Genomic DNA, 243793 nt, shown 5'->3' with positions numbered 1-243793 from the left:
CAATCACCACTTAACCTGACATGCACGTTTTTAGGTTGGTGGGAATTTAATACAGAACACTAAATCGTTTTGTTAAATAGATAATTTACCAAGTAGAATGTTTTGGCCTCATTTGAGTTCACTACATCTACTTAGAACTTCAGGTGGACACATTTATGTTCTCAAAAGAAAAGTATAAGTGAAGACACGGTGAGACAACAAGCTGTGGTGTCTTTTCTGAGTGTGGCTGACGGATGTAATCATGTCTATATGTGACAGAACTGAATATCAAAGTCTTGCTCACTGCAAAGAACAACTTACTTGATTTTAAGTTGGGGGGTTTTCTCCCAGGTTTCTGCAAAAGAGGGTGCATATATTTATTAGACATGTTCAATTTACAAATTGTTAGCTATGTCAACATGGAGCTCAATTTAAGAACAATCCCATTTCATGGTGATTTGAAATCACAGTTGCTCTCTCTGGTAGCCTGAGCTTGAACCATTGCCTTGTAGTTTAATCAGATACTGACATCTTCTGGCGGCTGAATTGACTGCAGCCCTGTCTGTGATGAGCAATGACACGACAGCTAAAGTTGATTACTTGATTGCTTTAAGGGACATATTTCCTAATCAGTTTGCATCAGAATACAACCAGAATCAATAAGCAAAAAAAAAAGACCAAACACAGAGTTAGGGACCATTTAATGATCTTCAGAAGTAAGTTAAACAACCATTTATGTTACAGTTTAAAATGTCCTCATGGAGGAACAGCAAAATACACTCAAAATGAAGATTGATCAAAAGACATTTTTCATATTAATCACTGTTTAAAGATTGGTTGTTTTTTTCTGTCATTTGTTTATCAAAAATTATAAGTGCCTTCAACATAACCAGCTTGCAGTCATGGAAATATTTACACCACAAAACTGACGAGCACGGTTTTACTTTCAGCATCGGTTTCATACACCTCATCTCCTGTCTCTTTTCAGACTGCTTTGTTTTGTTGCACAAAACAAAAATGAAGACCCTGAAGAAAGACAAATGTAATGGGGGAAATACACAAGAGCACAGATTAAGGACATCAGTATTTACAGCTTGGCTCAAGCAGACAGTTGAGAGGAGGGAGGGACACAGATGATAGACACATCCATTAGCGGCATGATGTCAAGTATAAGTCACATTCTTTGCCTTTATGATCCCATCTTACCCTTTAAGATCTGAAAATAAAGCATGCCATGGCACACCTGACACAAAGTAGTGGCATAAATGACTTCAGTATGCAATTCTTAATACACGAGGAGAACGGCTTTCAGACAGCAGGGGGCAGTACAGGACCACATGGGGGAATGAAAACGGAAACACTGACAGAAATGCAACCCCTTCAGTACAAAAGAAAATCCTTCAAATGAAGATAAGTTTTCATCATGTAAAAAGCACTGTAGTAACAGCATTATGTTGATGAACAATACCAAAAACAAAGAAATGAAATAAAACTAAAATTGAACGTGCCCTCTGAATGGCAAAATACAAAGTCACATATGAAAATAGATTCTGATCAAATGTAGTTTTACATACATACGTGTGTTGAGCATTTGCAGGAGATATTTTGGCACAAAATCAATTTGTGTTTCTTTTTTTTTTTTTTGTTTTTGCAAATGTCCTTCAAAATGTTCCACATTCTTGCCCTGCCCAAAGAAAAATAGTGAAAAAAAAAATAAATACAAATAGAGAAAAAGAAAGAGAAACAGGACAGAAATAAAGAAACAAATATTTCATGATCTGTCTTTTAAAATAATTAACTTGGTCTTACCACGTTGTTTCAGTCTTTAAATATTTATAATATTTACAGTTTCAGCATTGTCCGCATTACCCTTAGGCTTAAAGAAAATGAAGAAAAAAAATGAAATATTCTTAATATAGTCCCCTGTTGAGGCATTGAGTGTAAACTGTACAACTCTTTAACGTCCCATCACGAGTTCCTGGGGTAGGGAACACGATGCGATGGAAAGCAGAGTCCGGAAATGACGTAGAAATTCGCTGATGGTGAAGGAGCAAAAGCAGTATAACTAATGAGGCTAAAATGATTCTCGATCATTTTCCAGGCATTGATTTCTTTACTCTAGCACAAGCATGACTGATCACAAGAATAAATCCATAACATGTATCATTTTATACTCAAATCTGTACATAGTTCAACATAGTGCAATGACTTCTCACATCATGTTTTTTTTTAAAAAACAAACAAACAAAAAAAATCACAATCACTTTTATGAAGGTAAAAAATATCCCATTGGAAGGTCACCATCCACAGCTTTATGAATGTCATGACTACAAAAGGCTGTGTACAACACCTCCAAAAATGGCCAAAAAAAATGAGGAGAAATCCGTAATGATCATCAAAAATCCCCATTCGACCCTTTGTATCCTCTTCAAAAGGGTATAGTTTTTGGAATTCATCATCACTGGGTGACTTAAGGACTTGGTGAAGTGAAGGAGAAAGGATGAGTCCAAGATAAATTAGAATAGTTTTTTTTTTTTTTTGTTTGTTTTTTTTTTAAGTCAAACTCATAAAAATATGAGGCAATTCCAGTTTCCAAACTGTCAAAAAGGGCTGGTGTTGGCTTTGTTCAGGAAAAAATAAATAAAATGGAGGTAATCAAACTGAGGCAATAACAATCATGAGGTGAGGGGAAATGCTGGAGATGCTGTTGAGAAGGTCTGGGGCCAGGTGTGAAAGGTGGCTCTCCGAGAATTCACACGGTGGGAAAATCTGCACCACATAAGCTGGCTGTATATCAAGAGATGAAAAGGGTACGATGAGAGGGGCAACAAAACTTCATGACAGGGCATTTCATTATTACATACAGCTAAACTTGAGGACAGGCAAAACCGTATGTACCTAAATAACTACAAACCTGATTAGAGCCAGGGTTGGGCACGTTAATGATGCCAGCTGCCTGTTTGGCTTGCAGGTAGGTGATGAAGCCACTTTTCAAGGCTTGGGTTTGACCAAGAACGTCGTCTTGATCTCGACCACAGGGTAGGGCCAGAAGCAAACAGTAGTCATTTTCCACCTGCCATAGAAGTTAAATCTATTTAATTCATTTTATTCATTTAAATGTAAAACAATATAATCACATCATATTTCATTACGAATTTAGGTGCAAAAAGTTTTGTTCAAATCAATAACTTTATGTTGAGTCGTACGTTTTAAAATCTGTCTTTTTGGACTTAATAAGAACACTCACAGTCATTCTGCGTGCCACACTTTCCAACTGGGAAGCCTCAAGCCTCATCCTCTGGACAATACGAAGAAGAGAACCTCCCTCTGGAGGCGGCAGGGAGCGCTGGGATAGTATGGTGTTGCCAGACACAAAATGCAACTGGACAGCAGCCTGGTCGTTCTTCAGAGCCAACATGCCTTGCCATACTATAGGATATTTCTGCAGAAGCAAAACAGAAAATGGCATTTAAGGCATTTCACCTTCTTTGGCATCACCTAGAAAATGAATTCCATGTATAATGACACTGCTGGCTCATCAATCTTCTTACCTTCAAAAGCTGGACCATGTCAATGGACCGATGTCCTGAATGCTCCAGCTTGGCATCATGCCGTGGCTGTTGTGAGCTCGATGAGGGCACTGTTGGCGGAGGTGCAAGGAGGAATGCTGGAGGGCCTTTTTGTAGAGATAGGTCTGGCTTGTGTGCAAGACCCATGGGGGACATCAAGGGAGACTGGTATGATGGTGAGACTGTGTCCCCCGATATTCGGGAAATGTGAGAGATGTCTGAAGAGGTAGCATGGCGAAGAAGGGAGCTCTCAGACTTGGAGTCACTACCTCCCCCATGTGACTGAGACATTTTACCTCTGTTACCAAGCTCTGGCTCTGGAGTGACCTGTATAAGAAAATGGACACCACGTTTAACGATAACTAAAACTAGATTTAAAAAAAAAAAAAAGACACAAACATTTGCATAAATGAGCATGTAATAAAGCATATAAAGTTACCTGTGAAGATGTAATGCCTTGGTTACCGAGGTTGTGTCCAGAGTACTGGGTCGGAAAGCCCCTCATGTCTCGATACACAGGAAAGGAGCCTGCCCCTCCAGGATGCATCAGCTGAACCCCATGGGAGTGAGGAGACACCATCACAGGACTAGATGCATGTACTCCTCGAATTCTACTTTCATTGGAGGTCGGATGGATCAGTTTTCCTTCGAGTGGTTTCAGAGATTCTTTTGATGATAGTTCAATGTTCTTTCCCAATATAGGACTTTTTGATGGCCCGGAGATGTTGCCTGAAGATGTTGTTCCAGTCTCTGGGTTACGTGACTGTCTTGCTTCAACAGTGGCCTGCTCTCCCAGTTGCTGGTGCATGAGTATGCGCTGGTGCATGTCTCTATACTGATCCATGCGAATGCTTGGGTGAAGCCCTCTGTGATCACTGTGAACCATCATTACTTCTGACTGGAATTGGGAAACGGAAGGTCTACTAAGAGCTTGGTTGAAGTGTCTGGCCTCTTCTTCATTTACACTGTTGCCACCAATACCAGACACTGATCCTTGGGGATTTGAATGAGATTGCAAAACCATATCTCGAATTACATTAGGCTGCGGTGTTTTTGAGCGCTGTGTAGGCCCTGGGTGTGGAGAAGAGAGGGAATCTCCTCGCCTTCCATAGTTTATCCCAGACATGGGTGGGTTATTCAATCTGGCTTCATGAGCCATTGACTGAGTGACACTGTGAGGCTGAATTATCACAGAGGATTGTTCAGAGTGTGAGTGATGCACACTAGAGTGGTACGTAGACATCGGTGGCATCCCATGACTGAGAACAACAGATGTTCCAATAGGAGAGCTGATTGGTGGACATGCTTTGACAAAAGGTGAAGGGGAGTGACCAGCTGTTCGTGGAGACTGGGGTTCTTGCTTGAGGTGCAGGGCTGAGCGATCATTTGCCATGCCTGGGCTAGGACTCATGCGTGTTCCTGATAATGATGGGTGGTGTGGACTCATAACGGGGCTTAGGTTAGACTGAACAGCTTTGCCTAGGTCCATCTTTTTCGGCACAGGGTCTGTCACAAGTCCTCTCTTACCATGCTGCTGTTGAATAATAGCTTGGTTGTACATCAAGACTTGAGAAGAACTGACTGGTGGTTGGAACATCTTTACCACCCCCTGAGATCCTGTGTGATACGGAGCTTCAGATTTGTCACATCCAAGACTCTCCTGCTTGGTACTGGAAATGACAGGTTGAGAATTATAGGACTGGCCTGTCAAAAGGACTCCTGTGTGCCCATAACTTGCAGGACTTTGGGATACTTTTGGGGTAGTTGACTGGGATGATGTGATAAGTGGGTCTTGCTTTATCTGAGATTTGGACACAGATTGCTGGAACTCGATATCACCAGCGCTAGCTTGAGGAATCTGACTAATTTTGGCTCTCATTCTATGGGGTCCTTCAGTTTTCTGACCAGAATAACTCAGAACAACAACACCCTCTGATGTGTTGACCCTCAGACCAGGACTGGAACCTGTTTGATAGGGAGTTGGCTCAACAACCGAGCGCCCTCTAGTCCCATCCTCAACTAAATCCATGCCAAGGCAGCGACTATTCTCATTGGAGTTTGATCTAAACTTCTGCTTAGGAATGGGCAAGCCAATGGTTCGGTTGCTTAGGGAAATTCGAGGAGTTTCTTCTGTATCATAAGGCATTGGAATTCGACTTATCACTGAGGTAGCAGGAGAAATAACTGTATGCTGAGTCTTCTCTCCACAGTTTTGTTGGGACTCTGTCAGTGGAGATGGTTTATGATGTACGGGCTGGGGGGAGAATGGTGGCCTCTCTTCAAGATGCAACTGTCTTGAGCCCACTGTATCAGTGGCATTTTCACCCTCTGACATTCGGGAAGGACCTGACAGTGCAGCTGTGATTTTAGTCGTAGGTATAGAATTACTGTTTGATGCTGTCACATATTTGGGTTCCATTAGGATTTTTCTTAAAGTACTGGAACTAAGGTCAATATCAGAGGCCTTGGTGTCAGGGGGCATTGGGGGATTTGCTGAAGGGGTTCCAAGTGCAGTCGATGCAGGTACAGAGGGAGTTACCACCGTGACATGACATGAAGGAGCCACATAGATTCTGCTTTCCTCAGATCTCTGAGGCCAGTCAGGTGAAAGGGGCATTTTGGCAGGTCGCAGGAGGGGTACACTGAACTGGGTAACTGGCTGAGAGCGAGCAGGACTGAAAGTAGTAGTACATGGCTCTGGTGCAAGGGGATGCTTTTTACTAGCAGAGATGTTGCGTGTGTCTGAATGAAATGCAGATTCTTTGGGTACGGGCTGTTCAACCTCCGGTTGTTCTGCTTCTTTGGGTGTGTCTACAGTTATAGCACTTGTAACATCACGCCTACAAGTTGCAACAGCAGTGACCACAGAAGCTGCTGCAGTGTCCCCAGCTGTAACAGTAGCTGCTTTTGATTTAAGGGTTTCTGGATCATCTGGGATTGACTCGGGTAACTTGACAGGGGATGGTTCCAACTGAGAAACCTCTTCAGCGGTATCCCCTTTTCTGTTAGCTGCACCTTTACGACTTCTTGACTTCTTTGGGGTTTTGGCTCTAACTTTACCTGTTTTCTTAGGTGTTTCAAGTAGAATAGGTTCATCAGCTGCCTTAGATTCTACCACCGACCCCTTTGGACTTGGTGACTGGGAATCATCATCTAGGTCCCCCGCAAGAATATTATTGATTACCATATGCGTCTCAGGTTCCATAATCTCATTGGAAGATGAGGAAGAGGATATTACAGATTCAGGGGTAGGAATAAGAGTAGAGTAAGTAGGAGGAGCTGTGAACCCATCTGCATCTCCACAGATTTCCTCAGCTGTAATGGAATCAATAGCAGCTGCAAGTTCAGTTTCACTTGCAGGAATGGCTCGCTTCTCCTCCTCAACTTCACCTTCAGGTTCCACTATGACAGGGGTGGACACATTAGGTTGTCCTGTGGGTGGCTCCTTATACTGTCGAGAAGGTTGGTCAGCTGTAAGTTTGGCAATATTTTCTACTGCCTGCTCTAGTTCCATCTGTTGTGCTAACAGAACAGCAGCTGGATCAACAGGAAGTTCAGGTTCTGAAAGTGTGTCCTCTTTTTCCTGTGAAACAAACTCTTCAGACTCTTTTGGAAAGTCTATCATCTGTTCTTCCTCGTTATCTTGTACTACTGGCTTGGTTTTTGTTATAGTAGCAGCTTTAAAAGTCTCAGGTTCAACGTCTTCAGAACGAAGTAAACCTTTAACATCATCAACACTAACACGGATCTCAAGATTTTTTAAACTGTGTGATTTGTCCTCAGTGACCTGCTTTGTATTTCGTTTCAGCCTCTGGTTTTTCATTTTAATAGTCTTTTCAGTCTCTTGTTTTCTCTCAGAGGAGGTGGTGTCTATCTTTTCATTATCAGCATCAGCAGAATTTTTTCCACTGGAATCTTTTAAATCTTTTTCTTTTCTGTGCACGGGGGAGCTTGAATTTTCCTCCTTATCTAACAACTTTCCAAACAGTTCAGAATCGGCTTTAGTGTTTAGCTCTGACTCATCATGACTTGTTGAATTAGCTTGTTCAGCTAACACTGACTTACTTCCAGAGGATTTGTCTATTCTACTTCCTTTCTTGTTGACTGAAGTAGATGGAGTTAGTGGCGTTTGTTGCAGTTTCTGTGTGCGGGGAGAACGCCATCCCTCAGAGGCTTTTGCAACTTCTACGGTACTTGATGTCTCTTTGACCTCTGTATCTAGTTCCAATATTTTCTTTTGATCCACTTTTAGAGGTGATACATCCTCAGCTCGTTTAATGCCTCTCTTAGGAGGGCGTCCTCGTCTGGCATTAGTAGGAACTTGAACATCTTGCTGCACTGGTTCTTTATCAGCACCACGTTTTCGCATGCAGCGTGATGACTCTGCTACATCTTTAGCAGCTTGCTCATCTTCATGTAACGTAGCGTAGACTGACCTTACATTCCTCCGGCGTGTTCTCCCAAGAATCAAACTTGACTCGAGGTTTTGCTCTGAATCGGACGCATGAATTGGTGACTTGGATGTGGTTTTAGATTCAAATGTTATTTTAGGTGCTTCTGCTCGAGGAGATGAAGCCCTTTTGAGTTTTTCCTTGTCAATGCGCTCACTTTTTCGTGTTGCCGGTTTTTCAGTGTTGACATTTTGAGCTGGTTGTGTAGTACGCAGGACAGACAGGGGTTTTGCCCTTTTACCCTTAGGCTGTCTGCGGTTTGGTAATGGCTTTATTTCAGCCTCAAGCTCTGGCATACATGGCTCACTATCTGTCTCATTTTTCTGAGATTCCTCAAAGTGTTTTGTTTCCTCATTTTCAATTTCAGACTCTGTCTTCATCATCTCTAATTTTTCTTCTACTTTTGGGCAATCAGAGTAAGCAAATTCCGCAGGCTGTCTCTCAAAGGCACTTAGGGAACCACCAGGAGTGGGAGGCTTATCTTCCACAACAGGATTATGTTCCACCGCCAAACTGTCACCACATTTTATTTTGGGTTCAATTAACTCGACTTTTGTTTCTGTTTCATCTTCTGGTTCTGAAATTGTAAGTGTAGGTGTAATGTTTAGTTTAGGAGCAGCTGATTTTGAGTCTTCCACAGGAAGAGAATAGGATGGGGACATTTCCAGAACTGGCTCCTCTTTTTCGTCTTTGACAAATGACACAGGTTGATCTAAGGATGGAGTCAAAACTTCCTTCTTTTCGGATGGAGATGCTTCTTTGGGGGAAGAAACAGATGGTGAAACTGGCAAGGTTGATGGGGGGCTGGCCAATTTGTCGTTAGCCTTAAGTGTTGGCTCAGATTCCTTATCCGACATGACATTATCACAATACTGAACTTCATCCTTTTTAATCTCCATCACTACTGAGTCATTCTCAGCATCATGTGAGAGATGCTCCTTGTCTTTTTGTTGCTGAAGCTCCAAAAACCTACTATGGAAAAGCACTATGGGCTCTTGTGGGATGTCAGCTCCTCCAGATTCAGAATGTGGCTCAGAGGCACCAAGCTTGGTAAAAGGCCTGCTACTTCCATTTTCAAAATCATGGTCTTTCCGTTCGAGGCGCTGCAATCGCCGGGAATCCTGTTCAAAAATTGAGCTGTGTAGGAAACGAGAGGCAAATAATTCCTGACGCTCTTGGTCTTGTGGCTTGAGTTCCTCCTTTTTATCATGCGGCTTTTCATCAGAGTCAGTACGGATCTTTTTCTTTTTCATATACCAAGAAGGAATAGGTCGCGGTGCTAGCTCTGCCTTGTCCTTATCCGAACAGCTGTGGGAGACTGGAAAGCGTGAGGGAAGAAAAGACCAATTATCTTCCCTTGAGGAATACAAAGTTTTAGCTCTTTCAAGGAGTGCTTTTGTATCAGGAGTTATTGTTTTATCTAAAGCAAATGAGTAAAACTTATTTTTCTCCAAGGAGCCTAAAAGCTTGATATCGGTGATCCTCTCGTCGCGATCCCTGAGGATGTAAGACAAGGAACTACTTGACTTAGGAGAGATGTGCTTACTTTCTCCATCATCATCAGAATCCGACTGCACTTCTCCAGGTTCCAAATCCTGGCTAATGCGCTTGTGGATGCTTTCTCGTTTAGAAATATCACTTGGGAATGTCATTTCCATTCTCAGAGAATCAGATTTCATCCGTCTTTCCCAATGTTGCATTAATTCATCATCACATCCAAGCAAGGATGTTTTGAGCTTTGAGAGCTCATTGTCAGAAGACTGAAAATGTCTGGCTGTAAGGCCAAAACTGTTCTTCAACGATTCTGTGTGGGAAAATTTATCTGGTGCTGGAGGAGATTTTCTTTCTTTCTTTGTAACTGACAAAGAGATCTGGGCAGTTTCATCCTCCTCATTTTCAGAAAACTGAGCAGCTCCTATAGAAGGTGGTATATTGTATATGTCTTCATTCAACTTCTGAGAACTTGTAAAGTTGCACTCTCGTTTCACTTTGAGTATTTCAAAGTCAAAATTCTCAAATTTCTTTCGTTTACTAGAGGAGAAGTCATCATTGGAAATGTCCTGAATTGATTTCCCAACATCATGCATGATGAAGTCCTTCTCAAAATCAAATGTCTCATTGTTGGGTGACTTTTCAAACTTGGTTAACTTATCAGGATCACCAAGTTTGGATCGCAGCCATTGACTCTGTTCAATTCGTTTTGTGCAAATATTAGTCTGGTCAATGTTCACAAATTGATCATCTCCATCAGAGTCTCTGCACTTTGCTCTCCCTTGTTCATTTTCAGACAAAAGCAGTTTTTGTTCTTTTAATTCATCCAAATCAAGACTGCCGTCATCTGATATCTTTGTGTGAGTGGAACTGTTTTCACTTTTTGAGCCCTCTAAATCCATTTTAAGGTAGGGAGAGCCTATCTGCTCCACAGAGTCATCATGCAGCTCCCTGAGATGAGACTGGCTCTCCAGAGGAAGTCCTACAGGGTTGCTTTCACTGTCCCGTCCATCTTTAGGACTGTTAGCTGAAGCCATCCGGACACATTTATCCTTATAATGCTCCTTTTTATGCATTCCTCGTATCAAAAGGTTCTTCTCCAAGTCAGTCTCTTTTGCATTGTTCCACAGTTTGTAAAGTCCAGGTCGACCAGGGTCCTCTTCACTCGTTCTCTTTTGTCGATCGATTCTCCCAGAGTCTTCAAAACGCCTTTTCCTTGCAGCTAAACGGTCAATATCCACAGAAATAATATTGTCAAATCCAATTTCAGATTTTCCATGTTTTTTGGATTTGATTTTACTGTCCTTGTCAGCAACTTCCACCAGGCTGTGCAGATTTTTGTCTCTGGGCACTTTCCCATGCTTAGAGACATCAACTTTTGATGACTCTGAGCGGAATGAAGGACTCCTCTGGTCAGCTGTAGGTGATGCCAATCTAGGACTGTCACTCCCACCTCTCTGTATTTGTTTTTCCTGTACAGCATGACCAATCAATTTTCCTTCTTTTTCTTTAACACGTGTTAACTGCACCACACATGGGAGAAGGTCTAACCTTCCTTTGCTCGAGCTTTCCTTTAAGATTTTTCCGGTCTTGCTTCGTAGTGCAGACTCAGGGCTCAAATCTCTTTCAAGCTCAGGTTCTGTCTCACATGTCTGGGAAATGGGTGATGTGACCTTGAGCTTCTTAAGCCTCTGTTTTTCACTTTTGTCTTTTTCACCTCGATCTTTTCGCCCAGTTCTCTTTTCCTTTTCAACCAAATTCCCCCTTTCAAGATCAAAAACTCGATCCTTCTCAAGTTTTTCAGTTTTATTATATCTCTCAGATCGAGCCTTCTCCATTTTCTCGAACCTGGGCGGGGATATTGAACTGCAGCTACCACTTCTTTCAGAGGATCGACAACAAATTCGCCGATCTGAATCACTCGGTATCCTCTCAGAGAGTGAAGGAGATGCCGTAGGGCTAGCAGGACGACGAGTGGAAATGTGAGATGGGCTTTGGCTACGCTCAATGGTCCGCCGTCCATGATCACGTCCTCGATCCGTTTCAAAGCGCTCCCTCTCTCTTTCACGTTCCCGTTGCAAATAGCTGTATTTGCGAATGTCCTGCTCATAAGGGTCAGCTCTGTATTCCCGATATTCCCGAGGGTCCTCAAAGTATTGTGGATCATAGTAATCTCCCTGATATGGGTCCCATTCAGCGTAGAACTCTCGACTTCTCGCAGAGTATTTACGCCGTGGATCTTCACCATATGTTCCAGGTGTTCGTACATTCTCATAATATTGCCTCTCTGCTTGAAACTCGTATTGCGTTCGTCGCTCATCCCTGTTATAGAATAAATCGAATTATTTCAGTTTTGGTATCAAACAACACGCAGGCAAAAGCATTCTTCTTTAAGAAAACCACACAAACCTTCTTTCAGAGAGTATGTCATAAAAGTCTCGAATATCCTGCCCAGACGCCTGCATCGAGCGATAGAAAGCCATCTGACTTTCCTGATTCGCAAAGTCCACCTAAATGAGAAACAGAAAATTTAGCTGCAGTCTTACAGCCAATCAAGCACTGAGAGATCAATACGACTTCAAAGGAAAGCTATATTTTACTTGCCTTAATTTTACTGCCTCCTATCTTCCAGCCCTTTGTGTCTTTGACTGCAGCTTGTGCATATTCAATGTTGTTATACAGGATAAGGGCCATTCCTTTCATCCGGTCAAACACAACCTGCAGGCCACAGAAAGTTGAAGGAGACAAAAGCAAACTATTGACCACTATGAGGAGGAAAATACACAAGCTTACCTTGACAACATGTCCATAGCGGCAAAAATGACGTGTGAGGAACTGCTCAGTTGTGTTTGACGCCAATCCATCCAGCCAAACGCATGTTGTAGGCATACTCTTTCCAAAGCCCAGCTGGAAAAGAAAGAATCAATATTAGCAATTATTTTGCATTTTCAACATCTCATACATGTAGTTTTCAGTTTTTATTAACGCTGAGCAGTCAGGAGAGACAGAACTGCATAGTGTTGTTAAGGTAAGAATTAAAATCAGATCTTCGTACAACTCACCTTTAGTCTGTTGTTACCAAGATACTCGCCATCCATCTTCTTAATGGCCTTGCAGACACTGGCAATGTCGCAGTATTGTAGAAAAGCATACTGTGGGGCTCCATTCACCTTTTTAATGTCGATATCCTTTGAAAACAGTGTAAACAAATGTTCTGTCTGTAAGCAAGGTAATCTCTTTGCATACAGCAAGATTCTCAACCACTTAACAGTGTTAACCTACCACTATTTCTCCAAAGCGTTGAAAGACATTAAGCAGGTCATTGTAGGTGGTTGTCTTCTCCAAGTTTCCAATGAATAACGTCCTTGTGGCCTTTGGATGAAACTCATCGATCCTCTCATCCAAGGGCCGAAACTCATTCTCACTTTCTGTCTCTGAAAGGTTACAAAAGGTTAAGAAAAAGGTTAAGAAAATTAGGAGCATGTGGATTTGCCAATATTCATTTGTGGTACAATTAAAGATCAAAACTCACCTGGGCCATTCCAGGCTGTGACATCAATTTGCATGCCAAAAAAAAGCTTTCCCTTTGATGCTCCGAGGGCTTTCTCTTGGTCTTCTTGCTGGCGGAAAAAGACAAGCCCATACCGCTCTTCTGAAGCTCCGTGGATTTGTACAGATGTAACTTTTCCATGTTTTTTGAATTCGTGAAACAAACCATCCTTTAGGCTTGTATCTGTAGAAAATATAACAAATGCAACATTGGCGATGTCACTTTCTCCACATTTTACTTAAAGTGATTTGTTTAAACAAAATATGGGTCTTAAACAAAATCTTGGGTCTTGAGAAATACATTTTTTTTTTTCTTTTTTGGCACCATTAAATTTACCTGTGGAGCGTACAGGAAGATTCTGGACCTTGATACCAAAGCTTTTACGTGGTTCATCCTTGTCAAGAGAGGATAAAGGAAGAGCTGAGGGTGCCGGGACAGCAGCAGACTGCACAGAACGTGCTGGAGAGTCATCACTTGAGCTACTGCTAGAATCACTGGAGCAAAAGAGGAACATGAATTTAAAAATGGAAACGAGCCTCACATTTTACCTCTGAAGATGTATGACAGAAAGTGTTATTGTCTTGTCAATGCCTTCATCTAACACTATAGGATTTTTTTTTTTTTTTACAGAAATTAAGATGATCCTAAACATGTGCTGCAAACTGATTTTAATAAACAAAGATTTTTTTCTTATCGTGCAGTGCTTCATGTTACACCCCTGAGAAAACATTCACAGATTGGCTAATACATACAAAGTTATTCTATGATTACTCAAAAACATATGTGTGAAATGATTGTTATAAACACTGATTCAAAATCAGTGATTGTTCTGTCTAAATCCCAGAGATGAAAGGATAGATTATAAAAGGTTTTGAAAAGGCGACATATTTCAGAATCAAAGCTTATGTAATGTGACGGGAATGGTTCATTCTGTGCCTTTTTTGTTGGCTCTTTCCTCCTCATTTGACACTTATGTGATGCATCTGGTACTCTATATTAGAAAAAAATGTTTACAAAAATAAGGATTTGCATGAATTGCAAATTCATGGCTGCCTCGTGCACCTTCTCTCTCAAACGATTCCCATGTCTGTCTCAGCTTTCTAGGCCCTCTGCTGTTTGTTTCCTTCTCACTTTCTCCTCCTGTGCTCAGACTCTCCCGGAAGTGCCGCTGACAGAGCCTGGCCTGTGGGAGTGGGCAGGCAGCCAGCACTGGCCAGAAATTTCCAGTTCCAACTGGATCTCACGGAGGGGGGGAGCAATTACCCATACACAGAGGTAGGCAGTGAGAAAAATATAGCAGCCGTCTCCTGAAATCCCCCCTATAGCACTTCCTCGTCAAACCACATGTGTCGCTACATGTCGTTCAGAGCTGTGTCCAAAGGTGATGCAGTCGGGGGGAAAAAAATAAACAACTGAATTGGACTTAAGTAAATATATTTAGTGGAAGAATTCTAAATGGACAGAGTTCTCCACCATCATTACTACAAACAGAGCCACACTGCATCAAACTAAAAGGCTGGATTAGCAAGTCAAATACAAAACCAACAGGAGTCAATGGCATTACAAGACCGATGGTCCCTGTTTGTAACACCTTAGATTTGGTTGTAACATCTGAACTCAAAACACAGCCAGGAAAACATCATGATTACACACAGAGTTTGAGATGCTTAATCATTTATGGTGGCAGAAGAGTCACATGACTGATCCACAGCTGTACATAACGTAACCAGAGACACTCAAACACCATCCAAACGCAGTGAATATAAACTAATTAAGCATGGGGAGAGGAGACTTATTCCAAAGTGGACCTTAACCCAATCTTAACACAAAAAGTGTGTCATTAAAGCAGTTACAAAAGTCATTCTTTTTTTACTATGACTCCAACCAGCAACTACTCATCCAACAGCCCTGTGAAAATGGCTGTCATTTGAAAAACTCCCTAATGATTATAACAGAGGGGCAAAGTGACAACACGAAAAAGGGGATGTCATGCATAAAAAGACACCATCTTTAAAATTATTTTTTTCAACAAGCAGGTGCTTGAGGCTGCACCCTATGGGTAATACAAGATACGTATGACAACACTGACAACGTATATCTGGAGTTAAAGAAAACCAAATGTTCCACGTTTGGTCGTGACATTAGATATTTTTTTCTTCTCTTAAGAACTTAAAAACTATGAAAATGAGCTTTAGTTAAATCATCACCAAAATATTAATCTTACTTCAATAAAAACGGACTGACATGATGACTGAGTATTAAGGGATATAAGGTAATATTGAGTCTGATAAGACAAACCGCAGCTTCTCAATTCATGTATGTTGAGCAATGTTTCGTTCTAGATAAGAGTCCACGCTAACCATAGACGGAAATTAAATGTACACATCTTGCACAAGTATCAGCTTGTCAGAAAATGTGATCTCGACTTAAAAACTGTTGCATAACTTCACTGGGCCAGTAGAGCTGATAAAAAAACGATGCTGAAGAAACTACATTGTTATGAAGACAGCATCCACCACAGCTGATGTGAAATCTCAGTTGATTTCAATGCAAACAAGTCAGTTTGGTTCTAAAAGGGCCACAGAATAGGATGCACAAAGGTAAACAACAGCCATGCGCAAGGGAGGAAATGTTGATGGCATGATTCAGCTTCACTCACCTGCCACTCGTGCTGCTGCTGGTGCTGCTGACTGAGTCCGAACTGGAGGAGCGGCTGTGAGAGCCTGACCCACTGTGGGAGCGTGGAGGACGGGTAGCCTGACTCACCAGTCTCTGAGGAGAGGGATTTCGCGAATGTGTTGAGTGTGGAGACCGGCTACGGCTGTGGCGGTACGACCGCTCTCCACGCCGCCCGCGCTCCTCCCGATAAAGGTCCCTGTGAACCACACTGGCCAAAGCAAAAGGTTCTCTGGCACGAGACTCATAGCGAGGCTCTGGTGTCTCAAAGTGACAAGGGCTCCTGCTGTGGGAGCGGTAGAAGCCAACCCCGCTGGATGTAGATCCTCCACTTCCTCCTGTTGAGGCCCCCGCTGATCCACTAGCACCTGTGCTTCCAGCAACCGCGCTTACTATAGTTCCAACTCCTGACGACACGGCTGTACCGCTTCCACTGGAGGTACCAGACCCACTCCCAGCTGTGCTTAGAGTCCTCTCCCTTGCATCACGATAATAGTCTGTTTCATAGTGCCGTTGACGGTCGAAGCTGCTACCAGGACGCTCGTGATGTCCATAGGCACCGTGATCATACGCCCGATCCCGACTTTCAGCAGTCCTAAAGAACATGAAGAGACAGCAAATTACTTTGCTGTTACACTTGAGTCATTTAAGACAGGTGCTGGCATCATACAGTGAACAAAAATTCACCAGGCGTCTGGCGGGTTTGTCATTTTTAGACGCGGGGAAAGAAGGAGCAAAGTGTTTGAGAGTTTTCAGCATCTTAAAAGAGAATTTTTTACTGCCCTACAGACTGAACTACAAGTGGCTTTAAATGATTTACTGGTTCAGATACGTGAGCATCAAGTCTTTAGATTAAACACATCAGTTTTCTCTGTCATCATCAGAGTGACTGATGAGAAATGCTGTGAGCCAACTATCTTTTATGCATTCCTGAAAACGTTGAGATTTTATCACAAGCTTTATGATTACTGTATCCAAACAGATTTCTTTTCTATCTTAAAAATTAGAAGGGTTTCTTTTGACAATTTTTTCCATTTAAACATCTGAGAAATACTTGGATCTCACTGTGGTGGGAAACTATAACTATACTGGAAAAAGAGTCAACATAGCACACAAATAGGACATTTTTAGCATATACACCAGACACCTGGTGAATAAAAGAACAGAAGTGTGCAGCTTCATTAAAAACTTCATTAAGCTTAATTGAAAAACATAGCAGACTTGCTCAAAAGACTAGTTTTAATAAAGGAATGACAGATTGTGTCTTCACAGACTGCCAAGTCATGCTGGTCTTGTAACATCCAGCAATTATAAGAAAGGCCACTTTTTGAAGCTTTTAATTATTAATCTAAGAGCTTCTTTTGAGCTTTTTAAATGGGACTAATAATAAGCCTATTGTTTATAATTTGACATCACTTGTTCCTTCTGACAAACAAAATTCTTCAAAGCATCTTTTGGCAAGATGTACATTAGAAACTGTGCTAATAAGGACATTCTGTTCCGACTTGAACATCCTCTTTCTGAATATGGCAATCAGAATTTAATTTGGCAACACAACTGCTGTGTCATTACAGCAATCTTATTACAAAACTCACCCTAATGAGCGGGACAGGACAGCAATTACTGCTGTTTGAGTTCAGATCAAATTATAATCAGCAAATTAGCCATGGTGTTCTAACACGGGCCACAATATGGTTTAAAGTGACAAAACTTAAAACTGCTCATTAAATTTTTCATCATTTTTCATCCAAGTAAAAAAAAAAAGAGGAACATTTTGGATTTTTGGACTAAACGAAGATCTGCTGTGATATGCCAATGTAAAATGAAGGCATTATTCCGGTTTACTGAAGAAACATTTAGTATATAGGCCAGGTTCCCGTTGGGAGTAACTAGCAAGCATGAATCGCACTAAATAAGTGAACTTTTAAATAATGTACTGCAAATTCTACAAAAATGCTTTTAAACACTTCTTGCTTCTAAAAAAAAATTTTTTAACGCAATATTTTGGAGTGGACACATTGTAAAACTGCAGTTTGTACCCCAAGTCTGATTCTATGAAAGATGTGTAAATCCCACACTCTTGATGCTGCAACTTTTCTAATAACCTGCACTATCCATCCCAAAATCATGAAGAACATATCATTAATTAAGTTTGCTAAAATGTTTCCTTTCAGTAATCACACTGGAATGGTGCAACTATAATAAATTATTTGGCCACACTGGACATGTACCACAGAATGGGTCCAATCTATTTTTGCTCAGGAGGTTCCCAGCCGAATGAAACAGCCTGGAAGTATTCAAGTCGCGGCCGCGATAAGAGCTGTTTGAATTTTCTAAATGCTGAAGGAAAGGAGCTTCAGTGCTTCCTTTATCTGCCTTAACATGGGAAACACTGGACCGTCTGTTATGAAAGAAAGGAGATAATTTCGTCCCACAATTCCCTGCAGCTGCAAAATTCAAAGCAAGGCTTGATTATTTTCATCCTACTAACTAACTGATTTGTGTGGATAAATATGACAGGAGGGTCAGTGTGAGTGGCTTATGCCAACATGTGCCACTTTTGAGCCTATTTTAAAGTTATTTTCTTAATTATGAACCTGTTAATATCAGTTATATCTTATTATACTAATATGATATTTATGTTTGATAAGAATGCATTAGATTAAGTGTCTAAAGCCCTTTTAGTGTAGTTTTAGTGCTGCAGAACCACATCACAGCTTAGTGTAAGTGTGGTCCAATTCTAATTGCCCCGTGGCTGTTTTTTCTGAAGTCTCTAAGAATTTCTCCTACCATCTTAAACCCACAACATTTTCCAATGAGGTCAAGGAAAGGAGCCTAGGATACGACGATAAGGGGTCATTTTTTTGACTCCAACCAATCCTGTATCCTTTTAGCAGCACAGGTACAGAGTACGATTGTGTGCGTCAAAGACGAAGCAAAACCATGTTTTTGTTGCATGATGGATCTTCAGTGTTTGGAGCAGCACAGTGATGTGAATTCACTACATTTTCACAGAATTTGTGCAACACTGATAAGTTACATTCTATGGATTGCAGGAGGCTATGTAAGGGATACAATTACCTGAGCAACCGGCAGCTGGTGCTGGAAAAATAAATATCATGTCTGTATTCTGGTATTTAAAAAAAAAAAAAGACACTCACTCAACTTGTGTCAAAATACAAACAGAGGTCTGACCTATTTTTACATTTGCAGAGCGGGTCTCGGGCTGCTCTCACGCCTGCCGTACACGGCTTTATTGATTACAGTGCAAGTGTAACTGCAGCAGTCGCTCTGCACATGCTATGTGTTCAGTGTAATCACAGCTTAAATTTCAACCGAATTAGATGTTCCACCTCCTTACAGAGTAATGAGCATTATAACATATATGAGAAAAAAGGAATGAAATTCCAGCTTATTCCCTTGGTGGATCCATCAGTCCTCATATCTGCTTTATCCTGTTCAGGGCTGTCGGAGACTGAAGCTTATTCCCTGGAGAGATTTAATACAATTTTCCTACTGAACTACTGAAAGCACCTAAATCGTTTATATCTTTAAATCACTTAGAAATGTATTCTTCTTTAAGAAGCCTATGTTATTAATACCTACTTGCTGCTTAACTGTTTACATGAAGAAGTAAAAGACCAAATACATTTGTAACAGGGGAAACTTCAGACAGTCTGTGGTTAGAATCTTTTTACACTTACATTTCGTATAAATATAAATGTCAGTGAAATGCATTCTATTTTAAATTTCAAATGCAAAAGTTGGTCATTGCTTCCTTGTGAGTTTGTAGCTTTTTTGTGTTGTTACAGCTATAACATATGGCTTTTCTCCTTTAAAATGTTCCGCTAGTTGTTTTGGACGAAGGGTTTTGTCAATCAGTTATATAGAAACCTGGCAAATAAAAATTTTTTAAATGTATAATCAAAATCTATTCAGGGTGATTCAAAGCAAACATCAGCGGATATGTATCGATCCATTTCAATTTCGTTCACTCAAAACTGCACTGAAATGAGCTGCCTGCATCTGACGAAAATGTGTGCTAAAGAGGGCTGCTGCCAGTTCTCTGAAGATATATCACATAATCATCTTCCTCTGCGCCACTGGTTCCCTACGAGGTCCTGAAAAGCGATTTGGTAAATGATGGCTTAGACGACTTTCTTAAAAATCCTCAAATTAGCCTTTACACCTAACACCTACTTTTTACTGCCAAAATTGAGAGGACTTCTCTAGAGGACCCTCTAAGCCTCTGTACTAAAACCAAAACCTTTTTGTAAAAAAACCCTTTGTTCTCTGTGGCTTTTTCCACCAAACGCTCTTGTCATGGGGTATAAAGCCAAAACATTTTTTTGCAGGCTTTACATACTGCCCCGAACGTTGATGCTAAATTGGTTTAGAAGAAAAGCGCCATGTCTTGTCCCTGCACTATACAGAAAGTACAACGGGTTGGGGGCAAAATCTGTTTCAGCTTATTTGATTCAATCCTCTGTGTGCTGGATTCATGAATAACATCTATGGCATAAGGATGTGTGCTGTGAAATTGATGGATTACCTTGACCCCCAGATGCTCTCCAAAAATGCTAATTTGGTGGCGCAGGCTCACTGCTCAACAGATACCCTTCAATTCAACTTTACACACATCGGCTTCTACATTATTCATAGAGCTTAAAAAATAATTCAGTTAGACCTTTTTTTGGCCAAATTTCCATCAGTGTGTGATTATTAGTCAACTCTGGTGCATGCTGAGCACATCAACTGTTTTTGGGATTACGTGAGCAGCATAGTCATGAGGATGCATTCCAGCGGCGTGAAAAAAAGGTGTCCTATATATATACGTAGACTCAGTCGTACGGATACATGCAGATTCATGGCTAAATGCGTTTTCGCTACGTACACAAACTGATTAACTGAGTTGTCCTGACAAGGCTAAAGCACAAACTATGGAACTTGGATTTCCTAATACTATTTTGTGATAATAAAGCAAAGCACTGTCTTCGCAAACCAAACTGAAAGGAAATCTGGAAATAAACCAAATCAAACAAAGTCAGAGTGTTTGGTTTGTGGTAATTGAGTAATTGGATTCCAAATCAATGTAATCCATCAAACTGACAATTTAGTGAGCCCAGTATTGCAAATGGATGAGTCGTGCTTGATGACTTGCAACATTACCTGCTGCCCTATAAGAGAACCTGGAACAAAAGGGATAGCTACCCCTGTGTAAACACTAGGGAACAATAAATCATAAACTAGCCATAAATCTTACAATAAAAACAAACGGAAACAGAGTACGAGTGCAACAAAAATAATTCAAAATGGATGCAATCTTCTCTGCAGTTTGTGGTTTCAGTCTGCAGGGACTGGTTTAACAGTATTTCTATTCAATTTCCTTCCCCTAAAAAGGATAAGAAATCTGCAGTTGCAGTGAAGAAGACACTCAAGATCAAACTGTTAATTCTATATTTATCACAGATCTGAATATTCAGATTTATTTTTAACGAAACAATCACTTTTTCGACATATTTCTTCCACCTCATCTACATCTTAAATCTAGTTTTGTCCGACAAAAAAAAAATCAAAGACATTTTCATGTGAAATGTATTGAGAAAAATTTAATATCCAGCGAAAATCTAAAATTCTGTTAATAAACTAAATAAATGGTTAAGAATAGTGATAGAAATGTTCAAGTTTAACCTTGGTGAAATTCTTATAACTGAGCAATATGAGATATTATTTTCAAAATTTCATTCCACATCATCGTTTTAAAGTAAATAAGGAAAAAAAAAAACTTATTTCATTAATTTATTTTGCATTTAGACTAAAACGTGCCCTTACTTTCAAGTCTGACTCTAATCGTTGAATGCCAGCCCTGAAGCACATCACTGCCATTCATTTTCTCCGCATAAATTACAAATGTGGGAAAGTGAAATCTTTTCATTTTCCTTTAAAAGGCTTTTTAAAAGATCAACTGGCTCAATACTTCTTTTTATTTTTAAATTAAGTCAGTGTTATACATCTAAAAAGGAACGTTTTCATTCGTCTGCAGCTGCATTATGAAACTATTAAACAGAGGAGAGCAGAGGGGCAGGAGCTGAGGGTGGGGTCAGGTGAGAGGAAGAGAAAGGAAAACAATACGAGGTGAGTTACAAACTTCTGAATACAGACATTCAGGTTGTAATAAAAGTTTAGGCGTCAGCTATTTTGGTTAGTGGGGAAAATGGAGAGAGACAGGGGTTCAAACTAGGGGGTTAGAGAGGACAGCTAAAATACACAGGGCAGGACATACCAACCTTTTGAGAGAGTGGTAACTTGACCTATAATTCCAAATACAATTTAGGGAGATAGAACTTTGTGAGCAAAAAATGGGCAAAAACGTTGAGTGGTGGAGGGAAAAAAAAAACCGAAGCACAAATGTTCACGTTTCAAAGCATAATCCTCATCTTCATGGTGGGGAACCTCATGTCAACAGACAAACTGGAGTGTCTCTTTTAGTTAAAATGATGAAAACAAACTTTCACAGATCCAAGTTAGGCTGTTTTGGACGCTGGAAAATGTCAGAGTTCATATATCCATCCAAACTTATGGTGGGAAAAGAAGCGTTGCACTCGGGTCAAAGTGAAATAACAAAAAATCCAGAGGCCCATCTTCGGTAAATTGGTCACCGATTCCTCAACAGCATCAAGAAAAGTGAAAAATAAAGTCTTGCACCTTTTTTTCCCCGAAGTCTCGAACATCCACTTTGGTAACACTGCGCACGGCCAATGAAGGAGTCAAATTCCTTGTATGGGGAGGAAAATCTGACCCAGGCAGGTTAGGAGTGAAGATGTCTTGTAAAGTAATCCAGATTAATGTTCACAGTAGCATTGCATTCATCCAAAGGGTGGAGAAGATAAGAAACAGTTCTGAACCTCATGGATGTCCGTGTCTGTTGTCTGTCCATCATCTCTTTCACAAGCAGAAGAGGTTGTGTGTAGTCCAAACCTGGGCTGAGTCCATGGGAAGTGTGGTTCACAGGTGCAACTTAGTTCTCTGATTCTATGCAATTCAGTAATTGTATCCACAGTTTAGTTATATAGTTCCACGTTTAGAAAGGAGGCAGTAATCCACAAACATGCAGCAGGTTATCTCCATTGGAAAGGTTGCTCATCTCTCCAGTCACATTTCCAGCATGTTTCTTTGATTTGTATGATCCAAACAAAGTCCTTGCTGATCCTCAGCAAATCTCAGTCATTGCAGAGTAAAAAATAATCTCCACAAAAATAAGGCAGGCAAAAAAAAAAAAAGGAAAAAAAGTCTTTTGCTCACTTGTTTTTGTTGTCTCTACTGAGTTGGATTCCCAGTAGAGGTCTCCCAGCACTCAATTTGTAATGCCCTGATTAGATATAATCCCAAATAAAACCATAAACAAAAAAGAAAAAAAAACAGAGAAAGCAACCCATACCTTTAGCATGATAGCTTATTCTTCATGTGTCTGGCCAGTGTTAATCCAACAGTAGGGAATAAATATCCTGTGTAGGTTATCCACATGACTCCAACCCACGAGAGACGTGAGCACCTCGGTGAGGTGAGCACAATAACTGAAAACAAAATCAGACTAATCCAAACAATGGTGTCTTATACCTGTAATGTGTGTTGGTGTCTTGGTTGGTTTGTTACATGAGGCAAAATTGGTGACATTAATCCATCGAACAGGGTACGTAACTCCAGATTAGGGGAATCCCAGGGATGGCCGCTGGACCACTCTCTCTCTTTCTTTCTCTCTCTTTCTCCCTCTCTTTCTCTCTCCAGCAATCTCCAATAATCCTGGGAAATTTTACGATATCCAATCTTTGCCCCGTGTTTGCCGCAACTGATACATCCACCTCAAAGAGATGTTTAAACTCACAAAGATAATCCCCAACAGCCACTTAAACTACATCCTATTCATTTAAGATACACTTGTGTATAAGCACACGCTCTCATTTATGAATACATCAGTGTCTACCTGTAAATATGAATCCAGGAGCTCTGGCCACACTTTGAGGACCTTAGAGGGGATCCCTAAAAGATTTCATTCTTGTGCATGAACTCTTTTCCTCCTCTTTAACCCCCAAACAAGTAAATGAATAGATGGTGGAAAGATGCTTGGAGGCAATGTGTTTACCAGAAACCACGCTTCGCCCTGCCTTCAGAGAAACTTTGTCCACTTACCCGTCTAGTCTGCGTTCATAGCGTCCATCTCTGCTGTGAAGCGACGTGGGGGCCCCATACACAGCCCCCCCTGCCGCCCTTGTGAACCCTGATACATCCCGGCCACGAGAGCCTAAGGACAGACTATCGTCCAGCCCCCTCGCTGCACTAGGAATTGTGCCTGGTTCATTGTAATCAGTGCGCAGGTCTCTGTCCCCCATCTTGTTGATAGCATTGTGAGCCTTTTGAGCACTTTTAATGTCCACAAAATCCACAAAGGCTGCAACTCCACCTTCTGAACCCCGCTTTGGCAGGACCTTGACACTCTCCACTCGTCCATATCTAAGATTTAAGAGGGGTAAAAAAAAACAAAACAAAGGAAAATCATGGTGATCACCAGGTTTGCAAACTCAAATATGCTGCATTGGTGCTTATAGATTCTAACACAAGCTGTTCTGCTTGAATTCTTTCAAAACATCAATTATTTATCAGTCATTTCACAGATGTCACCTTTTGCAAATACCATATTGCAGAAATCCACTGTGTCAATGCGAGAGCGCGCATGTGTGTGTGTGGCTTGCGTGTGTGTGAGCTCCGTGTGGGTGAAGGGGTGGGAGGTAAGGTGGTTTTGTTACTCTAGCTTTCCTCTCTGCTTCAAGGCAACAGTAACCCAGCAACTAGAGTTGAACCTTGGAACATTGCATGTTAATAAATGCATATGATTTCTGACATTAGCGTGTCCTCGGGCTCTCTTAAGACTATAGCCACTGGGAAAGGCACAGAAGCCCAAGCTGTTTATAAAGATGTCTTGATTTTGTGAATTAAAACAGGGCATAACAATGGTGTATTTTTACATTTTGAACATCATTCCTTCTCTACCCCACCCCCCCATTCTTGAAAAATACCCTCTTAAGGTATAATGGAGTTTTTAAACACACACTAATACATATATATATATACACACACACAAGCGTCCAGTAATCAAGCTGTAAATCCCTTAATAAATTATGGTTTATTTAAGAGATAGGAAGGCTGTTACACAAAACGTACAAGTCCAAGTGATTAAAAAACTCACTATCATCTTTCTGCACCGACTCCAGCTCAAAAGAAAAAAGGAGAGAAAGAAATAATTCTCCTGCGGGAGTGTGTTTTTGCTGGTTGACAGAGACAGTAGGGTGCCCATAAATTTATTGGCATGCCAGTTCCCTACATTGAACAGCCCCCGACGCCATTTTAGAAAAGCTGTTCACACTGCTTACTCATTCTGCCGTCCCCCATCTTCAATGACTTCTATCACACATTTGGCTGTCATGCACCTGCATACTCTGACTACCTCTGAGTTAACGCTGGGGATGAGGTAGCATGCTAAAAAAAAAAAAAAAAAAAAAAAGGAGCCGCCAGCACCGTTTCCCCTCTGCTTTTACAATAACAGGCTGCCAGTCACCATCCCCCAAACAAAACGTTACGCACATCATACCAAGGGATTATGTAAATAAAACAGTATATAGGTAGCTCATCATAGCGCGTCCTGGGAGGCTGCTTCAGACTGGCACGAAGCATGTTTGTGGTTCGTTCAGTGCATCAGTCCATCGTGAATAAAAAGAAGCCTGAAAAGCACCACATTAGTATAATCAAATATATTGCATCCGGCCGTATTTTGGGGGTATGTTTTGCGTCTCGTTTATATTTTCTCCTCAATATTAGATAGACTATATTTGGGGCTTTCGTCCGATTTTGCGACGTCAACTAAGTTGGGGTGGGGGGGGGGGGGGGGTGAGGGGGGTGTAATGTATAGGTAGAGAATAGTGTTTTGTGGCAGTCTGGTCTCCAGCACATATGAAGGGAGAGGTGGACAGCTATTTCCTTGACAGCCGAGGAGAAAGGCGAGAGCGCGCAGACAGCCGTGACAGACAGAGACACACACACACACACACACACACACACAAACATATTTACATTTTTTTCGGTCCAGTGAAGACAACAAAGAGCTAAAAAGCCAATAAAGTGTGCATGGGCTTGGTCTGCTCCAGCAGCCAGCCCCCCCACCTCAAAATAAACGAGTGCAGCTTAGTGGGAATATCGCGGGCTAAATTGAAATATGGATGTGCGGAGTGTGCTTCTGCTTGATTCGGATCCCGCTGCAGGCTGTGCAGGTCAGCAGCTGCGGGAAACAGCGCGGCTTCGGTGTGTCAGAGTCGACCATTTTCTGCGCTCATGGACGCACAAAGTAAACACAAGTAGGCTGCTACAGAGGTTCAACGTTGCACGGCAGCCCGTTCAATCACAGCCGGTGTGCAACAATGCTGCAGCAGCGTGGATGGCGGCGTGATGTCGCGTCACCTTTGAGGGTTTTTGTTTGTTTGTTTGTTTATTTGTTATTGTTTTTTCCCCAAAAAATTTGTGTTAATATTTAGGAGGTAAAAATCAGTATTTAAAGTCGGCTACGGTGCATTTAATGGACGAGTGCACAGTATGCCAATTAAACACACTCTGTGCAGAGATCTGATTGGAAGCATTGACCTGACCAACTCGCGGAGTCAAGTGAAACACCAGAACCTCACTCAGACACCAGAAACGCACGGCGACAGGCTTAATGTTGTCTGACAGAGATGCAGGCTGGTAAAGGCATTGCTCGCACAACACCAGCAGCTCTCCAGGTAGGTTGAAGTTTGTTTACACTGATTGTGTGCCTCTAATATCCACGCAAGGGAAACGGTGCTTTCCTCGTGCCGGTCGGGGACCAAAGGTGGACTGGCTGTAAGTCACTACCTGGTAGAAATGTGCAATCACCCGACAAGAAGGCACGCGTTAAGTTATCAGTTGAACAATAAGTTGGTGACCGTGGCAGAATGGCAAAACCATATGTTCGCGAGCTGGCTGGCCGAGGCGTGCAAGCCGTTTTTGTTTTTTCCTCTCCGCTCAAATGCAGCACACACAATGCTGCCCACGGAGAGCTGACAGCACAGTTGCCAAATGGGACTTTGCTACAGGGGAACCTCCTGCTTCATCTCGACTTCACTAAAATGTGACACAACAGAGGCAGGGAGATGCTGGTCGTGCACTCGTCGTTACATTACATAAAAAAAAAAATTTAAAAAAACCCACAACACACACACACATCTCTCCATGGTGCTCCTACTCACCGCTTGAAGTGCTCAATAATTTTCTCCTCTCGTACATTTTCGGGTAAATTTCCCACCCATAAATGTCTGGTTTCCCGGACCATACTGTGTGCTCCTGCTCCCCGATCATACAGATGAGTTTGCTATGTCAGTTTCTCCCCGTGCAAAATACAGAAGATCTGCAGAATAAGCGCTGAACAAGAAAAAAAGATACTTGACGCAAATCATTGACTGGTCGTTGTGACCCAATGTAAACCATTAGGTTGGATCCCCGCACGCTGTTTGATACTCTTCACTGTTAAAAGCGCGATCTTGCACCTCCTCGTGAACGCGCTCCGGTCTGTTCCCGTGACTAGGCGCGTCCCTGACACCATGCGACCTTTGGGTGTCGAAAGAAAGCATGTAGCTTCCTAAAAAGATGCAGCAACTTCGCTTGTAATGAGAGGCACACCGCGCAGGCGTGGCTTTGTGTGAGAACTTCTTTTTTTCTCCCCGATGAGATAGTCCTCCCTCCGTGCGCATGCGTGAGAAAACCCCTGGCTGATTGGAGGTGCTTTGACATCTGAGACGCTTTGACTCGCACAAGGATCCCATCGCTGCCAGATAAGTACAAAAAAGAGAAAGCAGTTTCTGGGCAAAGCAGATGACCCAATGTTAGGAACTTGTTAAATGTTTCATTAATGTATTTGGTCACAATGGTTTTTTTATCAAGCACAGAAAAAACATCACCCCGACATTATCAGCTTAGACTGGCCCACATTTTAAAGTAAAAAAGGGCATTTAGAATTCTCAGCTCTTGTTTTGATAGTTGGCTGACTATCACTTATCATTTAGAGCAAAGACCAGTGTTAACATGGTGTAACTGGGATGATCTCCAATCTGACCAGAATCATAGGTTTGAAAATTGGGTGGATGCACATATTACTAATTCCAATCTAAAACTTAACATTTTACACCAGTAAAATAATTTTGTGTGCAGAAATTCAGTCAGAGTTTGTTAAACTTCCCGCCCGGCCATCTAAACTGAGACTTTTAAGGCTGTGTTGAAGTTTTTGGCTGATAAAGCAGAGACTTGTGTACAGGAAACTGGAAGTGAAAGGACAGCTGTGATTTGCATGAGGGAAGCGTCTGTAAAGCAATGTGCTGGAAAAAAGTGAAATATATCTATACCCCATTAAATATTTGACGCATTAAATACGTGAAGATAACAGAATTCTGTAAATCAGAGGAACACATTGAATCACATTTCAGACTTTGTATCGCTAAACTATAGCTGAGGTAGGGAATAACATTCAGGTATCATTGGGGGGGAAATTCCATGATAGCCTCTCAACATACTGTAATCTGAGATGAAACTAGACATCTGAAGCTCGGTTTGGCTTTGTTTTCAGGCTTTAGAGGACTTTACCCATGACACTGGCCAATGACATAGGGAGGGCATTCCTATTGGCTGTTCTACAAATGCAAGAGCAGGGGTACATTCATTCAGATGGTATAAAAAAATCCTACAGGAAAAAGCTGGTATTCCAGCACTATTAACAAGTGTCATCACTTCAGCCCCAAAACAGGAGGACATAGTTATCCAAAAGAGAGTTTAGTAATTAACATGTCAATAGCCCTTTTCACGCAGATTGTGCTTCTGTTGCTCACATTTACTCATTCACACTGACCAAAAAGAGGTGGTGTAGTACCATGTCGATGTGTGCTTTTATATAATAAGTTGTATGTGGAATCAGAGGAATGGTGTTTCTGTTGCAGTGACTCTCCATCACACATTAGCCATTTTCTCTCATCCTGGATACTATGTCTGTAAGGTATTAAGGGGAATGGGGGCACAAAGTTGAAGCTCCTTTAAACCAGTCTTGAAAGTAATCACAAATCTGAAAATCAACACGTGTAGGGATAAGGGAAGCCAGAAGACCGATGTGTTTTTGCTCCTTTTGATTCCACAATGACAGTGTGCCTTAAAGGCACATAGTTGGGCAGCATTACCCACCCCCCTTGCAGCATTTTACTCCTATCTACGTGTGAAAAGGACCGCAGACATGCAATCGACTATGTGGCTTCCTCAGCTGCTCATTCAGTGGTGCAATAACTTTGCCTCCTGCCCATTCTATCTCCACATTTTACAAACAGTACTGGGTGGGACATTAAAGGTGATACTGTTCCATTTTGAATGGGCTGTGTGAGACTGGCTAAAGTAGCAAAAACATACTCATAAAAATTAAGTTACATCCAGTAAGTACTACATTCTAAGCTTTCCCTGCCTCTGGTCAGTTAGGCTGATGGCTTTATTTTGCTCTAATATCTAAGTGTTGTAAGGGTTGGTTAGGTTGTATAGGTAGCGTTTTATTGAAAGCAGCCAATGAGTGACTATGCTGCATGTAGTTTCCAGTTTAGTGCTTTACTTACCATAGCTGAACGCTCATGGCTGTGGCTAATTAAATTTCATATTTGCGTTTGAAGCAAATGCACATGTCTGTGCAACATCAGGTCACAACAGTTTGAGATAGAGGGTGGCTGCAAGAGAGGGGCTGTGTTTTCAAAGTCTGTCAATGTTTTACCTTTTCCTGATTTATGCCTATCCCAACTTTAAAAATATTTTTTTTTACTTCGTTGATGCCTTTACCCACGCTACCTCTATCCAACTCAACTCATACAGAATAGAAAAGGTGCTGGTGTGTGAGCTGACTTGACATTCAGAAGAGACCCTACTTTACATTTTTAAAAATCACAGTTTTAACAGAACTGAAAAGCAACACAAAAGACAAAAACACTTGTCTTTTATTTTTTCTGATTCTGCTTTACTCATGTATTTTACACGCAATACATGGTATCTTGCAAAACAAATGGAGCTAAGACAGGGCTATTAAGTCAAGAACTTTGACCTTGCCTGAGCCTTCTTTAAGCTAATAAGTAACAAGAAACAATGGCCTATATCCAAAGGTCCAAGAGAAAAGTGATAAGAAGGGATGAGGGATTAATTAAAACTGCAAGTGTTAATTATTTTCTAGACAGTGTCTGTTAAAGTAAAGATGAGTAAAGATTAGTTATTTTAAACAAGAACAATTGTCAACACTTTCTAAATGGTGGCTGAGCCTTTATTTATATATTTATTCACTCCTCGGAACATTCATACCTCAACTATTTATAATGATGTATCTGAGTTATTTCTAGTATAGTAAATTGTTTGTAAAAGCTCTGTATCCATGGCACGGCATCATTCTGCTTTTGTTACTATATTAAGCGTGTACATGGAAGACAGAAGTGCGCCTGCGTTAAGATGCGGTAACAAGGGACAGATAAAACTGCTCTGCGCATGCGTGCCAAGTGCCTATCAGATGAGGACAGAACAATCTGGAAATATTCAGAGGAGGCGTAAAGAAGCGCCCAGTCACTCCAGCACCTTCACCGAAATCTGTTGCTAATGGAGAACGTCCTCCTCATGTCTACTGAATCCGTCCAGATGTGGAACTTTATTACATTAAAAAAAAAAACAATTAAGCCCATGGGAGTACAATTTCCTATTTTGGTGGATCGGCTAGACACCAAAACTAAATTTCATCATCCGTGATTTTCAGACCTGGATTACTATGGAAACTGGACCGTCAGGCTCAATGTGCTCCCCTTGTAATTTTTGTGAAGGAATGACGGGAATGATATATCAAAAAAACCCTTCATGGAATATGTTTGTGTCCTTCCTCTGCTCAAAATAAAGACACCTCTATTGGGCATTACACTGGCGTCGGTTGTGGATTTAATCCGATGCGGGTGTCAAAAAATTGTCACAAGAAGTCATGCTTCAGTGTTGGGTAACGTTATTGAGATAATGTAGCGAAACGATTACGTTTCATAACTACCCGTGGGGTGTTAAATCGAGTATAGTGTCATTAAGTAAGCACTGTATTAATGCTGATTATTGACTTTTGATAAAAGTCTTCGTCGACGAAAAGTCAGCGGAGCTACTTTTAGCGTAGTCTTTTCTTTGTCTAACGCCATTTTGTGAGGCTTTGTAGCAATAACGATGTCGTCAGCCATTTTGCCTTCTCTTTTCAGGGAACCAGTTAGATAACCAACAAAAGAATGTACTTTCCACGTTAAGTGGTGGACGAATAACAGCAATTTAACGGTCACAGCTGCAGTTACTACTTCTTGAGCAGTTTAGTTGGGATTTAGTAGACATTTGCAGGCAGTGTATATTTCGCCTGCTGCATTCAGTATATAATTATTAAACTGTCGAATGAGACTTTTTTTAAAACCTGGTAAGGCAGTTATGTGTACGGGTTTTAAACTATTCATTCACCCCCTTTCATTTTCATTATAGATATAAATACGTCATGTTAGATGCAGCTTCAATGGTACATTTATTGCTGTAAATTGGCTTTTGTTATTTTTAAATGTAAAAAGTCAGCTGTCATACTGGTTAGAAAATAACTAAAATATACTAAACGCGTGTATAGTTGCTAGTTCTTGCTTTTAGTAGAATTATCACATTATGCAAAGATTTGATAGAAACAAACATAGTATTTATAGTTCAATTTAAAATTTACAAACATTTTTTACCTCCATCTATCAATAGGCCACAGAGGGTTAAACTGTATCTGAGCCACAAGGCCCCACAAAGAAATTTTTGCACCATGAATCTTGAAAGTAGTTTGCTATATACTGTATTGCCCAAAATGTAGAGGAGAACTGCAAGCTGTGTTAATAAAATAACAATTGGACCAAAAATCAAAACATTAAAAAGAAAATACGAATGAAGAACCCCAAAGTAAAATAAACCAGTGGGAGAGAGTAAATTGTTGTTATGACTGCAAATCAATTACTATTTACAAAAAAAATGTACTTCAGAATTTTAATGAAAAAATATAACATTGTAGGTACAAATGATGCGTGAGTCTGATGCTTCCTAATTATGACTTCTACTGAGTAGTGCTATGCTATCTCTGATGCGCCTTCTCATCTGGCCGTGGTCTTTGTCGACGCTCTCTCCTTACATAGTTTGCATAATCCTCTTCATCCTGTGTGCACACAAGAGACATGACAGATGAAATCCGAATATTATGAACGATAACAGCTGTGTTACCAAGCTGGTTGCCAGGAAGACTTGCTTAGAGAGAGTATGGCTGAATATGTCACTGCTCCCGTATGGTAAAATACGGGATGATGTTGTACATGTTTGAAAATGTAACTTTGTTCATTTCTTTAGTTTTACATTTCATCCATCTCACTTAAACTGAGATCTATTTAAATTTGATTTTAAAAGTAGATCCAACCCGATTTTTAAACTAAACGTAGGCATAATAACGTCTTTTTCATGCGCTCTGTATTATCTGAATATGCTTCATTTTAAACCCTCACAAGCAGAACAGCTCAGTGAGAAAATAAGTAGGCTTGGTTTTCTGAGTCAGAGGCTGCTTTGGCCTGAATCTGTCTTAGGGGTCCTAAACGTTTCCCACCTGGGATACAAGTTTGAGAAGTTCAGTCTCATTTTGGAACCCAATTTAATGAACACATAGATATTCTGCCCCAGTTTATTGGTCTCCGATGGGTAGAAAGGGCTTTTGGTCCTGTGTACTGCTTCCAGAGAGACTCACTGACCTGTGAGGATGTCGCATCCAGCAAATCCATGGTTGGGATTAAACAGCTGGCCTCACCCAGGAAACACAGCAGGATGTGGAGCACGTCTGCCCATCGTCCCACAGTCAGCATCAGGACCATCAAACCCCCGAGACGCACCACCACTGTATTGAACACAGCCTGGCCGCTGGGCAGACGATGCTGCTCCTCTGCAGGAAACCAGAGACACGTTAGATGGAAATAAACAATGATGGGCAGGTCTGCACAATTGCCAGAACATCATATCACTTATATTAAAAACACTGCACTTTGATTACGAACATAGCCCAGAGAGAAGAAACACTGCTCAATAATTCATGGATGTGTCCACATTATCATACTTTTTAAAGGCAACAGACAGTCTGTGCCGTACAATCAAGCATAATGTTTTTATTCATTCCTCACCCTGCATGTACACCACCAACAGTGTGTAACAGATAGTCAGTGGTGTCCAAAACCTAAGGGCCTCCGTTGCAGATAGGAACTGTTGGTTAATGATTGATACAGCAGCAAGCACAGCCACAAAGAAGGTGATGATCATAGTCCTGCACAGCATGGGCAGCAGATAGCAGCCTGATGTGAGGAGGGTGATGCAAATACCACAGTAGCGCTGTGAGCTGTGGAGTTCATACAGAGCAGTGACATGATGCAGAAGGCCTGTGGTCTGCCTTGCCAGGAACCAGCTGAGTGCTGCTGCCAGGAGCAGGCATAGCCAGCGCTGGGATGCCCCCTCATGGAGAAAGTGCAAACTACAGCTCAGGGCACAGCCCAGAGAGAACTGGCTTTGCACTAACAGCTGCTGGATAAATTTCCTGGATTCCTGGTACGTAAAAAGAAAAAATGATTAATCAAAGCAGACAGTGAGCTGTTGGTTATAAAACATATCATGATTCACAAAGGCATTATAACGTTTAGAAATTAGGACAACAAAATAAACCAGTGTGTGATTCCAAAACTCTCACATGAAGCAAGTCTTTACAACAATGCAACAAGCTTTCTGGGGCTAATGCAATTGAAAGTGTACCGTAGACATCCAAAGTTCTTCCTGGTCTAAATTAAGGTGTATACCCCCTTGTGCTTGGTAGTCAAAGAGGGAGGAAAGTCACAATATACCATGAATGATTGTAAAAAATACGACGTAAAAAATTTTGATTCCTCAAAATTTGGGTAGCTGTGTGAAATATAAACACAAACAGAATGCAATGATTTGCAAACCTCACAATTCAATATTTTATTCAGAATTGAACGTAGAAAATAAATAAAATTTTGAATGAATTTTTACTATTTCAGTAAAAAAAATATTTTCTCATCTTTTATGGCAGCAACATGTCCAAAAAAGTTGGGGAAGGGTAATGTTTACCACTGTGTAGCATCCCCTCCTCTTTTAACAACAGTCTGTAAACATCTGGGAACTGAGGAGAACAGTTTCTGGACCTTTAGGAGAGGATTTAAGCTGCTCCACAGCTGTCTTCTTTGTTGTATTTTGCTTTTCATAATAAATGATAAATGTTTTCAGTTTGGGAAAGATTTCGACTGCAGGTGGGCCAGTCCAGCACCCGGACTCCTCTGCTGCATGCTGTTGTAATAGATACAGTATGTGGTTTAGCATTGTCTTGCAGAAATATGCAAGGTCTTCCCTGAATACAGTAAAACTTGTATAAACCTTTCAGCACTCATGGTGCCTTTCCAGATGTGTATGTTGCCAGTTCCATGGGCTCTTCCAAAATGCCATACCACCAGAGGTGCAGGATTTTGAACTGAGTGCCGATAACAAGCTGGATGGTCCCTCTCCTCTTTAGTCCGGCCAAAGTGGTACCATGATTTCCAAAAAGAATTTCAAATTTCAATATGTCTGACCACAGAGCTGTTTTTCCTGAATCATTTTCACATAAGGCTTCTGCTTTGCCTGATAGAGCTTTAACCTGCATTGTGGATAGCACGGTGTGATGAGTTCACAATGATTTCTGGAAATGTTTCTGAGTCCATCCAGGGATTTCCATGACATAATGAAGCCTGCTTTTTAATCCAGCTCCACCTGAAGCTCCAATTATCACAAACATCCAGTATTGATTTTCATCCATGTACCGAGCACAGAAATGTCTACAGAATCTCTGAATATTTTGATGATAGTATGTACTGTAGATGATGGGACATTCAAAGTCTTTGCAGTTTTACTTTGGAACATTGTTTTGAAATTGCTCCACAATTTGTAGACAGTTTTTTGCAGACTGCTGAACGTCTGCTGTCCATCTTTACTTCTGAGAAACTCTGCCTCTAAGGTGCTCTTTTCCTTCACCTGATCATGTAACTGATTACTAAATAACCTAATTAGTTGCAACATGTTCCTCCAGCTGTTTCTCTTCAGAACCACTTACTCTTAACTCCTAACTTTAGTGACGTGTTGTACCATCAAATTAAAAATAAGCTGTTTTCATGATATAGTAAAATGTCCCACTTTTAACATTTGATATGTTTTCTTTGTTCTATGGTGAATAAAATGTTTGTTTATGAGATTTGCAGATCATTGTATTCTGTTGTTATTTACATTTAATCCTCCATCACAACCTTTTTGGAATCAGGCTTGTGCATCTGTGGCCACAGCATGTTAAAGTTGCAGGAGATAATCATCTTTTTATCCAGTTCATATGAGAAAATAAAGGAGTGTTTTTCCTCTTTGATGGATAAAAACTAATTAGAGTGCTAGTAAAGTGCCAGACTAATTAAGTATTCCACTAAGAGTGGGAGGGTAGTTCTTTTGGCAAAATAAAGCTACTAACAAACCAGGCAAAACTGACATAACCTCTGGTTTAGATGGCATACCAACATTTTTGCAGAAAACTCTGTGATTACCGATAATGTTACAGTATAGACGGATTCTCACATAGTATTTCTATCATATCACTGCTTTCTTACCGGTCCAGCTGTAACCAATCCAGAAATGGCCCGAAGGCAAAATTCTAGTACAACCAGCGACGCCACACGGTACCCCACAACAGCCAATATCCCAGTCACAAAGCAAAACTGGAGCATCCCAGCAAGTCCCGTTCTTGTCCTTATTTCATGACTGGTTGACCTTTTGTTCTCACTTGATGTGACATTTTTTTTATTCCAGCTGTGACTCACAGGAAAGAAAAGAAAATTTTAGGAATTATTAGTAGTACTCTTAAGAGCGCTGAACACACGAGCACATAAACAACAAAAGAATCTTCAGCCACATTACGAATGGAAGGTAACTCTCCTCACCTTTCCTCTAACAATAAGTGAACCCTCAACAGAGAGCACAGCACAGAGATCCCACACGAGCCCACCAGCCCTGCAAGTCACATAACACTGAATATGCATCACAAACAATAACACACTCCTGCCGTTTAAACGGTTCAAAAACAGCACGGATATACTGTTTACTGACATAACAGAAAATGAATGAATGAGGGACTCACCTTGAAGCAAACCATTCAGAGGATTTGTATCCAGAGTTAGCCACCCTGGTAGGAAGTAGGACGTTGGAAGGAGCGACGTGATGAAGGAAAACATAATCCTACGCTTGACCAAGAAAATTCAATGTAAACATAATAGTTTTTACAAAAAAAACGTATGGAGATTAATCTAATTCAAGCCATCCTACACTCCAGACTCGTGTTTTGTGTTTCTAAAATGAGATTTCAATTATGTGAACTCTGTTGCTTCAGCCTCGAGCTTTGCTCATCCAGAAGCATGTTCTGTGTCTCGTACCAAAGGTCATCTGAGTATTGGTGGAACAGTTTGAGTCAGAACAAGATAATGGAGTTTACTGAACCATGGTGGAGACTTTATACTCTCTCTTTATAATACCCCCCTCTGCTCTCCGGGGGTCTGTATGCAACATCTAATTATATCGCCAAGGACAAGGTGGTTTTTGAAAAATCCTATTTTTCACAGTTATATTTTCAATAAAGGTTCAATTGAATTAATTAAAATCTCAAAAGGTTATAATATCTGCATATTGTAAAACACTATCACTTGATTTACACATTTCCAATAAACATACATTAGGTGCTGTGTGGTCAAACACAACTAACAGCAACACCCTCGCTTATAGTCATTGAATCAAACTGTATCAAGTGTAGAGAGAAATGTTTATTAGTATAAAAACTATGAAAATCTAATTTAGGCACCACACTGAAGCAGACATGGAAGGTCTAGTAGCATCGTAAAGTCACTGCCTTTCCTTAAGATGTTGGCAGTCAAGTTAATAATGTGATACTCATCAAGCGCATGCATAAAGTCCAAAGGACAAATACAATAAAAATTCCCTGTGAGGTCCTAATCCATGGAGTTAACTTTAACCCTTTCTATAGAAAGTGATGTAACTTGTCTTCTGACTGTATAAAGTTCATAATTCAGGTAGAGTTATCAAGCAACACACGCCTAATGACTGTTTTCATAAGCTGGGACCTCAAGGAATCAGATGTTTCAGCTGTGTTTATGTATGAAACTAAGTCAACCTGTGGGCCACTTTTATATTTACAGTAGTAAACGTAAGCAGCTGAGACTCTTGATGGCTTTACTTCTATCTGAACAAAGAAGAGGGTGTTGTTACTCATTCAAAACACATTTTTCTCAGTCCACCAAAAGAAACTAATTCATAAAAATCACACCATCTACCTTTGGTATGCAGTCCTCTATCTGCACGTGAAGATATGACAGTGGAGACTTGACGAACTTCGCGGGACTGGACTGGCTTTTATCAGAAAGAAGGAGTCGTATAACGAGGTGAAAAGCAACAACTTGAGGACAAGCAATGGATTTATGACAGGCTCACCTCAGTGAACAGATGAACTATGACCAAGGTTTTTTATACCGAGCGGAGGCTACAACTTTCTGAATCTGAGTCTTGAATCTGACAATGCTGGAGAGCAGAGCTTAAAAAGGTGAGTAGGTATTTTACTTCAACGAGGGGTTGAACTGAATTCTTAATCATTAATTCATTGCCTTTTTAAAACAAATTATTTCAGCCACAATGTCAAATTTTGCTCCAGGACTAACCTGAAGTTGTGTCATAAAACTCACTTGATTCCACTGCAAACACATTACTGGTTGAATATAAGTAGATGATTAAGGCTTCTTTAACAGCAACATGATACCTACAAGATTCAGAGCACTTATTTTGTCTGTTATCAATATGTCTTGTAATCCTTCAGCCACACTTATTTTAGTTATTTGGTTACAGACAGACAACTCTACATCCTCACTGGGTAACAATACAGAGTTTAAGCATCCGGGCTGAACAGAGAAGCAGCAGGTGAGCACGACATCTGAGGAGAGCAGAAAACTTCCCTCATGGAGTCCAACACTGAAGGCAGCGTGCAGTATGATCGCTGGAATGAGGACAACATCAACATGAACGTAGAGGCTACACAGTCTACTGCAAGGAGGTGAGACACCGAGGACATGAAACAATATGTCAAGATGAAAGGATGGGCTTTATGTGTTTGATATTGAGCTTTTATTCAACCCTTTGAGACTTTAGGTTTTGTTTAAAACAGCCTTAAAAAAAAAGGTTTTCTGGAAAATCTGCAACTGTCCACTGAAACTGTTAATTTTTCAGCCTATAAATAAACCAGAAACATGACATAAAAACCATTTGAGAGGTTGAACCCTCTGCTTTTACTGTAAATGACTGAATTTGCCGTCATGGTTATCTGTCTCCATATATATACATTAGTCTGATAACAATGTAGGTTTTAGAATTTCTATTTCTATCAAAATAATACTGTTGTGAAAATGCTTTGGGACACAATAATCATGTAGTGACAATCAGATACTGTAACAGCCTTTCATCAGTCCACCCTGTTTCAGCTTTTACAGATTCCACCACTTATTGAACGTATGACTCTGTCACCAGGGTTTATTGTTTTCATCATGCCATGCACGTTCAGATTCTTTTCCAGCATGACAAAAACACAGGATTCAACACAAAATCTTTTTTTTTTGTTGTGCATTTGCATTTAAACCCATTATATAACTCTAATTCTGCAGCTACTTACTTGACTGATGTGACAGATTTTTCTTTTTTTTAATACATTTTCAGGATCTACAACAGAATGTGTTTCGGCAACATTGGAATTGCAGTGAAAACAGCAGGAGCTCTCGCTGCGCTGGTGTCCATTTACATCATCGGATATGTGACAGGATACTACGTACATAGGTGTTCATAGCAGAGCCCTGTCAAGAAAGGAGAGTTTGGGCATTGTTGATACATTTTTCATAATAAAGCTTTTGACTGGAAATGTTTTGGGGTTTTTTCCGTCACAGAAACATTAATACTGATCACACACACATGCATTTATTGCGCAGGAACAAAGCCTTCTGCAGTTTTGACAAAGCATTCCTGACAGATGCTTCTGTGGACACCATGTGAAATACAACTCTGTCAGTTCAGACACTGTACAATAAACAGTGATACATTTATATTAACAAGACAACATAGCCAGCTTTAGACTAAGGATTCTTACTATAAACATATATACAGCCTAGTTTATACAGCTCTGATGTCACATATTTAAATTTTTAATGCAATAGAGATATAATTACTGTGATTACCATTTTACACCAAAAAAATCTGCTTTCAATACAATAAAATGTGTCAATAAAACAACCATATGCATGCATTTATGTGGAATATGATCAATCAACTCTCTGGACTGGCTTGATGATGGATAACAGATATTTCCCAAATGTCATCACAATGTTTCTGTCCGACTCCTAAAAGCAACTTCAGCAAAATGAATGCGCCTCCAAATGATTCCACACGGAATATTTCAAGCTTCGTGTCCTCGAGTGTTCAACAAGAATTCATCGATCCAGCTCTGACAGGATGTGTTTAACATTCTGCCCATGAGTTGCAGTCATCACAGATTGGCTCGTGCAGCAGCATCTGCTGTTTCTGCAAAGAAAAAAAACCTACGTTTTCTGGGCTCTCTCTTCCACATAGAGCTGCATCTGTTCAAGAAAAACAACCAGATATAACATTAGACATGAGGTGCTTTAACATGACATTAATGAAAGTTCAGCAAACGCAGAAAGTGTCTAAACTACATAAATAAACCTCAACTTCTGTTTTGTAAATGACAATCAAAAATAGGGATCTTTAAGCTCACCTTGACAATGTCAGACGTCATGGACTTGAGTGGAATAAGTCTCGGCTCCTTCATGTGAACTTCCTGTTCATCAGCAACTATCCATGGAAAATCCTGAGGAGGCGAATGCACAAATGCGACAGACACATGCATACAATTATTCTGTGTTTACATTTTCTTGGAGCTGACAGCAAAGTTTGTCAAGCAAAATCATGCAGCTGTCTAAATGCATCAAGTGTTAATCTATAGATTTAAAAACCACACCTTAATGACTTGAACCTTCTCCATATTGCGTGTAGCGGCATCTCTGGTATGGACAAGAACTGTGAAAGAACACCCTGTAACACAGAAACAACACAACGCTTAATTTCCAACTTCACTTCTTTTAAATTTAGTCAAATGTCTTCCACCCACTTTTACTTTCAGCTCAAAGAGATTAAGCTAATTGCTTACTCATTTCTTATTCTTTCAAGTTGTATTTTTAGGACAGCTACTGCTCATGCAAACCTGAGGGAGAGACGCTTTTTTTTTTACCTTCACAGGTTTACCATTGCTCTCAGAATTTGCCAAACCTTGCTTCTCTCATTGAGTTTGTATGACTTTAAAACATCTTTAATAATAGTGTAAAACAGTTAATTTACATGTGAAAATAATACAATATTCTATTATGTTACCTGGTGGGTTATTACTTAAAACCGCATCACACACGCTGATCTTCAGGATGAACGCCCTCAAAAGCTGTTCCACGTGTAACAGCAACGTGTCCGAGCTGTGATGATAAAAGTCACATTTACTGAGCATGATCACCCTCAAAATGGATTTCAGAGTAGGCAAGCTCTTTATAGTCATTTCTGATAATAATGTGGAGGGAAACCTGATGGACAGAAGAGGAGGTTGGGAAATCTCAAACACAAATCGCTCCACCGGGTGATGCTCTTTGTCCATGATGACCACTACCACCTTCTCTGCATCATTCTATGAGGTAAAAGGAAATTGCGCAGGTTTATACAGGCGGATGTGCGGGTGACACTTTTCCAAACATAATACCATAAAAATCTTACCTTCTCAATTAGTGGTTTTACACAATGTAGTGTGTCTTGGATATACCGATTAAGCTCGGGGTGACACGACATCTACAAATAGGCACAATATAAACATAAAATTAGAGTAAGAAATGCTAAAAGTAAGCACCTTGTAAGAGTGCTAAATATTACGTCAGCAAACATTAATCTATACCTGCACAGGTACATTGTATTTCTTTCTCTTCTGAAATATCCCAGAGGGATAAACTTCACGAACGTATAAGATGAGATGAATAGCGACCTCCAGAAACTCGCACAAAATGTCAGCAACAACTGGAAAAGAGGGATAACCTCAGTAAGACCTCTGATGCATTCCTTTCTAATATATTATGACCACCATATACCCCTAAAGCTTGTTATTCACTGTTATTTATTGGAGCCTTGTAACTCGATCAGCCATCAAATGATAAATACACGATGACAGCGAAAAGCGACACGATGAAACATTTGTCAGTCCAATGTGACCAGAATATGCAGATGATTAAGCATCCGGTTAGGCTTAAGATATAAGGTTACAATTACAATTCTGACGAGGAAAGTGACTACAACATACGATAATATGACTCACAATTCATCATTCAAGTTGTCTCACCTTGTCCAAAACTGAGGTCTTGCCTAGTTAGTGTTGTCATGTTTTATAACTCAGCAACTGCAAAAATAAGCAAGATAATTAATTTCCTCCAGCTAGTTGTTCGTGGTGAAGCAGCAGTTTGTCAACGATTACTTATACACAGGGTGTTTTTAACTACTGGAAAACCCTCTTTTATCGCTCCCGTGATACCTCGATAAATCAAGACAAAAAAATATTAGGGGGAAAAAAGACAGAAGCATACATTAAAAAGAGCTGATCATCCACGTAACGACCCGAAAAGCGACTTTTTCCCCCAATGATGTTACCGAAGAAACCCGCTTTCTCGCGCAAAAAAGTGACGTCAGTCATTGTTTTTAAAAGCTGCTTGCTGTGTGCCGTCCACTGGTGATGACGTCGCTTCAAGCGTTGATGATTGTCAAACATGCTTACATAAGGATACTCAAACACGGACATTTTTATTTTATTTTGAAGCATAATTAATGTGCATACTATGGTGTGTGTTGATCTGTGATAGGTGAGATCTACTTGTGATAGACAATAAAGCCAGGAATAAGAAGCTTCTCTGTAGGGACTTCACAATGAAGTACCACAAGATGACGTTTAGTTTGCAAAACCAGAGGTGTGGATTTGCCCACAGTGGGAGCCAGAGATCACTCACGAGCTAATAGTGCTGAACCAATGCAAAGTGTGACTTTGAGCATTATTGTCACGAAAACTTTATACAATGATGTGACGCTTAGAAAAGGTGAGGAGTGAGCAAATCCTTTATGATAACCTGAACGCGTAAGTTACTGGTTTCAGCACTCGGAATGTATGTTTTTGTATTTTTTTTAACGTTTGAACAGCGATGATTTGTGAAATATGCAGTTTGACAGTGAACTACTGAGAAAATTAAATATTTTCGATCATATTATCTTAAATTCTCCATATGATCCTCGGTGAAATTATTAGAATGTTCTCTGTGTGAACTAACCCCTCAGTTGTATTCGAATACAGATGACAATGATTTTTCTTTGATTTTCGAGGTCATGTAGTGACTTTTCACGGCAGCCAGATCTGTTAGTGTGCTTTACAGCAGCTGTAAAGCGCCACATTCATGCATTGTCTCCATAACAGCACAAGAACGCTGATTTTCTCGCAGATTGTGAAACAGTACGAGTCATGCCGTTTCTGGAATTCGTAGCTGGGAGCATTTCAGGTAGAAAGTGCTTGTACAATTAATTTACAACCTAATTGCAGCACTGTATCGTACTGTGAGGAAATAATGTTTACTTGTTGGCTTTAGGTGCAGTGGGGCTTGCAGTTGGACACCCAATAGACACTGTGAAGGTTGCACATCACTCTGAAACCCTTGAATATGACATAATGTGCCCATTTTGCTTATCCTGACACCTGACATGTTTTATTTGTAGGTGCGTCTACAAGCCCAGTCTGTGTATAAAGGAATATTTCACTGTGTTGTGAAAACATACTCTCACGAAGGGGTAGGGGATACATCCACACTATTACTGTTATATCACACAGAGCCTTTACCATAAATGATTTTGCTTTTAATTGTCTTTGTTAAATCAGCTTCAAGGATTCTTCAAAGGCATGGCATTTCCAGTGATGACCACTGGCATAGTCAACTCAATTGTCTTTGGTTCGTACAGTAATGCTTTAGATTACCTCACTCAGTCTCAGCACAGTCACCCCAGTCAATGCAGACCAGCCTCTCCAGCACAGGTCTTCACTGCTGGCTGCTTCTCAGGCCTGGTGCAGGTGAGATCTACTGCGATTCATTGGCTGAAAACAACCTTACAGGACCATGACTGCAGAAATAGTTATTGATCTGCCAGGGCTCCACAGCATCACTATGAAAATAACAATTCAGAGAGAGCAAAAGTCTTGACATTAAATCATAACCGTGGCCACCATTATATAGATTTTCATATTCCTTTTGTTTAAGTGGAAATTAATGCTATTGCCCTTTTAAAGACTTTAAGCAAATCTATCTTGTCATTGACAGAAAATCCAACATTCAGTCTTAAGGTTGTTGCATCTTTTAATATAAGACTAATAGGCCCTACAGCTTAATAGTAATTGGCTGTAATTGGATCATGTGTGCTCAAAAATGAGTTCGTATTCTACCTGTCCAACACATGTCTCCTCTGACTTTCCTGATTTCTTTGTGGCAGTAGTTTCAGTAAAATTGACTATTTTTCAGTCTTTACCAGTACCTGCAAGACCATAAGTCACTCTCATTGAGGAAAAGAAACGGTTCTAAAGCACCTGAATCTGTGGAGAGTAACACCTAATTGCAGTTTCCGCTGTTTAGAGTATACAAAGAAAGTCAACACAGTGACATAGAATCTCTTTGTGCTGACTTTTGTAGGTGTGAGTCACCTACATAGGCCACAGAGGAGGCCTTTAGTTTAGTTAAGCTTGAATATAAATTTTATACGGTAGATTCCTCATCAATAAATTTCACACAGTACTCCACATGACCACTAGGGGGCTGTAAGAGCCTCCTATTTTAGCTGTTGAGAGGAAGAGAAATAGTTTTATATCACCTGAATCTGTAGATATTTTGTTTCAGGAATGACATTTGCTGACTTTGTACACTGTGCTGGGTTGTTTGTGGTCTGCTTTTCATTGGCTAATTCTTCCAAAAACAAAACAAAAAAAAACAATCTGTTCTCAGGTGTTGGTTTGTGCACCAATTGACCTGGTGAAGGTGCGTCTGCAGGGTCAAGCGTCTGCTGACCGTTATCGTGGACCCATACACTGTGTGGCTGTCATACTGAAGGAGGAGGGACCCCGGGGTCTGTTCAGAGGAGGCACAGCTCTCGCCCTGAGGGACGTTCCCTGCTACGGACTCTACTTCCTGCCTTATGAGGTCACTCGTAAGGCTCTAACTGAGACCGGCAAACAACCAGGTCAGCCTCAGATCACACCTTACAACCCAAATTTAGTTTGTCATACTGATAAATATAAGACTGAAGATAACAGCAAGATAAATTATAGAAAATATTTAAAATAAATAAAGTAAAATCATTTATAAAGTTGTCATTTGTACTGCTCACACTGAGTTTGTATTAGTTTTGACTAATTAAAAGGATCAATCCTGGTGAATTAGTATCATTTTGACTTTTGGTGTTCCTGTTGTTTCCTCTTTATTTATTTCTCTAGCGAAAATAGCCCGTCAAACTCTTTTTTTTTTTAACTGTACATTGAAAGATGTTTTTGTTTTTTCAACCTCTATTTGCATCAAAGAATAATTCCAAAACTAAAACTCGGCTGACATCGAGACATCGTTTGGCCAACTGCTGGACACCCATCCTGCATATTATAGCAACACAGATTTACAGTACTGTGCAGTAGTCTTGAGCCACCCATCATTTCTTTATATCTTGCCAGGAGATTGACACATCCATTTATTGAAATACAGACAGAGATAAATGGAAATACAATATATGAGGCAAATTAGTACAATTCTAATGAGGTTTAAAGTGAATATTTGGTATGATCACCTTTACTTTTCAACACAGTCGGTTCTCTGTCAAGATGACTCCACACTGCTTCAATAATGTTGAGGCTCTGGGGAGGATTCATCTCTCCATAAGACCTGCTGCCACTGATTCTCAGTCCACTTCTTGTGTCATTTAGCATACCTAAGCCTTTTCTTCCCGTTTCCCTTCCTTAAGAAGGGCTTCTTGACAGCCACCCTTCCATGGAGACCATTTCAGATAAGGCTTGGGCCAATAGTCGATCTCTTAAGTCCTGCGTCAGGTCTTTGCTGCATTCATTTCAATTTCTTAAGGACATCACTTTCAGATATTGTTCATCTGCTGCAGACAGTTTTAGGTCCATCACTTTTTTTTTCCTCCACTTGTCCAGTTTACTTGAGTTTTTTATATTACATTGCTGTAATTAGGCAAACACTTTGTTTGTGAAAAATGTTGTTAGGATCATTATATCACATGTGATATCAATTGTGTCACCATCTGCCCAACAGCCTCTAACAGCCTCCAAGCATTTTTTGCTTTCTTCTCATGTGGACATGATGTCACGCTTGTTTGAAGGATTTCTTTACCAAGAAGACAACAGCAATGATAACATTTGTGATTTCTCCTGTCTTCAGGTACCTTTGCGATATTGATGGCCGGGGGCGTGGCGGGTGTGGTGACCTGGGCCTTTGCCACACCCATGGACGTGGTGAAGGCTCGGCTCCAGATGTCCGGGGCAGGAGGCCGGCAGTACAGCGGCGTCCTCCACTGCATGAGAGTCAGCGTGAGGGAGGAGGGAGTGAGGGTGTTTTTCAAAGGCCTCCTGCTGAACAGCATGAGGGCCTTCCCTGTCAACGCTATCACCTTCCTCAGCTACGAGACTCTCATGAAGATTTTCTTCCCGCCAGCAAGATGAGGCCACTCCCTTCAGGGAACACTTTGTTCCATAGAATTAAATATTTTCCATTGTTCTTGTGAAGATTTTGATATACTGTACACAGTGTTTTACCTTGTATTTTACCTCATATAAGAGTAAAACTGGTGCTTAGATCTTTTTTTGTCTCATGTACACCAGGTTATGGTTGAAGTTGTCAGAAATCTGAAAATAAGTCCATCTTAGTCTCCTAGGACTCAAAGCACTGATATCAAGATTAAGCTGCTCTGGAAATAAACTCCAACTTATCTGTGCTGGACTGGTCAATGCAAATAAGATGGAACAAGACTGATGTTTTTAATCACAGTGAAGTATTTTACTCCTATGAAAATTACATATTTACTAACAGATACTCTTCATAATATTGCAAATATATTTCCTTTCAAACTGTAGTTGAAGTTCAGGTATAAACACCCTGAGAGGGGCAACACACACTTAGAAAAACAGGTGAATATCAGAAAATAGACATATTAAGCATAGACTGTCTCTGACATATTTAACATTTACATAATGACACTGATGAATCATATTCTTTATTATTTAGCTGTTTTATTCTCTGTCAGACTGATCAGCTGTTCCCATGGTGCTACAACCCCAGCACCAACTGCTGCCTCCTCCATCTCCATCTGTTGTTCCAGACGTTATAGTACGACAGCATCGGATGGAGGAATGACGAACATATTGATTTGAATCACATGCTTTGTCACATTTTTCTTCAACTGATCCACGAAGCAGTGAAAAGCAATGAAGCGCTCCCTTACACACGAGTCACTTTTTATTGTTTGACTGAGTAGACATGGCTGTAGACATCTTCTGTCTCCTGTCCAACAGTTACCAGCACTTACCTTTCATTTCAGCACTACAGACAGTCAGGCTAGTACAGTAGTCTTAGTTGGAGCCCAGCCGTAGTGATGTAGTTAAAGTTGTAACTCTTCAAAGTGGAAATTTAAATTCTTAGTTCTTTATTTTGGTTCTCAATGATCTTGAATCGCAAAATGTATTGATTCAAATTAAAATACATCTTTGTGTTCTGTTCTGGATTTGACATTACAGTTTCAGTCACTATAGATCTTGCATTTAAATGTGAATTGTTTCCTATGAAAAATGTAATTTGTTCTTAAATGTGGGGAAGATATGGTGAAATGTTTAATTATGCAGTTTTGAATTGTATCCATGAGTCTCCTGTTTATTAGTTTGTCCATGTGTGAAATCGATTTTTTTTTTTTTACATATTTGTGAATATTTTTGTTGAATTGGAGCAGCTCGATGAGTCTAAATAGAAAGTTTATTAAATCCTTCTGAATGTCCAAAAAGTCTCCTCTTTTTATTGTTGTCACGTCACAGTAGCAATACTTGATCTGTGTGCATTTCATCTGCAAAATTTAACTGAATATTTTATTGACTCCAGTTGAAAAATAAAACAAACCATTAAAAGTTGGAAGTGTGGCAGTTGTGGTTGACACGTGCATTTAAAGTGAGAAATGACGTTCTGATTTCTGTTATAGGTTTTGTTAAGTTCAGGTTGGTTCCCTGACTTGTCTTCTTTTCTGTATTTTGTTCTGCTTTTGAAGATCTTGCTCTCTGATTTAGTCGATATTGTGTGGAGGAGCCAATGTGAGCTTTTGTTGATTCTAAATTTTTCTTTTTCTTCTCATCAGGTTTTTGACCGGGTTCCTGTACTCTACATGAAACCCTGCTGTTACTTTGATTATTGGTTATTTTTAGTTGAAAGGACATCTGTAACATGTATACAATAAATGGTCACTGGGACCAACTGGATCACATCGTCTGTTAATCTCTCACCGGCACGAGTCAAACCTTACTTTAACACAGCCACCAACTGGAAACAAAGGACTTATTGGAGTTGCTGAAACATTGTGGTTCGACTTCCTTCCCAATTTATTCTGTAGTGCGTGGCCCCTTTGTTCTTATTTTACACCCAGATTTATTTAGCAGATCACCACCACCTGCCATTTGGTAGTCGTTCTCTCCTTCGGTATTTTTACTCCTCATCTTGCTTTGTCCATTGCCAGATCCTTGTCAGTTTTTTCAAACTCCTCCACTTTGACTCGCAGTACCATTTTTCACCTTAAGTTGCTGTGTTTCAGTCCTTGTTCTCTGGTTTTTATTGGACATTTAAACTAATTGATTACACACTGTCTAGTGAAGCAATGAGTAGAAAGTCATCGTGGCCGACCTTAAAGCTTCGAAAAGCTGCTGATAGCTCTGTAATACCACTCTGTATTGTAGTCAGAACTTCTGAGGAAAAATGCATTTATCTGCTGGATTCCACTGGATTATGTTTAAACATCCCAGCAGATCCACATGAGCTGGCAGCTCAAGCCAAAGAAAAGATGATAGGCGGTAGGAAAAATTCAAATGGACTTAGGAAAATACAGCGGCGCTGCAAAGAGACTCCGACCACAGACGCTAAGCTGTGATGTGGGTTTGCGGCACTGAAACTGTTCAATAAGTATTCTACAAAAGGTGCTTTAAATACTTCCTCTGGTTTAATCACACATATTAGAGATAATAAAGAATATTACTTCATTATCAAAGTTTGTAACTGAAAAAGGAAATAAAAAGTTAACTATAGTGTTGTCACAGACTACTCATACTCGCCATCCTGTCCTCATATTTAGTTCTTATGACTGGATGAAAATAAAAGCACAGGATTATCTCCTTTCTCCCATAAAGGATGGTCTGGTGTATCCCACGCTAAAGCAGATAATTAAGGAGGCGTTGGAGCTCCTTTCCTTAACTGTGAGAGGAGTCGAAGAGCTGTTATCTTTGCTGCTATGCAGAAATTTCCAGGTCGTTTCACTCAGGAAGCGATGAAGTTATCCAGCCTTCACATCCTCCATATATACTTCCTGAAAAGAAAACTGTCCATAGAAGACAATGAAGCTTGAAACACAAATTCAGGGATCTAACAACACACAAACAGCTGTACATTCCAAGTCTTTATTGTGCTATCACGGTGCAAACTTCTTCTCCCATCTGTTCAAGCTTAAATTAGACTTACAGACCACTCAAACTGGACAACTTGCTGAAGATTTTTAAGAAGAATTTTTAATTTGCACATGATCAAATATACAGCTCATAATAGTTTCCACGTATAAACATTAAAAATGGATTGGCAAGAGTATGTATGCTTGAACTTGCTTGTTGAAGCAACATGTCCCTTAACATGGTGAAAAATCAGTACAAAAAGACATGTTTGTACGGTGTGAATATCAAATTATAGGCCACATCTGTTTCATGAGCACAACAGGAGGCAATTCCTAAACAATAAAATAAATCATAATCATGAAATTAACATTTTTTAATGCGAATCAAAAATAAATTCAAGTCAGTCAGCTCTTAGGATCAACCTTTGTGGTCGCAACACGTGTGAGAAAAGACGAGGCTGCTTCTTTAGGTGCGAAAACTGCAGCAGAAATGATGCGCCCCTAAAGTGCTTCCACAAGAAAATGCACAAAAACAGACTGATAATGATGACCACCCATCTGGAAGCAGCCCGACTGCAGCAATGTAAGCAGAACCAAGTTCACACGCGTTTTAAATCATGTTGAGTTTACAGATTAAACAAACACCTATGAGCATTCCTAGAATGCAAAATGTGGCTCTCAAATGTTTCACAAATTGGTTCAAATCTGTCAAACAGCCATTCTAAGATTCGTCTGGACAAGCCAAACAAAAATAATCACAGGCAGCAAACCCCTATTCACATCGGATGATACGGACACATCATCACAAAATTTTACATTTTTACAGCGTCGTCGATTTACAGATACCATACATTTAGCAGCTGCTGTACCACAGAGGATCAACCAACGCACAAATGTTAATCACTTCCTTGAAAAAGCAGAAAGTCACCCTGAGCTTCTCTTTTACTGACCAAACTGAGACAACAAGGAGATGCTTACAGAGGCAAACAGGTCAGGGACAAAGAAATACTGTTTGTGAACTTCCACACAACTGCAGATAGCTCTAAGTTAGTAGCTTAGAGATGACAGAGACACTGCATGGAGCCTTTTTTATCTGGAATGTGTCGACATTTCAGGCGTTCTCATTTCGACTGAGAGCCCAGGAAGTCCTGGTCGTGCAGTAGTGGTTTGTGGTTCTGCTCGGCCGCCATAGCCTGCAAGGTCTCCCTCTGGATCTGTCGGGCCTTGTTGTACAAGAAGACCCCGATGAACACGAGGGCGGTGCCGGCAGCGCTGAGCATTGTGATCTGGTTACTGAACACGATGATGCTCAGCCACACCGACATGGCGTGCTTCACAGTACTGGCAACACTGGAGAAGAGTGAGAATGGTCCCTGCTCATTAAAGGCTTTTCATTTTGTTCCTACAACTCAGCACTGCATTCAGAGCATCGAGTGACAACCAAAACCGTGAAATCCATCAGGTTCCTGCATTAAAAGGAGCAATATCAAGCGTGAATGTAATGGCACCTTGGTGCAAAATGTGAGAAACAACTCAGCGGAAATAAAACAAGTCTTCCATTTCTGCTGCGACGTGCCGATTACTCAGATCTGTGACAGTGGTGTAAAGGCACTGAGAGTCACTGCAGATCTCAATCCAACACAACGCAGCACTGATTTAGCCTTAAAACGCTGGCAGACAGCTGGAAGAAAACTAACAAGAATGTCACGACTCCTTCAAAAATTGGACCATTTTGAGGTTTGGTTGATTCTTTTAATGTCTTTGCAACCAATTCCTCTTCCTAGTGTAAAGGGATCCCAGCAGGAAATTAGCATCACAAACAGCATTTCCATGAGCATTCACCACCAGTGTACAAGTGATTGATGACAATAAACTGACAACAATATGTTGGTCGTTTAGATTATTGTCAACCTTTCTTTCTTCTACATTTCCATAGTAGCTTTGGATAATTGGGTTGTTTTTCTAGACATCTGCCTATAACCTTTAGTCTTAACAAAGCCGAATGTTCTATATAAACCACATGCTCTTTTTGTCTATCACAAATATTAAAATTGTTCATTCAAACTATTCAACAGCTTTTAAGTAAATATTTTCTGATAATGACAGCACTAAATCGAAGGGCATTTTTCCTTCTTTTAAACCAGGATAAAAATCAAAGCAGCAGAATCCCAATCATGTATTCCACACATTTTTCCTTCCCGCTACTCTGTCAACCACAACGAGTCAGCTGTTTTATGCTGGCGGTGTCTGATGTGACCACATGCTCCTTTCCTAAATCAGAAACAGAAGAGGCTACTCCACACTGCCACAGTTCTCTCATGAAAAGCTTTAGACTGGATTTTTGACACGTAGCTGCTCTCCCCGACAACTTTAGACCGACATTTGTGTCACTGCAGTTCTCTTTGGAGATAATATGGCCTGAGAAAATGCACCAAGCTGAAAAGTGAACAGATTGAACTTGTTTTTAACTTAGCGTACCATTTCTAGTATTAGACTGCACCAGGACTTTGCTGAGCTGGAGATCAAATGGAGAGTATTCAGTGCAAAGCTAGTTTATCTAATGACACTGGCAACAGGGTGCATAATTCTGTTAAAAAACCCTGCAGCTGGACTACGACTCAGTGTATCTAAACACAAGTGCTTTAGACTCTGTCGTTTGTCCTACCTGAAAGTTACCGGGGAAATCCTTCCCATGAGGGCATAGGCTGTGACGCTCTGCAGGTGGAAGAGACATCCGTCAAAAAGCAGCAACAGCATGATGTCCTGATTGAAAATGAAGCTCTGCCCAGTCTTCCCAATCACTGGAATGTCCTGGAAACGTGGACACAGAGCACAATAACTGTTAACCCCTCAGCTGGTGTAAACACGCTTTTGATTAAGACTGTTTCATACCAATCATTCATTACGGCTTCATTGTTTTTCATGTGGTAAAATACACTCTTTTACAGTCTACACTCCCTCTGTCTTATCAGTTTATGAGACCTCATTGAAGCACTTTGAACTGCACAAACTCGTGTGCGAAAGCTGCTACACAAACAAGGTTTGAATGACTCACTCTATTTAGAAATATTCTACTAGTAACAGACTACGGTTTCATGTATCTTGTCGTTACATTTGCTCAGCTGTACATGGGAATTAAGCATCATGTGTTGACTTACCAGGAGGAACACCCAGGCAGGGATGAGCATGATGATTGCTGCAGCGCTGGTGTAGAACTGCAGCTCCGGAGGGCTGAAATGACACAACTCATGAGAGGTTTTTTGTTTTTTTTCTGACAAAAAGAGAAGAAATGAGAAAAGTCACATCGTCTTACCTGAATCTGTACGTGTCTCCACTTAGCAGTTTCTTAGAGAAAACGTTCTGCAGGCTGAGATGCAGAGAGGCAGAGTTAGTTAAAGCGTCACCCCGAAGGCGACAGATGTGTTGGGTGCTGCTGTACAGACCAGTCCATGATGTTCGTGGAGAGAGCGGCAGAGAAGCCGATCATGTTGAAGCTGATCTCTGTGGCCGTGCAGAGGGCCAGTCCTGCCATGACAGGAAACAGGGACAAGTTCACCCACAGCCCTGCAGGTTGGAACACAAACGAGTAAATGAATCGCTGCTCCCGTCAACACAAAACCTTTCACCTGATTTCCTCTGAGGCTCCTGGGTTTGGAACAATGCTTGATTTCCTAAAAACGAGACAGTGACCAAAGGATGTCTCGGCAAAGAGACGGGTGTCGCTTTTATTCTGTACATTTGGATCGCTGTCACGTGCGTCTTTGTGCGTCCACTATCCTATGCATCAAAGTCTTATGGCCCACTTAATGTTTGAGTAGCAATAAACTAAAATATGTTCTGCTGTCCATCAGAAGTGAAGCACTTCCCTTGAGGCCCTGGTGTTCAGTCATTTTTACACCACAGCCCCTTACACAAACATACAGCATGTTTACCTGTGTACTCCCCGAGGATCAGCCGGGACATGATGACAGTGAAAATAGGAGCTGAGCTCTTAACCGTCTCAGAAAATGAGACAGCAACATTCTTCAGGCTCACCAGGCCCAGAACCACAGTGGTGAACCTAACAGAAGCAGATGTAATAAGTGCTAGTGATTTACTTAAGTGGTTCTGCAACTATCAGTTACTATCTTTGAGCAAGTGAGCATCGGTCAACACCACACAACCATTTCTGTGAGCAACCATGCAGTTGAAAGACAAAAGGCACACACCTCATGAGTCCCACAAACAGCATGATCATGACAAAGTTGGGGGGAAACTCGGCTCTGGACTTGTGCTGGTACAAGCAGCAGGGGACAAACATCTTCAAGCAGCCTATGATGGTGGTGGAGAGCATCTGAACAGCACCTGGGGAGCATGTGGAAGACAACTAAATAAGAAAGAACGATTTATTTCAGTTGATGACAGCGAACAACAACAAATAACCTTCATCAAGTTAAAAATGAAAATCCATTTAATAGGGCCCCTTCAAAATATGGCATCCATGACTAATACTTTGGTGAAGAAGAGCACCTTAATGTATCTTTAAGGTGTTTTATTCTGTTTCTAATTCAAGAGATTATTTATTTGATGTTATTGGCTGACCTTTTATACACACACACACACATACATGTATATATATATATATATATATATATATATATATGTGTGTGTAATGGACTGTGGAAATAGAGCACTTTAATCATTTTACTGTTTTAAATCATTAAATAATTGATTTAGCTTGAACCTTTTTATCATTAGAGGGGATTTTAAACATGTTTTAGTGGATTTTATGTCGCTGTGTCCATGTTACCTGTAACACCTGCAAAACAATTCTACCATCAGGTATAAATAAAGTAACCTGACATGAGCATCTAGAGGAATTGTGTGCGCCTGTTGATTACCTGCCAGGCAGGTCCTGACGTGCACACATTCATCAAAACTGGCTGTGCTCATAACTGCAGGACCAGTTATTCAGTCTATGAAGAAGTGAGCTGTTTTGTTTGTCTGAATGGAAAGTAACGCCCTACAACCTATGAGAAGAAGTACAAGGCGGAAATGAAACATGAAGAACGTTTAAAACGCGAGAAAAGCAACTGAGGTGTTTCATCTCTACTTACCCAGCATGCTGGGCTCCCCCTGCAGCAGAGACAGGATGTACTTGTTGAGGAACAGAGTGCAGAAGCTGAAGAAGAACCAGAGGCCCAGATAGGTAAGGGAGCGCCAGTTCCACACCCCGGACTCCGTTTCGATGACTGTGGTCTCTGTGACTGTGATCTTCAGCACCTGCTCTCCGGGCAGGCTCTCGCTGCGGGCCAGCACCACCCGTTCCTGCCGGGTGCGGAACGGCGACAGGAGGTGCCACAGCGAGTGTTTGGCCGACTGTCTGTTGCCCGTCATCACACCTGCTGCCTGAAGGCCCTCAGGGGCCCCACAGGGGGATGAGGAGCCAATAAGATGCTTTGACGATTAGTCCATCTTCTGATAGCCAAGAAAATGATCAGCCTCTCAGTCTGGCAGTGGATCTTGTTAACGCCCAGTCCTCTGAAAAACACCAAAATAAAATGATGCTGTTAAGAGTAATATGCGGTGGACTGATCTGGTTTATAACTGGATTAAACAAGGTTGTATTCAATTTGAACCCGGCTTGTTTACTCCTGAGCAAACGTTTAGCTGTGAACTGGCGCAAGATAAATAAAACGATTTGAGAAATCAACAAGATAACACTTTATCTATCCGCAGCAGGTGAACTCCCATGTTACAGAAGCAATCAACAGTCAAGAAGAAAAAAAAGCAATGCCGTAATACGACATCAATAGATCAAATATAGATTTAAAAAACACACATGAATGGAGAAATAAGCTGTCTATAATACATTAAAATGCAGTCGAGACAACTATAGTGTACAGTAAGGCTTGTTAAAGAGGAAAAAAGTTGCAAAACAGGACTGTGCACATAAATACAGGACAAGGGTTGTGTTGACATAGGTTCTTAAATGCTGATTTCCAATGTAAACAACTAAGTTTTGTTATACATATTGACAACAAATCAAATCAGTTGTTTTGCATACAATATTTGAATTATTCTAACTACATGTTGCTGCCGGACTTCCACATCAACTTCTCAGAAGAGTGCATAAGCAATAAATGTGAGTACTTCTGCCACTGCTGCAGAGTATACATCTTATTTTTTGTCATGTTACAAAATATACAACAAATTTACGGCGATGAAATGATGCAAACGTGTATTTTTTTTATTTTTAGAAACACTCGCATCGAAAGCATTTAAAGTAGAGCTCTTTGGGTGAAGATAGCAAGTGTATCAAACCTGTCAGGTAAAAATTAAACATGAAAGCTGGATTTAGAAAGAGTGAGCTTTAGATTGTGGATTTCCCTGCCTCGTCAACAACAGACAGCGAAACGTTTCCACTCAGGACAGAGAGCCGTTGGTTTGCTAGCTACTTACTGTGGTGTCGGGCTATCATTGCAGCTCAAAATGTAAGGGAGAAGACGACTTCTTACCGCTCTGTAATTCTGGGCGCTTCAGTTTGCTACAGTAGAGTCAACTGCTCCAGTGGAGTTTTGTTAAAGGAGGAAGCTGCACAGTAACGTTAGCTGGATGCTGTTGATCTTTGCAACACCCGAGGCAAAGGAGTGTGTCCGGGGGAAGCATCCGCCCTGTCAGCCATGCTACACAAGACGAGAGACCGCTTAATAACCCAACACCGAGAAGCAACGAAAACCTACAAGTCTGTGTTGGTAACATGGAGCTGTACACCTTTGGGACGTGGCTAACGAGCAAAGCGAAAAGTCAAGATACTTAGCAACAATCACAGGAAATAGGTATGAAACTTCAAATTAAAACGTCACCTTGTGAAGTCAGCAACGAAACAACGGCCGAGAAGTTTGAGTTTGTTTTAGTTAGTTGTTTTTATTTTAATCATTAATTATTTTTCTTGTGTCGGGGGAATTTTTTTTCTTAACCAACCTTTTTTTATTTTTTTAAGAATAATTGTCAAAAAATCGTGCTTTTAATTTCTTGATAAAGCCTCTTTCTTTTCGGTAAATCTCAACTCGGTTTATCAAAACAAGCTATACCCCGTGATTTGTTAGCGGTATTTTATTTAAAATTGCATTCTGAAAAAAGTGAGTGAATAAAACGCTTTAAATAAAAACGTACAACTAGTCCTTAAAGAAATAACAAAGGAGGCCCAAATGTCGTGGTGTAATTATTGATCAACACCAATAGAAGGCAGTGAAAACGTATATTTCCACTTTCTCTCAGCTCTCTCTGCTTTTTTATGCATGTATACATTAAGCAGCAGTGTTTTACAAGTGTGGGTGGTGTACCCTGTGGATATGAACCAGCAGCTTCAGTTGTTGTTACATCAAAATATCATATTGAAGGTCAGATGATCTATATTAAATTTTCCCGATATTGCTGATCTTCTGGGATTTTAAACACCACACTACCTGCAGATTGTCTCAGCAGTAACGTTTTAAGGTTTCAGGTTGGAGACACAGAAAAATGACTTGCATTTGCAACTGAAGAGAGCAGAAACTGAGGTAATCCCTTGTAAATAAATCATAAATAAATAATCTATGAAGAAGTGTGTGGGGTGATTTTTCCAGGCACACTTTGGGTTGTACCAATAAGTCATGGTTTTTAACCGCAGACATATCTCCATTTGACCACATTTTGCAATCTTCAAATCCAACATCACCTGTAACAGGTTTGACTGGTTTCAGAATCCTTTTAGGTGTGATAAAACAGCTGAGTGGCAGCAGAATTGTGCAAGTCACTGTTTAACTTTTGAGTCTCGAAGTAAAGTTTCTTTCTTGTTCATCCATCATCATTCATTACATAAAGAACTGATCAACTTTGATGAGAAAGAAAAAGAGGGTGTATGGTGTTACTAATAAAGTAGTTACTGAAAGTTGTATCAACAAGTCAACCACAGCACTATGCTGAAGGCAGCATTTACTGCAGGACTATTGTGGCACAATAGATTGGCAATCGTATATATCTATAGATATATCTATATATTTTATCTATATATCTATAGATCTCTCTATATATATAGTATTAGTATGTGTATATTTCTGGCAATGGCAAAGGTTACAAGGTCCAAATCTGGCGCACGCACAACAAGCTGAAGGTAGGATATTTTTCATATTTGTAACAAAGATCCTAATTTCTCTTTATTTTGACATTTCTGTCCTCACCTCTATCATTTCCTTTACCTTACTTCCTTTTTCTTTTCTCCATCTGACCCATTGGCTCTTGTTTTCACCTGCTATCCCTCCCTCATTTACTTGATTGAGTTCACCTGTTCGCTTCTTATTTAAAGACTGCACTCCTCTGCACTTCTCACCTTTGCATGGAGTGACAGTGCTGGTAAGAGTGTCTTTGTTAATTTACGCCTTAGTTTTGTCCATATTTCACATGGAATTTTATTTCTTTACTATTGACATTTAAACCTAATTTAATTTATAATATACAATTCTGAGTTTTAACTTATTTTTGTTTTCTTTCAGATTTGATCACCCATGTGTTTGTATTTGTTCTTCCTTTCTTTAAGTGCTGAATTTATTATTGAAATCCTTATTTGATAAATAAACCCTTATTTAAGCATACAATTATTCGACTCCTGTCTGTGAGCATTCTCACTGATGGTGAATATTTAATTCTGAACCTCCTATTCAACAATATTAATTTTTTCCTCATTTATGCTGTGATTATTTAAAAGGATGGATTTTGTTTTCCATCAAAAGGGTCTTTCATATTGAACTTGTATTAAAACATGCTTATTAGTAAAGCATTTCAAACACAAGTAACATTACAACATGTGTTAAGTAACATTGCCATATTTGACATCCATTGAGATAATACTTGAAAACCTCATTTATTAACTAGCTATGAAGTTATTTATGTTAATCAATCACAAAATTAAAACGGTATTAATATTCTTTAATGTTACACGTAAGAAAAACAAATAATTAGAGCACTTAGCTTGTTGTTCTTCGCTAATGGGCACAAAATGGCAAAGAGAAATGCATTCATGGTAAAGTTAAAGTACAACCTCTTTTAGAACATAATTAAAAAAAAATAATAATTTGGCCCTTATCAGGTCAGAAAATTAAGTAAATGCAACCGCATAGATGAACAACACGTTTGCACATTACACTGTCATTATTTAACCTGCGCTCAGCCAAAATGTCCACTGCGCGATTCAGTATCTTAGCAGCAATAACCTCAAGTAATCGCTTTCTGTATGTTTTCAGACTATCCTATAATTGTTGAGGGATTTTGGTCCACTCTTCCAGCATTGCTTCAGTTAATCTCTTAAGGTCCCACCACAGTATTTCAGTCAGGTTGAGGTCTGGACTTTGACTGGACCATTACAACACATTTTTCCAGCCGTTCTGTTGTAGATTTGTTGCTATGAGATCATTGTCCTGTTGACCCACTTTCAGCCAAGCTTTAGCTGGTTTCCACCAAACGTGCTGCTGTGCATTATGACCAAACATCTCCACTTTGGTCTGGACTGTCCAAAGGACATTGTTCCAGAAGTCTTGTGGTTTGTTCAGACTTTGCAAACCTAAGCTGTGCTGCCATGTTCTTTTTATAGAGAAGAGATTTTTCTCCTGCAACCCTTCCCAACAAGCCACTTGTTCAGTCTTTTTCCTTACCGTGCTGTCATGAACTTTAACATTTCGCATGCTAACTGAGGCCTGTAGAGTTGTAGCTCTTGGGGGTTTTGCAGTTCTGAGCATATTCTCACCTGCCTTGTATGTTTCCCACTTGTGAATGATCATTCTCTCTGTAGAATGATGGACTCCAAATAGTCTGAAAATGACCTTGTAACCCTTCCCAGTAAGGTTATACTTAGTTTTTCCACACACTGCTATTACATTTTAACATAGCCTTGGTTGAATAATGGCACTGTCATGTGTTGTTTATCTGAGGTTGCATTTAGTTTAAGACCTGGTAAGGCCAAGATTAGTTTCGTTATTATTTTTCTGATATGGGTGTGGTGGTTAGCTCTGTCACCTCACAGCAAAAAGGTTCCTAGTTTGAATCTCAGCTGGGCCCTTTCTTTGTGAAGCATGCATGTTGTCCACTGTACATACTCTGTACTCCATCTTACTTGGTTATTCTAAGTTGATCCTGAGCGTGCGCGATTGTTTGCCTTGTTTATGTGTTGGCCCTGTGATGAACTGGTAACTTAGATGTACCCTACCTCACGGGTTAAAAAAACCCCAAAATATTTTAAAACTATTGGCATATAAAAAAAAAATCACGCTAAAATATCCAGTTTGATTGTAAATGACCAACTTTGTATGTTTATAATAATTTAATACTATTTTGTGTCTTGTTGATGCTTAGTGCATTGCCCCAAGCTTGAAAAGCACATGTTGAATCAGGTCAAAATAAATATTTATAGACTTTATCACCTTGTTTGGATGACTTTTCAGTGTATTTCAGTCATTCTTCTATTTTGTATTTTTGTGTGGTTATGGTTAAACACAACACCTCCCCATATGCACACTTTAAAAGTGATTTATCTGGAAAAAGAGACTAAAACAAATGTAATGACAAACTTGACAGATAGACATGTGGTTTTATTTAAATGTCTTTAATACACAATAATCACATTGTGTTGGCAGCCCTATTAGCGTTATCATCACTGCCTTCAAGAAATGGTAACAAACTTCAGCCACAATATTTTGGGTTTTTCTTCATAAATAAAGCCACAAATCTTCACATTTGAGAACATCAAGACACTGACTGCAGAGTATTTTGTGTGAATAAAAATGTAAACGATTGTTATTGACTTTTCTGTTCGTCGCAGCCCCTCTGCTCGATGGCCGTGGGTGATTTCTCCAGCATATCTGTGTCCTCTAGGGTGCAACAGCACCTCGGAGCAGCAGAGGAAAGACAACGGAGACCGTAGAAGAAGAAACCAAGTTGTTCCTCTTTCCCTGTGGATTTTGGAAAATGTGAAACTGAACTTCTGTCCGTCGGATACGGGGCCACTGTGAGAAAGGCTCAGTGAAATGTAAACTCCGGGTTCGGGTCTCTGGGTTGTCCTTTGGGAAATGGACGAGATAAGGTCAGCGGGTTATCTTCCACGTTTATCACGTTTCGTCATGACAACGGGTAATTTGCGTTGCGAGAAAATGTAACTGTAGACTGTTCAGAGATCCTATGGAAATTGTCCCGCTTGTTGGGAAGTTATAACCGTAAGATACACAACAGGTGAATGAAATGTGAAGCATCAGAGTGGCTTGATTTAAAAGTCTGGAGAAGAATTATGAGTTTGTGGCCAGCAAGCTGGTAATTTTCTTACTTTCTCTTTCATTAAAGCACCATATGTTATAAGCTGTGGCGAACGAAAGCTGAAACAGTTTGTCTCCTGTAGAGCTTTAACGTGATTATTGCAGGTCACGGGAATGGGAAACAAATTGGATAAATTAGGTCAAAGATTAAGCATAAATAAGTACACTTATGGTTTATAGTCTGTCATTTCTTAATCTCTGAATGTTGAAATTCAGGAAGTCCAGGGTGTGTCTGTAGTCATCCGCTGTTTATTAAGAGGTAGTGTTACAGGACAGTGTTGCCAAATTAGACTTTTTGTCTAATGTAGCTGGTTTATATGGTGGAAAAGGCTGAAGTTTGTTACTATTTCTTGAAGGCAGTGATGATAATGCTAATAGGGCTGCCAACACAATGTGATTATTGTGTATTAAAGTTATTTACAGAAATAAAACCACATTTCTGTCAAATTTGTCGTTGCATTTGTTTTAGTCTCCTTTTCCAGATAAATCACTTTTAAAGTATGCCTATGGGGAGGTGTTGTGTTTAACCATAACCATACAAAAGAGAAGAATGACGGAAATACACGGTGAAAAGTCATCCAAACAAGGTGATAAAGTCTATAAATATTTATTTTGACCTGATTCAACATATGCTTTTCAAGCCCGGGGCAATGCACTAAGCATCAACTAGATACAAAATAGTATAAGATTATAAACTTACAAGTTGATCATTTACAATCAAACCAGATATTTTAGCGTGATTATTTCCCCCCCCCCTTGTTTTCTTTAGTTTCCTTAGTGGCTGAGGGGAAAAAGGTTTTATTTCATAGCTTTAAGTTTTCCAACTCGTCGGGTTTCAGAAGGTTCTTTTTAAACAAATCTTTAGGTCGTAATAGGTTGGAAAAGCACCGTAATATGAGTTTAATTATTCATATATAATAAAACGCAGCACAGTGAACTCTCACTTTGGTGTACTGTCAACATTTGGATGCTTGCTTTAGAAAGGTGCTTTCCAGGCTCGATAACTTTATTTACTGTGTATGGAGTCGGTTTGGTGTCATTTTAACATCAGGCCTGTGATAAGACATGTCAGGACTTGTGTGTGATAGAACTCTGTCTTCTCACTCGTGTCTCATGTATACACACATTTTCCTCTTTCAGCTGTGCTGTTGCATCGCTCACTTCGAGGGAATTGATGCTTCAGTTCTGAAAGCAATCCATGTGGGCTAACTCGTGCTTCACTACTGTATCTGTTTATCAGGGAGAATTGCTTTTGGTAACAAAACAAAGATGAGCGATCACGGCATTCTTAATGTGATCCAGCGCTGTTTAGGGGCATACCAGAGCTAAAGGGCTCTGCCTCATTAGCAGCCAAGATTTATTTTCCATTATAGAAACGCTCACCCATCGTTTGGCTTAAAAAACTTAAAAAAACATTTTCTTTAAGATTTCCTCCACAAAGTGTTCGAGGAGTTTATGTGGCAGATTCTGGGTCAGCAGGTGGGCTGGGCTGGTTCTGAGCTGACCCGGGGTAAGGCGTGATGTGATTGTCTCTGTAAGAGTCCGGGTGGAGTAAATAAGTAAATATGTTTACTTTTTCAGCCCTTTGCTGGGCAACCAGCAGCAACAGAACCCAGACCTTCTCTCGCCAAACCTGAGGCCGAGACATCAGGATCTGATCCCCACACCATGTGGACCGGTGAGATCCTCTGCCTTTCATCCTTTTTTAAATCATTCTGCTGCAGAGCACGCCTTTCAGCCTCACTGTGCCCATATTTTCAAGCTCGTTGTGCTGTTTTCAGTTATGAAATTGTTCTTTAATTTACTAAGACTTGTAGATACGGTGGTTTCAAAGAACATTTGTCCTCGTCACAGGTTGCGTCACTTTCTCGCTCGTCTCCTCTCTCTTGCAGATAAAGTCCTGGTCGGAGCTGTCGTGCCTGCTGAAGCTCTATTTCTGCTTCACCATAGCGTCTCTGTTGGCGCTGCTCAGCCTCACCCTGTACAGCATCTACAAGCAGCACATGGACACAGATATTTCTGATGAGGACAACTTCACCGTATCTCTCATCCAGCTGGTCGGAATATGTGAGTACCATCACTGTCAGTGGAGAGAGGAACATTTAGTTTTACAGCCATGAATGCAGAGGGCCAAAAGCAGATGTTTTCCTGCTTGTGGTCATGTGATGAAAACTGCAATCCTGGATAAATTGATCCCAAGGTGCCTGTGTCCGATTGATGATCGATTCCACTTGCAGATGCCTATACAGATTTATTTTAAACGGTTCAGTTTCTGTGTTTTAACTTCTGAGTCTCTCAAAATCCATTGTACAGTTTTCAGGGAAATGATGACGTTAAAAAAAAAAAAGAAAAAGATAATAAATAGAAAAAAACCCAACACAAGCAGCCTTTCAGTGACGATGACTTTCACATGACTCTTTTCAAAAGCCAAGTCTGCGCAAAAGTGAACTTGGAGCTCCAAACCTTTTTCCTGATTTTATATCAGTGGAATACGTTCTCTGAGAGAAACTGATAAACAGTTTGTTACTCTTATCTTACGCATAAGTGTTTATCGCATGAATCAGTAGTAAATGTGTCTGCATCCAAATGGAGTTCATCCTTAATTACAGAGACAGCTTGGTCCTCTACAGTAACGCCAGAGTTCAATTTAGATTCACATCAGCCACGAGAAGTAACCGCTGCCTAATTTTGTGTTCTTTTGTGCTGATAAAACGGTGCTGACAGACCACAAAAGACCTCTGAAAGGGTTCTGTGGTTGTTGATTGTTTAGTTATGAAAGTTGGTGGGTCTGGCGATGACGGATAACCCCAGGCGATGTTTTTGTTGTAGATAAACTGTAGACATAAAACAAAACTACTTAATTTAACATGTGAACATTCGGGCTTTTTAAATAGACGCCACAAAAAATGTGATAGTTTTTAGAAATTTTGTCGGGGTTAGATTAGTGATGTAATCTCCTCTCGATTTGCATTTATCAAACAAATACCTGTAGAAGTTTACTCAAGCAGATGAGTGCTTGTAGAGCTTGTTGCACCTGGCTGATGGGCAGGAAACATGACTCCCAATGAGAGAGAGAACAATGAAAAGGGCAGTGAAACTCCTTAAAGAAAATAGATAAACTAGGTGAGTGGCAATTTTTTTTTTACCAGATCCTTTTCATTTGAAAAGTCTAATATCTATTCGTAAAATCCTTGAATCTATTTTTCATAAATGCCATCATCTGTGCTACATCCACTGCGCAGTCTCACGAGACTAGTTTCGTGTGACTCGTGTCGCAACATTTAGGAACGAGATTCGTGCACAAAGCGAGGAAGAACCTGTCCAAACAGCAAGCGACAGCGGCACCGTTACGCCTGAAGGCAAACGTGTGGCAGCGTTTTGGGCCGTCTGAGAGGAGCTTCCCAAGGGCAGAGCAACATTTGTAATCATGTGCCTGACCACAAAGTTTAATTCACTTAGTCGTTTAGTGAAAACCTCTTTTATAGCCAAGCCAAAATTGCACGGAAACTGAATTATTTGAATATCATTTGAAATCGGATTGAATCGATTGAATTCCTACAGTTATTGATGATATGGGGTTGATGTCAGGTGAAGGATTAGGGTGGAGGTGGGAGTCATTATTGCTACTAAATGCACAGGTGGACACTGAGGCTTTGGACGCCTTTTTCATTCGATCTGGTGATGCTGAGGTCATTTTTCAGGATGATAATTCATCTGGGCAGCGTTCAAGCTTCCTTACTTAAAACATATCAGCTCAGTCACATGACCAGAAAACTGTTTGGATCTCAATCTGATTGGAAATTTATGGTTGAAATTAAAAAGAAAAAAAAAGGTCAAAGACAAAGCTCCATTCTGCAAAACTGATCATGTCTGTGATTTGTTTGTGTTTTAAACTAAATGAACATCCTCCGTGAGTGGCGATTATATAACTTCATGTTTTTCCTACTCGCTGCACAAGATGCTGTATCAAACCTCTCCTTAATATGATTTAAGCTTTCCAAACTTAACTGAGACAGTAAGGAATACTTGTAGCGTTCGCTCTGAACTGTGTGAGTTTGCATTACGTTACATGTCTTTGCTGCAAGTTTTAAAGTCAAGAATGTGTTGTAGTTTAAATGAAGAGGTTTCTACTCTGTTTTATTTGAACATCACAGAAACATTTCAGACTCTAAATTGTCCTTAGGAGTGAGCGTGGTTGTTTGTCTCATTTGTCTCTGTGTGGCCCCGTGATGGACTGACCTGTCCAGGGTGTACCCCACCCCCCCAAACCTTAGTTGGATGAAGCGGGTATAAAAAAAAAAAATGGACGGAAGGCAGAAAACATCTCATAAAAAAGAACAGCAAATCTGTTAATTCAATTGGAAAAATATCTTTAGCCATTCTTTATATTATCAGTCAAGATCATACATTTATTCTCATTCAAACACAACCACAACACTGGCTTTGGCAGCTCATAATGTACTTTTGATGTAATTATTGACATATTATATACTCTAAAAGCTCCATAAAACATTTTTAAACTGAGAACATACAGAGAAAAATTGTGTTGACAAATAATGAGAGGAAATAAAAACCGAATAAAAAGATAGATTAACACAATATTATAAAGCCTTTCAGATGTACTGTACCTTTAAAGAAGCCTGTTTATTTCAGAGTTGAGTTGTGGAAATGCAGCAGTTTAATTGATAGAATATTGGTTGTATTTGAGCTTTGCACGGTCTTGCCCCCCGCAGTGTTCTGCATCTACTACATCAGTCGTGGCGTGCTGCAGGAGAACAGACAGGAGCTGGTGGCGTTCGTGCTCAGCGTGTTTGTGGTCATGCTCCGGTCTGTGGTCAACTTCTCCGTGGTGGACTCAGAGGGCAAGCAGGAGCTGCTGTTAAAGGTTATACATTCCTTTGAGGACCTTGTTGTTTTGGTTTATCTGATTATTTTGTACACAGGGATCCAGATAAACAGGGATCCAGATATTTTTTATTACATCAAGATTTCTGTGCTAAAAATACATCTAGTTTATATCCTTTCTATTTATTTTAATATATATATTCATATGTTTTTATCCTTGAAAAATGTCTTCCTCTCAGGTGCAAACAACCCTGAGCGCTTTTGTTAAGTCGACAGGGGCCCTAAAACCCAACCTAAAACTAAAACGCTACTGCTAGTAAAGCTTAATGGCTGTGAGTCCACACAACGAGACGGGCCCAGTGGTTTTCTCAGGATAGTTTTATTTTCGGAGAGTTAATGCAATTAAAGCTGTAACAATGTCATAACCTCAAACTGGCATCATTAAAAAAGGAAATTAGCTTTCTTCTTGTTGAAAGGAGGTATAGTTCCACCACTTGATGTCAGTGTTGTTTTATTTGTCAGCCCCATGTGATCATCAACAGGTTTGTCTGTCTGGAGTGAATACTGAGAGCTACAAATGAATCAGTTTGTCTTGGCTCAGAGCTGATGAGGACAAATCATCTATATTTATCTTCATTTGGTGGTGAATCGTGAGAACGCGACTTTGGCTTGTGCAGAAGGGGAAAACACCTCAGTTATTAGCAGCACGGTTCTTCCGCTTAAAACAAAGTAAAGCTCCAACATGATGCAGTGTAAAATTAGCAGGGTTTCATTTTTATCTCACGAGTTTTCTTTTGTTTAGCAAAGAAAATAGTTTGAAAATTGCTCATTTGTGACACATCGTTGCTGATGTTTTCTCTGAACAATCCTGGAGAGCTGCAGCATGCTCGTCATTTCTCAGCAGTCTGTCCGCCATCTTTGCTGCTCCCAATGCCTTTTTTCAGTGCCATTTTATTGATTTAGCTTTTTTTTGATAATAGATTATTAATACATTACATTAAACTTTGAATTAAATGCAAGATTAACATATGGAGTATTAGCACAAGGCAAAATGAGCAATTTCTCTCATATTCTATTGATTAATCATAGCATACTTTATTTTAAATTTCAATTTTAGTTGCATTTTCTGTTGAGCCATTCACACGTTTTGGTTTTTATTTCTGATTATGGCAGTTTCACAAATGAGATTTTTCTGTTTTAAATGTGGCATTAATGCTCCACACTCAAAAAAAAAAAAACCTTGAGTTGCCCCTCTTTTAATTTATTTAATGAATTAGGAATTTTGTTTCCGTCCGATTGCATGGTGTGCACGACACAAATTCCTCCAAAATCAATGACACAGCAGGAAGAATCTGTACTTTTTGTCCACAGGTGTTTCTGTGAAGACACTGCAAAGAAAGAGACAATAGACAACTACGTGGTTTCATAGGCATTATTGGCATTCCTGCAGCCTCGGGCCTAAATTCCTTCACGTTCCTTCAACAAGAGTTCATATCCCCCGTATTTGTGTTGCAGGTTCGTTTTGTGTGCATAATGTGTCTCGGTGTCCTGCACATAATTTGCACCATCGTTCTCATCAAGAGACCCAACATGATGGCGTTCCGTGTGGGCGGGGCCTTGGAGAGCGTGCAAGAGCAGTACTTCCTCCTCAACTTCTGCTTCTCCATGGTGACCTTTGACCTGCAGGCTCAGGTACGTCTGCCATGTGGCATCCACAGTGGAGACCCCAATAACGACACCCTTAGGTTTGTTGATTTCCCCAGTGCAGGTGAAGTGTGCACTCAGTTGGAACCGTGCACAACGATTCTCAGGTAAATTTGCTTTCGAGAGAAAAAAACACACCTTCAAAAGCCTCAGAATATGTCAACAGACATTGTAGGATTTGTGTCGTATGTGTGGAAAATCACGACGCGTGGATCGTTCATAGAACATTTAAAAAGGCTGCAAACCTCCAAGCTTTTGGTGTGATGTTCCACCAAACGTTTTTTACTTAAGGAAAACGTGTCTGAAACGGGACGAGATGATAATGATAACTTATAACTAACCCGTAAATAAGCTGCTGTTTTATTGATGTACATTTCCTGTTTGTCGTGTTACAGAACGCAAAAGTAAATGGAGCATTTAAACAGGTTTCATTAGATTTATTTAAAGAGCCAACAACAGGTTTGATCTCTCCTGTTTTACATGATCATGACCGTGTTGTTCTCATGGATTTAAACTTGAATGTCGGCAACAAAGCCAAACAAATCCTCTGCATCTGTCCTTCATTCTGTTTTTTCTCTGAGCTTTCTAGCAGTAAAATGCAACCTGATGGTTATTTACATTCCAGATCTCGCCTCTAAACTTTTCTGTCTTCTTCTTCATTTCCTCTCACAAAGTTGTCGTGGGTCTCCTTACTGCGTCTGAAATTGGATTTTTTTTAATTAATTTGCTGTTGCAGTATGTGTCATACAGGGCATAAAACCAAAGTTATGAAGTGCAGTATATCTCTGCCTTTGGGTGCTCCAGGGTAGACTTAAGTCTAGGGTTGTGCATAACAAAGGTTGGTGTGCTGTCACAAACGCATCAGGTTCAAAAGGTCTCTAATGTTGCTTTGAGTTCACCATGTTCATATCAGTCTCAGTAGATCAAGGTAAGACATGTAGACGTGATACACGTGATATGCTGCCTTCTTTAAGAGGTTGGAAACTATTCTTTGAAAAAAAAATCAGACGGAGAACTTGTTTTTCTGGCCCTGTCAGATGCCATTTGGAACAATAAAAGTGGCTAAACCCATGTGGCTGCTTACATGAGATGTACTGACGTATCTGTTGTCGTAAGAGCTTTTCTCTGCATTTCTTCTGTGTACGTTTTCAGGACAAAATGTCCCATGACTGGCCTGGGTGTTGGCATTAAGCAGAGCATAACATGTGCTTTTTGCTAGAGACCTGGCTTCAGTAATGATGCGTTGTTCGTGTGAACTCTTTCAGTTGTGTCTGTGTATCCTGATCACAACGTTGGACTCGGCCATGTCTGCTGCCAACAGAATAATCCTGGGTGTCGGCGTGGTCTGGGCCTGCCTGACCACCGCTGTAGGGGCCGTTGCGGTGAGTGCTGTTCATTCTCCTCATGGTCAGGTTGCATCAAGAGACAAGAAACAAATAAACGATGAAATATTTTATGATAATCAGCCACAATTTAAAAAAACAAAAACAAAACAAAGAAAAAACCCATTGACAGGTGAAGTGAGAAACACTGATCACTCAGTTGCATTACAAAGTTGGCCTTCATGTGGCCAATTCACCCACCTAAACACTTGTACAAACCAATCATCACCGGCCCATGCACCTCCCCAGATTCCAATCAGATCGATCGTACGCATGATGCACCTCAACAAGTTGACCCCAAAGTATCAACTGGCCCACAGGAAACGCCCTTCGATCCTTTGCCTATTGGTCAATATGTCACAGCTGTTTTTGAGCCATAAGATAGGTCATCAGAATATAAGGCAGGCAGCTGTGGTGAATTTAAATGCTGTGTTGTTTTTTCAGGTTTTAAAGGAAGCCAAGAGCTTGGTTTGGGTCTTCATGGTGCAGAACCTTCCTCAACTGGCCTACTTTTTGTATTTGATGTACATGGTAAGCCCGCATAGACTTTTCTTGGAATCCAACTTTATGAAGTGAACTGATTTTTCCCAAAGCAAATTGTGCATCTCAATTTATCTCAAGTATTTTCCTCAAAACATCAACACAGTTGCTTACTGAGGCAATAAGTCCTTTGTACATTTTGTATAACGAGCAAAGATGACTTTGATGGGATATATTTTCAGTAGAAGGTAAATCCAGCTTTTGATTCGGTTAGTATTTGTCCAAACATGAAATGTTCTGTGGTCCAGTCTTAGTAACATACAGTCTATGATGAAAATGTACAGGCGGCATGAAATTATCAGTCTCTGACACCTCTCACACACTCTTGTTTACAATGTTGCTTCAGTTCATTGAGCTTTGCAGATATTTGTTGAGACACAGCTCTCTTAAGGTCCCACCACATCATTTCAGTCAGGCTGAGGTCTGGACTTTGACAGGAGCATTGCAACACCTCGGTTCTTTTCTTTTTCAGATATTCTGTTGTAGATTTGCTGCTGTGTTTGGGATCATTGTCCCGTTGATGACCCAGTTTCAGCCAAGCTTTAGCTGTCGGACAGATGTTTGAACATTTGACTGTAGAATACTCTGGTATACAGAGGAATTCATGGTGGACTCAGTGACTGCAAGATGTTCAGGTCCTGTGGCTGCAAAACAAGCCAAATTATCAGCCCTACACCACCGTGCTTGACAGTTGGAATGAGGTTTTCAAGTTGCTTCTCCGCAAATTCCCCAACTTGAAAGAGACCAATTCTCAACCCGAAGGGAACTGGATTCCACTCAAACACTTTTTCTTTTATCCTAATTTTTTTTCAGTTTCAGACAGTTGGGAGATTCTGTCAGCTGTTAGTCTTTTTGAAACAAAGGAAGAAAATAATATGCACATTATTTAGATGTGTTTTCGTGCATTTATGTATGTATGTATGTGTTTTCGTGCATGTATGTATGTGTGTGTTTTCGTGCATGTATGTATGTGAGACTGGATGGTGTAGTGGTATGATTGCCACCTTCCATGTGGGAGACCTGAGTTCAAATCCCCTGTATGAAAGGTATTACCTCCAGTAGGGGTCCTTAGGCAAGACCCCCTTATCCTACATGCCTACCTGTAAGTTGCTTTCGATAAAAGTGTCTGCTAAATGCATAAACATGGATGTATGCGTTTGTTTTCGTGCATGTATGTATGTATGTGTTTTCGTGCGTGTATGTATGTGTTTTCGTGCGTGTATGTGTGTTTTCGTGCGTGTATGTATGTATGTGTGTGTTTTCGTGCATGTATGTATGTATGTGTGTGTTTTCGTGCATGTATGTATGTGGGAGTGTGGGACTGGATAGTGTAGTGGTATGATTGCCACCTTCCATGTGGGAGACCTGAGTTCAAATCCCCTGTATAAAAGGTATTACTTCCAGTAGGGGTCTTTAGGCAAGACCCCCTTACTCTACATGCCATATGTATGTATGTGTTTTCGTGCATGTATGTATGTATGTATGTGTTTTCATGTATGTATGTGTTTTCGTGCGTGCATGTATGTGTGTTTTCGTGCATGTATGTATGTATGTATGTGTGTTTTTGTGCATGTATGTATGTATGTGTGTGTTTTTGTGCATGTATGTATGTATGTGTGTGTTTTCGTGCGTGTATGTATGTGTTTTCGTGCGTGTATGTGTGTTTTTGTGCATGTATGTATGTATGTGTGTGTTTTTGTGCATGTATGTATGTATGTGTGTGTTTTTGTGCATGTATGTATGTGGGAGTGTGGGAGTGGATAGTGTAGTGGTATGATTGCCACCTTCCATGTGGGTGACCTGAGTTCAAATCCCCTGTATAAAAGGTATTACTTCCAGTAGGGGTCTTTAGGCAAGACCCCCTTACTCTACATGCCATATGTATGTATGTGTTTTCATGTATGTATGTATGTGTTTTCGTGCATGTATGTATGTATGTATGTGTTTTCGTGCGTGCATGTATGTATGTGTGTGTTTTCGTGCATGTATGTATATGGGACTGAATAGTGTAGTGGTATGATTGCCACCTTCCATGTGGGAGACCTGAGTTCAAATCCCCTGTATAAAAGGTATTACCTCCAGTAGGGGTCCTTAGGCAAGACCCCCTTACCCTACATGCCTACCTGTAAGTCGCTTTCGATAAAAGCGTCTGCTAAATGCATAAACATAAACATGGATGTATGTATGTGTTTTCGTGCGTTTATGTGTGTTTTCGTGCGTGTATGTATGTGTTTTCGTGCGTGTATATATGTGTTTTCGTGCGTGTATATATGTGTTTTCGTGCGTGTATGTATGTATGTGTTTTCGTGCGTGTATGTATGTATGTGTTTTCGTGCGTGTATAATATGTATGTATGTGTTTTCGTGCGTGTATATATGTGTTTTCGTGCGTGTATGTATGTATGTGTTTTCGTGCATGTATGTATGTATGTGTTTTAGTGCGTGTATAATATGTATGTATGTGTTTTCGTGCGTGTATGTATGTATGTATGTGTTTTCGTGCGTGTATGTATGTGTGTGTGTGTTTTCGTGCATGTATGTATATGGGACTGGATAGTGTAGTGGTATGATTGCCACCTTCCATGTGGGAGACCTGAGTTCAAATCCCCTGTATAAAAGATATTAGTATTACCTCCAGTAGGGGTCCTTAGGCAAGACCCCCTTACTCTACATGCCATATGTATGTATGTGTTTTTGTGTATGTATGCATGTGTTTTCGTGCGTGTATGTATGTATGTGTTTTCGTGCGTGTATGTATGTATGTGTGTGTTTTCGTGCATGTATGTATGTATGTGTGTGTTTTCGTGCATGTATGTATGTGGGAGTGTGGGAGTGGATAGTGTAGTGGTATGATTGCCACCTTCCATGTGGGAGACCTGAGTTCAAATCCCCTGTATAAAAGGTATTACTTCCAGTAGGGGTCTTTAGGCAAGACCCCCTTACTCTACATGCCATATGTATGTATGTGTTTTCGTGCATGTATGTATGTGTTTTCGTGCATGTATGTATGTATGTGTTTTCGTGCGTGCATGTATGTGTGTGTTTTCGTGCATGTATGTATGTATGTGTGTGTTTTTGTGCATGTATGTATGTATGTGTGTGTTTTCGTGCATGTATGTATGTATGTGTGTGTTTTTGTGCATGTATGTATGTGGGAGTGTGGGAGTGGATAGTGTGACCCCCTTACCCTACATGCCTACCTGTAAGTCGCTTTCGATAAAAGCGTCTGCTAAATGCATAAACATAAACATGGATGTATGTATGTATGTGTTTTCGTGCGTGTATGTATGTATGTGTTTTCGTGCGTTTGTGTGTTTTCGTGCGTGTATGTATGTGTTTTCGTGCGTGTATATATGTGTTTCGTGCGTGTATGTATGTATGTGTTTTCGTGCATGTATGTATGTATGTGTTTTAGTGCGTGTATAATATGTATGTATGTGTTTTCGTGCGTGTATGTATGTATGTGTGTGTTTTAGTGCATGTATGTATGTATGTATGTGTGTGTTTTCGTGCATGTATGTATGTATGTATGTGTGTGTTTTCGTGCATGTATGTATGTATGTGTGTGTTTTCGTGCATGTATGTATGTATGTGTGTGTTTTCGTGCATGTATGTATGTACGTGTGTGTGTGTTTTCGTGCATGTATGTATGTATGTGTGTGTGTGTTTTCGTGCATGTATGTATATGGGACTGGATAGTGTAGTGGTATGATTGCCACCTTCCATGTGGGAGACCTGAGTTGAAATCCCCTGTATAAAAGGTATTAGTATTACCTCCAGTAGGGGTCCTTAGGCAAGACCCCCTTACTCTACATGCCGTATGTGTTTTTGTGTATGTATGCATGTGTTTTCGTGCGTGTATGTATGTGTTTTCGTTCGTGTATGTATGTGTTTTCGTTCGTGTATGTATGTGGGACTGGATAGTGTAGTGGTATGATTGCCACCTTCCATGTGGGAGACCTGAGTTCAAATGTATGTGTATGAAAGGTATTACCTCCAGTAGGGGTCCTTAGGCAAGACCCCCTTACCCTACATGCCTACCTGTAAGTCGCTTTCGATAAAAGCGTCTAATAAAAGCATAAACATAAACATGGATGTATGTATGTATGTGTGTGTGTGTTTTCGTGCATGTATGTATATGGGACTGGATAGTGTAGTGGTATGATTGCCACCTTCCATGTGGGAGACCTGAGTTCAAATGTATGTGTATGAAAGGTATTACCTCCAGTAGGGGTCCTTAGGCAAGACCCCCTTACCCTACATGCCTACCTGTAAGTCGCTTTCGATAAAAGCGTCTAATAAAAGCATAAACATAAACATGGATGTATGTATGTATGTGTGTGTGTGTTTTCGTGCATGTATGTATATGGGACTGGATAGTGTAGTGGTATGATTGCCACCTTCCATGTGGGAGACCTGAGTTCAAATCCCCTGTATAAAAGGTATTAGTATTACCTCCAGTAGGGGTCCTTAGGCAAGACCCCCTTACTCTACATGCCGTATGTGTTTTTGTGTATGTATGCATGTGTTTTCGTGCGTGTATGTATGTATGTGTTTTAGTGCGTGTATGTATGTGTTTTAGTGCGTGTATGTATGTATGTGTTTTAGTGCGTGTATGTATGTATGCGTTTTAGTGCGTGTATGTATGTATGCGTTTTCGTGCGTGTATGTATGTATGTGTTTTCGAGCGTGTATGTATGTATGTATGTGTTTTAGTGTGTGTATGTATGTATGTATGTGTTTTCATGCGTGTATGTATGTATGTGTTTTAGTGTGTGTATGTATGTATGTGCTTTCATGCGTGTATGTATGTATGTGTTTTCGTGCGTGTATGTATGTGTTTTCGTGCGTGTATGTATGTATGTATGTGTTTTCATGCGTGTATGTATGTATGTATGTGCTTTCGTGCGTGTATGTATGTATGTGCTTTCGTGCGTGTATGTATGTATGTGTTTTCGTGCGTGTATGTATGTATGTGTTTTCGTGCGTGTATGTATGTATGTATGTGTTTTAGTGCGTGTATGTATGTATGTGTTTTAGTGCGTGTATGTATGTATGTGCTTTCATGCGTGTATGTATGTGTTTTAGTGCGTGTATGTATGTATGTGCTTTCATGCCTGTATGTATGTATGTGTTTTCGTGCGTGTGTGTATGTATGTATGTATGTATGTGTTTTAGTGCGTGTATGTATGTATGTGTTTTAGTGCGTGTATGTATGTATGTATGTGCTTTCATGCGTGTATGTATGTATGTATGTGCTTTCATGCGTGTATGTATGTGTTTTAGTGCGTGTATGTATGTATGTGTTTTAGTGCGTGTATGTATGTATGTATGTATGTGTTTTAGTGCGTGTATGTATGTGCTTTCGTGCGTGTATGTATGTATGTGTTTTAGTGCGTGTATGTATGTATGTGTGTTTTCGTGCGTGTATGTATGTGCTTTCGTGCGTGTATGTATGTATGTGTTTTAGTGCGTGTATGTATGTATGTGTGTTTTAGTGCTGTATGTATGTATGTGTGTTTTCGAGCGTGTATGTATGTGTTTTCGTGCGTGTATGTATGTATGTATGTGTTTTAGTGCGTGTATGTATGTATGTATGTGTTTTCGTGCGTGTATGTATGTGCTTTCGTGCGTGTATGTATGTATGTGTTTTAGTGCGTGTATGTATGCATGTGTGTTTTCGTGTATGTATGTATGTGTTTTCGAGCGTGTATGTATGTATGTATGTGTTTTCGTGCGTGTATGTATGTATGTATGTGTCTTCGTGCGTGTATGTATGTATGTGTTTTCGTGCGTGTATGTATGTATGTATGTGTTTTCGTGCGTGTATGTATGTATGTATGTGTTTTCGTGCGTGTATGTATGTATGTGTTTTCGTGCGTGTATGTATGTATTGTTTTAGTGCGTGTATGTATGTGTTTTAGTGCGTGTATGTATGTATGCGTTTTAGTGCGTGTATGTATGTATGCGTTTTCGTGCGTGTATGTATGTATGTGTTTTCGAGCGTGTATGTATGTATGAATGTGTTTTAGTGCGTGTATGTATGTGTGTGTTTTCGTGCATGTATGTATGTACGTGTGTGTGTGTTTTCGTGCATGTATGTATGTATGTGTGTGTGTGTTTTCGTGCATGTATGTATATGGGACTGGATAGTGTAGTGGTATGATTGCCACCTTCCATGTGGGAGACCTGAGTTGAAATCCCCTGTATAAAAGGTATTAGTATTACCTCCAGTAGGGGTCCTTAGGCAAGACCCCCTTACTCTACATGCCGTATGTGTTTTTGTGTATGTATGCATGTGTTTTCGTGCGTGTATGTATGTGTTTTCGTTCGTGTATGTATGTGTTTTCGTTCGTGTATGTATGTGGGACTGGATAGTGTAGTGGTATGATTGCCACCTTCCATGTGGGAGACCTGAGTTCAAATGTATGTGTATGAAAGGTATTACCTCCAGTAGGGGTCCTTAGGCAAGACCCCCTTACCCTACATGCCTACCTGTAAGTCGCTTTCGATAAAAGCGTCTAATAAAAGCATAAACATAAACATGGATGTATGTATGTATGTGTGTGTGTGTTTTCGTGCATGTATGTATATGGGACTGGATAGTGTAGTGGTATGATTGCCACCTTCCATGTGGGAGACCTGAGTTCAAATCCCCTGTATAAAAGGTATTAGTATTACCTCCAGTAGGGGTCCTTAGGCAAGACCCCCTTACTCTACATGCCGTATGTGTTTTTGTGTATGTATGCATGTGTTTTCGTGCGTGTATGTATGTATGTGTTTTAGTGCGTGTATGTATGTGTTTTAGTGCGTGTATGTATGTATGTGTTTTAGTGCGTGTATGTATGTATGCGTTTTAGTGCGTGTATGTATGTATGCGTTTTCGTGCGTGTATGTATGTGTTTTCGAGCGTGTATGTATGTATGTATGTGTTTTAGTGTGTGTATGTATGTATGTATGTGTTTTCATGCGTGTATGTATGTATGTGTTTTAGTGTGTGTATGTATGTATGTGCTTTCATGCGTGTATGTATGTATGTGTTTTCGTGCGTGTATGTATGTGTTTTCGTGCGTGTATGTATGTATGTATGTGTTTTCATGCGTGTATGTATGTATGTATGTGCTTTCGTGCGTGTATGTATGTATGTGCTTTCGTGCGTGTATGTATGTATGTGTTTTCGTGCGTGTATGTATGTATGTGTTTTCGTGCGTGTATGTATGTATGTATGTGTTTTAGTGCGTGTATGTATGTATGTGTTTTAGTGCGTGTATGTATGTATGTGCTTTCATGCGTGTATGTATGTGTTTTAGTGCGTGTATGTATGTATGTGCTTTCATGCCTGTATGTATGTATGTGTTTTCGTGCGTGTATGTATGTATGTATGTGTTTTAGTGCGTGTATGTATGTATGTGTTTTAGTGCGTGTATGTATGTATGTATGTGCTTTCATGCGTGTATGTATGTATGTATGTGCTTTCATGCGTGTATGTATGTGTTTTAGTGCGTGTATGTATGTATGTGTTTTAGTGCGTGTATGTATGTATGTATGTATGTGTTTTAGTGCGTGTATGTATGTGCTTTCGTGCGTGTATGTATGTATGTGTTTTAGTGCGTGTATGTATGTATGTGTGTTTTCGTGCGTGTATGTATGTGCTTTCGTGCGTGTATGTATGTATGTGTTTTAGTGCGTGTATGTATGTATGTGTGTTTTAGTGCTGTATGTATGTATGTGTGTTTTCGAGCGTGTATGTATGTGTTTTCGTGCGTGTATGTATGTATGTGTTTTAGTGCGTGTATGTATGTATGTATGTGTTTTCGTGCGTGTATGTATGTGCTTTCGTGCGTGTATGTATGTATGTGTTTTAGTGCGTGTATGTATGCATGTGTGTTTTCGTGTATGTATGTATGTGTTTTCGAGCGTGTATGTATGTATGTATGTGTTTTCGTGCGTGTATGTATGTATGTATGTGTCTTCGTGCGTGTATGTATGTATGTGTTTTCGTGCGTGTATGTATGTATGTATGTGTTTTCGTGCGTGTATGTATGTATGTATGTGTTTTCGTGCGTGTATGTATGTATGTGTTTTCGTGCGTGTATGTATGTATTGTTTTAGTGCGTGTATGTATGTGTTTTAGTGCGTGTATGTATGTATGCGTTTTAGTGCGTGTATGTATGTATGCGTTTTCGTGCGTGTATGTATGTATGTGTTTTCGAGCGTGTATGTATGTATGAATGTGTTTTAGTGCGTGTATGTATGTGTGTTTTTTCGTGCGTGTATGTATGTATGTGTGTTTTTTCGTGCGTGTATGTATGTATGTATGTGTTTTCGTGCGTGTATGTATGTATGTATGTATGTGTTTTCGTGCGTGTATGTATGTATGTATGTGTTTTCGTGCGTGTATGTATGTATGTATGTGTTTTAGTGCGTGTATGTATGTGTTTTAGTGCGTGTATGTATGTATGTATGTGTTTTAGTGCATGTATGTATGTATGTGCTTTTATGCGTGTATGTATGTATGTGTTTTAGTGCGTGTATGTATGTATGTGTTTTAGTGCGTGTATGTATGTATGTGTTTTCGTGGGTGTATGTATGTGTTTTAGTGCGTGTATGTATGTATGTGTTTTAGTGCGTGTATGTATGTATGTGTTTTCGTGGGTGTATGTATGTGTTTTCGTGCGTGTATGTATGTATGTGTTTTCCTGCGTGTATGTATGTATGTGTGTGTTTTCGTGCGTGTATGGTTGTATGTGCTTTCATGCGTGTATGTATGTATGTGTTTTAGTGCGTGTATGTATGTATGTGTGTTTTCGTGCGTGTATGTATGTATGTGTTTTCGTGCGTGTATGTATGTATGTGTTTTCGTGCGTATATGTATGTATGTATGTATGTGTTTTCGTGCGTGTATGTATGTATGTATGTGTTTTAGTGCGTGTATGTATGTGTTTTAGTGCGTGTATGTATGTGTTTTAGTGCATGTATGTATGTATGTGCTTTTATGCGTGTATGTATGTATGTGTTTTAGTGCGTGTATGTATGTATGTGTTTTAGTGCGTGTATGTATGTATGTGTTTTCGTGGGTGTATGTATGTGTTTTAGTGCGTGTATGTATGTATGTGTTTTAGTGCGTGTATGTATGTATGTGTTTTCGTGGGTGTATGTATGTGTTTTCGTGCGTGTATGTATGTATGTGTTTTCCTGCGTGTATGTATGTATGTGTGTGTTTTCGTGCGTGTATGGTTGTATGTGCTTTCATGCGTGTATGTATGTATGTGTTTTAGTGCGTGTATGTATGTATGTGTGTTTTCGTGCGTGTATGTATGTATGTGTTTTCGTGCATGTATGTATGTGTTTTCGTGCGTATATGTATGTATGTATGTATGTGTTTTAGTGCGTGTATGTATGTATGTGTTTTAGTGCGTGTATGTATGTATGTGTTTTAGTGCGTGTATGTATGTATGTATGTATGTGTTTTCGTGCGTATATGTATGTATGTATGTATGTGCTTTCATGCGTGTATGTATGTATGTGTTTTAGTGCGTGTATGTATGTGTTTTAGTGCGTGTATGTATGTATGTGCTTTCATGCCTGTATGTATGTATGTGTTTTCGTGCGTGTATGTATGTGTTTTCGTGCGTGTATGTATGTATGTATGTGTTTTAGTGCGTGTATGTATGTAAGTGTGTGTTTTAGTGCGTGTATGTATGTGTGTTTTTTCGTGCGTGTATGTATGTATGTATGTGTTTTCGTGCGTGTATGTATGTATGTATGTATGTGTTTTAGTGCGTGTATGTATGTATGTGTGTTTTCGTGCGTGTATGTATGTATGTGTTTTCGTGCGTGTATGTATGTATGTATGTGTTTTCATGCGTGTATGTATGTGTTTTCGTGCGTGTATGTATGTATGTGTTTTCGTGCGTGTATGTATGTATGTGTTTTCGTGCGTGTATGTATGTATGTGTTTTCGTGCGTGTATGTATGTATGTGTTTTCGTGCGTGTATGCATGTATGTATGTGTGTGTTTTCGTGCGTGTATGCATGTATGTATGTGTGTGTTTTCGTGCGTGTATGTATGTATGTATGTGTGTGTTTTCGTGCGTGTATGTATGTATGTGTTTTCGTGCGTGTATGTATGTATGTATGTGTTTTCGTGCGTGTATGTATGTATGTATGTGTTTTCGTGCGTGTATGTATGTATGTGTTTTAGTGCATGTATGTATGTATGTGCTTTCATGCGTGTATGTATGTATGTGTTTTAGTGTGTGTATGTATGTATGTGCTTTCATGCGTGTATGTATGTATGTGTTTTCGTGCGTGTATGTATGTGTTTTCGTGCGTGTATGTATGTATGTGTTTTCATGCGTGTATGTATGTATGTATGTGTTTTAGTGCATGTATGTATGTATGTGCTTTCATGCGTGTATGTATGTATGTGTTTTCGTGCGTGTATGTATGTGTTTTCGTGCGTGTATGTATGTATGTATGTATGTGTTTTCGTGCGTGTATGTATGTATGTATGTGTTTTAGTGCGTGTATGTATGTATGTGTTTTAGTGCGTGTATGTATGTATGTGCTTTCATGCGTGTATGTATGTATGTGTTTTCGTGCGTGTATGTATGTGTTTTCGTGCGTGTATGTATGTATGTGTTTTCGTGCGTGTATGTATGTATGTATGTGTTTTAGTGCGTGTATGTATGTATGTGTTTTAGTGCGTGTATGTATGTATGTGCTTTCATGCGTGTATGTATGTATGTATGTGTTTTAGTGCGTGTATGTATGTGTGTTTTCGTGCGTGTATGTATGTATGTGTTTTAGTGCGTGTATGTATGTATGTGCTTTCATGCCTGTATGTATGTATGTGTTTTCGTGCGTGTATGTATGTATGTGTTTTCGTGCGTGTATGTATGTATGTGCTTTCATGCGTGTATGTATGTATGTGCTTTCGTGCGTGTATGTATGTATGTGTTTTCGTGCGTGTATGTATGTATGTGTTTTCGTGCGTGTATGTATGTATGTGTTTTCTTGCGTGTATGTATGTATGTGTTTTCGTGCGTGTATGTATGTATGTATGTGTTTTCGTGCGTGTATCTATGTATGTGTTTTCGTGCGTGTATGTATGTATGTGTTTTCGTGCGTGTATGTATGTATGTGTTTTCGTGCGTGTATGTATGTATGTGTTTTCGTGCGTGTATGTATGTATGTGTTTTCGTGCGTGTATGTATGTATGTGTTTTCGTGCGTGTATGTATGTATGTGTTTTCGTGCGTGTATGTATGTATGTGTTTTCGTGCGTGTATGTATGTATGTGTTTTCGTGCGTGTATGTATGTATGTGTTTTCGTGCGTGTATGTATGTATGTGTTTTCGTGCGTGTATGTATGTATGTGTTTTCGTGCGTGTATGTATGTATGTATGTGTTTTCGTGCGTGTATGTATGTATGTGTTTTAGTGCGTGTATGTATGTATGTGTTTTCGTGCGTGTATGTATGTGTTTTCGTGCGTGTATGTATGTATGTGTTTTAATGCCTGTATGTATGTATGTGTGTGTTTTCGTGCGTGTATGTATGTATGTGTGTGTTTTCGTGCATGTATGTATGTATGTGCTTTCATGCGTGTATGTATGTATGTGTGTTTTCGTGCGTGTATGTATGTATGTGCTTTCATGCCTGTATGTATGTATGTGTTTTCGTGCGTGTATGTATGTGCTTTCATGCCTGTATGTATGTATGTGTTTTAGTGCGTGTATGTATGTATGTGTTTTAGTGCGTGTATGTATGTATGTGTTTTCGTGCGTGTATGTATGTATGTGTTTTAGTGCGTGTATGTATGTGTTTTAGTGCGTGTATGTATGTATGTGTTTTCGTGCGTGTATGTATGTATGTGTGTTTGTGCGTGTATGTATGTATGTATGTGTTTTAGTGCGTGTATGTATGTATGTGTTTTCATGCATGTATGTATGTATGTATGTGTTTTAGTGCGTGTATGCGTGTATGTATGTATGTGTGTTTTCGTGCGTGTATGTATGTATGTGCTTTCATGCCTGTATGTATGTATGTGTTTTCGTGCGTGTATGTATGTGCTTTCATGCCTGTATGTATGTATGTGTTTTAGTGCGTGTATGTATGTATGTGTTTTAGTGCGTGTATGTATGTATGTGTTTTAGTGCGTGTATGTATGTATGTGTTTTCGTGCGTGTATGTATGTGTTTTAGTGCGTGTATGTATGTATGTGTTTTAGTGCGTGTATGTATGTATGTGTTTTAGTGCGTGTATGTATGTATGTGTTTTCGTGCGTGTATGTATGTATGTGTGTTTGTGCGTGTATGTATGTATGTATGTGTTTTCGTGCGTGTATGTATGTATGTATGTGTTTTAGTGCGTGTATGTATGTATGTGTTTTCGTGCATGTATGTATGTATGTATGTGTTTTAGTGCGTGTATGCATGTATGTATGTATATGTGTTTTCGTGCGTGTATGTATGTGTTTTAGTGCATGTATGTATGTATGTGTTTTCGTGCGTGTATGTATGTATGTGTTTTAATGCCTGTATGTATGTATGTGTGTGTTTTCGTGCATGTATGTATGTATGTGTGTGTTTTCGTGCATGTATGTATGTATGTGCTTTCATGCGTGTATGTATGTGTGTTTTCGTGCGTGTATGTATGTATGTGCTTTCATGCCTGTATGTATGTATGTGTTTTCGTGCGTGTATGTATGTGCTTTCATGCCTGTATGTATGTATGTGTTTTAGTGCGTGTATGTATGTATGTGTTTTAGTGCGTGTATGTATGTATGTGTTTTCGTGCGTGTATGTATGTATGTGTTTTAGTGCGTGTATGTATGTGTTTTAGTGCGTGTATGTATGTATGTGTTTTAGTGCGTGTATGTATGTATGTGTTTTCGTGCGTGTATGTATGTATGTGTGTTTGTGCGTGTATGTATGTATGTATGTGTGTTTGTGCGTGTATGTATGTATGTATGTGTTTTCGTGCGTGTATGTATGTATGTATGTGTTTTAGTGCGTGTATGTATGTATGTGTTTTCGTGCATGTATGTATGTATGTATGTGTTTTAGTGCGTGTATGCGTGTATGTATGTATGTGTGTTTTCGTGCGTGTATGTATGTATGTGCTTTCATGCCTGTATGTATGTATGTGTTTTCGTGCGTGTATGTATGTGCTTTCATGCCTGTATGTATGTATGTGTTTTAGTGCGTGTATGTATGTATGTGTTTTAGTGCGTGTATGTATGTATGTGTTTTCGTGCGTGTATGTATGTGTTTTAGTGCGTGTATGTATGTATGTGTTTTAGTGCGTGTATGTATGTATGTGTTTTAGTGCGTGTATGTATGTATGTGTTTTCGTGCGTGTATGTATGTATGTGTGTTTGTGCGTGTATGTATGTATGTATGTGTTTTCGTGCGTGTATGTATGTATGTATGTGTTTTAGTGCGTGTATGTATGTATGTGTTTTCGTGCATGTATGTATGTATGTATGTGTTTTAGTGCGTGTATGCATGTATGTATGTATATGTGTTTTCGTGCGTGTATGTATGTGTTTTAGTGCATGTATGTATGTATGTGTTTTAGTGCGTGTATGTATGTATGTGTTTTCGTGCATGTATGTATGTATGTGTTTTAGTGCGTGTATGTATGTATGTATGTATGTGTGTTTTCGTGCGTGTATGTATGTATGTGTTTTAGTGCGTGTATGTATGTATGTGTTTTCGTGCGTGTATGTATGTATGTGTTTTCGTGCGTGTATGTATGTATGTATGTATGTATGTGTGTTTGTGCGTGTATGTATGTATGTATGTGTTTTCGTGCGTGTATGTATGTATGTATGTGTTTTAGTGCGTGTATGTATGTATGTGTTTTAGTGCGTGTATGTATGTATGTGTTTTCGTGCATGTATGTATGTATGTATGTATGTGTTTTAGTGCGTGTATGCATGTATGTATGTATGTGTTTTCGTGCGTGTATGTATGTATGTATGTGTTTTAGTGCATGTACGTATGTATGTGTTTTAGTGCGTGTATGTATGTATGTATGTGTTTTCGTGCGTGTATGTATGTATGTGTTTTCGTGCGTGTATGTATGTATGTATGTGTTTTCGTGCGTGTATGTATGTGTGTTTTTTCCTGCGTGTATGTATGTATGTATGTGCTTTCATGCGTGTATGTATGTATGTGTTTTCGTGCGTGTATGTATGTATGTATGTGTTTTCGTGCGTGTATGTATGTATGTGTTTTCGTGCGTGTATGTATGTATGTATGTGTTTTCGTGCGTGTATGTATGTGTTTTCGTGCGTGTATGTATGTATGTATGTGTTTTAGTGCGTGTATGCATGTATGTATGTATATGTGTTTTAGTGCGTGTATGTATGTATGTGCTTTCATGCGTGTATGTATGTATGTGTTTTCGTGCGTGTATGTATGTATGTATGTGTTTTCGTGCGTGTATGTATGTATGTATGTGTTTTCGTGCGTGTTTGTATGTATGTGTTTTCGTGCATGTATGTGTTTGTTTTCGAAAACACATACATACATACATGCACAAAAACACATATATGCATGCATGTGTGCACACGAAAACATATACATACATACATACACGAGAACCATACAATATAAAGAGGGTGCGCTGTCTTTTTCACACGACTCTACGTCAAAGTACTTAAAGCTTAGCACTTTATTAAAAGTGATTTACACATTTTTGAGTACCGGCTCTTATATTGAAATAAAGGCCACATGAACATCTTTTCATCATGTTCATTTATTCGTTCAAACCGCAGCTTATGCAGCACAATGATTCATTGTGATATGAAAAACCCCATTTCACGTTGACGCTCACTAATCCAGACAAGCTGCGCATAGAGACGTGGATTCCTGCTGGAAAACACATATTCTTTGTCATTACAGGTGGTGGAAAAATGGTTCCATGACAACACGTACACCCTGGAGGCAGCTGCTGTTACCGGAGCTTTGATTTCACTGCTGATCAAAGTGGTTTTGTTCTGGGGCCTCATCAGACTGGTGCACAACTTTGGACAAGGCCTGAGAGAGAGAAGTGAGTCCACTGTGTGGTACATCACCAGGAGACAATTTTGTCTAGAAAGCATGAGCACACCAAAATATTACCGTCACAGCCTGACCTTTATTTTGTTTTCTGGTCATTTTTGTTTTAGTGTTTGCATCCAGCAGGTGATGCAGCACCAAGCGGTTGTGGATCAAGGGCACAGCTGCGTGTCGAGGGCCGAGTGGAAGCTTTAAATCTGTGGCGGGACTTGGACACACTTGTTTTTTTTTTTTTTTAAATCAGCATTAATTCCACCAAAACATCTTACCAAGCATTTTATTTATACATTTAGTTCTTCTAACATTTCTTTCATTGTAGAGAATTTATTTTTGGCTTAATCAGCGTTTCTGTTTACAAGATGCAGAATGATTTTTCTCATCATGTTGTTGCACTGGTCTGTTTTGTTCACTATAAACTTTCATTGAATGCCTTTTATGTGCTAGATTTTCAAGGGATGTTATTTGTACTCTTACTCTAACTTGCACTATAATATATGAATCTAATGCCACACGTTAGTGTGCTGTTGACAGATTTCTTCTACTGAACTTTCGGCTGCACTTTAATGCATCCACATATTTTTTTTATTCAGTATTCTAAATAAAGCATTAAAACCATACTGCCTCCTTGAGTTGTTTTTCAATCATTTCAAAAGGAAACCAGCAAATATGTTTATGTTCATATTTAAGTATGGATGCATGTTATGGCTCATCACACACTCAGCAACAGCTTCTGTTGGACAGTTTTTCCTCAGAAAGTATGTATATTTGTACCTTAAAGATCTCGTAGTTAGATATTTTCCCAACAGAGCACTTTGTTCTCAGACTGAAGGTTTACTTGTGGTTCCCAGAGTCTCTAAAAGTAGAATAGGAGGCAGAGTGTTCAGTTATCAGGACCCTCTGAGCTGCCAGTTTGGGTTCAGGAAGCAGACACCGACTGTAACTTAAAGATTAGCTTTAAGACTTCAACTATTTTCCTATTTGATACATTTTATAGTTCAGGATGGTTCAGCTGACCCTGAAACATCCGAGTCATGCTGCTTTAGGCCTAGACTGCTGGGGGACGTCCCATGATGCACCTTTCCTGACTCTGCAGTCTTTACTCTCCATATATGGTAAAGGTCTGGTGTTGCGGTGCATGTTGTCCCCTCTTTCCTGTCCTCCCAGCCCCCAGCTGCTCGAGGCTGTACCACCTTTACACTGTTTTTAAAACACCTCAGGTGTTCCAATCAGGTAAGCTGTATGTCACATCTACAATCGATGCAACCTGAAGCAAACATTTATTCATGGGCTGAAATCGGGAGTGAGTCACATTGATCAAACGGGGGGGAGACACATCCTGCTTCAACCTTCTGTTTATTCAAGTAAAACAGCGAATTAGACACATTAATAAACTTGATCATACAAAAGAGTTACAGGCTTTCAGAGTTACAAAGGTGATAAGCACTTTGAGAGGGCAGTAAAGCTTCATAGAAGAGAAGTTGGACTTTGTTTCTTTCACAGAGTTGGTTTACAATATTGGAAAATAGTTCAGAGCAACGCTGGTAATAAACCAGTAAACTTTCCTGAAAACTGAGACATCCTTTTGTCTTGGAATGCATTTCTTATGGGCTTCAGCTCTGTTTGAAAGAACTTCCCTGTTCCTATGTTCAACGCCAGGCTGACTTTTCCTCATCAACAAAAAGAATAAACAACTAACAATCTTATTCATTTATAAAAATACCAAATAGATTTATTTTCAATAACATAATACATTAAAACCAGTTAATAAACATGTGCACTCATTTATATACATACTCGGGTGGGTGGGGGGGTGGGGGGGATTGCTTTTAAGAGCTCAGTTGGACTAAGGATTCCAACAGGTGACGACACTGGTCGTGTTTTTACTCCATCGTGATCTGTCGAGCCCGTTTAGACACATTCAAATCTGGACGCTGTGCACCAACAGACCTGTGAGGTAGGTCACCTTTAAGCTTACAGCACGGGCGGCAGACATGTGGAGGAAATGCAACAAAGCCCGTAACGATGCCTCAACATTCACACACGACACCACCCGCAGCCCACAGACGTTGGTCTAAAAATGTGCTTTAAAAAAAAAATAAATTTGGCTATCGCTTGAAGGACATCTTTAAAACCAGACCGTAAAAAGTTGTCTCTTTGCGTGTAATTCATTCCGCCCCACAGCTGAACGTAGATATGCAACATTTTGCTCAATCAAGTGTTAAAGTTCTGCAAACGGGACACATTCAAAGCCACATCTGTGTGGTTAAAAAGACAAAAACTACTCAAGCTCAAAGATAACATTACTGATGCAAATGTTTAAGGCACAGGCTGTAAAGTTGGGCCCCTGGATGCACCTAAAGCGTAAACGTTAAACATAAACTGGAGTTAGATATTTGTAGTTTCAAATTTAAAAAAAAGAAAAAAGGTGCCAAAACAAACCTGATGACACCCATCGATATCGGCGCCTGAACTTTGTGCAGTTTGGCTCCAGATCAACTCAAGTGTTGCTGTTCCCTCATCCACGAATCTGTGTTTTTGGAGGCTGAGAAATGGGGTCAAATCCGCCGTCTTGACATGTCATGTGAAACATCGTGGCGGATTTCACAGGTTCCTCTTTAATGCTTCCACCCTCATTTCTTGTTTAGATATAGAAACGTTTCAGCTTATGTACTTTTAAAAGAGAGAAAGACTGTTTTCTTGACACTTTAAGATGATGTCGGTGTCACCAGTGTAGCTCATATGCTTATTTTTTAAAAATATATAAAGTATTTAATATGTTGGGGTGGGGTGGGGGGGGGTCAAAGCTGGCCTCTTATCCTCACATAATCATTCCACTACAACATGGAAGAGCAACTCTCCGTACAATCATTTCACTGAGCGTGAAAGGCAACATGGACAGACACAGTTTTGACTGGAGTTTGGTAAAAACCCTTCTTGCCTTAAAAGATCAAAAGAAGGAGACAGGACGGTCGGGTTCAAGCCAGGAGTCTCCCGCCGGCTGCCTCAGAACTCCTCGTCCTCCGAGCCGAAGTGGTTCTGCTTCTTCCGCACGTTCCAGTGCAGGCACTGGGCCAGGCTCTCGAACCAGTCGTTCACCGGGTCGCGGAAACAGATGGAGGGAACCGGGAAGCAGGAAGTGGTGATGGTAATGCTGGAACAAGGGCGGAGAGGACAAAATGAGAAAGATATCGTCTCACAAGGAATGTAAGAAGAATGAGGAAAGTCCAGGCTTTTGCAATCAAAAGAACAAAAGAGAGAAGCTGCTGACATCAGATACAGTGAAACGATTCGATCTCCCTCTGAAGCAACACTGGCTTTTCCTTATTGAAAAACACTGACAGCTCTTTACAAGAACCAGGAAGGTAGTGAAGCCTGGGTGAATTAGACAAAGGAAGGCGTTGATCAGACTCAGAGGTTGGAAGGTTTCATAAGGAAACCAGTCGGAGTTGCTGAAAGCGTTAACTAATCCATCCGTCAGCTGCTGCAACCTTCACTGTCTCCGTGTTCACCAGCCCAGCACGAGGACTAACCTATCTCCGTGGCAGATCTCTTGTCTCCTCCTTCCATCAAACGACACCCAGGCCGTGTTTCTGGCATCACGTGACAGCATTATCTGGGGAACAACAAGGAAACACTGCTTGAAAATAACCTTTGAGTAAAACTCATGAATTAAACTTTTTTCCTAAACGAACTTTTGGCTAAAATGATGGAATCACCACACTTAGAGGATGTTTTTTCTCCAACTTCTACCATAAGTGTTTGGTGGCACTGGGCTGTTTCCCCTTTAAAAACGCTCTCGTTTTGTTTGCACTTGCTCCAAATGTTAGCTCCAGCTGACTGGGAACAGCAAACATCTTTAGCCGCCACTCTCAGGAGTAAACAACCTTTTGGAAGGAGTTCTAGAATCCGTTCTGTCATTTCCACTGACGGCTCTCTTATTCTCATGTTTCCTGCCGTGTGCAACAGTTCATTAAGGTCTGCAAGCATTCAGATGATATTCTGTGTATCCTGTATTTGTTTTAGAAACGAGGCATTTTTTCTTATACTTCAACTGGGAAAACAGAGCAAAATGTTCTAACAATTTTATTAAAATATTTGAGGCATGTCTTAAAATTCCAGAATGATCAACTATGACAATAAAAACTGTTCTAAGTTATAAAGTTAATTATTTATTCTTTACATAGCTGAATGAACATCCTACAAGTGTGGAATCCATAACTTTTGCCATCCTTTTGGACATAGTAATGACTGTTTGAGTCGACGGGCGGAGGGAAGGAAGGTCGCTATGAGCTCTTGGGTGAGACGGCTGATCCGAGAAAGCAGACAAAGAAAACCACAAACAGCATGTTTGGAACACGCCTGGAGTTCCGGAGCCAGTGAAATTACCTTAAGCTCCACCCCGGCAGGCACCACGATGGGTCTGAAGGACAGCGAGTGTGGGCAGATGGGGGTGATCATGATGGCCGGCACGTTGGGATGGATCATGGAAGCTCCTGCAGCCACTGCGTACGCGGTGCTGCCTGTCGGCGTGGACACGATCAAACCTGAGGGGACACCGTTTCAAAGACACTCCAGTACACCACAAGACACACTTTTGAGTGTGATAAAAGTATATTCTGTCATTATGAACCGTCGCCCTCTCAAACACACAAAATGCAGAGATGAAGACCTGCCAGAGAGTCTAAACTCTGCTCCACCCGGAGTTCAGGGACAGCAAGTCGTGCCCACTCACCGTCTCCCTGCACTGTGGTGATGGGGTGTCCATCCAGGTAGAGGTCGACGTTGGAAAGATAGGGGGAGGAGCCTCTGTCCACCACCACTTCATTCAGTACCTGAAGCACACAGAGCGAAAACAACTTTGGTCCAAATGATGACGTCACCCCAGGATTCAGACTGAAATTCCCATCGAGCTCTGCAATCCTCACACGTGCAGCTCGAGCGACATTTCGCTGACGCCATCCTGTGTTCATGTTGTTCCTCAACAACAAGTTCAAATGCCCACAGGCATGAGAGGGAAGACGGCTGAGTCATGACGATAAACATTCAAGCTATTTTGACCCACTTACAGCCTGAGCTGCAGACTGAGCTTACTTCAAGAATAAAGCTGCAGAGAGGAATCGAACCCAGCAACTCAGACTGTGGCAGGCGGGTGTGATTACCTGATACTGCATGGCTTTGTGGCTACTTTCAACGTCCCGGTTGGTCTGGATGATACCCTTTTCATCCATGCCGTCCTTCTTCTCCCAGTTCTCCTTAAACACCTGGACTTTCAAGCGACTTCGCAGGATGATGGCAGCGTTACCTAAAGAAAACACAGTATACATATCTAGGTTAAACCTGTACTGCAGAATATTTGCCTGAAGCCCACTGACAGGTTAGAACATTCAGTACCTTCAATAATTTGGGTGAGCTGAGACTGGTAGGAGTCGAATTTGAAAGGTGTCAGAAAGCCCAGGGAACCCAGGTGGAAGGCCATAACTGGTGGAACGCTCTCCTATAATCATATTAAAACAAAGGAAGGAGGAGATTGTTGTCTTGTGGGCGGTAAAATCCCTCAGGGGATCTTTTTAAAGTTACACCGACTTGCTGAATACCTGGAAGAGCGAAGACGCGTACAACAAGGTTCCGTCTCCACCAAGACAGATGATAAAGTCGATGCGATTAGAGAGGTCATCGAGGTCTGAGAAATATAAAGACAGTAAAACTCTCGCGCTTTCTTTCTTTTTAACGGAAGAGCTGTGTGCAGTGGCGTCGTCGTAGTGGTCATACCTTCTCTGAAAGTGCAGAATTTCTTAGTAACGGCCCCAAAGTTTTCATCGCCTGAGATAGCTGGGTCGTCCAGAACCTTCTTCTCCACATAAACCATCATGTTTTTCACCTGCAACAAAGACGCACACTTTAGAGACTAATTCACGTGGATGAGGGGCTGCCGGGGTCCACGACACGGTTCATGTTGAACCCTGCAGGCTTCGGTGTGGACGTACCTCGGTGAGGAAAATGCAGAGCTCTTTGAAAGGCTGAAGCAGACTGGCATCTCGGATCTTCTTAATGACAAGGACACTTTTTGGCGGCTTGTTCCACGTCAGTCTCTGGCTGGCGGGGTCCTGAATGTGCCTGAACGTACAGACAGGACTTCAGGACGGGAGAACACAGCAACAGCTTGCATAAACCAAGTCTACGTGGGGCTCGGGTCTTAAACCTGAGCTGATATAACTAACTGAGGATTCATCCTGTTCATCATAACCAAGACAGCTTAGTCCTGATCCAATTAGTTACATCAGCTTAAGGTCTAGCTCTGCTGCCCCACATGCCGTCTGCAGGTTCTTCACTTTTTTTACTCAACCACCGATTGTGAAGCAGAGTTTTCGGAGGAAAAGCAACCTTTCAGGAAGCGCCTGTGCACAAAGCTGAAGAGTTATATAAAAATTACTAAACCAACTTTATGCAAACTTAAACTAATCTGAAAAGAAGGAAGAAAGGGCACGAGTTAAAACTGGAAACTGCCAAAGGGGGTTCGAATCAATGACCGACAATCCCGGCGCCTGTTTACAACCATTAGATGCGGCTTTCGCCGGCCACAGCGCCGTCATACATATCATTCATGACTGTGCAGCAGGCCGACTCTAGTTCCAATACAATCATTTATTTTTGTAGCCATTATGCAAGAGTTCAGGATTACAGCTTTGAATCATCCACGTCTTAGTCTATAATTAGACTTAGGGAAGTTAGGATTCATGGATTATTGTGTTGGCTCGACGAGAATGACTGCAGGTGCCACAACAGGTCAACAGCGATCAACTTTGTCTGGATCTGAGTTCAGCAGTCATTTGATGGTCTTTGCCACGGCGTCACAATGAAAAATGCACCCAATTTTATTCACTTTGTGAATTTATAAAGTAGAACGGCAAGTCCCAACAACTATTTCAGCTTCTTAGAAGAAGGAATATGAAACAAGTCAGTATCGGACTTTTACACAGTCACCTGTGCTGCTTTAAGCCTCGATTCAAGCTGTGGTACAAGTCACTGAAACAGAAGAGGAGATTTGAGGAAATGACCACAATTCACAGCAACTCCGGACAACTTCTCCATTTTATAGCTCGGAAAACATAAGTGAAGACTTCAATGTGTTATTGGGGTTGTGTGAACACTGCAAAGCTCGGACTGATGACTCGAAGGAGGTTATTTTCACTGCCCTGTGATCGCACTACCAACCTTCCCCCTGCTGCCGTTTTTAACGCTAATGACAAGGCATCACCATGCGATTGCGACTATGCTTCAACCTGAAAAAAAAAAAAGCATCATTTTGACATTTCCTGTTCCTTTTTAAAAAAAAAGCATCATGCAATCACACACACAGAACGCCACACAACCTACAGCTTAAAAAAAAAATAATAACTGCCGTTAGCAAACAATACCAATGAAAGGTATTTCCAAAGTGAAGTGAAGTGGGTCTCTAGAACGTGAGCAGACGAACATCTAAGAGTGAAGCTGGTCAGACCTGTTCTCGTATGATTCACGGGTAACAAAAGCAAACCTTCGTTAGCATTTCAACAAGCTGTGATCTATTCACGGGCAGTTGCTCCTCTGACCACCTCAAAGCATCCACACCCTGACCTTCCCCTTTCATTCAACAACACCGCGCTGTCCAGGCCACAGCCTGCCCGTCATAACACACACACACACACACACACATGCATGCACGCAGAGTGTCTTTACACTACAACAAACCCTTGATGTCCCACCGGCTGCAAGCATCCACATCCCTTCAGCTTAAACTTCTATCATTTAGCTTCCAATGTCTTTAAAACCTTGAAAAAGGACAAACGTTTATCTTCTTCGTTTAAACTGATGAAGCCCAGCTCCGATCTTACATCGGTGTAATATCAGCCCACTGAAGCTTCCTGAACATCAGCTAATAGCTGGTGTTAACATCTCACTCCTAAAATACGTTTGTCCTCCTGCTGGCAGGACGGACGACTTCTCTCACCATTTCCAGACTTTGTTCTCGCCGTGGCTCCCAGGAGAGTCCTCCAGCACGCACTGGTTAAACTTCATGGCGTTTCGAAAAGATGCTCCGGGCTGACTAATCTGGAGAATGCGGCTCTGTCTTGGTGGCCCGTTGAGACAAAGCAGCTCTCTCTGCTTTTGAAAACTCCCTTGAATATGGCAAGTTTTCCCCGACTTCTCTTCTCACATCACGCTTAAGATTCGACCGCCGGCTGTCTCAGAGGCAGAGCGAGGCACAGAGTCCTCTCCACGCGCTGTGGTCAGGACCTGGGATCAGCTGACAGCCCACAGAGCTGGACTCACTGTGGCTATATTTGTCCCAGTGAGGACTTAACACTAAACCTTCCTGGTGCATTCTGCAGCCGAGCTGAAGCTCTCTCATCTTAAGGTCTACATCTCTGGCCCCGCCCTCTCTGCTGTGCTGAACCCGCCCATCCCACTTCAGGGAAGGCCCTCCAGTGGGTAGGCAGGTGTGACTCACACAGCAACAGCTGTTTCTCAAAGCAGTATCTTTTAATCACAACACAAAGGTGTTTTACCTGAATGATCTCATTCACAGTGTGTAAGAATGTAGGAAACAACTGATTAGGTTTTATGGGAAGAAAGCAGGATGGACTGAAGCTTCCTGATGTCAGGTTACAGTAAAGAGAGCGACCTTCTCTTAAAAAATGTGAAGAAAGTTACTTATTGATGGTTTCAGCTGAAGTACAAACACAGTAACCGTTACGCATGGTATTAACATAACTCCTGATACAAAGAATGTGCACCATTCAGATACGTCCTGGTATTACAGCAGCATTATTCCATTAATTATAGTGGGAACTTACTTATCATTTCACTGATTTTACAATCAACAATTCTTTTTCTGTGACACAACACGCTCTGTACAGTCACTCCCACAGTGAGCACTGTTTTTTTAAATCTCTCATTATCAAATCTAAATCTCTAAATTGTGCAATGCCACCCTGTCTGGTTACCTTCACCTCGCAGCTTAGTAATGCAGATTACAGACAGAAGCAGGACAGACCTGCCGCGTTCACGCCGCACTTTTCCCTTTTTAACATGAACCCGGTGGCCGTGGGGCAGGTATGCAGCGTGCTACTTCTGATTTGGTGGGATATTTGTGAGGTAGACCAAATAAACAAGATAAAACACGGAGAACGGGTGGCTCTAAAAACACTATTTGGTGAACTGTTTTGTCCCATTTGAGGATGTGATTAATGGTGGAAAACAAGGCGCTGACAGGTGGACATTCCCTGTTAATGGTAAATGTGCTCTCGTAATTATCACCCGAAACAAAACCGTGAAAACAAGACTGTATACCCATATACCTCGACTGGTATCACAACCGCACCCTATCACGCAAAACCTTGATATGAGGAAACTGGTCTTCCCAAAATGGTAAGCTCCCAACTGTAACAAAGAGAGCCTGGTTTTATTACTTTTAACCTGCCGAGCAGCTTTGAGAAGCTAATCCCTGAAACGCTTCGGCTTGAAAGGAGTCACTTATGTGATTTAAGGTGTCGCTGGGCCAAAAGTCAGGCCAGGTTCTGACTAGCAAACGTCAACAGCCTTTCACAATGCAAACATAACCCGTGTTATCTTTGTCACAGTCCAATACACCAGCTCTACAACAATTAAAACAAAACTAAACAGCTCAACGTCAGGTGCGTCAGAGTGCTGCAAAAACAATTGTTGCGAGTACAGAAGAACTTTGCATTGGAATATTGAATTACATAACAGAACAAGTCATTTCCAGTCATTGTCCTCGTTTCGGCTAAGACAAGCTATGGTTAAAGCTCGACTGCTGTCTCAGTCCTTTGATACGAGCACTTTATTGACTAAAGTCAGAAGAGCAGTGTTTAGAAAGCTCCCCATATTTAGGTGATAAATACTTTACACACACACTTTGCATCACATCCGGCTCTGCAAGGCCGACACTGCTGACATTTCTCTTGTTTGCTCGTTCACCTTCTTAATTAATTAAGTCTTAAATCAGACATTCACTGAAAAACCCTCTCAAGGCACATTGAGTCCGGTGCGTATGGACAGATTCTGATTCGTACTCCGGTTAGCTTAAGTGCGGAGCCTTTATATATACGCATGGCCATATGGTGTAAAACACCTTTTTTTCTCAGACCTGAAAATTACACAAGAGGATGTTGGGGAAATCTAAGTGGAACGGGTTCTCAGAAACAGACAGTTTAGCAGAAGTACACCGTAAATGTTTGGGAAACACATCAACCGATTCACGGTCCGAAGTGGAATGGGTTTCCCTTAAATGTCTCCCTTCGGGATCAAATATGGTGTTAAAAAAGATGACGTCACCTGAGCATGCGACGCACACATGATCTGTAGACTTTTTGTAGACTATAGAAAGGAGAAGTTATGGAAGTTCATTTCTTCACACTGACATTTGCATGATTTGAATAGCAGTGTTGTGGTTAGTTAGCACGCACGGTTTCAGCTTTCTCTAAATTTTCACATACTGGATGTTTAAGGTTGTAACCAGTTATTTTAAAATGCCCTCGCTCTGATTACCAAATAAGCATCTTATATGGATCTCTCCTGCTTCATGCGCAGTCAGTTACATGCGCAGATGAGTCGAGCTATGCTTACAGCTCAGCTTGGCCATTAAATGGGATCATCGTCTTCATCTTGGTGCTTTACCTGGGAGTGAAATCGAGCTTTTGACTGAGATATGTTGAATGCTGCGACCGCTGTGGACCGAGCGAGAAAATTCCCCAAGTACCTCTGCCTCTTAGCTCTCTGTGGGAGATCCTCGTACATGTAAGTATGGCTGAATTCACCATGCAGATCGTCTTTAAGCTACCTGAATGGTGATTTTGTCTGATGACGCTACGGTTATAAGAATCCGGATTTTATTAGAGCAGAGCGACAGTCTGTATAGTATAATAATAATATATATATATGACATCTATATGACTGATTTTCAGTCACAATGTCCAATACGTTCAGCTATCTAAGAAATATATGAATGAGAGCGGCTTTTTTGGTAATTTGGGTGCATTACTATAAACTGCGTTTTACAGTTTCTACAAAAAGATGCAGAAATAGGACAGCCAGGCACATTTGAGTCTAGTTGAGCGTAAACATGCAGAGTGATTAAACCCGATTAAACCAGTCGAGAGACATAGTCTCTCCAACGTGTCCTGGGTCTTCCCCGGGGTCTCCTCCCAGTGGGACGTGCCTGGAACTCCTCACCAGGGAGGCGTCCAGGGGGCATCCAAACCAGATGCCCGAGCCACCTCATCTGACTCCTCTCAATGACACTAAACCTTCCTGGTGCATTCTGCAGTCCAGCTGAAGCTCAGGTGCAGGTGCAGTCAATTAAAAACATTTAAAAAAAACAGGCAATAATCTGATAATATAATATAAAATAGTTTTTAACCCTTTATTAATGACCATCATGAGCTCTTTCTCAGTGTCTCATTGTTCTTTAATGATGAATTATTTATCTATTTGTGTATAAGAGACATTAAAAACTAAAGTCAACTATGAGCATGAAAATATGATATGTGAAGGTGTATCTAAACATGGACTTCTCTCTGTTCTGTTTATATGTGTCAAACTGAAAATAAAGATATGTGTGTGTGTGTGTGTGTGAGGGGGGGGGGTGTTACACAGTCTTATTTATAACTGTAACATTTTAATCTCGTTCACCATCTCATGACTGTAGCAACAACCAAGGACACAATCACTCCAGTGATGCTTTAAAAAATGTTTCTTTCTAACTTACATCACTGCATGTGGGTTCTGGAGCATGCAAGCCTTCGGGCCAAATGTGGTGACGGGGCTCGGCCCATGAAGTGACTGAGTCCTCCTGAAAGTAAGAACAACAAACACTCTGGTTTTAAACGGGAAGCTGACAAACATGCATACAGCTCATTTGAAGATAGAAGAAGACTGAAACAGGTTGGTTTTCAGACAAGTGGAAACACAGCGTCAGACTGGGCTGATTTTAGGACTGTGGGTCAGTTCTACACATTGTACAACAAACTTCTGCAACTTCTGAGGCCCGAACGATCAGTCTGGTGCCTTTTCTGTGTTTAGATTTTCCACAAATCTTGAATAAGTGCAGGAATGCATTGTGAAATCTTTGATGAGCACTTTTGTCTCATGTAGCAGCCACACAAACGTCATTAGGTAATAATAAAATAAGCCCAGCCGTTTTAACAGCCATTAACACATCAGACATTTTTATTTACACCGCTGATCATGAGCAAAGACGAAGTCGCTTTCTTAAAAGAGTGGAAAAATCCTGCAACACTGCGTTTGTATTAGGCTTTGTTGAAATAATCTAAGCGTATTAGGGGTGAAAGGTCAGAGATACTGAGCTTTGAGGGAGCAAATGCAGCCTTCACACTAAATCACATCCCTCTGCCAACAAATCCTCTTAGTCTGATTCTATGAAATCACCACCTGTTGTTTACCACTTCTTCAGGCTGCAATAATTAGTATCTTAATGTCAAAAATAATAGAAATTAACGTAAAATACGTTGCTCACAGTGACCAGACGTTAATTAGCAGCACATCTGCGGCTCTACAGAGTTTGTTAAATTCTCCTTTTCAGTATTTGAGCAGAAGCAAAAAAAAAAAAGAAGCACCCACTGTTTACCAGCAAAATATACTTCAATCCCACCCTGGATCTTTAAAGAGTCCATTATTAATGCTCATCATCTGTTTTTATATACTTTTTCAAAATACTAACATATTGGGTGTTAGTAGAAGTTCATTAGGTGTATTATGGTAAGCATCAACAAGTTATAAAATCAATTTAAAACCATGTTAAGATGGGATGAGCTTGTCTTAAATTCTGTCTTCATGATATGCTTTGAATCAAAGTCTCATTAAAACCTCTCAGTCCAAAGAAAGCCCAAGTCCTTGGTGTTTGGTTCTTTTTACAAGCCACAGTCCGATAAACTGAAAGCGAATCACACCTTCACAAATGAGGATAAAGTTAGGCATGTGTGGGAGTTTATTTCAACAGGTCCAACGTGTGGTTTTCTCAGAGACTTCCCCTTTGAAAGAAACTTCATCAACAGTTGCTAAAACACACAAACAAAACACTTACATCATCTGCAGCGAGCAGACACATCACACCTCACATTTTCTGCTTCCATAAAGGAACTGAACTCATGCAACACATTACTCAAATGTCAGAGGTGGTGTAACTCGGACTGTGTCACAAGACTGTTTCAAAAACATTTCCAAAACAACAGAGTTTCACAAAAAAAAAAATCTCCATCTCCAAACTCACCTGAAATCAGAGTAGCTGGTGGCCGAGGAAGTGCTCAGACTGCGGGTCTTCTTGTTGCGTCGAACCAGGCTGCGGCCCGGGACCTCTCCTCCATCACAGGTGGAGCAGCAGAATGGAGCAGTTCGCACCTCTTGTCCACCGTCCATCTTTGACAGCCAGGCTGCAAGTGACCTGACAGGGAACATCAATCATTCACGAAGCCCGAGTCAAACATGACCAGGCTAATAATGATTAATCTGAAACCGTCCTGAACTGAGCTGCTCCAAACGTCAAGAATAAAGTAACCATCAATAATTCAGTCAGTATAACTCTTTACCCTCTATTTCAAATACTTCCCCACAGACTCGATAACTAATTACGCAGTTTAAACTACTTCTGAGTCTATATTAAACAAGATATGTTTGCAAAACCTTAAAGTAAAGCATCAGAGATTCTTCTAAACGACTTAAAAGTTTCTCCACATTGACGTCAATAGGCCATAATTTTAGAATTCTGTTCGGTTAAAGTAAAGCTAACAGGTTGGTTACAACCTCTATTAGTTTTCTTTCTAAATTGCGAATTTGCAAACAGTCTAACCATTCAGCGTTTGTTTGCAACAAGACCTCCACCGACTTTAAGCGGATGAGATGTGGGGGATCCAGACGGTAGAACAACGGGTGAACTAGCTAAGCCAGTGTTCAGATAGTTAGCAAGCTAAGCTACTAGACAGCCGGTTTAACAGAGAGCGAAATACCACCGACTTCCAACTTTACCTTTTATCCACAGCGTCAAGGAGGACCACTCAAAGTTGGAGCGCAGCAAACAGCCGTTGGCTTGATTCGTTGGATAACAACGTTACACCATCTTACTTTACCGGAGAGCTGTCAACGGTCAGCTCATGACTTCCCGATACTGGCTGACCAATCGGAGTCTCGCATGGCTGGTGACGTCATATTGGAAGGCTTCTCTCAAAGCGTGGAGCGCAGGAGGCGCTAACAGACAGCACAAACAAAAGTTTAAGCGTGAAAAACAAAACAATTAGGCGGAAAGAGGAAAATAAAAGTTTTATGTATATAATGAAAAAATAGATAATTGTGTTAATTAAATAAATAGCGTTGAAATTGGAAATTAGATTGATTTACAAAGACAAAACAAATATGTATTTTCAAATTTTGAAAAAAAGCAAAAAAAAAACAAACAAAAACTTAGCAATTAGCAATTGCTAAGCAACATCAGACCAAGATTACAATTTATACTGAATTTGTCTTCATCCTTTTGGTTTGACATGACATTTTATTTGTATGATTGGTTGAAAGTTGTCTTTCAAAGAAGGTTGAAAATATAACCAAGATGTTCTAACTTCAGATGACACCATAGGACCAAACAACTAGGAAAAGGATTGCACAGCATTAAGAAATGATTTCACAGGCTTAAATTAGCAGCTTCTCAGTTCAGGGAGTCCTAAACTGAGCTCCGCCATTAACAAACTAATGTTTCCCTACACAAATCATTTCACATCCATCCTGCTGGCGCTAAGATTGTTCTTCAATATTAATCAAGTGTTTGTGTGAATGTGTCTATTTTATAAAGAACTATTTTCTGACAACTTCTTCTACTACTAGACTTGAGTTGTGTGTCATTTAAAAATTTAAAACACAATTGTTGCCTCCGTTTACTTTTTTTTTTTACATTTTCAAGACAGTAAAATGAAGACTGTGACGTTTACTCAACACAAAGTTCCTCATTTTACTGCAACACCCTGTGAGCTAAAACAGATCTAACAAAATACCAAATATCATCTTTTACAACAACCAGCGACTGTGGCCGTCTGTCTCTGGTGTCACTGGAGCATTTAATAATATATGTGACCCATCTGTCAATGTTTAAAAAAATGTGAGCTTGTCGCTGCACTTTTATAAATAATTTCCACTCAAACGTCAACAGACTAAGATTTTTAACTGTTAGAGCTGCTTATGAACCAAAGACAATCCCTTAATGTCCCTGAGATTACTTAAATTACATCTCCACGCTATGCACAGCCAAGGAGGCAACACTGTGCTAAAACAGGATGGATTAAATCTATAAATCATACACAATCTTTTTCATAAAATAGAAGTAACATCTTAGTCATTCTCATTACCTCTAGAGGGCAGTAAAGGCCAGTGAATGTTGTTAAACACTAAAATAAAAAGGTCTTGGTGGAGAAAGAGCCTGAAGGAGCACCTCAGGAGTATCTGGTACAGAATATACAGACCCAGCAATAACTTTAGATGGCGTTTAAACACCTTTTGTTCTTTACATGGTATCCAAGAAAAGTGGATATAGTTGATAGCATTTAAGTCTATTAATTAACTTCTAACCCTCACAGCAACTCACCACGCAGCAGTTCTGTAAGGCGTCTCCACACAGCGAAAAGCAAGATGAGGAAAGTAACTTGTTTCTAAGCCGTACAGAGGAGCCAGGCTGATTCAACAGTGGATAAGAAATTGTTTATTTGACTTGAACATAATTACAAGGAAACCAAACAGTCTGCAACATTCTAGCTTCAGTGGGAGTCGCTCTAAGTGAATCACACTCAACACAGTAGGTCATCTCAAACTGCTTTTTATTACATCTTAAATAACAGTACATTTTAATATAGTTTCTATCTTGCATCCAGCTTTCGGTTGTACACTGACTGACTCAAAATTAAATACAAAAGGTGAAAAGGGAAGAGTGGGGGGTGCGAGCTCTACAGTTATTCGATGGAGAAAGAGAGAAAAGGAAAGGGAATTTAATTAATTTTTAATTTTTTTTTATTTTGTTTTATTTTTTTGCCAACTCCAGGCCTAACGCACAATTACAGCACATTTTTTTGTACAGAATGTCGCAGAGAAAAAAAAACAGAATGGAAAAAATAAAAGAAAGAAATGTCACTACTGCTAAAGAAAAGAGCGTATCTGTTTACAAGGAGAAGGGAACAACAGAAAGTTCTGCCATTCAGACGCTGCAAGATCTTTTTTTTTTCCATTTTCTATTAAAGGACAGAAAAAAAACCTGTTATAAAATGTTTCTTTGTAAATGGAATTTGCTTTTGCTACAGAAGGAATGAAAATTTATTTGTTCCATTTGGATCGTGTGCGTGTGTGTGTGTGTTTTTCGGCGAATGAACGTATGCGTGTACAATTTAAGCGTTTACGTTACTTCTTTAATTTGTGGAATCCCTCCCAAGAATGGACCAAGTAACCGTTTATGTTGCAGGGTTTTGCTTCTCGAGTGCATAGCTTTGACATTTTAGTTGAATCGTGTATGCACAGAGTAGCCAAAAACAGAAAGAAAAATAGAAAGAAAAATATAAATACCATTGTATTGATATATTCAACAGGTTATTTTCTTAAAAGAAAAACATCAAAAAGGACTTAATTCCATATGCACCTTTTAAGCAATTCTACAGCATGCGATTCTAAGAGATAACCCACCCATGGCAGACAACCAAAATCTTTTTTTTTTTTAATAGTTTTTAACTTAAAAAGTTTCAATATCATTATTTTCAAACATTGATTTATACAACATGTCATTCACAGAGTAGTAACTGCATTTCCAAGCACGGAATGGGCACCTCTGTTAAAAGAGAAACGTCCGCATTGCAACCAGGCGAAAGTGGAGGTAGTCCCTACCCGACCAAATCACATCACTGGTCCCTACCGCGGGCAACCGAAACCAGGGAGAACAAAAGTCAAGTTGAGGAGGAGGAGGAGCGGGGGAAAAAAAAGAATAAAAAGTGGGCAGGGTGGATTATGATCCGATGGGTTAATCTTCATTTAATTATTCTACACTGTTGCCAGACAAAAAGGTGTAAGAATGGTTAAAATGGTTTGTTGTTTTTTTGTGTTTTTTTCCTTGTTTTCCGTTTTAAAAACGAGCATTCATTATCATAAACAGCATGTGCTTGGTTAGTTAACGTTTTTTTTTCTTTAGACATTATTCTATATATGCAAAGTTTAATTTTTGTGCAAACAAAGATTTGTGGACTACGCTGGAAAAAGAAACAGTAAAAGTATCACGGGGCTAAATATACAGAAGGGCCAGAAGTGGCTTGAGGACTCCCTGTTGACGCTGAATTCTCACTCTGTTCTCCGGTGAGATAAAGCTGGACTTAAAATTACATGATTTGGAGGTTCTTGAACTTTTCAACCTAAAAACATTCCTTTAAAATGTGTAAAGACTAGAAAATAAAACAAAGCTTTGATCCTCATTTTAAACATTAACTGACAGTTCACTGATCTACCTCTCTTCAACAAAATATAATAATGAAAACAGAGAAACAAAAATAAACATGGCCAAAAAGCTATTAAGAGTTAGATCACTGTCATGTAAGAACCTTCACTCAGACCTGTGCATAATGAGGATGCAGGACACGTTTGCTTTGTGGTGGCGGGTTTTTTTTGTAGTTTCCAATATTACATTAGCAGATCAGACCGCGGCCCACTTTGAAACCACTAAATTCCTCGAGCTTGTTTTGTCTTTGTTTTGTGTGTAGCTTAACGAGTGACAGACAATTGTGCTCTTTTAAATGAGAAGGAACAAGAGGGAGAACATTTTTTGCCCTTGATGGGTTTTTGGGGTGTTTGGAGTCAGTATCATGGTGTTTTTTCTTCAAAAGATTGGATATGCAATAAAATTGAACATTGTGATGTTGGAATGGTCTTGCACTCAACTTTGGAGTCCGGATGCCACCTGGAAGAAACCAACAAAAACACATTGATTTAATAACATTATTCAGCAACACTCACCAGAGGATTATTATGAACTAAATTACTGCACAGGGAAAGAAAAACATTTCATTTTAATCTTCAGAGGCCCAAAAATGAGGCTATTTCATGTTTGTTTTACATGTTGCATTTTGTCTCCCAACCCCCAGATGGCAGCAAATACAAAGCCTACATGGAACATCATGCAGCTAAAGCCTCAGTTATGTCTTCCTCTGTATCATTTACCTTCAGACTCTAGTTCCAGATCTTGAGGAAGCTGTCCCAGGACCCTGTTGCCACTGCCATGCCGTCATCGGTGACACCCAAGCAGCTCACCCGGTTATCGTGACCGGCCAGGACACCTAAAGACACAACAGAGGCGATGACGTTATTGATGTGTCCATGGAAACACGATGATTCCTCAAAGGTGGAAAACGTTTTTTTTTTTTAAAGAGTAACATAGGTTTCAAACCACAAAGAGTAGCAAAAAAATCCTGCTGCAAATAGCTGACCACTTAACTATTTATCAAAGTCTGATCCTGATCTACTGTGCTGAATATCATTCCCACCTGTGGATCGTATAAGTGTGTGCGCCCATCTGAAATGGTCAACTCAGGCGTGCGTTTCCTCTGATCCCTATCCCACTATTCAGTCAATAACTGTAAAGTATTTATGCCTCCACGGGGGCTTCTCACTGCTGGATCAGGTGGTGCTCACTGCTCTCAGATGCATTTTAGTCAGTCTTGCATCACATATGTACTACGCTATCTGCACACACCTAGAATAGAAATTTAAGCACTTCTCCACAAAAATGTTACTACAACACTAAAATTATACCTGTGTATTGAACTACATATGAAAAGATCGAGGTACAGAGTCCAGAAGGCACGGCAGATTTAAAGTAGGGGAATTATATGAAAATACCACAAATTTCAGTAAGTCATGGCGTGGCCTGCTTGACGAGCGGCACTCAGACACAACGTAGAAAAAGTGTATATATGGAGGCGACAAGCTGTGACAAGTTAACTCGCATTCTTCTTTTAGGTGAACAGAAACAGATCTGAGCTCTGAGCTGTTACACAGGATGCACACAGCCCAGGGCCTGCTTTGCTGCTGCTCAAACTGCACATTTATTAAGACGCACGTCTGACATTCACAAAATAATTTAGGCTGATATGATGACACAACTACACCTTCATGTCAGTGTGCCAGATTTGGCTTAAAGTAAACACTAGTTAAGGCGTAATTTGAGTCCTCCCAACAAGCATAAAGCTGGCTGGCACGAGTCACTGCCTGATTAAGTCCAGTAAGAGCCGACCCCTAGATTCCACACAACTAACCTACTCACACTTGAGGCTTTCAGGTAAACTTGATGGATGCTTTTTGATAATTTTGCAATAAAACGCAGGATAACTCCCTCCTGTCACCACCCCCACAGCCATGAAGCAGCTCTGTGAAGTGTCTGCAGACGGCCATGTTCTGTAACAGGATATTCAGTGTCTTAAAAAGATCATTGTATCCATCTATTTCCTGACTATCGACACGCAAACACGTCACAGCATTGTTTGGAAATGTTGACAGGAAGCTGATGGACCATCTCTGAGACATACACATAAAGGAGTATAAAACCTCAATAGTCCATAGTCAGACTATGACAATCCAGTGGTAGTCGACTATGACACTGCATTACAAGATGTGCACAGTGAGTTAAACTTAGATACACACCTACTATAATTACAGTAATAACAATAAACTGCCAACATTTTTCTGGTAAGAAGCTGTGAAATGTTACTGTCTGACAGAGCGTGCGCTCATCTGACAAAAACTATCAGGGACGATATGAAAGCTGATACATATGTGCTGGAACTTGCTCCATGACCTCGCTCCATCGCAAAATCTATGTAGTTCTCTTCAAAAGATGGGGCTAAACAAGGAGAATTCATGTCAAATTAAATATTGGTATGAAACCTGTTACTGGTGCTGCTCTTAAAGCTGCTTTTCTTGTTAGTTAATCAGCAGACTTCTGCTGTCGTGGTTCCATGGAATTTACGATGACTCGATGTCAAACTAACCAAATGTTTTCTTTAACGTAAATCCTGCCTAACCCTATAATGAAGAAGTTCAGAACAACGCGTTTTAGTTTTAGTTTAGTCATCAAGCCGACGCACAGAGACATAATTCACTCCAATAGCATTCATTTCCTTTCTGTTGGGCAGGTTGATTATATCACTCACAATACAGTTTGCTGATTCTCTTCAATCTGAATGAGGTAAAAAGTTGCTTTCAGGTCAGATTTGGTTGTGTGGTGAGATTAGAGGCTGTAGTCACCGACAGTCACTTTCACTTTCGGTTGCACATTTTATCAATTTAATTAGGTTCAGAAAAGACTGTTTTCAGAGGGTTTTCTTTTCTTTAAGCTAAATTAAATGTGTCGGAGGTTCTACCAGCAGGTAAAATTCTGCATTCATTTTGGCTCATCAAGCTCTACGTCTTTTGCACCGTATGGAAGCTTACCTGCACGATCGGCCTTCAGAGTGTCCCAGACGTTGCAGTTGAAATCATCGTAGCCGGCCAGCAGAAGGCGGCCGCTCTTGGAGAATGCCACAGAGGTGATGCCGCAGATGATGTTATCGTGTGAGTAAACCATCAGCTCCTGGTCGGCACGCAGGTCAAACAGCCGGCAGGTAGCGTCGTCTGAGCCCGTGGCAAAGGCGTTGCCATTGGGGAAGAACTGCAACAACAGGTGAGGGGAAATGTCTTCACACCTCTGGTTACAGTCTTTATCGTAACAGGATTGCAGGATATTAATGACATAACTCTAGTTAATAAGAGTAGGACTATCATTTTCCTTTTGTATAACATGAGACAGTTTCAATAAGGAAATTTCAGTCTTTCTAGACATTTGTGTTAATGTTAAATCTAGCAGTTCCATTCAAATACACTCAAATTACTTGGTCTCGGCGAACTAAAACACAGCTTTGAAGCTATTAGAAAAACATTTAAATGTCGTGTCACAACAGTCGGCATCCAAAAACCAAACAATTTGCATCTCCACACACCATCTGCTTGTCAACTCGTCTTTACTTGGCCTTGCTCTGACAGATTTGACTTTCAGATATCTTGAATGAGTTGAAACGAGTTTGTGTTTGGGTGTGTGTGTTTGTGTGTCAGTCCGTACGCAAATGGCATTGATGTCCGACTCGTGGCCAGTGAAGGTCTGTCGGCACATTCCTTCTCTGATGTCCCAGAGCTTGGCCGAGGCATCACAGGCTCCAGACACAAACAGCCTGGTGTCGGGCGCCAGAGAGAGACTCATCACATCACCGGTGTGACCAGCGAACGTAGTTGTCTGCTGACCAGTCTCAATGTCCCACAGAGCACTGCAAGAGAGCAGGAAAAAAAATTAATTACCCCGCAAAAGTGATCAGAGAAGAGACCTGATCCCACAGACTGTACAAAGTCCATTTAATCCAAGCAAAGCCGTTATTTTAGACCTGAAATTTGAGTGGTTCTCTAGAAATGTTGACTGAGAATTTTGTGATCTGGAAAACTTCTGAAAAAGCAAAAACTTGCCAATACTAACGCCACATTTCAGATTTTGTCATGTCACCGTTCAAAAGTCATTCGAGGTTCCTTTTTATAATGATGTTGCATTGGAGCTCATTGGGTGCAACATCACAACTCACCAGCTGGTGTCTCCAGAGCTGGTGACAATCTGGTTGTCATCCAGGAAGCGACAGCAGGACAAGTAACCTAAAAGGAATGAAACACACAGATTAGCTCCTTTACTATGGACTCCCTTTTTTCTACAGCAGTAAAAGGTAAAAGGTTTCATATCCGTACTCTCTGCTCAGAAGAAGGAGCCTCACTCCGCCCACAGAGGCGGTGTGAGCTGGATGTGGCGGAGATGAATCGACTAATTCACAACCAGAAACAGAAAAGAAAAAAGCTGTAGGGCATCTCCTGGTTCATGACTTGCTTCCATAATTCATCCATTACTAGTTGGCAGAGTGTATATACCCCTCCCTATAGTGAGGGAACTGGAACTAAAATGCTGACACACTTCCTGCATCATGTGACACTGATCAGATGAATGCATCTTGCCTAAGCGCCCAACACTTTCATTAGTTTGTGACGGTAGAAGGCTTTACCACCTTCTGATTTTAAGAGAGAAAAACACTATGTGACTTGCATCTTTTGGATGTGAACATTAGACTCAGCACATGGGCCTCGCTTTTAAAAACAACAACACACTGTAGTAATGAAACTCCCAAAATGGCTTACATTTGACTGGTTGTGTGTGGAAAGACTTGAGTGGAGTTGGGGGAGGAAACTCAAACAGACTGTGTAGACTAATGGGACTTAAACTCAATGATGCTGATTGTTTTGATGGATCGTGATGCATATCATCGGTTCTTTATTAAAGGGAAGAAAAACGGACACTTCTAAAAAGTGTAAGAGGCAAACGGTCTGAAAATGCAGCGATTGATGATATGCCGTGAAAAAAAAAAATGATAAAATGACCTTTAGCGTCACACCAAAGTTTTCTTTGATGTAAAGGAGGGAGACCATGACCGTAAAAACCGCCGCCTGCTGGCGCTCAACATCTTATTTCTGTACAGTCGAATTTACTTTAATGTCCATCTGGTATGGTTAACCCCTCAAATTTCTGGCAATTTTTGCTTAATACCCCTGAAAAAAGGCATATCCAAGTAAATTTAAAGCTGTTCTTGAACTATTTGGAGTACAGCATAATACTGTGTCTTTATGGATGTAAGACATGTTGTGGACCAACTATTTTACTGGAGCACATTAACAGGACCCTCGCCAACGTAACACGACAATTTTTGTGAGTTGCATAATTCTTTGTAAGTGTTTACTGTGTCTACAGATATGATTGTACTCTAAAATGGCAAACATCAGCTTTCCAGTGGTGTACAACATGTGTAGGTACATGAAAAGGAAAACCCCATCTCTTGTGGGAAATATGCAACGTCCCACCGGTGTGACTTTGGAAGGGGTTAAACATATGGACCTCGTAGCCGTTTAATGCTTATGAATGACCTTTCAGGAGAATATCGTATATAGAAACCCATGGTCCATGGCTGTTATTGTTATTGACTGGGGGAGTTTCTTGTTTGTGATGCCTATAGTACATGATGTTGATCTGATTGGTAGGGAAACAAAAAAAAGAAAGGGAACTGAGCTGTTTATGATCATGTGTTTTCATGTGTTTACATGAATGACAACAGATCATTGTCATTCATGTAAACACACAAAGGAGGTCACCATCTTGCTAAAGAGACCCATTTCCCTGCAAGGTCAATACAATAATATAAATTCTATTGCCAGACTAATCAGAACTTGATTATGGACATAATTGATAGATAATAAGGAACAGGCTAACAGAAGTCAGGTCTACCTGTGTGTCCAGCCAGCTCACGGCTGACGCGCACATTTCCTTCACGGGTCTTCAGGTTGTAGATTGAGCAGATGTTGTCCAGGCCACCACAGGCGACGTAGTTCCCAGAAGGGGCGTAGGCGCACGTCATCACCCAGGAGGAGCGCAACGGGATGGCATGGACCTGGAAGAGAGGAGGAAGATTTAATATTAGACTGCATGCAGCGACAGATGGAAGAGAGAGAAGGAGGGTGGGGTAATGTGACAAAATCTGTCTGCAATATTAACTTAGCCTTTCAAGGGCACAATAACCACTATAAATAGCATTTACTTGGATCTCACAAACGCATAATGAAAGCTGGAAATCTGGAAGTAATGATTACTGCTAATATTTGCATTGACGAGCAAGTAAAGACAAACCATCACACCCAGTCATGTGAAAATCTGTTCAGAGTCAGTATTACTCATCTCGTCATGTTCAGACAGCTTCATGTCACTACTGTTGCATTAATCTGGTCTAACAACTTCTATTTCCTCTTGTAGCAAATAGAAGTTCTGATTTATGCTGGTGCAAACAGACTGACAGTTTTTTTTCATTAGTCCCTTTCAGCAAGCCAACCAACTAAATGTCTAATTTTTTAGATTTGACTATCTTCTTGTTTGGCCATTTAAAAGCCGAACACCAACTTTCACACCATCAAATTTCAACACGACAATCAAACTGCAGGCATTTTTTTTCCAAGAGTAAAACACACTTTGGTTAATTTAATTTGGTATTTTATCTACCTTGTTCGTGGTGTAGCTGTCCCAAATAATGAGTTTGCCATCCTGGGAGGCGCTGACCAAAAGCCTGTTGAGAGAGAAAGATAAAGTGACTTACTACATGCATGTAGTTCAGCCATCTGTTGTTGCTGGTTCTTCACAAACAAGTCTCACAACTATGAGGAGAAATCTAAGGCTCTTGGCTGTGTTAACGCTCGCTGTTCCTTTATCTTTGCTCTGCTGTGGAAAACAGTGGGGTCATAGTGGAGAAAGCTCCGTTTTGACTGCGCATCGAAATAATGAAGATCGTTCGGATGATGAATGGGTGATGAATTCAGTTGTCGTCGGGCTCTCCTGGGTTAAGCGAACTTTGGATTAATCAACATTTGATCTACACAGAGTCATCCCAGAGGACTGTGAGCTGCACCTCAGGCCTCAGGCGACAAAGACAGACACCTCCGTGCTACCATGCACCAACCTTTAGACAACAACAAATGTTTAGTTTACCTTTCTACTAAATAAAACTAACATAGTCACAACAATGACTAAAGAAAACTGTGATTAATACCTAAATTAAAGAAATATGAGCCGTTTTAATGTGCCTGCATTCAAGGTAATCATGTCACAATGTCATCTTAAAGCAGTGGTTTCTGATATTACAGCATTCAGAAGAATGGACAATGCTCATCCTAAAATACATGTGCTGATTCAGACACTCATTTCCTTCAAATAAAAACCGGGATTCACCCAAACACCGGGTCTCCTAGAATTATCCGGAGTAGGGATGAAGTGAAGAAATGGAGGCTGATATCTAATGCTGGCTGGGCCGGCGCAGGAAGGGGGAAAGAAATCAAAGCATAACTGTCTAAATTATCTTTATCTGAAATGAACATCTTCGAAACATGTTATTTTACTGGATTAAGCACATGTCAAAGTTGCCATTTCATTTCTTAAACCGCTCCGGATCGGTCCAATAAGGTCACATCACATGAATGTACATCTTATCCAAAACCAAAGAACAGAGTTGTTTTCCATACAATGAAATCCACAAAGGATTTAACAGGATACGGTGCAGGAAGTGGTCATTTTGTAGTCAAAGCTTAACAAGCTAATAGTTCTGTGGCCTGTTTGCTAATAGTGGCCTGTTTGCTACCTTTGTTTTGTCTCTTTCCACGATTCACCACAAAAGTTCAACGTTTTCCAACGTACAAAAACAACAGCGGTGTTCCGCATAACATTACGGAGTTCCCCATAGGAAGTATTGGGTTTCTGGTTTAATATGAACACGAGTATATGAAGATGAGGCAAAGTATTTACTTACAATAATAATTTGAAATGAAAGAAGCCTGGTGCTAATAACTTATAAAAGACCTCAGCCTCTATTTTCTCAAAAACATCTAGCAGAGCCCAAACAATTAAAAGTTGGCTCATAAGACTTCTCTTCTTCTTCTCAAACCTTGTTTTTTTATTTTTTTATTTTCTAGCGATGGCTCACAGGTTGCTCTGTGCCTGAGCTCTGCTATCTGGGTGAATCCAACAAGAGTAACCACAGTGATGGTCCCAAAGCACAACGGTACAGAAAAAGATGTGAACAAACCAAAGGCAGCAGGGACTACGGCAGTTTTAACTACCATACAGGCAGAGATGTGTTCACAGATAGGACAGTGACACACTCACTTGTGCTGGATGTTGTGGTTTTAAGATAATAGTCTATCAGCCTTAGAAAAAAAAAAAAAAAAAACATATTCAACTAACAAAATAAATTAAATCCTTTCACAGACTCTGATAATGTAAGAAGTGGCAAAACGTGCCAACTTCAGATCAGACTGCACGTTAACTTCCGGTGAACTTTAGGAGTGAATGAGTCAGCTCTGAGACAATGATGCAACGGTTTTAGGTGCTCAGAACAGACCTCTGACGTTAGCAGGGCTGAGAGGAGACAGTCTTCAAAATGATGAAAAGATCAACCCAGGTTCAGAGCATTTATGGCTTTTTATTCATTTTGAAGTGAACAGCAGCAAACAGAAAAAGAAGGATTAGACGTTTCCATTTTCTTTTCCTGTTCTTGTAACGAATGCACTCCAACACACGGCACCTCCAGGTAAATGCACTCAGGTAGCTGAGCCTCGTTTCAGTAAAGTGCAGAGCTGGGTTATAAGCTTTTATCTTTAAAAAAAATACTAAATAACAAAAAGAAGTAAGATATTTCTGTTCCATTTTTGTTATGATCCAACGGTCATGGAGGAAAACAAATGCAACTTTCTTAAAATAATTATTTTAATTTTCTTTAAGAATTTAAAATATTCATCTTGATTCTATAATAATAAAAATAATAATAATACGCAGGCCAGCTGGTGGTTGTAACAGAGTTAAAACACCTGATTTCAGGAGGATTTAAGTTTTTTAGTTGAGATATATTCAAGCTGAAGTCAATGCAAAGCATAAAATAAATAAAAACTTAGAAACTGTATAGATTTTGAAGAAATAAATGCACTCTTTACATGACAAATCAGGACTATTACGGCAATGGACAAAGTGATTTGTCTGCAACACAAACCTTGTTAATGACAGTATCTGTTAGAGAAGGCTCCTTACACTAAAAAGATGATCAGAAATAAAGTACAGTACCACACCGGAGACACCAACAGTATGTATGGGGTGGGGAAAATAAATGAAGGGGCTTCTTTCTCAGTCTCTTGGAAATCCATATAGGTGTGAACTCAAGTAGTGTCTTTTTAGACCTAAAAGTAGCCGTTCAAGCCCAGACTTTGGGTCAAAACATCTTTTCTGGTTGGTTGGATCTCAGTGTCTATGACAGTCTGATAAAAACATCTCTGGAAGATGATGAAACAACTAAACAGTGTGAGCTGACAGCGAGCTTTTTCTTATGTATATGCCGAGATGAATGATGAGGTAACCAGGCAGTTTGTGTCTCTGTAGACTGATGCACACCGGCACCTCCGTGATTAACTTGTTGGTTGCTGAGGAGAGAGGAGAGTACAACTCTGGGGAAAGGGCTTTCTGAGAAGTGAGCTTTATTCCTCATCTGCCTTGGCCATTAGCCTCAGCACTCGCTTTGATAAAGGCAGACTCCATCTTGAGTATTTTCCCTACCCACATAACCCACCCCAATGCACACAAACATGGCACAGACACACAAAACAGACACGCTCTGAGATAGGGTGACTGACGGAGGTCCAATGAGCAACAAATTCACAGCAACAAATGCTTTTAATGTTTTAAATGTGCTCACACAGCGACACATAGAGCTGACTGAAGACCGACTTTATGTTAATGATAAATTACTTTGGGAAGATGTCACGATAAAGATTTAATATAGTCTGTATCATGATTTAAAAAGGAACCCCAGGAAGAAGTAAAGAGTACAAAGACAGTCAAACAAGATTTAACATCCACTTCCTGCATTCAGAAATGGAGGGCTGTGCTGATGGGATGAAATATCCAGTTAATTGATCGAATGGAGCTGAATGAGATTACCTTGAGTCAGTGCCCCAGTGCATGGCATAGATTTTAGCCAGATGCCCCCTCAGTGTCCGTCTGGTGCGCATCTGAATTCGGCCAACAGGGTCGATGTTAGCTGTGATCTGAACAAGATTAAAAAGAGAGAAAAAGTCACTCTGAGAGCAGGTTGACATTTCTCTGCTGTGTGCATTCAAACTTTGTGTAGTTCGTAGAAAGCATTCTCCAAATCATGTAAACTGCTCACAACCACACAACATTAAAGCAGTTTTTAGTGTATTTGTCAATAGTTCTATAATAGATTATGTGGAGTCAAGCTTTTGTCATGAATGTACTTCTTACCTGAGACAGGGTAGCATCTGCACACGCTTTCCTGGCATCCTGAAACACAACAACTCAGTCAATCTCCATGTTACAATTTCACATTTAAACCAGTGAGGTTTGTGTCACATTAAGCAGAATTCCCCTTTAATGTGCTACGTATAAATCAATTCAAATGTGTGACATCAGCTTTTTAAAAAAAAATTTTTATTGGGGCCACGAAAATAATAATTTCGACATCAAACTTAATTTATAGCACAACACAAGTGAAAAAGACCATCTTTGCACCGTAACAGCTAACTTGGATCCTCTGAGTTTCAGTGATGTTAAAGGGCAACCTGAACACGTTTTTGAAAGTCTTTTTAATGTCATGTCACATCACTGATCTGCAGCACAGTGGCCAATGAGGGAATGAATGAATGTCACCTTTTCATGACTGCTTTTAATAGCAGATACACAACATCTTAGACATTAGTTGAGCGAATTTCATAATTTGAGACAATATATGTTAACATTCCATCATTGGCTGCCTCACTGGACGGTGTTTAGACAGTCTAGATTTCTAATCCAACATGAAATTGAAAAATAAAAAACAGTCTAACCTGAGGAATGGACTTACTCTGATCTGGTTCTTGAGCTGCTCAGCCTCCTGGCGTAGCTGATCCAGTTCACTCATTTTCCTCTGCTAATGGTGTGCTTTGCTCCGCCGCCTAGACTCTTGCTGATCTAAAGGAGACAAAGAGTGAGAAGCTGAACATGCGTGCCACATCATACCGATTACTTCATACCGATAAAAATACACCAAAGTTTCATTAAATTCGTGGCACAGACTTTTTATGAAAAACTCTAAGCTGCACATTACATGCATGGTCTTAGCCGTGTTTTTCTTATGTAATTAATTTGTGGACATGCTTTAACAAAATGCAGCTGCATATCAGAGTTACTCATAAATTCAATCTGCGAGGCTCAGACAAAGCGAATCACTTTTGAGACAGCTCAAGACTTGTCCTTGCCAGCTTGAAACTGTAACCTAGCAACAAGCACTAGGCAGCTACTTAAGGCTTAAGATAACAAATTTGAGGATGATATTGAATTTGTTCACTCTTTCCTCCCAAACAACAGCAAACTCTTCTTCAAACATCTGGCTACGACAAGCAGATAATAAAAATTTCTCAAACGTCAAAGCGAAAATGATGAGGAGAAAAAAAGAAAGAAGAAAGTGAGAAAATGTATCCAGTTGGACGTATTAAAAAAAAAAAAAGCATACCCCCTTGTAACTTTCCAAATCAAGAAAGGATTATTGTCCAGATATCAAAAAAGCAGATAGGCTAGAGACCAGCTCGGGTTTTGCTGCACTGCTGGAGCCCCAAGGTGCTCAGATGAGGGGCTGGGTTTGACAAAGCAGTCAATGCTCTGGCCTGCAGACTCTAAACTCCCCTCCAATGTCATCCCTGTAATCCTGGGACACAGTTGATTCAGCTCCTCCAGCCAAATCCGGTTAAGACAAAACCTGCTGATGATCCTAAAAGCAGCGGCTATCCCGCTGACCCCAATCCTCTGGTTGACGCTCTTACCACCGACACTTTCACTATCCACTGACAGATGAAAAGTTTGACTAAAACAAAAACCTGTAACTGTAAATAGTTTCACTGGTTTAGATTCTTATGGACATAAAATGAACTGGAAATAATACAATCATTAATGTCTTTAGTAAAATTTAAAAAGAAACAAAGTTAGCTAATTAAACCTTCTGAAAAAAGTCCTCTCTAAAAATAATCCACAATTTCAGCAATCGCAACCAGACGAGTAAACTAAAGATCTGTCTGCATTTCATCCTCCTTTCACCTGTTCCAAGGATCGTTCGACCATCATCATTTTAAAAATGGAAAATGTTTTCCAAAGAAAATATGTAAAGTGACAACTTCCTACCAATCAAATACAAGCTAATCATCGTAGCATCTGCGCTGCAAACCGACCTTACCTCCCTGTTTCTCTGCGTTTCGATTAAGGTCCTTTGTCCTGAAGAATGTCGAGACCTTCTGAATGAACGCCTTATCCTACGTGCGCCTGAGACCTTGGTGGCTACCTGTGACCTGATTGGTCAGTGCTGCTAAATGGGTCTGCATCTAAGCAAGGCGCCTTAGCCCCCTAATCTTGGTGATAAAAATGTCTCATGGTAATATCAGTGGATAATTCTTGTCTCCTCTGTAATAACCCTCTGTGCACTTGGTAAAGCAACTCACTGGTGGACTTTTTAACAAAGCTGTAACAAGGTCGGCAGATTTTAGAAACCAGAACACATCCAAATGACCATCTGAAAGAAGTGCGTAAGGTCAAGGATATCTCCTCTGGTTGATGAAGTCGAGATTAGGGATAGTGTAAAAATAACTCAGCACTTCATCTCCAATTGTTAGGTTTCAGCTACACAGGTTGTATTTCCCTTTAAGCCTTTAAATAAGAGCCATTATCTCACTTGTCCTAATGTATATTTCATTCAACATTTTCTTTACCTTACTTTAATCATTTAAAATAAAAATAACTCACTACTGTGTGTATTTGACGGAGAGGACACTTGACATTGGTGTATTCCTGGTAATTTTTACTTTACTAATATCAAAGTATCTTTACTGTCAGTTTTTAAGTATTCTTTGCAAACACTTTGCTCAGCAGTGGATTCAATGTCAAATACACAGCTGACATTCACCTTGTGATTACAACAGTATTTTAACAGCATCCGTTCTGTGTAAAGACAAAAAAGAAGAAGCTGAGTCCTGACTTGAAATGACGGCGAGGCAGAGAATCCAACCCATACAGCCGCTGTAAATGTTTGGGAGTTTGAAACTCATTTAATTAAAGTCCCAGAAAGCCTCAGATCAGCTGAAACACTCAGTGTATTTAAGTCCAGGTTGAAGACACATCTATTTTCAGCTGCATTTGAATAAGCTTGAGTTTCAAAACGGAATCATGTTTTAACTATTGATTTTATCTTTCATATATATAATTTTTTCTGATTTTATCTATTGTTCTTATTTCTTTCTTTTGTTTAAAATCTTAATCATGCTTTTTATTTCTTCTGTTTTAATGTCTCTGTAAAGCACTTTGAATCACCTTGTTGTTGAATTGTGCTATACAAATAAACTTGCCTTGCCTAAAGTAAACTGAGCAAAAAAAAAAAAGACACTTTTCATGTTGTCCTTGTGATAGAAATGAGACATAATTGCAACAGACAACATGTTTTGTCAGAGGTTCATTGTTAGATAAGCAAACATAGTGAATTAATCAAGGAAGGCTGAATGTCATTCAGCTCTAGATTAATCTTAAAGTAGGCAACAGAGGACGATAAGATATAAAAAACCATGAAAGTTTAGCTATTTAAAGTGTATATTATGGTTATTATCACTATTATTACACTTCTGAAGTCACATCCGGTGTATAATCTAAAACATTTACAAGATTAAAGCCATATATTTCCTGGGTACTGTCTTACTGTCAAAATGTGGAGCACATTCTCCACATGTGTGGCCTGGGTCATGTGATCGATGCAGTCGTGTAGGAACACCACCGTTTTTCTCCCCCAAAAAAACTATTTAATGATGCATTTAACGTGCAATTATTTCCAACTGCTTTGTGTGAATGGAGAAGAGATTTTCATTTTTTAACATATCCTCTAAATTGCTAAAATTTCAAGATCTTCAGTTTCAAATGATTGAAACTCAAAAAGCAAAAGCATAAAAATAAGATAATACTCCTCAGTGGTGATCAGTGTTAACATAAGTGGTGTGATTCAGAGGACTTTTTTCCCTCTTTTGCTAGTGGTGGGAGTGTTGAAACCACTGGCAGCTCAACAGATACAGCCTCGACTTTGCTGCCTTCTCTTTCTGTTTGCTATTTTTAGTGAGGTGGAGGGGGAGGGGGAGGAGGAGGAGGAGGGAAGCAGACTTCACATTTTCCAGCCACTCCTATCAGCTCCGACATCTCAAGCGCAACAGTGACAAGGAGAGAGGAAGTGTAATTTGACTCCATTCAGACACACAGTTCATTGTTATTTCTTCCTCCCAAACGGCAATAATCATGTGTGCGCCATCCATTTTCGCACCATTTGGATTTATTGGTTCTCAGATTATGTTTCTTTAAAAAGGGTACAGGATAAAAACGGATTTTGAATCAACATAAACAACAATTCTTTTCAAATATAGGCTTTTGCAGATGACAGAGAGCAACTGTTCCGCATGTTCAACGGTTAAATGTTTACAGCTCGATCAAAAAGCAAATTTACTAGTATCAAGGGAAAAAAAATGTACTGAAGGCATTTTTTAACACAAAGACATATTTTTCTTTTTATCAAGAGCAATAGGATTGCATCGGCAAAGGGCTAGAAACCACAGGATGGTCTAATGGGGTTTAACAGTAGATTTCTGGGGTAGACGGCGGTTGTCACCCTGATGACATAAGGGAAGGAGTAGGCAGAGATATGTTCTGGTGCACAAGAGGATAGAAGCAAGAGAGGCAAGCTGGAGGACACAGCCAGATTAAACTAATGAGAGTGAACAAGCAGAGGACAATTGGGAGGGTAGCTGCTAATTAACCCCTTGGTAAAGGGGAGCAAAGCTTGTAAGCTGAGCATAACACTGAACATAGTGAGCCTGCACTTAGGCTTTGGCCATGGCCTTCCAGAAATGCAGCTCTTCTTTATTTAGTTTTCTACCTAATAGACTGTGTATATGGGCATACACGGAACAAAGGACTGAACACACTGTACTAAGAGGCAGCCAAAAAATGCTGCATAACAAGACAATCCAGTACAACCCCAAATGGGATGTGATTAATAACCAGGGTAAATAAAATGATGCAAGAATGCACCATGACCATTTTTCCTAGTGTAGAAGGACACTATGTGCATGAACTAATGTTCTATATATAGTCCAGTCCAACTCAGGTATTGTCATGCAATTTTTCTGACATACTTGTCCCGTCCCCCCCCAAATTCTAAGCAGAGGCTCCATCAGATATTTTGTTTGTCATGCTTATTCTGTCATGAACTAGCAGCAACTATCACATTAAACTTTTATAATCATTCAAACTAAATATAATCCAGCAATGGGGAGGATACAAATGATGCACTTAATTTGAGCTAATAATCAGATCTTAGAGGGGGAAAAAAGCCTTGGGTGTGTCTGAAATCAGTGCATTGTTCATGCTTACTCATAAGAAAACGAAACTAGAGCCCACATAGAATTTACAGACGCTCACAGGCGTCATGCTATTATAATGCTATAATTTACAAATGTTCTTTGAAATCTGTCACATGTCGGCAATCAGTTCTGATAACAGACCAACAGGAAGCCGTTTCCAACATATTCTAATGGGGTTAGGAGAAGCGTAAAACTACCAAACACGAACTAAAAACAGGTTGTGCTGTGTTTTTGGCTATATGTAAAGTGATCACTCAGAGAGAAATGTGATTTTATATATATATATATATTTTCACATTACTCGTGAGAACTATGTGTGTTACCACATCATTATCAGCCTTACATTTTAGTAGTAGCTTAAACATGAACACCTTTATGACAACAGGTATGAAAGTTGGTTTGAATCGTCTATAGTTTTGTTTAAAAAAAAAAAAAAAAAAACTAAATCAAACCAAACTGCTCAGTCCATCCTATCACAGATGTTTTGATCTAAACTTCACAGAAAGATGGATGTGGCATCTTGTTTGAAAAATGAAGACAATGTGTATTAAACTGTGGGCGAGTCCTGTGGTTTGTGTAGAAATCTATGAGAAAATTATCTCAGCTGTAGTAATCTGGGAGGTCGGCAGACGTTTTCCTAATGATCTTACAATGATCTTTCATCTGGAAGTGTGGCAATATACCAATATATGATATGTCAAATGATAAGTATTACACCCCCTTTTCTTAGTTCAAAGATCAATGTTTCAGACTCATGCTTCTGTCATTTGCCCTGTAACAGTTTACTAATTAGGACACAAGCAGAATGAGCTGCACCATTAACCCCCATCCTGTGGTCATGTATATACTATTAAATACAAACTCAACTAAATTCAATTCAGAAACTTGCTGTTCTCTGTTGGATCACTCTTTCATTTCCATAACATTTGGCCTGTTTGAATGAACTGATGCCAATATTTGACCCCATTAGTCTCAATCTAACCCTGAAAATAACACAGCACAAATGTTCAGTTGTCCACATCTCCTGATGTTGAGCATATAAATCACTGGACTAACAGATGTTTATCATTATAAGGGGAGAGTTGGGAATTTTAAAATGCCATCTACATAAGAATGAATTAACAATAACTCTTCATCGATATTTGTGCACTGACCATCCTTGAACCTGTGACCATTTAGTACGAGTTCACAATACCAATCCCTGGTGGTTATGTAATCAAAGATCCCAATGTTTTAAGTCTCAAACGCTGTAATTTGTTAACATATTGCCCAGCTTTGAGACAGACCGTGTGTGCACGGTGCATGTTTGAAAGGTGGGGTAAAGACGGTGACCTTAATAATTTACGACCTCCTGCTTGGATACCAGCTGCCCCACCCTTTGGCCTTCTTGAAGGCTGCATCCAGTCTCGCTTCTCTGATTGTTCCTGTTAACTTGGCTCTCTGTGGGATACCGTGCCTCATAATGCTGCTTGGGTTGTGGTTCATTTGCCGCTCCGACACTAAGGTGCAGCACCGCGTAGATGTGGTTGGTTTGTGCAGAAAGTCTGCCAGTCGCTGGCTGTAAGAGTGCAACCGATCATCATGTCAGCCTTCTGTCTCTACCTTAATACGAGCATGAGTTTTTCGAAGCAGGCGTTTCCTTTTCATGGGTGTTTCCCTCGCTGTGCTCTTCTATCTCTCTTCCCTTTGTCAAAACATTCAGCGGATGTGGCGACAGAGTACATACACACTTTACAAACTCACTTGCTCTGTGGTTTCTTCTACAACCACTTCACTTGCCAATGTCCATCCAGGACCTGAATCAGGCTATGCAATCAGTTGCATTATATAGTAACAGGTTACACACCTGACATCCTGGCTTTAAGTGCTTTTAAAGGCAAAAGTGCCACAGTGCTTCCAGAAAGTTGTCACACCGTTTCATATTTGATTTTTTTGTAATCTTATCCTTATAAAAAAAAACAAAAAAAAACATACTGCACAATGACACAGCAAAAAAAAAAAAAAGCATAGTGTTTTAAAATACTTTTAAATCCCAGACAAAAAAATAAATGATAGACGTACTGCTCCAAGGACAAAACCAGTTCCCCTGCACACAGGCTTTGACAGACCTCTGGATTGAGAATCCCTAAGATGCATTGTACCGACACCCTTAAGTTAGAACTGGTTATGCAACAATAGACAGGAACTTTTTTCTGAATTTTTCCCCATTCATCCAGTGCTCTTCCTCACCTCATCTACATCCATGTTTATGACTAAAACATTTAGAACATCATAAAGAGACTTTTTCAACAAATTAGCAGCACATCTGCCATATCTGGCCTTAAAGTGTGAAAAGGTGTGAGCGAAAAAGGAACCCGTTGGTTTTGTGGGGTAACTATTGTAGGGCAACACGAACAGAATAAACTCATGTGAAAAAGAGCCAAATGTTGTCCCAACATAAGCAAAGATCTCAATGTTCATTTGACATCACCTCATCCATAGATCACCTTCTCTCTGCACAGCCTCAGTTTTAAACTGACAACTTGCTGACAGAAATGAGCTCTGCCTCGACTGTTAAAGAACATGGCAATGAAACATCTGTCTGACTACACGTGTTGTAACTGTGCACATTTTAAAACACATTAGCATACCGTTTATTATATAGATTTTGTCCCAAATGTCAGTTTTCATTTAAATGATGCAACATATCAATGCAACTTTGATGGAGGCCAGAATGGTGAACAGGCTGATGGCTCTGAAAAACTGCTATTCCTGGCCTACACTGATTTCAGGACTTGCAGCAGCAACGGCTTTTAGAAAACCACCGTCTGGTGAGGGAGGACCTCATTTATCCCTCCATCCATTCATCCAGCAGAGGAAAATTCTGAAATATTCATGAGCGCTCCTCCACCCAAATGCCGTTTTACTTTTAGCTCGGCAAATCAGTTTCAGTACTCAGCACGTTGAGTCTGACCAGTAGTGGCAGTTAAACCACTGACTGGTGCTACCAGACTGTCAAGTAATGCAATACAACAGCTAGCAGAAAGCCAACTTAGTCTTCATGAAGTTAATTTGACCTCTCAATCCCTGCTAACAGCTTTAAAACATTTTACTGAGCTTTAATTGACCTTTTCTCAGAATAAAGCATGTCACTTATGATCCAATCTACCCTAATAAAAAATAAACTTATTAAATTATTCCCCCTTCTGACATTTTATGATTACACACGTTAAAAATCCTGCTTTTTAAAATGAAGCTGTAAACTGATGTGTGTTTTTACCCCCCTCTTTCAGTCCGGTTGGTGGATGAGGGTCCATCTAAGTGCTTTGGTGAAGTGATGCATGGTAAATGTAGCTGAAGCACAACCAGGTCACAAAGAAGGCAGGAACAACAGAGCTGATGATGCAGTAAAGAAGACAGAAGCGTATTGCTCCTGGACATTTTTTAAAAGCCCCATCCAATCTAGTGCTCCATCACACTCACACATCACTTCTCCGTGACTTTTTTTTTCTCTTCTCCCAGATACAAAGTAAGTGTAGCACAATGGAGTAGAAGGTGAATGCGACTAGCTAGCATCAGTATGATTCAATGCACATCAGATGTTTTCCATTCTGCTGACAAGAAAGAGGTAGAAAAGGTCATAATACGAAATGTTTTTCTGTTTAACAAAATATACCAAACAAACAAATCTCTGCTGTTCGCAATCTTTTTAATTTCACCTTAAATAAAAAGCCCGAGCACCATTTCGATACTTCCACGCATAATCTGCATAGTCACTCAGTCACAATCAAAATGAACATGTAGTGTATCTAAACTCACTGAGAGGAGCCAAGACCATTTTTACACCAGAAAACAAACCCAAGACACATGCTGGTGTTTTAAAATCCACACGTGTTCAAACATTGTCAGTAACAGTAGGTTCATCCTCAGGGCTAAGATGCACTAAAAAAAACTGGAGTCATGTCCAGTAACTGCCCCCATCTCCCCGGAAACACGCGTAACATAAAGGGACGGCATTCAACTACACCCTGTAGGTTGTGTTGGACCACAATTTGTGATAAACTTTCTCGGAAAATTCAACAAGTGAATTATCTTTGAGTTGGTTGCACAAATCTGCCTACACAAAGGGAATTAGCAAAAAGTTGAGGAGCCAGTCAGATTAGCTCACTTTCTGTCAGAGAGCTGCTGCTCTCAGTTTGGTGGATTTCATGCAAGACGTTTTCTGAAAAGGAAAAAGCAAGTTGGGCCCACTTTGGTCACCCTGACACCCGTGGCCTTTAAACACTAAGTGAGGCAAACAGATTACGTGCTTTGCACAAATAATCCAAAGTAGAGGCTGACTGCTTTGTCAAGTTTGACTAATAGAACATTTCACCAATTATTGGATTTGATGGAATTTGTGCCAGATGGCTGTACAGCCTCCACCATCAGTTACACACATTTTGCAAGGAGGCTTCACGTGAAGTCAAGGCTCTGTCTTGATTATTTTCAGGTTAATGTTCAAACATCGCATCTTTCCCTATATTAGTGTGCTCTGCAAGCAGAAATAAAAAGCCACTTTTCGAGGAAAGAGAAGGGAAACGCGCACATCGATACATGTCAGCAAAGCCACTTATCAATCACTGTTTCTCACTGTCATATTTATCTTTGCTAGCAGCACTATGAACCAGCTTTCCCACATTGCGTATAGACGTTCCAACAGTCTCACAACTTCCTTATGCTGTTACCTAGCAACCGGTAAGGCTGTTGCAATAACCAGTCATTTGTAAAGCTGTGGAATTGACAGGCCAACTGCAGAGGATGCCAAAAATCTGCCAACAACTGTTGAATAAATGCTTAAAAATAACAAAAACATAGGGACTTAACATTAGACATTAAGCGTCCTTCACTTGTGGTGTGTAGTGGAGGTGGATGGTTCTTGGACTCTTGATACTTGCTGCCCACCCACAGTGAGATGTTGACTGACAGCTGATTTCAAATCACATCAAATACCATTCACTCCAAACAGTGTCACTACGTTGGCTATTAAAAATCAGTGTTAAGCCCATTTTGAGTCCAAACCAAAACACAAACTTTTATATCTACACATAACTTATCCGACCTTTTGATTAAAAAAAAAAGGTTATTAAAAAGCTATAGTTGCCGAATAACGGACTTAAAAACAGACTATTAGTTTAAATTATGACTGAGATTGCTACTTTTCAAGGTGTCTTCCCCCCACAACTCACTGAACAGCAGAGACTATTTTTTTCCAGTAGCATTAATGGTTTATTCTGTTTTTACATAGTTTTTTTTTCTTTTAGGAGGGATATCCTCCACAATTCAGAGTAATTGCTTCAAAAAAGTAGAATGGATGAACTAAAAATGAATAGCCTTGGGCCCCATAACCCATTTTGCTCCACTGAAAGTAGAGCATAATCCTGGGGCTACGAATAAGTATGCATAAGCTGGCACAGTCCTGGTCATGATGTTTTATTCATTTTAGGTGCAAATTCAACCGATTAAAGGATAAATCGGCAAAGAAACAAAAGAGAAAAAGCTACCATTACCTTTGGCCTGACACACCCAATACCATTGAGAAATGATCATTTACAAACTATTTGCTTTATATGGCTGGCATTCAGAGATAATTATTTTGTATAATACGTCGCAAAACCTTTCTCCATCGGAGGACTTGGAACCAGAAGAAGAGTCAAAGTAGCTGAAAGCTTAAAGAAAAAACAGGACAAACTGCACAGTTAGCTTTGTATACATTTTGGTTTGCAGTCTTCGTTAGATCAATGCCAATCCTACAATGTAGTTTACGTACACGACCAACGCCATTATGATCAGTTACACCTGTTAGAAGTGTGTCCATTTGGTTTTAAAAGCACATTCCAGATCATTTTCATGATTAAATAGTTTACTTAACAGCTTTTACTGAACCAGCTTCACATGGCAGGTCAGCGTACATTCACACATTTTTCTACATTTACACTTTCTCATGAGACCATTTTAAGTCTTAAAAACACGTTTCTAAATCTCAAATGTGCAGTTTTACGTATCAATGGCTTCATATTCAATGGTGCCATAGACACTGCAATTCAAGCAGTGCATTTCTGTTATAAATCATAGAGACTAATTTGAATTACTCATTTGGTAAATACGTGGTGGTTAGCACCGCCACCTCACAGCGAGAGGGTTCCAGGTTTAACTCCCGGCTGGGGCCTTTCTGTGTGGAGTTTGCATGTTCTCCCCCCGTGTATGCGTGGGTTCTCTCCAGGTACTCCGGCTTCCTCCCACCATCCAAAAACATGCATGTTAGGTTAATTGGTGTCTCTAAAATTGTCTTTAGGAGTGAGTGTGAGCGTGTGTGTGTGGTTGCTTGTCTCTGTGTGGTGACCTGTCCAGGGTGTACCGCTGGGATTGACTGCCGTGGTATTAGAAGAGCAGAAAAACTTGACACAAAGCATCATGCATGGCTAATAGATGGCAAATAACAAGAACAGATCTCAATAAAGAAGAATGAATGAAGGCCTGAAGTTTGTTTTCATTTGCCCAGTCAGAAAATAGGCTCAAATCATTCATTTTTTTAATCGAACATATAGTTTAGTTACCCAGGACAAGTGGAAAAGTTCTCTTAAATAGTCCTGCTGCCTATAGGCAGTACCACAACATGAAATAATTGATTTGTTCTGCATTTTGTTTCATAATGTGCTGTAATCATAGTCACTGTTATGTTCAGTAATATCTATTTAAAAAAAAAAAGAAAACGCATTCATACATTTTTGCCAAACGTATAAAGTCGAAAAAGGATGTGACAGTTAAGTGCCAAATGTGGTACATGAGGACTGAACCTATGTAGTCTCACATGTAACTCTACACCGATGGTCACAATATTAAAACCCTTGACAGATAAAGTGAGTAACACTGCTCATCGTGCCATTTTCTGCTGGGAAAAAAATTAACATGACACTTTTACACCTAAATATTTCTGCACATCATAGCCCCAAGTTAACAGAACTCCCCTACAGAAGCAGCCTCACCCAGAAGGAAAGCAGCGAGCCTGCAAAAAGGCTCAAAGAACACAAGGAGCACCGAGGTGCTCACCCAATTTGCAAACTTCTGCAATACCAATCTGATGGGATCTGCTGGCATCTGTGGGACCCACAGGGTCTAAATAATCTATTGTTAAGACCCTGGTACCAGACACTCCAACACAGCCTCAAATGTTCTTCATGACACTCATCAGCGTATATTCACCCCAAGGCGCCATTAACTTTCCTTTTTGTATTTGGCAAGAGGACTGGCACAAACCCTTCTCTCTCTGCCAAGGCTGTCATGTAGCCCTCTTGTGCCTGTATTTATGTTGATGCACTGAGCGCTTGAATTTTCGTTAGGTTGCAGCTTTGAAGACCATTGACTCTGTGTGTTATTTTCAGACTGCTCGAACGCTATTAAGCTGCTAGTGTACAGCCTCTCCTTCATTTCTACTGCAGTACTGTGTGTGTATGTGTCCGTGTCCACTGTCGGGAGGATAGTGGCATCATGAAGATGGCTCACCACCGTGATGCTGTGAGCCGCAGGCCATGGATGACTGTACCGCCTGTTGGTCCAACCTTGGTGCAGAAGACTTTAACAATATCTTCCCTGCCAAATATATTCCTCAGTCGTTTCAAATTTTTGTGTCAAGTAAGCGCTCAGAAAAATAACTTTAAATGTATTTAAGGTAATATAAGTTTAAGTTTAATGTTTTTAAGCCCAACCTGAAACCAGTTTAGCTTCTTTTCAGAAGAAACCTGACCATTTTTTGCTCATACTGTGTGCTGATGAACACCGACACATGATTAATTGAAACTTCTGCCTGTTGTAAATGAAGTTCTTATAAAACAATGTGAACGACGAATAGAAAGCTTGCTGATTGGCTTCTACAACACTGACACTCAAATACAGATTCCTGTCTTTCATTACGCCGAAATTTTGGTAGTCTTACTTAATTATTCTGGACGACCTGTCCCTTTAAATAAAAACAATTTTGTTTGTAAGCTCCCTCAATGTGGCCACTTCCTCTGGGTAATGTCTGATGATGAGGGACATAACATCAATGGGCCTGACAGTGGAGCTTAATTGATTGATTACTGAAACATTCCATGATGCTGCAGCTCTTACGGTCTTGATAAAAAGATGTTGACCCTGGTTTCAGTAAAATAAGCGACTTCTAGCAGTCATACAGGCATGGCCATCGCAAGAAAAACCTAAACACAAAACTCACACATTCTACAGCCTATCTGTAAGATTTGGAGTTTTTCTCCAAATGCCACTGCATGAAAAACAATTAAGAAATCAATGTTGAAAAAGAAAAAAAAGGTCACATACATCAACAAAGGTATGTTTTGTGCTTGGGACAGCTGCACAAATATCTTTTCATACAAGGAAATGAATGAGTTGGATTAAAAAAAGAACAGAAAAAAAACAGCAAAGGAAAGTCAGGCTAGCCCAAAGCTAAATGCATGACTTTATTTAAAACACAAAATACACTCCTTTGATTGCATTAATAATCATACCCCTCCCCCATTTCTCCCCAAGCCTCTAAGAGAGGAACATGAGTGTGTTAAGAGTCACATGACAGCTACCCCACTCTTTTGCTCAAGTGACTGTGGCTTGTCTTGCTTTAAAGAGGAAGAAAACTCACTTATACTGACTGCCTTTTCCTGTCATCTCGGGATTCAGGTTTGGTTGCATTTTCCCGGTGGCAGTAAAATGTACGGGAATGTAAACAGACAGCGAGACAGTCGCTATTCAAACTAGAGCAAGCAGTGAGGTGCACATGCAAAGTGCTGCCAAGGCTTGTGGTGAGCTTACAGCAGCATTACAGTATCAGAGTAGTGACAAGGTTGTATATGGGTCTGTAAGCAGCCATTGTGACACCTAATTTTACTATTCAAAACAGCAGCTCAGACCTTTTTGTAAGCTATGCATAACAGCCGCTACAATCAAACTACACACAAATCTAGTTAGAAGATGAAGGTTTAGGCAGAATTTTCCCAGTAATGCTGAAGCTGGGAAAGGGGTAGAGAACCAGGAACAAATAATGAACCAAATAATGAACAAAAAAAAGGTTAGTTGTTAGTTTCAATTGCATGTGAACAGCTGGGGTTCACCACTATCTAACCCGAGCAGACTCCAAAGATATAGCTTTGGTTAAGCATGAAGAGGAGATCGCACCAGTTCTCTACATTATTTCAGAAGGTGAGCTTCTGACATCACTTTTAAAAATGTACAAGAAGTTAATGACAAGGACCTTGAACTGTGGAGGATATTCTTCATCTGTGTTTTATTTTGTGAGTGAATTCTTAAAAGACTAAATGATCACATTTGGCAAGTAAAAGACAACGCTTTTGCTCCTCAGACTGCACCGAACCCAGGGAAACTTTTCTGAACGACTGTTGGAATTTACTTTGTGATTTTACTTCGTAGGTATGATGTGATCCTTTTTTTTGTTTGTTTTCTATTTATGTCACTGGCTTTAAAAAAGAAAGAAAGAAAGAAAGAAAAAAAGAAAGAAGTTTTTACCAGAAACGAGATCAGACTTTTGCGGTTTAAATAATATTTCAACCCAAAATTCAAGCGGTTTCTCATGCTGTTTTTATGCTGCAAATTGTGATTGGTAAACAACCTCCAAACCAAAACGATAACAGACAGCTGTCAATATCATAAATAAATGAAGGCTCATATTTGTTTCCACTTTCTGATCAGAAAACTGCATTAGATTTTCCCCTTGAACACACGCAAAGTTTAGCTGCACCAGGCTGCCGTTAATGCCAATCTTCATCAGACACGATCGTTTTTCCACCAAACTATTTTTAGTTAAAAAGCTGAGGAACGTCTGTTTTTAAAAGGTAATCAACAGTAAAACAAATGTCTAGTCATCTCCCTGTCACTGACACTAGTTACCTAACACCGCCTCGATATGCAAATGAATATTGTACCTGCACCAAACACAAACAACAGCAGCTCATGGTTGCTAGAATCCATCATCAGATCTGGTAACTGCAGTCTGTTTATTTTTGTATTTTACAGTTGGGATCATCATCCCTTTCACACCACCCCGCTCTGATGTTGAGGGAAAGACCTCCCGTTGTTGGAAGCAAACTGGCATTTCCAGCTAGTGCCAAATTTGATAATCTTTGCGAGTCCCCTTTGGTTTGATTGGGTATACCGAAGCTTTGAGATTTCCAGTGGCACTTGGATTTAAAAATAACACAAGCACCTGCAACTCAGTGTGTGTGTATGTATCAAGTGTCATACAGATGTGTTGTGAGCACATAACTAACACAGCTAGACAGATGATTAATGCCACTAGATAAAGAACAAACTGAACTCATCCATTTCATCCCCTGCATGAAAGGTACTACCTCCAGTAGGGGTCCTTAGGCAAGACCCCCTTACCCTCTGCCTACCTGTAAGTCGCTTTGGATAAAAGCGTCTGCCAAATGCTGTCTAACAACAGGCAGCCACATGACACTAAAGTTAGCCCCACATTTGTCTATGGATCTGCAAGACACCGGAGAACCTGTTCAAGTTGAGTTCAGTCAGAAGCTTACTGTTATTAAACTGCAATAAAAAGGAGGACCAGTACCACAACCTTTTCAGCAGAGGAATTATGAGTCCAGTTATGAGAGCAAACGACAAATCACAGTAGTAGAAAATGACAGTAACTAGCTAACAATGTCTACACACTAGAACAGATGCTAACAAATAAAAGACAGCAACTAAAATTTTCCTTTTTGAGTAAGCCTGCTTTTCTCCTGATCTACAGCTTGGTTTGAGGTCTTTAAACAAACAACAAAGACTACCTAAGCAAACTACGCTATTGTGAGCACAAATATGTCATTTTGTCATTCTGCAGTCAGACCTTAAAAGTACGAGGTAGTAGCACATTTTCAGTGGCACATTTTCCGTGTCACGGCGCCTCAAGGAATCTGAACAATCTCCTGTTTTACAAGTATGTAAGCAGGTATTAAACATTTAATAACAGTTGCAACTATTAAATAGTTGCGACATGGAAAAGAAAGGAGAATGTGTGTGTTTATAAAGACTGGCAGGGTTTTGAAAATGAGAAACCTGCATATCGCAGGCAGAATACTGCTTATTGAATTAGCATTATGAGCACCCCTGATACAATTACAGCCCATTACAGATTAAATTTTTGTCACACAGTGACATATTTGAGCAAAGCAAGAAGACCCATCACAGTTGTTGTGGTTGGGACGTTAAACTTCTGCAGAGGTCCACTTCAGGTTGCAGGGAAGCTAAACCATAGGTGAAGAGTACATGGCTATTACACAGCTTCCGCAGTGCTCCGACATTCAAGCACAAATAATATTAAATTGGACCATGACATTGTGGAATCAGTATATTCATATTGATCTAATTTTCAATGTCAGGACAGAACTTAATCACAAAATCATGTGCATGTGAAAAACATTGCTTGGGTCGTAAAAACACATCAAGTGCGCACAACAGAATGAACATATCAATATGAATGTGATATTTCAAGGAAAAATAAACATTAAAATTGCCACACACTTTACTTAAATACTATGTTATATTGTTCGTTTGGCTATCAGAACCATCCTTTAAAACTGACTTTAACAGTCAAATACATCAATTTGTAATAATATTGTGTGATATAATCTATGAAGCTTTGTCAGAGGACGCACAGACCTGATACCATGATGCATCCTGGGTGATTCGACCACAAGTGGCCAGCTTTAAGTAAGTGTGTTCACACCTGGCGTTACAAAGCATCCTGAGGGACCAGTTATGATCGAATCACAGTTAACCGTTTTATGTCACAGTCAGCTGAGCAACAAACAGGACATCAGCAGGTCTGTTGTTTCTGTAATTTCAGGAATAAAATAAGCTCTACTCGGGGGCAACCTTTATGATCACTGTTGGCCAAAGCTTTTCCTTATCAGGCTCAAATAAAGTCAATCAATACAACAAATGCCTGACATTTAATTCATAAGAGGAGCAGGTTGTTTAAGAGGTGTGAAGATGATAAAAATCATCACAAAAAGGGACATTTTGCCTCCAAATAAAATTAGGAATTGTACAGAAAAGTGTTACATTTCATGCTCAAATGTAGCACTGACACATCTACTAAAATATAATGAGCATCCAAGGCTCCGGCTTAATGAAAGTAAAATCAATTCCACTGATTAATTTCAAATGTTTGATCAACTTAAGATGACTTATTGGTAGGGATGTGCACGAGTCATTGATTAGTCGGAACGGCGCACATAGTCGACTACATTTTAAAAGAGGTGACTAATGATTCATGGGGCGAACTAATGTTTACAGCACCGTTTCTGTCGGAGTTTGCACCTATAGTGGAAGCAAAAGATCGGTGCAGATGTCAGCGATGGCAACAAAACATAGCGAAGCATAGCAGCATTTCACTCACCTGGACAACAAAGTCAAATGCACATTATGGAGACTGAAGCTAGCTTTCCACAGTTCTACCAGTGTGATGAGGACTCGACTAAGACTTTAACGCCCAAATCTACTCATTGATGCATTTGAATAGCCAACATTTAGTTTACACGAAACGAGTGCTTTCAGTTTAGTGGCAATTTCGGGGACCAACATGAATTCAATACTTCTGCCTTTTGATATTTAATTGTTTCAGTCGTTTCCTGACATCTTGGACGTAATCAAGAAACAAATCCACGAAATGATACCAGTTTTAAGACGATGTACTCTGAAACTTGAATATTTTCTGATGGTGTCTTTCCACTCTGGGAGAAAGAGAAAAAAACATCCCGATAAAAACTCTGCTGCTTGTTTGGAGCCACGTCAGAGGAGGAGGAAGTCCTTAAATGTGGCCCAGGACAGATTTGCATTCAAACTATTGAAAGAATGTGACCACAACTGTCCCCTTTGCGTGTCTGAATGTGGCCTCAGTGACCGGATGTGAATGCATTCTCAATGCGTCCTGAGGGTGTTCACACCTGTATTTAGAGCTGTCCACTTGTGATTAGATCACCCAGAACGTGTGTGACAGATATTTTGTTGATTATTATTTTTTCTGTATCAAAATAAAGCACAAAAGAGAAATGTAAACATATACTAGGGGCTGACACTGGCAGACTATGGGCAAAAACTTAGTATTAGACAATACTGTTACAGTCATAATCATACAAACAAATCACAGGGCATTACTAGAATGTATATTTTGGTTCACCATTCCCTTTAAAAATAGGCAAAGTGTGACAACAAGGACAAAGTTTATCATCTGAAGCTACATAACTAACAAACAAGTAACAAAGGAAGTCCTTAAGACCAACCATTGTACTTATCTCCTAAAACTAGTGGCAATATGTTCAGAGAAACAGCACTACAATCTCCTTTATAAGATGTAAATAGACATAGTTTGCCCTAAAAATAATTTTATGGTATTTTAGGGTGGAAGTGCAATTTGAAAGATGATTTCGTAGAAATATTACCTGTGTGTGTGGTTTCTTGGGTACAAAGTCTGTCATTTTAACTTTAGACTAAAAGGCCCAACTCATAATCTCAGCATCTTCCAGCTTGCTTTAATTACAGACGGACAGTTTCAAATAGAAATGGTGATTTTCCCTATAACGTTGCTGCTTTTACTTTTGATTTCTCCAACACCGAGTTAACCACCGTCTGCATTTCAAAATAGTGAGGTCTATCGCCTCTGAGACATCTGATTTCTCTAAAACAAATATTGTGGCTGATCTAAAGTACTGAAAAGTCAGATCAGCCATTTGATTTGATTCTTGTTGGGAAGTGCTGTTGTTGATAACTGTGCTCCTCCAAAGTGCAAAGTGGGAAAAATGAGCTGGCTCTTTATGAGTATTCTATAATGGGAAAGCCACTAATAAGAAGTTACCTTCCTATGAGAATAATATACAATGTGCTCGAGAGTATAGTGCATTTCAAATTTAATTGTGTGCATTTAAACATCTTTACATGCATAAATCTTTCTGCTGAAGCTTTTCTTCAGGTGCTTTGTTGCCAAATCTAAACACATTCAGTCAAAATGAGGATTATGTCAGAGGTGAGAGGAATAAAAATCATAAAAACCAGCACTATCACTGACTAAAACCACATAATCCCAAAGAGTCAAATCCACAGATTAAGAGTTTAATCTCATTCACATCCTGCATTTATAGATTAAAAATAAATAAATACACATCAACGGGATGACGATCCCTATTATAACACCCAAATAACACCCAATAACTCCCTGTACAAAAGGATATTTATTCAGGCTTTAAACATATGGTCATTATCTTGTGGTGACACTCATCATGCTAACAGCTCTGCTGTGTACAAACTCAGTCTCAGACACAAACTACTGCAATAATGGCTTTTAGACTAGCTTACTCCACAGGCATCAAAGTGATGCTTTTCTTTAAATGGCACACAGATTATTTCATCACTGACACATTTATTTGGATGTTGACCAACATTTTGTCCAAGGACAAAATACACGCTGTTCACCAGGGCCACCTTTAGTGTGGGTCACATAAGGTGATTAGTAATAAAAGGAGCAAGGTTTCATGACAAGTGAACACTGGATTTTTGGGACGTCTGCATGTAAACTGTTCTCATATCAACATTTTCTGGACAGTTCTGGGAATATGCTTCATTTCTAATCTGCATTGGTGCCAAAAGCCTGATGTGTTGCACCACTTCATAAGCAAACAAATCATTTGATAAACCAGAAAAATCTTAAAATGTAGCGAAACAGAGAAATTATGTTGAAGATGTCTCAAATATGGTGGCACAGTGTTGTGATCACGGGTATGAGTAAATGACAAGAGAAAAAACTAAATGCAACAGTGATGCTCAGTATTGTTGCAAATATGTTCAATTTAAATAAAACCGATCCTTCAGCAGTTGTTTTTATGACAGCTAAATGAATAAATGTCACAAATGAAAACAAATGTTGGCAAATAAGTTATTACCCTTAAAACATGCCATCTGATTTTCATTTAGTCATTCAGTTATTTTTATTTATTCAATTGTGAGTTTACACCAGAGTATAAAAAGTATTTGTTTCCCTGAGGTGGTGTTAGAAAAAGAAATTAGATTATTATAGATTATTAATATTAAATTCTCACTTTGACATTTTAAAATCTATTTTGCATTTATCATACAGATATTGTGTAGTTGCCATGTTCCCTTGAATCCAGGATCACAGTCTAGATGTGCAACACCCCTTCCCACCATGTTGTCCTGTATCTAAGGTGCACATATTGGATTAATCTGCCTCAGAATTCAACCAGCCGTAAAAGATTTCAACCACAAATGTATTCTTGAGGTTTTAAGAGTAAAGATAATCAAAGAGAACTCGCATGCCAAGCCTGAACCCATCCGATGCTCGGCAGCTGCCTCTCTCTGCCTGAGAAAAAGCGGTGATGAAAAAGGCTTTGAACGCCATCTTGTTCAATGCAGCTGCTTGGGCCCTGACTACAGGAACCCATTCATTCGAGGAGGCGGAGGGAGAGAGAGAGAGGGAGGGAGGGAGAGAGGGAGGGGGCGCACTGGCAAAATGAATTCATCTTTGTGAACCAGTAAAGGCGACCAGCTCTTTTAATAAGCGCTAACCATTTCCAGAAACTGCTACATATCTAATATGTACAGTGATAGAATCTTTAGATAGATTTAATCACTGCTGGCCAATAACTTCGTAAAAGCGGGAGGCTACATGTATCTTGCCTCGGGGCTAAAGGAGGCGCTCAGCGTGGCTTCCTGTAACAACTCAATGCTAAACCATCTTTCGAAATGCCCAACGCTGAACACACATCTATCTTCGAACTCCTTTTTCGACTTAAAAACCCTCTCGTGGCGTGCTCTGAGTCGACTAAGACGTCACGCTTAACCGCGGCTGGTGTGTGTCCGTTTTCTGGGCAAAGCGCTTTAAAATACTACGGAGCTGCGCGGCCCGATGGGGCATGGTTACTGTAGCTGCTAACGACATGCCCTGCAAAAGACCCGTGATCAAGATAAACAGATTGTCAAAATCCAATTAGACAATCTCGTTTACACATCATTAAAAGAAGCAGTTCAAATTAAGGTCGAACTGGGTGTTTGCAAACTGAAGCTGGTTTAACACCCATGAAACTAAGATGGCTATTACCTCTCACAGATCAGCACAGCGGTGCTTTTGATTTTTTCTTTGCAATGTTGTAGTTGTGTCAGTTAGCAGCCTTTCAACGCACTGGTCATTATAAGAAAAGAACGATCCTTTTTAGTCATTTCAAACCAACAGTGTGTGATTGGATGGCCGAGTCTGCAGGCTAAACATGGGAATTTGAACATAAAGCTGTGACATACAGCAGCCATAATCCATGACGGTTTGGTTTCGTTTCAGTGAAGTAAATAACGTGATATCAACTCGTCCGTCTGAATATGGCCTGCCTTGTAAGAGTTCACAGTAAGTGCGTAAAGCATTTTTAACGAGAACAATACCAATGCACGAGTTTTATAAATAAACATATATGTGTGTAAGCGACATTTAGAAGCAACACCAATATTTTCCCGTAACGATGCAAACATGTTGTTTCGGCTGCCATATTCCCGATACACACACCCAGAACAACCAAACGGGGCTGCAAATGTAGGCTGTGGCCACTGCTGGTGACTTGCATGGACGGGCTACAGAATAGTGGGGGTGGTAGTGATACTGTTGGCGAAGTAGCCATTTTTAGACTTCCTTCGTTGACAATCCGTGATGCTTCAGATTTTCTGTGCGAGTGAAAGTGAATCTGAACTCTCGTGCTTGTCCCAGCTATGCAGCCACAAGAATTTGCAGCTTATTCGAATATGTAATAATCTGCGAGAACCGAGAGTGTTCAATTAGCCTCGTAGGCGATCAGCTGCTATCTGTTGAACAAATAAAAAAAGATGAGGGCCGACAGACCGCTCAATGTGTTATTTAATGACCCCCCCCTCCCCAAAAAAAAAAAAAAAACTCCATATAGCTCAGTTCGAAGCACTGTTTGTGTAGTTTGGCTTTACAGACGCAGCTGTTGGTTTAACTGAGACGGTTAATAATACCGGGGGCAGGTACCCGGACGTTGGAGGGGTGCTACCTAACCTACCTACCGAGCTGTCACAAACTAACCTGCTAATTAACGTTAGCACTGCCCGTTAACCACAGCTTACCGGGCAGGACCATTGGACGGTGGGTTAAGTTTATCCAGCAGTGACCCCCACTCACAGTTTTGGCAGCAACAACTAACTAGCGACAGGCTAACGGGAGCTAACTAACGTATTAGCCACTCAACCCAGTTTAACCCTTACCGTTCATCTACCCTGCTCGAGAGGCTAGCCAACTGCACAGACTCCAAACGCATTTCCTGAAGCGCAATTTCAAATATCAATTACTGTCCTTACCCGCTTTCAGTTGAAGGTATCCGTTGTTTGTATCACATTGACTGGAAACGGCTAAACGTAGTCTCTCCTCTCTCTGCCCAGGCGCTCAGATTTATGCAGTTTAGCCACCGAGGAGCGGCACTCCCCGAACCCAGTTTTTGACCCGCTGAGGGGGAGATACACCGGCACAGAGGCGCAGAGACAAGGCGGTGTTCACCCAGACAGACGTGTCAGAGTCCTGGTTAAGCGTTCCAAGGTTCAACGCAAATTCCAACTTAAAGCAAATATCCTTTCTTCTCTTTCCCACCGTCGTCGTCCCTCCGTTTTTGCCTTCACGCCAGGATCTCAGTCGCTTCTTCCTCCGGCCATCAAACAGCAGAGATGGGCGCGGTAACCCTGCATTCAGGTCTGGGAAACCCCACGTTACGGCAGCGTCATAACGCACGGCGAAGGGTCGGCGACCACTCCAACAGATCAGGAAATACTGCCATCTTTGGTAACATAATCACACCTAGACATAATTTACCTGCGAAAATCTGTCAAAAATATGGTCTTTAGAATAGTTAAAAAAGAGACAGAACTCGAGGATTAACATTTTACAAACGACAGCAAACTAGAACAGCGGTTTCCAACCATGTAGTAGGTCTGCAGTTTCTATGAGATGAATATGGAAATTGTGAAACAACAGAAGTAATGTAATAAAAGGGAAAATGGTTATTTTTATAGTACAAATACCAATATTTTTCAGTCAGTAAATAGCTTAATAAAAGTATTAGAACAACAAATAGTCAAAATTACAAACTAATCAAGTCTTTCCCAAGGTCTGGTAAATTGTTTGAGAGCTAAATGTAATAGATAAATAACCACAGAGTCCAGATTATCCCTCTGTAAGTGATACTTTTACAAAGGAAAATAACCTAAATCCATCACAAAAACATTAAGTAGTTCACTCTTAACACACCAGCACGATTTTAAAGTCAAAATGACACCGGGCCCTTACTCAGCTTGGTTGCTGTGAGTGTTAACACTTACCACATTTTATTCATTTTAAAGCACTAACTCTCAGACGCTGACAGATCTTTTTTAGATTGTGCTTCTTTAATATTCTACAACCTTATATAAATGTGGATCTTTGACCAAAAGCGACTTTTGTGTGTCTGAGATATGAAAATAGTGGTACCTCAGAACTGCTACCTCAGGAGCAACAACACTGCTTCATTTGCAATTCAAAACACAAACAAATGTGCCCTGAAAGCACGGCTAAATACTTTCAGACTCTAAATTCAATCACAAAGTTGTTCAGAAAAACAATATATTGAGAAATAATTATTGAAGGCAAATCATTCCCTCTGATCGATTAATTATGAATCAACAACGTCACTCACTCACACTGTCGGAAAAGCTGCTATTGAACATTTTTGTTGGCAAATTCTATTTGCTGAATATTAACATTGTCCTGCTTTAGAGTTTATGGGCTTATGTCCCTGTGATCTAGTTCAAGCTAAGAAGTCAGGAGGGATTTGCTTGGGAGGGGGGGCATCACTACAGCACAGAGATGACTTGATCATTATCACCAGCCGTGCAGGTAGTGTGCTCAGGGGACGGGTTAATGCTCTCAGTGGGTTAAGGCGTTACTTGGAGATATGGAACACTTTGTTTTCCTCTGAGAAAACAAATCGCGCCCGGGTTCGGTGCAATTGGGCAAGGGGGGGGGGGGCAACAACAGCAGCTTTGTTTTTTAAGATGAGAGAGCTGTCGTGTGGGTTATCAAATCTACCTGATGCTGACTTCACACTTTGTTCACGCTTTACACGGGCAGTCATGTATTTATTTATTCATTGTGGCTGAATTACTTGTGAAAAATGTCTGCAATAATTCAAAAAGTGGGCATAACCTAAAATATTCTTAAGAGTTTTTAGATGGGTAACTTTAAGTGAATCTTTGTACGTGCATGCAAGTCGTTGTTGGTATTGATTGATCTTTCATCTTACTCTGAGTATCGATTACATGTTGTTGAGTATTATTTTTTTTGATGTGATTACAACATTTGTAGACCGACACAGCCTGGAGGAGATGTTCTAGGTGTGGGTTTTCCACTGGGACTTCTCTGCCCAGGTTAATGCTGCTGAGATTTAGTTGCCCCTGGATACACCCCTGCCTGTCTGCATACATGTGTTGTGAAGCTCCTTTAGCGGAGCTTCAGAGCACCCAGGGGAGGCGTTTTATTGTCTGCATTCACCCTTGTGACGAGGAGAGTGGAACAAGAAGAGTCCACACCTTGATGTGAGTGTAAAGTATAAGACTAAACTAAAACATGGATCTTATAGGTATCCTTTTAAAAACTGTGGTGTCGCTCTGTGTTGCTCTTAACAAATAACAAATGCATCAGCTATTACAAACTCATCAAGTGAACATGGTTCCAAAGTTGTTTTTTGTTTGTTCTAAATCTTGTGTTATATATCATCGGTTTCAACTTTAATTTGACTTAAACTTTTATTTTTACTTAATGGCCCGAGTGCATAACATTTGTGGCTGAATTCATGGACACAGCCTTCACGAAAGCTCGCTTTTGTTGCACCGTCACGCTCCTGCCCTGGTGCGCACTTTGTGACGTTTCTGTTCACCTCCAGATACGCTCAGAGACACGAACGCCACAGTCAGCGCGAGCATGGGCCGTAAGTAGCACTATCTTACAGTATTAGCTCGAGATCACAGGAGAAATCAGATTAAAAAAAAAAAGAGGCAAAACAGCAGCACAAATATTGCTTAATATGATCTGATGCGTTTCACAAAGTGAGTGACATTACATGAGGCTAAGCTCTTAATGACCTTGCTTTTTATAGGCAGGTTAGGGATACAGTAATCTGATTTAGCATAATCTCCTCCAATCTCTGATAAATGCTTACTGCATGTATCTCTGAGAGAGGTCAGATCCTATTGGTCCAGTGAAAGGCATTAGTGACATCTACTGTTCAGATATGCGGGGCCTTGTTCGCACACAGTGCAAAACCCTTTGTGGTTTAACAAGTGAGGATTTGATGTATACGTGAGAACACCAGAAAAATCTAAGTAAAGGTGATTAACCAGCCGAAACTTTCCAGGATTATTACTAGAATATATTCTACATACACACATTTTAGATATGAGGTATCTGAAGTAGAAAGGTTGGGGGGTGAGCGTTGATCTTGGCAGATCTGCCAGGCCAACCCATTCCTGCTCTGCTATTGACAACATAAGAGAGAACTGTATAACACAGAAAGCAAATCACCAACTACCGCCCATTTATGTGTAATCAATCTCAGCACACAACTTATACAACAATAATATTCTCCAATACCTTAAAAAATATGTTTACCATTAAAATATCATTTAAACTAGCTAACAAACAAGTATTTGAAGTGGTTGACATAAAAGAAAAGCATTATATTTTGAATAATTATTTAAATGTGATGGACACATGGAGTAATTTACTAAAATGACTGAATGAATGTTAAAAATATTCAGACTTCCTGCAGTTTCTTTATGTGCTGTATTGGATAGTCGCACCTCTTTTAAATGAAGTCTGAAAAATAATAATAACAAAACAAAATCTGAAAGAGGTTTAGAGCCACAGCTCAAAACATAGTTCGCTGTTAGGAAACCATCGGGCGGCTTTTAACACGCTATGTTTAAAAGAAATGGGGGATTGTAAAGAGTGGTGATCTTTTTTTGTCGTGCTTGCTTTTGTATTTGTGAAGTCAGCATGGAAAAAAAGTACAAGACAGTCGTGAAAATCAAAAACCACAACCCACACACAACCGATTTATGTGTGTTCAATCACAGCACCCAGCGTAACCTCCATTAACTGGTTATTATTCTTCTATTTGTTTTTCCATCTCATAAGGACTAATAGTCTTCTCAGATTGTGAGAAAAATTGGAACCACTTGGAGAAAATACTCTGTTTTACCCATTTGTTTTAGCCATAAGTGGAGCCGTTTCTGACACGGTGCGTTACACCTGTGTAAATTCAATGTGAGGAACTCCATCACAGCTGGTGGTAGATGAAAGAGCCACTTAATGTTCTTTTATGATTTAAATGATTTCTCACTGTCCAACTTTTTTTATTTTTTCACCGATTTAGAATCTAAATCTAGTTTCTATGCATACGTCTCATCGTGAATCTCTTTTGTTGGCGTTTTAAAACTCTGATATCACATGGCGTATAGGCCAATGCCAATCAACATGCTGACAGATGAATGTCTAAAGGATTAGACCACCAACACCTGTCCCTGATGGTGCTCATTTAGCTGAAAATAGTAATGCTACTATCTTTTTTATTAGTGCCGTCACATTTACTGTTGCATCAATAAGGCTCCATCAAACTAACATGCTCGTAAGTGCCTGTTTAATAGGAACTATTTTCACACAAATGGGATTTTAAACAAATGTATTCCTATCAGAAACATTTCCATCTGCTCATTCTGACTCACTTATCTCAAACTGTACCTTGTTTCTCCTTCCTTTACCTTCAGAGATACAGTAGCAGCCGGTACCAAATGCTGTACATCTTCTATCTGACACAACCTTCACCGTGTTGGTTATGAAACAGCCTCTAACTTGGCTTAACACACACCCTCTGGTGGTGTAGATCAGTTCTACAGTTAAATGCTGCACTGAATTGCAAAGAACTGCAGATGGTAAAGTTTTGTTGTGGGTTTAATAATACTGCTCCTCAATAAAGAATTGTGTTGGGGAAACGGTTCTTAACCTTCTGTTTATGGAGCCTATTAGTGTGCTGGGAATTCGTTTTACCGTCTCAAGGCATTCTGTCACCCCTTCGGTCCTCTGCTACACGTCCATGTGCAAAAGTCTTCAACCACCCTCATTTATTTGGCTTCAAAGCAGCCAGACCTTCTTACAAGCATTTAAAGTGATCTTGAGCAATAGTTTTTTTGGGACATTGGCTGCTTTTTCCGTCATTTTCAGTCCATCCCCTGTACATGACTCATATCGACTTGTTTATTTTTTGTTAAGCCTCTCAAGCATTAAAAGGCACCAACTCAAGGAATGAATCAGTCTTGTGTCTCCACATAACAGCCAGCATAGCAAAGAGACATTTTTAAATGTTATCTTTGGGCACATTGTTAGTGTCAGCCTGTCACAGGCTTTTTTTGTTTTTAGTTACATCCCATAAATATGCCAAAGATAGCGTAGACTGACAGGCATAAAACCAACAAGGTGATTCTCTGAGAGTGATCAACTTTAAATGTGTTAATCACTGCAGGGCGTCCTTAAAGAAACTGAGAAAACTCCTCGACAAGTGGAGGACAAAAGAAGAAGTGTCAGGCCTACAAAAAAATATCTAGATCTATCAAGAGGTCTTAATAGTTTTGTCACGATTAAAGGGAAAATTAAGGTAGAGAAACACAGAGGCCCAGCTGACGTTAGGCTCATCTCATTTGTCTAATTTTGCCTCCTCGTCTCCTCCATCCTCTTGCCGGTGACCTTAAAATAGATCTCAAGATAAACATTTTGGAGGATGTCTCAACTTCTAAAATGCATCAGGAGGAAAGAGGACGTGCTGTGAGGTTACACTGGTGTATCCTTTGCAGGAGCTGTTTGACATTTGGAACCAAATATTTGGAGAGGAGCAAAAAATACACTTTGAGCGCTCTCAGAATGAAAAGACAAAACAAATCCAAAACATTCGTAGCTTTAGAAAAGAATTCATTTATTACTGTTGGCTCCAGATATGTCATGAGTGCGCTCTGTCCGTGGATGCGTAAGCAGACTTCACACACGCAAGCTTTCAGGAAGTGTCGAGGTCAGCCAGCAGTCGTAGAGACCAGAGCCATCAGGGTAACTCTGTAGATATTCTTCTCATCACCCTTTACAGTAAGAGGCACACACATCTGCAGCACTTCAAAGGGCTGAAACACACACACACATGCATGCAGTCAATAATTCTGTGCAGCGGGATCTTAAATAACTCAAGTAGTGCAGTTTAAGTAAACTAAGTAAGATAAAATAATAATAAAGATGATAATAACAATAATAATAAGAGTACAGGAACCTTGTGGAGGCCTTTACCGACTGGACCAAAAATAACCAATAAACTGGAGAGGTCGGCCAACATAGATACGGTATGCAGGAAGGGACTGAGACGGCTCAGGTCCTTCAATGTCTGCAGTGACACACTGTTCTATGCTGTTAGCTGGGGGAGCGGCACTACAGGCAGAAACTGCAGGCGCCTGGACAAACTGGTGAAAAAGGCTAGCTCTGTGATAGGCAGGGAGCTGGATCCTCTCAGAACTGTGGGAGAGCAGCGGATGAAGAGGAAGTTATATTTTTTGATGGTGAACATTAAACTTCCCTACTACAGCATCCCGGCAGGACAGAGGAGCAGCAGCAGCGAGAGGCTCATCTCACTGTGCTGCGGGACTGAGAGGTTCAGGAGGTCCTTTGTCCCCACAGCCACAAGGCTTTTTAACAGTGACCGCTGACATGTTCTTCTCACATTTATTTATTCATTTATTATTTTTTTATTCTATATATATATATTTTATTTGATATATATTATTCTAATATGCAATCATAGTAAATATTTCAATTGAGCTACATGACAATTTGAATTTCCCCCACGGGGAATGAATAAAGTATTTTTCTATTCTATTCTATTTCTATTCTAGAACTTCTCACCGATTTATTCTTGATGATGGTGTGGATGTACGACGCCGCTTCTGAGCCTACAGGGTCAGAGAGCAACAGTACAGTCTGACAAAATCGTTCCAGTTTGCTTCTGTCAGCCTGAAACTCTTCAGATGTGATGAGCTGTGGTTTTTGTCCACACGAACTCTCACAGACTTCCCTCACTGAGCTCTTTTGTCTTTATGTTGTTTCATTCCATTCATGTTGTTTCAGATATTTTTTTTCACTATTGCAGAGTTGGGACTGATTTACCCAGACATTTCCTCATTCCTCCTCAGCAGAAAATGTTTAGCTACTCCCATAACAGTGACACGTCTCTTTCTCACCTTGTACCCGCTGTGGGGAGTCCATGTGATGGTGATGGTGCGTGTGTGGCCTGCCTCCACGCTGCCTTTGATGGGCTCCACTACGAAGCCCTGTTGCTGCAGGGACGCCACGTTGTCCCAGTAAAACTCACCACTCTGGAAAACCACAGAAAAGTATTTTTAGTACAAAGAGACAAGTTCGTCTCTTCTGTCAGTGATAACAGCTCGATGGTGATGTTCCGAGTATTATGGTGGCACAGTGATGGTAAGTTCATCGCTGCTTTATAGACGTTGCTAATTTTCTTATCATGCAGTGTAGCTGATAACACGTGAAAGCAGTGAGTTATGTATCCAAGGAGACCGACTGCCTCTGCTGTGCTTCAGTGACGTTCCAGTACCTTCTTGCTTGTGTGAGTGGAGCGGATGCAGCCCACCTGCAGCTCCCTTACTGCAGGTGTGAGGACACCTGCGCTGAAGCTGGCCCGCAGGTTCACCAGCACCGGGATGCTTGGCCTCTCCAGCACCTCTGATTCTGCAAGAACGTGAGATTTAAGCCTGCTGACATCAACTCAGTGTATTGCCATAGCTCAATTACATCCTATCTAGCTTTTGGACCCACAAAATAAAACCATTTCCATCAGTTTCAGCTTTTATCTGAAAGCACCACAGTACAACTTTCACATTGATGGTACTTTTCTTTGAATCATTTCAGACATCCATTGGCTAACATTCTTTTTTTTTTTTAATTGTTTTTATTTATCAGTTTGATGTGGATTTTCTACATGCCAGCTTTTATAATCCTTCTGCATCTTATCAGGGCAGGTGACCCACCAACAGGTACCCGCATGGTTCTGCTTTTACTGCGCTGCATGTCTGCACACACACTCACATATTTTCAGCTCATTTGAGCCGCGCACATTTGCATCCTCAGCTACGCAGAAAAAATGTACTAGAATTAACTGTAAAGTCACATAACACACTGACAATAGCACAAGGTCATGCCAACCTAACACACAAACGCATCGCAAAAGTCTGCCATTTGATTTTTATCTCATCGACATATCAATGAAAACTGAGAGCTGGCAAGAATCAAATAAAAAATTGTGTGTCATGCATTTGAGAACAAATATCGATGATCTGACACACGTTACGGTACTTTTTCACTCTACATAAGGGAACTTATTTACACTCATGGATGTGAGTGATGAAATATGATCTGATTGCCGGTAACTTGCACATGGGCAGTCGGCATGCCACAATTAACATAAATTACTTCGCTGCATACTCTGCCCTTACTCGAATAAATCATGAAATGTGTCTTGAAGATATTAATCATCTTTATAGAGCTGCTCTAATAATTTCCTCTCCGACTGGAGCCTTAAGAGGATATGCCTGGACTCGATTCCATGGCTAATTTGAACAGATAAACTGTAAAACACTGATCTGTTCGTTGGCGAAAACGTATTCCATTTAAACGCATGGCGCCCATCACACCACATGTGGTGACCCTCACAGTGAGATGAAGACAGAGGCTTTGAGACCTGTGAGCTGAGGCTGACCGGTGGTGAACGATGGGAGGAGAGATTCAATGGGCACTGTCAGCAGGTCTCCTCCATAGAGATACATATTATGTGAAGAGGCCGCGCCCTTCAGATCCATCACACACACTTTGCTCTGGGAGACAGAAAGGGTGCCGGGTTAAGGTTGTTACATCATGAAGAGCAAAGTGAAGTGAGGACATACGGGATGCAGTGGGAACAAAGGGGTGATTAAGGACAAGGACAGGTTGAGTAAAGACATGCATTCAAGCCTTTAAGTACATTTCAGTGTGTGTGTGTGTGTGTGCCTGCTGACCTTATTCTTGAGCTCTATGGTGAGTTTGTCAGAGTAGCTGACAGACGGGTGATCAGGCTGAAAGGTGATGGTGATGTCTTGGCTCTGTCCAGGAGCAATGCAGCCCTCTGGTGGCGCTACGCTGAACACACTCAGCCCACTGTAGTTCTGGGCTCCTTTAAGCGTCAGATTAGAAGTAAACAATAGAAATGAATGCAAAAAAATAAATGTCATGTGTGTTTCCCTGAGCTTATCAGAAAAAATGAGGATAGACTGATAAAAACACAAGATAAATTAATCATTTGGAACACCCCTTGAAGAGATAAAATGCACTCAGAGTAAAGACATACAATCCCTGTGTATAAGAAATGTGATATAGTTCATCTATACCTGTTACAATATCCTGAAGTGACCAAAATCACTGCAAAATACTACAAAATAAAAGTTGAGGACATTATTAATTATTTGTAGGTGTGGCAGGATTAAATAGTATGGCCTCTGAGGTATGAAAGTAACACCGGTGGAATAATCATATACGTAACCGTGTGTGTACATCAAGAGCCTTAAAGAAGCAAACAAAAAACTCATGAGAGTCTTTCTTTATCCGTGGCCTGAGTTGATTTTGATCTTTCGTATGATTTAAGCATAAAACCATGTACAAGTATTCATCTATAAAGCTTTACTTTGATATAATGTTTTGCTAGTGATTTTGGTGCCAGTTCAGCAGGAGCACTCACAAAAGACTTAATTGGAGTATGTTGGTGAAGCTTTTATCAAAAAAATGTGAGAATTCATGACCAGAGCTGAGGTGTTACGTTTGGAAGTCATTTGTGAAAGTTGTGGTTTAGGGTTCAGACCATTTGTTTTGAATCGCAACTTTATATTTGAAGAATAACGTAGAATAACAATCTTGTCTGCCAACATGCTGAAGCTCAGTTGTGCAATTCCGAGCTCAAATTGCAAAGCAGGTGCCGTCCGTTTAAACTGATGTAAGAGTTTGACACAACAGGTCACGCAAAATTGCGTTACGCAAATTTCAAGTCTTACAAGCTGTTTAAAGAAGTGGTTTGTAGAATTTAGTCACATCTTTGAGCAGAGTTGTAGATAGTAACCAATTCAACAGCCTCAATGCCTCGCCCCTCCCCTCCCAAACATGTAAGCAGTAAAACTATGACAGTGGGATCTCTCAGTGGGATCAACGGTTATTTGTGTGCTTTGGACCACAGTAGAACAGGGCCCAGTTTTGTCCGAAGGTAGCAACGACGTGACAGTTCATCAATTTATTGTATTTTCATCATAATTTCCCTTTGGGATAATTCTTTTTCCATCTAATTAAATTCAAGCCAGTGTTTTTGTTTTACATCGCTCACATGTTAGGAAAAACCTAAATGCAAACCAGCTGTAATTATCGTAAGACTTATAGTTAAAACTTCAGAACATTAATATGAATAAACAATTTTTTAACATATAGTTCAAATCATTTTCGCACTCCCAGTATGAAACCATTCAGTGAGTTATTCCGTTCCGTTCATTTGATGTTTCTAACTATTTCCACATGCTGCGCCTTTAGTTTTCAGATAAAGTATTGAATTCTGGGTCAGAACAGCTAAAGCATGGACAGCGTTGAGAGCACTCCAGCATCCAAAGTTTTCAGAATAAGTCGTGATTCATTTGTTATATCTTACCCACAGTGGGCTGAACCTGAGAGCCTCTGTATCTGTCCAGCAGCAAAGCCACGCTCTCGACTCCGTCCTGATGCCTGGAAGGAGACTGACTGGCCAGCAGCGCCCTGAAACCCACGGCCACTGTTGAGCTGTTCTGTAACTGCAAGCAGAACAGGACCTATTGCCATTGCCAGAGCTGGCAGACATTAACAGTCAAAACACTCTTTCACATCTGGTTTAGATCGGTTTTAAAATGGACACAACTTAGACACAGACAAGCAGAAACCTTTCTGAACTAACAAGATATTTCCTCTTTCTTCAGGTTGTTCTTCTTGTGTTTTTTGCCTCTTTTGGCAAACTGTTGACTGACCTGAACACGTTGTGAGGTGGTCTCCTTCTCTAACACGTAGCCAAAGTCAAGGAGAGCTCCAGTGTGAGACAGGGTGACAGAGGGGACAACACCCTCCCCACGCACAGTCATTTCCAAGACCATTTTCTGGCATTGCACCTCCAATACGTCACAGTACTGAGAAGATGAAAGGCTGAATGGGTAAAATACTTCCAGGTATTCATAATGTTGTTAGTTACTAAATAACAGTTTGAGGGATTTGCCATTGGATTGCTTTCAAGCTGAAAGATATGATCACAGATCAGTGGTTAACATCGGCTTACTTCTCAAAATACGCTTTTAGTGTGTGACAACATAGAGAAGTTCTACTTTTAAGTGGTAACCCACCTTTTTATCAACAGTTGGACTAAAGGCCAGTACCAAAGTGTGTTTTTCTCCAGGTCGTATGCATCTGAGAGCATTGAGGAGACAGAAAGGACCGTGTATGTCCAACACCGATGACTTCAGCTAGCACGTGGTTAAAGAAAAGCAGCGGCAAACAGAGTAACTGTTCATCGTTTGTAGTGGCAGCAGGGATTCAGGGACATATTACTGTAATATTTGATTTCTGGACCTCAAAGTTACAGCTGTCAGGAGCTATGACTTCAGAGGCATCAGAGGCAATCATTGAGCGCTTTCACTGATATTAGCTTTTTGTAACATATTTACAATATGTTGATGAGAATGAGCTTTTTATGTCGTCAATGGAGAGTGAACAGTAGGGACAGATGGTAAATGTGGCGTAGGTCAGATAAGTAGCAACAAAACCAATGTGCTACCACCGCGGCCCATTTCCATCTCAGCTCAGAGAAGGTGAGCAGGATTTCAATTTCTGCGCTTCAAAGATTCAATACTTCAACGTGAAACAGTCTAAACCAGCGTCTGTCTTGAATGAAAGTATCTTCTTCCTCTGAAAAATCCACTCTTCACAACCTCGAAACAGATTTAACTTCAAGAGAGATTTCAGACATTTTACATAATGAACGCTTTATCTGTCGGGAGAACGTTTAATACAATTTAAGCTCATTCAGCAGTGTCAGTATTCAAAGTTTTAACAGTAAAAGTAGATTTGACTGAAGCAGAATAATATCTGCCTTCTGCAAGGGATCGACTAAAATAAAATGTGCACATTATCCATTTTTTAAAAACAATGTGTTGGGATACCTTGATAAATGTGATTCCATTAGGCAGGATTAATTTTAAGTTAAAAACACATTTGGTTCGCAGCATCATCAAACTGTAAAACTTTGATGAAAACAAGCTGGAGAAAGGATACGTCCAAAGATTCCTCTGAAATGTTCTGAACTGTAACCCTTTTAATCCGTCTTTCTCCTGCAAACAGAGGCATAAACACAACACGATATGTACGTAAAAAACATAGAAAGGTTAAATGATTGTGTGCGAGAACTTTAAAAATGACTTACCCACAACGACCTGATGGAAGTCTATGACGTTGTGGCCGTTGTTAGATATCACCACCAGAGGGGGCTGTACAGCAGGACATCGGAGCTTCAGGTAGAGCGTATCCATGGGGCTGAGGGTGGGAATGAAACGGCTTTAACTCATTGAAAGCAACAGTTTCCTGCTGACAGATACAGGCTGGTTTAATATGTATTTGATTAAAGTTTAGATTAAATGGTTTACAAGCTGTTTGCAGTATATTCCACTGAGCTTACACTGCAAACAAGTGAGCACAAAATGGATTTATTTAAGTTTGCCTTTGTATAATTAGAATTTGAAGAAAATATCCAAAGTCACTGAACAACAGCAACAACAACAACAACAAAAAAAAAGCTCTCAAGTTGTGAAATGAAAACACAAAATCATACCGTAGAGTATACAGATGTTCTGGTGCCATTTTGATGAAGTAAAATGCAAAAGCAAAGTTTTTACAGCATAGAAAAAAGAAGGGTGAGATTGTTGATAGTGATGAAGAAAGAAAAGCTACAGGATAAAGATCCAGAGATCTTGAAATCCCTGCTTCAACAATTTATAATGTTATCAAGAAATTTCACTGTCTGGGATGCTTCCAGGATGTTGAGCTGAGAAGAAACTCCATAGGGAGAAATCTGTGAGGGTTGATGGGACTTATGAAAAAAAGCAGCTTATAGGACGTTTTAAAGAGTTTCAGGCTGACTTCAGTATGGACAATATGGACTGATGTGGTGCATGAGCACATATGATTGCAACAAACTGCTGCCCAATTTGAGTCATGTGAATAGGCCAAAGTGAATTAAATCTATCCCAGACCTTTTCCTAACCATCACCTTAGTTCTTGCGCATGCAGAACTCAAACAAGACAAAATTAAGCCCAAAAAGCAAGCCAATACCCTGCATAGTACAGGTTCTATTGGCTGATGTAATCAAATGATCAATGAAATGGGTTACTCGGGTCAGAATGCTGGGTTGGAGTGAAACGATCCACAGCACACATCCAACAACACAAAGGAGTGATTGCAAAGGAAAAGATGGACCGTTTTAAACTGGGCAGTAATGATTCCTGAACTAAATCCCACTGAAAACTCTTGGAGGGGACTGACAAGTGTCATTGTAAAAAGGAGCTCGAATGCAGAAATTAAGAGCTTGAATGCACAGCGATGGAAGAGTTGCAGAAACTAACAGCAGGCGGGTGTAAAAAGCTTCTGAATGGCTGCGAGCAACATTTAATGGCTGTCGTTTTTCCCAGACACTCTGCTGTCTCTGGTGCCACACACCGCAGGTGGGGCACATTTCATTCATGAATATTGTTCTTGCACTTTGAAAGCCTTTCATTTTGTTGTCGTACAGAAGCCTTAGACATATAATCTTCATTTTCTGATCAAATAAATAGTTTTATATGCATTCATTTTTTCAACATATCTCACGTTACGCGCCAATAATACTGAAGGGAAACATATTACAGAAGCTTCCTGGTTTAAGTCTTAAAATCTGAAGAGTATTTGGTGTTGCCGAAGCAGATCCAAACGCGAATTAAAAGAGGATCATTTTCTGAAATCTTCATCTGCAGCGACTCTTTTCCAAACCTTTATGGATGGTAACCATGGTTACCAAGTGAACAAGACAGTACAGTCCGGGACTGAAACTTCACATCTGCGATGCTTTTCTTTTCCCTACAGTCTTCTATTGGTGTAAAAATCCATGTCTAAAGCTCAAATCTGACTGAAAGCTGCCTTACCTCCACGCCGCCTGAATCTGCCTGTGCATCTCTGGAGGGTCTCCATCTGACACGAAGCAGGGGATGGTGTACTCTCTGTAACGCTGGCTGCAGGAGCACAGCAAAGAGCTCTTTGCCTCCTCATAGTCCACTGACCTTCAACACAAAACACTCACTTTCAACAAGAAACGAATTATGCAAATGAAGAAACTCTTCATCATTTGGCAAGATTTGCCAGTTGATATTATATCATTTATGTTGGGATTGCAACAAATCAAAAGAAAATGGTAATACTAATGCCACATACTTTGTATGTGGTTATCATTAGATCTCAGATTTTTGCCCAAGTTATTAATTGGACAACTTTCTTAACAGAGGACACATTTGTTAGTGAATAATTAATTCTCTTTTTGCTGTAGTACTCTTAAATATGTAGCAACAGACTATTGATTAAAGAATATTTACTTCCTTGAGTTTGCAGTCCAGCAAAACTGGGAGTTTGATGACACTGAGTAAATAAAAATCTACCCTGGCTGTATCTCCACTGGATCGGATGATTCGACTGGTTTCTCTGTCTTTGGCTCTTCTGAAACCTTGGTGTTCTTTGGATTCACAGATGCCCTCTTCCCTTTACTGGGCTCCAGCGGCATCTCCTTTTTAGCCTTACAATGTATGAACATGTTGTAAGTTAAGACAAAGAAAGTGGCTACGGTCTGTAGAAACAGCGGCATTGTTCTTAAATAAAAAAAGAAAAATGGTAATGCTGCTGAGGAGTGGTTCTCAGGTCACTGGAGTGGGTGGGTGTGCACTTGTACCTCCTGTTTCGCCTGTCTGTTTCGCTCCAGCTCCTTCTCCTTCTCACGGAGCAGCTTGGCTCGGTGGAGGCGACGTAGTGCCTCCTCTTTGATCTCATGTTCCGAAAGTCTGGGTCTGAACATCACCTGGACCAGACATTTCTGGGAACGGGGAGATGGTAACATATACCGAGTTCAATTTAAAGTTTTAAATGTTAAAATTGGATATGACTGAGTGTCTCTTTCAAATCACAGCATCTTTAACACCCCGACAGTTATTAATTTAAATCTCTTCTTCGTTATAGGAAGTGGAGGTTTAAATTAGTTGTGGGAGGTATCCGGCTTTGGGGTTTCTCTTGGGTGGAACATTTCAAGTGGACTGATGATAATCCCTCTGTTTTCGATTTGCAGACTATTTACTGGATTGCTCCCATTGGGCCTCTCTTTAATTGCAGAAAAAAAAACTAATGTGAAATTAATTAATTGTTTTTATGGGCAGAGTCTGGAGGAAAGTGTCAAATTAAACTCTCACCACCCGTAACACTAAACTTTGCTGGTTGTAAACATTTCTAAATATTAGAATTATGCTGCATACAATAAAATAAAAAGACTTTCTTTTGTTGCTGTTGTTTTGTAAAGTGCCTTGGAAATAGTGCAGGAAAAAGAAGTGTTTCTCCACTTCCATTAGGTGTCCAGTAGGGTGCCTCATTACACCAGAAGAAGCATCTGCCGTGAGCCACAGCAGCTATGATGGCTTTTTGCCTCACTGTAACTGTATTTAGCTGCACTCTGGCTTCATTTTTCTCAGAATTTCTCTGTAGTCATTATGCCCTCGCTGCAGTTTATATCTATACATTTTTTTGCCCTAGGTTTGGTTTTCTTGTAAAATACCCAACGCAACCTCACAATCTAAAGAAAATCTGAAGAAGATAGATTACCCAAAGCAGGGGGCTCAGCTGGTGTTTAGAAACAGTTTAGAACTGCGCTTTTTTAAAGCTGAAAAAAATAAACACAGTTGGGAAGAAGTGGTCTAAATCAATGCGGCAGGCGCTCACAAATTATTAAATTCAGCCTCTCTTATGGAGCCTTTCCAGTTGGGTTTCAGAGTAGGAGAGAGGAGCAGATCACAATCTTAAGTAATGGCCAGCAGTCCAGCTTTTCCTAGAATTTCCAACTGCATGTCATGGTCTTCATCAGCTGATGGAGGTTGAAGACCCCACCACTTGCACTTAAAAAGCTCTGGAATATAGTTGAAATTTGATGTGGAAAAACAGACTTTGCCTGCAAGTTAGAAATTTGTCCCCAATCCTGATTATGTCATCACTTATTTCCAGTCAAAGCCTCTCCAGAGACACAGAACATGCAGTTGCTTCAGTCTGCATGTGATTTTACACACAAACTGCATTTTGTGTGTAAAATCAATCAAGTCCATCTTAAACCTCAGTGTAAACATCAGACAGATTTCTACCTCACCTCTCCGGGGAGAAGGCGTCCTGCAGAGGGAGTGATGCTGATGTCCGATGCTTCTGGTAGAGTGAAGCAGAACAACCGGGGAACCACAGGAGTCGTGTCGCCTTTGCCCACTGGACTGACTATTTGTTTGGACTGGTTACGGTTGGTTTGACGGTGGATCAGGTGAAATACGGCCGCGGACTGGTCTCCTATTGCTGTGGCCCCAAACTCAACCAGAGAATGGGAGAGCTCCAGCGGCGGTTGGACACCCACTGCTCGGCAAGTCAGCAGAAAGTCTCTGATGACGAACGGACAACAAATTATTCATTTGTAAATGAAGTCCGTTCGTTCAATCTGTGAGGGCTTATAAAATGAACCTGTTTATTCCAGACTTGCAGCAGAGTTGGAATTGGTACTCTTTGGCTGTTTTGGCACTGAAAATCAGATCGATCTCCAGGGTCTCTTGTGGGAGCAGAGAACCAAAGCCATCATTAGGCTGGACCTCAACAAACTGCGGGTTGAGACAAATAACACATTTAAACAAAGTCGCGTTGCTCGAACTGAAGATTTTCATGAAATCAAATCCAGATTTTGAAGTGCCATCCATTCCCCAACAAACACTTTTTTAACACAGCAGCTTTTTTTTGGTTGTGGAGGACTCACATAAGACGCAATTAACCTCACTGATAGCAGTTTCTCTGATTAATGTCCAAGTAGTGTTACACCTCGCACTCCAATAGCTCCGTTAAATAACTGGTTCTGCAAATGGCACAAATTCCAATTGATGAGGACAGCAATGATCAGTTTTGTTCATAGTACCTCTGGGACACCCAAGAAGCCAAAGTCTTGAGGCAGGAGGGACAAATTGGTGAGGCGAACACTGCTCCTCACCGACTGGTAGGTGGAACAGCAGCCGAAGTCCACCTCAGTCTGGCTGAACTGCAGGTCTGAGGAGGTCACAATCGCCTGGACAGTGAAATGGGCAGACTGCACCTGAACACAAGAAATTTATTAAAAAAAATGTGTCCGACTGATCATTTTCAGGTAAGGAAAGATCTGGTTTCTCATACATAGTTACTCACTTCCTAACAGAGTGCAATAGAGCAGATTAGAGTAGATCAATGGAGTGTATCTCCATCATGAGAACACTGTCCATAGTGAAAAGACACAAACTCACTCAAACTTTTTCCAAGTCTTAATCATACACTTTTCTACTCACACATTCAAAGAATATGGAGGGAAACATGCATTACAGACAAGGGTTTCTTTTAACTGATCTGATCTTACCAATGTGAATATACACACTTATCCACCAAATTCCTGAATAACTTTAGTCTTTCTGGACTAAATGGAGCGAAGCTTTCATGAGTAAAGTCATCACTCATCACTGGGCACCCAGGAGATGTGAGTGTGTGCAATCCAACCAAGAGCTCTGGCTCAAAGTGAATTGTAGTAACTGAAATATCTCTATTTACCAGGGACACCCCCTCTCATCCCCTGGCTGGTGTTCCTCAATATTTTTCTTATTTTCAACAAATCTCATGAAAATCCAACAATGTATTATATCTCTCTTTACCATCTGAGGTCCCTATGCAGTCTGTATTACTCATCTCCAACTCCCCCGGGTTCTCCTGTATATATACATTCTAAAAAAATACTTCAGAAGCATATTTATTCTTTACATCGGCAGGGGAATTCAGGGTTTAGAGCAGATATTTCTCGAGCAGGAGTAAAACAGTGCGTTTGGTGGAGACCATCTAAAGCAGGGGATTAAAACACGCTTCGTGCTTTAGTGTTTATTTATGGCAGCAGATCATGTGTTTGGGACAAACTGCCACCGTGGAGCATATCGGCGTGACTTTCATTGTTTTTAATCAATGATGGAGCTCTACAGCACAGAAGTGATCAATTTACTGTTTTTTTTTTTTTTCCAGAAGGGTTTGTTAACAGAAAGAAAAACATTCAATACTGCAAGCTTTACCCTTTCTTACTTCTTCATGTGTGGTGAAATGAAAGAAAAATGAGTTAGCCTCATGAGTTTGTGATCAGATTTTTTTTTCCTCCTCTGAGATGACGTCTTCTCGAGTCGTGTCAGCGTTCAGCGGATGACCTTGTCTCTGCGTCCATGCTTTCCCGGCTGCTGTGGTGTCTGGTGATCATACTGGGTGTGTGTGAGTGTTTTCATGGTTTAATGCCAGGAGCTTAGGGCCTGGGGCTGGGGGAAACAGCTTTGGTGCTTCACGGGAGCATCCTGGTCTTTGGCTCCACGTCAGAGCCACACACCTCAGTCCTCTCCTCCACTTGTCCTGGTAGAGACATGGATAAGTGACTGGCCGTTTGAGGGAAAGGAAGGTGACAATTTGGCAGAAGGATGGACCAGATTTAGATTTCCTGAAAAAGAGTTCTGGCAAAAATGAAGCACAGATGTCTGAGCAGCTCCTGTGTGTGTGTGTGTGTGTGTGTGTGTGTGTGTGTGTTTTTTTTTTTAATAAAAAGCTGCTGCGTCCATATTTAAAAATTATTAGTTGGAACTCAAGAATAGAAGATTTAGATTTGAGCCTCTGGCGAGGGTTGAATTGCAAAGTGTGTCCTTGTAAATGTTTGAGCAGGGAAGTTGATGAACAGATGGTGGATAATTAAAAAGAGAAACCTCAGCACTTGACCCCGACAGTGAGGGGATCCGGTGGCTGTGCTGTGGGGGACATTTCGCCGGTATGGTTTGGATCCACTTGTCCCCTAAGAGAAAAGGGTCACTGCAAATCAGAATAAAGTGCTTTGAGTGATCACCTTTATCCAATGATGGGACATTTTTAACCTGAAGGGAGCGGTTTTGTCCAAGATGACGGCACCATCAGCCATAGTACAAAGTTAGTGTGTGTGTGTGTGTGTGTGTGATCAAATCATCAAATGAGAGACTTTCTTGTATGAATTGCATAGTATATAGAACACATTTCACTGTTTCTATCATTGTCTTATCTAAACAAATTCAGAAATGTAACTTGTGAGTATAAAACACTATGATTTAATATTGAGCTAAGTTTATTTTAGTCACATTTGATGCCACAATCGCTCTGTTATTCAGACAAAAACAAATTCAAAATGTGAGTCTTCCAGTTATAACTTTGGACTTGAAGCATCCCATCTGTGCTTGTAAACAACAAAGTATAAAAAAAAAATAGTGAAAAACTCAGACACATCTATCCGTTCGCCCGTCCAAACTTTGACTGTAAGTTCAGGTCCAAGTGATGAAAAAGAAAAGCAAACAGCAGCAGCAGCAGCAGCAGCAGCAGCGAACCCTTCTCACTTTCTACAAAGGCTGGGAAATAGTGACGTGCTCAAGTCTGAACATGATAAGCGACACGATGCCACCACCACATCTGACACTGTACGACAGAACTAGTGAGGCCGAGAGAATCAGTCACAGAAATTTAAGTTTGTATCAAAGTCTGACTTGTGAATGTAGCGTTGCTATAATGCGGCGGAAAGTTAACTCAATACTGACTTGTATGATTTAGGTCGACACACGGTAACGTGCGGGAACACGAATCTTCTGGACCCGAGTCTGAGCCTTTCAGCTGAGGTTAAAACTATTTCCCACATTTAAGGAACAAATTCATCCTTAAGAAGAAGCAGTGATTACTTTATTTGAACAAATATCCTTTTATTTGTTTTAAATGAGCTTGTATTTGTTCATGTGTTCTTGGTAGCCAAATTTTCATTACAAATCAAAATATCAACACACTTATTCAATCTTTTCTTTTAAACTATATGTATTTTACTCAATTAATAGAGATAGTTATACAGCTGTTTTTACGCAGTCACCATGATGATAATACTACTGGGCCGCTCAAATGAGTCACTTTTTTTATTTCAGATTTGAACACATAACTTTTATTTTTACAGCTTTGTTTTCTTAACACCTCTACCAGGTTTACGAAGCAAACTAAACACTCTGATTTGCACCTCTCGCATGCTTCTTCTCTGTTGCAGAGATGGCTGTGGCTCATAAACAAAACATCACAGAAGCATAAAGCACCTTTACATTATTAGATTGCAGTAAAAGAGGAACATGCACACATTAAGGTCCCTGCAGGCCCATTTTGAGCCACTGAAGGCGTTCTCAGTAAAACAATATGGGCTAACATTTATGCTTGGCTTATTTGGGCCCATAGAGTAACTGGGCCTGGAGGGCGGGAGATAATTTTAGCTTGTTAGCAGCGAAATAGGTTGCAACCTTCAGTGGCTCTGCCTCTGCGTGGGACAAAGTAGGACACAAGCACAGCAGTGCACGGCAGCCACGCTGTCTTCAAGGCCACAGGAGTGTTTACTGTAAAGTATGCACTGTAGAAAACTTACAATACCAACCTGGCCTGCTACTTGCACTTTCATAGGAACCTCCAGGACTCCTGTGTCACTGTCAAAAAACTTCTCAGCATGTTTGGATAGTGAACGCCTACGAGAGAGCAAACAGGGAGAAACAGTGTGAGGACACAGAGTCCTTTTTTAAGAAAAACAGCTTCATCCTCACACTCAGAAGCATTAAGGATTGAAAACAAACACACATCTGCGACGAGTATTTTAGCAGTCGCAGTTCATTTCCTTTTTTTTTGATTGTCCCACGACAGATCTGGACATTCGAAAGCTACGAGCTGCTTTTGAGCTTTCTAATGAAAGACGAAGACTCAGACCCTGAAGACCTATTACTTTACTTTAACCCACGACTGTAGGATTGGCTCACCAGAGAAAGCAGAGGAGAGATAAAGAGTGCGCCTCCACACTACTGTAGGTTGTAGCCATGGTGATGAGAGACGTAAGTATGATTCAAAGAGGGCCAGTAGTCATGCACAGGCTTATGTAAAACTCCAGTCCCTCAGTATCAGTGCTGAGAGCTGTTCTCATGATAACGTATACACTGGATCTATGTGTGTATGTATGATTCATTATCGCCTTAACAGTGGTCATAATTCAAATACAGTTTGTGCCACCGACCACCTCTCACATCCTCCTCTTTTCTTCCATACTGGTTCCTGCTTTTTTTTTTTTCCATTTCTTCCTCACCCGTCAGCTGTCTTCTCTGTTTTTCCCTCGTTACGCTCTTAATGCTCGTTGAAGGCTTGAGAGCTAATGCTGTAAATGTCAGTGGTTTAAAGGCTTTCCTCATGCAGTGTGCGTGTTTTTAAGGCACAACAACCAAGTCTTGCCTTCTCACAGATCTGTCAACTTTGGGCTTCACATTTCACAGAAATCCAACATGCTGCCCTACGAACCCACCCCTAATGAATCAAAGCCAGAAAGGCCTCTTTTTCCACCAGTCAAAAGTTAAATCTCTGCAATTACAAAGTCTTTTTTATTTTATTCTCCTGTCGTGGCTTGACCAATGAGCGCAGAGGGTGTATTTAAGGAAGCACTCCCGTTCTGTCTACTAATAGAATCGCTGCTGGAGCGTCACTCTTGAATTAGCTTGGCAGGGCAGAGTGGAAAAGCCTGGTGGGGTGTCACCAGGCCCATATGTTCAGGAGAATATGTGGACGGATGGTGCTTCAGATCTGTCAGTGTCCTGCACAGATTTACTGGTGCACTCTCCTTCTTGATAGCCAGATTATCCACATTAACTCTCCTTTTTAGTCGTTAGTGCTGCTGCTTAGATTAGTGGAGGACACAAGAAGATTGAAACAGTTGTCTGAACTTCATCTCAGGTGCAGTTCACCTAAAATATCTGAACTAATTAGGATGGATGTAACCTATTTGAAGCTTTCTCATGCACCTCCTTAAAAAAATCCATGCAAGAAAGATAGAAAAACTAAAAGCATGCATTGTATTTTGTCTGAATAGTGCCTCTTTTCTTTTATCCAATGGGAAAAGAACATAATATTCTTTTAAAACGTGGAGTCTTGCTTGGACTTCATTTCACCATTTAAAAAGGTGATTATAAAAAGGATTTAAAAAAAGAAAACAGATTAAGAGGCTTTAGGATTTTTCACATTGGTAAAAATGACAGAAAATGGTAAAAATAGTAAAAACCATTCGAAAGCAAACCGGCGATCATTTTGTTCGTTTTGCTTTCATACAACTTCCTGTACCATCGGAGCGTCAGATACTGACATGAGCAGTGTGCAAGCAGTAAAAAGCACCGGCGGAGCTGCTCAGCGTAATCTGTAGCAAATCATCCCCGTAATCTCCCTTTTAGCAACCGGAACTGCCGGGGTTGGACCCACCACATGCTCCTCAGAGATTACATCTAAAACCGCTCAGACAAGAAATCCTATTCAAATGATCCTGTCATCAGGTTAACACTGACACAAATTAAATAGATAAAAAAAGGGGGAATTGCAGGACCAAGCGAGCCAGATCACATGCCAACAGAAATATAGCACACATGCTAATAGATACAATCTGGCTTGGCTGTTTCCCCAATTTGGAAAATTGTTAGTGGGAACATGATCCTCCTGCATGGTCAGTTACTGAAAACTGCACAAACTGTGGATGCCACCAAAGGAATGTTCAAGCCGTTTATGATCTACAAAGTGTATATCTATGAAAAATATGAACTTTACCACACAACTACGGATTTTATACCAGCATAGAGAAAAATCTAGAATACATTTTAAAAAAATGCTGAGAGTATGACAGCATGACACTGAATGGCGGTTAAATCTGGTTGTGTCCTCCCTTAAAATGAGCAAGATTCCTCCGAGCTGAACAGGATTACAAATATGTGGGCCATTACTCCTGATGTTGTAGCGACAGAATTATGTAGCACACAGAACAATGCTGTGGATGTGTGAGGGAGAAGTGTGGGCTGGATGGTGACAAATAAAAGTGGAGGAAGACAGGCAGAAGAGGGATGAAGCAAGAGAAAGCTGCCGAGCGATGTGGGCAGGTTGAGCCCGATCCTTCAGAGCAGGAAGCAAGGACGCGCTCACCCTCTCCCAAAAGCCTGAGGAGGGAAGGCAGGACGCAAACACCTGTGCGAAGAATGAAAGCTATGAGTCATTTTAGAATCCAGATTTAACAGTGTACGATCGTGTGCGTGCATGTGACAGTGAGTGAAAGCAGTGCAGATAATGAGGATTTGGAAAACCAATCACGGGCTCCGGCTGGGAGAATTGGCAGTGCCATTTTAAATGACACACCACCACCGAATAAAACAAAAGCAAACCTAGCAGCGATCAACAGATTGGAAGGGCTGATCCAACCATGACAGAGATGACACATACAAGGACACAGCTTGCTGTGGTGATGGAAACAAACTTATCTATTCCCACTCTGAACTGGGATGATAGTCTTTAGGAAACATAAATAATCATTTTTTTTCCTTTTTTTCCTTCAACTTTTCTGTTTATTTGTCTGATAACACTGAATTCCCCTGACCCCAGTTTATTGTTTACTCAGTGTTATCACTACTGCCAAATCAGGTCCACAACCCAGAGGTTCATTTAATGTAATTTACAGTCAATTTTCCTCGAACCCTCAAAGACGTTAACCTTTTTAAAAAAAAACACAGATGTCAGCTGAAACTGAACTGTGTTGCTTTGATTTGTAGGACGTCGATCAAATCTAAAAAGTCATCAGTTATATTTGTCTGAAGTCGCAACTAATCTTTTTACAGCCCGGTTGACACAGTTCACCTTAAAGTGATGAAGTATGTGGCCTGAGGCAATGTGCAAGCTGTGATCAATAAGAAATCTGATGATGTTGAGTTCTATCTTCCAAAAGCCTAAAATCATTTGTAGCCACACCAAATGTCAAATTCTAGCATTTTTTTTTTAAATTCAGTGAATATACAGTGAATTTGCTATAATAATGCACTGTATTTAAAATGTTAATAATAGATTTAGTTACGGCATTTTGATTTTTTTTTTCTTTTACTGAAATTGTTCAAACCTTTTCTCAAAGATACATTGCGAGGCTATCATAGACATCAAGATAATCTTATGATGGATAAAAAATAATTGCCTCTTCCACGTCTCTTCAGGATTTTCCACTGCTCTTCTTTGGCAACACTCTCCGGGTCCTTGAGGTTTGAAGAAAACCTTGCTGCCACAGATTCAGGTCTGTAATCTGGCTGGGCCACTTCAAAGGGCTGATATTTTTCTTGTTCCCTCTTCTTGACCGCTTTAGCTGTATGTTTCGGCTCATTGTCTTGCTGGAAGGTGCAGCCAGAGGCCAAGCTTCTCTGCAGACTGCCTGATGTTCTGAGCCAGAATCTTTACACGAATCGTCTTTTCCAAAGATTTCACAGGATAAAAAGTTGTGTGCACAGAGATGTGGAGGAGGGAGAAATACTCAACGACAAAGACACCCTTGCTATAGTAGAGCATGGTGACGGGAATGTGATCCTTTGTTGTTTACCGTTTTTACAGGCATTGACAAGAAAGTACACACTTCATGAGAAAAGAGAACTCAACTGTATATGACTTAAATGTTGCCTTACTGATGTCACAACTCATACTTTGCTAGATTTCTTTGTTGACTTAAAAAGAGCTTCTGTGCACCAGCTTCAATCTGAAGAACAGATCCTTTACAGGCAAAGGAAATGCTACACAATAAAAACTCAATTTAGAACAGCAGCTCGGGCGCTGTTAAAATGATCCTGCCTTCAAAGTACCAGCAGTTATTAATCCCCTAAAATCTCTTCTGTGTTCGGAAAAAGTATACCTTTCAAAGTTTTGGCCACAAAAAAACCTCCGATGGCTTTAAAACGGCTTGGGTAAAACTCTAAACCTTTTTCCTCAATCGTTTAATGAAGATCTATGAATATGCAAGGCTGGCCCGGCCCACAGCTGAAAATGCTTTCCCTCCACGATGGTATGTTCTAATACTGGGGTAGTTCAGCTGTAGAAGTTTGAACCAGTGATTCTTAAGAAGAGGGAACTAATTATACCAGGTCTGAGTGGAAGTCTAAGAGTGCTAATTAACAGTATTAGAAATGCAATATGCTCATAGCTCTCAGTGCAAGGACATGGGGACGTGGCCAGCTGAGGGCCTACTGCAGCCGCCATGACCCAAGCCATCCTCTGGCTGCAGCCCTGTGTCGACAGCAGCTCCACCAGTAGCTGGCAGCCTCCAGCCCAGTGTACTGAGAGACTTAGCGCACGAGTGATGGAATTATCAACAAGAGCGGGACAGATTTGTGATTATTGGTTTAAGTGAATTATCCTGGCAGTTTTGGGGTTGAATTTGCAAAGCTGCTGGCTGAAAATCAAGCCTGCAGACTGTCCTGTGGTGTTGTTCATCATGCTCTACAATGTCTCCAAATAAAGTGAATCCAGTTCTGCTAAAGTATAATGTTTGGGTAAAATATGAAGGTTTAAAGGAATCTGGTTTTGTGCCACACAGCCCCAAAACTCATGTCAAGTTTGCCATCCTCTCAACAAGCGTAAAGCACATCAAGTAGCTTCTCCACCGAGCTGTTGTCAACTTCTCCATTTGATCAGTTCCTCACAGCACACGGAAATCAGCTGTAAGAAATGAGAATGGGTTTCTCCATCTTCTACGTGGAACGAACAGGATGTTTGGATGTCTCTCTTTTCTGAGACTGAAAGCGCTTCTCTTTCGACTCCAAGCAGAAATCTGCAGCCACAGCACTGATGGCCCCCTGATAGCTCATAAAAAGTCTGGTAAAATATCAAAAAACATCTTATAGATATGTTTGCATGTTTAAAATTGGATTCTTATTGGAAAGGGACTTTAACTAAGTGAATTTAATATTTAATATGTGATACAACTGGTGACAACAAGTTGCAATGAACTGGAATTCATCTAAAACACTGACTGTGTTACCAGTGACAGCACAGGAAACTAGGTCTGGTGTCTAAGGTTATGTAAGCAATAAAAGGGCCAGCATGAAAACAGTAATGGATGCAGAGAGGGAGGAGAGCAGTCTGATAATAACACAGAGAGGCAGAATGAATGCAGCATTAGAGGAGAAGTGAAGGAGCAGAGATAGATGGAGAAACCCAAAGTGAAAAAAGTATAGTTGAGCTCAGAGGTGAGAAGCCAAGAAAAAGAGAAGTATGTGAGAGAGAGAGTGGGAGAGGACAGCAGAGAAGTGAAAGAAACCCAGAGAGAAAACGTGTGATACAGGGTGAGAAGGGAGGGGGTGGAAGCTGTAGCTGTGTTAGTGCCTGTGAACGATGCACCATCTCTGCAGCGGCACGAGAAAAGCTGCACTCTAATCCTCGCATTAAAACCTCTGCTGATTCAGTACGGCAGATTACTGACATTTTTGTGCTTTCCTCTAATGTCCCTCCACTGTCCGAAGACAAGTGCAACGCCCCGAACATTTGTATTAATGCGTAAAGAAAATGCACTCCTCCTTTTCCCACATACATCATCCCAGCTATCAACACACAAAGCTGCTGAACTGTGATTTGGGAAAAAAAAAAAAGAAGGGTGAGCAGGAGAATACTAGTGCCCACGCAGAGGTTTTACATACTGCACGCCTCTCATATTCGCCCTGGGGGTCCCCTGTCCGCTCTCCGTGGCATTCAAACTGCAGTTCATCTCCTGCCTCTCTGTCTAAATATAGAGCCTGAAATGCTGTTGAAATAATTACCAGGTACTTCAAAGTCATTAGACACCATTGTCAGAAGCGTTCATGTACCTGTGCTCTGAGTGCAGGTGTGTTGAAGCAACTCTTATACCCACCGGCTGCTGACTGGATACAAAAGGTTGCTTTTTTTGTAACTTTGGGGAAGCTATCATACAACCATCACACCCAGCACGACTAAATTAAAACAAGACTTCGGCCACTATTTTATTGGTAATAGTTTGAGAGAACAGCAACATTTGCAACAAAGTTTGACAAACGGTGGCCAGATTATCGCCTTTATCTAAAAGTAGAGAGTTTTACTTCTTCCTGAGCCTGAGAGCTGACTGCACCGTCTCTTTTGGAGTGAAACGATTTGCACTTTCAGTGAAGGTCAACAGAATCTTAACAAGCTCTGTTTACAATAAGATTATCAATGCTCCAGCGATTCCATTATCATTGCATCCTCAGTGTGTGTCCTTCCTTACCTTGGCATGAACTTCAGTTGGGCATTAAAGCTCGATTGAGCCCGGATGAAGCCGGTCTTTGGTCGAATCTCCATGTGTTTCCTCATCTCTGGGCATACCTCAAAGGTCAGTTTCAAAGCTGCGTTGGCTCTGTTTTGCAAAAGGGTAAAGTTTCATTTGCAAAATACAAACATGCACATAAAGAATTAATCCAGGACAGTCAATGCAGTTTTAGATCATGTAAAACTAAAATGGAATTAATTAAATCAAAATAATTTGTTACACTGACAGTAATAATAATACTGATATTCATAATATGCAAGTGGCACTGATATTTATCAGTAAAAAAGATAACAACAAAAACTACGTAACGCAGGCATTTTAATTATAGTACATCCAACGACAGAAGTACTACTGCCACTGGATTCGGCAACAACGGATAAAAGACTTTTGTTTGAGTGACATCATTATAACGTTTTAACCTCAAGTCCACATCATTAAAGTGTCCTAATTTCCAGGAGCTCAAACAGATGTTTGAGTCTGTGTCTGCACGCCTCAGTTATAGCTGAAGCTTGTGATATAAATGGCTCTTCACTTCGGGAATTCCCAGAGACATCCAACCACATCCAAGCCCACACCTTTAAAAACCTATTAAAAGACAAGCTGGAAAGAACTGTTTACTGAAGGTGAGATGCCGTATGATGACATTTAGTTGTGCTCACTTCTATCTTCAAAGACAAACAGATGCAATACGATCTCAGTATTGCATCAAGAGACGGCCACAGACCGAGGGACCCTGCTTTTACTTTTTAAACCCTCTCTACATCGAAATGCCCCATTTTAAAGTGAGGTCAACCAGATGGTTGCTTCCCTGCGGCAAGGACTCAAAGGGACACTTGGGGGATGAATGATAACATTAAAATCTGTCTTGGAAGAATACTCATGGATACATAATCATATGGGGCATTTAGGCATTTTAATTAGCAGGAGCATGACGCTGATCCTGTAGTTTTTACTGGTGGATATTTTCTGAACCAACGTTTTGTCATTTAAAGGTGTGTTTGCAGCATTGTGGAGCTGATCGCACAGGACTAATCGTCTGATTTCTTAAAGTTAAAGATAAGATTCAAACAAAAACAAGCCACAGACGCCACGTAACACTACCGGCCAAAACGCATAGACCCTTTCTGTCTTCGGCTGTTTTTCATAGTTGAGATTCAGCCATTTAGTTGAAAAGAAGAAAACTATTAATGCTGCAGCACACAATGACATTTTGGATAATAAGAGTCTTAAAAATGTAGGCAAAAGTTTAAAGGAGTCTCTGTTTCAACCTTGCAAAAGCCCAGGAACAAAGCAAGGTCCATGGTAACATGGTTGCCCCACTTTAGTGTGAAAAATCTACCCCCACCAGCAGTTAAACACACACATCAGTGGTTGACCACGATAATATTCTTTCGTCGTTCTCCTGCAGTCAAGTAAAAGGGACAAAAAAAAGCCCTCCAAGAATGGATGTGACCTCTGGTTTTAACAATACTGAAAAAACTGTGTGGAAGAAATGCTGATGGCAAAAGCTTTAATGTTTCCTCTGAGCTTTAAGTTTTACAGCCTCATTCATGAGCTGCCTCTTAAATCACAGCACGCAATTTCACACTAAATGAACATCAACGGACCTTTTCTGAGGCTGGCTTACCTGTCCGGCTTCCAAGTCGGCGGGGTTCTCAAAACAAGGAACAGAAACTATGACGTCAATAAAAAAGCAAGTATGGGTCCAGCTCAAATGGACGGTGGGGCCCACAGCACACTCACAGCAACCACCACAGCAGCAAAAGACAATGCTGGGGTGACATTTGGAGGGATCTGATGTGTAATAATTCACCAGGATCACATCCTCTCCTCCATTGGATAGCTCCAAGGCCGTGTTTCACACGCTCTTCTTATCATCTCTCATGTTCTTTGTAATACGAACAGAAAAAAGCAAAATTGTAAACTTCATTAATATCTTCTTTTCTGACCTCCTCTGTGCGGCTTAATTAATCTTATAAAGAACCCCTGATTAAATGTTCTGTTTCAGAATATCTTTGTAAGCAATCCAAACCCATTTTGGGACCCGGGTGCAGCGGTAGTATGCGGCACATGCTTGGTGTCACAGTTCCTATAGTCGTTCTTCTTCGTGTGAACGCAACTTCAGGCAGTTTACACCACAAACATTCAGCTAGCTGGAAAACTCTGCTTCCATGTTCCTTTCTTTGTCCATGATTCTCATATTTCCTTAAAGTCCTAAAATCAGCGCAAAATGCCAGAACGAGAAAAAAAAAATCTAACTTTAGAAGAACAAATGCCACAAAGAGCTTCTTTTGACTTTAGGCAAATGGTTCGACGAGACTGTTTCTCCAACATGAATAATGTAACTGTAATACAAACAGATTGCGAAAGGCACAAAAAAGATTCCCCGTGAAATGAAAGTTTCTTTGGAAATCCCAAAGTTGGATCTGGAAAAACTTTTCCACTGACATCGATTGGGGATGGCAGTTGCAAAAAGATAAAAAATATCAACCCTTTGTCAATAATGACAATGATGACCAGAAAAATGACCGAACCCAGTGGCAACTTTTGTTGGGTCACGTTGCAGAGAAGTTGCTCGTGCAGAGTGTACATACAGAGCAGAATTACAGAGTGCCTGACTCCAGATTTACACCAAATCCACACGAGATGCCAAGGCCTAAATGGCAAGCACTCGTGGCAACTATCACCACAATGCAGCACCGTCCCAATGACATGACATACATTTAAAATAAAAATCTGCTCAAACAAGAGATTATCCGTCAGGATTTGTGGATCTATTTTTTTCAAAAATAAAATCAAAGTAGATCCGAGTAGAAAATCAACATCACACTCATCGCATTCTTCAGTCCAAACAAAACAGGGCTCAGGCTGCATTAGAATAAGTTATAGCTGGCACATTAGAAACGCAGTAAGCAGAGAGAAACCAAAGGACAGAAGGCTTTGTGACAGAAAAAAGTCGGTTGCTTGTGTCTTTGTGGCTTGAGTTTGGGCAGAGATGCTCAACCACCCCTCCCCAGCAGGTGCCTGGAAAGGAGGGCTTAAAAGTCCAGGCTGAGTGTTTGAAACATGAAAAATAAAATCTCTGCCAAGAGTGTTCAGAATATTCCAATCTCTGGCTCACAAGCAAAAAAAGTCAAAAACTGCACATCTTAAAACCTCTTCAAAATACTTTCAATTAGTAGGAGTGATAACCAAATCACTGGCACGAAGGCAGGACAGACGCATTCAATCACGCTTTTGTGTTGCTCTTTTAAAACGTCTGTCACACACTGAAGGGGACTTGTGGGATATCCATCTAGTCAAAGAAAAAAAGTGACAAATTGCGTGATGAAAGGAGCCGCTCTCTTATTGTTTTTGCCCGAAAGCCTGCCAAGCTATTTTGTGCTCACATTATTGTCTTGGAGGCAGGGTGACATATTGCGTGCTTTGCTGGTCCAAGCATTAGCACTCCCTTCCTTTAACAGCTGCAGTTCACACTGACACTGTCATCGTCATGTTGTCACATGTGCTGGTGTGCCAGCGCACCAGATGGCAGCTGTCACAAATCCCCCCCCCCTCCGCCCAATACATGCACTCCCTGTCTCACATGATATGACACAATGACTGGCTAGGTGATGACCACACTCCTGCAAATTATATTGCCCCTGGTGGATTCTTAACCTTTGGTATGCGTCATAATGTGATCAGATGATCAGAAAGGATTTGCTTTCCTTCTGTGCTGCTGTACATTATAGATCAAAGAGGCCCGTGGGGATGGGAGATTACCGCTTGTTCCCTTACATCATCCTTTGTTTATGAACATTTATCAGCTGCATCTCTATTTTTAGTGCATCCACACATTTGTTGAATGTCTTAACGCGCTCCTTGGCTCTAAGAATAGTTGGAGAGTTTAATGTTGGGCTGAAAAGCAGTGCCTGTCAGTTTTAAGGGATTTCCGTGAGCCGTTTTTCTGTGAAACTGCCTGTTTTGGCAGCGGCTGAGTCTGTGAAGGAGTTTTAGTATTGCTTTCAGCAGATAAACCAGCATGCTACATCAGCAGTCCATGCCACTTTCCAAAGTCTATTTTAAGGATGTTTCTAAGCATGACAACAAATGATATTGAAATATGAGCTGTAGCATTCATTTATGCAGTCATCTTGTTGGATAACTCATGAATTATACAACTTTAAGACATGGTTAATTTCTTTTTGTTTAAGGTCCTTAAGATCATGTGATGCCTTGTTTGTCTGATTTTCGTACATTTTACCAATCAAATGGATCTTAATGTGTGAGTTGCTGTTGAATCGAGTGGATTTGCCAAAACGATATTTTTTTTTTCTTGTAAACTTCTGAAAAGTGCTGACACTGTGTGTGTGCATCTTTTAGAAAAACTTTGGACACGCTTCTCAGCCAGCTGTACGTTGGACAGTTTCTACAATGACATTTTCAGGTTTTTAAGATTCATCTTTTTTATGGGAACTGTTTTAATTACACAGTATATGCTGCACAGGCTTTTCGTATAGTTTTATATGTTCTACCATTTGCCAAACTGTATTTGCTAAAGCAGTTACGGCCCTCCGTACTGTCATCTTTGTCTCATCAAGTGAGTTACATTTATTTATGCTCTTTAAAAGAACTTTAAAAAAAATCAGCTCACAATGTATACAGTGAAGCAATACATACTTCAGTGTTTGAAGAGCCTAAAATCGACATCTTTTAAAGGATTTTATTCATGTGCGAAATGCACAGAAAACTGCAGTGCAGCGTTTGTTCATAAGGCTTTGGGACCCACCTGCTTTGGACCACGATACTGTCTTGATAAAGGCGGTCAAACATGCAGATCTTCAGATCGATGCTGGGCTGAACTACATACACAGGGATGCTGACTGCCACACCTCTCACCTGGATGGATATCTGTTTGAACCAGTTCACAGTCACAGAGATTAAACTATAACCCCATTCTGGCCTTGTACCAATGGCATGAACAGCATTAAAAACATATCTTACCGGCTTGCTGTTTATATCAGAGAATTTGATGTAGAACTCCAGTTTGGTCTCCCCTGGAATGGTTGGACTGAATACAACCTCTAGTTTCACACTTTCATAGGGTCCAATCTCTCCTCCTCTCACCTAAACAAAAATACATCAAACAGGAAACACTTTGTTTCTAAGTACATCGGTTCCTCTAAGAGACAACATTATTTACAGCGGTGCAAAACACAGTTTTCATCGAGCTGCAGTTCGGTGAATGCATGACACGGTTTAGCTGCACAATCTTGCTCGATGACACAAAAAAGAAAGCTAAAATCCCCGTGGTGCAGGTGTGCAAGGTAACTGCATGCCATCAAACCCCAAAGAAATGCTGTGTGCTCCTCCAGGACCATCAATGTGTTGAGAGCGATCATAAAAACGAAAGAGAGGAGTAAGCCACCGATGCGGCAAGTGACTCAATATTGCGGGACCGTTTTTGTTTGATGGATAATCTACCATTTAGGACGCCAGCCGCCAACCTCTCACTGCGCACGTATCCTTCAAAATTACAACAATCGAGCCGGAGGCATTCAGACACACGCAACACACACAGCCGCAACAAGCGCAGAGGGAAGGTGATGCACCATTAGTCCCCCCACTAGGGAGATGTAATGAACCCTGAACAACTCCACAGCTTCACATAGGCCACAAGGCACAAACAGCATCATTACAAAAAAACAAGAGGCAGACAGTAGTCATGGAACACAATCTTTGCACCCAGAATTTGTTGTAGTCTAGTGGACGGATCCCTTGAAGCACTTGAGATAAAAGAACTCTAAGAATGCATTACATTTTGAAATTTTTGTCACAAGACTTTTTTAAAGGAGAGCTAATCCTCCAAAGCCTTTGATTGAGCATCACCCTTCAGTAAAAACAATCTACAGTACTATACACAATACTAGTCTCCACTGGTCTCTCTTCCTGTAAGACTACTCACAAGACAAACTTATCTTATTTTACCAAGAATGGACATATTGATGAATATACAGTCAAGTGCTTCATTCTAGGAAAACTTTGATTGATCCAAAGCAGCTGAACACACCAGCTACAATTATTACAAATTTACATATTCATGTACAGCTTTACACAGTCCATGTCATGTGGACATTATAATCTCCTTAAGAGCCCCTAAAAAGACAGCCAATATGTTAAATCGGAGATAGGTAACAGCAACTAGTCAGTATGTAGTGTAGGCTACAATGTGTTGGTCTTATAATAGGAAATCACTAAGAGTTCTAAGTGGCATCTAATACTTACATGTCCAAGTCTAATGTCACTGGAGTCTGAGGGGATCTTGTCTATCTGGTTTTCCACATCTGGGGACAAACGAGCCTCAGGAACAGCTTCTGGATCTAACACAAAACACACATTGACAGAGACTCACACAGCACAAAATGTAATCATCCATCATTACAAAGCTTTGTGGTAGTTTATTAAGCTCTATATAGGAGCGGCCTGCTTAGCAGAATTCATCACAGCGAGACGCCACCTCTAGTCGGTTGATGAAATTGTATAAAATGTATCTTAGTATGAATGCTAAGATGTTGAGAATATTGTGTAAACATGAGTAACAAATGAGCAGACAGACCATTAAATCAGGCCTACAAAGCACCACTGTCTCCTATTGAGAAAAATCTGACCATCAGATCTGCGGCATGCAAAATATGACGTAAAAAATATGAAAAGCAACATAAGCTGCCTAAACATTTGTTCAATATCTGAGGGCCTTGTCCTACAACAGTGAATGAAACATAGACATAGCCGCACAAAATTTCAAAAGCCAGCAGAGCAGAGGCAGAACAGCTTATCAAAGCATCAGTGGTGGAAAGTGCTGAGCGCAGCGATGAGGACTTCAGATGCGAGAGAAGGTGAACCCTCCACTTTCTGTGTGTGCTCTTTTATTTTTTTTGTTCTTAGAAGGACCAAATGTCCTCACACGAACAGAAAGATGAGGAGATATTGGAACTGTGTCTTCAAAACTGTATTCAAATACAGCTAATCTGCGACATGATGATGTATTCAGGGACGGCAGTGCTTTGAGCTACTTGCTACTGTGCTGCTGGAGTTTACCTGTTAACCACCTTATTTAGTGGCTGAGGCCTGTTACTGGCCTTAAGTTAAGGCTAACTGGTATAGTTGTGCAGGTCATAAACACAACTCTGAAACGTGATTATTTTTAGCCTGATAATGACATCAGATGAAAGTTCAATGGATCACTTCACATGAATTTGAATCATTTAACATTTACTAATTTTCATGTTGGCCTAGTTAACAGCTTTGAGAAGCGCTCCTTAACACTGGTTTCAGATAGAGTCCCTACAGAACTTCAGTTCTGGCTAAAAACTGTTGTTTAATGCATGCACAGTGTACAACAGTGTTACCAGTAGGCTCTTGCTGTGATGCCTCATGGAGCTCCTGACTCTGTTGCTTTGGTTGAACATCTCGGGCATCTGTGGAAGCAGAGCTCCTCTGGTTGTTAGACGTTGTGTTTTCACTGCATGTCTCCTATTGGCCAAAACCACACACTCATTCATTTGATTTGATACATCATAGTTTAGAAGGGCATCTTTAAACTCATTTCAAATACAACAAAGCAGAAGCATTTGAATTGTCTTACAGTATAAATAATAATTACAACCTTTGACTACATTTTATCATTTTTACCTGCTAGTCTTATCAGTTACTGCACAGCAATAATTGTATAATCTATAATGCGAAAACAAATAATGAATGTAACTATTTATGTTATAAAACTGTAATCTTTATTGCTCTAAATTTCTTCCCAAAGGGCATGAAAAATGGAGCAACTGTTGAGGTTCGGATTGATGTCTGACCCGGCATGTGCTGGCAGAGACCTGGGATGGCGTCTGGACATGGCTAGTTTCTGGACTCGGACAGGTTGAGGTGTCCAGGCTGAAGAAGGTGGCCAGTGCTCCCTTGTTGGTCAAGGTGATGGTCCGTGAAATAGTCTGGCCCACAACGTGCGAACCGAAGTCAATGAACTGGCTGTCAACCTCTGCCTAGAGAAAGAATATATTCACATGCCCTAATTAGCAAGCACTAGCGAGCTTCCAGTTCACGTACATAGTTTTGCATACATTTACACATAACGTGATTAAATGATAAACTGAAACACTGAGCATAATTGGACTATTATATCGACTTAGTGGGATGGAAAAGATGCAGTAAGATTTAAGTGTTTAATTTGATAATAATTGCGTCTTTACATTATCAGTGGCCTAAAACTAGACAGATTCTTTGGTGACATGGATGGTATTTGACAATAACATGTATAATGCACTTAAATGTAAGAAAAAGACAAAGGGAAACCATATGAGAAAGAAGAAAGCAGACAAATTAAACTTGTATTCAAGAGTAATGCTAACTAGTTTTTCTGTAGGTCGCCTCGCACTCTACTCACGCCGCATTTCTTTATGGTGCATCTGACAGGGACAGAGAAAGGACCCACTGTTGATGCAAATTGGATTTCTCCTTCCAAGTCCTCGTTGATCTGCAGGGATGAGGCAACAGCACTATTTGTTGCCAGGAATCCAAAATTTAGGTTTTACATTATTATTGGGGCACCAAACAGGATGCGTGGGGTTTTTCACCGTGGAACAACTTCTCTTCAAGCACTATCTCAGCATTTTGGGAAATACATTTACACTCACACACTTGTTCTGGCCAAGAGTTAGATGAGAGGATTTCAACAAACCTTGTCTTTCGCTGTTAAGTATTAGGCTAGAGAGACTAACAGGTTAGCTTTTCCCGATAGAAAGACTGAAAACAGCGAAGGAGTTAGCTTGGCCTGTTCTAACAACGTGCTTCACAAACAGCAAACTTAAAGAGGTTCACTGATCTATTGGTAAACCAATTTTATTGGCTGATATAAATATGCCACAATAAATATGGAGCAAACTAAATTTCTAAATTACCCAAAACCTCCTTTTTGCCTCCTTAAATCTTTGTTTTTTTGTGAATGAATTAATTTGTTTTATGAAAGTGGATTTCAACTGATATCAGCATTGGATTCAAGAGGTTATTATTGGTTAGACTAATGTTTCCAAATCCTGGTCCAATCCTGCTCCAGCACACCTAATTCAAATTAATGGGTTGTCCTCAGCCTTCTGCAGAGCTTATAGACCTGACCCATTCAGCAGGGAAACATGGAAAACATGCATGTGCCTTGAGGACCAGGATTGGGAAACTCTGAGTTAGACACTGAACATTTTCAGCTGATATCAGACAGCAGTGTTAAACCCGTTTAGACCTAATGCACATGAGACCACACCTCTGACCACGTTTAACGGGGAACTTGGGTCTTAATAGGTAAACTGTGGATGCAGAGTGGTGAGAGTACTAACCATAGGCTGGAAAATGGCCTGCAGGTCACAGGACATCCCAGTGGATAAGGAACCAGGAGGTTGAAAGCTGAAACAGAAGTCACAATAAGACATGATGTGATGGATTACAATGTAAGTGGCTTTTAAATGCTTAAGACACCGTATGATATGAATAAAGAAGAAGTATGGAGCACTCTCCGATTAGCAACACAATATAAAGACTCTGCAGGGTAAAATATGACAGTAATAACATAATGCAGTAAATGAAGAAGGCTTGAAACATACTTGGTGTCTAAGCAACAATAGCATACAGTTTATCCAAGAAAATAATCAGCATCTTCAGACAAAATACTGAGGAAAGAAGACAGAGCTGAGGTTAAAAGTCAACTTGATGCTGAGTTTGCGTGTTTTAGACTACAAAGTAAAGATAAAAGGCACTTCTACATGTGGAAGCACTGCCATGTGGAACAGAATGGCAGGTTAATACATCCTACTCTATCACAATATAAACCTTACACAAATGCAAACGTTTTTGTTTTTTTTCACCAGATGAGCAAAGAAACATCAGGGCAGTGAGCTATTTCAGGGCAACATGTGTAACTCAGGATACGTTTATTCCAAACTTAACGTTGCCTCGAGGAGCTTGATAACTCGCCAACGATCCATATAAATATAGCAGGAAGGCAGCCAGAGAAGCAGAGAGGATTCTCAGAATTCAACAAAAAAAAAACGTTACAGAGATGTGACCATGAGCATTTATTAGGAGACAGCAGCAGAGGACGTCTACTACTTTGTTGTTAGCAGTGGTACAAAGAGAAACTTTGAACCAAAGAACAACGATGCATACAAAGGACTTCAAACTTTGTGACATATCAGCATTACTATTGTAGTTTTACGTTTGTTAATATACAATATGTTAGACAGATGGACACAAAAATAGATGCAATATAAGCTGCGTATACGGTTTTATAGCAACCCACCTGATAGCATTTATTGCCTTTTCAAGTTGTCTGCGAGTCCTTTTGTTAATATTTGTGCTCCTCAGATTTTCCCCAAACACGTTAAAATGAAGACATTTCACACCCGTTTTCTGCTATGCCTAAACTTTGAAACGTCAAAGAGAGACGTGAGCTTAAATGCTGGATGGCTGGAGGAAATTATTACGAAATGCCAAAGCTGCATAACCACTCAGACTTGAAAATTCCTTTGATAAACAATGAAATCTGAATATGAAATATTTCCCTCCAAACACATTTCCATCCCAGCAGGTCTGCTTTAAGCCACTTATTTGAAGTTGTTGGTCCAGCTGCAAGGTGAAGAAGCCTGGGCAGGCTACCCGAAGCTCACCGCTGTGATCTGGAAGTGCATGAAAGAATTCCACCTGGCTGGAAAAAAAAAAATCTGCTGGTAATTCGAAAAAGTCACATTGCACCATCATCAGATTTTTTTTTGTTTTTTTTTTGTTTTCCCTTTTGGAAAAATTCTTTATCAGTACTACTGCTCTTTCCCGGCTTCAAGACAGGTGGCATAACAGACGTGTAAAGGAAAATAGAGCAGTTCACTTGGGATTAAATGCTGAGTGAGGCAAGAGTTTGAAAAAGCCTGCTACAGCCCTATATAAACTGCTGCAAATGAGGCCATTCTCTACAGAGCGTCCGCTGCAGAGGACTGAAATCATGGTAACAGTATCACTGACTGTAGTGTGTGTTCAATTAAACAATCCATATGCTCCCCATTGGCTCCTCCTACAGTAAACCAATAAGCACCCTCTGTTCGTAATTCAGTTCAGAGCTTACACACCCTTACACTTGTACTCTTGCCACTGTACGTTTTCCACGTTGAAAGAAAATTGTCACTCTCCCAAATATTTGTTAGTAGCCACAATGGAAGAACATTTTTTCTTTGTCTTAGTGCAGATTCTGGTATTCAGTGTGAATGTAGCCTTACCACCAAGTTCACACAGCTTTTCATTAACACTAGTAAAGCACATACAGAATGTTAAACTATACAGTGAGTTCCATATGACGATTAATTAGGTGATTAGTCTGTAAACTATGTTAGAAGTGTACTGTTCACTGACCGGTACCTGTTTATGGCAACAACAACATGATAGCCAAGACTTCACTGAACCACTTAGTGCCTTAAAAACGAGTAATACCTGATCAGATATCACACACCCCCTTTAGACTTTTTTCATACTTAGAAAAATAGGAACACAATCATTGTCCGAAACTGGAATAAGGTGGTTTGGCTACTGGACTCTAACTTCTGCGCAGCCCAGTGCCATATCTGCGAGCCTGGACATATCTCCTATACACTGGAAGCATAGTGATGCTAGAGAATGCCGAGAAATGTCTCTAAACTTTAACCAGGAGTCACAGTAAGGTTAACATTTATTACTTTTCGCTGAAAATTATAGGATGAATTGGCATGAATCCCGTGGAGACTTTGATTCTCTTGTGGCGCCTCTTTGAGTGGAATCCTCGGGCAAAGATTCTGCGCTGCTCGGTGACCTTCAAAAACCTACAAATCTACAAGGCAACAGTACAATTTTGCTCAAATTTATATAAAACGTACTGGCCTCACCCAAACATACCCAGCTCACACTGACTCCCAGGGACAATTTAGAGCAACCTAATATGCATGTTTTTGGACGGTTGGAGGAAGTCAAACTCCACACAGAAAGGCCCCAGCTGGGAATTGGACCTGGAACACTCTTACTGTGAGGCAGCTAACCACCACACCAGCAGCCGTGCAGCTTCAGCATCAATATGATTCATTAATGTTTAGAGATGCATCATTAGTGATCCTGTGTGGTGTTAGCGAGTGTCGCTAATAGTTTCGATTAGCTGCTGCGGCATCAGCATTATAGCACTTGCATGTTAATTAGCAGCACATTATAAGACTTTAGGAAGCAAAGTTCCAACTTGTGGAGATCTCTGCAAGTATATTAAATGGCAATTAAAAACATCACAGTAGGACTTTGAGGTGTCTCTTAACTTTGTGTATTCTTTGAACAATTCTCTAAATCGAAAATATCACTAGAATGGACACAATTTTAAATCTCGATATGCAAGCACATTTTCACCACTTCCACAGCAGTCTTGGGGTGTTACCTCCTTTCCAAGAGCTCAGCCAGTCATTTACAAGACTACAACACTACATCGACACAATGGCGTCTCACCAGGTCTGGTAAGCCCAGGCTGTCGTAGCTTTTGTTTCAGTGGTGAAAAATTACAGCAGAGCCCACTCTGGCACGAATGCCAGAGTGGGGGGGGGGGGGGATGTGGGGGAAGAGGAAGCCATTTATAGAAATGAAGGGGGCGTACAGGGAACCGTGGGCTGGTGTGAAAAAGCCCAGTGTGTTCCCGGTTCATGTGTGTCTCTCTCTCGCCTGCTGTGCTAATGTTTTTTTTCTGGGTGAGCCATAAAGAGTTGTCACAACTGATCTCAATATTGAGGGTCTGAACGTGTCACTAAAGCCAGCGTTTCACACACAAGAGACAGTGAATAGGACAATGTGAGTTGTACAGCAGGTGAATTTGTTTGCCAGTATGTATAGACATATTTCCTGATGTCAAACTGTGAATTCTGGCACCGTTTGTAAATGATCTCGGTGCAGTTTGTGGTTGATACAGTATAAAATTTGCAGGAGCACTGTGAGAAAATAAGATTAAACTTGGAATTTTCGAAAAGAAATGCACTGTTCAATCTAAGATGCAAGGCAGTGGAGGATTGGGAAACACAGTGCTGGGTCATCCGGCAAGGGAACTGGATTTTTTTTTTTTTAGATCAAAAGGGACTACGTCTTGTGATGCTCCAAACTATGCATTCATAGCCGAGGCAGTGAGTTGGAGCAAACAGCGTCTTATACTAGCAGCTACTGGTGGACAACAGTTGTGATCACAGTTAATGATGGTGCTTCATACAGAGATGCTCCAATAACATTGGTTATACAATAACTGGGGAGCAGTTCTTCATTGAAAGAAGATCAAAGAATGTTACTGAAGGCTTATCTCTGCGGAAAAATGCTTTATTTTACTATTTAAGCAAGAGCTTCTGAAGTCATAAACAGTAATAGGATAATGTCAAACCAATGTCTTTTCTTTAGCATTTGTGACTATTACACACTATTGGACCTGATATTTGACATACTTGGTATGTAACACAGGCCTACATCTCCTTAAACTCAGATATTTGGGTCAATGGGTGCTCATAAATGACCAAAACCAGATGGCAGATCCAAATATGGCCGACCTTTAGTTCAGACTATTTAGGTAGAGCCACAGATATGATGTCAGGCAGTTGCAAAGTAAAAAACAAATAAAGCTGACTTTGATTTTTTATTATTTTTTTTTTACCATCAACATTTGTGTTTATACAGTGCTACCTCCATTATGAATGATTTTATCCACCGCAGGTGTCAAATGAATGACAGATCTAAGCCCACGTACCAAGAATGACAGCAACTGAAACAAGAAGTTACATCTAGCAACAGAGAAAACCTACTTGTCAAATTTAAAGGCACTGTCAAACTACACATAAAGATTCTTCACAGAAGAATGAATATTACAGGCAAAGGGAGTTTGGGTGTGAATATCAAGGAGGTTCCAAATGTCCAAAGACAATCACCTCAGCTATATTCTCATTTGGCTTGATGAAGTTTAGGCTCATCCATGACTTAAAGTCACTCAGACAATCGGGCAACGGTTGCTGCCAACACCTATTCTTTTATTTTTCCACATTTAAAAGACAAATAAATTTGTACAACATCTGCAAAACGGTGAAAGGAAACTTGATGTTTCTCAAATACTGAAGCGAGGAGCAGCAGATATAAAGAGAAGAGCATGGGACCTGAAACAGAAGGGACACCACAGGGGAGTAGAGAACTAAGGTGGACTGTGAAACTTCTGTCTGATAAGTTGGAGTGAAAGCAGTGCAGCATATTTTATTCCCACATAAGGGAGTAAATACCTACTCCTCAAATTAATGAAATGATGACTAAAAGGGTGTAAATGAGTAAATAATGACTAAAGTGACAAACAGGTGCAGCAGGAAGCCAATTCTGCTTATTCTGTTTTTAGCAAATTTGGAAGTAATTTATTGTGTTAAACTTGCATGTAGCAGGCACTGCTCTCTTCTTCGTGTATTTGATTAATTCCTTTTGAATTCTGTTTTTTAAGGAAGGCGTTTCATTACAAATAAAACGTATACAGTCATGAAAAGTCTGAGGGGTGATTGACTGTACTTTGGTCACATAGAAGGGAGATATGAAGGAGGAAGAGAGTATAAAGTGCAGCGCCACAGTATGTGTGTGTTCACCAGTTTGGTATGGAAGTGCGTGTTTGATCCATGTGAGTTAGGAACAGAGGACTAGAAGGTGATATGTTCAGACAAGTGGTCCCGCATCAAGGCTCAAGAACAGCACTAGTAGTTTCCAGCTGACCCTGCTGTAGCCTGCGAGACTCTTCACTCAGTGAGGCAGAAAGAGGAGAGAGGAGAAGAAACCGCATCAAGTCATAGGAGAGCTGATAGGAAAGCGATACACAGCGAGTGACCTGGAGAATAAAGCATCTCTGCTCGGCCTGTGGGCTGCTGGCAGGCACAGAGAGAGGAGAAAGAAGAGACATCGACTGACTCATTGAGCTGAGACTCATAAGGGGAGCTGTGCGCGTGGGGATCCAAGCTGGCATCCATATGTGGGAGGACAGGCTTTGCTTTCACGCACACGCCGTCATCTTTGAAAATGACAAACAGCGGTTGTTCTGAACTGTTGATATATGGGCAGATGTTTCCATTGAATGACTTCAACATATAGTGGGTCAGAAGGACCGCTAACATGTTATTTGTTGACACACCTCTGACTCGATTGTCGTCACAATATCAGAATTATATCTATGGAACCAAATTCCAATCACCGCAGAGTTGGCTGTTCAAAAGGAATTCATTACTCTTAACAGAAATCATATCGTAATGCCACTGAACAACAGTAGTTCATAATGTGTATTCTTTTTAATGTCCCTTTCATCTTATAAGAGGAAATTTTCTGTTTTCCTCAGATTGGCTTCAGTTTTGGTTCTGAGCTTTGTGAAAAGCTGCAATGATCCATAAATGAAAAAGGAATGTTTTGTTTCCATTTACAACTAATTTCCCCAGTTGGTCGCGTCAAAGCAAGCGACTAATACAAAGCAAGTTTCTTTTTGATGTGAAGCCGCTGTCTTGGTTAGCATTAGCTTTGTTCTTCTGGCCAACTTAGACACCGTTTGTGTTTAGTGGCAGCGACACACACTGTTACATCCCAGTACATCCTCAATGACCTTGCAGTGGCAGTGCAAGAGTCAGTGGGTGGTGTATGGGCTTAACTGGCTCCAACTGGCTTTAGTGGCCACAAAGTATAACTGGTGCAGCTTGCAGAGAGATCAGCACGCTTGCTGTCGGTTGCTAAGCTCCTGCATTGCTTTTAGATTGTCATCTCAGATGTCATATAGTTTGTTTTTAATAATAAACCCCATGTTTTTCTAAACCCATGTCCTCAGTCCTCTTTTTATGTTGCTGCCCAAAGAGCCAGGTTGTATTAACACCTGTAGGGTAGTGATTAATATTTCCCACCCTTCATTGCATCATAATTGATCAAATAAGCATTGTACTGTGTAAAAACAGACTTGAAACGAACAATTTGACCATGAACCTATTAGGGAACTTATCTCTAATTGCAGGATTTTTTCAAAGACAGTTACTTTTAACCTTATGGTCCAGGGGACGGTTATGAGATGTCATGCTTCACCTCAGTTTAAACTCATCTATAAAGAATAAAGGCTGAATGAAGAAAATAGGACATTGCTTTTAATCACTTTTTAATGAAGTTTGACTTGAGTAAAATAAATTGAAACACAAGATCCACTTGCAAGAAATTGTTGGCGCTTTAAACCGCTTACTGCTGTATTCCTTGTAAAATAGTGTTTCGCAGCTATTATCTTTTTGGATATGCGGTCCACTGGCTTTAAACCAATCTTGAGAATAAGCCTCTGTATGCTGGTAATATGTCAACTGGCCCTTCTGAGAAAATCTTACCTGATAGCGATACAGTCCTTCAGCTGAGCAGAGACCCTGAGAAGCTTGCAGTGGTTGACAGAGTAGCTGATGTTCGTCAGGACGATTTTCTTCTTATACACTTTCCCCACTTCGAAGTCCTGAAACAGACAATTTATCAAAATACTCAAATCCATCCTGTCGCTGTTGAAATCAATCAGCAAGACTTGAGAATTACAAATAAACTCACAGGGATTAATTTCTGTTTTACTATCACAATACGTATTTCAAGTGATGTTTTCACAAACAAAATACAAGTGGGTACCTTGAAGAGGATGACCTCTGGTTTACTGACAAACGGACGCCCTTTCAGCTCTTTTCCACAGAGGTTTTTAGAAGTCGTGTTGAGCTTTCCACCAGCCATAGAAGGCTCATCCTTCTTTTCTTCTTTTAGCACCGGTGCAGTTTTTTCAGCGATGTGCTTCTGGAACCACAAATGGACACGACTGTTTGTACAGAACAGAGGGTGAATCATAGCAGAAGCAGGAAACGTGATCTAATACTACGCAAGGTTACTGTAAAACAGACTCGAACTTTCTGTGACGATCAAAGCTTTCAAAGGTTGATTTTCATTACATGTCAGTAGCTTGTTTAGTCTTTGCATCGCAGTAAATCATGTCACTTATTTTTGGATTAGTCTGCTGCGTATAGAAAAGAAGAAAGTGAAAATAAATTAGACTTTTTTTTAAAAAGGGTAAAGGAAAAATGTTATCGATTATCGGCCATATTCGCTTTCTTGTGATCAATAGAAACATCTTATTGATGTCGATGTCACAAGTAACAAACTGGAGAGAAAAAAAAAAACATGTCAGAGGATTTTCAAGATGGGATTTTTCAAAAGTCGAATTTCTAAACTTGGGCAAATTAATCTAATAAACGTAAGAAGTAAAATATATCGTACACTAGTTTTCTAGTGTTTGCATTTGAATATCAGTGTTGGTATTTTTTAACCAATGCACCTAAAGAAATGCAATCATACTTTCAAATGTCTCACATGCAAACAGAGTCGTTCAGGGGCCTGCTTTACTCTGGATTTTGTGATTATGTAATTCTGCACTAAATAACATTTTGGCACAAAGTGAGGCGCATACGTTCAATAATCACTCTCCTGCTCATGAATCATCTCATTAGCTCGTCTACTGTACTTGGCAGTAGCCTCCGATGAGGGCATCAGTGTGATCTGTATGTAAGGAAGAGAGCTAATTTCCACTCGACTCGTCACTGGCTTAGATCTCTGAGCTGTAACAATGCGCTCACTCTGGGGCCTCAAAGGCACCGGCTCAATGAGAAGTGATGCCTGTCGGCCCGCATTTCAGCTGTGTGGGGCTGCTGGATTAGACAGGGAGCAAACTCACCTCCATGGTAGTGACTTAATGTAGAAATACTCTTACCTTTATCCAACTGGCCTGTACGCGGAGATCAGATATGAAGTTTATACATATCTTCATACAAGCACCTCTTTGTTCAGATGTGTCTAAACTTTTCACTGGTACAGCAGATTCACTTAATAATTACTCTTTTGCATATTTTTTGGGCCTTGTATTGTCTGATGGAGGCTGCAGTCACAGATTACATTTTAACAGATGTTTAACTCAGATAAATGGGTCTGACTTTACTTGGTAAAGGTGCTGGAGTAGGCGGTGAAGGCGTCCATTGTCTTTTCCCACTTTACAACCTTGCCCAACTTAATTTTTGCCATTAGTAAATATATTTGCTGTGCCCCATGTGAGAAAACAGTATCTAGTCTATAAAACTGGACTATATTTCATGATGAGAATGTTCCACTAACTTAGCGATGTGTTTTCATTGTCTATAGTGTTTCTTAGAAGGCATTTTGGAAGTCTACTGCCTAAGGGCACTGAACAGCTGTTTGATTGGTCACAAACTAATCAAATAAAAGATCAAATTAGCATGAACTGATTTATTTATGTGTGAAAAGCTTAGGACTTTTATTGGCTTTGATCTGTTTAAAAAACATATATCTGTTGTCCCTATTGCTGTCACTATCAGAGCATAATCTTTGTTCTGTGTCTTTTTGTTGTTTTATCCCACGTTAGGAGTTCCATCAGTTAAAGTTTTGAACACTTTGGCAAGTGTTTAATATGTGTGTTTGTCGGTCAACACAACAGCATCCAAACTGTGGCCCTTTGCATGCAAAAGGCAGCAACAACACCTGACATTCGTATCTGCAGTTTAGATCAATTTGAGAACAAACTCTGAAGAGTGTTACTGTCTCAGAACTGATAATGCATTAGTGTAATCATGACTACTGAGGGCTCATGGTTGAGAATGTTACCATGTTTACAGGCATCACAGCTGGTGTGATCCCATCACAAGATTGTCTCCAGCTGACTTGTGGACAGACTCGTGCTACTTGACCTGACACACGGTGTCCTTTTCACCTGCCAGAAAAAAAAAGCTCCACTGCGAGCATGAGGAGGTTCATGCCGCTCCCCTTCCTGATTCACCCACCTCAATGCATATGGCCAAGTTAGAGTCTCTGGTGGAATCCACAGAAAAATGATGTGTCTGCTGAATGTTATGTGATTTATGGGTGTTTAAATTTAGACGCTTATGGTTGAAAGTTGTTTTGGTGCACCTTGTAGTCCTGGTCCCACAGCCCAGAGAATTCAGGCTCAGCGAGGCTGTCAGAAGGACCCTGGTGGTCCTCTTCTTCCTGAACGATTTCCTCCAGCTCCTCAGCGTCAGAGGAAGCTGACGAGGAGCTGGTGATGTCGTTGACCTTTTCTAAATGCTGGAAAAATGCACAGGGACATAGATGCACACTCACTGGATTATAACTGCCAAAGTCCACATTTAACAAATTGTATATCAGATGTTAAGTAGCCCCTCACAATCGTGGCTGCCTCCTCGGTCACTGATGGGGGGATTGGATCCAGATAGTACGGGAGCCTCTCTCTTTCCCTCCTCAAAGATGGGAACTTGGGAGTGGTTGAGAGTTTCAGAGGCTGTGCCTGGTTACTTTTTCTGCTCTTTATCAGCTTATCCTCCTGAAGAATTTTTGCCAGAATCTCCAACCTCTTTGACTTCTGGCTCTCCTCAAATTCCCTGGGAGGTGTAAATCAACAACACTGCATTATACTGAAATGGGGTCATGTATTCCTCAGCACACAGCGAGAGAAAACACCCACACATTGCTGCATGGAGTGGGAGTAAAGGACATGCATGTAGGAGAGGAGAGGAGAGAGGAGAGGAGAGGACGTACTCTTGTTTTCGTTTTGTCTCCTCTAGCTCTTTCTGCTGGTACATATGTTTGATACTGTTGATGCCTTGGGCCTGCAGGGATTCTCTCAGTTGTCTTTGCTGCTGTTCTTTCTTCTGGGCGTTTGCTTTGGCTCTACTTTGTTGGGCCCGTAAGTTCTCCTTAAGTGACAAAGCTGAATTAATAAAGCTATATTTGACCACAAGCAGCTGTAGGCATTAAATTGATTCCCCAAGCTGGGATATATAGGTGTTTATATAGACACATTTTCTCCAAAATATGAAATGAACCATATGTCTTAACTTGATCAATAACAAGCAAACAAAAAAGAAAAACTGTGACGTAACATAATTAAAAGTCTTGCGAGATCATAGCAACAAGTATAAGAAAAATGGCGACGAAAAGACACACAATCCAGCAATGAATTCACAGAGCCTAAATGTGGCATCTGCCTCATGCCTGCTCTACATTTACAGCCAATTGAATTAGCTAATCCAGGTCCTTTCTCTAAATATGTCATGTTCTTATGCAAACATTATGAAACAATTCACAGACTAGATTGTAAGTAGGTCTAATCATTAAAAACAGAAGACAGCAAAGTAGAAAAAAAACAAATCAATAATCCGTTAAGATATGGATGGTATGGATGGATCTGTTGCTTACTTGGTTGGCTGCTATGTTAGATTTCAGTGTTTTGACAGCCTGTGTCCTTTTTTTCACCAACTCCCTGTTCTGCTGCTCTTTCTCAGCTGCTTGCTGGTGCATTCTGGAAGAAAAAAAAACGCAAAGAAGGCATTTAAAATGAATGAAAATGTTAAATACAGTATAAAGACGGCAGTGAGACTTTCGGGAGATGAGCAAAATGAACACCACAGGTACGGAGTAGAAAACACCAATCACCTAAACAATGTCAACACATCTTTGGCTTCATTACTGAAAGGTTAAATCGATCAGCTGAGCTTTTGAATACTGTAGTTTGTTTATATTCAAAACGAGAGCGAAAAGCAAATTTTTTTTAGACTTGAGTACCAACCATGAGGGGAGTTCAGGTTTTTTATTCAGACCCTTTTCTCCATTTGAAACTATGACAGATGGTAATACAAACTGTATATTCTAGCTTAAAATATTAAAGAAGAGAGTCACTTTTAACTTTATGACTTTTGGAAATCGGGTCAACTCTTACTTGTTTAGTTATTGATATTAATTTATTATATTTATGATATTTCTGCTCATTTCATTTGCTATACACCCTAACCCCAATGTTGGTGTATGAATCTAAGCCCGTTCAAGTTCAATGTCAGCCCTCCTCGTAACACTCTGCCACTTTATTATGAGTGAACAGGACGGGTCGTCTCTCCAACGGGTCCTCTGAAATAATTTATATCTTTGTTCTATTCTGGCACTGCTCATTGGTTTACCAGGTGATTACCTTTTAATGGTCTGCTTCAAGTACTTGGCAGCTATCCTGCGGCTTGCTTGAGTCTCCTCAATCTTCCTCTGACATTCAGTCTCCTCCTTCTTCAGCATGATTTGCCTGTTTGTTCATGAGAACATCAGAGATATTTAACACTCGCAAAAGAAAGTAAATAATTTAAATAAAACAATTTCCCAGGGAAAATACAACAACAAAAAAACTGTTTCCCCTACTCCCTGAGATGCCTCATCTTGTGCGGCAGGTTCTGGCTGACTTTCCTCTCCTGCTGCAACCTTGTCGCTGCCTTCTGGGCTTTAAGGACCTGGAAAAGCTGTTCTTCCTCCTGCACCTCCTGTCGGAGCGAGGAGGCCCTGCCAAGCTCCACTTCCACCTCACTCAGCTGCAGTCTGAGGAGCAAGGACACATGGATATGGACAGGACAAACCTAAGTGATGCTGACTGGTGTATATTACACTCGCACAGGGTCCCCTCAATAAGCCCAATGTCAATTTACACTGCACCATCAGTCTGAGGGGAAACTTTTACCTTTGCCGAATGCCTATTAAAAAGATCCGATGAAGCAGAATTACCCTTTGGAAAAAAAAAACAACAACTAAAGAGTAAAACGAGGCGAGAATGTTTACAGCTTTTATTACAGTGCAGCAGCAGGATGACCAATGTTGCTGAGCCTCCTGTATTCCCGTTGTGTTTACTTTGTGTTTACCCCCTCAGTGATGATGCAGCAGTTCAATTGAAGCGGGTGAGAGGGCAGCCTTTCTCACACATCACCAATGCCTGTCCAATCGAGACCCTCCTGACAAATCATCTTCCTCTTCAACTCACTCTTGCTGCCTCAGTTCAGTTCTGATGTGGCCCTCCAGCTCTTCCTCATTCTGCAGGTTTTGACACAGTTGCTTATGCTGGGCTCGCAATCGGAACAGCGCCACACTGCAAAAAAAAAAAAAAGCACACATGGGCTGGCCAATAACAGCCAATTTCTACATCTGAATATTAACTGCTGTCCACTCAGTTTGTTTATTTTGTGCTCACCTGTTGTCTGTTGCTCTCTGCTTCTCTATTTCTCTCTCCAACTTTTCCCTTTGCTCCAGCAGATTTTCCCGATTCTGATGACAGAGTTTCAACTTTTCTCTGGGACGAAAAAAACCAAAAATAAAATAAAACCAGCGTATTCAGGACTTATGTCAGGCAGACGAATTGGAGTGTCTGCAAAGGTATCAGGCCAACAGGTTTTATTTTTGGCTACTACTAATAAAGGATGGTAATTATCTTAGATGAGAACCAAGTGAAGATATTCAAAGGCGAGAAGTAGACACACGTGTGTCAAAAACTCTGAATTGCCTGTTCTTTTTGGATTTTATTAGAGTGCACTGTCATAAAAAAAAAAAAAAATTAAATGACTGCACATGGTCATACACAAGCTGCAGATTGGTTAAAAGCCAGGTGTGCTTTGGCTCCATTAGGCTGATGTTTAATCAGAGTGCACTAAAGCTCCACGCTGACCATTACAGCTTTGTGTTGAAGGATGATGACTGCCATTTTGGATGGGCACTGCATCACAGTTCATCAGGTGCTTAATGGCTCGGAGTGCAGACAAATAAAAAGAGGGAAGAAACTTAAGAAGTGGGAACGTTACAGGAAATGTTTTCCCTTCAGCTGAAATGATTTCCTGCAAATGGCTAAATTAATTGGTACAGAAATGATTGGCTCTGTGTAACAAAGTGGAGAGAGGGAAGAGTGGGAAAAAAAAAAAGAAAAGATCCTCGCATAAACTGAAAATTCTCTACGACAACTTTTGACAGAGAGACCAGGCCCATGAAATTCTATCTAGGTTAAGAAGCCACTTCAGCTCGAGAGGTCTGTTGCTGCCAGGTCCAGACCTGGCTTTCTGCACGTCGTGCTCCTTCTGTCGGTGAAAGCAGTCCAGCTGGTCCAGGTTTCGTCTCAGCTTGAATATCCGTGCTGTCTCTGCATAACTCCTCTTCGCCTTGGTGTCGGCCGCAAGCGCAAGGTCACCAACGCCATCATCGTCCCTTTGGGGCAGATGCAAAAGGACACGTGGAAAAGGATGCAGGTTTGATGCAAATCCTTACCGCTTTATGTGAACACGAAATGTATGCAAAAGTTATGCTCAGAGTGCCTCTTTGCATTCTGATATACGGTGTGAAAAATGTAATCAATATGTTTTGAGTTGTTTCTATGACAATTTCATTCTGAAAATATCACTTACCCAACAGACACATTAACAACAAAGTGAGAGAGAAATGACAAAGCACTAAACAAATCCAGAAATACCTACTCATACAATTCTTCTAACCACTCCAAATCAGAAGGCAGGGCTCGCCCTTCATCTTTAAGCGTCTCCTGGCCTGGATCACCATCTGAAATGTGGATATCCTTTTCTCTTAAAACCCAGATTAAACAGACAGCCACAACTAAGACTAAAACTAAGCAGCTAGAACACACAACTCTAAATATAAATAACAAAAAACAACAATAATAAAAAGCCAAGAAGAAGAACTGGTCAATGAGAAATAAAAACAAAAGTTTGAACTTTTGTAATAATTCAAGACTTCTTTAAACATTATAACTGGCTTCAGAGAAGAATTACAAAAATAAATTGCATTTGTGTATATATATATAAAAAAAGACCAACATTTTCTAAATATTTCCAAACTTTGAGTTCTTATTTTCTGTTTGAAGGCCAAATCCTATAATGTTGTACGTTAAAGTTTGAATGGTTTGATCGTGGGCTGTTATCTAAAACATTCATTTACAAGAAAAGACAGAGATGTTCTGCTCTCCCAATGTTGGAATCACAGAAAGTACAAGAAATCAAATCCGCATTAAACATTCTGTGCCAAAAGCAATCGCAGGAAAAGTTTAAGAACCCTCAAGTGATCTTTTACCTCAGGATGAACTGGAAAAAGAGAGAAAATCACTCATTACCTTTACCAAAAAACGACTGGTATATTTCCCTAACGTAGTTTCTCTCTTTAATAATGAAACATACTGAGGCGAGGGTAGTCTTAGGAAAAAATGTATATGTATGGTTACAATTCACGCAAAGCAAGTATCTCTGTAAGGAATAAACTCACCCTCTGTGTCCTCCCCCCTGCTGAGGTGGACATCCAGCACTCCCCATCTGCCTGAAGCCAGAGCAGATGGGTTTTCCTCCTCTTCGATGTCCATTTCACCTCTTGGACGAATAAAACAGACCCATGCTATCAATCAAACCCAACCCAAAGAAAACAGTCATAGCTTTCACTTATCCCTGAAAACAGACTAAAAGCAAGCACATCTTCACACGTCGTTCAGCATTGTTTCAGCCGTGGATTACCACCAGCAGGCTGCACTACTCAGGCTGTACTCCTGCTTTCGTTTACAAAGTTGAGTTAGTGGGTCATAGACTAAAATGACAGAGGCGTGTGTTTTACTTCACGTGTTAGCTTCCTTGGGAATTCTAATAATTTGAAGGAGAGAAAAAAAAACAGCTACCTGTATGAGCGACGCTTGTCTTCACCGCTCAAAACTTGTGTTTCCTGGGGGAAGTTTAATCCGCCATGTTTGTTGGTGTATCCAAGGCGACGGGACGCTGTGCGCGAGGGTTAACGGCTCCTCAACCGTCAGCCAACTGAAAATCCAATTGACATCAACCGTTCGTGGCAAAGCACTAACACTACCTGTAATGAACAGGGAATATTGTTCATATTATCCATAACAGGTGCCGTGAATGTTTAATATAAGAGGCCAAAGCTGTGAAAATAACAAGTTAAGTGGAGTTTCTGATGTGAGTGTCATGTGTCTCTCTGCTCATAGTCCTGATTGAAAAGCTTTCCTAATGCTGAATGGCAGACTACTGTGGCGCCACACAGAAAAAAAATATCTCCGCTGATTCAGAGTATGATGAATCTGTGTGTCATGCAAAAATGTTTTGTCATGCATGCAATCAATTCCATCTCATTCACACCAGACACATGCATTTTTAGCTGATGAGTTGTTTATCACATCAGCATAATTTACCCTTTTCTTCGAAGTAGCTTTTCAAAGAGCAGATTTTACTTGTTTGTTTGATTTGTCTTTCTTTTTTTTTTTGTATCGGCCCAGTTGATTCTAGAAACAGTTAGTGTGATTGAGACAGAGAATATATGAAGGTGGCGGGAAAAAAAGAAATATGAAATAGTAAAAACCAAAACAGGTGCCCTGCTGCATTCATACAATGACAGTAACACATGAAAGAAGTTACATTTAATAAGGAAAAACACAAACGTCTGCAGATGTAGACAAAATGTGGGATACAGGTCTTGTAACCTATTCTGACATTTGTCAGCTTTTCTGCGTGATGATCTTGTTTAACGTCATGAGGTCAAAACTTTCAAAACACATAATTCAGCAGCTTAGAAACACTGACAAAGGAGAAGCTGCATGACAAGGCTTAAAATGAAGCAGCAAGAATATATATTAGCTACAATGGTCTATAAAGCCGAGAGCTGCATTCTACTAATAAAGTCCCAGAATTGTGTGATTAGGCTACTATGTCTTCCTCCCTCCACACTTTCTCTGTAGAGAGACACAGATTTTGTTATGACATATATGTTCAAAGTTCACCCATGTTCTTCATGATGACACATTCACCGATAACGTCTTGCTCCTGACAAAGTACTGTATACCCACATAGCAGACGGGTCTGAGCCAGATTTGGCGTCAAGCCGACAGTCAGTTGGCTGACTTCTTGCACGGCAATTGGTATGTCAACCGGATATGGGCCAGGTCTGGCAATGATGGGACCGTTTATACGATGGCATACCACAGGTGGCCAGATTGTGGTTGTGCTTACGTTCCCCATATCTATGGCATGCATGTGCTTTCTTATTGTGAACCACAAATAATTAATTCTTACCTTTTTTCTACCTTCAATGGTATCTCACACGCCACCACCCTACTCATAATTCAGTTTAGTCTTTCAGAGTTTATAGCAAATTACATTCAAATCATGTTGCTCACCATTGACTTCAACAAGACTTCCAACAGTTGTTTGTTTTGGTTATGTTCAGTTAATAATTCAACAGAACTTTTTTTGTCATTCTTGGTTGGGTTGAAGCACCAACATTACTTAGTTAGGGTTAGGAAGCAATAACTGTTAGGACTGAAATATGTTTGTTTTACAGCAAAACCATCACCATTTTGCTGTCTGTCCTGGTGACATGTCAACACAACGTGACAATGCTTTGTCACAACCTAGCTGGGTTTCGACAATAACGTCACATGGTTGTGGTTAGACATCAAAATGACTTGCTTAGAGTTAAAATATCCTAATTGGAAGATTTCATACAAATTGCTCCCTCAGAGCGAGCAGGAATACAACGTGGCGTCTACAGAAACCAATGTGTGACGTCAGCTTCACATTCTTTATAGGCATTTTATTTGTTTCCATATAATGAAGTCCAGATATTGTTAGTCTATTCCATGTAAATCCCCTTAACTATCTCAATGTTTAGTTTTTTCTTCAGAGTGGGGATTACGATATTGAAATTTTTATGTTCTCTTAAATCTGTCCTCCGTAACTTGACAAACGTTACTGTGTGTGATGATGAGTTGCTGTGATGATGTGAAATGTGATGTGAAAATACCCTTTAATAATATTCATTTCTCACTAATAGACATGTATGTCAAACATGACTAGTCTTATCAAATTGTAAATATTTGAATACATGTACAGCACGTGGGTTTATGATGTACGTCTAACTCTCAGGACAGATTTCATATTAGCTTTTTGTCCCACTGGTATCACCACTGTTTCTGTGTGTGGATTTTAGATGCAGCCTTCGACGTAGCTGCCCCTATTATTGAGACAGTTTTTATTTGACGTTGCATCAGTCTTTTCATTTGTAGACTTTCGTTTGATGGTTCAAACTGTACACAGACAGGAAAAGAGGAGGGAGGAGAGAGACAAAGAATGAGATCTCAGGCTATACAACATGTCTTCTCTTACATTTTTTACGACTTCTTTTTTGTCAGAAGTATTTTTTACTGTGCTGATGTTTAATCTTTGCTGATTTCCTCTGGAGACCACAGTAAATCTTAGATCAGTGTTTTAATGCTTTCTGTCAGAAACAGAATAATCTACGTGCTGCTTTAAAGCAGAATTATGTAACAGTCTGGGATGGAGGGATGGATGAGAAAGAGAAGGTAGTTATCACTGATCAAAAAGAAATTGCATTTTGGTCCTATGAAAGCCTGGTCATTTTACCACCAATATACAGAGAGGCTGTGTTCTCAATTTGACTTTGTGAAAACCTTCTACCCTTCAGGTCCCTGAACACCAACCCAAGGACCCCCAAATGGAGCCTCTGGTGTTTTGTTTGTGTTCCAATAGGGAGAAATAATCTCCAACTTCATTTAAAGCTCTAATGGGGATGATTCAAATGTATCAAACATTGCAGTAAGCTTTCATGGAAGTCGTGTGATTGTGACATGCCCTTTTAGTGCCCTCCTTGGCCAGATTGAATCTAATGATAAGAGGCCAAGCAAGAAGGAATCGACAGATTAGCGAGTCTCACGCTCTCTCCATCCCTCCCTCCCTCCCTCGCCCCCTCCCTTCCTGGCTCTTTCTCTCTCTCTCAGTCTCTTTCTTCTCTGTTGCTGGATGACAGGCGGCGGGAGCGGGTGGATCGGCTCGTTTGACCGGGACTTTTCCCTCTTTTCTCTCAGGTGATCTCTGCTCTGGCGCGCTCCCGGACTTGGAGGATTTGGGGTCTCATCATGGGGTCAACGCCGCCATCAGCTTCAACAGCAGCAGCGCATCACTTTACTTTCCTCTCCGCAGCGCCGGATCACGAGGAGAGCACACCAAAGTAGAATAAAATAGAAAACAATAAACTGCGGGCTTTTCTCGTTGGTTTCCAACGCAGGAAACTTTTCCTTTGAAACACGCGTTATTGATCCAGTAGGTGGTGGAATGGAGATCCCAACTTTCCTGCTGTCGGGTCTTGCTTTGCTGTTCGTCGGTGGGGATATTTTCACCAGGTGAGATCTGCCTTGCTTTTACTTGCTTCTTACAGGTGATTTATTGCGATCCAAAAATTCAGGATAAGAAGTTGTATTTACTAACTGCATTGTAGTAATGTTTTGTTCAGTTCTGCCTTTGAAACATGAAAAATGACGTTGTCATGGATTAAAACCGCATCTCACGTCAGTTCCTTCTTATGGTTCATCTCCTCCCACGACTTATCAATATGAATACACTTCACGCTTTAACCTGTAAACTGAATAGCTTTAACTACATGTTCATATAAAATAGTTCTCCACACCCACAACGTGAAGTCTGTTTTCTTCTCTGCCTTCCTTCGAGTACATGAACCTGATGACACGATTTACATAATGAATCGAAAGAGAGTGTTTGTTTTTTTAAAAATTGATTTATTTTTTAATTAAGATGAATATGAGGTGGCAGGGAATGTCATCCACGTCCAGGCCTGTTGTGTAGGGGTCAAATATATCAGATGGCGCAATACAAGCGGATTAGAAGAGATCTCAGTGTCAGTGCCTGTCCAACATTTATACTGAGCAGCATGTAGCCTAGATGCTCAGTTTGGGGATTTTAAGTAAATAGAATAATATTATCAGGTTGCCAATTCTGATCACAATAAGTCACTAAATTAGGATTTTATGTGTGAATTACAGAAACTGGCTACTTAATATGAAGCGAGACTGAGATTTTCCAGTTGTTTTCAGCTCAGAAAACCTTATAGTCATCACACTGAAAACTCCTGACAGTTTTTACTGCATTATAAATCATCCACAGATCTCTTGGAGGAAAATCCACTGAATAAAGCGTACATCTGAACTAGACGATTTGTTTTAGTGCTGGTAAACTTCATGATCTTGTTTTCGTTATAAGCCTTCTAGACTTTCCTGTTTTGGTAGCTGACTTCCCCTCATGATCTTACCCACAAGCATCGAGTCCATAGGATAACCAGCATCTGCTGTTGTGTCCACATGCTGCTGAGTACTTCCACTGAAAAGGCCAAAGGGTGAAGCTACTTAAGCTTTGGATGAAATTTGGCCAAATCACTTCTATTGTCCCTCCTGGCTGTTCACCAGCAGAGGGAGTAACAACTACTGTAATTGGATTTTTCTGCCTCCAGTCATCACTGTTGTTATTATTTTGTTCTTAGTACAATGCAGTGTTAGCTTTTTCTTGCACCTCATTATGTGTCAGCTATGTTGCTCTCTATAACACACACAGACACACACACACACACAATAACGCACACATTTACTGCTGTTCTGCCTTTGGTAGAAGTTGCAGTTGCTTTGTTTCCTCTCTCCCCTCGTCTCTGAATAGAATAACTCAGATTCTCTTTTTAGCTCCTCGTTTATCCATTTGACAATAAGTTGGTTAGCAAAGTTATTCCTTGCCACCTTTGGCATTGTGTGAATTTCACAGCTGAAGTGTCTCTTATTCTCGGGTCTGCTGAGCTCTGTCTGCATCTAATTAACAGTGGGGCATCTGTAACAGAGATTCCCTGAGCTGCATAAGATGAGAAAAGCATCAACTCCTGATCATCATTTGGGTTTCAATTAAGCTGTACGGCAGTGTCAGCAAATTCCACGAAAAGCCCAAAACCAGCAATGACTGATCCTGCTAGCCAATAATATCTGTGTAATCCAAAAAAATCTACCAAAATGCTCCATTCTGAGGTAGTAAATACTCGATAGAGCACCAAATGTGTTTTAATCCATGGCTGAAAGGTCTAACAATTAGTGCACTACAAACTAGCCTGCGAGTTGTTTTGGTCTGGTCAGCAAGAAGAAAAACAGTACTAACAAGCTGAAAAATAACATATCACCCCGTATCAGAGTTAATAAACCACTTCCCCTCCTACGCCTGTACACTGGGACGCGGACAGTGGTCCAGTTAGATGGCCCTGTCAAGCTGTAACTGTGGCTCGATTGAACTGTGCCTGTAAAAGTCTTGATGACACACGTGGGGAGCTGCCAAACAACCAACACTAAAAAGCAGCCACAGATTCACATTATTGGCTGAAAGCAGTTCATCCTGCTCTGGATGAGTTTTGAGTCAGATGTTTCACATTCAGAATTCAGCCAAATAAAACGACAGATAGTCAATATATGAGTCTAACGTGGCAAATAAGAGTTCATTTCAGACTAACAAATTTGGCCTCTCATCATATTTCCACAGTGAAAAAGCTTTAAGATGCAGCTTAAATGATAATGAGGAGTGTAGGTGCATCCCTTTGTAATTTGATTAGTCACACATGTGCCTCCCTCCAGCAATGACGCCTCAAAATGCCATCATGTACATTTTCTTTTATAAAGAAACAAACAAAATGGTCGGTCATTGACTTTTCTGGCTGAGTATCTCAGATCTTTTTCCTCTCCCGTTTCAACCCAGGCTTAGTTTGAAAATACAAAACACTTTAAAATGACATTTCCTCTCCTAACCTTGTTGACTACATCCACTTTCAGCGACCGCAGCATAACAATAGAGATTCCCGCTGTGGTCTGCCACCAGTAGTAAGCTCTTATTCCAAAGCAGCAGTATGAAGTGTTGAGTCTGCAGTGTTAATATAATTACACATCACTCTGCTGTGATTGCAGCAGATAAGTCAACTACAAGGCTGCTATCTGCTCACACAGACACGAAGAGGACGGTAAATCAAAGCTCTAACCAGCACACGCTCCCATGACAAGCAGGTGCTCGGAGAGATGAGTGAATGGCGCTTTAAAATCAATGAATTCACTCCAGTTGTTTGCATCACCGAATTATATTCTTTCGAAGTTTGTTGAGAATGGGGACCGTGAAGATTAGATCCGCCATACAAAGTTGTAGTCTACTCCTAATAAAGATCCCTCAGCTCACGTTTGTTCTGATTGGTCCTCAAGGCAGCTTAATCTGGCCCTGACGATGAATGCTCTCAATTTCATCATATTTTACTGACCGATAAGAGAAGTTCCAGTATCACGTTTCGGCAGAGGAAGCAGGACTTCGCTTTGTGAGAATGCAGCATTGGGGTGAGAATGCAGCATTGGGATGTGATGCAAGATGCTTTAATGTCAACATTTCATGATCTTCACAATTGTCCTTAAACATGCTCTCAGGTGACCCACCTCTCCTGAGTAATCTGTATGAGAGGCTGAGTCAGCGGATAAATCCCTCCTAGAGTCCGGAGAGTACACTTCCCAATAACACAGTGATTTGATCGCGTTCCTCTGGCAGCGTGACCTGGCTTTGAAGCCTGACACTGCGCTGCCTTCAGGGTGAGCTGGTACAGGCACACTTCAGTGCCTCCGCTAACAGCCTCCCACTCAGTTTCAGCCGACACATCACACGTAAACTGAAAACGAACATATAAATAAATAAATGAGACGGTTGATGCCTATAATTTATGCATAGCTGAACGTGCACGCAAATATTCTATTTTTATTGATTAAATGCGTCTGAGTTCATTTGTGTGGGGAACTATTTTTAATCATTTGAAACATTCTGTTTTAAAATGTCTCAAATGAACACAGTATATTTGAAATTCCACTTTAGCACATTGACAAAAAATAAAGATTGAATGTTAAATGAATGTCACTGAAACATATACTTTGAAGATTTAACCTACCGATAAATATCCCCGAAGAACTGACCTCCTGTAAGTATCGAACTGAATCTTTTAAGGGTTTTTCCAGGAAATTTCTTTTATATTTGCTGTGGTTAATTGTTAAATGATAATTTTAGGAGTCCAATACATTTTCTTTATTTTGCCCAGCAAAGGAGCGGCAGAGAGAACTTCAGAGAGAACCTGTTCTAATACTTTAGAGAGAACCTGTTCTGTTTCTTCAGGCCTGTTTTAAAAAACTGGTGAAATCATTCACATGCTTGAACATGAGCCCTGCAGCCTCTCTAACAACAGAAAAAAAAGCTCGACTTTCCAACAGCAAATCTGCGAAGTACCATTATCTATAGTCACCATCGTGATTTTACCAAGACGAGATAAACAGCCTCGTTTTACACACATCTGACTAGAGGATCAGGGCTAAGACTTCTAAGCTGCTAAAGTGTCCATCTGAAAGAATATCTCCCAGCTGTTCAGTATCTGACCTTTGACCTCACTGCAGAGGGAGGACAATACAGAAAAGGGAAATCCTTGTTCTTCTTTAGTTTCCTCTTTAAAATCATCAAACAACAAAGAAGTTAGCAGAAAATTCGACCGCTCATTCCTTGTAAAGTCCAGAAAGCCCTCCTTTTTTTTTAGTATTAATCCAATCATCTACAAATTAGAAAGGACAGGGTCCTTGGTTCTTTTTTAAAGTGGAGATGGCTTGCTTTAAAAGAAGCAGCGGAGAGCCACTATAGGGGCACATTGGACTCGATCCATCGTGCTGCTACTGCAGGTTTGTCAGTCACCTGCTAAAAAAGTATTCATTGCCTTATGGAAGACAAAAGCAGCTGGAGCTGAATCCTCACAACATAGGCCAGTTATGTTAAAGAATGACTTGTTTCAGACAAGCTTTTTTGCCTTGATTGGAATTAATAATCGAAGACGTTGGCTTTTGGGCGAAATCATGTTTAAAATCTTTTCAACCCTTATGGGAAAAAAATAAAAAAAATCTCTAACTTGCACTGCAATATAATCTAATTTGGTTTAACTTTTATTTTAGGTATATTCAATTATAGACGACATGAGAGCAAAGACGTAAACTTGCATGTCAGCATAAACCTTTTAGGCAGGATACACATTTTTCAGGCTTCAGTGGTCTCTTTTCCCATTCTCTTTAAATGGGATGACATCTTGCATTGCTCATGTGAATTCTGAACAATGTGAATGGTTCAATTTTTCATGAGGCAGCTCAGGCACCAGCCAGTCAAATCACCTGACTGATGAAGATTCTGACCTTGTGACTGACAATTGCTACAGTTCCACTGTCAGACCCATCGACCGTCAGATAACGCATTATTGAGATTATTTTTTTAAATAACAACAATAATAATGGTGACGTTATAGTGGATGATGAGACCTTAATACTGAACTGTTTTAATCTAACAAAGAAAGCAATATTAACATACACAAACTGTTGAAGGGCCGCACGGTGGTGTGGTGGTCAGAGAGGATTCGATTCCCTTTCTGTTTACATGTTCTCCCTGTGTATGCGTGGGTTCTCTCTGGGTACTCCGACTTCCTCCCACCGTTCAAAAAGCACGTTGGGTTAATTAGTGACTCTAAATGGTCCCTCGGAGTGAGTGTGAGTGTGCATGGTTGTGTGTCTCGTTGTGTCCCCTGCCTTTCACCCAATGACAGCGAGCATAGAAAATGGATGGATGCCCAAACTGTTGAACACTGGGAAGAGTGACATGAACCTTTGTCACTGTAGCACATTATCAACCCAATTAAAACACTGCCATTGAGAACATTACTACTTCTCAGAAGAAATGTCCTCGATAAATTAATGATCAGAACTGAAACATCAACAGTGAGCCTCTGCACCACTCACCCAAAAACTGTCTATCGCCTAGGAGACGCCTGGGGTTCCCTGCAGCTTTCCATGTCAGCTGACAGTGGTAATTTCACTCTTTACTCTTTGAATCAGTGAGTTGATGGTTAATCAGTGGAGCACATTCAGCTGGCATTATCACAAACACACACATGTAACTAACACCATCAGAGTTATTCCTGATGAAATGGTGGACTGTGATCTGCAGCACTGTCAGCTATGTAGAAACTGGGGATTCTAGTTGTAGTCGTGTGTGTTCACTGAGGCCTGTTGCGTAGCCCAGCTATTAGCTTTGTCCTACTGTGTGGACCAACGAGAAGTCAAAAGTCAACATCCTAGACACTGAATGCACAGAACATTTAGAGAACAGTTATTGTGGATCCCGAGCCAACCTACACATTAGTTATGAGTAATCTAATCGCCTCTGTTGGCTTTGTTCTGCCCCTGCAAAACATTTCTGCAGAAAATAATGTAACTGTTTTTAAATGTAAGCTGCGGATTAAAGCTGCGGTCCTGAAGTTATACTCCATCTATTGTGCACCCAACATACCCCCCCTCCACTTCAGAACCGACTCTGGCAGAGAAATAGTTCTGCCTCAGTGAAGCATTTACAAAAAAAAAGAGAAAACGTTTTTTTTCCAAGACGAAACATTTTAAAATGCTGCAGTTTGGAATAATTTTTCTCAGCCTGTAAATGTGATTTCAGAACTCATAAAAGCTCATAAAGGTCTCTCACTATAAAACATTTGCTTTATTTATCTTTCGAATAATCTTTTTTGAAGTTTTTGACCACTTTTTGGTGTAATGTTTCCTTTGTACAGAACTTTTGTCATTAGTAGCGGACATAATGAAGACAGTACATTGAGAAGTGCTTGGCAACAAATTATGAGAGCAGAAATGTATTTTTTTGTGGGGATTCACTTAACAGATTTAAGAGTCGACTCATTCTGCCGTCCCCACCCCCCCACCCTTTACCAGCAGCCGGTCCTTGTTATTTTACTTGACATCGTATTTTTACATTTACAATCTCCACGGTTTAAATTTCCACTTCATTACTGTTTATGTGAAAAACAGCCAGTAAAACACATTATATATATATATTTAGTTATATAAGTTGCTTCTAAGACTCCATATTTAAATGTTTAATGTCTGCAGCATTATTAGAGCGCTAATGTTGTCAGTAATAAAAAAAATCTGGCTGAGAAGCAGCACAGAGCCTTTATTGCTAGTCTAATGCAGTGCAAGCGCACACAGAAACATAAATATGAAGCAGCTGTTTACTGAGAGTTTTATTTATGTTGTATTTTGTCTGTCATCTTTCAGCCATGCCAATAAAACTAGCAGTGAGGATCAGGGGAATGACACTCGTGTTCAGGTTACTGTGAAACTAATGAGGCTGTTAGTACGTGCCGCAAATAACGTTCATGAAAAGTTGCCATCAGTCTGAGTGAGGCTGCCGCTCTCATGTCCCCATCTGTTAAATGTTAGCTCATAAACAGACGGGAGATCCAGAACCCGGCAGAGATGTGTAATGAAAGACAAAGATCGAAGGAAAAGTAGCGTCTGCAAGTGCACTCTCTCAGCTGTATCTTATGGATGAAGGGGAGAGAAAATGGAGAGATGCAAATGCTTAGTGATTTTTCCCAGAAAGCCATCAAATGTTCAAAAATGTGGACGTCTGCTGACAGAATACAGTGATGTTTATTTTCCCTCTGGGAGCCGAGAGCTGAAGAAATCTCACATTTTCTCACAGTGACTGTAAATGTCACAGTAAACCTGTTTTCCTGATCAGCCTGCCATACACGTGGTATGGCAGGCTGCTGTGAAATTAACACTAAATTACACAAATGGTGTATTTCAGTGAGATTTGTCTCTCACATACCCACACTGCCACGCATTCTCATTCCCTCCATGCGAAGAGGCCTGTTTGACCTTGGTTGCGAATGTCTTGAAGGAAAAGCTTTATTTCCAGATTTAGAAACTACCAATTAGTGAAGAAATCCAGGAGTCACAGAGTGATTAATTAATTCACCAGTGCTCCCATTTTTTTTCTTTCCATACACGACAGTTATTGCCAGGCTAAAAATACATCTGCCACGACAAAATGGAACCGCTGTGGAAATGTTGATGACATTGCAAGAAATACATTTCTTTTTTAGAACTGTTTTGGTCTTTTGATAATCTTTCCATGTGGCTGTGCAATCCAATGCTTTCACTTGGCTTTCTCCAAATGTCAGCCTTATTTCAAAAGGTCACCAAATGGCTTTTCGCTGTTTGTCAATGAGATCCCCTTCGATCAACCCTCCTGTGGTCCATTTTCTAGTCAATGCCACCGGCAGCCTTTGTGACTGAATGTCAGAGAAACCTTTTACGTGGATTCACTTTTTTCATTTATTGCAAAACAGTCAGATGTTTCAATTCTAGGTTGATAGTTTTGTGTCGAGAAATTGATTCCTCTCCACAGTGATTATCTGAAACATAACTGTTGTGGGAGTTGGTCTGTTTTCAGTGGGAATATATGATTTAAAACTCCCCTTTCACTGTTTTAGAATACAAAACTGCCACCTGGTGGTATCTGAGCTGTGCTGCTGTTGTGAAATCCAACACAGGGAATGTGGCTGGCTGTGAAGAGTCCTTGCAGGTTTTTTTTTTAGGTTGTGGTAGCCTCAGGAGAGTCCCTTTAAGCCCCAAAATTTTTTTTAAAACTCCCTGTTATTACCCTTATGACACATTTGCATAAGAGAAAATGCATGTGGGGCACAGCATGTGGTTCAGCCTGGCTGTGTGGAATCTGAGGCTAGCCAGGCTTTAATCAGAGAGGCTTTTGAATGCTAATACAGCACAGACTTTTGAAGGGATGAAGCTGATGGTTGGAATTTTTGTGCAGACATTCAGCATCTCAGAATTTAATCACTTCTATGCTGAAGTCTTGAAATGACAAGCTGGTTTTCATGACAGAAAATGACAAAGTGGTTATATTTATATGTTTGTTATTATTGCTGCAAGCTGAAGAGGGCCATTATACCTTTCACACTCTTCAAATTTTCAACATCCTATCAGAGTATTTTATTTTAATGATTTCCAATGTATAAAACAACATAAATGCTAACAACTCTCTATCTGTCATTACTCTAACTTCTTCAGAATTCTGCTCTGCATCAACGGTAATACAACATAAGTCATGTCATGCACTTTTCATCATTTTCAAAAACACATTAATGAGGACCTAAAATCAAGGACTTCCATGATATTGAACAAAAAGCGATTATACCAGGATCAAATTTAGCAGCACTAATGAAAATGTTCACCAATCAATCAAAAGAGAGAGGTGTCGCTGATATGGATGTGGGTCCATAGAGAAGTGTTAGATTTTGCATCTCTTTTCAGCTCTTTTAAACTCCTGCAGCTCATTATTTGGTTCTCTTAAAAGCTGTTTTCTGGTTTCCTTTTATTCTCACAGCTCTAATCAGCACAGAATCCAGCCACAGCAGGCAGATGTTTACAGAAACCAACAAAATGTATGCTAGTGTTAGGAGGTTAAGGCGATACTCTGTATTAATGGGGATGTTAACACTGGGGTATGTTTACCACTGTCTTGCATCACCTTTTTCAAAAACATACATGCACTATTTTGTGTAGCTTTTAAAGTCAAATCTTTTTAATTTCAGCTGCTCAACAGCCTCCGTTGTTGTATTTTTTTCATTTAATAATGCATTAAATATCTTTGCTGGATGACAGCTCTGGACTGCAGGCAGGAAAGTTTAGCACTCTGTTACATCTTAGCCATGCTTATGTTAGAAGTGCAGAATGGGGTCGACAGAGTCTCTGTATCTTGTTTATGTGGCTTTCAGAAGTGCTCCTGAGCCAGTGCTGTTAGTTAACAAATGTTAACATGTAACCTATGATATTATTGACCACAGATGATGAAATCCCCAAGTTCTTTGTAATTTTAGATTATCCAAAAACTCTTTCACAGTGCTGAACCCCCTCACCCTCTTTACTTGCGAAATACTCCTCTCTGGGAAACTCCTTTTGTATACTCCATATACTCCATTTTCTGTACCTTCTTAATCCAATTCAGGGTCATGGAGAGCTGGAGCCTATACCAGCTGGTATTCTTCCTGGAGGACAACTTTTGCTTTTTTTTATTTTAATGTGATTTGTTTTACCAACATTTCTTCTTTGTCAACTTTATTATTGTGTTTGTGATATTGAAGTGAACTGAATAATACTTCATTAATCATAAAAGGAAATTATTTTGCAGCATAAAGAATCAACACCAGGTATTAGTGATTAGCAGTACTTGTGCTTCACAAAAAAAGTCATTGTGCAGAGTTATTGCTGTGGGCAGGAATGACTTCCTGTGATGTTCTTTGTTGCAGTGGAGCTGAAGAAGCCTCTGGCTGAACACAGTTTATTGTTTAATCACTATTCATTATGTTGAGTAACTTTTTTCTGATTTTTCTTTAAACAATCTGCTCCAGGGGCTCCAGAACACCAGCAAAGAGCCAGCCTTCTTTTTTAGTTTTTTTCATTTTTGTTTAATATATGTTTTGCAATAGCTCTCGCTCTGTGCTAAAATACGTCATAATTTCTTTATCATATTACAGTTTATACAACTTGTAGAAGCCAAAAGTGATAAATGCCCTTTTAGTCACTGCTTGTAATGCTTTTAAATGTTTTAAACAGTGTTATTCACAGACCAGCTAACAGTTAAAACTATGGGATTTGTTCTCCTGAATCTTCCTAACAGTGTCCTAGGCTCTGGCAGGTTTTCCTGTGGACACATGGCATTGTCAGATGACCCCTGAAGGCTGCTGTGTTTGCTGTTTGTCTCCTTTAGGGCCATGCTGAGTGACATTGGGGACTATGTAGGTACAGACATTGAAATATCCTGGTTACCTAATCTGGATGAGTTAATGAAGGGCTATGCCAGAAATTTTCGCCCTGGGATAGGAGGTGAGTACGGGATCTAGAGCTTGTGGTGTTGGGTTGACGTTCACCTCCTCACATTTACAGCCATCCTTAGCATAACCCAATGCAAGTCCCACATACAGGAATATCGGTGTTCACATTTCATTTTCCAATCCCATTATTCTGGTGTCTTTGTTTTTATGCTTTTTTTTTCTTGCGCTACATCAGAACAAAGCTGTGTTTATGTTCTGCAAGTACCTGCTTTGATTCCTCTGAGAGGTCAATCCTTTGTTAAGATCACAAAGAAATATTCAGGAACAGAGGCTTTACTGAAGGAAATATAGGGGGTGATGCCCCTCAAGGACGAGCTGGAGAAGAGGGGTAGCACAAACACCGTGCACCCCTCTGCAGACTTTGCTAAGAATGGCTGCCAAATGTGAAACATCCAACGACCACAGCGATAGATTTCTCAATCTCACAGCTTAACTCAGCTGGGCAGAGGTGAAACTGTGGGCCAAAGTGGTGCCGTGACCACACGCTGTCCTGCACATCTGCACAGACCATCATAACACAATATCATGTGGTCACTACATTTCTATGGATGTTCCATTCTGCAGGGCTGAACCAAGGGGCTGTTGTGACCATTGTGGAATCATGTCTGTTATTCAGCGCAATTCCCTGCATTCAACTCACACCCCATAACTCCCGATGTGCAGTTACATTTGTGTCAAAAACACAACATGAACATGAAATGTAGGTTTTTGCATCTTTCGAATGAAACAACATTCACAAGTATGGCCTTGTGCAGACAAACATCTCTGGAAGTTATTAGAAACAATTTAAGAAGTTCTGTGGAAGCAAAGAGATGTACAGCTGCAAAGCGCCCTTGCAGTCGCTTCGCTTTGGAAAAGGAAAAAGAAAGGCTACTTGTGATGTTTGTCTTTATGAAATACTTGTGGATCTTTTTATCAACTTTGTTGCAGTGAACAATGATCAAAGATTCAATAATGCTCCACAAACTGATTAGTATGGCTGAAGAGGAAAACCAGAAACTACAAAATATTTGTTCTGCAACAGATAAAAAAAGACGTATGAATCTCTTTGTGTTACGTGAAACTTATCATTAATCATCACATATCATTAAATTCATTCATCAAATGCGTTGTGCAACTGACTTAATTTAAGTGTGTTCAATCCTCATCTCACAAGTCATTTAAATGGGAAGTGCATCCCTTGCAAACGAACGACTAAGAGCATGCTCAGTGCTGCAGTGGGAATGTTTTTATCCAAGAGAATCATGCACTCGTAGTAAAGCAAAATGGGCATCTTTGCCACCTTGTCCCACTTTATACATCGGCTGATGCCACTGTGATTTTAAGACAGCAAAATCAGTGTTAACGGAATAGTGATGATAAGACTATGCAGTGTGTTTAATTCCAATATGCATGAAAATGAATTCCATGCGTGAGAGTAAATATTTACTTGTAAACAGGATATGCACTGCAGAGTACTGTGTTAAAAAGAAGATTTTTACGGCATCATAAACACTCCCTCTGCTTATTTTGCCATACAATAAACACGCCATTATGAATCACCTCACACAATATAGCCAGTGTGTGGCCTGCAGGAAATATAACTCGCCAGAAATGGGTTTTGGGGGGTGTTGAATGTTGCGGAATAGCAATGTATGATTCCCTAATGTTCGGTGTAAACAGCTTTTCTCTTCTGCATCAGTGGGCACCCCTGTAGCTTCTTCGCTCCAGCATCCGATCACTGAGGCACACTCCATGCTAATCATATGGCAAACCGTTGAGTGAAAACACTACGCCATATGTGTGTGTGTGTGTATGTGTGTGTGTATGTGTACATGACTGTTGTCAGAAGCTCACTCTGTGCAAGTCCATGAGAGCCTTATGAGAGTTTATGAATGCCCACAGCGTGATGTGCCGCTTAGCATGGTTAAACTGGATAACGCTTAATCTCTGTGTAGGAGTGTTTGAGACGTGGGAGGATGGTGGGCGGGAAGGTGATAAGGTGAGGATGGGAGGGGCGGATGGATTCAGAATGAGCAGAGAAGGTGTGTGGGGGTGTGTTTTGAGATGGGGAGGCAGCAGGTTCGCCTTGTTTTCTCACTTTTTCCTCTGCAGGTCCACCAGTGAATGTGGCCATGGCTATCGAAGTGGCCAGCATTGACCACATCTCTGAAGCCAACATGGTAAACCACACAATCTTTTTCTCCTTTCTATGCTGAGATTGTATATCCCCACTCAGTGTCACTCTGCTGCAAAGATCATAGATTTGCTATTTACATAATCCTGATTTATCCCATTTCAGGGTTTCAAAGAATCAAAATCTATAGAGAAGATATATATTATGAGGCAATATTTGCTTCAATGTCCGCTACAAAGTCCGAAATACGGATATGAGCACGCACCAAGCTGTTGTCTAAGAAATAAAAACCCACACAAACCCAAAAATCGTCATCATCAGTCTTTACACGACTGAAGTGAGGAAATTCAGCTTGACTGGGAAACAGTCTGCAAAAACAAACCAAACCGAAACACTGAAATTTACCTCGTTCATATGAAATGAAGGTCAAAACAAAACAGAGCTCACATCTTGGCTCATTATTCCTTCACCACAGCTGACGGTCGACTTTAGCAGCTTTGTGAGTCACCATGGCAACAATGAGTGTGTCCCAGCCATCTTCCTCACTTTTTAATTTCCGCTGGAATCATTCAGTTTGTGTGAGCTGCTGCCGGTGTTTCACTGTTTTCTTGTGCTTTCTGTGTTCAGATTGGTGGAGATTTTTTTTTCCTGCTTTGCTTGTGCTCTTTTAATCTTTTCTTGTTATATCTAAAGAGGTGCATTGAACAAGCCAAAAAAGCTGTACATTATGGACTGATGAGTTCTTTTAACGAACATTAGACCAATACATGTCATACCTATGTAGAGTAGAGATAACACTGATGTGATCATAGTGATTGTGAACAGTATTATAATGAGTTCAGCTCAAGGATTTTCTCTCCATACAAAGAATGATCTGTTTGATTGTAGATTAGTCTAGACTTTGAATCATAATGGTATTAGTGTAAAATTCACATTCTTTGATGAGACACAATAGACAAAAGATAACAGAGTCAGTATAATTTATACCCTCTTTTTAACTTAAGCTTTTTAATCCATTGACTTGTTGATGCATGATGTAAGCAGTGACAAAGAGCAACATGCAGTAAATGGAAAACTAGTTGCAACAAAAGGAAGGCAGAAGAGGGCATCCTCTCTCCTAAACGACAGAACACGTTGCTTGCAAATGACTCAGAAAAGGACATGTATGAGTATGAAAATATGCAACTGTATTTATAGCCACAAGGCCATAGATGAGAGGCGGAGGGTGTTGCAAACATGATCAGAGGATGATACAAAGACTAGCACCCAGGAGACATGAGCTTAAAACATGTGTGGGTCCATAAATACTTGTGCAATTTTATTAGTTTCTTCGCATTGTTTTTTAGTATTTTATGGAGTTTTGGCACTAAAGCAGGTTGCTTTTTGAAAAGATCATGGTTTGAGATCAAACAGAAAGAAGAATGATTAATTATTGACTATCAAACCGAGTACTGAGAGCCAAAAATGTAGGGCATATATTTGTCTCTCACAACAGACAATTTGACATGTCATAGCAAAAAGCTCAGATGAATTAATGATGACCACATTGCACTAAGGACAGGTCCTGTTTTGTATGTATGCTGATTCACTGTGCTTTTTTTTTATTGTGACAAGTCAAAATGTCTATTGAAAAAGCTCTGATTGGGCTCATGAGTGACAGATATCCTCCACATTTCAACAATTAGGTTATTATCCAGAGGTTTACTTTTCCACTGCCTCTAAGTGCGCAATGAGTGAGTATTTAAAAGTGAGTCTTTTATGTCGAGGTCCAAAAAACACAAAAACAAAGTCGACGGAACTCCTCAGTACAGTTATATTTTTGTTAAGCTCTCAGTTAAACATGAATTTTGTTCCATACATGAGGATACTATCAGTCTATCAGACTGTCCTTGGAAAATTTAGAACTGCACAATAAAACCTTTTATAAAACCTCTGAAGAAACTAAATGTGAAACTAAATGAAAATGATCTGATAGGTGAAACCTTCAGTTTTTATTGTAAATCCACTCACGCTGTCTTGAAAATATTGAGGAGACATGTGCATCGCTCCGGGCTCGAAAGGTAAAAGGATGCACGTATCGCTCTTGTTGATAATCGGTTAAATCACGAAACATTTGCTCTGTTTTCATAATTCTTAAAACAAATTGGATTTATGGAGGGGGAAAAAAAGCCTCCCTTCACGCTCTGTGCTGTTTGCGACAGGAATACACCATGACCGTGTTCTTGCGGCAGAGCTGGCACGATGACCGCCTCTCCTACAATCACACCAACAAAACTCTGGGGCTGGACAGTCGGTTTGTGGACAAGCTGTGGCTTCCTGACACCTTCATCGTTAATGCCAAATCTGCTTGGTTTCACGACGTGACTGTGGAGAACAAACTGATTCGCCTGCAGCCCAATGGAGTCATTCTATATAGCAGCCGGTATAAAAAGATGATTGTTTTTTTCTTCTCCTTTAGTGTCTTTCAAGTCATTTTTAATGTTATGTACTTCAGCCAGACACAACTATGACCTAAAATATTAAGTTGGATTAAGTGGTCTGTTCTGTTCCCTAGAATCACTTCGACAGTAGCGTGTGACATGGACCTCACTAAGTATCCCATGGATGAACAGGAGTGTATGCTGGACTTGGAAAGCTGTAAGTTGTGGTTTATCTGCAGCATCCTTTCTCAACACATAGTTCAAGAAAAATAATTTCATTTAAACAGGTTGATCAAATGTTCGCTTTTGTGAATTTTTGCAAGCTTAGTTGTCGCGTAATTCTTTTTTTGTGTTGTTCAAGATGGTTACTCCTCAGAGGACATTGTGTATCACTGGTCAGATAGTCAGAGACACATCCATGGACTTGACAAATTGGAGCTCTCCCAGTTCACTATCACAGACTACCGCTTTGTCACAGAGATGATGAACTTCAAATCAGGTGAGCGGTGCTCGTGTTTAACTGTTTTTTCTTATCTTGTTAGGGTTATTTATGGCTGGCACAGTCAGTTTGTGCTGTATTAAGTTTTGGGGACTGGCTTGTCTCTTGTATCTAAGAACTCTACTCATTCTTTTTGAAGTTGGATCTTTTTAAATCTCAGGCACCTCTGTAGTGATATTCTATGCATAGAAGGAATGGATCACAAGAGTTTCTACTGAACCAGGCAGGAGATTTAGGAGATGACAGGAGCTGCAGCTGGCAAGATGCAGTCTGAAACGCCATCATATTTCACTCGTGTCTTGAAGTTTTGCCAGTAGGGGCACGTGTGAACAGACAGACGCTCCCTCACACCCCTGCTGCCTGTGAAGAACAATACGTTTATTGTGGATAATTAGCTTCTTCAGTTCTGCAATTAAACAGGGTGTCTTTGTTTTTCTGTTTCCCAGCGGGACGATTTCCAAGGCTCAGTCTTCGCTTCGAGCTAAGACGAAATAGAGGCGTCTACATAATCCAGTCATACATGCCTTCGATCTTACTGGTTGCCATGTCTTGGGTGTCCTTTTGGATCAGCCAATCAGCAGTCCCCGCTCGTGTGACCTTAGGTTGGTAATAAATTCCTTTTCTATTTGACTTTCCCTCTTGTCTTTGAAGGTAAAACCATGTGCTGTAAGTGATGCTTTTTATTGTAGTCACATAGTGCAGCTTTCTGAAGTGGAAATTTACACAGCAGGACTACAGCCATGTACACACAAACAAACTGAATTTTTCCCTTCTTGTTCAACCCTCAATGTGCAGGCGGAGAAACGTACTCAGAAACAACAGGGAAACTGTCATTATTTAGCAGCAACAACCACTTTATTCTCAAGGTTATCCCACCAACTTGGGGATCGTCTGATTTAAAACCAGCAAAAGTGGCGGCTGGATCTGTGTTTTTAGGGGGAAAAATGTGTTTGCATTTTGACAGTGGGCAGAAAACACAAAAATCAAAATACCCATTTTTATGTGCATAGGAGCTTACTGTCTTTCTAGAGGAAAGAGCACATAATCACCAAAGTTACCATCATTAGCAGCAGTTCAGGCTTTATCGTCCTCAGTAATAATGTTCTGTCGAAAATGCCAGAGCATCCATTCCTGTCGGTTAATTAACTGTGAAATTTTAAATTAATAACAAATTGCTGAAATTTCAGCCTATTAACAAGACTCAGGCAATTGCAGGGGCCAAAGACACACAGTTGTTCTTATAATGTCAGCTTGGAGAGCAGGGTTCCAATAGATTGACAGGGCCCCTGAATTTCTGCAATACGAATCACGTCAGTAAACAAGTCCCTGCAGTCATTACATACTGCAGAGTACACTGGTTATTGCAGACAGCTTTCAGCACACCTCTTTAAGTCATACAGAGGTGACTGGAGTCTCCTACCCTCTGTGTAACAAGGTATAAAACCCTGTGTAACAAGGTATAAGATCTGACATTAATATCTGTTCAACACCTCTATGGTGCATATATATTGAGGGGACATCAAGATCGCTTGGACTACACTGAGAGTCGCATATGACTATTGCATAAAGGGCTAAACCATTAGTGCCTTGAAAACATGTCTGAATGCTGCATAAATATGTGGACGAATCTGAACTGTAGTCTACTCTTTGTTGTGTTCGTGCTGGTGTTGTTTCTTTAGCTTTGCCCTGTTGTAGAAAAAACAGAAGTCAAAGTGGAACAAAGATCTTCTCAGTGATGGAGTTAGACGAAGTCTTAATATAATGAAGATTGTCCACTGCCGTTGTTGTCTGCGCTTCTTTACTGTTTGTGGTTTTTTGGCACTTCGTCCTCTTTGCTGTGTGATTGGTTGTTGTTGGCCCCTCCCGGCTCCAGCTGTTAACCAGTCAGCATTCGATCAGTGCGTAGCATGGTTTCCGGAGCCTAAATATTGTCAGCTTATTGGAGGACTGCACATCTGTGTTGAAAAGATGGCTGTCTGCAGGAACAAGCACCTCTGTGAATCAAGTTAAATCTGAATGAGATCTGCTTTTAACAGTGATTTGTTGTCAGTGCTACTCTGTTTAATTTTCTTGCATGCTAAGATTTGCTTGGTATCAATAAATGCAACATAGCCTGATGAGAGTGTCATTCTTTTTAAAAACATTTAGACCATTCAAAGGGATAATATATAACCTTAAGAAACTAGGTTTCTAACATGAGCTGCAGCAACACAGCCCCAAATAAATAGAGCCAAAGCAGATAGTGATACTTAACCTCGAACCCTTCAAACTGTTCCTGATTTATCTTATCCCTCTCTTTGTGAGACTCTTAAACTGAAAAAAGTGGTTAATTCAGGGGAGCACTTTGCTCGCTCTGACAGAGACTTACATGCATAATGCGACAATCTTGGCTTTCAAAACAATGAGCTTACGAGAAGTGAATGCAAGTCACATAAAGGGAGAAAGGCTGTGCTGTCTGGTCAGATCATCACACCACTTTATTAGAAAATCAATATTTGATAATAAATAAGTGCATATCTTTAAGGAATTAAAATTCTTACAGTCTGATAGCTTCCTCCATAGAACCATGCTTAAAAACCGGACTGAAGCCTAGTTTGTAATTTGCTGTTGTTTCTATAGGGATCACTACTGTTCTCACCATGACCACCTTGATGGTGAGCGCCCGCTCCTCCCTGCCACGTGCATCAGCCATCAAAGCTCTGGATGTCTACTTCTGGATCTGTTACGTGTTTGTGTTCGCAGCCCTCATTGAGTATGCCTTCGCTCACTACAACGCTGACTACAGACTCAAAGAGAAGGCTAAAGTGAAGGCCAACAAGCTGAGCTCTGAGGTGAGCATATCATTCCTGCCATTTATTCCTGTTGGAAGACAATAGCGATACTGGTGTGTTGACAAGCATCCATTCCACTGACCTTCAGCATGAGTGAATCTGTGTAGAGCAAAATGGGAAAATAGATAATTTCCCTACAGCGAGTAACAGCGATTTTCATCACACTGTCAGCCTCTTTTGTTGCAGATGTACATCTTGACTGAGGTGTACCTACAGAACAATAAACAGCACTTTTTGCAAATTTTAATTTACATAGACACAAGATTACCTGCCAGACTATATGATAAGGCAAGTGATAATGAGGGAACCGATTAAATTGAAAATGATAGTGGTGCAATTGATGTAGACTTTCCACAATCTCTGCAAATGCTTGTATATTAGTATAATGTTACCGAAAGTGTTGGAACAACTGTCAATGATATGAGAGATAAAACAATAATCTGATTGATAGTAGATTAAGACTTAATTATCTAATATCCAAAGATAAATCAAGAAAATTGAGTCCTGTTGTAAAATAAAAAAGATACGCTGTAGACTCAAGATAGAAATATACCTTCAAAGGTAAGTAAAAGCAAAAACAACTCGATTTATAAATTACTATCCAAGATAGTTACCATTTCTCATGTCTGCCTAATCAGTGAAGAAGAGATAGGCATATACAAGTAACCAAAAAAAAACAAAACTACAAAACAGCAAAAATAATTAAGTACTCATGCTCACCATGGATTTTCTAGAGAATACATGCAGTTTTTGGTGTGCTGGAGCAGGTTGGACAAAGTCTGTACAGACTCATTTTGTTTTCAAGTGAAACGATTGCCTTTTTTTGCTGGTTTATTTTTGGCATCAAAACTATTGTTAAAAGTAAAAAAAAAGGTCCTGTTTTGGTTCTATTTATGAAGTCTCGAGAAACTGAAAACGCTTCAGAAGTGAGTCCAGACTCATTTGATTCAGAAAGCTGGGATTCTAAGTATACGTAATCTGCAGAAATTAGAATTATTGTTATATAAATGTGGGTGAGTTGAGTCGTCCCTTGCACTGAAATTTAAACCTCTGTCTGGTAAATGCTTACAAGCTTTTCTCCCTCTCCCCACAGTCCATTGTAAAGAACGGCAAACAGGCCATGGTTCTGTTTTCCCTGTCTGTCACCGGTATGAATCAGGGCGTCGTTATTTCTAACCGCCAAGGCCGAACGCAGCACTCCGGCAGTGAGATCCCGGGAGAGGGTGGCACGGAGGAGCTGGAGCCGAGGAGGAGAAGATCCAGGCCGGCTGAGGAGAGCCAGGAAAAGAAGAAGTGCTGTTCCAAGTGTGTTTGCAAGCCCATTGATGCAGACACCATCGACATCTATGCCAGAGCTGTGTTCCCCTTTACCTTTGCTGTGGTGAATGTGATCTACTGGGTGGCGTACACCATGTGAAAAGGAGGCAGAGCTGTACAGAAGAAACTGCTGGAGTTCTACCGCTTTAATGCTGGGAGACTGATGCAGCTGAACGATACTGCAGGCTTCAGCAAGAACAAACTTCAGGAAAATGAAGCATATAACAGCCTGTGAATATGGAAATATGGTAATTCATGGAAATAGTTATGAGTTTAACAAGCGTTAAGAGGACTTAAATATATATAAACTACAGATAAGAGTTGTATAAAGGCAAAGGACTGTGTTACCTGTTGGAGGTTCAGATACACAGTGAATACTGTTTAATAAAGATTTTAACACGTCATCTTACTGTATGAGCTGAACAGAAAACACTACATGAAATCATCTCATTCAAACTCTTGCATTGAGAACAAGCTCTCTACTGAACAAACACAAATAATCATAGTTAGCCAAACTCTCCTCTGTGAGCCGCCTGTTATCTCACAAAGCGAAACACCTCCCAGGAAAGACGACGACGAGATGAGGTGTACTGCAATTCTGCATGGCTGATAACTCATTCACCCTCTTCCCCGCCACTACTACCCCCTTTTCTATCTTCTTTGGTCCTCCACCCATTTTTTTTTTGTTGTTGTTCATTTTCACATTTAGGATACCATCTGGAGTGTCTTATCTTCTTTTGCCAGTTCTGCCTGCTTCCTTGTCATTAAAGGACTTCCTCCACTACCTGTGTGTGTGTGCATTTCTCTCCTTGCTTCAAAATAATCGCTTAAATCCAAAGTTTGTGGGTTTTATGAAGAAAATAAAAGGTTGAAATGCATTCTGGCAGCTGCAATTTGTATACCATGCAAGACTGGTCCAAATCAAAAATACTTTTTGTGATTAGGAATACCTTACTGTGCTCCATTAATAACTACATACCCGTGTCTGTCCTTTGACTGAACTGGGAAATTGATTTCAGGAAATTTCTAGATGAGAAAGCACTGCTGCTCCCCAGACAGATTAGTTTTAACGCTGCAGCATATGCTCCAGGAAAATCATTGCCCTCCCTAGTAGTCATGTCATTTTTACAATATATTAAGTGACTCACAGTTCTAGGAATTAAACAGCTTAAACAGGAACTACTCTGATTAAATCCTCAATACAAAATAGTAGAAAAGGGCTACAAAAGCAGAAAAACCCTGTTTCTTTGAGAGAAAAAAAAAAGTCCAAGGTGCAGGTGGATTCTACATGTTTCATGAGAAGTAGTGACAGTGTTGTGAATTTGCTATCCTGCCGCCTCACTCCTGTGACTGCCTTCCTCTCCATGACAACGACAACTGAAGCCCTTGAATCTAACTGGAGTCCTGCGTGTCTGTGTTCAGCGACATTCAGGAAAACATCTGAAGGAAAAAGTGGGAATACAGAACCGGGGGGAAAATACTTCCAGAAACAGAAGCTCACCTGTCTTTGAAAACTCTTGTTACACACTGTATCTTAAAGAAGCATGAAACTTTACAGCAAAAATAGCCCCCCCCCCTCTCTATTTTAAGACTTTTACCAGTGGGACAGGCATCAGTAAAAACGTGATGTGAGGTGAACATGAAAGTTTTCAGTTAACTTTAAGTTTAAGATTGTGTTATTTCATGAATACAAAGTTTTATGCAATGGTGAATGTCAGAATGTCTGTCATCATTAATCCTGTTAAGTACGTCAAAGTTGAACAGATGTCCAAAGGTTAGAGTTAAAGACAAGAGTTAAAGACAAAACATTACATTTTAGACAAGACTTTAGAATAGATATAAAGAAAAGAAGGCAGTTTGCAAGAATGCTTCTGGCTAAATGGAAGTCTGGTAGACTTACAGAGAATTACGGAGAAAGCAGCTCAGAGCATTGTTGAAAAACCAAAACTCCTGTTTGTTCTATTCTGTAATAGAATGAAGAGACTATGGAGTGCTCGTACATGTCCTGATGTGTTATGACACCTGCACAAATATGATCTCCATGAAAGAATCATGAGATAGAAACCTTTCCTCTATCTTCACTGAAAAAATAAAAATCAGGAGTTTGAAAGTCAACAACCTAAACAATTCATGTCCACAATCATCAAAGGTATTTTTGGGTGGATAATACAATATGAATGAGCTGTTTTAGCTTGTTGGGGCTATGGATTAAAAGAGATTTATAAATAACATGTTTCAGCTCGTTATCTTGATTTTACATTCTGCTGTTTCACATTTCAGTTCAGTCTCATACCTCACATTTGCCTTTTTCCCTGGATACAACAGGCAAGGTTTTTAGTGAAAAAGCTCCGATAAACCTGCTTCATGCTTCTTACTCCACAAAAAAATTAAAAAACAAAAGGAGCATTTACCCACTAAACACAAAGATGTTCTTTTAAAGAGCAGCTGGAGACTGAAACAAAGTTTGAACCGAGAAGACACATTAGATGTAATGTTCATAAGATACTGGACAGAATCTCAAAATGAGAGTTACTTCATGGCTGCACGTTTTAGCTGTTTAGTCAAAAAAGACAAAAAAAAAATTTGGTACAGAAAAACAATTTATTTATCAATTTATTTCTATGTTGGGAAAATAACTGATCCATATTTACAGTTTGAAGAGTGAGGAAATGACAAAAAAAACATCGTTTCAGCCATCTGTCTGGACTTCAGCACTCTAACAGACTGAAGTTCCCGGACAGCATCGACCCACGCAGCATCCTCATTGAATGCAACAGCAGTAACATACCCACACACTCCTCTGGTGATTGCTCAGGAGGCCATTGGCATATCTATTCCCTCTTGTTACTCCATGTTTTTGTGTGCAGGGACTAAATCTGTTATCAGGGCCAGAGGTGCAGAGGCAGAGCAGGCATGGGTGGGAGCAGGGCAGGGTGCTCTCTGAGCAGGGAGCCTGACAGGCTGGTCTCTCCCAAGCAGATAACTTTGTTCTGGGCCAGGAGAGATGACATCATGACGGATGGCAATGAAGATGTGGACGCAAGGGCCAGGAAACCTTATCTCCTACGATGGCACCGGAGGCGACACAGTCACACAAATGCACACTTGTGGATCACGCCACGGCACACAGATACTCCACTTCAGTAGACTTGAACGACAGTCACTCCCAGCTACACTGACACACACACACATACACACAGGAATACACACCTCTGACATGTCTACTCCTTCAGAAGCTGTAGGAGGTGGCAGTCATATAAAGGCAAAATTGGACAGATAGAGGCCAGGTCACTGTGTGTGGTTGCATTGGTAGGACCTGAAAATATTTTGGGAATACACTGAGGACACTGATCTCAGCGAGGAGTCCAGCTTGTATTTTAGGTTTGTACAGCATGAAACTGTGCCATACATATTGCATGAATTCTGTTCAAAGTCTATCAATGTGCACGATAACAGAGCAGGCTCTGTTTTTGATGCAGCATATAAGGGAACCTGAGATGAATTTGTGTCTAAATCAGAAAAAGTTGTCTGAGTTGGTCTCTAAATACTTTGCAAAGGGAATGATATCTAAGAGATTTGACAAGGTCTATGGATTTTTCTTATATTTATCTGTCAGATGTTATACATCTTTGATGATTTCAAGTTCAATCAATCAATCATCTATTTCTATTTGACCTTCTTGAAATCTCCAATTTCTCTAACAGAAAATGTGAACAGCACCATAAAACCAGGCTGAAAAGTTTTGTTATATTTTGTTGAGTAAAGTTTTTTGGAATATACATTTTTATATATTTATTCATCACCGCATAAAATCAGAAAATAGTACCAGCATTGACATTTATTGTCATGCAGGGTATTAGTGATATAAATGTGTGTGTGTGTTTTGTGTGTGTGAACAGATTTTTATAGGTGAATTTATGTAATATAAATTTCCCCAATGAAATGCAACAATTAAATGACTTCAGGTACCTAACTTACTTTAAGATAATTGCTTTTTATATAAATTTTTCTGATTTTTTTACCTTTGAAAATGCTTATGTGACAGTTTCTTATTAAATATGCACACATATGCATAAATGTAATATGGATGGTAAAACAGGAAGGTGAACTAAAATTCTACACATGCACAACATTTAGGATGTTGTTTTGCCTTCATTCTAAATAAAGTTGGCCAGCACATATGAATAAATGGATAAATATATGGATTAATAAACAAATAGATAAATAAACTGACAGTAGTCCTTGATCTGAATCGAATCGGGTTAAAATAATCTTAAGAAGTTGTCAATCAGACTCCGTCAGGGATCAGGGATCAAATTTAAGTATACCAGAGCAAAGCCTCTTGGAGTCTTTCAAAACTGACTGCAGATCACTTTGTTTAACTCTTGCTTACTAATCACGGCTTCCTTTGATTTCCTTGAAAGCTCTGAGGATTTCATCCCGCTGACTAATTGACAGCAAAGGCTGTTTGCATGCTGACACATCATGCAATAGTTACTAATAGTGAAGGCTGAGCTGGGTTTGAAGTGTAATGATGTGGGTGGTTACATCAAGTTTTTTGTAATGTCTGATTTTGGCAGCATCACACCGACTATTCTGCTTGAATTTGCAACATTTCCTAGATTTACTGCAAATAGAAGTGGTCCATTCTTTATAAAAACCTCTGCTTATACAAGAAAAAGACGGTAACAGCAACATGAAGCATTTATCATGATAAACTTGTTTGGCAGCCTTTTATTGTCCACTGTTTTGCATTCTGTCTGAGGTTTTCTGCGAAATTGCTGAACTGGCCTTAACTTTCATCAGCCTTACAAGAATGATCTGTTGAAAAATAAATACGGCACACACACACAGGATTTCCTTGTAGTCAACTAGTGTAGTGTTCCACCATAAATGAATTGAGATGAATGGCTCAGCCACTCCAAGCAAACTTTTACTTTAGTTTTTCTTTTCCTAGTTGCATTGATTCTTAGCTAAAGACCCATAAAAACGCTACTGTATATCTTTGCAGGTTTTCTGTGGTGCATGATGTGTCGCCTCCTGAACGTCTTGTTGGCCCTTCTGAGTCGCTTCCTGTTTGTCGTCCACGGGGTGGTGACAGTGTGGCGAGTGGTGGCTGTTAATGGGGAGCCGCTCTATTGGCTGCTGCTGACGGGTGTGGCTCTGCTTGGCGTGGAAATGGCTGTCACTCTGAAATGCACCCGTAATGCAGAGTGGAAATGGTAACTCTGAACAAACCATGAGTTTACATTCTACACAATGCACTCTGTTGATATCAGGATTAGTCTGTTTAGACATTCAGCAAATTAGGATACACAAGACAGTTTATCTTGTTCTTGACTTTAATAGTCTGAAAAGGCTAAATGTGACTAAAGCACACAGGGAAGATCAATACAAGCATTAATGGTGACAGAGTTTCACCGACTAACAGATCTTTGTGTCTCTACACAGGAGCTATACAGTCACAGTAAACTCCAGTTTTATATTTTCACAGCCAAATACACAATCACTTCAGTATCATAGAATGTTCTCTATTATAATCGATAATAAGGAATACATCACATAGATACTGTCCTGTTTCAAAATTATCAAGTTTTTGGTCTGCATCATGCAAACAAAACAATTAAGGAGATGTGGTGGCATGATCAGGAGTTGTTTCAGTTGGTCACATCAAGGCTCAGCAGCATTATGAGGCCAAAGCATGAGGTCAGCTGACTGCCTGAATACACTGAAGGATCAGATTTTTCAATCAATAGATTTTTTTTTCTTCCCTGATGGCATTCCGAGATGACAATGCCAGGATTCATCGGGCTCAAATCCTGAAAGAGTGGTACAGGGAGCATGAGACATTTTCACACTTTGATGGCCACAACAGAGCCCAGACCTTAAGCCCACTGAGAGGCTTACGGATGTGCTGGAGAAGACTTTACGCAGCAGTACCAATAGCCAAATATTAATACAAAATCTTGCTGAAAATTTGATTCAAATCAGGATGGCATTGCAAAAGCTTATCAAAATGATGGCATGAGGAATGTGTGCTAAAAATGTGTTCCTGCCTATTTTTTCTATTGGCCAGGCAGTGTAAGTATCAAAGAAGTGGTGAAATCAGATGATAACCAAGGTATTATTGAGTGAAACGTGTTGCCTAGTGTTAGAAAACTAGGTTTGGGTTGAGGCTCTTAGCTCTTTCAGCAGGGCAGTGACCTGAAGCACACATCCAACAGCACATAAACAGCAGTTAAAGAAGGCAAGATTGATTGTTTTGAACTGGGCGGTAATGCGCCTTGAGCTGAATCCCACTCAATAACCTTTGAGAACACCTAAAATCTGCCAGTGGAAAAAAGGACTCAGACAAACTTTGATAAAAACTGAAAGCATGGAAGAGTGGCAGAAACTCCCAAAAGAAAGGTGCAAGAAGCCTGTAAATGGCTACACGACTCATTCTCTCATTGTTTCCAAAGTTTCTGCAACAAAAAGTTGTGCGAGAGGTACAAATAATTTTGTCCTCATTCACCTATGGAGAGCCCAACTGACAAACAAATGCTCCCCCTCTTAGAACCGCCCATGCTGGTGACACCAACACGTTAATAACAAACAAAATTCTTTCTTGCTGTTGTAGATGTCATTAAAGGATATTTGTTTGTGGGACACATTGGCAAGAAAAAAGCCCACACAGCTTTTGCTCTCGTGTAAGGGTTGACATTAAGGATTGAGCTGTTGTTAGCAGACTTTGTAGACTTATTTTGTGTGGAGTGAATAACTCCTAAACTTGTAACTGTGGACATTTTACAACCCATCTGGCCATGGCCATGAGATGCGGCTCGAGTGGGGCCTGTAAAATTCTAAAATTCTGTTATACTCTGCAGCTCTTCTTCTCTTCTTCAGTGACTATCAAAAAACAACTCAATACCTTCACTGTGCTGTTGTTCTGACTTTCCCATAGCTAATACTGTGGGCCTGCTAGCACATCTCTGTCATGGCTTCTACGTGGTCATGGAGAAAATGTCCCCAGCTGGTTTGAGTCATGTCCAAACGGCTACCTTTTTTATTGAAAAAAAAAAAAAAAGAATGAATAAACATAAGCTCGTACGTCAACCTTTATTATCAAAGCCTAAAATGATATGAGCATTTAGTGTCACACCTCATTCGACACCAAGCTGTGTTTCATTCAAATGCCGTAGCTTTCAGGCACACATGGACTGAACAACCCCAGACACAAGCTTTCTTCAGGCCTCTCTACTTCTCACTGACTCTAACTTTGAAGTTCTGTCCTCATGGAGGAGGCTTTGCACTGTCAAGTGGGATTTGCATATATGATGAGAATAATTGCCTGTCTGAAATTCACTACTACTTTTAGGGGGGAAGAGACTCTTTCTTCTTTAGCGTGTGGCAAAAGATTTTTTGAAAAAAAAAAAAGGAAGTAGGGTATAACTAAAAATAATCCACCCCCACCTTTCCACTCCCCTCCCTCTCATTTGGTGGTCCTCTTTAAGGTTCTCCCCCATGGTTTTCCTGTACCTCAGTACTGTCATCCCATCCATTTGGTTTCTGGAGCTGAGCCTGTTACAATCCAAGCTGCCTCTCAACAATTCCTCCGGCCATGAGCTCCATTTGCTGGCTCACATCCCGATCACAGCGGTAAGCGTCCTTCCACAAAAGTGCCCTCCCTGCCTTGCACTCCATGCAGTCACATTAAAGCGACACCTGATATCAGATGAGATTTAAATCTAGCAAGGGGGTGGATAAACTATTAGTTGCAGGAAATGTGTAATAGACACATTGCGACAGAGTCCAGATAGGCACTTGCTTGGAAAGCTCTCAGATCTCTGCCCTTCTGGGATGGTTTCATTGTGATTTCTTTGATGTAGGATTTGGGAGCTTCTTTGCTCCTTGGCAGTACTCGAGGCTGGATGGCAACGTACAAAAAAAAAAAAGACTTAGTGTTTTAACGATGTCATAAAATGTCAAGAGGTGCTTTCACTAAAAAAAATAAAGAAACCTGACACCTTGAGAAGCTGATTTACAAGAGATTCAGCTAATGGCAAAAACAGAATGGGTACACCTTGTTGTACTGAGGCTTGCAATTAATTTTGCAAATTGATTGTACATTCTACTATTTTATGCGATGAAATCGCTAGAGAGCAGTTTACTGTTGAAAAATACGAAAATCAAAACAAGAACAAAAACAAGATTTGCTTTGACGGTTTGAAAATGTAGTCAATGTGTTATTTCCTTCACCCAGGGCATTGAGGAGCTAGACCCAGAGAACTGGGTAGCTGGCCTGGAGCAGACCATGCTGATCGTGTTGGTTCTGGGTCGCTGGCTGATGCCCAAAGGGGACATGTCACGTGATCAGCTATCACAGCTCCTCATGGTCTATGTAGGACTGGGCGCCGACATCCTGGACATCTTTGATACTTTCAAGGAACCTGAAGTCAAAACTAACAAGGCTGTTGTCATTATTGGCTTGGCACTGTTCTCTTGGGCCCTCATGCAGTTTCCTCTGGTTCTCACCCAGACGCGACCCCAAAAGGCGGAGCCTCCTCTGAGGAGCAGGGGTGGACTCTACTGCTGTCCTGGAGCCCCGCCCTCACTCTCCTCCTGCTGCTCCAGTGAAGTTTGGAGCTTGTTGCTCACCGTGGGACTCCAAGATGGCCCTTTCTTGCTGTACCGTTTATACCTCATGGTACAAGAGCATGTACTGAACCAGCTCATGATTTTCTTCACCTGTAAGAACATCCTCATCGTCCTTTTGGAGCTTTACAGAATCTTTGTGGTGCAGTGTGAGCAGCAGGTACGAGAGTCAGTGTTGGAGGGGTGTGAAGCTCTGGTGCTCCACTGTCAAACGCACAGAGGCAGGAAGGAGGAGGAGGAGGAGGAGGAAGTGGGTAAAGAGGGACGTTGTGCAGAGCTAAGCTGTCATATAGACATGGAGAGGGCGACTGATAGGGAGGAAGATCAGGGAGATGCCCAGGTAAAAAAAGATTGTAAATGTCGTGAGGCATGACTTTGGCCCTTGGGGGAAGGAATAGCTTTCACACGCCAAGATAAGTCAAACCCATCTACCATCTCTTACATCTCAGCCTCATTCAGAGACGGGCTCAGCTCTCTGGAGGATTGGTGACTAGAAATAGACCACAAGAGAAGAGAATGCTCCCATTGAAAAGATCAGACATGATATTCTGCATTTTCCTGTGATCGAGCCTTGCAAAACAAGAGGTTTCTCTGCCGAAGGAGCTGGGTTCAGTTCAACACGTTGAACAAGAGCCTTTAGTCTGTTCAACATGAAGAAATTAACAAGGCTGCAGAAAACAATTAAATAAAATTGCTCTTTGCCTTACAGTTAAATTAATGGGCTTTAATTGTCAACTGTAGCAACTAATAGAATGGTTTTATTCTGCTGTTTGCATTAAAGTCTAATAAGATGAGGTTGGTGTTGATGTACCTGTAATAGAGACTGGATCAGCATGACAACTGAACCATTTGATGACATGTCTTTCTTAGTTGATAAACCTTTTTTAATAAAGCTTTTTTTTTTTTAAAGTACAGAGTTGCTTGTTTTACTTTGATCGCCATGAGATGGCAGTGTTGCCAAGTCAACCGAGGCACAGCTCAAATGTACAGTCTTTGGCTGTAACACACGATAGCTGGAGAGGGGAAAAAAAACAGTGTTGAACTTCAGCATTTATTTGAATTTGGTTGGAAAATATCCTCTATTGGTCTGTTCGCAAGATCTCATAATGAGTTGAGGGGGTAGGAACGCTTGTGATTAAATCATGTGAAAGATTTAGTCACTTTCAGGCAGTGGATTTAAAATCAATAATCAAATACAATCAATCCAGAGACACCTCATGAGAAGTAGGAGGAGAGTGAAGAGGTTTGCTTCACTCTTCAAGGTTCATCTTCCTCTTGAGCACAATCAGCCCATGGAAGCCTGTTTGAGAGCTCAATGCATTTTTATAATGTCTGAAAAAGCACACTCGTGATTATGTGGGAGTGGAATAAGTTCAGCATGATTTGCTCTCACTTTCTCTTTTCTGAGAGATGGAAGGTGCTTTTGAGATCTCTCCACAGCAAAAAATAAATAAAAAAAATAAATCTAAACTACAGAAACTATTCAAGAACCCACGAAGATCAAGAAATGTTTGTGTCGAGCCTGAAGGTTTTTAGCTACTTCACAGTGGGGACAAACAGCACCCATCCCCTCGATTCACACAATAACTCTTGGCAAACAAGGGCTGCGATGCAGCCATGCTGCATTTATGGATGACCCTCTCACTCTTGAACTGTGTTGAATTTGACTGGGATTGAAGAGTAGCAATGGCAGCAAGGAGCAATTCAATCAAAGTATGTTCAAGCAGTGCTCTGTATCTGTGTCCATAAAAACGGCTGCACTTCACCTGGCCTGCAACATAATGGTAGGAGCCAAGGCTCTAAATGAGTTGGGACTCTCTGTTTCCAAAGAACTCTTGATGAAAGAAAGACAGAGACAGAGGGGAGAGAAAAGAGAGAATTTGTGTGTTTTCCTCCCTTTCTTCTCTGTGCTTGACCATTAAAATGCTGAGATTATTTGCAAGATTTCCTAAAACAATTACTGAAGGCTACCTCTGCAAGATCTGCTGGAGAGCACTGCTGTGTTTCTTTTGTGGCGGCACTTTGGTCTGAATAATTGATGGTGAAGCCAACTTTTAAGAGAAAGGGGAGAAAATAAAAATGGAGAGGCCCCTCAGAGATGTAAATCATTCCAGCAACATAATGCCATCTATGCTTATGGGGTGCTGATCAAGCCCAGTTCACAAAGTCACTCCCTGGGAAATGACATCACATGGGGCTAATATGAGGTTACGGCACGTTCTATAAGCATCTGAGTTTTGGGAGAATCCGATGTTCATGTGACAGTGTGATGTGGGCAACACAATAGGATGATGAAAGCTCTGCTTTCTTGTGAAGAGAGTCCTTTTCCTCTTCAGATTAACTGCATGCTTTAACAAGATTGTGTGGGTATGTGGGAGGATGGGGATGTCAGCTGATCCATGGGCTGCCCTACATAGATAGAAAGGGAGGAAGAAAGCGTGGAAACTCAATGCTTGCAACTCCACTGCACTTGGATTTAAAAAATAAAAACATAAAACAAGTTAACTCTCAAAAGCCCTCATCTGCAAATTACCTGCTCACTTTGGAGAAAAGTGATGCTGCAGCTCTGTCAGGTCCTCCTAAGAAAAACCCTACACATACATCTGTCATTACATGAATTCATTAAGCCCAGTGGAAGGCAACATCTTTGCATGTGATATAATTTCCTACTAAATCTTCGCTATATGATCATGTCACTGAGAACAAATCGGAGAGCTTGATTACTGACAACATATAATTTTCCTGGGTGATGAGAGTATTAGTCACACTGAAAGTGCTAAACGAATAGCTTCATTGCTGGTCTTCATAGCGACAACATGTGCCACACAACAACATAAAGTAGATTTGGAAGTGACGAATGAATTTTTTTCTCTGTCAAAGGTACGGGTTTAACCAGTAGGGGGAGCCGACCCTGCCACCATTACATAGACCAGTAAAACAAAAATGTGTTGAAGCAGAATGAATAATATCTGTGGAACACAAACTGTAATAAAAGAGTCACAGAAAGCAAAATGTCCTACTTATCTTTTTTTTTTCTGAATATGCAAAGAAAAATCTATACACACTGATTAGATACATAAAACAACGACTGGAGGGTGATGCTTCTCCAATAGTTGGCAGGGACTTCATCAAGCAATGGACGGCAGAGAAAAATCGATCATGCTAGTGACATTAATTACCAGTAATGATGTTTTTCACATTTGAAATCAATATTCCCCAAAACAATGTGAAAGTTTTTTGACCCTGCCAGAGCCAGAGAGAAATTTGTTCAACCCAAGCAGTTGCATCTCCTGTGACAGCGAGATGCATTTTCACCACATGCCACAATTTCCTCATTTGGTGTCAGCTCATCAGAAAATCCAAACACGCCAAGGTGCGGCTCATCAGCCTCCCTTCCTAGAGATAAATCCGTCAAATGCCAGTGAAATGCTACAGAAGGAGAGGAAGAGTGGAAAACAAAAGCAAACTTCAAATGAACTCCACAACTTTTTGACAGCCAGCTGCGGATCCAGCTCACTCCGCCTCATGTACCTCCATTGAGGGAAACTAATGAGCTTTACTTCACTGCTTGTGGATCAGAGATGCAGCATGGTTGGCTTGTTTTCACAGAGTGGAGGATTTTAGGATAGAATAGGCTATGTGACTGCATATATGTCTAAGTCATGACCTATAAACTGACTTTCTTTGAACATATTATATCTATGTCCTCATATGTGGCTTCTAATACTGAAGAAATGTAGTGCTTGTGAGGAATACCTGATTCCTGATTCTTCTGAATAATGAAAAGTTCCGATTCTTGTAGGGACAAGTTGCTTCAATTATTCTCAAATAATTGCATGGGAACTTCGAGAAAAGATCAGAGCAGCCAGTCATCTCTTTAGTAACCAACTTGACAGGGCAATGTTTAACCTGGTGTCATCACATTTGCCTCATTACACACTGCACAAGCAATGCCTTTGGACCAGGAAACTTTCTCTTTGTGTTTTTGGCTGCTGTATGACAGATCCTCGTTTTAGTGTGCACAATGGAGGAACCAAGGACAGTTATACTTCCTTTTAGGGTCCTCAGAGTATGTGCCTTCCCAGCACAAGAGGAACTATCAGCTATGTAAGTGTATTTTGACTGGTCCAGACATCATGATGATACATTGATGTAGAAAAAAAAAACCTGTGCAAACATCAGTAACTATTTGAACAACAGATCTTACTGTTAGCCTTAACAAATATAGACTGACAGGGAAGTCCAGGCATTATGGAACTGGCATGTGACAGAATAGATACAAAGCAATTCTGACTCGCATTCACACAGTCGGCTAGCAAACATGTACCAATGATGTAACCTATGTAGCTAAGTGTTTTTATGGGCAGTGTGAATGAAAACAGGAAGCAGCCCTTAGATGGTATTTAATTGTTGTGGGAGCTCCCCACTGTTAACTACCATGGCAGAGTCTCCTGCACTGTTTGGTCTGAAAAGGGATTGAGGAGATCCACGTCAATGCGATCTACGATTTGTCTTGTCTTTATTTTTTTTCTCCACAGGAGCAATGCTAGTAGGACAGAGTCAATAATAGGGTCACTTTTGCTTTAAAATCCAAATCCAAAAATAAACAAGAACCCCCCTTTTGTCAAATATTGTCGCTAAAATTCTTTACTTAATATATGTGCAGGCTTGATTGCGTATAAAACAACTCCATGGAGAAAGAAAAAGATTTCCTAGCTTATACCTCTATACTTTACCTAGCCACTGATAAGGGCTGTGTTTCTGTCCTATACTTCTGTTTTCTGTCTGAACATTTCTTTCTTCTGTGTTAAAACATTTGAGTGAATATGTGTATTGTTTGCCATGCTTGCAAAGGTGCAAGCCCAAAGTTCTGGTTGATGAGGAAGATCGGTGGAGTTACGATCTGGTTCTTGGATCACCAAGATAACAGTTCCCTGTCAGTAAAAGACTTTCAAGAACCAACAAAACTAACACTGCTTTAGACACCAAAAAGACAAGGGCGACAAATGTTCATCGACACTCGCGATGCTCCCAACAGCCAACTGTCATCTTGTTGTTTAAGAGCCCTTAGTTGTTAGGGTTGATTCAACAAAGCCTCTAAACTAAGTGACAAGAAAATGCCATTTGGTTTCTTGTTTTTTTTTTCTCTTTTTTTTCCTCCAGTCAACAACAGTAAGGAGATGGAATGGGAAGTCTAGAAATACACAGTCAGATACAAACGGTCTGACAGTGGAATGTACTCTTTGGTACAACCATCATCCCGATCCTGCTCCATAAAAGGATTGCGGTCTATTACATCATAACACTTCCATCTTGGCTCCAGACTCTTATGAGTCACATGGCCTGGGACTTTGTTGTCTGGTAAACACAAATGGTTAAGAAAACTGTTTTCTGTTTTGGAAGTAAGTAAAAGTACATTTGAGACTAAAGAGGATGAGATATTAAAACAAAGTCTCTTGAAGCTTGAATATGAATTTAAACTAGGAAATTCATATATTTTCAATATTCTCACTAGCATTGTAAAGAGAATATTAAAGATTAAATCTGTATTAAGCAGTTTCATTTTGTATTATAATGAGTGGGTTCTTTCCAAAGGTCAAGGGAACTCTAGATAGGCAGAAGAGCCATTCACATGGGAAACTGCTGCGTTACTGCAGGGCTGTTATGTTGTTATCATGATCTAACTGAAGGTCAGATTATATGAATGCTCGCCTCTGACTTCTTTTCTCAGACACACAGGGAAACGTTCTCTCTCCTTCTTGGAAGTATATCAAAACCAAGCCTTAAAGTCCACATATAATCAAATTTGATGTCTACAATATGTATACAATCTGTCTTGCACTATATTTCCCTGGGCAGCAGTAATCTGCTGAATGATGATTAAAAACAAATCCTTCTGTTGAAGTTTTTTTCTGAAAATGATTCTTTATTTGAAGTCCCACTGTGATGGCTATTAATCAATTTAAATGCTCATCTGTGCTTTCAAACTTGCACATTTTGAATAAAAAAATAAAAAATAAAACTCTTGGAGATAGTTTGGCACCAACTCTTCACTCTTTTTCCTCATTCAGTAAATTGGGATCTATGAATATGCTAATCAGCCCCACCCACATATCAGCCCGCCAGCAGCTAACATTGCTAATTCAGCCATAAATGTTTCAAAGCGAGTAATTACTTGACAAATTGTTTTACAAAAAGCCAGAAAATAGAGTTCAGTTCAATCACCCTTTATTAATCCCCAAAGAAGAATCATTGTATTGCTGCAATATACATTTTTGATAAAGTTGTTATTGTTAGATAACAAAATACAATGAAATTAAATTAATCAAATTAAAATAAGATAGATTGAAAAAAAACCCCACACACAATATAATTAGCTGACAAACGTTTGGAGAGTTTAAGTGTGGCACAGAACATATCAGACTCAAGGCAGGAATCACTATATGTCATCCTCTTTGAACCTTGAATACCTGTGCAAATTTCATCAAGAAATGGGTTTCAATGGGTTTTGGATTTCTGTAAACACATCAAAACTTTGTTGCTATTCTTACAAAAAGATTTAATGAGGGTTTCGCCTCACTGGTGACCTATATTTAAAACATTGCAATGATTTAGCAGTGGTTATGTTGATTTTAGGTCATACATTTAGGGCATCATATCTTGTTCTGAATTAGTTTGCTCAGTTTAGATGGTTGTACTTTATGATTCGAAGGCAAATCAACAATGGCAAAGACCATTAGGGTTCTGATAACCTCATCTTGTTGTCTCTCAGCCTTATTTGTATTCATTTTATTCTTTCTCTAGTGTTAATTGCCTGAGTCACAGATTTTGTCCAGAATACAAAAGTGAGCAATAAATATGAAATCCCATTCTGAACGGAGCATTCTGAATTCCTACTCACGTGGCAGTTTTGGAGATAACTGCTCTGACAGCTAGCAGTTTAGTCAGTCAATCTCCGGCCACAGAAGATGTATTGTTGAAATATTAATTGGCTGCCCTCCTTTGTCATCCCCCAGTCCCTCTGAGCTGGGATAGCTGCCATTTTACCCATTTCCAATCTACAACATTGCCTCCGGTCATTGGGGCCAAAGCCTCATTGGGACTCTGCCTCTAATAGGGAAACCGTTGACTGTCTGACTGGACGGCATAATTAGGACAGATGAGAGCAGCCAATGAACAAACACATTTTTGAATCCAGCTCAATTGTTGTTTGAGCCAAATGCTTTATGATACTCCCACAATGCGATGCTCATGTCCCAATTCCATCCCCCATTACAGGCACTGCTTACTCCTAACACATTTACATTTCTTTACCAAAGCAGCCCACATCCTCCAGTCTGCAGGTCACTGGTAACATCATGTATGCACCTACAGCAGCGAGCATAAAATTAATTAGTGACTCTGAGCTGAATAGACGTTTAAGAAGCATTAAGCAGAAATAAAGAATTCATGGAAATATACTTTAATCTAGTATATTGTCTTTACTGCCACTAGTATACTTTCTTAGCTTGATAAAATAATGTTACATTCAGTACGTTGTAAAGGAAATATCTCAGTCTCTTTTAGTTAAGCTTAAGGTGTTTTAAGCTACTTTGGCTGATCTACAATCTGTTTGCAGCTTGACAAAAACAACGTTGTATACATCATAGAGTCTTTGATTTCCTTGAACTAATTAAATCCAAAAAAAGTTACGTGAGTCACAGGGGAGTCAGACAAAAAGTCAACACACACTCACATATCTAACCTGAGAGTGAAATAACCTGGGTGTACATTGAAGCCCTGCCATCTCACCAGGAATAGAGGAGACACCTGGTTTCACGGTTATCTCTGCCAATGGGGCAAGGTTGAAGCTTTCAGGGCCAGGATTGGGAATACCTAACGAAAAAAACTATTAAAACATCTCACCATCACCAGTGGCAAGCTTGTGTTTTCATTTTACTAGTTGCTCACGTGTGTCACTTGTGCAGCATCAGTCTAGAAAATCTTCCGCGCAGAGTCACTCAGAGGTGAAGACCTCTGCTTTTGATTAGCTCTGACCTCGATATTCTTCCTCTCTGACGATGAGTTTGAGGGTAAAAGCACACACAGAGATATCCAAAAAAAACCTTTTATGCGCACCACTGTGACACCGGCGTGTACAAAAGGTCATCTCTATCCACAGGATTTTGGTCATATGTGCAACAAAATTGGTCCTACTCTCAAGCCTTGCTAATATGCGCCTGCCTTAAAAAATTGTTATTGGAATAGGTAATTGCTGGATACTGATACTGAAAATAATTGTTCATTATGAAACAAGCGTTCAGTTGCTTAATTTTTTTTAAAATGTAGCGATTTGTAAAAAACTATTACTTGATTAATATTTTGGCCTTATGTTTACATTTTTTTCACTGTTATTAACCTTTGTTTCTGGTCTTTTAGTTGCATAGGATTAAATGTTACATTATATTACGTCGATAAATCCAAACTAATACTAGGCAGTAACCTGCTTTTCCTTTGTAATTGCATGGTATTATTTGACTATTACTCTCAAATTATAACCCCCTAATATGTAAAACCACCATCATGTAATGTATAGCGCTATCAGAGGTGTGCTCGCTGGTTACAAAATTTCTTTGGACTCATCCAAACATTACACCATCATACTGTCAAAGCTACTCATGAATGGAACTGGCCAGCTTTGTAGGTCAGCGGATGATATCCCACATTATTAATGTTGCCTATAAATCTCTGACGAATGAACTGCGTCTCCCACTGCCAGAGCAGCCATCAAACTCACTATGACTGCAGCTATTAGTGCTGCCAAACACAAGGTTTGATCAGCCATTATTTAAATTCAAACCATTTTTAAGATACTTCCTATTGAGAACCCGCTTTGAAGTAATAAATGTCGGTGGAGAGTGTCCAGAAGAGGGACTGCGGAGAGTGTCCCTGCAGTGTCTCTAAAGGAGATGAGGCTTTGGTATAATCTTTTACTCAACACTCAATGTGTCAAAAAGACCTGACAGGTACAGATGAAGGAGATGTCTCTGGCTTTTCTGGGATAAATAGACTATGGTGTTAGTGGTTTGGGTGCGTATGTGCGTACGTGTGTGTTTGATCCATCCAGTCTTAAAAAATGACTCAAAAGAAGAAAATGAGTGCAGTCTCTTTACTGATTGATCCTTGCTGTAATAGCACAAATAGTCCCTAAGTGAATCAATATAATCAATGCAGACATCGCAGATGTAAAAGAGGAGAGCCTGTTTCCTTTTAACGGCCTGACCAATGAGCTGTGTTGCAAACATGCTGTTGTAGAGATAAGACATGCAAAGCTGTTCATCCATCCTAAATCACTATTATGTTTATCAAATCCTTAGAGGGCTTTGCTGTCCTCTTGTCGTCTGTCTACATTGACACCTTGACCAGACTTTAAAATGACTGACATGCTCCATGAAACACAAGTATGGCCACTTTACTACTTTGCTGCAATAAACAGAACATCTGTGGGATGTGTGTGTGAGTGAGATTACTAAGGCAGCAGTCCACTACCTACCACAGAACGATGAGCAAGGCTTTCAAGGGGCATGTCATGAAGAGTGACGCACCGAATGGTTCTTCACTCTACGTGGATGGACAGAAAATAGCTGCTGTTTTGGTCTTCAGAAAGTGAGAGGAGGAACAAGGGAGGGTTTAATCACACATTTCTCTTAGCCCTTAAAGAATGTTTGAATACTTTCATCCATGAAAAAAAACCAACATTTAGATCGGCAATAAGAAAACGTTCACATAGCAGCAACATCAGCCATAACTGTGGTTTGCTTTGATTCATGTTTTTAGCTTCCTTAATGACTAACAGCCATTGATAGTATGATAGATTGTATGATGTGCATTTTTAAAATATATTTTTTTTGTCTTGGTTTGTTTTACATAATTACATTATGTAGGACATGGGCAGCCAGAAGCGCTTTTTCTCTTTGGAAGACTTCAGAGAGTGAATGGAGTGGATCTATTTCAGGAAGTGGGTTAGTGGTGAGGGGAAGAGGTTTGATTCAGAGAATAAACACGTTCTTTATACATTGAGATATTTGTTATACTACCATGCAGCCCCTGGTGTCACTTGGTTTGTACACAGAGATGTAAAGGCACATGCCTTACTTTCCATAGGTGGCTTAGTTTAGCCTAAAGACAGCTAAATGAGGAAAAACCTAATCGTTTAACACCCTACCAAAGGAAAAAAACAACACAAAAACATTAAAAGTACTCAGTTTTGAAAACTGGACCCATGATTTATGAATACTGAAGAAACAGAGGCAATAAGTAGTATTGCTGCTGATAGTCGTGTAGTTTTGTTTATTTGTTACAATACAAAGGCACTGCAAGATAAATGTGGGGGACTGACAGATGAATAATGGGGCATGCAAGGAAGAAGAAAAATCTAATTTCTTATTTCAGAGCATTTTCATTTTTGCTGTTTTCTGATCTAACAGATACTTTGAACCTCTTCGGGCCTTATACCTCTCTGGAGATAAGAGTTGAAATATCTCTTAGAACTGCTATAAACTAAAACATGGGGACCCAAGTAGCTTTTGTTTTCTTTTTTGAAAGGGATCAGTGGTTTTGTATTTTCATGTAACTTTAGCCACTAACTCCATTTATCAAAAAATGTGGTGTAGTGAAAGGAACAGAACCCTCTCCGAGCCACAGCAGATGTCAAGTATGCTACAAGTACATTAAAGCCATTGACAGTTAAAGTGAGTAGCACTGCTCATCTTCTGGGAAAAGCCAGCTTTCATAAGGATGTAAGCTTGACACTGGCCACCGAACAAACATTTTTTACAGACCAATCACACCCCCCACCTCGACAGCTGTCCCTATAGTGGCAGCCTCCCACAGAGTTTAAGGTGTTCACCGGCCTCTGAAGTCCCAAGGTACCAGTCTGATGGGATCTCATCTGTGGGAAACCCACAACTGACTCCATGACTCCCTCAGATGTTCTTTGTTCACGTTCTGACTTGTCAGAACCGTTTTGGCACTGTGATTATATAAGGAGAAGTCACAAAAGTGTGACTAATTGTTGTAAAGTAGCATACTAATGAAAATACTCACCAAACATATCACAAGGGGCACACAAAATGTTTTTGTAAAAGAACTTTACAACTAAAAAGCACCTTGTGTGCACCTAAAGTCTTGTCTAAATCTATGTTTACTGACTACTCCATGTCGGATAACCTACGTTAAAGCTGGAGATGCGACATGGAGGAACTGGGAGAATGGATGAAATCCTATCCCTCAAAGAGTAATTCCAAAGTGTGTATGGCCGTAAACTCACAACTCTTATATTAAAACCTCTGTTGGGTTACATTTCTGCGCTAGAAAATGCAAATGTTTGAAGTGCAACTTCACTTCTGGTGTTTAGCAACTGTTGTAACTCCTGCAAACAGCTGCACATTGAGTTTTGTTGACATACTCATTTGGAAAAGCTGCTACACCAGCTAAGGCCAGAACACACCAGTCACTGCTGCGGTGCATCATATGACTCATGTTACATCTGCCACGATCACCACAGGAGGCGTCATGCAGATCTTGGGCTGTGGTTAAGTCCCCAATTGTAGTCAGTTTTTAATTAATAAAATGAAAGATGTATGTTTTGATGAGAGGTATTACATCTTGAAAGGAGCAGAACAACCTACATTCAATTCAATTCAGCTCAGTTCAGATCAGTTAGATTTGATACTACTCTATTAATTTCTGAAGGTAAATTATAATGCTGCTGTATTAATTATTATCAAATATATGCAACTGTTATAGATAGATAACAAACATTAGGAGAGCTGAAGTGCAGCAGAGAGGAAGGTGCCCATTAAAAGTCATACACTGCCACAACAGGCACCTGGGGAGTTGATCTGGCTTTTAATCAGCTGTTCAGAGGAATCTGACAGGTCATGTTATGGAAAAATTAAACACCATAGTTTTTACCTACCACAGTTAACTGTAGTACCTCATTATTTCAACAGTGACTGAATCAAACGAACAAGAGAAAACTTTATCTACAAGTGTTTTAGCTTCAGTTGAAGCTTCTGCTCTCTGACCACATATCAATAATCCAACTGCTTTTGAGCTGCTGTTTCATGGCCCTTACCATTTTCCGTGACACAATACTGCATATTTGTTAACTTGATATGTATTTTATGGTGAAACGTTATGAGAAAATGGCTACTGAGGACTTACAGAATTTTTGTTGTTACACCAGCAATGTTGGTGGAATGGTTGTCCTCAGAAGGATGACTCTAAGTGTTCAATAAACTGTCACAGCTTTAACTGTGGAAGAATGAATTAATCTACATATCAAACTAAAGACACAAAGGATTAGAGTCTAACAAGATGAGAAACTAAATACAACAATGACTGATGATTAACTAGCAAAGAACAAGGCAAACTAAGCTGAATATACAGAAGGAGGAAATGAAAACAGCAGAGCAGCAGCCACTGACAAGCAGCTGGTATCGAACAAGTTCAGGAAGCAAAACTACTGAAGCAAAACAAGGGAAATGGGAACTACAAAACAAACAGGAAGAAAAACTAACCAAGACACAGAAGCAACAACAACACCAAAGTGAAAATCAGGAAATACTAAACATGGGAGGCAAGCAGCTACTAGAAAAAAATGTAAATCAGTGGATTGATACAAGTCATAGTCATAGAACAGAAGATCCTAACAAAACTTTACTACAGAACCCATGACCCTGACATTAACAGACAAAAAACAGTATCTTTTTAGCTGCTTCCATCCACCACTGTTTTGTTTTTTCACAACTATGTGCTTATGAATTGTTACAGGAACATGTTGCCATGAGAAAACTCACTCAACAAGGAACTTAGTAATATATCTCACTTGATATACTGTCAAATCTGTCACAAGTGGCAAAAATCATGCAGCCTCTGCATCAATGTCATGTTTGAATGAAGCCCTGAGAAACATTAATGCAAATTTGACCAATTTGTGAATGACTGAATAGTGTCATTTTAACATAGTGAGGAACCAGTTCAATTTATGTGTCATTACTGTGACCTCTGCCATCCGAGCCCCACCAAACTGTAAAAAACGCCTCTGTTTTTCCCAAAATGTTGAGCTATTTTAACTGTGAGCAGTGCAACATGAAAAGAGCTGTTTAATTTAACCAGGCAACCATCAAAGTGAACCCAAATGATGTCGAGAATGAAGTCCTTGTTATGGAAAACAAATAATCTGTGTGCATTAATTCAGATATACTATTCTTAATGTGCCGCTAAAATATTATTGGACTTGTCCTTGAAACCCACTTACTGTGAATTGATAAAACCTATTCTCTTTTATGCCCCACTCAAAGAGCATCCCACGCAACTGCAGACTGGGCTAAGACCTGATTTCCATTTCCATCATATGAAAATAGCCTTGCCTCAGTCTTACCAAACAACGGATGAAGATAAAAGCAAAATGAAAGCACGTCAAAAACAACTTGACAAGATAATGGATTTGAGGAAGTTGTGTTCTCTGCCCAGTTTTTTTCAGTATGACATCACATGTATAGTTGCACACAGTAACCAGCTGGGTGATGATGTAGTCTTAATAATACATGATACTTAAATCATAATTGATGGTCTCACTTTGATGTGCTGAGAACCAGGAACATGCTAAACAAAATCCTTTGAAGGCAGGTTTTCCAACATTTCCCTCGGTATGCTTGGCAGGAACCGAGAGCAGAGACGCTGATGAGGGGGAGAGTAGTGTCTATATCACAGACACAATAATATGGTTCATCTCCATCCTATGCTTGCTCCTGCTTTACCTTGCCATAAAAATGGAAAAATAAAGACAACAAGGCCTCATATTTCACTGTCAGGACTGGCCCATATGAATCCAATATGAGAGACTCAAACAGATGAGCGGCTCAAACAGATTATCTGGCACTGGATAACAAGAGAAGAGGCCCAGAGTGCATCTGTAAAAGAGTGTGTCTTCTGTACAGGGAATAAAACCTGCACAGTGCAATATATTCATGAAAACTTACAGCCTGCATGAAGAAGAGGCAGAAAAACAACATCTAAGTTTTACTTACACAGTGAATTGCTTCCTTACAGGACATTCTGTGATATGTTTCCCAAAGGAAGCAAAAAGATTGTGTAATCTAGGACCGAATCCTTTTGTTGATCCTTTGTTTCTTGACAAATAATTGTATTCGACTACCTAATGCCTCAGGGATGGAGGAAAGTAAATAGAGAAAAGTATGTGTATGTGTGTGTGTGTGTGTTTTGGGGAACGATAAAGTAAAACTATCAGCATTGCAAATATTTTGGTGACAACAGACAGACAAAAGCAGCAGGAAGGGATTAGCATTAGCTTTTTAATTACTTCAAGCAGTCTAATCAGCAGCCCCTGAACCTAACATGAGACTCAACTCAAAAACTAAAGTCAGTAACTATACCTTTATCAGAGATAAACTGTCTAAATACTAGGCACACAATATAAACCCATCAGGCCTGTGAAAAGACCGCAGAATTAAAACAAGCTTTGTCTGATCCACTGTGATTCCAAATGCTACTGAATGAAAAGGCCCTTTTCCAAAAAAAGTTTGTAAGAATGCAATAATGTGCAAATCTCCAACACCAATATTTTATTCAAAATAGATCAATAAAGAATATAAATATTTATATATATAAGAGTGTGAAAAGAAAGTGGAAGTGACACATCTTAATATTTAATAAAAAAATATTATCTCATGTACAATTTGATAGCAGCGACGTGTATTAATAAAGTTGTGACAGGACCATGTTTGCTAGTTTTAACAACAATCTGTAAACATCTGGGAACTGGGGAGACCAGTTGTTGGACCTTTGGGATAGGATGTTATCTCACTCTTGTCTGATGTAGGATTCTATCTGCTCAACAGTCCTGGATCTTTTGTTTCCAGATGGTGAAAGGTCTGGATTGCAGACAGGACCGTTCAGCCCCTGGACTCTTCTAAAATGAAGATATTGTCTTGCTGAAATATTCAAGGCCTTCCCTGAAAAGGATTTGATTCCCATAACAGAGTCATGTCTGTCTTTAATGCAGGAGCACCTGAGGGCCCAAAGATCATCAAATATTTACTTTCCTGTGTCCCTTGCCCACAGAGATTTGTCCAAATTCTCAGATTTTTTTTATATTATGTTGATGATGGAATATCCAGAGTCTTCACAATCTCACACTGAGGAAGATTATTCTGAAATTGCTCCACAGTTTATTTGTCGACAAAGTTTTTTGCAGATACTTCTGAGAGACTCTGCCTCTCTAAGGTGCTCTTAAAGTGATATTATCATATTACTGACCTGTTGCTAATTTACCATATTAGTTGCAGCATGTTCCTCTGGTTGCTTCTTTTTCAGAACCACTTACTTTTCCAGCCTTTTGTAGTCCTTGTCCTAATCTTTTCATGATGCAAATTGGTACCTAATATATCAACAATATCATGTAGCTAATATTTCTTAAAGAAACAGTCAAATGTTTCTATTTCCTATATTCTATGGTGAATAAAACATTGGTTTTAGAGATTTGTAAATCATTGCATTCTGCTTTTATTTACATTTTACAGTGTCCTAGCATTTTTGGAAAAGCAGATGTAATGACAGTTGTAAAACAGCCGTTAGAGATTTGCATTTTAGCTTTTGTATTTGTTAAAATTATGGGCAAGTACAAGGTAAGCGTAAAGTTATCTAACATACTTCATTGCCCTCCATGTATCATTTGCACATTATGTGTTACATTAAGTGTAACTCAAATCCTAAACCGAGTGAGGAAAATTGTCTGTTACTGCTACGCTTAGACATACAACATGAATTTTTATTTCCATTTCTTACCCTCTTCCCATTAAGAATAGAATCATCTGAAGAACTTGCTCAATGTGCAGACCTGCTCCTCAGCTCCCCCTCTATGAGAATGTGTTACTACAACCTACTGACAGCCTCTAGATCTCATAGAGATGTTTATGTCTGCAGAAGCATAATTTTAGCTTTAAATGCTGATAGAGTTCTTGTTTCTTTGTAACTAGATCTAGAGCAGGATCTCTTTAGGTATTCTTTAAGTGTCATCCTCATGGGTCACGGCCTTTGAAGGATTTGGTTTCTTTATTTCAGTTAGATTTCTGATCTGTAGGTTTGACTATTTGACTTCGTCCCTGTTCAGGATGATAGCCTCACAAAGTGAAATAGCTGCTTGGAAATGTTTTTCTGATCCTGGAATTTCTTGTCTGCTCTCATGTACTCTCTACTTATTGTAATCTGTGCACCTGCTGCTAATTACCCGGTCAGTTCCCCGTTGTTTTGGCATCTTTGTTTACTGATGGTTGTGGGGCTGAAAGAGGAAAAATAGGAAATAGGTTATTTTTGATTTTTCCTTTTTTTTCTCTTTGATGTTCAGTGAAAACCAGACTTTTCACAAAGCCATCTGAAAAAGTGTACAGGTATCTAAAGCAGTGTGTACATGGTTGGAAAGTGATGAATATTTACCTGGTAAATATACTGAAATATATACGGTTTACTGCATTTTAGGAGCAAGTACATGTAGCAAAATGGCTGTGAGCATTATTAGTTATTCAGCTATTCATATGTACGCTTGGGAGCAAATGCAGGGTGATTAACGCCAGGCTAACTCTAGACACCATAGAACCAACATACCATCACATTTCTGGTTAACGGAATGGAGTTGTGCAGCTAAACATGCTCTTTTGACCATTTTTTGTCCTACTTTCACGCTGAGGGGGATATCTCACTCGTTATGTGTTAAATATGTTCACCAGCTTGTCACTCACAGAGCAAGAGTACTAGTACACTAGTAAAACTAATTATCGCAAAACAGATAAACGTATCACAAATTGTGATTAAAAATCAGCCATTAAACCGAGATGTCAACTCGCTTCCACTTAAAGTATTTTGAGACTGTTACGCTGTGCTAATAAGGAGTTGGTTCATATGGCCCTAACATGTCAGAGATGTACTTTGGCGCCAGACCATGATATATAATAAGATTCTGATATTATAACTGTGGTATCATCTGACCAAATCACCATTCAGGTAATTTATAGACAGTGATTTTAGTTGTACTTACATGTGTTGCACAAATCTCAGGTGTATTAATGATGGCTGCATTCAAATTGTGCTCTTCTTCCACTTGCACATGCTGATGTTGTGATGATAACAAAATATTTTTAGGAAATTGTGCAGCCACAGTTAAAACTGAAAATGCTCATTTAGTTTTTGTTCATTTTGAATTTGATGTCAGCAACATGGAATGGGACAGGGGCATGTTTACCACTGTGTTGCATCATCTCTTGTTTTCACAAACCCCTACAAGTATTTGGGAACTGATGGGACTGGTTGCTCCATTTATTTTTAAAATTTTTTTATAGAGTTTCTTCAAGCTGAAGACCTCGACCTCCAGTCAAGTAATCCTGAGCCACTGGGAGTGAGTGATCAACCGCTCACAAATATATCATGGCCTTTCTGTGTCATGGGACACTAAAATCTTTACTATTTTCCCCCTCAAAATGAAAACACCAATTAAACCTCCAATATAATACCAGCAGAAGCGGAGTTTTGCTGTGTGACAGACAGAAAATATGACTTTAGCTGCACAGCACTTTAGAGGCAATAAGCTGGGTCAGGCGAGAGAGGTGCTTATTTTAAAATTTTTTTGTCCATTAGGGGTACATCAAAGTTGCCGAGAGATTAGTCTCAGATTCACCTCTCAAAGCTTCCTGTCACTTCAGTGCACATGGCAAAGCTGCCTTAGTAGATGATCTAGTGTAACACTTAAAAGTTGGTCGACCGGTTTTATAACCGCATTAATCATTGTTGCTCCCACACGATTGTCCAGAAGCCTCAGCTGCTTGTGGAAGGGAAGAATCAGCGAGGCCCTTCATGAATTAAGATCCAAGCAGACCACAGGGGGCTGGTGGTATGATTTCGCTCGTCCACTTTGCTTTATAGCTCCTTCTTTACCATTTTCCAAGTGTACTAGGTATTTTAGGTTTCACTGTTGTTGTGTATTTTGCTGAAATTAGTACCAGATAACTGGACAGGACATGTCATAGATGTAGATCTGTAGCCAGTCAGCCACTGTTTGTTTATAAAGACATTCAATATACCTGCCAAGAAGCATAAAGAGTTAAAGAAAACTCAGGAGAGATATAAGTGTCTCCCTGAGAGAGACAGTATAACAGAGACAAGTCTAATCTGGAATACTGTCAGGTGCTTACTGGGCTGACTTGATAAACTTTTTCATTTTCAAATGTAAAGAGAAATTTAGGGCTTGTATGGAGTACTTCTCAGTAGTCAGTCTCTTAGCTGCAGTAGACAGCAGTCAGAGTCCTCTCAGTTTTGAATATCAGGTATTATTTGTGTCACAAAAAAAGTCTAATGCTGACAACCATCTTTTTATGACCAAAGTATGTAACTTAATTAGGTAATCTGAACCAGTTAAAACAACAGTTGTATAACCTTTTAATTCAATGATGATCATTCTGCCAGTAAGGAGCACAAAGGATTTAGAGGGTTCATCACAGTTAGGATACAACAAGGTTTGCTGTTTAGATTAAAGACATTCTGCTTCCCAAAGTCACATGACACGTGTAAAAAAAAATCTGTCTCCATTGTCCACACATTGGCAGGCTCTCTGTGGAAAACCAGCAACACATTCGCTTGCCAGAACATCACATCCTGGCTTCTGCATGTGTTACAGGTCTCGGGTTTGTTATGATCATCGAAATGCTGCTTGAACTTGCTGGTGTGTGTGGCACTGCAGTCTGATCGTCAGCCTTAATGTGTCTACCACCTGGGATTGGATTTGAAAATCTTTTGAGGGGATGACTGAATGACACAAGAGCAGTTAATAGCCCAAAGAGGCATTGCATCCTCTCTGTGGGACATATGCTTATTGACTGGCTCATTTCATTTGCCTCTCTTTGTTATCCAGCCCTCTCACTGTTAAAATAACCAGAGACCACCAGAGAGCCCAACCTGCAACAACTGCGAGTGTCTCTGTTTGTTGCTCCCACGATGTATTAAGTGTGAAGTGAATCTCCATTTGCCTCCAACAACATTACACCATAAACAGTCAGTACTCAGAGGCCCTTCACGTCTTCTCTGTGGATTCAAAACCTCAGCCGTATGATTACCACCTCATTTATTCAGCCAAATAGAAAGAGGCGGGCCCTTGAGTGATGGGAAGCACACAGACACGCAGGGTGAGTGACAGGACTGCCACATTGTTACAGACAGTCCCATGGCCGTGACTTTGTTATACACCAGAGGCCTTTTCAAATAAAGGGGAAATTAAAAAGAATCAGACGTAATAGCTTCTTAGCTGGGTGGAGTTACTTTCTTGAGAGGAGGTGGCATATTGTCCCTCTTTTGTTGTCTGCACTAAGCTTCTTAAAAGTGGGTCAAAGAGTAGGTTAAACTAAACAAATCTTCTGGGAGCTGAAATTTTTAAAAGCGTTCTTGCAACCATCTAGGAATCAAACTGAAGACAAAAAAAAGACGTTTCTAAACTGTAATGATTTAAATATTACAGCCCTTTCATGCCAGTCTCTACCCCATACCATGTTTGATTTATGTGACTTTGCAAACTCAAAAGGAAAGTTATTACAAAGCAATATGTTTCCTGTCTGAAAGGGGGGGTGCGGGAGCGCTTCGCTTTACTTTTCTTCTGGAAACTTTAACCTGCAGACAGAGAGAACAGACTGCCTCCGACAACCAAGTTGAACTGTGACCAATTAGAGAAGGAAAGTTGCTTTGAGGAAGCAAACTCAGAGCTATCTGCTGCAGAGCTAAATGACTAGAACTAAACGGAACGATGCACATCCACTGACACTCACAGACAAGGCTGCATCCTGATTGGAAGTGTGAATTGGAAGCATGGCTTGTTTAGATCTTTGTCAGTATTAACACACATGTGAGCAGCAAGGTTTAAAGATCAACCCTGTAAGAGTAAAGTAATTTCATCCCCTAAAACTACAGTACAGTACAATATAAGTCCTCAGCCATCCCCAATTTCTTTATAAACTGCTGGGAAATGGAAAGTATGTGAAACATGTGCAAACACAAAAGGAAATACAGTGTATAAAGGAAATACAATGTATAAAGGAAATACAGTGTATAAAGGAAATACAGAGACTGCACGTTTAAAAAGTCACTTTTGCTATAGTCATCTTTATTCTTCAACACAGCCTGAACCCTCTTCGACAATCTTTCTGTCATTTCTTTAAGTGGTCTTCGGGAATAGTTCTCCAGGCTTCTTGAAGGACATTTCAAAGCTCTTCTTTGGATGTCGGCTGCCTTTCGTTCCGTTCTCCGTCAAGATGATCCCACTCTGCTTTAGTAATGTTGAGGTCCGGGCTCTGGGGAGGATTCATCCCTCCATAAGACCTGCTGCCACTGATTTTCAGTCCGGTTCTTGTGTCATTTGGCATAGCTCGGCCTTTTCTCCCTGTTTCCCTTCCTTAAGAATGCATTCTTGACAGCCACTCTTCCATGGAGAATATTTCTGATTAGTCTTCAGTGTACAATACATGCATCAACTGAAGATCCAGATGCGTTTCTCAGGTTTTTTTTGTCTTTCACTTTCAGCAAATGTTTTGAGGACACACTGCACACCATGCAGAGATTTTCCCCGTTTTCAGCGAATGAAAGTCTCAGAATCATCTTGTTGTTGAAAAGATACTATGTTATGTTTATGAGGCAGTCTTTGGCATGTTTATTGGATGCAACAGAAGAGACTGACAAATTATATGTCTTTGTGACAGACTTTAAAGTGCTTTGTACCATTTAAAATAAGTGCTTTGCTAAGTTTTCTGTTATGTGTAGGAAATACTGGTTCATCCCTTGAGTTATGTGCCTTTTTTATGATTAAATGATTCATAGTTCAGTCTTAAGTGGCCTAACTAAGAAAAAAAAATGCATTCCCCTGAAAAAAAGCAGTCAATTTCCAAAAAAAAGACCTTCACGGAGCCTGGAAAATGATTGGTTAGGAACAATTTTAGAAATCTACAAGAAAGTCTGGCTCATTGGAAGCAAAATATTAAGAAATTAGGTGTGGCTCAACTATTTTGCACAGTACACTACCTCTGCTCTATTGCACTATTGACAATGCGAGCTGTCCGTTTTCACCAACAATGTTGAACGTATTTAGACAGGGCCTACGGCTTTATGGTGAAATGGTTTATTTCGATCAAAAACATTACACTTGGAATCACTGCTAACTGCTTCTAGATACTGACATTGCCCTTTTTTTCACTGAATCAGACACATCATGCTGTATATCATCTTGAGAGCTATCGTTACCAAATGCAATTTGTGAAGTTGTCAAAGAAACCCACCAAACTCAAAGGGTTTACGATGCTCTCTGTTATGATAGGCTGGATGTGTCATTTCACAAATGCTCTGCCTAAACACACCATACTGCTCGAGAAGAAAAAGCTTTTCTGACAGTTCATGCTCTCTTTTAAAATTACCTCTTGCTTTCATCCCCCTGTGTAATTTCAATTCTGTGCCTTCCTTGCCTGCGTGCTGCACAAACACACACACACCCACAGACACAATTTATGTATTTATTCATTTCCTCTGCTGCTTGTTCAAAGCGATGTACACATCACCACGTCTTGACGTGTGAAGCTCAGGTTTTTAATTATTCATTCGGCAAAATCTAAAGCAGATATATTCCAGCACTTTCTGCTGACAACCCTGGCTTAAAGCAGAGTAAAACAGAGGACAGTTTGAATGTGCAAACAACTCCTACAGGGTAGCAATATCATTCCAGCTCCCTGGTCTCCTCACTCTTCATCGTGATCTTGAGCTCCCTTTGACACAGTGAAATAAATCACTTTGCTACAACATAAACTCTCTTTGACTCAAAAAACATCACAAATGTAGCAACTTTTCACAAGCTTGTGGGTGATAAGTTTGTTTCTTCCCCTCCATGGCACGTTCAACTTCCTGAGAATTTAAAAGTCTGCAGCACGGTGTAGATCTGCAAACAATGACACAACAAAGGGCGATAAATGAGCATGACTGAACTCTTTAAGCTCTGAGAGTGAGTTTGCAATTATATTGCATTACACCTTAAATGCTTGCTCTTGTGGTATTATTAACTTTGTGTGAATTTTGTATGTAAAATCAGTATGCGTTGGTCATTTCGATGGAGCTTGCCTCCTGTCACCATCACCAGAATGTTCACCTCACTAGTGCAATAATGGTCCTGTTCCTAGTAGTTTGGGAGACTATCCTCTCAAAATACAGTATGACCCCATGGGCCGTTTGTTCAAAACAACCTATAATTGCGTTAGAAGAATGTCTGACCTCTTGTGGTTGAGAAAGCTACTGCATGTGAATTGTAAAATTGCCGTCCATGTAAGTGACTGTTGCTTTATATGGAGAATGTATTTTAGCCTAAATCATGTTCTAACCTGCTTGTCTTACAATTTTTTCCTTATCTAACACACCAGATTCAAATTTATGAATTTTTGCTACACTTCTGTATAGCTTGGTGAAGAGTTATTGAGCTGCCCAATTTATCTCCATCGGGTGTGTTGGTCCAACATGTAAAAAATGCACAGCAGCGGCCAAGGACCAGGTTTGGGAAAAACTTTCAACCCACACAAAGTAATTTTTATCTCTAACTCTATCCAAGTGATGTGATGACCTAAACGCAACCAGGAAGTGACAAAGTTTTGTTGTACTGTGTTGCATTTGCATGTAACCATAACCAACTAGCAAAATGGCATCAATGAAGGCTATAGTCAAGCTGTAAAAAGAATATAAATTAGCCCTAACCATGATTGTTTTCTAACCCTAAACAAATAGTTTTGAGTCCTAAGTCTAACAAAGTAATGTTACTGCATCAAAGTGTTTTAATAAGGAGTTGTGTTATTAACTGAACATAAATCAGAAGTGAAAAAACAGCTATCATACACTTGTCTTGAACATGCTTCATGAACCGTGAAGGATCGAAGGTGCTGCTTGTAACCCTGCAATCCCTGGAAACACTCATATGAGCAATATTTTCTCTCCTTGTAGGGGCAATATATAGGTGCCATTATGGGTAATATTCAACAATATGAACAAACGACTTGCAAGGTTGTGTCGGGTGGAGGACAGTTTAAACTTTACTAGGACTTGGTCAGGAATTAGTAAATGTTTGACCCATATACTTCCACCAAAACTCAGTATGGTTTTTTGAAACACTCGGTTTAGGGTTTACGGTTTTGGGTTAGTGCCCATTGCCCTGAGTACCTCCCTTTGTTCTGTGTTCTGCATGTTTTGTTCTTTTTGCTGCCCCCTTTTTTTGTCTTTTTCTTTCTTTTTTTTTTAATCACTAATTACAATTAATTCTCTGTTAGCCCGACCCTCTGGTTGTTTTACGTGACTTAGCTGGGTCATAAAACCTCTTGCACAAAATGTAGTGCGAACATGAAGGTTTTTTATATGTGGCTAAACATGCTAAAAAAAAGACTCATGGTTATCCTCTGTAGTCTGGTACCACAAGGAGCACAAATCTTCCAATTACTGCTCCCGGGGACAACCCTGCCAACCCTGAAAGAACAGGAGAGGGTGGCTTTTGACCTACCTGCAGAGTGAGGAGGACCACAATTTCTGTTCAGTTTATTATATTTTGGATGGAAAAAAGGATGAGTGAAAGAAAAGGGGTGGATATGCAACAAATGGCTCAGGTGGGAGTTGAACCTTGGCTTCTGAGTACATGGTTAACATGCTGTTTTAGGTGAGAAACCAGGACGCCCTACTGTAGCTTGTTATTTTTGTCTGCGTTATGACAGTGGAAAAGAGACTGGTAAACCAGATCTGTTAAGACTGTTTTTATCAAAAAGAGTTGGTGCCCCTGTCCAGTTTGGGGCCTTTTTGTGATATTTCAGTCAGTAAATGTGCCTGAGTGTGTGTGCGAGAGAGCGTGTATTGTATGTTTGTGTGTGTGTCTCTTTTCAGAGCTGAACGCTTACAATCATAAGCATAACAAAAATTGTGTTTCCAGCCAGGTGCCCTGTTTCCAGTCTCTGCCATTTGGAGCTAGATTGAATAAATGCCAGGTGTGCAACGATTGTGAAATTCTGGGCTAAAGCTGACACCATGGTTAAAGATAATAATTTGGCCGATGGCCATTAGCCGATGGTGACAGTTTTAGTAATTTATTTTCCCTTTAATGCCAGGGAAACAAAGACAGATTTAAAATATTTCCGCCCTGTTTTACACTAACTTTAAAAGAGCAAAAATCCCTTTATACAAGTCTTTAATAAAACTTTAACATTTTTTCACTGTTTCAGTAGACATTTTAGCCTATTAAACTGTCTCCAAATGGTTTAGCATAACTGTATATCCCCACAGTAGGACCTGAGGAGTTGTTAGGGTGTGTTAGTAGGTTTACTGAGTTGTCAGACATCCAACCAACGTTGAAAACATTACACTGTATATTCAGACTGTTCTCACACTGGCAGCATCACATACTGCTGTTTTGTCATGATCCCTTGACAATTCAATGCAAACATATATCAGGCTGCATACTATACTATGTGTTTTTGAAGTAGCAGGTAAAAGCGGTGAAATTGTATATCTGAGTGCCATTTTCCAACATGCTGGATTAACTTTGTGAAGCATAAACCTGATCAACTTGTTACAATGGGTACGTAATGCAATGGAAACAGAGAACAAAGAAATTATTCCAAACTTGCTCTAAATCCAGTGACTGTGCCCTACTGCCCCTACAGTCCCATCCTTGTTTGCTCTTATTACATCTAATATTACAGCGCCTGGTGCGTAGCCCTGGTATTCAAAAAGTGCATGAAACAGCCTCCAGCTCCATATACTCAGATCTCATTGGTCGGACCATAGCAGTTTTCTCATCAATGATCTAGACTTCATACCTGTAAAGACTTATAAACACTTGCAAAACTACTAAAATCTGCCTTTGTGGTTGGTTCACCTTCAGCAGGAGACAGCAGGGTAACATTTTGCCATGATACACTCTGCTGCACAAGGTGCACCTCACAACAGCCACGCTGTGGTAAATACGAATACTGGTTTTGTCAAAAGAAATATTGACAATTCTGACATCCTCAGAACAGAATAGCAGATCAAAGAATGTTAATGTCTTCTGAGAGTTGTGCTGGAAGGAAAATAAGAATCTTTTAAAGCTGCTTTGTGTCGAGCTATGGCTGTACAAGCTATAAACTTTATCTTGGTATCCAACAATTATTGAGCAAAGAAATCTATCCAGCAGCAAGTGAAGAAAATTTGTCTGTGGTGCAGTGCTGAGAGGACCCAAAAGACTTTAAAACATAAATCCTCATCAAGCAAACCTACAGACAGATTTATATCCTGAATAGTCCTGGATTTAAAGGATAAAAAATAAATAATAATAATACTGAATAGAAATCATGAAGGAAATCAAGAGGCAAAGAGGTAAAGTAAAAAAATAACTTCTATCTTTCACTACAGTTGAAGTGCTGCCAATCTGCTGCTGGCACAAGACAGTGCTGACAGTGCAGGAACATTAACATTGATGATGATGATGATGATTATAATGATAGAAACTGCACTTTCCACTGTGATGATTGTGATGGTGACAAAATGCACTAACTCTCATCCAGTCAGCATTTTAAGACGGGATAGCGAACTGTAAACAAGATAAAACTTTGCATCAACTGCAGACTATGATGCGGTCTTCACTGAGAATATCTGTGTGTTTACAGATAGAATTCAAAATGGATTGCTGCACTTTTACAGCACAGCTGAGCTCAGTGACACCCAGTAGTCAAAGTAGGAGTGAAGCTGCAGGAAAAGCAAAGGGGGACAATAGGAGGGGTGGATGGCCTCATCTTTTTATATTTGCCTTGG

General features: G+C 40.3%; 11 protein-coding genes across 14 annotated transcripts; 4 read left to right on the top strand and 7 right to left on the bottom strand.

Annotated features, from left to right (window-relative positions):
- Nucleotides 1–663: 663 nt before the first annotated feature.
- On the bottom strand, nucleotides 664–27111 carry spen (spen family transcriptional repressor). Its single transcript, XM_072366251.1, has 15 exons — nucleotides 27026–27111; nucleotides 23904–24224; nucleotides 15700–16311; nucleotides 13377–13534; nucleotides 13023–13223; nucleotides 12773–12924; nucleotides 12553–12678; nucleotides 12284–12397; nucleotides 12095–12208; nucleotides 11900–12000; nucleotides 3988–11812; nucleotides 3531–3875; nucleotides 3227–3421; nucleotides 2894–3052; nucleotides 664–2766 (listed from the first exon to the last, which is right to left on the bottom strand). Exons 1-15 carry the CDS (start codon nucleotides 27106–27108, stop codon nucleotides 2635–2637), a joined length of 10638 nt encoding a protein of 3545 aa, XP_072222352.1. The 5' UTR covers nucleotides 27109–27111; the 3' UTR covers nucleotides 664–2634.
- Nucleotides 27112–31841: 4730 nt separating this feature from the next.
- tmem82 (transmembrane protein 82) lies at nucleotides 31842–37343 on the bottom strand. Of its 2 annotated transcripts, none has more exons than XM_072367314.1 (7): nucleotides 37268–37343; nucleotides 36064–36166; nucleotides 35867–35936; nucleotides 35537–35735; nucleotides 33029–33443; nucleotides 32606–32793; nucleotides 31842–32025 (listed from the first exon to the last, which is right to left on the bottom strand). In XM_072367314.1, exons 2-7 carry the CDS (start codon nucleotides 36155–36157, stop codon nucleotides 31945–31947), a joined length of 1047 nt encoding a protein of 348 aa, XP_072223415.1. In that variant the 5' UTR covers nucleotides 36158–36166; nucleotides 37268–37343; the 3' UTR covers nucleotides 31842–31944. The 2 variants fall into 2 exon arrangements, with proteins under 2 accessions (XP_072223415.1, XP_072223416.1); XM_072367315.1 differs by having other exon boundaries at nucleotides 36064–36161; nucleotides 37268–37306.
- Nucleotides 37344–38937: 1594 nt separating this feature from the next.
- mad2l2 (mitotic arrest deficient 2 like 2) lies at nucleotides 38938–41744 on the bottom strand. The gene is made up of 9 exons (XM_072367316.1): nucleotides 41657–41744; nucleotides 41416–41472; nucleotides 40978–41096; nucleotides 40803–40874; nucleotides 40616–40716; nucleotides 40416–40510; nucleotides 40006–40079; nucleotides 39763–39855; nucleotides 38938–39604 (listed from the first exon to the last, which is right to left on the bottom strand). The coding sequence occupies exons 2-9, from the start codon at nucleotides 41453–41455 to the stop codon at nucleotides 39566–39568; spliced, it is 633 nt and encodes a 210-aa protein (XP_072223417.1). The 5' UTR covers nucleotides 41456–41472; nucleotides 41657–41744; the 3' UTR covers nucleotides 38938–39565.
- A 130-nt stretch (nucleotides 41745–41874) lies between these two features.
- Nucleotides 41875–47125, top strand: LOC140272286 (solute carrier family 25 member 45). Of its 2 annotated transcripts, none has more exons than XM_072367679.1 (7): nucleotides 41875–42160; nucleotides 42532–42613; nucleotides 42701–42744; nucleotides 42828–42899; nucleotides 42988–43176; nucleotides 44099–44333; nucleotides 45539–47125. In XM_072367679.1, exons 2-7 carry the CDS (start codon nucleotides 42577–42579, stop codon nucleotides 45817–45819), a joined length of 858 nt encoding a protein of 285 aa, XP_072223780.1. In that variant the 5' UTR covers nucleotides 41875–42160; nucleotides 42532–42576; the 3' UTR covers nucleotides 45820–47125. The 2 variants fall into 2 exon arrangements, with proteins under 2 accessions (XP_072223780.1, XP_072223779.1); XM_072367678.1 differs by having other exon boundaries at nucleotides 41876–42160; nucleotides 42441–42613.
- Nucleotides 47126–48811: 1686 nt separating this feature from the next.
- LOC140271351 (solute carrier family 35 member E2A-like) lies at nucleotides 48812–55377 on the bottom strand. Its single transcript, XM_072366522.1, has 9 exons — nucleotides 55286–55377; nucleotides 53885–54308; nucleotides 52997–53132; nucleotides 52721–52848; nucleotides 52232–52352; nucleotides 52102–52155; nucleotides 51947–52019; nucleotides 51454–51599; nucleotides 48812–50138 (listed from the first exon to the last, which is right to left on the bottom strand). The coding sequence occupies exons 2-9, from the start codon at nucleotides 54162–54164 to the stop codon at nucleotides 49910–49912; spliced, it is 1167 nt and encodes a 388-aa protein (XP_072222623.1). The 5' UTR covers nucleotides 54165–54308; nucleotides 55286–55377; the 3' UTR covers nucleotides 48812–49909.
- A 141-nt stretch (nucleotides 55378–55518) lies between these two features.
- Nucleotides 55519–84262, top strand: LOC140271352 (uncharacterized). Its single transcript, XM_072366523.1, has 10 exons — nucleotides 55519–55606; nucleotides 59673–59880; nucleotides 61688–61784; nucleotides 61999–62173; nucleotides 64840–64991; nucleotides 66467–66643; nucleotides 67921–68037; nucleotides 68482–68568; nucleotides 83492–83639; nucleotides 83758–84262. Exons 2-10 carry the CDS (start codon nucleotides 59867–59869, stop codon nucleotides 83775–83777), a joined length of 987 nt encoding a protein of 328 aa, XP_072222624.1. The 5' UTR covers nucleotides 55519–55606; nucleotides 59673–59866; the 3' UTR covers nucleotides 83778–84262.
- Nucleotides 84263–84983: 721 nt separating this feature from the next.
- Nucleotides 84984–97835, bottom strand: nadka (NAD kinase a). Of its 2 annotated transcripts, XM_072366604.1 has the most exons (12): nucleotides 97688–97835; nucleotides 96936–97106; nucleotides 95415–95498; nucleotides 89632–89761; nucleotides 89417–89525; nucleotides 89242–89327; nucleotides 89039–89141; nucleotides 88807–88949; nucleotides 88380–88479; nucleotides 88034–88191; nucleotides 87178–87260; nucleotides 84984–86798 (listed from the first exon to the last, which is right to left on the bottom strand). In XM_072366604.1, the coding sequence occupies exons 2-12, from the start codon at nucleotides 97079–97081 to the stop codon at nucleotides 86651–86653; spliced, it is 1290 nt and encodes a 429-aa protein (XP_072222705.1). In that variant the 5' UTR covers nucleotides 97082–97106; nucleotides 97688–97835; the 3' UTR covers nucleotides 84984–86650. The 2 variants fall into 2 exon arrangements, with proteins under 2 accessions (XP_072222705.1, XP_072222706.1); XM_072366605.1 differs by lacking the exons at nucleotides 95415–95498; nucleotides 96936–97106; nucleotides 97688–97835 and adding an exon at nucleotides 91635–92051.
- Nucleotides 97836–99381: 1546 nt separating this feature from the next.
- Nucleotides 99382–134590, bottom strand: gnb1a (guanine nucleotide binding protein (G protein), beta polypeptide 1a). The gene is made up of 11 exons (XM_072367835.1): nucleotides 134198–134590; nucleotides 112228–112334; nucleotides 111630–111668; nucleotides 111306–111412; nucleotides 107832–107895; nucleotides 107067–107229; nucleotides 105331–105397; nucleotides 104823–105024; nucleotides 104159–104375; nucleotides 101891–102006; nucleotides 99382–101630 (listed from the first exon to the last, which is right to left on the bottom strand). Exons 2-10 carry the CDS (start codon nucleotides 112282–112284, stop codon nucleotides 101900–101902), a joined length of 1023 nt encoding a protein of 340 aa, XP_072223936.1. The 5' UTR covers nucleotides 112285–112334; nucleotides 134198–134590; the 3' UTR covers nucleotides 99382–101630; nucleotides 101891–101899.
- Nucleotides 134591–139908: 5318 nt separating this feature from the next.
- cfap74 (cilia and flagella associated protein 74) lies at nucleotides 139909–185804 on the bottom strand. Its single transcript, XM_072367035.1, has 39 exons — nucleotides 185711–185804; nucleotides 184912–184993; nucleotides 184493–184645; nucleotides 183645–183743; nucleotides 183438–183542; nucleotides 182828–183001; nucleotides 182610–182714; nucleotides 181844–181946; nucleotides 181184–181341; nucleotides 180813–181026; nucleotides 180557–180712; nucleotides 178223–178381; nucleotides 177940–178058; nucleotides 170890–170956; nucleotides 169947–170036; nucleotides 169360–169545; nucleotides 168915–169030; nucleotides 168468–168496; nucleotides 167783–167877; nucleotides 166502–166624; nucleotides 166287–166408; nucleotides 161474–161602; nucleotides 154820–154907; nucleotides 151274–151447; nucleotides 150832–150965; nucleotides 150476–150752; nucleotides 149024–149164; nucleotides 148737–148870; nucleotides 148230–148364; nucleotides 146479–146588; nucleotides 146331–146386; nucleotides 145403–145522; nucleotides 145037–145192; nucleotides 144688–144826; nucleotides 143024–143178; nucleotides 142711–142843; nucleotides 141568–141701; nucleotides 141191–141325; nucleotides 139909–140086 (listed from the first exon to the last, which is right to left on the bottom strand). The coding sequence occupies exons 1-39, from the start codon at nucleotides 185802–185804 to the stop codon at nucleotides 139982–139984; spliced, it is 5004 nt and encodes a 1667-aa protein (XP_072223136.1). The 3' UTR covers nucleotides 139909–139981.
- A 3360-nt stretch (nucleotides 185805–189164) lies between these two features.
- gabrd (gamma-aminobutyric acid type A receptor subunit delta) lies at nucleotides 189165–210081 on the top strand. The gene is made up of 9 exons (XM_072367283.1): nucleotides 189165–189638; nucleotides 199960–200075; nucleotides 202178–202245; nucleotides 204401–204621; nucleotides 204754–204836; nucleotides 204981–205118; nucleotides 205565–205720; nucleotides 207738–207949; nucleotides 209043–210081. Exons 1-9 carry the CDS (start codon nucleotides 189571–189573, stop codon nucleotides 209364–209366), a joined length of 1386 nt encoding a protein of 461 aa, XP_072223384.1. The 5' UTR covers nucleotides 189165–189570; the 3' UTR covers nucleotides 209367–210081.
- Nucleotides 210082–214294: 4213 nt separating this feature from the next.
- On the top strand, nucleotides 214295–218394 carry LOC140271886 (transmembrane protein 26). The gene is made up of 4 exons (XM_072367194.1): nucleotides 214295–214488; nucleotides 216760–216904; nucleotides 217509–218240; nucleotides 218350–218394. Exons 1-4 carry the CDS (start codon nucleotides 214295–214297, stop codon nucleotides 218392–218394), a joined length of 1116 nt encoding a protein of 371 aa, XP_072223295.1.
- Nucleotides 218395–243793: the final 25399 nt, after the last annotated feature.

This window comes from Leuresthes tenuis, unplaced genomic scaffold (genome assembly GCF_036924035.1).
Source record: "Leuresthes tenuis unplaced genomic scaffold, fLeuTen1.0.hap1 SCAF_16, whole genome shotgun sequence".
In the NCBI taxonomy this organism is placed as follows: Eukaryota; Metazoa; Chordata; class Actinopteri; order Atheriniformes; family Atherinopsidae; genus Leuresthes; species Leuresthes tenuis.
The sequence above is the reverse complement of the archived record's forward strand: the minus strand, read 5'-3'. Positions and strand labels throughout refer to the sequence as shown.

Bases quoted from the DNA above. Each gene is read 5' to 3' on its own strand.
- gabrd (XM_072367283.1), top strand. From the start codon at position 189,571: ATGGAGATCCCAACTTTCCTGCTGTCGGGTCTTGCTTTGCTGTTCGTC. The intron at 189,639-199,959 runs GTGAGATCTGCC...TGTCTCCTTTAG, and splicing joins GGTGGGGATATTTTCACCAG to GGCCATGCTGAGTGACATTG. The intron at 204,837-204,980 runs GTAAGTTGTGGT...GTGTTGTTCAAG, and splicing joins TATGCTGGACTTGGAAAGCT to ATGGTTACTCCTCAGAGGAC.
- LOC140272286 (XM_072367679.1), top strand. From the start codon at position 42,577: ATGCCGTTTCTGGAATTCGTAGCTGGGAGCATTTCAG. The intron at 42,614-42,700 runs GTAGAAAGTGCT...TGTTGGCTTTAG, and splicing joins CGTAGCTGGGAGCATTTCAG to GTGCAGTGGGGCTTGCAGTT. The intron at 44,334-45,538 runs GTCAGCCTCAGA...TCCTGTCTTCAG, and splicing joins TGAGACCGGCAAACAACCAG to GTACCTTTGCGATATTGATG.
- gnb1a (XM_072367835.1), bottom strand. From the start codon at position 112,284: ATGAGTGAACTGGATCAGCTACGCCAGGAGGCTGAGCAGCTCAAGAAC. The intron at 107,896-111,305 runs GTAATCTCATTC...CTCTCTCAACAG, and splicing joins CACTGGGGCACTGACTCAAG to GCTTTTGGTCAGCGCCTCCC. The intron at 105,025-105,330 runs GTGAGTTGTGAT...GCTCTCTTGCAG, and splicing joins AGCTCTGGAGACACCAGCTG to TGCTCTGTGGGACATTGAGA.
- LOC140271352 (XM_072366523.1), top strand. The intron at 62,174-64,839 runs GTGAGTACCATC...TGCCCCCCGCAG, and splicing joins CATCCAGCTGGTCGGAATAT to TGTTCTGCATCTACTACATC. The intron at 66,644-67,920 runs GTACGTCTGCCA...GAACTCTTTCAG, and splicing joins CCTTTGACCTGCAGGCTCAG to TTGTGTCTGTGTATCCTGAT.
- LOC140271351 (XM_072366522.1), bottom strand. From the start codon at position 54,164: ATGACGGGCAACAGACAGTCGGCCAAACACTCGCTGTGGCACCTCCTG. The intron at 53,133-53,884 runs GTAAGTAGAGAT...CATGCTCCCCAG, and splicing joins GGGGGAGCCCAGCATGCTGG to GTGCTGTTCAGATGCTCTCC. The intron at 52,020-52,101 runs GTAAGACGATGT...GTGTCATTTCAG, and splicing joins GGAGACACGTACAGATTCAG to CCCTCCGGAGCTGCAGTTCT.
- mad2l2 (XM_072367316.1), bottom strand. From the start codon at position 41,455: ATGACAACACTAACTAGGCAAGACCTCAGTTTTGGACAAG. The intron at 40,717-40,802 runs GTAAGATTTTTA...TTTACCTCATAG, and splicing joins TAAAACCACTAATTGAGAAG to AATGATGCAGAGAAGGTGGT. The intron at 40,511-40,615 runs GTTTCCCTCCAC...TTATCATCACAG, and splicing joins CCTCCTCTTCTGTCCATCAG to CTCGGACACGTTGCTGTTAC.
- LOC140271886 (XM_072367194.1), top strand. From the start codon at position 214,295: ATGTGTCGCCTCCTGAACGTCTTGTTGGCCCTTCTGAGTCGCTTCCTG. The intron at 216,905-217,508 runs GTAAGCGTCCTT...TCCTTCACCCAG, and splicing joins CTCACATCCCGATCACAGCG to GGCATTGAGGAGCTAGACCC. The intron at 218,241-218,349 runs GTAAAAAAAGAT...CTTACATCTCAG, and splicing joins AAGATCAGGGAGATGCCCAG to CCTCATTCAGAGACGGGCTC.
- tmem82 (XM_072367314.1), bottom strand. From the start codon at position 36,157: ATGTTTTCCTTCATCACGTCGCTCCTTCCAACGTCCTACTTCCTACCA. The intron at 33,444-35,536 runs GTAAGAAAGCAG...TTTACGTACCAG, and splicing joins GATTGGTTACAGCTGGACCG to GAATCCAGGAAATTTATCCA. The intron at 32,026-32,605 runs GTCAGTGAGTCT...GTGTGCACACAG, and splicing joins TGGATGCGACATCCTCACAG to GATGAAGAGGATTATGCAAA.
- cfap74 (XM_072367035.1), bottom strand. From the start codon at position 185,804: ATGGACATCGAAGAGGAGGAAAACCCATCTGCTCTGGCTTCAGGCAGA. The intron at 181,947-182,609 runs GTAATCACCTGG...TTTTTCTTCCAG, and splicing joins TTGAAGCAGACCATTAAAAG to AATGCACCAGCAAGCAGCTG. The intron at 181,027-181,183 runs GTACGTCCTCTC...TACACCTCCCAG, and splicing joins GAGACAAAACGAAAACAAGA to GGAATTTGAGGAGAGCCAGA.
- spen (XM_072366251.1), bottom strand. From the start codon at position 27,108: ATGGTCCGGGAAACCAGACATTTATGGGTGGGAAATTTACCCGAAAAT. The intron at 13,224-13,376 runs GTAAATTTAATG...TATTTTCTACAG, and splicing joins TCTTCCTGTACGCTCCACAG to ATACAAGCCTAAAGGATGGT. The intron at 12,925-13,022 runs GTGAGTTTTGAT...GTAACCTTTCAG, and splicing joins CACAGCCTGGAATGGCCCAG to AGACAGAAAGTGAGAATGAG.
- nadka (XM_072366604.1), bottom strand. From the start codon at position 97,081: ATGGACGGTGGACAAGAGGTGCGAACTGCTCCATTCTGCTGCTCCACC. The intron at 87,261-88,033 runs GTAATTTCACTG...GTTGTTCCCCAG, and splicing joins CTGCCGGGGTGGAGCTTAAG to ATAATGCTGTCACGTGATGC. The intron at 86,799-87,177 runs GTTAGTCCTCGT...CCCTTGTTCCAG, and splicing joins GAGATCTGCCACGGAGATAG to CATTACCATCACCACTTCCT.